A 262,913-nucleotide genomic window follows, 5' to 3' on the forward strand; every position below is an offset into this window, starting at 1 on the left:
ACAATGTGTTGGCACGATATCTACCTCGTGCAGATCAGCAGCTACAATGTTTATCAAAACAACGAGCTGTCAAGGACAGCTCGAATAACATATGAAGAAAGCACCAGATGGCGCTGTAAAACAGATAAGGACAAAAAGATATCCCCAAAGGCGAAACAGCTAGATTATCAAAAATAGGGCCAATTAGGATAAAGTTCGGCAGCGGTCGCGAAATAGGGTCAAGTGCGGTCAAGACTGATCAGCTGTTTGAGAAAAAAGGCGCAATCGAGAAAGTAAGGCCAGTAGCAAAAGTCAATCGACCGAAGAAAGACTAATTTTTAAACTGAGCAAATACATATTAAATACACACAAAGTAAGTTCTAAGACAGTCTATCCAGCTACTCACCAAATTGTTACCAGGCGTAACAACACAATGCGTTACTAAGAAGGATCGTTTAATATGCACAGCATATCTACATTGAACCTTAGCTGCATTGCTTGTTATTTGTTTGTTTGCAAGATCTTGTGACACGAGTAGCCCTTTAAAAAACAAGGAGTTTCTTCACTGATTTGTCTTATAGTTTAACAGTCTTGATGCGCTCAATTCACGTGTGTATGCACCACCATAGCCAAAATACACCAAAATAGCACCACCATGTGTTTTGTTTTAAATTGTGGAATTACCATTTCGATGAGGTTTTTTTAGTCCATGATGTTAAGTATGCCTGTTAAGCACATTACTTTTTTAAGTTAATGGTACATTTTTTCAATTATGCTGGAATATTCCTAAAAACAGGTGTGAAATAAGAATAGCACCACCGCGTAAAAACAGGGTTCTATTAATTTTAGTGATAGATTACGACCGTAAATATAAACATCTTTTAAACAGGTGCTTGAGCCGAAACCGTTCCCTCTGAATTAAAAAAAAAGTGAGTCGTCAGGGTAATGAAAATAAGTCAAAAACTACTACCTCTGAGACAAATGAATAAATAAATAAATAAATAAATAAATAAATAAATAAATAAATAAATAAATAAATAAATAAATATCAAAATCGAGTATGATTACCATTGATAGATAAATAAATAAATAAATATCAAAATCGAGTATGATTATGGTAATCTGGTGTTAAAATATATGGTTTATTCTGATAGGGAGTTAAAGTTAAGGAATGTAATGGCATGAATATCAACGTAAACGACACTTGATGGAGTTTGTACTTATTTTTCGTAAATTATGTTTCTACCAAGAAAGACTTCAAAAATGATCTCTTTCTGGGTGTAGCTCAAAATTGATGATTAACATGTGTGGCAACACTACTGGTGCGATAAACGTAAACATCAGTTTTTAAGTAGAGCCAGAGCTCTTCCAGTACATACGTCTTGATGCACTTATTATTTGGAAAGATTTGTCACTTTAAAAAATAGTTATTGAAGTGCACCTAAATGCATTAAAGGTTGAAAATTGACTCAAAATTAACTAGATGAATCAGTTTGGCGCAAAAAAAGGTCTAGATTAAGTTTAAAAGACTGTTACTTAAGTTACTTAAGACTGGATTTTTGCCAAACATATTTCATTTCATTTATTATTTTCAATATGTCTGCCTCTGGGGTTGAACATACAATTGCTTAAAATCTAGTTGGCCCTATTGGTACTAAACTAATTGGAACTCAATTAAACTAAGGGGAAATAGAAAAGGATATTGCAGCGATCCAGTGGTCAGCATGCTGTCCAGCTCTGACACCTGATGAAAAATAGATTGAATACCCTCGTTTGTTAAAAAAAAATAGATAAAAACAAATAGTTAGCTGAAATATGCTGAAATCCCTTGACCGACATGAACTGAAGAATTGCAAACCTATAGATCCGCATTGCTTGAGTCTTTAATCTTTACAGTGTTTTTATTTGCTCTATATTAGCTGAAAATAATAAAGTAGAACAATTATAAAAATGTGTTACAAAAAGTGCTTACGATTTATTGGTCTTTTCTACCATTTGTTAATGACGATGGAGGCGCCTGGTATCTATGGATTCGCAGTGACAGATTACCGGAAGGCATAAACATATTTTTTTGCTCATTTTTTTTTGGTTGGGGTTTTTAAAGTTTTATATGTGATAAATATTTGTACTAAATATTCTTCTGTCTAATTTCTGTCGTTCTTTTTTAATTATGACGCACTTCGTACTCAGTTTCTATTGAAAGCTAAATATCTAATAAATAAATTTAAAAAAAAAAAACAAATACGAATTCGTTTTGAGCGTAAATTAAAGCGAGCTTGCTAAACGAAAACGCAAGCCTGGCAGATAGCCTATCCGGTTTCCAGTTCTATTGATAGTCAACAAGTTTCAAGGTCACAGCTAAATCGGTAGCACACAGCAAAGTGCTTCCCTACAGCCGTTGCTGTAATCCGTCAGCCGCATCATGCAACTTTAACCAGATCGATCTTATCAGTTTTCCTCGCTGGCCCTTTTATCACCATAAGTAGTGTTGGGCACGTGTGTTGGCGGCCGGATTCGTATCACTTAAATTGAAATAGCATTTATTGGAAGTGCACGATAACGGCTATCGATTCGATTGTCATAACGCGTAACAAAATATCACACCCAGTAGCGTCGTCGGCCTTTGCGATAAAGGCAGACGATCGATTCGAATCGGATATTGACTATTAGCGTGTTGGAATGCCGATATTAAAATTATTTATGATTTCCCCCATTTTTTCGCACACACACACACACACCCACACAGCCCATCCATCGAAATCATTGAACGAATTCATTTCCCTTGCTTGCCATTCGGGAAAAAGTATATTTGCAGCTTTTACGAAACGTTCACCCACGAGCAGAAGCGAGCAACGTCCTGCGCGGCACTTTTGTCCGCCGAGAAATCGTTTGAACGGAAACCAAAGCTTTGCCATGACTGTTATTGCAGCTACGAATGCTCCCACGTGCCCAAAGGTGCCCCTTGCCGAGTCACTGTTTGCTTAGGACCTATCGCACACTCCGAGACTAGTTTCATAATCTGATCAAATATTCGCCATTCGCCGAGTCTGGTTTTCCTTTTCGAGGACTTTTTCTCTTTCTCTTGGAAATTGTAAATAGTTACATAAGGCGGTTAGATGGGGTTTTTTATGCTCCTTAAAAGTCGACCTTTGGTGACCTAGAATCAATCAAGAACGAGCAGTAGAGCAGTTAACAGTTTAAAGTATCGTTCGAGATTATCATTTGCGACTGTTAAACAAACTGTTTCCAAAACCAAAACGCTCCACCGATTTCCTGATTGCGCGCGCCCGGGACCCCGGGATGAGTGATAAACTCCTCCCGCGGGAGTGTGCAAAAGGGCCGCATGGTTCCCTTTCCCCCTGCCGCCACGCGGGGGTTTTCCTCGGTTGCGCCCGGCCGGGATCGATTGTTTGCCACCGTTCGCTTGCCATTGGATTGGGTTGTTTGTTTGCCTTTCCTAGGTGCTTTTGTTTTGAATTCCAAATGATGTGCTAACCTCCCTATACAGCCCTCACCGCACCCCTTTTCCCAGAGTGGCGCAATCTTTTAATCGATGTTTCAAATCTCCCTTTTTTTGCATGTGTGTTTGTGTATTAGTTTTTTGTTGTTGTTGTTTTGTGTGGGTGTGTGTGTGTTTCATTTAACATTCCCAAGCCAAGTCAATTTTTCGCCGCTCGTTCCCCCGTCAGGCACGAAGGTCACACACAAACACATGCACACATACGTGCAAGCGCCCACAAATTCCCGTTATCAGCAGGCGGGCAGGGGAAGGTGGTGGGAGGGGAAAGGGGGGGGGGGGCGAGTATTTGGCCCCCAAACGGTGTGCGCAAGCATTGGGCAAACAAAGAACGGCGCGACGGAGCGCGCTATCGGAAGGAAGAAGAAGAAGGATTTTATCAAGCAGATGATTTTCGGAGCGACAGCATGGAGGAAGTTCCGGATTTTCCTGCTTTCCATCCCTTTTTTCCCCGGCCCTCCGATGTTGCGGTCCCCTTCTTGATCGTGGTGTGAAATTCGTCGTAACCGACAGCTTCAGCTTCCTTCAGCACCGTGCCCCAATCCTGCTCAACCTCTCCCTCCCTATTGGAACGCTTCGCTTAATCCACCCCATGAGCCGGGGCACCCCATGAAACAGCAAAACATGCAAAACGGCTCCGGGAGCCGGATTCCGGTCTCCGGGTCGCTGCGGAACGCTCGGCACAGCGTAGCGCGACCCGCCGTGTACTGCAGAACCGTATCACAGCTATCCCGCGCGGCTACGAGCGAACGCCACACGGCACGGACGGCAACACTGTCGACAGTTACGCTCCAGCACCGAAACCCTCGGACTCGGTGACCAGAAAACCCGAACGTGCGCGACCGTGCACCAGCTGCGACCTACCAGTTGCGCATGTCCGCGAACGTGCACGTTGCGAAGCGCCGCCTGGCTCGTACGAGCGAACCGAACGAGCCGTGTCGTGTCGTGCCGTGCCGTGCGATGGAAGCAGCCACACACTTGCCCAGGGCAACAGTTTGTTGAATCGGTTCATTCCGCGCTGACCCAATCGCTGCTCCGGTTCGTCACTAAGTTCGTCCCTGCTCTGTGCTCCGCGCGATACCAACAGCTGCTCCCCTCCCCCATCCGCTTTGTGCAAGTGGCGAACGCACCAGCAGAAGCCAGCACCGCCAGACGCACATCTGGTCACATGTAGCCCGCTGGTTTCGCGAGCCTGGGGACGCGGCACTCGTCGAGCCCGTTACCGACCGCTACCAACCGGCCACCCCACGTCAATTACTGCAACGTCCTAACCGGGGTTGCCCGGACGCGTTTGCCTGCGGATCGGTTTTTGGTAGGTGCTGCCCGGTGGTTAGATTCTCAGCTTCCCGCCCGACTGCCGGATGCTGGGACGCGCGGGTTTGAGTCGGTTTAGATGCTATTGCGAGCAGTGGGGCAGTGAAATGGTGAAGGAATCAAATCCCTCCAGGACCGCGGGAAGCCATGTGGCTTCGGTAATGAAGTTTGGTTGCGTGCGCTTCGTGTGTGTGTGTGTATGTGTGTGTGTGTGTGTGTGTGTGTTTGTGAGTGTTGGCGCAAAACGAAGGGCCCGGAATGGAATTGGTTGGTTAAGGATTTAGCATAAAAAAAATAAAAGAGAGAGGAAAACTAAGAAATGCAACCCGACAAATACACTTCTATGCACACCATTGCAGTGCAGCTCTTCAGGGAGTTCAATCTTCAGAAGTCTTCATTCGTGCACATGTGCTGCGGAGGACGAATGCCCTCGTGAAGCCCTGGATGCAATGTGGTTTGCTTAGGGGCCTTCTTACTAAGCGTCTCCTTTTAGCTCCAGCTCTGCCACAAACCAACTATAGACGTGTGTGTGTGTATGTTTTTTTTGTGAGCGATATAGCAAGGACTGCTGCAAAGGACTCAGAACTGTTGTGCATCCCGGGGAACAAGTGTAGCATAAAGCAGGCGCATACACGCACACACATACTAGCTTCTGATGCGACCATGTTGCCATTTGTTCTGCGGCCGTTTGTGCGCTAGCTGGCGTGCTGGAATGTTAATTTACCCCGAAAGTTGCAGCGCGATGCAAACGAAAAAGTGCACAGCTACTGGGACGTATCCGGTGGTGCGCTCGTAAATCCCCGACAATGTATTGCTTTCTAGTTCGTAATATGTGTGTGTGTGTGTGTGTGCTCTCTGTGTGAATAATCGTTTTGGCGCGTTTTGGTTAAAATTGAATGGAACCATCGTGCGCCTCCGCGTTACCGAGTCCCTGTGCACTGTTTTCTCCCCCATGAAAACTATAATAGAGGATGCTGGGTGCTGTACAAACCTGCAAGCGAACATATGCGCGTGCATTTTGTTGAGATGGAAAGTGTGTGCGAGAAAGAGAGAGAGAGAGAGAAGGTTTGAAGGATAATAAAGAGTAAGAGAGATGATAAATTATGATGCCGACGACGTGATGATGATGTTGATGGTCGTGCAGATTCAATTCCTTGCGCCGTCTACCCGTCACGACGTAGGCTGTGCTTCAGCAACAAACAACAGCAACAGCAAGATGAAGATAGGAGTCAGGCGAACAACAAAAAAAGCTCCCACAGCATTCAGCCAGCACCACAATTCTGAAAAAGAAAAAATAAGGGCGATGAGGGTGGTTGAAGGGGGCGGTTGCATAAAAGAAAAATGCAGCATGCGGTGCAAATAAGGTACCGCGGGCTGAGCTGGGGACATGCTTGTTGCTGCTGATAGGGCTAAAGAAACAAGGCGCGGTGCGATTTCCCACAAGCTGCTGGTGGGGTTCCCGATCCACCAGGTCCCCCTTTATTTTCATTTTTTTTTTCTGCTGCTCCAGGTGAGCCGGATAAAACCGGGTAGGGACGCAGAACTGTTGCAGAGACGAACGCAGCGCCGTGTTGATAGCGGGGGAGAGAGTGTTGAGCGTGTTTTAAAATATACATAAGGTGAACTGTTTGCCGTTGGCAGCGTCCCGCTCCGCCAACGCCAGTCGGTCCCTTCCCTCTCCCCTCTCTCTCTTTCTCTCACCCTCTTTGCCAAGGCCAGCCGAGAGAAGTGGAGAAAGAACCAGCAGCCCATGTATAAATAGTGCAAAGAAAGTGCCGCCAGCGAAGCGGGCAAGTGTGTGCTGCCCGCGTGGGTTTTTGCAGAAGTGACGCTGGCGAAGGAAACGGCAGCTTTCGTGTGTTTATGCGTGTATGTTTGTGTGCCGTGTACGTGCGTGTATATATTTGCGTGAATGTGTTTTCTGTGCGTGTGTGTGTCTGTGGGAGTGTGATTATGCAGTTTATAGAGATAGCTTAGCGTCTAATTTCTCCCTGCTCGTTTCTTCACCTGCGCCGTCCATTACAGATCGTTTTCGAGGCGAAAGCAATTTTTAAGTTCATTTTTTCCGCCTCGTGGCTTGCGTCGATTTTCTTCGACGTCGCTAGCTCCCACTCAGAAAAGGCTTCGGAGCAGAGGGAACGAAGAAAGATGCATTTTCTTGATAGTGGACGGGGGCGACCTGGCGAAAGATCAAACTCCGTTCTTCGCCTGGGCGCCTGGGTTGAAACTGACCTTGCTCTCGTTTTCTGCACTCGTTTACACCGTGGTGCATTGCCATTCGCAGAAAAAAGCGAGTGTTTGGTTTTCTCCTTTGCCTCTCTACCTTCAATGCTCTTGTTTGTTTTTTTTCCTGTTCGTTGTCCTTCCCGTTTTGCCGCACATCCCGAACCCCTGGGCTTGCATTCATTAGACGCGCTGACCGGTGTGGCGACCCGTGCGGAGAATCCTTTCACCTAAGACCCCGCAGTCCGAGTGGATTTCGAGTGAGTGGAAATAGGAAAAAGAGCAAAAAAAGGCAAACAACGAACGAATCAATTCATCATCGTGGCCGGTACCTTTAACATTACCATCACCGACATTGGACCGGAACCGACTTTTGTCGGTCAGCGCATCTCTCGTTCGCCTCACCATTTTTAAGACGGTGGCCGTGCTCTTCGCCAACGCTCAAAGGATGCAAGGAGCCGTGTGATTTCCTGGGTGCAACTTTTTCCCCCTCACCACTCGCACGTAGAGACTCATTCGACGTTGGCCCGCATCCCACCCTCGGCTCGCAGGAACACGCAGCGGGCAACTGCAAAAGGTGAGTGGCAATTTTCTGATTGACTTCTCCATTTACGTGGGTACTTTCTCGATTCTCCCGTTCCATTTCTCCCGTTCCTTTCCGGTTCCGTTCCGGTTGCGATGCTAGCCGTCTTTGGTTGGCGATAGATTCCCTTTCCCGATATGTCGTGTCCTTCGCTAATGCTCAGCTAGATCAGTTGATTTTGCCGCTCGTTTTGGGGACGGTTGGCTGGCTTGGCTAGGGTTCGGCAACGTTCGCCGATTGCCCCGGCACGTGCAAAAGCACAGTGGCGGTGGGCAAAGACTAAAAAGGGCTAGCAGTGTGATGCAGCAGGGACGGTTCGTTTGGAAGCTGTTTCTTTTTTTTTACTATTTATTTTCGTTCCGGCCGGATCCCTCTCAAAATCCGTCGTAATCCAGTTTTAATGGGCCAACAACTTTTACGGACCCAAGGTGGGCCTCCCATGCAACAGAGCTTTGCAATATCGGTATTGGATTCGGCTGCTGACCGGGCGCTTTTCGATAAGGAAGAACGAACAGAAACAACAACTAAAGCAACTTCAAAACAAATGGAAAAGGTAATGATCGCAACACCAGCCAGCTAATGGCAGCGGCAGAAAGGAAGTAAACATCGAAATCTATACCACGCGTGGATGGGAATTGTTTTCTGCCTGTTATTGATTTGTTGCTGCGTTGTGTTTAGGTGTTCTTCATATTTGGGCTGTGTGAGACAGTTTACTATATTAATCGTTATATTGCTACGTGGGTTGCCAGTTTTGACGGTTTAAGATTTTCAAATATACAGTCTGTTCCCGAGTTACGCGGTTTGTGCGTTCCCGAGGAATCCGCGTAACTCGAATATCCGCGCAAGTCGAATTTCGTGGTTTTCGGCCAAAATAATAATTGACTATTTGGTATGTTTTATTCAATTTAGTAGTTTTATACACTTTATCATTTATTTGATACGATTTATGCAGAATTTTGCCTCATTTTTCGCTTGTTAGTGGATTAAATTTATTAGCAAAAATGCAATTTATAGGGCGTTGGACACTTCTTGAAGCAAATTGTGCTGATTTGACATTTGATCTGTAAATTTAGAAAACCGCGTTACTCCGAATCCGCGTATGTCAAGAACCGCGTATCTTGGGAACAGACTGTAGTCTTAATATTTGTTTTGTAATAAGAGTTCTAATAAGATACTCTTAAAAAACTTCGTTGACTACCATGAGCTAAGGTCATCTTTGGACCTTGTTATCTTCTTTTCAAAACGTTGTATTCATCATATCGAGCTGTCTAATAAAGTAAAACATTTCATTGTAATGTAAATTCAGTTTGATCTACAAATTTAAACTAATCTGAATTGGCGTAAATGTAATTGGCGGGTAATTGGCGATCTTCAGCAATATCGTATCCGTTTTGAATACATTTGCTTTATAAATAGAGACAGCTGAATGAACTCCTTGGCAAAGGAACTTAGTTCTATCGAGTTAATTCCAACATGAAAGTATAAATGTGTATTGGCTTCATACACTTCATTGGATTTAGAAAGAAATGCTTTAACGCTCTATTGAAATAAGACGCTACGGTGTAATTGACAAAGGAATATTGGTTAAGATGCAGTTTGAAAAGGAAAATTCACATGTTTCTTTGATTCTTCTAGTTTTTCCTTTATATTATTCAATGGTTTGATGGAATATTTGTGTGACCTTCAACTTAACCTACGCAACATAAATCAATCTCTATGTACCAAAAACTGAGCGTCCAGGCGGATGCAAAGCTCGAAATGGTGATGTTCAAGAAACTATTACAGTATCATGTGGTTAAAGCCATTCGAAGAAGGCCTCATGTTGTTATTTAAGCTATGTACTCTTGTCTCACCTCCAAAGAAAGTCAATATTTAACTGTTAAAAGTGTAGTTGTAATCTAAAGATCTAAAGATCAAAGATTGATTATTAAAGCCAAATCAATCTTTTAACTTCAATTGTTTGCAATACTTGGAGACATTATGCATAATTTTCGATTCAGAATATATAATGCCGAAACACCTAGAGAAACCTTCAGCAAGGTGCTCACAGTTTGTCTAACAATTGATACAATCTATGATGGTCTTACATCTCTGACCGTCACTGTGTACTTACAATCAGACTGCCTGAAGAGACCGAGCTGGTGCTTGTGTGTGTGTGAGAGAGTGTTCACTGGAATATGTTCCACTTCTTGATTCAAATGGCGGAAGCGGCACGGAATTGAAGTGAAGCTTACGGAACGAATCGAAATGAGTTTTCGTCTATTCCCACCTCCATGTCTACGGCCTCGCATTACCTCCCAAGTGGGGGCTCCCCCTAGACTCCAGACTCGGGAGCTTTGGGAGATTCGATTTTTCATCACCCTTCAGGCGTCGTAAAACTCACTCCACGCTACGGTGGGTACCGAATTGCTGATCCCGCCGCTCCAGGGATTGGGGGCCGGCTTTTGGACCTACGCACACTGGCATCTGGCCGATAAAGAATCCACAGGCTGATCGTAGCGCCTGTGATACGACCGTGTTGCCCATCGTGCCCGTAGTGTTGATGGCCCGGGACGTTAACGCTGTGGACGTGTGATATCGACCCTAGCAGCAGCAGTACCCGAGGTCGACGGTAAATTGGAGGTTGCAGGTCCATCGAGTGAGCATCTCCGAGGGCACGAAGAGATGATTTAGATTAGATGAAGAAGAATCGTAGAAAAAGGAAATGCTTTTAACCTAAAACGAAAAACTAGAAAAGCGAGCTCCGCAATGCCGATGCCACCGGGGGACGAATGCTCCGTTGCCTTTGCTTTCATGTTCGGTTAGGGATATCGTTCACGTGAAGCACACGTCCCACCCACGTCGGTTGGGGCAGACGGCGGGCGGACGACCCAAGCTGTTGCCTGCTAACTTCGGTAGATGATTTTCACGACGCCAAACCTCCCCCCGATCCCGCCATTTACGAACGTGGTGCGTAATGGGTCGGGAAATCGGGCGACTCTGGCCCGGTTCTGTAAGTTTTCGTTGCAATCGCTGCGGGTCGACCGCACGGGAGAAAAGTTGTACCATTAGTCGAGTTCGAGATCGGGGCTATAAATTTGCTGCTTCCCGGTAAAGTTTCCCTCCAACAGGTGGTTCGGTGTAGCCCGGTGGGAAGTTTTAAAGTAATGCTCGGTTCGTGTGAACCATCGCAGCGCAATGGTTTCCGTTTGATTTTGTGCGCTATTTTTCACGGAATGGGCCATTTTTCTGACGAGCTTTTGAAACAGCATTTGGATCTGTTAATGGGAGAGTAATTTTTAATGCTTTTTCCTGCCTGCATATCGCTAAAAGCTTTGACTCTGCACCGTGACAGTGCTTAACGATTAGCTTGAAGCACAGTTGAAAGTGTCCACAACAGAAACGTTGTCAGTGAGCCCAGTGAGTTGGGCAAGAGCTGTTCTGTTTTACGGAGACGGTGTTCCAATTCGAGCAGCTTGAGCGCTTACTAAACTACATACTGGTTCGCTGTGCACCGTTTCTACCAACAAAACGCAATCTTTTAATTTTAAAGTAATCTTTAAAAGTTCAGCAAAATTGATATCCGGTTCTTGAGTTTGGCTTTCACTTGATTACAAAAGTTATACGTTGCTATAAAAAATACGATCTTTTGCACGATACATACAGAGAGCTGTATTACCTGGTTCAACGCTAGTCCGCAGTATTGTGAGCTGAAAGCAGCAAGTAGCAGCGAGAACACTGAACGAAGGCCACCGTTCTATGGTACGTTGATTAGTGTGTTCTGGTCGCAAGGTACGTGCTTGTAACTTTTTTCTACCTCACACTCCTACGCCTCAATCTCTGAAATAGGACGCTTCCGAGGTATCGCACGGGAGACGATGAGAGACGCTGGGCAGTAAACTTATTCTCTATTGAAGCTCCACCACCACTGCACGCGTATCTTCTACTAAGCTGCACAAAACTTATGCTTCGTACGGCAGTGGCTGTATCGGTGAGTCCGCCATTGTGAACCAGAAAATGCGGAACGTTTGATCGGATGTACAATCGGCACACAATCGGAAGATTTGATGTTATTATGCCAATCGCACGAAACGTACCAAATATTGCCGTACCATGACTAGAGAGGAAAATGAATAATGCTTTAATGTGCTACGGCACATTGGTGTGCGCCTTATTATCTGCTCTTTTGTAACTGGAATAGAGTTCTGAACATTTGGACCAAAATGAAACGTTGATGGAACTGGAAAACCTGTTTTGTTAGCCAGGAGGCTTCATCCATCAATTACGTTACGCTTAATTCGATGCCTTGTACCAATATATGCAGATAAAAGAGACTAAACTCAAACATTACTTAATAGATTACAGCCTCCCTCCTTTAATTGTTTTTTTTACTGTATTTTTTTTTACTGTATTTGGGAAAGTGACTGAATATTTGACTCAACCATTCTCATGATCGTCCATAAACTTTACATAGCTGTGTTTTGTTTTCGATTGGAATTAGATTTTACGTCACGTCACCGTTTGAATTTGAATTGCCACGGTTTACTAAGTATTTTTGTACTCAAGGGCAGCGCATATTCATAGGTAGCCCTTTCAAATTTATATGCGACTATGAGAATATCTTGACAATATTCATGCAACTACAAACATGGATCCATGCGTAAAATCCACTGGTAAACAAAATAGGGAAAAGTATTTTAGATCCATCCACTGATTGTTTGAAATAAATGAGTTTTCATACGGAAAGGATTCAGGTTGTTTTGAAACGGATGCTTGTAGAATTCCAATAAAAGATACTGATATGGGCAGCCGTGCTGACTCCTGGACTTGTGCTGCCACCGGTTAACGTCCACAGTGTGCACACGCATATTTTTAATAGTGCATCTATTGCGGTTATTTATAATGTAAAATCATAAGTGCATAAATACTGTTTTTAAGTGCACAATCTTCTTATTCTTCTCATGGCTCAACAACCGTTGTCGGTCAAGGCCTGCCTGTACCACTACTTGTGCGCTTGGCTTTCAGTGATTCCTCCCATAGCAGGATAGTCAGTCCTACGTATGGCGGCACAGTTTATTCAAGGCTTGAACTCATACCCATGACAGGCATGTTGTTAAGTCGTTTGAGTTGACGACTGTACCACGAGACCGGCTTTGCAAAATCAAGTGCACAATATTAGAACATAAAAGATTACTAAATAGCTCGATGATACTAAAGATTGAGAAATAGGAAGAAAAAAAATATAATCCTATTGATGACAGAGTGCGCAAAGCGATCGGTAGTGTAGGTGAGGCTGAAGGAGACGCATGCATGTTTTTCTCTCTTTTTGATCCTTGCAAATCCGTTTGAGCTGCTGTTTTCGAAGCGAATTTCAGTTTGGGTAACAGGAGAGTATCCAAATGCAGAGGTAGCTCTTATCAGTAACCAAACTGTCTTTCATCTCATTCTTGCTCGTATTCAAAGAAAGCAAGGATATATTTTCGCAGATACTAAGCGAGAGAGGAGAGCGACTGATCCTGCAGATGACACTGATCGAGATGAATGCAAAAGCTTTCGTCTGTGATCTCTTTCTCGCTCATGTTCTAAGCGTTGGGAGAAGATATTTCACATTCTAATTAATGGATGCTGTATGCTTATCACAGTGCGCTAAGCGATCGGTAGTGTAGGTGTTGGAGATGCATAGATTGTTTTCCTGTATTTTTTTTGTTATGATAGAGCCGTCAGAATTTTTTTTTTGGTTTTTTTATCGTCGTTTTTATTTGTTTTAGGCTTTATAGATTTTTTTTTAGTAAACGGTATGGAATATTGTGTTTTGATTATTTTTTTTAATTATTTGTGTTTTGATTATTTTTATGTGAAACAATAATATGAAACCATCGGTCTATTCATCCGTTGATTGTGTTCAATCACTCAACATGACAAAGGAGTCTGACTGACGTTCCTTTTAATTAACGCTGTGCGTATCATAAATTAAGACGGTAAAAAACATCCTTTCTTCTCCTTGAAAGAAACGTATACCGATAGAGGAAAGTTATCTAACCGTATTGCAAAAAACAGCATAATGAAAAGCGTGCGGAAGGAGGATCAATAAATTAAGAATGGTTTTAGCATGTTTACGACGATGCTTTCAGCTATCAATCAATTTATAAGCTGGGACTGTTTCACATCTTGGCTTATGAAAACATAAGTTCATTTGTTATCGTTCATATTGAATTAACGCTCAAGTTTTCAAAGTTTTGCACGAAACGAGGCAACATTAATTTCAATATTATCAAGGTTCAAAAGAGGCAGAAGAAACATTATTGCAAATGAAAAGGAAAATTTGGATATTATTCAGTTTTTTTGCTGTGCAATTTAAACATAAAGGAATCATATATTTTATAAACTGATCAATGTTTTTGTTCTATTTATTGTTCTATGTAATTTTGGTTATATTTCTCAATACCATGAGATGCAAAACTTAATCTACTTATTTAATGGTGCATAGCGTATTTACGCATGTAGCAAGCGTAGTTTTTAAGAAATTAGCTTTAAGAAATTAGTAGTCCAGCGTTGTTTTTTTTATGGTGTGTGCTTTAATTTTGCTGGAATAATACTTTAATTTGAATGGTCGGATTTGATGGTTAATTGAACATTAGATGCAACATAAGTCAACATAAGAACGAGGTCAATAGAAGAATATTTATTAAAGCTGCCCGTCTGTACCAGACACTTAATCGCCGAGCCTACGCCAACTACGTAAGAAAAATAGAAAACCGATTTAAAAGGGATCCAAGAACGTTTTTTAGTTTTGCTCGACAGAAACGAGATAGTAACAGACTTCCATCAATGATGCTTCTGAACGGAAGATCGTACACCGGTAATGTTGAAATCAGTCAAGCATTTGCTGATTACTTTTCATCAACATACGTGAGTAACTCGCCACCAGTCACTAATGCTGTTACGTCCAACCATATACCTGATGCTGCCGACATTCCTCTTCCTGTTCTGTCTGAAGCTGACATTGCCTCGGCTATCAACGAGTTGAAGCTTTCATTCGCTACTGGGCCTGACGCTATACCCAGTGCTATTTTCAAACGCTGCAGAGATGCTTTAACTCCTGTCTTGACCACATTGTTCAACAAGTCTTTGCAGCAGAAACGCTTCCCTCAAGCATGGAAATCTTCATTCATGTTCCCGGTTTACAAAAATGGAAATAGAAATGACATATGTAATTACCGTGGTATTTATATGTTATGTGCAGTCAGCAAAATTTTTGAGATCACCATTTCGAAACACCTATCTAGTGGTTTTAAAAATATAATCTCCAATGATCAGCACGGCTTTCTACCCAACCGCTCAATTGAAACAAACCTTCTCTCTTTATTGAGCACTTGCTATCCTGCAATGGACAATGGTAAACAGGTAGACGTAATCTACACCGACTTCAGTGCTGCCTTTGACTCCGTAAATCACTCAATGCTAATTTCAAAACTATCAAGCTACGGAGTAAATGGGGCGCTAGTTCATTGGCTCTCCTGTTATTTAAGTGATAGGCATATAACAGTGAATATTTCCTCCTCTATATCTGCACCATTCACCAACACGTCCGGGGTTCCACAAGGCAGTATTCTCGGACCTATTCTTTTTAACATTTTCATAAACGATGTTATTTATGTTATACCAGATTGCGAAAAATTGTTTTATGCAGATGATATGAAAATGTTTCTACCGATATCAGATCAAACCGATTGTTTTACCCTTCAAAACTGCTTAACTCGATTTAACTCATGGTGTAATTCAAATTGTATGCGTCTTAACATATCTAAATGCTCTGTTATATCCTACACTAGAAAAAGAACCCCCATTGTTTACGATTATAAAATTGATGATAGATCAGTGCCGCGTAAAAATGTGATTCGCGATTTAGGCGTCCATTTAGATAGCAGACTAACGTTACAGAACCACTATGAAGCAATACTTTCAAAAGCCTTCCGTTTGTTAGGATTCATTTTGCGTGTTGCGAAAGACTTCAAAGATCCATTCAGTATAAAAGCTCTGTATTGTGCAATTGTCCGTCCTACCTTAGAATTCGCTAGTATTATTTGGACTCCGACACAGCAATATTTAATAGATAGGCTAGAATCGGTTCAACGTAAGCTCACTCGTTCATTGTTTTACCGTCTCCCGTGGTCTCGTAATTCTGTTTGTCCCTCTTACCGTACAAGGTGCCTGTTATTTGGACTAGAACCACTGCAACATAGAAGAAAGACGGCACAGTGCTTATTTATACACAAACTTGTTACCGGATCTTTAGACGCCCCGTCAATTCTGAGTAAATTGAACTTTCAGGCCCCCAGTAGAATCTTAAGAACCAGGTCATTATTTAACATAGAATTCAGATCGACTAATTTTGGATCTAACGATCCTTTATTAAAAATGATAAGTGCCTATAACTCGCTAGGAAACAATGTCGACTTGAACTCAAACTTAAACAATTTACGGACCTTTTTACATAGCTTAATATGACGCTTCCACAGTTTATGTTGTTTTTTTATTTTTATTTGGTTGATTGACAGTTAAACTTGTTATGTTTTTTGATGCGTTTTTGTTAGCACTGTTCTTTAGCATTAACTATAGAAATAAGTATGTTATGTAAGCTTATGCCAGCTGGATAACTTTCGGAATAAATAATAATAATAATAATAATAATAATAATAATAACATGCATCAAGTTTATAGTTTATATCACACTGAAGCTGAAACCTTACGAAACTCTAAATAAAATACGTAAACCACAGCGGAAATAAATTCTACACTTTTCTTAGTTCTCAATTAAATCAAAATGTTTGCAAACATAAATATTCCAATACACCAAATTGCGATGCAAAATTGAGCAAAAACTAAGGGAAACACTTCGAATGAGATAAGAGAGCAAGTTGAGCCACCCCACCCTGCATTTACATTGTTGGTTCTGAAATGACAGGATCCACCGGTGTGTAAGAACGGCCAACTAGAATCGGAAATGAGTGATAAATTGACTAATGCGATGGAAGCTACCCGCCAGCAACGCTCGAGCACCTGGCACGTAAAGGGTAAGGCAACAATTCACTAACCTGGCCGGCTTGGGCAGAGAAGCCCAAGAGCAAGAGTTGTATCTTTGAGTAGTTAATTTAATTTGCACGGCAAGAAGGAAATGAGTGCCTTCCGCAATACTGCTGCGAAGTTGCCCATTCGTAGCAGCAGCAGCCCAACCGGGGGCAATCTTCCGTGGTCGCACACGAAGCACTGTGGAACCGCAAACCACAGCACTTCCGTCGCTCTCATCACCCCGGAATGGAGACTGTGTTCCCTCCCAGCCGATGCATCCCGCATCAACCGGTGTCTGCTCAGCCATCCTGTCCCTGTCCGGCACGGGTTGCATCTGCTCTGCAATCGTTCTGACGAGATGGATTGCATACCATCTCATCTAGGGTAGAAATTTATTCATGAGATTTTGGAGCGAAAAAGAAGCATGCATACTGTAGCAAATATTGAACACGTCGCATGGCGTGACACACTCACGGCTACAAACATCAGTCACTCGAAGACTTTAGTGAGCAAGCAAGCGTGCAGATACTTGCAATCGACGACGTTGGTGCTTCTTTCGCTGCGATAGGCATTATTGATGTTGAGCTGGCTTAATTTCGTTTGGAAAATAAGCAAAACTTTTCGTAAAGCCTTTGCGCTGAGACTGCCGGGAATTCCATCATCATCTATAGTTACCAGAAAAAAAAAAGTTTGTGAGAAGGCTTTAAGCATCATAGGGTGGAACATTTGTATCTTTCTATCTTTCTAACTGAATCATATATACAGTTCAATGTAATTGAAACATCAAATTACACACAAATTGTTATTGGGGCCCTTTCCGTTTTAAGTTCGTAGGCTGAAATTTCAGCCTGTCAGATGTTTGAATTGTATAGCAGTTTTCGAGCAGCTATCAAAGTGGGTATAGTATACAGGTGAGCTTATCCCAAGGTGTATGAATTTAGAAGGCTGATTTTTATCGCTTCTGTTTCTGAATGAAGATTTTAAGAATATTTTGTGTATTCATCAAGCCTCCAGAAAGCTTGATTGAGCAAAAGCTTTTACCGGTCCTGTCAAAAAGTGATGTTCAAAATTAGTTTTAAAAAAATGCTATGAAACCACCTGTACTATATACACTTTGATTCTAGATTCCATCACCTGATCTCTTTAATGCACCTTGGGATAAATGTAAACATCACCACGTTTTGCCATTTTTTCGAGCAGGTAGTCGAATCTAATTCTAGTTTTAAGGCTAGAATTAACTAGACTGAAAATTGAAGGCTAGTTTTATGTGAGGTTTTGTATGGAGTGTTTACATGATTTCAGCCTTCAACTGTCAAACTCCATACAAAAAGCTGACTAGAATCGTGAAGGGCCCCAGTATTCGTTGGTATAGGTCGTATGTATCGGCATGTATAGGAATGTACAATAATCAAAATAGAAATTAGTTAAGTTTTATAATAACAGGAATCAGTGGTATTGGAACGAATCAATTCGTTGTGACGACCCAAATCATGAAAAAACTAGTTATATAAACGTTCCTTGACTAGTCATTGGCTTTCTTTTATTTTAAAACAAATTAAACCCAAAACCGCTCTCGTGGTAAAAATGTAAATAAATTTCAATCCAACCTCGAACGACTTAAGAACATTCCCGTCATAGGTTCAAGTCCCGAATTGACAGTGCCACCATACGAAGGACTGACTATCCTGCTATGGAGGGAATCTATAAGTCACTGAAAGCCAAGCCCGCAAGTAGTGGTACATGGCAGGCCTTGACCGACAACGGTTGGTGAGCCAAAAGAAGAAGAAGAAATCCGAAAGCAAAAGTACAAAATTTCTTTGGAACTAAAAACTATTGATATCATATTGATACAATATCATATTGATATTCGCATAATATTCTCCAAGTTAAATGGCTTGATTTTCCCATCTTTTTCTGTTTAAAAGGTTTCCGTTTATGATCCGTTTTATGATTTTATTTATCATTTTCCGTAAGAATTAAAGTTTTACATTGAAAATAATGAAACGATACAGTTTTTTTATGGTCTGTAATCAATAAATTGAAAATAATATATAAGCCGCATAGTTCGGACCTAGTAGTAAAAGAACCAAGACCAAGAACCAAGAAGTAAAAGACAAACCCTTCTGCTTGCTGTTGTGTTTCCCAGAATCGCAAAAATTCCAATAGCAGAGAATTAAATTCAGCTCCATCGTACGCTTTTGTGTCGTATTTCTCATTAATGGCATGCGTTTTAAACATACATATAAAAAACACTTTATTATACTGTACACATCTTTAAATATTTTAAAATTTAAAACGTTAAACATTAAAAAAAACGTTTTGGTTCGGTATGCGGTGGAACTGTGCCCGTTCCCATAATATAATTTACTGCATAATGGTGAGAAGGATGCATTATAAGGGCTGCTTGATAGGTCTTTATCGGCTGTAATGTGATGCGAGCATAATTTAGGCGATCGCTTCAAAGAGAATTAAGCGTGATTCAATGTTTGGGACCGAAATGCGAAAATGAAAATACCATTAAGCTTCATTTCTAATCAGCTCGATTGAAATTCTACCGGAAAGGAGAGCAGGCAAAGCTCTCGTCTTACACTCTTTTTTTCCATTCTACTAAACGAAACGTTCTGAACACAACAGTGAAGAAAGTAATTCCTCTTCCAATTTCCTCCCGCAATGCAAAACCAGCACACGGGGAAAAGCAAGAATCCTGTTTTTGTGTTTCCTTTCAATGGAACCAATGGTTCCGTACCTGTTGCTGGAAGGGGGAAGGAGAAGCAGCAGCGGGTTACAGATACTGCATGTTGCCCGATTGCTGAACTTTGCTACATACGAAGCCAGCGTCAAGCAATACACTCTCTGCAATTCCCCCAACGAAAGGAGAGGCCGATAACGAACTCGCCTCGATGAAAGGAACGAGACGCGTAATCCAATTTACATTTTTCGTATTTCGATTTGGTGTGACTATATTGCCGAGCATCGGCAAACGATCGCTTTGGGCGGTTCTCTTAAAGTTGGTACAAAATTGAAGACGCTTTTGGATTGTGTGCGTGTGTGTGTGTGTGTGTGTGTGTGTGTGTGTGTGTGTGTGTGTGTGTGTGTGTGTGTGTGTGTGTGTGTGTGTGTCTGTGTGTGTGAAAGAGAGGTGTGTTTATAAGTTTGTCAGTAAATGCCTGACAAAAAGGCAAAGTTTAAGACAATAGCGAGCGAGCGAAAGGATCTAACATCAACCTATTCCGTAGTACGGTGCTACGAAACGGTTCCGCCCAGTGTCTGATAGAGTGAAGCTTTTGGGTAAACGTTTTCAAGCTTCTTACAAAAGGCGCATGAAACGACCGGAACGACGTGTGTTCGGTATATGTCAATCATCATTGTGACACTTTGGTGATTGAATATTATGAGAATATTTGGCATGCATATCAGATTCAAAGCCTGCCCTCACTCGGATATCTGCGTAGGTGTAGTGAGCATGGGTCTATGATTTTTTCCTCATTTATGATATAATGTAGAGCTTTTTGTAATAATCACATTTATCATTTGAATAATGAATAACCGGTATGTTGGTATGGGAATGGCGTTGCCAGCTTTTCCGGGTATTCTGTTTGCTCTTCAGTATTTTTTCACTGTTAAATAGCTTTTACCGTTTGCTCCTCACGACCCGTTCAAGCACCGAACGAAGTAAAGTAAGTAAACTAAAAGCTCAATTCCACTGAAACGGCTGCCGGCTGCAAAGGGAAAGGTATCTAAAAATGGAACAAAACTCTCGCTCGGTTTTAAAAATAATCATAATCTAACCTCAACAGCCGGGGGGGCCTTTAGGCTTGTGCCCACCTGTTGCATCTATGTTGAGCAGTGTCCGCCAAACCTGTTCCGCTCCGGTTGCCGTACGGGTGAAAGCGAACGTACAAAAAAGGGTTCCGATACGAGCGATTTCCTTTTTTAAGCCCAACCCCATATCAAGATGGTCCGGGTATGGTAACAAGAGCCACCCGGACCGCCCTGGGGCGATGCTTTTGACTCGATTTTTCTTGCACTACATTTTTTATTTAATGATCATTTCAACGTGTCGCTCACCTGGTATGGTTAAGCGCTTGATCCACCGAAGCGCTTTGGGCGCTGTGGCTGTGGTTAGTGTTTACCGTCGGAGTCTGATCGGTTGAGTAATTATTGTCACGGTTGTAGCGAAGCTACTATTCATGGAAAACACGCTACAACCCGGTTAGAAAGGTACCACAGGATAGCCTGCACTGGAAGCAGTGGAACGCGCGTGGTCGTGTGATTGCCGGAAACGCTCCATCGTGACGACAAGCACCACACCGTCGATGGTCATGGGAATAATTGATGGGTACACTGGCACCTGTACAAGCGCAGTTCAAGAGCACACTTCCAGGGAATACACGGCCACGTGTACAGGGCAGGCTAGAGACGCCCCGGTTACCGGAAGCAGAGTGCAGTGCATTGCGTTGATCGCGCCGGATGCCGTTCGATAACACATGCTGATCAATAAAGAAGAAAAATTAGCCTGCATGTGGGTGTACAATCGCCTCCACCCTGGTATTCTGTTGTATGCCGCCAACTGAACGGAACGTGGAAAATGGTCGTTTTGTAAGCAGTTCACACAGCGTGAACCAACATAGAACAGTTTGATTATTTCCAATTCACGCCTTTCCCATGCAGCGCTCACCTTTTGGTTGAGCGATGCGACTAAATCGACCTTTAATTTTGTTCCGCATGGTAGGCAGTTTGAGCCAAACTACAAACAAGGCCCGGTGAGAAGTTTCTAGGTGAGAAGATTGGCGGCCGCTGTGTGTGTGTGTGTGTGAGTGTGTGTGTACGTACGCGTTTAGGTGCTTGAACATTGTTTACACAATCAATATGCTGGCAATGGCACGGCATAAACAAAGTCAACCAGGTAGTGGGCAGGGCAGGTAGGAGATCGCATCATTTTCACCATCGTTTACCGGCTCTGGCACCGTTATCTATCGGTGGGAGGGCCAGGCGGTATGCGGATCCGATGGAGCGGGGCGATGCTGTCGCGCAAAACAAGCTTGTGGATTGAAAAGGGACGGGCAGTGGTACTATTTTGGAAAGATAAGTATTTTTGGCCCATCCGAAGTATATGTGTGGGCAGGATGGTTGTGGACACAGCATGTATCAATGTTGCCTGTTGGGGAATTATGAGTGGAGTAACAACATATTAGCAAACGTGGTCTAGAATGGTCCAGAATTTATGATATACGAACAAGAAAAAAAACAAATTCATTTGTGTGACAGAAACCACACTCTTTGTATGATTATGATTTTTTGATAATCGGTTTATATTAACGGGATTCTATTTCAGCCATGATTCCAATCATAATTCCATAAATTCAGCCGCTAACTGTCAAACTCTATATAAAAAGGTTATCGTAAACTTCCCCATCGATACTAGGTTATAGTATCGTAAACTTCCCCATCGTTTAATTACGACTTTTACCGTAAAATAGATTTATCAAACAATTACAAAGGATCTACAAATTTTCAACAAATATGAAGTGGAACTTATGTTTTAATCGTTTCGTTCCATGTATTCTTTGTTTTGTTTCATTCCCAGTAAACATGCGTGCTCGTGAAGGTCTCTTGGCTTTGTTACTGCACCACTATTTAAGATTTTCTGCAACTCCTTATGTCGGAAACAAGTGTTTATCCCACCATTTAAATATCCCGTCTTTTTCAGGAAATGTAGGGTTATAAATCATATGAATACATTAGTTTATTATGTTCAAGAAGACTTGATACTGATACTGATGAAGCAGCATGCGTTGAAAATGTAAATTTATTTCCTGTGTCACTTAAAAAATGTTAAAACCACCATTTATACATTCTGGTTATTAATTCCTTTATGAAAAAAATATAAAAATATAATATGTATTATTAAAAAACCATGGGATATATTTTCAGGAACTCAAGGCAACATAGGTTTTTAGCCAGAAAAATGAAAATCTGACAGTAACTTCACACGCCTAGCCATCATTCCCTCTTAAGGCCTTAAAATGTGTTTATTTGTTTATTTTTTCTTCTATTGCGAAGTGTCTCAAGAACCAGAGAGCTCTATATGGCGGAAGCCGCGAGGGAATATTCCATAATAGTTTACGAACAGCATAACGAGTCAACTTTCATTGAAGCGCTTCGATCCTTTCTATCCATACATCTGCATAAGGAGACCAAACAATTTATGCAAATTCAAGGATGGACCTAGCAAGACTAGCATGTATTGTTGAGATTGCCTTAGGGTCGTTAAAATCGCGCATCATTCTTAGAATTAGTCCTAGTGGCTTATTTGCGCGGTTGATTGTATCCTCGTACAGCACGCGGTAAGTTAACTCAGTATCTAGCGCAACTCCTAAAAAAAGAAAAGAAAAGGAGTTGATTTTTCGTCATTGAAGCTCAATCAATCAATTGACGCATTCAGATCATTCACAAGTTTTCCAACATTTTTTTGTCATTTATATCTGTAATTAACTATCATAAGTTATTTAAAAGTATCTAAACGAAACATCGAATGACAGGACCTGTTGTTATTGTTGATATTATTATTAAATTTTTTTTGTCATTTGCCCTCCTTATAATTTTTTTTACCTTTCCTAATGCAATGTGTAAATATGCAGACCCCTTAACCACCTTTCTAGACACCTTTCCGTCCGGCAGACCTCATTCGATGTGGCATTAAAATGTGCGTGTACCCGATACTGTTTGATATTCATGCCAACATCGATAGTCGATTCGTTTGTTTGGTGTAAGTTATCTTATCGTCTTTGGCGTCTGTCCGCGTTTGTGATAGTGATTAGTCACACCAAAGAGAGAAAGAGAGAGAGGGAGAGAGAGAGAGAGAGAGAGAGAGAGAGAGATAGAAAGAGAGAGAGGCCCAGATGTTAAGGTTCATCCAATCGCTTAACTTACCCTCTCTCACTCCACCCACTCCCCCGGGGCCGAGCAATGGTTCCTTCGATTGCACACGTGTTGCACCAATGCCTCCCTTCGGCCGTTGTTTGCGCTTTGATAGGGCGGATGATACGGCGCACACACATTGAGTGTGTGCTAATTTTTCCGACTTGCCCGGGCCCGCTTCCGTACACAGTCGCACTGAAAACCGCGGGAGACCCGTTCAAAGCATCGCATCGTCTCCAAACACACGTCGAGTATCACGAATCGAAGTGATCGATTCGCGTGCAGCATTGGCGGATAAAACACGATTACGAACCAATTGCTTCAGCCTGAGCGGGTGTATTTGGAAATTGTGTGTATGTATATGTGTTGTATTTTAGGTTGCTCGGTAAATATTTATCGAAATCAGCATGCACCACACGCGTATCGTTTACAATAACGCCACACTCCAACAACCGATCCGCTGCGTTTTTTCCTTCCCTCTCCCACCACGGTACGATATGGGGGGAAGCCTCTTGCAAAACAATTTCTTCCAATGCTAAACACAGCTTTCTTTTCATAATTTTTTTTATTCCGTTTCAATCGTTGCAGGTTTAGGTGCGGTCCTCCCCCTCAAGCCCCTACCACCCAAAACACTTCCGCCTGGGACGGCTGAAGAGCGAACGGCCAACAAAACACCACCCAAATGCCGGCACGGAAGGGGCTCCTGGCGCCCCAGAACACTTTCCTCGATACGATAGCGACCCGCTTCGATGGGACACGTAAGTAGACAGTTTAATTAAGGTGGCATTAAAATTTGCCGAACTGACTTAAAAGTGCCGAACACCAGCGGAAAGGTGCTCGGTGGAGGGGGCGCACAAGGAAGCAAGCTGTGTCCTCGATTAATTTCATCACGCGCCCCCGTCAAGGATCCGGAGGTCGTGCGCTTTGTGCACGGTTCAATGTGGCTCTGTGTGTATTTGTACGTACGTGTGTGTCTGTGTGTATGTTTGTGTGGGTATGCATATGGGTGGCGTTGCTGTGGAACGCTGTTTTACCTGAAACGGGACCAACACGCCGTGCCCGTAAGCGTCCTAAAATTGAAACGGAAGAAGGCACGAAACTTTTCTTTTTTTCCTACCACAACCGTTTTGCCATCGTTGTTGTTAATGGTGGTGGTGGTAGCGTTGGTACGGCCTTTGCCCGCCTCAAGTGCCACGCCGTGTTCATATTTTCACAATTGCTTCCTCGAATGGTTTTTCATTCAAAGGTAAATGAAACGCATGACTTCCCGGGCCCGTACGGCACCGTTGTGGATACGGTGCGGGAAAATTAATTGAGTTCACATAAATGTGTGACTTTTCTTTGCCTCTTCGGTGGCAAAATCTTGGAAAGTTGAGAAACGGAAAGCTGTTGGCGGAGCAGTTCGGAGCTGCTCGATAGTAGACATAAATTTGCACCGCGGCGATGAAAACTTTGGCTTAAAGGAGTGCTTCAAATGTTGTACTAGACAGACAGATAGCTGTATTAGTTGGAAGCTCCAGGGCATAGGTGTAGCCGTGTATTTATGCTGAACTTTGAAACTCACGCAGGACATGATGCTGTTTGTTGCGAGTTTAAATTGGCTTGTGTCTAACAATATGAAAATACCACCGATGAAAACAGATTGCCTTTCATGTGCGTTTTGAAATAGAATTTCGTTCGTTTCATATTTCGTTGTTGAAATAGATGATTTGAAATTGGAGAAACAAAGAGTGAGAACACAAAACGATACATCAGTTATCGCATGTTCAACCCACGCGGCATACCATAAAAAAAAAACTAAAAAGAGTTGAAAAGAACAAACAAAAGCAAAGGTGGATGTAGTACAGATGAGATGTACAACTGCTATTTCGTATCATGTGAAATCTGAGTTCTTGTCTGTATAAAGAAAGACAGCTGTCTGGTATTTTTAAGCATACGCTAGTCAATCGACGTTCAAAAGCCGTGTCAAAACTCGTAATGTCATTCCCATGTTTTTGGTGCCAGCAACATCTTCTTAAACAAGTGTGTGCAATATATAACATCCTAAGATAATTCTTGGATTTCCATTCTTTTATAACAAAAAATACATAAAGTATTATTACAAAAAGATACATTGCTAAATAACACCAAAGCAAGTCATATGAAATGATCCAAAAATTTTCATTCTGCATTATTATGATATTGTTATTGCCAAGCATTTATCTGCTACACACAGAGCTCATTATCTCCCGACAAATGGACATACATTTGGACAAATTTGCTCGCAGCGTTTGTTAACCTTGAGCCCAGCACCGGTATTCCCCGGACAGAAAGCAGGTTGGAGGCATTTCCAGGACCCGACTCTTGTCAGCTCTTGTGGTGCGTCACGCCAGCTTTATGTCAGATTTATGGTTTCCTTTATTTATTAGCGACTCCATCGGAGTTCTTCCCATACAAAAGGGCAATGATTGCTTCAATTCGATCATTCTTGCTGAATGCGAACACGCTTTTCCGTGAAGCGTGAAACTCGCTCAGCCAAACCATTCGGGCCAGAAGAGCATTTTGCTGTGAACCACAATAGACATACGGAAAACGTTGCTTCCTCGTGCTGTTTACCATGTCGCCCCGTTATCACACTGAATCGCGAACAACGCGTGGTGTGCTAAACAAATGGTACACTGTATAGCGATGGGCCGCTTAAATATATGCTGTGTTGCTTCTTACACTTCGTTCCAGATTCCAACTTCGTACTAGGCAACGCACAAGTGAACGGGTATCCCATAGTGTACTGCTCCGATGGCTTCGTGGAGCTGTCGGGGTTTTCGCGAGCGCAAATTATGCAAAAAGGTAATAAAGTTGTGCATTATCTCCCGTGCCCGGGAATGCGATTGAGCCGCCGCTGCAGCACCATTCACTGCCCCTATCCTTTTACCCGTGTATCCTTTTCGCAGGCTGTGCCTGTCGCTTTCTGTACGGCCCCGAGACCAAGGACGAGCATAAAAGCATGATCGAAACGAGTCTGGACGGCAAGTCGGAGCTCAAGCTGGAGGTCATCTTCTACAAGAAAAATGGTAAGCGAATGTTTCCATGGCCGCCGGATCGTATGGTCGTAAAGCGTGACACACATTCATAAACCGGGCGAGCTCGGATTGTGTCCTTTTTTGTTGTTGTGGTGCTTATTTTTATGCATATCTACATTTTTTTAGCAACAAATACTTGCCCAAGCATATGAAGCAAGCTGTTGGGAAGGTTTATTGTTCTAAGTAGGCATGTGCTCTCTGGGCGTACCCATGACTCCGATCCGACTTCGGTTAGTCCGTTTCCAACTACGAGATGAACTAGTGGTTCTGAGTTTGACGAATCCTGAGTTGTCCGGAGTCGGAGTCGGCCTGAATCGAGGTTGATCCGAACGATTCTGAGCACATGCACTTGAATCGAAACTGATAACCAAAATCGCAAAAAAATGATAAACTTAAACAAACAATTAATCTACTATCTTCAAACTTGTGTTTTAAACCTGTGACAGACAGTTAAAAGCACCAGTACATATCTAACGAAGAGTTAGAATATACATGTAGAAAATGAATCATGAATCAATCATCAAAAATTCTATAACAAAGCCAGCCGATCTGGGCCGAATAAAACCCAATCTTCACCCAACACTTGGATTGTATAAGAGTCTGAGTACACATAATGTAATATTTATCATTGCTAAGTATCATTTGTTTATAAGGCTTTCATTTACAAAATAAGTTCAAGATATATAGAGTTCACCTTATGGGGTTACCTTAATATAGGGTTTACCTTACATGTGGTTTACCAAAGTTTTTTAGTTGCTATCCAATTTTTATTGCTTCCTATATTTTTTGGTTCAATTGTATTCATGTCCAATGGGACGATACCAAGTGTAGCATATCTGCTACACTTGGTATCTGTAGCATATTCTACACCTTTTAAGAACATTTGGACAGCAACCCAACACTCTATTATATAGTTTATTTGAATCCTAATCAAACTTCTAGACTAGCGGTTTTAAACAGGGTGGAATTTTGGGAGAGAATTTTCGATGAAAATTTTGCAAAATGCAAAAAGACATAACGAGATACGATGGTTGGGGCATGTCATGAGGATGCCGGACTCATGCCCCACCAAGAAGGTGTTATGAGAAGTCCCACCTCTTACTCCAAAACAGGTTTGAGAAGGACTCTAATCTCATGATGCGATTTTGTAACCTTTGAAGCCTTTTTATTTGTTCATTGTTGCCAAGAAATAGAATGGACGATCAAAAGTCAAAGTGTGACGATACCAATGATTTGTAGAGGTGAATTTTCCCAAAGAAGTTGAGATCCTTCGCCAATTTACTTATTACTCCACACTTCTTAGCGTTCAACTTCCGTAGCTCACGTTACTCCTAATTCTTGAATTTTGAACCACTGTGGCGTTTGAAAGATAGAAGTAAACAAACATTGAAGGTGGTTATTTGAAAGAAGGTGATTATTGTTTAGAAATAGTAAAACAGAATGAACAAAAGCCATGGACTGCTGTCTAGGGGTCTAGAGACAGTCCAGGAGGAGTCCATGGTTGTTCCCCCCCCCCCCAACCCCCCTATCCCACGCTCATGAAGTTGTAAGTGGGGAATGTGAAGCTACATGCACCCATGGGAGGAAAAGCTGCCAAAAGGTTGAAAGCTGCTCTAGAATGCTAATAATTGCATGAATAAATAACAAAAACAACATTCTTCGACCACCAGTCAATAGGATTAAATCGCTGCATGAATTCATAGATTTACCGCTTTAAATGCGATTATCTCCATCGTTTAAGCAAACCACCGAGACAAAACATGCGCACAGAAAGAAGGACGCGGCTTCAGCTGTTGCGTTGCGGCATGACAACTTAATATTTAGCTTCTTTCCCTGTCAATTCAGCACAACTGGCGGGCGTATGTGTGTCTGCTCGTGAAAATATACATATTTATTAACAGCCATCTGCACCTGATTCGCGACTACGATGTCAAATTAATAATAACTGTGAACGACACTTCACTCGGAACCGCACCGGATGCCGCACCGCGCACACACGCACACTCTTTTAGGAATAGAGTAAATTTGTCAACCAGTCACACCAGCGAAACTAGACGTTGCCGCTATCCCCAAAAACAGCCCGTAAATGGTGGTCTTTTTTGTTGGTTCACCTTTTTAGCGCACTCCTTTTGCTGCTCACACTTTTCGTGCAAAAGTTTAGCGAGCGCGGTGCCGGCATTGCTCGAAAGATCCGACCCTGACTCCAACCATTTTTGCGTTGAAGCTCACGTTACCGGTTGTCTCATAGCGACCGACCAAGAGAGCAGCAGAGATGAGACCGGAATGATGGGTTGGATAAGACATAAGCTACCCGCAGCTGGTGGGTAGCATGATTTATGGGACAGACACCGGGACATCAAAACTTACGCTAATGAAATCGTTCTCCACAGTCACCAGCCTTGCAAAGTGTTTCCGTTAAATTTTCAGTCAAGTGAAACAAACAAAAAACCTGAACCACACAGAGCGAAAGCCAAACCCTCGTAGTAAACCCACACGGTATTAGGGCATTTGATGGGCTGGAGAATGGTACGGCCGGGAATAAATCCACGCGCACAAACACCGTGCGCGACAGCAAACCGGGAAGAGTGGCAGACAGCTAGGGATTTCTTTTTTTTTTTTTTTGCACGACCGCGACCCAAAAATCCTGGAAAAAACTTTCCCTTTTGCCAAAGTTTGCTCGTAATCGTTTTAATGAGTTATTATGCTTGTTATGCTTAACATTTCATGTCTGTTCTGACAACTTTTCATCGGTACGATTTATTTTATTTCTTTGTTCTTGCGTTATTTTTTGACATCACGGGAAAAACCCTATCTACAGGTACACCGTTTTGGTGCTTGCTGGATATTGTGCCGATCAAAAATGAGAAGCGAGAAGTTGTGCTGTTCCTGGCATCGCACAAGGATGTCACGACTGCCAAAATGTCGGAAATGTCGATGTCGGACGAATGTGATAGCGGTAAGTAGACCCGATCTTAAGTAATTCTTTGCTTTCGACTTTGACCCGCGTGCGTCGTTTCAGTATGTGTTTTTAACTGTTTTTTACAATTTTTAATCCTGTTCAATTCTGTTCGTTTCGTGACTGTACTATATCTGCCCGTTTCTGATTTCTTATCCTACAGCTGCGAACAAGCAATCGTACTCGCTTCTTGTTTTGCAGAGGGAAAAGTTAGGGCAACGTTATCCAAAAGTAAACTATTTCGATGTTTATCATTTTTATAACCAAACAGATACACAATACCTCGTTTGAGTCGCAATGTTAGGAACCAGCTTGCAATGCGTTTTGTAATAAATCTCTTTTGAACAGTTTTTAAATGATCTGTTTGTCAAAGGTTTTCGTATTATTTTCCATAATTTATTTACTGCTATACTTATAGTTTTGGAAATTTCCTAAACATGTCATTATTGTAGTTTTAAGTCAGTTTTGTTGGGTTTGAGAGCTTCGAGTATCTTCCAGCGCGAGTTGTGATGTACTGAATTAAGCTTTTTGAGGAAAAATGCGCAAAGGAAATATCTAGTACGAACAGTGTCACGAGTACACTCGATTTTCCAATGTATGCATTATGCATACATTTACAGATACATACAGCCTATTGATAACATAAAAAAGTAAAGGGTTTTAAAAATTTAAATGGCAACATGTTATTTATATTTTGTTAATTCAAAAGAATCAACATTGTTAATCTAGATATTGATTCTTTTTAATAAGCCAAGAATTCTTTTGAATGAAAATTTCCCGGATTTCTATCTTTTAAACCTATTCTAATGCTTATTTTGCATCAAGTGTATATAAAATGGGTGAAACATTGTAAAAACCCCATCTTTTACAACGCTACAACAACAACGCTACATTTGCTACGAATATTATTTAAAATCTATTTTAAAGTTGCCATCATTGTAATAAAAATTTTGCCATATTCAGTGGAAAAGATAGAATTATCACAAAATTTTATCACACTAAAATATAATATAAATCTAAAATATAATTACTGTTTGGGAAATTGGATAAATTAAAATCCTTAAAAAAATCATCACTTTTCTTCGCTGAACATAATTCATAATAAGGCCTATTCGTAAGGTCTCTTTGCATTCAAATCCACAATAACCTGAGACAAATATATTTTCATCTGAGATAAAAAACCAAGGATGATTATATAATATTGTTTGTGCCTACAATGTTAAACTTTGTTGGCAAACTGGATTGTTCAGATAAAGATTGTTCAGATAAATACTGTTAAACAAACAATAAAAGTTGAATAGCTGTTTTGAATGAGTAAATCAAATAGATTAGCAATTAAATGTATGCAATCGTTGCGATTTGCTCGTACGTTTGCACCGTTGCATTGATTATTTTGATAAATTTGTGCACCAGATTTGAAGGTGCGTTATCAATGATTGTTGAAGCTATTTTAGTGCATTGCCTTTGCTCTGCTTGCAGCAAACTAGGCGGATGGGAACGAGATTTGTTGCACGCAATGCATTCGATTTAATTTCCCCGCTCCTGTCTAGTAATTACTCTTCAGTACCGTTTCCGACTACCCAATTTGACCCTCTGCCCCTTTACCCGGCACATGAGCTCTAGTGTGGTATGCTGGTTTCATACGGGTAGCTCAAACGATGCTCATTTATTCCTCGACTCGACAGACTACTTCACAAGCGGAAACGTTTCCAGTTAACTCTCAAGCGATTCTATATGCCTCAATTCAAATGGCAAGCAAGGTCGAGAATGAGCGTGAAAATGGAACGGAAAATTTGCATTTACATGGGCGCGTATGATCTCATGCTGATAGCTCCAAGCGCAGTAGTCGTAACTAATATGCAGAATATTCAAATGCAAGCAGCAACTTTTCAATGCCCTTGCAGTGATTGGATTACACCGGGTAGAAAAGTTATGGGTATGGAATCTATCCTGAGAGGTCAAACAAATGCCATGTCGTTGCGTGGCGGAAAACACGGGTAAAAAAATAACTGGGAAATTTAAACGAATGCAGCCAAATGACGCCCAACGAAATGCAACATACGAAATGAAATTTATTTGTTATGGTAATTCTGTTAATCAGTTTAATTGAACTTCAAATCATGTTTGCTTGAGCTGAAATTACAAAAAAAAGATAGACATTTTATAAAACGAACCGACTGTACGGTATTTTCTATTGGTTGGCCTTGTGTTTTATAAAGATCTGTGTCCAGGGGAACATACAAAGGATCAACTGTAAAGATGTAAAATATTTATATTGTAAATTATATTATATTATTTTATATTGTTGTTGTATTTGTGTCCCAAAAATGGGACACTTTTGGTTTGTTATCAAATTTTGCTTATCATCGCTTTCCTTTAATTTATTTGTACAATTTGATCAAACTTAATCGGTTATTTATACGAGTTTTAATGAGAAACTACCCTTTTATATCTTTAGTAAATTAATAAGCATATTAATTTGTGGTTAACTTACAAATACAAATTAATGAAAACCGCCTTTTTTGTATCGTTATATCGTTATTTGGTTGAGATTATCTGCATCGTAAACTCTAGGTGAACAATGGTATTAAATACTTCAAAAATGTAGTTTGGACGAATCAATATAACTGTTTGGTAATAAAAAGGACAACATTTACTTTGATTGGCCATGTCCAAGTTCTACACAAGAAGATGTTCAATGTTACTTTTTATTACTCTTATTGTAATAAGCTTTTAGGTAGCGTATTATTACAGTAACAAACGTTGCTTCTAACGGCAAACAAATTCAGAATTGTTCTATAAAAAAACTTACAAGCACTTATTTAAAGCTCTATTGAAAGGAAGAGATGATTGAGCATTACAGGGAACACTGTTTTTTCATTGTTTTATTTTTGTCTTGAAGTTTTATGATTGCACAAGGACCAGAAAATCTACTTCCACTGTCGAAAGTCGAATAATAATGCCAATACGCAGTTTGGCTGACATAATTTTGTTAAAGGTTACGAAAAAGAAAAAAAGCAGTCCTCTTCTAATGATGTCAAATGCCCATCACTAGAAAATGATAATTTGTAATCAAATCCAACCATAGCGAATGCATTAACCGGAAACTGTAGCGACAATATACACTTCCAATTCGAATCCTTCGAGGAAACAAAAAAGGGCCCATTGTTTACGAAAACAAAAAGTTCTCGAGCAAGCAGATTAACGTTCCTGGAAGGATGCACAGACACACATTTAAAACTCAAATGGTTTCAGTATTCATCTGGAACAAACAGCAATGCGCCTACCAAAGCAAAAAAGCGCATTAGGAACCAACTGCCGTTGCCTGTGCAGTGCTGCAGGAGGTAGTTCGTACAATTGCATTCCGTTCCTGACTGACTGCATGAATGTTGCTCCAGATAAGCGATCGGTTTTTTCTTTATTGTGTTGTGATTTTTATGTAACTGTTATACAATTTATTCACTTCCTGTAGTTCATAGGAACGTTTGAGCGTCATCTTGGCGATCTTGTTGGTATCCTGTACGTTGAATGTAGTTTGTTTTGTTTTACCATTGAAGTATAGAATGAAGACTACATACATCATTCACCAATTCGGATTTATCTTCAAAAACCTTCAAAACAGTCGTGTAGTATAGGGTCATTGGTGTGTGTTTGTGTGTGTGTGTATGTTTGAAAGTATTCTAAGATTTATCTGTTGGTCTTATTTTTCCTCTTTTTTGGGTTTGGGAAACGCCAATTGGAACGCGCAGAACCGTTCGGTACCTTGAAATTGAACCGTTTTTCTCGTGGAACAATTAAGTGTGTCTGTTTTCACTCTGTCTCTCTCTATGTTTCCACCAGTTTGGTTTGGTTTGGTTTTGTGTTTTTTCGTTTTCTTTCATTTTATTTTTTTAATAAACCTCTTCTCTTTCTATACGGTTTGGTGTCAACGTTTCTTTTTTCTTGCTCGATGCCGATTCGTTCTTTCTATTTTTCCCCCTCTATCCTTCCTAGTGCTGGTCCCTTCCCATTTGCCAGTACCTTCTGTTGAATGTTTCAGTGTGTGTTTTTTAATCAATTCAATTCTTTCGACATTTACACCGGTGGAAATTTTAGCTGCTTTGTTGGGAGCACGATTTCGATCAGCTGAAACCTCTTTGCTTGCAGACGATGGGGCGGAGGATGATAGTTTGGAAATACCGCCAGGTGTGAACATGGGCCGTCGGCGGTCGCGAGCCGTTCTCTATCAACTGTCCGGACACTACAAGCCGGAGAAAATGAAAACTAAAATTAAACTAAATAGCGTAAGTAGGTAGACGTGGAGGCAAGTTTCTCGCTTGCGCTGTTGCTCACTTGCTCACTTGCTTTGCTTTCATGCCATGGTATCCATGTGTCGCCTCGATCTATTGAAACTATTCGTCAGCTAATATGCCCTTTCCCCCTTTTGCTCTCATTGCTCATTCTTCCCGTTGCAGAATCTATTGCACTCGAGTGAGGCACCGCTACCTGAGTACAAGACGCAAGCCTTAAAGAAATCGCGTTTCATTCTATCACACTACGGCATGTTCAAGGGCTGCTGGGACTGGATGATTCTGGTCGCCACGTTCTACGTCGCCATCGCCGTGCCGTACAATGCGGCGTTCGTTAAAACTGATCGCTTAACCATGGTGTCGGATGTTGTTGTCGAGGCTTTATTTATTGTTGGTAAATATTAATCTCCCGCCCGCTCGTTCGCCCTCCCGTCCTCTCCCCGTTCTCAGCCGTCCCCACCCATCGCTTCCGTGCGCTGATACTGTGCGCTGCCACTTTGTAGCCAATGAAGAAAATGAGCAAAGCCGTAACCCAGAAACGGTAATGGCAAACAGTAAACTTTATCTCCCGACCCTTTTTCTTGCCGGGCGCCCTCCCGTGGCGCCCAAGCCCCGCCGTCCCCGGGTGCGGTGTTTTTGCTTATTGAGGATATATAACTAATTGCATCATTTAACTGAATCATTGCTCCGTCGGGGGTTTTTTGGCCATCATTTTGGCTACCGTGCGCCGTGATCGCTCCCGGAGCCCGGCAAGTATATACGCTCTTTTGCCGGGAAACATATCGCTTTCCCCCGTTTTGCTATTTTCCTCCCACCAGTGGCAGACCAATATTAACTTTCACCTTTCCCCCTTTACATCACCCACACTTGCACTCACCCGGTTAACTCCTGGTTAACTGCATCTTGTCATTGCCGTCCTTTTCACTGACACCTTCTCCAACTTCTTCCTTGGCGCTTTGGTTTTTGGACAGATATTTTAGTAAACTTCCGCACGACGTACGTCTCGCGCAAGGGTGAGGTTGTATCGGATTCCAAAAGCATCGCCCTGAACTATCTGCGAAGCTGGTTCGTCGTAGATCTGTTAGCCGCCCTGCCCTTCGATCACCTGTACGCAAGCAATGTCATTAGTGGTGAGGTAAGTTAATTTTGCACGGTAAACGCTTTTGGGACCGATTCATCGGCAACCACAACGGGAAGGGGAGGGGGTTTTTCGGGGTTGCATGAAGCATTCGGAGAGGAGGGTAGCATTTACCAGACCAGAGCCATCGCCGCTCTATCGCATCAACAGTGGACAGGCGAAACATGCTGCACTGATGTACGCTCAGTTTAGTGCTGAGGGAAGCAAATTTAGACCATCAAAACAAGCCATTAAATAAGACCTAGCGAACTTTTCTTTGGCGGTAAATGTGTGAGTGACGTCCGAATCATTCGTTAGCAGAATAAGCGGCTTAGCTCTCGGGTTTCGCTGTGATGAGTTTAAGTTTACAGACGCTCTTTTTATAGCTTATGAGCTTTTTCGTAGTACGTTGTATATACTTTCGAATAAGTTTCCCTTTATAACTTTTATTTCATACCAACAAGCAACTAGTGGAGCATAAAATTGCACAACCTACCATTAGTAGGGCAAAGCAAGGCAAAAGGTTTGTGTGCTACAGAACGTAAGGATTCATGACTTTTGACACGAATTAAGCAAACTACATTAAAGTTTTCTCAGAACCGGATGAAGTATTGCGAGCTATAAATGATACTTGAAAGGATCAAAATTGTTTGTAAGAACTATTAGGTTTTGAGTTTTGTTCTCAAGTTAATTTTGAAATAATTGAAGTATGTTTTGGATACACATTTTCAAACGTTAAAACGTTAAAACAAACCCCATAACACCATCTTTAAACAAAGTAATATAAAAAGGATTGAAAAGGCTTGTATAAAAATGATTTGATCGTCATAGGAAAAAAAAATAAGGACACCACACCACATTTCAACTAAAGCTTTGCATAAAGGTCATTTCAAATACTCAGTGTGTTACAATATAGGGCCTCCAAAATATAAAAAAGAAAAGTGTACAATCAAACGGTAAGTTAATCAAGCCCCCTATAGTCTTGAGTAGTGTTCAGCATTGTTTAAATGATCCTATAATTGAAATAATTGTAATATCAGCAACTATCTGCATAATAATAAATTCAGTGTAGAGCTATCAAAATTTAAAATCATTTATCTCAAAACTCCTATAAATTATTGAGGGATTATTGAGACAAAAATTTAATCCAAAATTTTGACATTAAATATGCACTTTATTTTTCAATCATTGACACAATTCAACCGTCCATGATCACAATCCCCTTGCTTCCGATAATGATTAAGACTTTTTATCAATATTTTCCTTATCGCGTGTTTTCTCTACTATGAGCACAATTGTGAGAACCTTGGTCGAATCTATGGTCAATCTAGGTTATATTTATGTACATGTAGGCGAATCCTAGTACCAAGCAATGGTCAATTTTTATCTCACCTGTTTTCCCCCCCCCCTTTCTTCTTCCCCTTATTATTCTTCTTCTTCTTCTTCTTCCCTGCACAGGAATCTCACATACACTTAGTCAAATTAACACGTTTATTGCGGCTGGCACGATTGCTTCAAAAGATGGATAGATACTCGCAGTACACGGCTATGATTTTAACCCTGTTGATGCTATGCTTCTCTTTAGTTGCACATTGGCTGGCTTGCGTATGGTTTGTGATTGCAGAGAAAGAAAGACTCATGAACGACGCGGACTGGGACATTGGTAAGTGTGTTAGGTGCACCCGCGGCACGTTCACCCGTGCACCATCATCGAACGAAGCGTAGTAACAGTGGTTTGGCGACTGGGGTTTCCTTTACATTCACACACACACACACAGAGGCGCGCTCAGAGCTAGCCAAGAAGCCATTAGTAGTAGTTTTATATGTTTTCCAATGCGATATATGCAAGTGCATCAGCGGTGTACAAGTGCATTTTCATCCGCACAGTACGCTGGAGCGTAGCGAAGCCTTGAGTTTTGCGTTTGTAGTGACGATAATTAGGCCAAATGAGTAGATGCATCTCCTCAGAGTGAGCGCAAATAGAGTGATTAAAAATGGATTCGAAATGAAGCTCCCTTTACCAAACAATCGCTTTATCTTTGAGCTGAGAGTTGCCACTCACTTTGGTATAAAAAAGCTATGCATATTTAGAATTGCAAATTGAACTTTTAGCATAAACATTCCTGTGTGCGTTGTTAAGCTTGTATCGTACGTAAAGTAGTTTGTTTTACTTTCGCATTTTGTTCTTCACGAGCTCAACATACACTTTATGGTTGTTCTACTGCACTTAGAATAGATCAAAGGCATTCATTTCCAATAGAAACCAGTTTAAACATACTATAATATGTCCTCGTGTAAAACAAGCTGCCATTCAACGGCAGACTGTAGCTTTCCATCGTACACGTAAGAGCTTCGGGATCTTAGTAAATGAGTTTTTGCAATATTATTTCAAGTGCATGGGTACATTTGAAATCCTCTTCAAACTTTCCTGCTTTCCGTTACTTTTCCGCCATCAGCTATTCTTCACAACTCCTTTTACTTTCACACCGATTTCACTTTCGATCGATTTAGCAAACTGGCATAGCAGTAGCTGTATTGTATCGCGCCACAAGCCATCTTTGCCGAGTTTTGGGCAACTAGATACCGGTGCGGGGGTGCGTTTGTGTTTGCCCGCCCGCCGTAGGGAAAGTGTTGAGAAAACCGCAAAAAGGCACCTGAAGCAACAAACAAAGTGCGCGTACGCAAAAGCACACTTAATAAGATAAGCAAAGATTGCTTCCACCCGACGGATGGGTTAGAGATGTAGAGAGAGCAAGAGCAGCTTTGGTAGAATATAGGCAGTCCTGATTGAAGCCTGAGTTGTAAGGTAAGCGGAGCGGGCGGAAAACTGAGCCGCCGGAACAGGGAAAACTCAAGAGAGCTGCTTTTTTCCTCTTCTTTCCCACTCCCGGTTTCGTAACGTGTTCGACAAAAACCTCACCTTGCAGCATTGTCTCGTCCGAGAGGGACGATTGCGGCAGATTAGTGCGGAAGCACACGGGAAAGAGGCTCTCAATGTTAAGCGTTTTACGCTAGGGTACGATCTCCGTGGAAAGTTTGGTGTGTAGTGTTTGAAAAGTTTCCCGCCCCTCCAGATTGCTCTGTTTTCCTGCCCATATTCCCGACCGGTGGATGGCCGCAGGTGCAAAAGGCAGCAGTCCGGGCGTCCCTGGCTCACTGGGCCGACAGTTCATCAACCACAAATTCGTTATGGAATGGTTTCAAGTTTTATCCCATCTTCTTCCTATCGCTCTCCCCATTTCAAACTCTACTTTCGTGGCACCCGTCACGATCTCTCTGTTTTTCTCTCCCTTTCTCTTTGTCTCTTTCTTTCTCTCTCTCTCTCTCTGTCTCTTGTCGGCAGGCTGGATCCACACACTGGCGGAGCGTCTTAAAATTCCCGTATCTAACGTGACACACGGCGAGGCATACATAACGGCATTATATTTCACCTTCACCAGCCTTACCTCCGTGGGCTTCGGCAACGTTTCGGCGACTACACTGAGTGAGAAAATTTTTAGCATCATCATGATGCTGATTGGAGGTAAGTGAATACGAGCGTGGTAAGGGGAACGGTTTCAGGGGAGTTGATGTGTGAGTGTGTGTGTGTGGTGATACAGTTGAGTTGAGTGATCATGATGCGACCGGTGAAGCTTCGTTGTGGTGTTGATTGGATCGTCCTGTTTGCACCTTGCTCGAAGGGTAAAATTCCCGGGTGGAAGGGGGAGTGGGGGTGGGAGAAAGCCGGGGGTTCGTTGCTTGATTCGTGCGAAGCCCCGCGAGGGACAGCAACCGAACAGAGGGCTGGAAAAATGGACGGCTTTTCCTGCGTCAGTTGTTTTCGATTACACACCAACGCTATCGTTGCGGGGCAGTGGCAACAAACCGTAATAGACAGGTCGGGCGCATGATTGTTGGCTAGTTTTGGGGAATGAAATACGAACATCGTTCTAGGCAGCCGTACAGCCGTTGCTAATTGAAATCTACACACTGAGTTCTGTGTGAACCATTCAACTACGGGTGTGCTGTGGAATTTATTCGCCAGTAAGATAATAAAATACGGTCTGTACTTTGTATGAAAACGATGCATTGTGGCGAGGATTGCTATTTTTTTACATATTTGCAAAAATATAACATAATTAACGATGATTCCAGCTAGTGAATTATTGTACGAGTCTAGGATAACGAAAAGAAAGAAAAGGCAATGAACTTCTAACATAATTTTATTAGGACCTGTCTCATATCTTCATAGTGAAGTATGTTTCAAGAGCGTGTAGATAGTACAAGAACCACTCAAAGAACCACTAGCTAAATTTTTACAAGAAGGGAATATATTCGTCTAATGAGAAAAAAACGATGGGGATTTGATTTCTTAGTTAATACGCTACACAATGTAAAATGCACATGAATCCTAAGGACGCTGTCAGGCATTGTTACCGCAATAGCAGGATACTGGGATATTACAACAGATTTCTTGACGTTGGACATTTTAACCTTACCTTCTTCCACAAAATGATCCTGAAGCTATCGCAATTGAAGAAACTGATAGAATATCTTTACTGGTAGTGGAAGAGATATCAAGCTGATAGTAGTTTAGGAACTAATGTCCAATTTGAAGCAATGTCCTGGAACTGTGAAACCTGCATCTGTTGCTCGTCATGGTTCTTGAAACGGTACTTATGATTATAGTTTGCAAACTGAATTTTGAAATAAAATTCTACCCTGATGTATAAAGTATCGGTCCGGGAGTTCGTTTTGTTCTCTAGACACCATACTACTCGAACCGATGCTTCTTTGAACTGACACTAAATCTGTACTAGTTTGGACATTATGTCCGTCTTTTCAAATGATAGAGAATTAATTTTGAACAGATCACGAAAATATTGCGAGTAAGGAAAAACAATATGCCTAAATAGGACTAAACAATAAGCCCGTCATGGATTCAAGACCCGAATAGAACCATGTCATACGTTAGATCCCCTATTCGTAAGACTGGCTATGGGTAACAAATAAATCACTGAAAGCCAATCTCACTAGTGGTATAGGAAGACCTAGACGAACAATCCTGGAAAGATATCCCAGTTCAGGAACTTGCATTTGAAAATTGCTTCAGAACCTAATTCCGGGCCTATACCGGGCGTTGAACAGTTTTCGTACACGTCATGTCAAAACCAGTAATAGTCTCTGTATTTTTCCTGAAGGTTTCAGATTTGTTTAATTTTTAATTCTAGATGTATGTTTAATTCTAACACAAAGTTGTTTTGGTTGTAGAGGTCCTGATGGTAAATAAAAAACGTAGGGTTTTCATGTCAGGATTGTACAGATATATTTGTCAAAGTTATGCATACTGTATACAGATACTTGGGTATTTTCATCGAAGCTTATATATATATATGTGTATTACCTTCTAAATAAGTTATGTATTAGCACAAATCACACATACAAAAGAAAATAGCTAATACTCATCGCAGGGATTGTGAGAAAAGGGTTTGTTTTTTTTTGAAAATCATATCATTCCAGTTTCCTGCTGGGCTAGATAAGAAATAAAAGGGTAAATTTCAAATGTAAAAAAACACCCAGCTTTCCATTCTACCATTTTCCCATTTCAAACAAAGACGAACCTTTCTCATCAACGGCTTATTTTTCTCGTTTGAGCGACCTTAAAAAACAGCACCTAAAAAGGCAAACCAAGTCCCGAACCGTCTGCATTCCGGAATGTGACGTTTCGGTGGTTGTGAGGCAATAGAATCTTACCACTGCTCATCATAACAATAGGTGCAAATGACAGAGCGTCTTCGAAACATCCACACAGCATAATGTGTGTTGAATTGGGCCCACACTGAAATGGAGAAGAAAATGAGTAAATAATATACCAAGAAAGTGGGTAGAAATGAGCAGCAAACGCCGAGGGTGGACGTACTTCCCTTCCCAGTGTTAGTGGGTTTTGCGGTTGTTCATGCTTCCCCAAACACTGGATCTGGCGTGGGGCTGTAATTTGTTTTTCTTTCCGCCGAGCGGCCAACGACTCATCTCATCCACCAGAATGGGCAGAGAAAAGTCAATAATGACGACATTGCCCGACGACACTTTTCTAAAACGTGACCCACCGCACTCCATCCTTCCAACGGCGGACACGACGGCCAAGGCGGAGAAGATTCGATGTTTGCCCAGGCGACGAATCCGTCGCACAAAGGGCATCCACAAAAAGGTGACGAATGGGGGGATCGAGTGAAACGAAAAACCAAATCAAATCTCCTACTCGAAAACCGCACGATTGAATTCGCGATATCGACTGTCCTAATGAGGTTTTGCGGGCGGCAGTGGGCTGGCAAAGTTCAAAATTATTCCCCTTGTCCCCGTGTGCCCGACCCAGACCAGGAGGCTCCCTGTCACGACGCGGCAGAGAGTTTGTTAGATTTTCCCGCCACAATCTGCACGGCCCGGGGTCGGCAGGGGCGAAGCGGTTCGTCAAAGCCGTGGTGTCTATTTCAACCCTGGTGGGGCGCGATCGAGACGGCGTTCGGACGTAGTTGTTATAAACAGGCACCACCACCAACCTGCCACCCTTTTCTACTCCCCCTCCGAAGCCATTTCGCTGTTTACTAGCCAGCAAACAAGCACGATTGGGACGATCTACTCGCTCGTTCCTTAACCTGTCCCGCCCTTTATCACTGTCAGCTGGATTCACCCGCAAGGAGAAATATATATATTTTACACTCCCTGTAGTCTCGTTTCCTATCAGCAGCTTACCTCTGGATTTTCCTTTCAATTTCTTTCACCAAACAACGCACGCACCGTTTGCGACCGCCCAGCCCTTATGCACGCCGTAGTGTTCGGAAACGTGACAGCCATAATTCAGCGGATGTATTCACGCCGCTCCCTGTACCAGAGCAAGTGGCGTGACTTGAAGGATTTCATCGCTCTGCATCAGGTGAGTTGCAGCACTTCACAGGGCTTTTCAACGGTGGCGAATAAGCGGCCCGCCGGGACCGATTGTGATATAATTTTCGCTCACGGTGCAACGTGATTTGACATCGTGGATTTGTTGGTTACATCGCAGCACCCTTGACTTTCTTAGGCTGTGCCGGAAGGGATGTAACTTATTTTTTTGCTCCATTTTTCTCTTCTCGCGCTTGTTGTTTCTCATGTTTCATTCGACTGCATGGAACCCGCGGGCGCGCACTCGCACTTTCCGTTTCGTCCTAACCAGATGCCGAAGGAGCTGAAACAGCGGATGCAGGATTACTTTCAAACAATGTGGTCACTTAATCATGGAATTGATGTGTACGAGGTAAGTAAGCGTAAGAAGTTGATGGTGGTAGCGTATGTGAGCGTCTTGGTAATGAGGGAAACCCCGTCACCGTCATACAAATTACTTCCGTCGAAAACCAGCTCGTTGTTGCACTGAGTCCGACCTCTCTCACTCTGCTCAAGCTTTATGCTGCTTAATGCGCCGCCAGCGGAACGAGCAAACGGCTGTCGGAACGGGCAACTTTTAATGGAACGCATAACGTTGGGGTTTTCGTTTGTCACGGCATGAACACAATGAAACAAAAAGAAACATTGGCTACTGGCGGTGAGAATTGTGACTTTCCTGCTCCCGCGTGTGATGCAGTTTGCCTCCACCCTCCCGTTTTTGTGCTCGGTCCCATTGCAACCAACTATTGCACCGAAGTGCTGTGCAAATTTGATGGCAGTTTTGTGGTTCTTTCAATCAGTGCAGTGCAAGTATAAAGTTTAGTGCCCGAAATGGAAAGCATTTCCCAGTCCTTCTGTACCTTATGCTTTATTCATTGTTGCACTTCTTTTGTCGTTTCGATTATGTACACAAGATGACATTGTGTTTGAAGAATTTTGGTGAACTGTGACAGCTACTGACACCGAATGAGATGACTTGCTTTTTTACCTTTAATCAAGCTTCAGCTTCAAAACCTTTCATCAAGCATGGTGGAAAAGCATAACTTCTTAGAAATATCATACCGAGAGGGTATGGGTACATTTTGTAAAACTGTTGTGAAAAAACGCTTTGACTCTCAAGGGATTTAAAGTAGTTTTAATAAATATCTTACAGGATTTCGTCAATCAATTTTTAATGCAACACATGTTGAATTCAATTTCCGTTTCGTGCGTTTTTGGAGCCAGCTGTTTTTTTTTATAAAATCAGACATAACGTATTTTTCCAATCAGTTTTATGGATAGGAATAACTGCAACATTTATAAACATGTTTTTTTTAACAGTGGTGAAACTATTTTTGTAATTAAGAAATAAAATAAAGGGGTAGTTAAAAGTCCACTTTATCGTATGCAACAAAATGGCTAACAAAACTATCTCCCTTAACTAGATAGGAAAACTGCTCTAGTCTCGACAGTCCTTTTTGGTACATTTTATCAAAAGGGGGGGCTTAAGTTGATTTTATGTTGATTTTTTTGTTAAATTCCTGAGTGAATTCAAATACAAACAAATATCTTTTTTAATATTTTTCAAATAAACAACAATACAAATATATTAAGAAATGTTACAACACCCAAATTCAAGATTATATACGAGAACGTGGTATATTGAGGACGTAACTGTTTTGACATTAATTCGGTATTAATTTTTATATGGTATCGTATTCCTCATTCCTTACTTCTAAATAAAATTTCACAATTGGACGTCAATAATCTTTTTGTATCTTGGTTACGTTCTTTTCTATGTGATCGTTCCTACAGTGTTAAATTTAATGATATGTTTTCGACTCCCTTTTCATGTAGTGCAGGCGTACCGCAAGGTAGTGTTCTAAGTCCTTTGCTGTTCATAATTTTTATTAATGATGTCCGTACCACCCTCCCTCCTGAGTGTTTCCTCTGCTACGCAGACGACCTCAAAATCTTTCTCCCAGTTTCGTCTCCTAGAGATTGCATTTCCCTACAAAATATTCTTGATCGTTTTTCGTCTTGGTGTTCTAGTAATTCCCTCACATTATGTCCTGATAAGTGTAACGTCATTTCGTTTAGTCGTTCGCAGTCTCCAATCACTTACTCGTACGTCCTAAATTCTGTACCAGTCAATCGTGTTTGTGTCGTAAAAGACCTCGGTGTCTTGCTTGACAGAGGCCTCACCTTCAGCCACCACATTGACTCAATTGTCAATCAGGCGCGGAAAACATTGGGTCTCCTAAAGAAAATTGCGTGCGATTTCTCCGACCCAATGTGCCTGAAGACTCTGTTCTGCTCTCTGGTCAGATCGATTTTGGAGTACTGCTCAGTAGTCTGGTCCCCTACAGCTCGAACCCACGTGGAACGTATCGAGCGGGTGCAGCGATCGTTCACCAGGTTTGCTATATGTAAAATCCTGGGTAGATTGTCCTCCCCCATACCTCCTTACGAGGACAGGTGTCGGCAGCTTGGCCTGGAACTATTGGAAAACCGCCGTTCCCATGCCCAATCCTCCTTTATTGCCGCATTACTCCTTGGTAATATTGATTCTCCTTCCCTTCTTTCTTCTATCCCTTTCTACGCCCCTAACCGTGTTCTTCGAAACCGCCCTCCCCTAGTGATCCCTTCCCGCCGAACTGCAGTGGGCCGTAATGACCCCCTTCTTCGTGCAATTCGTCGATTTAACTGTGTATATTCTATGTTTGATTTCAACCTTCCCTTATCCTCTTTCCGATCCCGCATCAGAACCCTCCATAATCCCGTGCTGCCTTAATTTTTAATTTTTAATTTTTAATTCTTAATTTTTAAATTTTTGATTCTAATTTTCTAAAAAAAAATTTTTTTTTTCTCAAATTTTTGATAATTCGTGTTAATTTTTGTTAGGTTAGGAACATAGGTAATAAGTATTATTTAAGCATTTGTGTAACCAAAAGGTAGACAAATAAATATGAATATGAATATGAATATGAATATGAATATGGGTTTACGTCTCCCGAATGAGTATTTACGGCGACCGATAACGCTTTTACGACGTGAGTTTGCCATATTTTGGTTCGGAGTGGATGGCAAATTACAGTATCAAAATAAATCTCAATATTCATGTCGGGAAAAATATGTCTTTTCAAAACAATTTAGTAAATAATCACCATTCTCAACTTTTCAATTAATCAGATTATGTTAGATGACAAAGTTGCTATTCAATATCTTGCTGTAGCCTCAATGAAATCGAAAAAAAACGCGTAATACGATGCATAAAAGTAAATACTGTAAGCATTTATTATCAATCAATTTGAGTTTATTTATAATCATGTTTATTCATAGAGTATTTTATTAAGATTGCTATTTCTTCGTCATGTCAGGAGAAACTTTTTTGTCAAAAACGACTGTATATCTTTAACACTTGCGAGATGGCTTTAACATATTGTTGCACGTACTCTTCTTCTAACATAATCAAAATGACGTCTAAAAATCCATCACATTGGATACTTGTGAAAAGATAATACAAATTCACCATCAACGCCAGTTGCATACAACGCATTAACATTATCTAACGCCAACAAGTTTACATTACGCATTCAATTTCACACGATTATACAAAATTATGTTACCAATCTATAGAAAATATGCATCAAAACAATGGATCAGTCCAACTTAAACAAAATTTGAGTAATCGTCAATGTATAATCAACAACTACATGATTTTCAACGAGCTGCTGTACATCAAGTGTGAATGGCATTGTAATTTGCTCCCAAAGCGGTGGCTCAATCATTCAGAGCATTTTATTAACACAATGTAATTCATTGCGTACTGTTGAATGGTAACGATATGGAATGAATTTCCACTTAAACGCTTTCCATTACCCATCCAATCCTTCAAATATGCGAGCGGCTTGGTTTTTTTTAATCCTGAATCCACAGAAACCATTATTCAAACCATCATGTCACTTTTTATACTCCCTCCAACGTGTACGTAACCACTTGCGCCCTGTTGTGGTACAGTTTATCCGTGGTTATAGAAGTATGTGAAAGTACATGTGGATTTAGTGGTTAATTCGGTTGAATAAACATCAGCCGTTAATGTCAAACAAACAAAAAAGTTTAAGTTGCACTCGGTTACATTGAACTGGCGATAAAAGTGAACAGTGCTAGAGAGCTACTAACCCTAAATTTCAAAGAATGAAACAAGTCCCTAGAAATTCACGATCCTGATCCTGGAAATTCTTTCGGAACCGTGCTTTCCACCAAATATGTGGACTAATAAAGCTATTATCTTGCTCGCTAGTTTTATTCGTTGACACGTGTTGCTTTCAATTCTGTTTATAGATTTTAAAAGAATTTCCCGAGGAGCTACGGGGCGACATATCAATGCATCTGCACCGTGAAATACTGCAGCTTCCAATCTTTGAGTCCGCATCACAGGTAAGACACACGGCATTGTTTGTTGTCCATGTGGTTCTCTTTTTTTGCAATCAAGTTTTAAGTCTTTGCGTGATTGAATCCTGCTCTTCCTTCGCACTAATTGATTCTTCCAGGGTTGCCTGAAGCTGCTATCACTACATATCAAGGCGAACTTTTGCGCACCGGGCGAGTATCTGATCCACAAAGGCGATGCGTTAAGCTACATCTATTACATATGCAACGGCTCGATGGAGGTCATGCAAAACAACATGGTCGTCGCCATCCTAGGTAAGTGTGCGGGTACAGCCGTAGTTTCTACACCATTGCTAATTAGCACCGGTGTCCACTCGGGTTGGGGGTCTTCTCACTCACTCCCCCCGAATCCTACCATCACTTCGCAACCAGGCAAGGGAGATCTCGTTGGCTGTGATATAAGCATACATTTGCTGCACGGGAATCAGGGCAACTCGGGCAACACCGGCTCGCAGGACACCATCGTTAAGAGCAGCGGCGATGTAAAGGTATATATATCTGCCTATCTTGCCGAGCGTGCATCCCGTCGGGATTGCGCCGGCATTTAGCCGAGCCACATCGGATGGCGGTTCATCCATTTCTCTGAACCCATCATTACAGGCACTCACCTATTGTGATTTGAAAAGCATCCACATGAGCGGACTGGTGGAAGTGTTGCGCCTGTACCCGGAGTACCAGCAGGAGTTTGCCAACGACATCCAGCACGACTTGACGTACAACCTGCGCGAAGGGTACGAGGCCGAGGAGGAGACGGAAAACAACGGACCGTGTCTGGCGCTGCCCTCCATCAGCGAGGACGACGAGAACCAGTCCGACGCGGAGACTAGCTCGGCCTCGCCCATGAACACCGCGCTGCAAAAGTCGCCGGCCCACAACGTCGGCAGTAGCCCACGGCACGCCAAGCTGGTGCATAGGTGAGTATACGGGGTTTTGGGGGCGCAAAACAAATAGCGCGCACGAATATCAACAGGCGCGCTGGAAAGTTTCGTGAAGTAAAGCCGAAAACGGCACGGTACCGGCATCGAAGAGATAAAGTTTGTTTGTTTGCTGGTGGAGGCAGCAGGCAAGGGCCGAGGGACGGCGTCTTTCGTTTTTACGATGGCACGGAGGGAGTTTGAAATGTTCTTTAGTGGTAAAAGTACTTCAAGCGCTGAAATTAAACATAAAAGTCAAAAGAGCAGCGAAGATACGAAGATGTTTTTCTTGCATTTGAAAAAAAACCGAACAATGTTTATCAAATCTTTACGATAGAACTGGATGTTTCATGTTATTGATTTATGTTGAATCGACGTGTAATATGCGCTACACAAAAAAATCTAATATTTTTTCTATTTATAAAATTTTATAACTCGTTTTGTGCTATCCACGGTTCAAATAATTTTGAATTTTAAGAATATCCAATTTCTATGTGGTCCAAATATGTGGTCTATGATACCCTATTACATATGTGTTCGTTCACAGGAGCTCCTTAAAAACTCTACTGTTGTAGCAAGTCCTTACTGTAACGACAGTTGATTAGATGTAGCTAAAATCGAATGTGATGCTTAGAAGAGTTCAAATTTACGTATTAATTAGAGGGAAAATGAGGTAATACGAATCCAAATATTGACAAAAAAACCTATTTTAGTTTAGCTAGAATGCTATCAGGCCCAAGGGCATCCCATAATTTGTTCCCTGTTTCGTTCGTTTCATGATTCATTCGAGTTCGTTTCCGTTGGCATAGAAATGCAAGAATATTATTAATTTATTTCTCCTCATTTTTCGTACCGCCCCACCCACTCCCACCCATCCCTTCCTTCTCACAAAATCCACCCATAGCCGCAATCGGTCGTTAGTGGCGCTAAGGGAGCGAGTCGAGCGGCAACGATCGGTGCAGACGGCCAGCCAGCCGCCTACCGTCGAACAGGCCAACTCTTTCGAAGGACTGAACCTGGAGGTGGCAAAAGAGAAGGAGAAGGGACGCATGTCCGTGGAGCGGTTGGACAATCAGGTTACCACACTGCACAACGACGTGGCTGCGCTTAGCGTGGAGGTAAGGAAAACACCAGGGCGGGCTAACGGGAGAGCGGGAAAAGTTCTAATTAACTTGGCGTTTGCACTTGGCTCGCCGTTGGATTATAGTATTTTGTCGATTAGATGTTGAACAGCACACAACAAGTGGTTTTCGAGATTTTTGACCGAGGCTACAAACCGACAGCATAATGGAATATCATTAATAATTCATCTTAACACTGCGCGAAGCGGGCGGTGCGGTTTATTGTTACATATTTTACGGGCGCGAAGTTTAAAACTGTTGAGTGTTGTTGCGTGTGTGAAGAGCAAGCAGCACTGAACAAATCGATTAAAACTTGTACAGCTTGATTTCCATGATTGCAAACTTTCACATGGTGAAAATCAATTATTTAACATCAACGCTCACCTTAAACTTTAACTACATTTTTATTTCATTTTAAAAGGTACATTTGTTTAAAAAAAGCCGGTATTTTCAAACCCTGATTACAGTAAACAGCTGTCTCTCCAAACCTAGTCACAACTACATTGTGTATCACTTATCGAACATGATTGTTAAAGCTAGCTTATTTGCATGTTTTGAAATGACATTGCAATCAATTAGCTTGGGTGATAGTTTTTTTTTTTCAATCGATGGATATACATTCTTTACACCTTACATTTACATTGGACTGTCAGATTTATCAGGTTTGAAGAACATTATCGACAATCAACCCATCAGAGCGTTGAAATGTTCTGCGAAGGATTTTCTGCTGTTCATTCACCTTCATTCAATTCAATGATGCAGTAGATTTCAAATACTGAACGAAATATTTAAATAATAAATGATACATTAGAAATCTATTTTGATCTGTATTTGAAAAAAAATGATTTGTTTAAAGCTTTTTACAACACAAATCGTGCAATTTTTTCATACTTTAATAAAAAAATTGAAAAAGCTTTTAAAAAGGTTAACAAATTATATGCCATCAATATTTGTGAGCCGCGGCTTACGTATTTACAAAGCTAAGTGGTCCGTAATCCTATACAAGTTGGAAAGCACTGATTGACATGAACATTAATGCTTCAAATAATGAGTTGTATGGGCTGGTAAAGGGTTGATGCATTCAATTGTTTGATGTATGTTTCTTTTATAGACCTTTTTTACAATCATGGCTATGTAAGTCCTACTAAATTTCCTACCCTGATTCAAACACTAATTCCTACGATAATTCCTACGCTATTTAAAACGCTAATTCTTACGCTGCAACGCTTTCCTACGCTGCACAATTTCTACCGGGTATGGTTTGTCGACTGGAACTGGAATTTTATCGGTTCCCAGTATCGTTTAAAATCCGAATCCGGAACAGTTACAGGTACAGTTCTTAAAAATAATAGAAATCTCGAGCTATTTCTGTATCATAATGAGTTCATGATCGGTTCCAGGACCGGTATGGGATCATGGTAAGTTCCAGGGGCGGTACGAGTCCATGATAGGTTCCAAGACCAGAATGGGTTCTTGATCGGTTCTAGAACCGGTATGGGTTCATGATTGGTTCCAGAACCGGTATGAATTTAAGATAGATTCCAAGGCCGGTAGGAGTTTATGATAGGTTCTAGGACCGGTATAGGTTCATGATATATTCTAGGGCCGGTATGCGTTTATGACAGGTTCGTGGACCGGTTTGGGTTCATGACAGATTTCTGGACCGGTATGGGTTGAACATAGATTCCAGGTCCTGTATGTTTTCGTGATGGGTTCTATGGCCGGTATGGGTTCTTGATCGGTTCCAGGACCGGTAGGAGTTTATGATAAGTTCTAGGACCGGTATGGGTTCATGACAGTTTCGTGGATCGGTTTGGGTTCAGTATCAGTTCCAGGTCCAGTATGGGTTCTAGGACCTTTATGCGTTCATGATCGGTTCCAGAACCGGTATGGGTTCATGATTGGTTCCAGAACCGGTATGGATTTAAGATAGATTCCAAGGCCAGTATGGTTTCATGATAGGTTCCAGGGCCGGTAGGAGTTTATGATAGGTTTTAGGACCGGTATAGGTTCACTGGTTTCAGGACCGACATGGATTAATGATAGGTTCCAGGACCGGTATGGGTTCATAATATATTCCAGGGTCGATATGGGTTCATGACAGGTTCATGGGCCGGTATGGGTTCATAACAGTTCTGGGTTCATGATCGATTCCAGGACCGGTATGGGTTCATGATAGGTTCCAGGGCTGGTATGAGTACATAATAGGTTCCAAGACCGGTATAGATGCATGATCAGTTCTTTTACCGGTGTAATTAGTATTGGTTCCTGGTCCAGTATGGACTTAATATCGGTTCCAGGACTGGTATAGGGTCAGTATTATATTCAGAACCGTTATTTCATTGTATTTAGTTCTTGAACCAGAAAACGTAATGTATTGATGTCAGGATCAGTATGGGTTTAGCTTTGATTTTAGGTCTCTTTAGCGGTCGTCATCAGTACCTCATTTGAATTGGGTTTCGAGGCCATTAATTTCGGCGTACTCTTAAGATTAAAGGAAATCTTTTAAATTTAGTTGCGCAGCCCTGTAATCTGCCCAAATTAACTTGTATAATGCAAAAATCATTATTAAAAGGGCACACGCCGATGAAATTAGAAGAGTGGTAAAAATAAATTTAAATTAAATATAATTACGGGCATTTTGTCCCTGTCAAGCATGACTTTACAAAATAACAACATTATATTGAATATCTGTTTCATATTTGTAAATGATGGTTTAAAGCTTGATAGTCAAAACAAACTAAAACAATGCAAATTATGTGATATATTTTACTTGCATTTACACATTATCAATAATCAATTCACCAGTGATGAGAACACACTTTACTAGCCCCAATTTACTTTCGTTTAATTAACCTTTTTAAATTTGCTTCACCACAGGTACGCAATGCTATACACGCGCTGCAGGAGATGACGTACAACACGATGAATTCCCAGCTGGATCTGGGCCATTTTCAGCCTGCTCGGTCAATACCGAACCTACAGAACGGCGCGGTAGGCATACTGCGCGACAGCGATCACGTGCTAATGGCGCGCAGCAGCTCCCATCCGCCGGAGATGTGGTGCCGGGAGATGAACGTCTTTGCCGAGGGCGGCATAGCCAGCCCCAACGGTACGGAGGTCCTGTCCGAGGCGATGTACCGGCGCAAGTCGATCCTGTCCCAGAAGTACTCGGAGGAAATGTCCAGCTCGACGCAAACCGAAAACATGATCGACTTCGACACGCTGGAAAAGGTTGTCCTCGCCCATCCGCACCTGGTGCTTAAGATCCTGGGCGTGGAGGCCGTGTTCGGCAAGGAGAGCGATCACCTCGCCAAATCGTACCCGCTGAACACCATCTCCGAGGTGGCCAGCTCGGGGGAAACGATCTCGTCACGGGTACAGGACACGGTCCCGACATACAAACTTCCCCCATTTCTCACCAACACCAACATCATTAGCAACCCGCCCGCCACACACCACCATCAGTGTGAGCTGGACGGCCAGCTGTACGATCACCGAGCGCTGATCGATGCGTATCATCAGGAGGGCGACTTCTATTCCGCGCCCTCGAGCGCCTGCGCCAAGGAGGACAACTGTGACAACATATCGAACGCAACAACAACACCACCACCACCACCTCCGCCCCCGCCCCCACCACCACTACCACCGCTATTATCAGCTCCCTCTAATCCGCACGACGTACCTTTGCTCGGGACTGAGGGCGGCCGCGCCCCAGTGCCCGACACGGACTGCATCCTGGTAGACGAGAACGTGAACGTACTGAAGCAATCTGCTATGAATCATATCTTCCGAAAACAGGACCGCGTACCACCGAATTATCGCTTTTCCGCCGGCGATGCCGACCACCTGGAGAAGGGGCTGAGGAATCTACCCTCGTCCCGCTCGCTCGGTGGCAGTTGAAATGCTTCCGCTGGCGGAGCAGTAGCGAGTACATGAATGTCTGTAGTGATGAAACTGTTCTTTCTTTTTACATCGCTATTGTGTTGAATCCATTTAAAAAAAAAAAAAAACAAACAAACAAACTAGTGAGAAATTAATAAAAACTGATTTTAACACCGGCAAACAACAGTGGCAACGGTTGGTGTATGTGAGTGGTTGTAGTATTGAGAAAATAAATGCGTGATTAGCTTGGGCCAATCAAGATGAGTCGATTCAGTGAAAAAATAATAATAAAAAAAAGAAAAAGAGATGATTTCGTAGACACTCGATTGTTTTGTTGTCTCGAGAGCTCTTCAAACGTGTATCTCTCGCACAACAATACACTCGCCGGCATTATCATTCCATCAGCATCAATCACGAGCGACTGGCACACATTGGACCCGCGTGTGCCGGTGAGCGCGCTTCCGCGCACTACTATCTTAATCGGTTTTGATTTCTTTGGCAACACAAGATAAGCAGTAGTTCGCTCGAATCAGTACTCTTGTACGGAGTTTATTGTGTAAAAGCAATGTGTATATGTGAAAATAAAATACAGAACATACCCGTACGATACGGTGTCACAGACGATGCCATCGTAAAAAGGCACTGCTGGCATATTTACACAGCGCTAGCTAGCTTGCGGCTGCCCGGCTTATACCACTTCTTTTTCGACTTCACTGGCTTCATCACTGGCGGAAGATCTAGCGGACATGCGGACGGAGCGGACGAAGCACTAGCAGCGGAGGGCTGCTTTTTATCGCGCCTGATCAGTGCCAGCGGCGAAGAACCCGCCTTCTTCGGGCTGGGTAACGGGGTAGCCATTTCGTTTAGGTTTAGCTGCGAGGTGCTCCCGTTCAGTTTGTCCTTTTTGTGGCCAAAGTTTGAGAAAATGTCCCAAAAGGAGTGTGATTTTTTAAGGCTTCCGGTGCGACTGTCCTGCTCCGCCGCGCTGGGAAGCTTCACGACCAAAGGGGGCTGCTCAACTACCACCTTCGGTAGCGGCTGCGGTGGGCCAATCAATTCCACCGGTTTGCTGTGGACCGGTGGCTTCTGCGGTGCTGGCAACTCGCGCCCGCTCACCTCCAAGCCCACCTTCCGGGGCGTATCGCGTATCGATTCGGCCAGCTTGTCCCAAAAGTTGTACAGATTTTGCGACCGCTGGTAGTCCAGCCGGCAGGTGTAGCGCAGGTGGGGCGGAAGCTCGCACCGATCGTACACGCACGGTATCACCTTGCGCGCCTTTTGCTCTATCTGCAGCGCCTGGGCAAAGGTGACGGTGAAGTCGTTCAGCGGGCTGGCCAGGAAGGCTTTGGAAATGATCACCACCACGCGCCGGCAGCGTTCCGATATGAGGCGGGAAATGACTTCGTGCTCAAAATTGCTTCCACCCAGTATGTCACGATCGCGCAGGCATAGCTGCAGCCCGCGCGCCTCCAGCTTGTCCACCATTTTCGAGGCAAATTCTATGTCTGCGTCGGCGAACAGGATGAACGCATCGTACTGCTGCTTGTGGTCGGACGTATCGTCCCGCGTGATAATGTCGCTATCCGCGCTGACCTTCGATTCGGTCGCTTCCGTTTCGCGCCCCCGCTGTGCAGCACGCTTTTGCTCCCGCAGTAGAAACTGTTCTGCATCACGCTCTGAAAGTATTCGAGCCGGAATCAGTTGGAAGTTGGCTCGATACGAGTTGTGATCCGCCATGCGGCAACTTACCAAACATTTTGGAAGTGTCGTCCAGTATATCCCAACGGTCGATACAACCGAGCACGCATTGCAGTTCGGCCAGGTTCGGCTCGCGCTTACACTGATGGGTTTCGCTTTGCCACAGGTCCAGCAGGCAGCGGGTCGGATTCGGATTGGTAGACACCAGCGGTAGGAAGCTTTTGGGAATGCCAATGACATCGAACACACCGCGCCAGTCACGAAAGTAGCCATCCTCGGACGTGAATATTCGTTTGTGATTCAGCAACTCGGCTACCAACTCCCGTGTCCGTGAGCTTAAAGCTTCCAGGGGAACCACCGCCAAATCGATCCGATTCTTCACGCTGACCTCCGTCGGTTTTACGGGATTATCCAACATGATGCTCTCGGGCACGGCACTATTGTATCACACTGGGGTGACTTTGCGTCAATTATTGCACTAACGGGTAGGTGGTATTTGCTAATCTACGCATAAACTTATCAGAATATCTTCTTATCACAAAAATGTTGCGAAAGGTAAACAAGCACGATCATTGTTATTGTTGCTGTTGTGCTGATGGAAGCAGCATGGCGGGAGCACTGTTGGTCATTTTAGCAGACATTTACTTGCCACAGAGTTTATTTATTTATTTATTTAAGTTAAAAAATTAGGTTGAAAATAAAAATAAAAACCATATGGCCAAAACTAATAACTCCAAAAAGCTATAAAAATATTACTACAAAGTCAAAAAATAAATAAATTCATTTCCAACAATCAGACAAATAATAAATAATTCAGACGGCGCTCTGGCACCAATCAAGCACGACATCGAACATGAAACATGTATGGGATTTAACATTTTCAATGTTCGATTGGTGCTAGAGCGACGGGTAACCCGTAATAGTATAAACGCTAAAATTGCAAAAAAAATCTAAAAATCTATTTCAATCAAAATTCGGTTTTCCTGTGCTCGCCAACGCTCCTAATCGGTGCGATTTTCCTTCGCTGGCGATTGTTTTTGTGAGTCGTTGTGACGGTTTTTGACGGTTCGAGCGAAGGTTTTTGAAGGTTCGAGATGGCCGTCAATAAGGCCCGTGTCTGTGCTCCATCGCATGCGATTTTATCGCACGTGCTGTCAAACGCTTTTTCGTATAATACAGGCGGTCCCCGAGATACACGGTACCTCTTATACGCGGATTCGGAGATACGCGGTTTTCTAAATTTGACAGTTCTTTGAGCAAATTGTACTGATTTGACACATCAATTGCAAATTGCCAAATAATTTCCGTTTTGATCGAATATTAAAAACTATTTCAAAAGGTTTAAAACAGTTATATTCAGGCAGAATCATATCAAATAATTCATAAAGTGACTAAAACCGCCCCCTACTTGCAAAATTACACGAAAATTAGTGATATTTTAGCTGGAAATCACGAGATTCGACTTACGCGGAAATTCGAGATACGCGGTATTTTGCGGCCGTTTTCGGTCCCCATTAACCGTGTATCTCGGGGACCGCCTGTATTGCGATTATTTGGATGATTTTAATAATATAACGATTATGGAAAATTAAGTTGAGATTGTTCCTACAAAACACCACACATTTAGTTTGACAGATAAAATCGGATGCGGCGTCCGACGAAATCAAAATTTTTTGATTCCATCGTACGACGAAATCGCACGTCCGACGTTATCTCATATAAAATTTTGACAGGCCTTCCGATAAAATCGCATCCGATGGAACACAGACACGGGCTTAAGCTCGCGCTGGTGTGCGATTGTGTTGAAAGCCGGTATTGAATTTTTAACGGTGCTTTTATCAATGTATTTATTGCATGCCAGTTCTGATGAGACCATTTGCGTTCTATGCCAATTGATGGTCACGAAGCTATATCAAACAAGCGTAGGTGTAGGTGGAACTCAAACAAGGAAAAAAAATCGCACTTCATACAACTTCATAGCCCCAGCGCTCTCGCAGTTAAGCAGCTCGTGAGGACAAGCAGTTCCCTACCCACGAATTTCCGTTAAATGCCTTCTAATCGCCTTGTAATCGCCGGCGAATTGAAGGTGATCAGCAGTGCATTTAGCAGTAATTAAATGCCTTTGAAATATGTCCATGAAAAATATCGCTTTAAATTTGAAATTTGAAATTGCAATTGTCAAAAGAAAACCTAACAACCCAAGTGCCACAAATCCACTAAACGACCACTAAACGGCTTCTAAACGACTCAAGTTCTCTACCTAAATGGAATATAGAAACACTTCGTTTAGCAGAATAGCAAAAAAGCTGGTGGCGCTCTCTGTTGGTGGGATACCCCAACCAGTTGAGCTTCATCGCTTGGAGAAAAGCTTTCTCATTTCCTCTGTACTGTTGTATGGTTTCGCATTGAAGTTATGCATCGCTAGAACTAGAACGGCGATACGATTGTTTAAATACTAAACTCCAACGGAAACCACCAGCACTGAAGCAAGTGAGATTTGAGTAATGGTCGTTGGTGTTGATACTCACGTATCTGACCACACGACCATTCATGTAGATTTTTGCTCAGAAAGTTATAAGGCTATATAGGTCATGATAAGATGAAACTTGTCGAAACACATTGCAAGAAAAGGATAGCAATATAATGATGAGTTGTAATACGCCATCTATTGATCAAACCAATGAAGCTGTGGAGCTTTCATTTTTTTTCTATGGATATTCAATTTTCCAGTCGTTTAGGCTTAATCTGTGGCGCTTGGGAGGTGTTTATATATCAAACTCATTTCGATAACTCTAATAAAAGGAGAAATGAGATACATATTTCCCCCATCCTGATAATCAAGGGTGAAGATAGAATAATTATTATGTTTTTTGAAAAGGTATTATTTTTATTTTGCTTCACACAAATTTTGTTTGTATTAATTATAGCAAGAAAATGTTAATTTAAAAAGAAATAAACAAAGAATAAAAAATCATAAAAATCAGGATTTGAACACACGCTTTCTCAGTTTGGAACCAAAAGCGTTGTCACTGCTCTATTTGGCAGATACATTAGTAAGGGTACCAAACCAGTATATAAACAAGCTAAGATGGCGGCTAGCTATCTGTTCTCGTTGAATCAAAAAGTTGAAAGATTTCGAAGAGAACCCGTTACAGCCGTGAAAGTTTCGGTTGAAATCTTTATTCGCCTTCTAAGGCGACTAAGGCCTTAAATGCCTTCTGAATGCCTTCAAAGCCGTTTAATGCTGGTAGGGTGCTATCGAATCTCACGCTCATATATGGGAACACTACAACAGTGCAGTGCTGAAGACGCTTGTAAGGTTTTCTTTTGACAGTTGCAATTTCAAATTTGAAATTAAAAGGGAAATTTTACATTGACATATTTCAAAGGCATTTAATTACTGCTAAATACACTGCTGTTCGCCTTCAATTCGCCGGCGATTACAAGGCGATTAGAAGGCATTTAACGGAAATTTGCTGGTAGGGACTGCTCTATTTGGCAGTTACATTAGTAAGGATGGAAAACCAGTATATAAACAAGCTAAGATGACGGCAAGCTATCTGTTCTCTTTGAATCAAAAAGTTGAAAGATTTCGAAGAGAACCCGTTACAGCCGTGAAAGTTTCGGTTGAAATCTTTATTCGCCTTCTAAGGCGACTAAGGCCTTAAATGCCTTCTGAATGCCTTGAAAGCCGTTTAATGCTGGTAGGGTTATATCACCTATAGCAGCGGTCGGCAAAGTCCGGACCGCGGGCCAAATGCGGCCCGCCGCAACATTCTATCCGGCCCGCGAAACTTTTGCATGAAAAAATATGCAATTTTCGGCTGGCTGTAGAAAAAAACAGGAAAGATAATTTCTTTACATTTACATCTGTTGAAAGGGAATTATTTAAGCTTACTTGCACAATTAAGTTCAAGACTTTCGTCAGTTATTAGACGTTTCCACATTTTCCATGGTGGACAAAGACATGCATGATTTAAGTTCTACCATCGCTTTTCATCAATTAATGCTAAATTTTCGCTACAAAGTTGTTAGAGAAGAGTTTTTGCATCACGTTAGTGCAGAAAAAATCGATGGGGAAAAAAATCGTCACCTGTGTGACGGATGTTGGTCCAGTTTGCGGACTAGGGTGTTATATCGAAATTCTGTCGAAATTCACCTGAAATGATTGCATAAAGTTTTCGCGTAACTGTTTGCCATTGCGAAACCAGTGGATGCGATTTCTAATCCTTAATCTGTTTATTTTATTGTTTTTTTTGTTTCCCAGGTATTATTTAACTGTTTGGTAAGTTGCATCGATATTCCGGTCCAGCTAACGCAGTAATGTAGCCACTTGTCCCTTTGTCTTCATTTCAGCTTCTTTTGGAACCTCAAAAATGAACCTGGGCATTCTTTCGATGCTTTGATTGTTGCCTAATAGTGCCAAGATGTTAGCGACCAAAATATTGAAACGGGTATATACGACGTCCACAAACTTCCGCACGGAGTCCATTTTGGACGCTACGGGGTGCCATTCTTTGATCGCGCATGCTTTTGATTCACTTTTTTGGCCATCATGGCTAGAGTTCGACTGATAGAGGTGTCAAATTTTGTCTGCTAACTAATGGGATGCTACCATTCAAAGTGCAATTAACGTTTTGTTAGTGCGGGTTAAGATAAACCCATGAAAAATCGACAATTGTTGTTCATTTTTTAATGCAACCGTTATGTAATATTAACATTATTATAACTCCACTATAAGACTATCGAAATGAAGGTCGCATACGAAATTTTATCATTTACATTTTTGTATATTAAAAAAAATTAAGTAGGAATTATCAATTTTGAACCATAATTGGATAACACAATTATAGGAAAACAGCAATAATACCAATCGCATTGCTTGATATCATTAACCAGTTTTTTTTTGTTTCTAAAATTATATAATGTAATAATTAAATCATAATAATAGAAAGCCCGCATTCGCCTGGCCCGCGGCTTTAGATCATTTACTAAATTTGGCCCTTTGCCTCAAAAGTTTGCCGACCGCTGACCTATAGTACAGTGGAGCGCCGTTTATCCGGGTACCTTTTATCCGGCTTTCCGATTATCCGTTGCTGTTGAGAAATGACAGTTCAATACAAAGATGATATTGCGTTATGAGGAGGATATTTAAAAAAGCGGTTAAAAGAGCACATTGGCATAACAAAAAAAACTACAGGCGTACCCCCGAGTTACGACCACCTCGAGTTACGACGATTCGCAGATACGACGATTTTGATTTTGACACTTAAAAGTTGTCATTGACCAGAAATTGATGTATTTTTTTGAATTTCTGGGCTGATAACCGTTATACACATATTTCCAAAGATTCCACAACTACCCTATCGTGAATATCTATATTGTGTACGGCTTTTAAAATAAAATTATTACATTACCGAACATTATTTTAAATAAAATACACGATATCATAGATTCCAACTCTTCGACTTCGGTTATAAACTTCATATTCATAGATATTCGACATACGACTTTTTCGACTTACGCCTTGCTTTGGGACATTTTTTCGGTCCCAAATACAGTCGTATCTCGGGGGACACCTGTATAATTCATGGCAAATTTCGAATATTCTCAATGGAAAAACATGAAGTTAGTAAAAACTGGGTTATTTTTACCAAAAAATAAAATAATTTTTCAAAAATGTATCAGGAATTGGTGATAAAATATATCATTTGACTCATGATCCGTGTTATTCGCTTATCTGGTCGAGGTCAAGTCCCGAGAAGCCCGGATAAACGGCGTTCCACTGTATTAGCAGATATAATTATACCACCGACAAACCGACGTGACACTGGCGTTACGAAAGTACTGTCATTTACCAGTGAGGCGATCACTTCTTTCACGCCAGGACTCCACAGAGCATAACACGGAGCGCAACATAACAACTGACAGCTGCCAAACGCTTCAGAAAACGCTTCTTTGATGGTAACATGTTTTGAATATCCTTAGTAGGCCGCTCATTGCTCATAGAAAAGCTACCAACCTACTACGATGACCGACAGTTAATGAAACGCTTTACCTGCTTTCCCAAGCGTTTTTTGAAGCGTTTGGCAGCTGTCAGTTGTTATGTTGCGCTCCGTGTTATGCTCTGTGGAGTCCTGGCGTCAAAGTAAGCTCTGTTCACTGCTGCTTTGATGTAAACAACTTTCCCAAATACAAATTGCGAAGAAAGTGTGAGACAATATTTTGTGAGAATTACTGGACAAAACACCCAGGAAAATCATTTTATAAGTTTCCAAATCAATGCAAAAGATGTGAGAAGTAAATAAAACAATACGCATTGGATTTTGCGAAGAAAAACAAAAAGGGGATTTAGCAGTTTCTTCGCTGTGTCAGTGTAGTAAGCGAATCATTATAGAGATGACGCTAGTGTTTAACGTATTTTCATTTGAAATAAGGAGACAACTTTTTAAGCTCATTTTGTTCGAAGTGTCACGTCGGTTTGTCGGTGATTATAGTACCTCGCGAACAGTTATGTCAACATACATTATATTTAGTTAAAAATATGCTAATTTCAACATCACAATGTCCTCTTCCCATTCGACATAGAGCGACGACTTCTCGCGCGACAAAAAGTAGCTCAATTTTGCAAACAGTCAATTTTGCTACTCGTCTCGCGTGACATTTCTGCTTCATCCGAAATAATCGAAGTATCGAGTTTGTTTACGAGCCAGGTTAATGTCAAACGCAAAAAATAGATTTGAACACATTTTAACTTTTTTTGTGTTTTCAAACATAAAAACAAGTTGGTTGACTGAGTCAAATGAGCTACTTTGATCTACGTGGAATGAAATTTGAGCTATTTTTTGTCGCGCGCCACGTTGTCGCTCTATGTCTATTTGAACGGTTTTGGTAAATTTGCAAATCATGAAAAATCATTCAGGCGGAAGCGATGAAATTAACAAATAGCCTACTACCAGGCAATTTCGAGAAAAAAAAACTATTCAAAGCCCTCGCAATGTTTAGCGGGTCGCAATTGATCAAAAACCAGCGCGAAATTGTCTTGCGAGACAAATTTCGCTCTACGTCTAATTGCACGGTACGTTTATTTACGCCGTACGTTTATTTGCGCGGTTTTTGTTCGGTCTCACAATAACCGGCTTCACGTTGATAGAAAATAAAGCAGCGTCGATGTAAAGGGGGCTTTACCTGGAACATTCATCACCATTTTGTGTTTCGTAGGTTTTTTCATCTATCGTAGTGCGCACTTTGTGTTGTTCATGTTTTAATTTCAATTCCGAACTTTGTTAACACGCAAAAACAAACCAAACACAGACGTGAGCATGGCTGAATCGCTGCAGGAAAAAGAGTGCAATGTGGTCAAGCTTTTCCATGAACTTTGGGAGGAATTACTAAAGCAGCGTATCAACGAGCTTGTCCACAACCAGCGCGACAAGGATAAGGTAGCAGAGATTATTAAGCGCGAAATCGAAGACTTTCTGCGCACGTTCCCGTTTCGCGACCGGTTTAATCTTCATCCCGACGCCAAGGACAATGCGAAAGCGCTTGCCGCCCGCAACTGTGGCAATGAGCGGTTCGCCCCGTCGATCGGTGAGTACATGGAGTCGCTCCAACACTACAACGAGAGTATCGCGTACTCGGAGCAAGGTTCGGAAACCAGAGCGCTTGCGTACGGCAATCGTTCGGCGGTCTGTCTGAAGTTTGGCCTGTACGAAGAGTGTTTGGAAAACATACGCCTAGCAAGGGCATCAAACTACCCGATGCAATTGGCGGACAAACTGAACAAGCGCGAACAGCATGTGAAGCGATGTATCGAGGAAGATGCTGAAGAATTTTCCGACAGAGTAATGCATACGCCTGGACAGTATCGGCCACGTAATTCAAGATATCCGGCACCAAAGTTGAGCTACGAGGCACACGCAAACGTCCCTCAGTTGGTGAAATGTGTGGAGTTGCGTCAGAACAGCGAATTCGGTCGTCATCTAGTGACCACGCAGCATCTAAAGGCGGGAGACGTCCTGCTGATTGAGAAACCCTATGCTAGCATGCTGAATGACAAGGAACGGTACAAGCGTTGCGCTTTCTGCCACAATGAGGACACGTTTACGCTTATTCCCTGCGAAGGATGCACTTTAACGATGTACTGCTCAGACGAATGTATGGACAAAGCGTACAGACAGTACCATCGGTACGAGTGTGGCGTGCTTCGTGACTGTTGGCGCATTGCTGGTCGCTTGGTGGGAGGCATCGTGGGACTGCGTATGGTTGCCACGGCGATCGCTTCCTTCGAACAGGATCTCGAGGGTTGGGCCAATCATTTGAACGCGCTCGACGAAACGAAGGTGAACGCGTTTACGGTGGACTGGAACAAGGCGACGGACAGCGACATCTACGACACGGTGCACGTGCTCGCCACGAGCCAGAAGAGGCGGAGTCGCGAAGATCTGGCTATGCTCATGTTTTTCACTTCAATCGTGCACCGACTATTGCTGGAACGCACCGATCTCGGACCGTTGTGCGTGTCGAGCCCGACAAAAAGCAAGCTCCTGTTCGATCTGCTGCTACGCCACTGGCAAACTTCCTTGATCAATAGCAAGCAGGTGTATCACATGCAACGTTCGGAAGGCCAAGACGAGGAAGACGAGTATTATGAGTATAACTATGCTGGGTACGATAGCGACGATGAGGAGGAATACTCCGACGAAATGCATGCTATTGCTGTTTACCCTTTGTTTAGCATGGTGAATCATAGCTGCATACCAAACGTGGCCCCGATCCATCTTCTCGATGGTAGGTGTGCTTTTGTAGCTACCCGACCGATCGCTGCCGGCGAACAGCTGTTCGACGTCTATGCGTAAGTTTTCTCAACGAGTTAACATTTTTCTCGTAATAAAATATTTTTTTTTATAAATCCTTTCAGATTTGCTTCAATGGACTTTGATCGTTCGTTCCGTATATTTTGCCTGAGAAAGTCCTACTATTTCAAGTGTCGCTGCGCAGTATGTGAATCTTTTTCGTACGTGGATGTCCGTAATATGACCCCACAGGAAACAAATTTTCTCCGACTGCTACGTATGGTGAATGTCCCGGAGCATCAATTACCAATGCTGGTAGAGCACATGAACGAAGTGGGAAGGCGCTATCCTAAGCATCAGTACACGGCCGCGGAAGTGGTACTGGTGCGTATCTTGCGCATGATGCACAGCTACTCGCTGGAGGATGATATGCTAAACACGTTTGGGAGCATTGGTCTTCCGGGTTTGGCAGCCTCTTTGAGTCGAAGTCGAGCTGGGAATTTCAGATAGGTGATAATGTCGTGAAATTTGCATTCCTTAATTGTGTTCACCCTCAAAGGGAAGAACCAATCTCCTGAACTTAAATGCCATCTTGTTTTACTTAGAACTACCATGCTCTTTCTACTGCTTGAAAAAATACTTTTTTGAATTTTAAAATAAAACAGAAATAAACTAGTTTTGAGTTTTACATCTACGGCAAGATTCCTGTTTGAAAATTCCGCATCAAATAACTTTTCCGAAAGTATAAAACAGCTTCTAGAAGACCTAGTAATTTTCCTTGACTATTATTTGGCGAATCTTCACTGCTAAGGCCCTACCACCACCATGCAAATAAAAGTAAAGCAACATTTCGTTGTAAGAGAAGTAGCTCAGTTTTGCACATAGAATCAAATTAGAAGAAAATATTAATAGTATTTTAACAAAAGTTTTTTTAACGCAATAGTGTGTATCATATTTCTCCACCCATTCTGTGAATTTCAAGTCTGTACAATTTGAAGCAATACGATTGAGCAATACGGCCGAACCCGTGGCTTCTGAATATAAATAAAATAAATTATCTGAAAATAAATAAATAAACGTGCCAAACTATTTTCAGTTGAACTTGGTTTGCATCGATTGCCATTTTGAATACTCAGTGTATTTGCGTCCGTGGGTTTTAAGTTTGTGATTGCGCGTTATAAATGCACCAATAATTATATGAATAAGGATTTTGCGCCGAAGATTGTTTTGTAAAAAGATTTTGCTACCAAGATTTTTGAGACCAAAAATAATGCGAACTAGGATTTCACGATCAAGGTTTTAGTACATGGTAATTAAAACTTACACTAGATTTTGTTCAGTAAAAAGGTGTTTGGTTGTGTGTTTTTCTATCATCTAATCATCGTCGGGTCTATCATCGGGTTAAGCATCAACCATTATATTTACTTAGGTATTTCCTGTTAGACCGTTTCTTTAACCGTTTTTAAGACAACGATTTTTTTAGGAACATAGCTGAAGAATGCCCTCAATTATGCGTAAATTTAATTATTTTTTAATGAATGGTCTAAGGCAGTGGCCTCCAACCTGTGGTCCGTGGCGTTAACAGAAGGACCACAGCGAAAGAATTTATTTTTAAAGGAGAAAAGCCAATTACTACACATATCGTGCAATTTTTTCCCACAATCAAGATTAATTATCAAACAAGCATGTCTAGAATACAGGGTTTCTCACAATTTATTGGTTGGATCCCATCAATTTTTGGTTGGTTTCCATATTTTTTTAGTGCGTTCCCACGACTTTTTGGCCGTTTCCCAGATTTTTTTGGTCCAATTGTATTGATATCCAATCGGAAAATACCAATAAATTATGGGAACGAACTAAAAATCTATGGGATACGACCAAAAATTCGTGGGAACGCACCAAAAAATCATGGGAACTGACCAATAAATCGTGGGAAACCCTGTAAGATAAAACATATTTTTGATCAAAAACGTTGAACTAAGCGTACAAAATGCATGCCTACTATCGATGTGAGCCGCGGCAAATGTCTTTTTAAAGCCAAGTGGTCCGCGAATCTAAAAAAGTTGGAGAGCACTGGTCTAAGGAACTGTCCAGGGTATCGCAAATTCAGATTAGGGCGGCCTCCCTATATCGGATACCTATTTTTTCTTATAACCAGATTGGTGCTAACTTTGAGGCTTCTAGAACATTTCCATGCGTATCGGATATCGTATATCGAAAACCTTTGCGTATGTATTGCGCATAAGAATATTCCTTTTGCATGTCCATGAGGAAACTCTTCGGTTATGCTGGTGCAAAAAAAATCATGCCTTAGGTTATATTATACGCATATGTAGTACCTATGCAGCTTTTTGACTAACACTATAGATTTATAGCTTATAACTATACTATTGCTATGCTTCGTAGTCATTTTGCTTAGGAATAGAAATAGTAAGTTCAGTGAACCACCTTCATCAGTTTTCCTCAACGCGAATATCTCTCTAAGCTGACGGTCCCTTGAAGATTCACGTTCGAGAGATTTCACGGTGCTGTCCAGGAAGTCTCAAACTCATAAGAAAGGAGAAAATGTGATATTAGTTATATTAGTTAGCGATCTACAACGACTAATCTACTAGAATTTGTTAGCAAATGCCATAAATCTATCGATAACGGTTTACAACTAGATGCTATTTATACGGATATCAAGGCAGCATTCGACAGTGTATCGCACTCCATCTTGCTAGCGAAACTCGACTTACTTGATCTCCCAAACCCTATGATAATGTGGCTTAGATCGTACCTTACAGATCGTCAATATTCTGTGAAGTTAGGCCCGTACATGTCAAGTCCAGTGCATGCATCTTCTGGAGTCCCGCAGGGCAGCAACCTGGGTCCTTTGCTGTTCCTTCTTTTCTTTCATCAACGACGCGACATTGATCCTTCCGACTGATAATCATCTACTGTACGCAGATGACGCGAAAATTTTTCGTGTTATTCGTGAACCAGAAGACCACGCCCGACTGCAAACTTCCTTGCATGAGTTCCAGTGTTGGTGCAACCGTAATGCTTTATCCCTATGCACACATAAATGTGAAGCCATCACTTTCAGTCGTTCTCGCTGCCCATCATTGTATGAATATGCGCTTGATGGACAGTCCTTGGCGCGAAAACAATGTGTTAAGGATCTAGGTGTTTTGCTCGATACAAAACTATCATTTAAGGATCAGCTGGATCACGTAGTAGCCACCAGCAATAGAATGCTAGGACTAGTTATCAATATGACTCGCGAGCTTAATGATATACCTTGCACCAAGGCGCTCTATTGCTCACTTATCCGGTCGTTGATGGAATATGCAAATATCGTATGATGGCCAACTGCAGCGCGTCCGTTAGCTCGATTGGAATAAATCCAGCGCAAAATTTCACGATTTGCACTTCGCTCATGGAACCAAAGGCTTGATTACCGGACTAGGTGTTTACTACTCGGGTTACCCACCCTAAGTGAGCGAATACGAAAAGCCAGGTTGTCGTTCATCACGGGACTTCTCGACGGCCGTATTGACTCTCCGTCACTACTGGCTGCCATCAACCTGTACGTCCCAGCCAGGCCGCTCCGGACTCGGGCAATGTTGGCCCTCGACGACCGTAGAACGCAATTTGGCTCCTCTGACCCGTTCCTACTCATGTGCCGTGCTTTCAACGCAGTCAGCGACGCTTTTGAGCCGAGGATTTCGCCAACTGAGTTTAATGATCGTGTTTCTGTGTTAAATTTGGTTCCATAGTGCACATTTTTATGTTCTATGTTATTGTAATCCATTGTAAAGAACTCATTGTAAAACATTGCTAAAATGGTTCGAGAGGGCATTATTGTCCATCGATAGACAAATAAACATAAACATAAACATAAACATGAGCAATTTGAACAGATATTTGGGTTTAGAATATGTCCCAACACCGGTATGGGTATTTAAAAGTCCCTGGATCGCTATGAGTTCCTAAATCAGTTTTTTTAAAAGGAATTCGTTTTCTTTCAAAAAAAAAAAAATTGGACGTTGTAGGGACCGGGACTTTTTCTTCTTCTATGGCACACAACAACCGTTGTCGACTAAGGCCTGCTTGTACGACTAATAGGCTTGCCTTTAAGTGACTTATTTATTGCCTTAGTAGGATATTCAGTCTTACGTATGGTGGTTTGGTCCATTCTGGGTTTGAACCCACGACTGGCATGTTGTTATGTCTTACGAATTGATGACAGTACCAAGAGATCGGCCCAAATCGAATGATGATGATCATAAGTACCACCTCCTACCCCAACACAGGCTTGAGAAGGTCGGTAATACGATAATATTGCTCTGATAGGTATATTGAAATATTTTGTACGAGCAAGTGGTGGCATCGGAAAACTCTCAGAGTAACTGTCCAAGTCATACACACACCCAAGATGAGCAACATAGTTTCATCAAGAAAAAACGGGTCATACTCCATCGAATACAATGGTATTCCCTAGCATCCTTTACGTAGCCCGCCAAGAACCAATAAATGGATCAGGCGCACTGCTTATCAGAACACAACTGCGATATGCATATGGCCAGTTCCACTAGTGCCAATGGGTGGCTCTAAGTCACTACCTTACGAAACAGGTGAACCTTATTTGTTTATTTGTTTATTTGTTTATTTGTAAATGTTAAGTGATTGGCCATCATTGGCCTTATCACTGATCTTATAAACTAAACTTATAATAACATAAAGCATCACGGTACAATGTAACATCAGCACAAAATAAATAACACAGAGTATCACAGCATGAAAAACAGGTTAACTTAGGGAATTCCAGTCAAAAGAGTCATAATGTGCATTAAATCTAATAGCCATCGCAGTCAAAGGTTCATTATCGCTATATGCACGTCTAGTTTGGTCAACTCTTAGTAGCCTAAAGTTTCTTAAAATACGAGCAGGTACGTGGAAATTAACTCTAGCTAAAAGGTCCGGTGAATCTATCTCTCCTAGGATGATTTTTTTCATAAACAAGATTTGCGCCGTTTCGCGACGAGTAGCGAGAGACTCGAGTCCAAAAATTAAACACCGGGCAACTAGGTCTCGCTGCTACGTTACGCCAGGGTGTGAACCGTAAGACCAAACGGGTGAATTTTTTCTGCACTGACTCAATCTTATTCGACCATAACGACGACGATGGGCACCAAACTACTGAGGAGTATTCTAAGATGGATCTGACTAGTGATTTGTAGAGTGCGACAAGACAATGTGGGTCGGAGAATTCTCTCGACTGCCTGCGTATAAATCCTAGCATTCTGTTCGCTCTATCAATAATTTCGTTATGGTGCACATGAAAGTCAAGTTTACGGTCAAGGGTAACTCCTAAGTCTTTTACTGCACTGTGTCGTTGTAATTGTGTACCGGAGATGCAGTAGTTAAACACTATTGGACAATTAGAACGGTGAAACGACATGGACAAACATTTATCAACAGAAATTTGTAGGTTGTTGTTCAGACACCAGTCGGAAAAAGAGTCGATCGATGCTTGCAGGACAAGACAATCACCAAAACACCTCACAGGAAAAAAAAGTTTAAGATCGTCCGCATACAATAAACATTCAGATTCCCTTACTACAGTAGTAACGTCATTGAAAAATAGAGAAAACAGCAAAGGTCCAAGGTTACTACCCTGTGGCACGCCTGAACAACTCACGAATTCCCTAGATGTCATACATTCAACTTTCACGCGATATCGACGATTGGTGAGGTAAGATTCGAACCACTCCACTAAAGGGGTAGAGAATTCAAGACGAGCAAGCTTAGCCAACAGCAAGCGATGATTCACCCGATCAAAGGCTGCCTTAAGGTCGGTATAGATGACATCCATCTGGGCTCCCGAAGCGAATGCAGCATGGCAGTGAGATACAAACTCCACCAAATTGGTGGTCACACTGCGTACCACTTATGTATGGCACTTATGTATCAGGAATTGGCCACTTACATTCATCAATGAGTGAATCCTGTTGTGACATCTCAGACTGTGTGCAAACCGTAAATTCTTCCAAATAGATCCCGAATATCCACTTTTAGGCGCGCGTGTCTCAAACCTATGTTGACTCTTTCTTATACATTTTTTCTAATTTGTATTATGATAGATAAAGAAAAATCTTATCACTATCATCAAGATCGTGATGACAACTGTAATTACACATTACATAGTGACATAGGACATCTACACATATTTCACATTATACAGTTTGTTTAACATATGTGACGCACTTACGTTTGAAATCCGGCAAGCTTCTCGCATTCTAAATTTCTCCGGGTAAACTGTTCTACTGTTGAATCCCTTTGAAAAAACAAAGAGTTTCTAGCACTTTGAGAATGCAAGTTGGGTATCCTCGGCTCACTAACCCTGCGTGAACAGTGCCGATGGACCGATGCCGTACCCCCGAATTATGCTCTCCTCCAGATGCCCAGGCAACAGGCCTTTTAACATTTTAAAAATGAAGTTCATGGTATGGTATACAATCCTCTGCTCTGCTGACATTGCAGAATATCTACCATAACCGCAGATGGCGTACGTCGACCGCACCCCAGAACTAACCTAACTAATACGGTTTTTGAACCTTTGTAGTCTTTTAATTTGACTTTTGTTGCCAAGAAACAAAATGGATGAGCAGAAGTCAAAGTGTGGCGAGATCAATGATTTGTAGAAATGATCTTTCCCAAAAAGATCGAGATCCGTTGCCAATCTACTTACCACTCGACACTTTTTTTCCACTTTATACTTAAATCGTACCATACAAACGCCTAGCAAAGAGTCCTACAATGTACATGAGACAGCAAATTATCGCCCATAATTTGACAAGAACATCATTTAGTAAAACTCATTCGTTCTGCTACGGCTGGTCGGTTATGTCGTTCTGGTCTGTCCATCCAGACAGGCATATACCATTAGACCTTCCCTATCTCGTAAAATAGAAGGAAAATAAGATCTATTGGACTGGAATCCACTCACAGATATAGATCGTAATGTTCCGATTACTAGCTTGCACCCAACCTCATTTCCCATTTAGGAAGCAGCTGAGAAGGCGGTTGCACCATTTGGAACTACCACCTAAGCGGCCTCTCTAATGTAGGCCTTTTTGATGTGTCCATGCGAGTTCCTTTCCACGATATCCCACGTGGCCGCTTAGTTTGCGTACTGGTTAATCCGCCCTAGCTGTCACCTACCAAAACCGAAATGGTTCCCATTTCCAGCGTCAAGAAACCTAGGCAGAAAATCATCCACGATGGCAACGTAGAGATCAAGTCATCTCACAGCGTCCGCTACCTAGGTGTTCTACGACCACCTTTATTGAATGCCGCACGTCCGGTAGATCACGGAGAAAGCAGGGTGCGTGGTTGCCGCTGTGTCGCGTTAAATGCTGAATCACAGCGTCCCCAGCCACGGCCAAGTCACGGTTGCTTGCATCTGCCGTCAGTGAAACGGCAAGTAGACATACACGGTACACGGTGGGCTCGACGCGTGTTGCCCGGTATTGGTACCTGGCAAACACGAAAACATGAAGACATGTCCTCACTGAGAACATATCATGCTCGAGTGTCCTCGTTTCGCTGGCGTTCGACAGGAGCTGCTTGGGGAGGGTGGTAAAGATCCGGTGCGGCCGAATACCCTTCAGCAGCATATGTTGCGAGACCAAGCCACCTGGGGCCAATCACGAGATTCTCCATCAGTTATTTGGCACCCGAGTTAAGATAAGACGTTCTTTTGTAATTTTATTTTAAACTTCTTAAGCGATTAATTTTTATTCATTTTTAAATAATTTTTACATAATATAACAGAAATATTCTATACAAAACATTAGTTATTTTTTACTTTTCTTTGTTTCTTTAAATATACTTTCATACTTGTTTTTTTTGCGTACTATCTCCTTCGGCAGCATTTTTTGTTGTGCGCACACGGTGTGTAACAACACTTTCCACCGCACCCGGCGGCCATCCCCCGACTGACACTCTTCTGTCGTGGAGAGGTTTGCAGGATCCAATGAATCGTCTTCGATTGACTAGGATTACACCCAATCGACTACCACAAAACAATCGGTTTCTTCGTCATCTTGCTCTTTAGTTACCATCGTACCGGTTTGCTTTTTCTTCATTTGCTTCTTTTTCGTTTTACTTTATTCTCTTCCTACGTTTGCCTCCAAACCACCCATTAGGCTAGCGCTGGGTGAGTTAAGGTGGTGTAAGGGGGAGGAGCGACTATGGAGAAGTGGTTGTTTTCCATTTTACTCTGCTATTACTCGTCTTGTTGCTATTTCTTTGCAAATGCCTATCGATGTTTGTATGTGTACGTGTGTTTGTGTGAGTGTGTGTGTCCTGTAAGTAGTGTCCAGTGGGGTTTAAATTTGGTGCACCCGAAGATAGAAGTTAGTCACTTTATCAATGCGCTTGCTGTGTGTGAGTGTTTTAAAAACATAAAAAAACGCCATGCATTCTCTTTGGGCGATTTCGGTGTTTGCCGATTTATGTATGCGTATAGTTTAATACCCGATTTAACGTATATATATAGTAGTAGATGTAGCAGTGATTTGACTTGCTCTATGTCTGTCTGTATGTGTACGCGTGGTTTTTGTTTGGTTTTGTTTTACAAACCGAAGGGAATTCTTGTGTGTGAGAGTGTGTGTGTGTTTTTGTTTGTTTGTGTCACAGTGTCTGTACTAATGTGATGGTTGGAGCCTACTCATTTGCGTACTCCCGCAGTATGCGCACTATTGTTGCTAACGTGTGCATTTTGCGCAGACGATCCTGACGTGTTGCATGCTTGTCCCATGCACGATCTAGTTTTTTTTGTTTGGATAATCGTTCTATTTTGTTTCACTTTGTTGAATTATATTCAAAACCCGTTTAATTAGTTTTCTTCCATAATTTTCTTTTGCCACTGTTCTGCTACTTAACCCGCCGCAAGGGCCGTGATCCTTCGACCAGTCACCATTTAAATACGTGAATATTTAGATTAATAATTCTAGGTATTAAATGAATTCGACTTTCATCAATGTCTGTGTATGTGTTTGTGTATGTGTACGTGTGATGTTGTTGTTGTTTTTTTTTTTCATTTTGTCTATGTTGTACGGGGGTACGTGTAAGTGTATCGCTTTCCGAGTTCCGTTTGCGATAATCAGTGGATTGATTAGCAACGTATACCACGCTTAGCTTTTAAGGGGAGGGGTAGATTATTTTCCTGTTATGCAGTATGTGTGGTAGTAGAAATCATGCGGCTAAATTCCGGTAAGTATCTGTCAATTACGAGAGTTATAGCTGCGTGTTCCACCATTATTTCCCCCTACAGCTTTCCTCCACCATGATTGAGTGACATCCCTTTGGCGGATTGTTTACGTTCTTTCGCTCTTATGCTGTTCCTCGTTTACTTATGCTGTTCCTCTTTGCTCTGCCAACAGTTGTTTTACGCCCGCGATCCAATCCGGGATTCGGGTTTCGCACCTTTGCGCCTGTTTGCTCTCTCGAAACGATACTCCTGTCCGCAGGCATTCCATCGCGCTCAGTGTTATATTTTTTGACGTTTTTCTTTTCTCTCTTTTATATATTTAAAAAAATATGTTACGATATCGTTTATATTAGAAGTTTGCTATATTTCAATTATTTCTTTTCCCTCGTTTACTAAACCGCTCTATTGCCGCTGTTCCGTTCTTTTTTCCCCTCTTTACTCCTTCTAGCTGGCAGATGAAAGTTCTACAACGCCGTTCCTGTCTGTACCCTATCCCCCCTCCACCCCTCCCCGGTATGAACCCTCAGGGTTTCACTACTTCTGCACGGTGCAGTTTGGGGAAGGGTTATGCTATCCTTCCCCCTCTCATCTAGAATGGTACGAACAGTCGATTAGTAGGGGTTTTAGATAGTATCCTTTACCTTTGCATTGCATTACGCGAAGTGTGTGTGTGTGTGTGTGTGTGTGTGTGTGTGTGTGTGTGTGTGTGTGTGTGTGTGTGTGTGTATTTTTTCCGTTAATGGAGGCGCCTCGTTTCGTGCGCTTTGGCTTTGGCGCGATTGTTCACTAGTGTTACGGTTATGCTTCGGTAATGTATCTCGGAGGCTGCACAATTAGGGACTGCTTGACGCAATAGATCAAACCAGCGCAAGGATAACGTTCCGGTTTTGATGTATGTGTAGGGTTGGTATCGTTTTAACGTGCCGTTTACTTTTTGCTTTTAAGTTCGTTTCAGTTTACCGCTGTACCTTTGCATGTGATTTTACGCTGGGATTAGCATTTTCCTTTTTTTTTTCGTTATTTATGTTAATGCATTGAATTTAACGCGGCCTGCAGGCGTCGTATGTTAGCGTTCCCCCCTTGGCGCATTGCATTCCTCCACAGCGTTCGCTACGAGGAGTTTCTGTGGTGTCAAACCGTAGGGCTTAGGGCAGTGTCATATATAATTTAACTCGCTAGCTGTGTCTACGAAAGTTGCACCGCTGCGCCGAGTTGCAACTTCTTTAACGAATGTGTCTCTCTCTCTGTGTGTGTGTGTGTGTGTGTGTGTGTGTGTGTGTGTGTGTGTGTGTGTGTGTGTGTGTGTGTGTGTGTGTGTGTGTGTGTGTGTGTGTGTGTGTGTGTGTGTGTGTGTGTGTGTGTGTGTGTTTATGTTCGTGTTGTTGTAGATGTGTAATTCCCGGTGTCCTTCTTTCACCGGGACAAGATAGCACAACACATCCGATTTTCCCGCGATCATTGGGCAGGGTTTACTGCTCCCTTGCCAATTGAATTCCTCCCCCTACTTAGGTACGTTGCTCGTTTGTATCGTTCCGTTCTTGTCGGAATCATACGTATTAGCCGTTTCTCACTTGACGTTTGCCCACCTGCTTTTAAATTAATATGTTCTTCTTGTGTATGTTTTTTTACGAATCAGTACCTATTTATGTATTCAATGATTTGTTGTATTAGTCACGTTGCTTGGCGAGCGTGTTTTGCTCCTAATTTGAGCAACGCCACGATAATATTTAAACCGAACACGATGGTTCTTTTTTGGATGTGGCTTAAACATATTTCAAGCAAAAATAAATACGTATAAAATTTCCATTTTTCTGTCTGGAATGTTGTTGCTGCACAGTACAGAAGGAGACGTAGTGTTTTTTTTTACGTAAAATTGTAACTAAATTCCATCAAACTGTAGGCTGGTAGTTGGTAAGATGTTTCGCGTACACGTTGCATCACGCAAGAAGCAGTAGCAACCAAAGTGACGGATTATGGTATGCCATCTCCGCCCGGCTTGATTGGAGCCCAACACACGACTACACCGATGATAAAGATTGTTTGGTTTTGCTTGTTACTGTTTTAAACCGGGTACTCATTATACATACAATGGATTAACAAAGTAACGTATCCATTCATGTACACTGTGACAAGATTTGTTCCTATTTGTTTATTACTTCCACTCCTGATTCTGATTACACAGCAAAGAGACAACCGGTGTGTCGAATCGAGTGCTGCCGTACGATCTTGATAAAGCTCAACTCACTCTTGTTACGGACATTCTTGTGCATCTGATGAAAACAAAACCAATCCATACCATTCAATGAATCGTTCAAGAATAAATTAATACTATAAAAACGGATAGCCGGTACATACAAAAGTAACAAAAGCCATTATTCTTATTATCGTACTAAACATCCTCGAGCTAGGCAAAACAAAAGTTTCTTCGTCTCTCTACCTTCAACAGACCACATGTAGCATTTGGCACAGGATAGATATATGGCAGACATGCGTTTTTGGCAAATTGAGGTGACAAAAGATAGGAATACTGGCAGTCAACCACGAAACAGGTTTTTGAAGCGAACACACACACTCTCGTTGACAATGATCCGACCTAAGGCGTCTAAACTGCAGTTGCTTCTTTAGCGATAATGCATTTACGTTGAACAAACGATGTTCCAGTGCTCTTGCGTAAGTAATGAATGTGCGTGTGGGAGTGTTTGTACTTCCTTTAATATAAATTATTGGCCAAATAAATGCTATTGGTGGCTCAATAACAGCAAACACCCCAACCATCAGAGAGATTTTCATCATAATTTTATAAAAAAAAAAGATTCTTCCCGACCCTGATGCGATTTACATGATAACTAATGGCAGTGGTACACTACTATTAACTTAAACAGTAAGTAAGTCTTTTTCACGATCCGTCAAGGAGACGGGGGCTCTTTTCTGTTACGAATAAACGTAAAATTCCATCCCTTAGCGGACTAGCATGCAAATGAAGGGCTACACAGCGCCTTCGCTCTGCAACTTTTGTTAAACAGGTACTGTTTGTGTCTGAGTGTAAGTGTGTGTCTGTGTGTGTGTGTGTGTGTGTGTGTGTGTCTGTGTGTGTCTGTGTGTGTGTGTGTGTGTGAGTCTAATAGTTGATGGAAAAGAAGACTGTTACTTAAAAACATACACGCACATGCAAATTAACAGCAGCAACCGTTACCAGAACTACGAGGAAAGAAGTCGCTCGGTGCAGACGTTGCGCAGTGCAGTCCAATGTACGCATTCAAGCCTGATCAGTTGCAATTGTAGTGAACTTTAGTAGCAAACGGTAGACTCTTACGCCCCAAAACGGCCACAGATTGCACCCAGTCCAGTATTAATCCTCTTTCAAGCTCGCCCCTTTCTACCGACTTCTCTCTCTCTCCCCCCTCCCCCTCGATCGCACACATACATACACCTCTACACACACACATACATACAAATATACACATGTACATGCATAATTTCACATACACGTATACACAGCAATATGTGCATATGTGCATACTTTCTAATACATTTACGTTTTGTTTTTTTTTTATTTCGATTCCAATTTTCCGAAACCACCGCGCTACAGTGTTTCGCCAATTCGAGGCGCAAAACGCTTCCACTCCCTCCTGCACCGGTGCCAAACAATGCCATTTTCACTAAGTGTGTTCACTGTGTTTGTATGTGTATGTGTTTGGGGGTGATTGAGTGTACAAACAAGAAATACAGGCAAACGTAAATATCTGCTGCGTCCTGATTGGCAACTTCCAGCTCCAAACGGGGCTGGTTCCCACTGATTTGCTGCTCTCGCAGTGTACGTATTTTCACCGAAAAAAGTGTACGCGTGACTGACGTGTCTGACTGATTATTGCATTTTTTTACTCCTCCTCCTTCTCCTCCCCCTTCTCCTCCCCCTTCAACACACGACTCCTTCAACAAGTTTATTTGTAGCATCATCATTGAACGCTTGCCCGTCGATGATAACATCTGCTCCAAATACTCATTTACCAATAATATAATATATATTATTTTACCCAAAGCGGTTCCAGTACCCAGCAACGTACCATATACCATTAATCGCATACACCGGTGCTGGGTCTGAATCCTATCTTGGTTAGTGTGTGGTTGTGTGTGTGTTTTTTTGTTTTTTATTTTGTGTTTTTTGCATTATCTGTTTTGCCACCCAGTTTGATAGGCAATTTATGTTTTTTTTTCTAAATCTTTGTTTTATTTGGGGTTTTTCTTGGTTTTTTTGTTTGTTTGTTCGATTAAACTCTCGTGTTGTGGTAGTGGTGCAAGTAAGAACGTCATTTGTTTTCCATTACATTTGTTTGTTTTGAGGATTTAGGGGAGCGTATAATTTGCTGGAGGGAATGGGAACTGGAGTGGGAAAAGGTGTCATGTTGTACGATTATCTTCAAATACTCAATTAGATTACCATAGTGTCCTTGATGGCACGTTTGTAGTTGCGTTGCGGGCTGCCGAGCTCTATAGTTTTGTTATTATTTATTATTACTTTTTGTTTTGTTTTGTTTTGTTTTTTTTTTCGGTCTATGTTTCTCACTTCTGTCTCTGTAGCGTTTCTTTTCCTCTGCTGCTGTCAATGTTTGTTCAACTGTATTCACTCATTATAACATCTGGCTTAACTGAGACTCTTCTACGCTTGCATATCTCGGCAAAAAACTTTTGCAATTAAAGGTTTTCGTACTATTAAGTGTCTATCTTTTGTGTGTTTGTGTCGCTGTTTAGTGAGCTGATCCAGCCGTTGCCTGTCTAATCAGGGTTGCATGTTTGGTTTTGGTTTTCTTTTTCTGTGTGTCAGTGGTTTTTTTTTGCCACTAACGAGCACGTCTCTATCGGGTTACGATTGCTAAGTGTTTTGTTTAAATTAAATCACGCCCAGCTGTTCTTAGTATGGGGTTGCGGTTATTTGAAATTTATTCAAATTCTATCATCGAATTAGATGTGTTTTAACGGCATCGTGCAAGTAGTATTCTGGTTTCCCGTTACTCCTGCTTCCACTTGCACTTCCTATATACTTTACAAATAAATCTAGTCTAGTACGGCTGTTTACTCTACTTGCTTGAAATTGTCCTCTTGTTGCATTCGCACACTGGTTTTATAACCCTCATTTTATTTTTTATGTCTTCGTTCAGCTACAAGTGTTCGATACACGATCGCTCCCGGTTCAAGTCCAATCCAATGATTTATACTTTTTGTAGGTTTTTGTTTGTTTTTAATAACAAGCTAACCCGACCATACGACGTCCGTTTACGATATTTCGTTTGTATGATTCGTGGATTTTCTTTATGTCTTAGTTTTCTTCTCTTTCACAGTGCCAGTTTTAAAGTTTGACTTTTGTTCTGTTTTTCTCTCGCTTCTTCCTTTTAATTTAATTGCTTCGTTTTATGTTATACTCTACCACCCCTCCGATCGCCACAGCTTAGTAATACTTTTTCGTTAGTTTCTTTTCTAGGTAATGATTACAATGATGTGCGGTTTATTTTTTTTTTTTTTGTTTTGTTTTTGTCCCTCCGTCAACCCTGACCTTTTCTAAGTCCAATTCGTTTGTATTGTGATTGCAGCTCATTATAACATTTGAATGTGTTCTGTTATTCGTTTGCTCTGCTTCACAACACCACCTTCGGCATTTATTTTCTTTTTTTTTTTTGTTTTGCTTGCTTGTAACGATACGAATGTCTATCGTGTTTGATATTCGCGTCCATTTTTTGTTTTCTCTCCCACTTGTTTGCAATTCGACATCTTTGTCTGTCACTATTGTTCGTTATAATTTACTTTCGTAACTGGCAGCGTTTTAAAAACATTGTTCTCATTTCTACTACACTCATGCCGGTTGTTGTTTTTTTTATTATGTTCATGTTTTTTTTTTGTTTGTTTAAGTTTGTTTTTGTTTGATGCCTTATAGTTTGGCTATTATGGCGTGCAGTGCGTCGTTTACTTTACTTTTGTTTTGCTTTGTTTATCATTGTAAGGTTTTTATTCGAGTTTTACTTTATATTAACGAGTTCTCACTCTGGCGCTAGCCCAGTTTTGTGTTGTCTTGTGTGTGTGTGTGTCGTTCGTGTTTGTTTTTCCTTATGGAGAGGGAGGGGGTTTAATTATTATTTGTTTTTTTTTTTTTATTTGAACTAGAATAACCAAGTTTTTTCGTGTTTTTTGTCGCCTAGTCAGGTCATTCGCTGGCGCATTTTAGCTTGAACTGCACTTGGTGGATAAACTGGAGCAATTTGATGCAATTGTTGAGCGTGTGTGTGTGTGTCTTCGTTTCACCCGGCTTTCCGAACTGGGGTGATGAATGAGTCACTTCTCCTTTGGCACTTGTTTGCCGTCCCCCCTCCCCCTTCTCAACTAGCTCGTTTTATGCGACTGACTGGCTAATCGACTACGGATCGAGGAACCGATCGCCTGCCCGATCCTGAACGATGAATCGTACGCCGTACAAAATGCTACACAGTAGTTGGATGTGTTTCTTTTCGGTTTGTTTTGCTGCTACGTGTGCGTGAGGAGGTGTGGTTTGTCTGTCCGTGTGATTGCTGCTTCCGCCTATAATCCCCTTCCCTCCTGTAGCGCACTCGGTCTCTCTCTCGAACAAAGGGTACAAAATTCTCCGGCATACACGTGCACACTCACATACACACACACACATACACACAAACATAGCTAATATGCTAATATTAGGGTTTCCGTTCCCTGAATTCCACCCCGTTCCAAAACAATTGCCCGCCCTAGCACAGTTAGCACTACCTCCGTGGGAGGGGGCAGGGAGGGAGGGAGGGAGGTGGGGGGGGGGTGGAGTGGTTCCCCTGGCCAGAGGTGACCCAGGTGGTGTGGCAAATGGGTGGCGCTGCTACTAGCGGCTAAATATAAAGATAATCACTAGGAATGGCGCGCACCGCGCCGGCACCGCAGGTGGTGCGCGGCCTGCCAACACAGGGCGCATTGACCAACATTCGGTGGCTTACAGAGGGCTTATCTGCAACCGCGAGCCGCCCCCGCTCAAGCAACCAGGTTGAGGATTTTATAACCTATCCTCGTCCTCCTCCTCTGCATCCTCGCCGTTCTCCTCGTTCTCCTCCTTGTAGCCCGGATGCTCTGATATTGCGTAATAGTTTCCATTGTAAATAACACCTAGCTCGCGCAGCGCGTCCCCGCGTATCGTCGCCTTGATCGTCCAGTTGTAGCAATCGTCGGACTCGCTCTCGCGATCCAACCGCTCGACGTCGAGTATCTTCGAGCTCAGCCGCTCCAGTATGATGCCGATGTCCTTGATGCTGAGGTGCCGCTTCTGGTCGACGGACAGCTGGTCGATGAGCAGCAGAAACTTTTCGGACGTCACCGTCTCGTCCTCCATCACGGTGTTCTCCGTTTCGCTCTCGGAGCTGTCCCGCTCGGGCCCAATGTCCAGGAAGCGCACGTGCCCCTTGGTCGTGGAGGTGCGCCGGCTGTCCGACAGGCTGCTCGGGGGCGGCTGCGGGCTGGCAGAGCCGTCCTGTATGGGCGAGGTGGCCACATTCTTGTGCACCGCAATCTTGCGCCCCTCCTCGTGCAGGGCGCAGCAGTGAAAGTCACACTCGGTCGCGCCGGGGCTGCCGGCCCGCGTAGGCATGTGCGCGTGGTGCGCACACTCGGGCGTGTGCACGTGCACCGCCCCGACCGCACTGTCGAACGAGCCGCCCTGCTTGGACAGCCGCCGGGCCGAATGGTACATCTGCGACTGCGGATCATCGTGGTTGATCACGGTAATTTGCGGACTGGGGAAGCGAGGCTGGCTCGACACGGACGACTTGTCGATCGAGTTCTGCGTCGACAGGCTCTTCTTCGACGGCGAAAACTTGTCCGACGTCGGACCGTTGCTTAGCCCGATGCTGGAACCGCCCGGGCCTCCGCTACTACTGCTGCCGCCTCCGCCGCCGCCCCCTTGGCCGCCGCCTTGCCGCTGATCCCAATGCAACACAACTGTGACTCGACCCTTGTTATCCATAATCTTCCAGGAGGGTGTTTCATCCTGCAGCTCCAATGCATGTATAGTTTCGCAAACGATCTTTGGTATTGCTGATATTGCTGCAAACAACAACAAAAAAAGAAGATATTTTAGTAAAAATAACGATGCCTACCATCTGGTCGATTCACCTCCGTGGCCGCGGTAAAACTTACCAGCTTTAATTACATCCACACCCGTAGGATACCAACGTTCACCTTGCCGCAGCAGAAGCAGAACGGTATTATTCGCTAACGTCCTGAAATACTCGCCATCCTCCACCTGTGTGCCATCGCATTCCAACACCAATCGCACGGGCTCGGAGGCTGGCACTCCTAATTTATCTTTTCCTATATCGGTAGCATGCAAAGGCAAAGGAAACACATTTGAGAAAACAAGAGTCAGCTAGGGGTTTAGACAGCCAACATTGAGGAGAGAACGTTTTTCTGTACATCCACATTAATCGTAGGAAGAGTTTGGTGAGGCTGATGATGCAGCACGGTGTGGTAATGATCTGTTTTTTCTCAGACTGTGGTGTGATTTTTTCTGCCGCAGTTACTTTCTTCACGTTATCGGTGGAACCACGGAGTTCGAAGCGAGTTCGATATGTAACCAAACTCACCGAGATTTGCCCGGACTCGGACGACCACAATACCACCATCGAGATTAATCAATCGCTTCTAAACTGTTAGGAACAATACGCCCAGAACTGTTTTGATGTTTGATGGCCACTTACTTCGAGGTGTGAATAATTGCACCTTTTGCAACGTTCCTTGATAGCAGAATGGTCGACGATTGCTGTGTGTATGTGTAGGCCGTAGTGGTAGCGGATCGGACAATTTTTCACATTTTTGCGAAACGTGAGAGTCGCTCAATGCTCAGCAGAGACTCACGAAAGGATCATCCTCAGCATCCTCAGAATTGGAGAGAGAGCGAGTGTGTGACAGGGAGAGAACTTTTTGCTTCAATCCACCCACACGTGAAAAAAGGGATTCCACTCATTTTCTATTACCTTTCAGTTGAGTGAATTGAGCACTCTTTTACACTCTGGGACGCTTTGGCGGTCGTCTCGCCCTCTGCGCTTCTCTTTTGAAGAGCGGGGTTGAGTTTTACTCCTGCAGTAAGGATTTTGATGCTCTCTATGTACCGTCGTGTTCACGTACTCTGCTTCCAGAACTCTACTCTCCATTATCTCTCTCTCCCTCTCTCGATTTCACGCACACGTACACAGTCTCTCTGATGTCTTGCTGAGAATGGCACACGCTGTGCTGCTTTCGTTGCTTGCTTTTCCCGCGTGCTGCCCTCTCGCTCGCGCTTATCCAGTCATAATTGGCAATGGCAGTTTCGCTGTGTCCTAGTTTGGCCTACTTTCCATTACTCGGTCACTTGCATTCTACTCACCCGAGTGTCAGCCCCACTTCGTTTCGTGCTGTTTCCTGCCCGTGTGCACTCGCTTTGGACGAGTTATTGAGCACTAGCAGGGGCAGGGCAGGGAAGGATGTTCTTAGGATGTGTACGGCGACATGAGAGCAAACGCGTGTGTATATGCTTTTTTTATTCCTTTTATATCATAAGTTGACTTTTTTTTTTGTTCGATATTTTCCCCTATTTTTCAACAGGGGGATATTTTTTATGCAGGTTTAGCACAGATTCACAATCATTTGTCGTCGCTGCAATGATCCTATGAAGATGTCCAGTAACATCGGGAAACAAGCAAATAAAACCACGTCCACACCGTGCTGCTCATCACCTGACCACCCGGCCCCGGTCCGGCCACCATCGAGTGGCGGGTATCAGAGCTAGTATTTCTCAGCGGCCACGTACCTCTAACTATTAGCTCCTCGAAGCTACCTACTACGAGACCTTTACGGACATTGCGCCAACTGTCCCAGATTTTTAAAGGCCTCTTGCCACGAGACTCCTGCGGAAAGCAAATGGGAAATGAAGCATACAGATATAGTGATGATAAATTACGCCTTTTGCCTCACCGGGGTTGTAGCTCTCAGCATCGCAGCCTACACACACACACACACCTACACCGAATCACCATGCCTTGCTGCCGTATCGCCAGTGCCAATCGGTCAATCCAGGCAAGCTGCTCTGACCTTTTGGCAAGAAGCGGGAGGCAGTTTATGGTGGCAGGGGGTAGGATTGGGGAGGTTCTAATTAAAGTAGTTTTGAGTGTGCTTTGGCTTGCTTTCCAAAAGGCTGAGGCAACCGCTTGGGTGGGGCAGTAGCAGTACCACGTACCACGGACATTCCTTGGCGAAAGTTCAAACAGTTGCAGCCCCAAATCGGTTTCGAAACGCCCAATGTACATAACGCTGCAGACCACATCTTCAACGCTACACACACACAAACGCGGAGGTTGCACTCACAAACGAACAAATCGATGCACACCGTAGTGTGCAGGCTGTGTTTGTTTTAGCTACTGCTACTACTACTGCTGCTGCTGCTGGTGATGATGATGCTGCTGCTGCTGCTGCTATTGACACTGCCCCTGGATTGATGCCCTACGGGCGTGTGAAGCATTCCGGTTCCACAGCCGCTCGAAGATCATACCAAAAAAAGAAAACTTTCACATTGTGCTGCATTTCTTTGGTATACCGAGGAGAAGCTTGCTGCGGAGTTTTGATTTAGCTTTATTTGCTTTGTTTGTGTGACGGCGGTTTTTTTCCTGCAGTCTTATGTTTTATCCTTTCCTCTCCGTAGTCATTGTTGGGTTCCTATCGATGTTGCATCAACTAGCACCTTTGGCAATTGTAAGGTCTCTTAGTATCAGGCGCGCGGATAACAACAGCTTTGGCCGTTTCAGTAGGTGCAAACACGAACTAGGGCAATCGTGCAGCTCGAAACAAGGCTCGGAACACGCTCTCACTCATGCCACAAGTTCAAGTGTTCCGGTGGCAGATTGGTGATCAGCATTGGGAAGATGGATTGTAAACGGTTGGCTTCGTAAACCAATTTTACCCTACTAATACCACCCAATGTACAAATCCGATGCACATCGCTTCTATCACAGGGAGTAGAGTTTGAAATCCTTAACGTCATCATTCGTAAACTTGCACTTTATTTTCAGCAGGCTACAGTACAGCAGGAACATCCTTTCCGTAAGTAACTATTAAGCACCGTTAACAGGTCGCTCCAAACTACATCTAAAACAGAACACAAAGGTAACACCCGGGATGACACAGTCTTTAAGCACAGTTTGGTTTCCAATTTTGTGTTGTACTTTCGTGCACAGAGAACGTATAACAACAGAAAACAACAAATTCCAATGACTACTGCCGTAGTCGATTTCACCAATCTGTGCTAGTGCTGGCTGGCCCCTGACTTTGGCCGCATGTGCCCGTTTGCAAGTACCAACTAGCGTTCACATAACACAGAACAACTCGCAGCACCAGCATCGGCTCTTCTTGGCCTTTCTATCTCACTCAACGGGCACAGCGGGAAGAAAAAAAAAGGATTGGAAAACTCTCCCGCTATTCGTTGATGGCAGAATTGAGCGCTTACTGGAGGCACAGAAAGGCTAGGGTGGCTAGAATGGCTAGGAAGGTTCTGTAGTATGTACTATATACACTCGTAAAGGGAGGTTGAGGGAGGGATACAACTACATACACCAGACGCCACACTGATTTGCCCTACATTTTGCACTACGAACTGCCACTTGCTGCTATACGTTCGCCAGCTGCTTCTCTAAATTCTCCTTTTTTCGGATTTATAGGAACAAAAGCACCGTTACACGCGTCCCAGTGAGCCTACTGTTAACCACGATGGTACCCAAAAGCTTCTTCGGAAGTGTTTTAATGGTCGAACCGTTTTTCAGACACTGCTAACTAACAGATAAAGTCCAGGCAAAGGGCAAAGATGACTTCACGTGCCACTACGCGGTTCGAATCTTATCGTTTCTCTACGTGGCTTATCGCCATCACAGATCCTACAGCCCGACCATCGATAGAAGCACTGCCCTATATCGATAGAAGGACCATTTCCACTCGCGTACTTCACACGAAACACAATTGTGTGTCTGCGCTGCTTCAGCTCACTGGCACAATGGACAGGAAGGAAGTGTGCAACTGTGCTGAGTGTGATCGAATAGCCCTGAAAACTCGATACTTTTGCGGTAATGTAAAGCCAAACAATTCGTAGTGTACATCGCTGCGTGGCGGAATTCCAGCCCAGCCCAAGCAACGAAACGCACAGCACAGCCACGATGGAGCGCACCTCGACCTCGAGAACGATTGCTACGGCGCGATGACACAAAGTGCACTGCCCTCATGACCGAAAGTTGGCATCGACAGTCGGTCGTTTACGGTAACGCGGTCGTGTAACCTCGTTTCGGACAAAGTAGCGCTTGCAATGCAATAAATTTACAATCCCTATATACCGAAAACGGAACCCCACTAGCACCACGACCATCGCCTCCCTCCCGTGCTCCAGCAGAGAGAGAGAAAAACGGGTTATCCATTCTTCCTTTTCCTATCCCGAAATTACGAATACACACACGCACACCACTAACCGCAATCAAACAGCGTGTGAAAAGAGATATCCTGATTTTCCAGAGAGCCTCCAACATTCCAGCCTCCAGCTAGTCACATTCTGACCTATCCCATGTGCACTCTTCTCACACTCTCGTTCTTGAGTGTTCCCATTTTCCAACAGTCACTCAGTTCGCTCCGACAGAGATTCCATCAAAGATCTCTTTGAGTTCTCCAGCTCGCTCCCTTGCTCTCGCTCTCTCTTTCTCTGTCTCTATTTATATCTCTCTCTTTAAAACATTGACGCTCTCCTTGGCTCTTGTTATGAGCTCCCACACGGAGTTTTTTGTAACTCTCTTCACACCAATATCTACCTGCACTTCTGATCATCTGCATGTCATATTCATGTAAAAATACTTATAGGATGGCTTTGGCAGCAGTAGCATGCAGGTACGGTATCGCGTTAGAGTCCTAGGACAACTTCTGTTCACTGCACACATGTAACGCGAGTCCAGGTTAGTCACACTGAAAGACATCAACACAAATCGATCCATTAACCAGTATGTTTAGATGGTTTTGAATGAAACTACTATTGTATTAGCAGGCACTGCTTTAATCGTTTCTTCCAAAATGCATATCCAAAGATCTTCGAGGAAGAGCTTGCATATTAAATCCAGGGACACAAGTTTTTTTTAGGTTTAGCCACAGAATTCCAATTATTATTTACAAGTACTTAACAAATCAAACTAGTCTAATAGTCTATCCTGCAAAGCGTGATTTGCAACAGTCAAGATGGGCTGGTCTGTGTTAAATAATCTACAGCAGCACCACAATTGACACCCATTCACTATGAATGAATCGTACTTGCACGCTGCTTTTTGTTGCTTGCATGGTTGATCGCGGTACGTCCCACTGGATATACCGAGGACCGAGGGCCATGTTTTGACAGCACCTACGGCAGCGCACCGACCGCATAAGCATACTTATGCGATTACTTCCATCTGTCAACGGCAGGGTAGTCAACTGGGATTGTTTTCATTAACCTTTTCACCCGCCCACGGAAGCTGTCAAGCAGGTCGTGGTGGTGATCGGGCTCGGGCCGGACCCTTTGCTCGCCGAAAACCTCCGACTCTCTGAAGGGTAGAGCGAGAGTGGGCGAAAAAATGGCCATGGGAGCGAGAGCTACGCCGAAAAAGCGCACTTCTGCAATAAAAGCTACAACAAAAAAACTACCCGTATTTCACACCCAAACGCGATCAAAGTGTGTCGCTCGAAACGGCCGTCTAGAGGATATTACGCCAACAGCCAGTAGCACCAGCAGTAGTAGAAGTATCCGCAGCAGAAGCAATAGCAGTAGTAGCGAGAACCGGGAGCACCAAATGTTCACGTTCACAGGTTATGACACTGTTGCGGAGTTGGAGGTTTCGAACCACTGGGGCTGCACAAGTCCTGACACTCGATACCTACCTCCCTTGCCATTACGACATGCCTCAAAAGAGTGACCTAGGGGGCACTGTTTTGAGCCCCCTCGCTGCATCGACACTCGCTGGCGATAAACGCGACATCCGTCGGCACCTGCCCACCGGAAATTGTAGTCGCCGGAGGACGGTCGTGCGGCGTGCACGACGGCGGTCGCCCCGCGTGATTAGCTAATTCCTTCCGCCTAGTTCCGCAAACACACGCCAATCCGCCCCAATATGCTCACAGCAGTCCGGACGACAGCGACGACGACAGTGCAGGCGATGGGATGACCGCTACGCCCGGCTCCATCATCCGTCGACACACACGCACGTGGAACTGCACTTCTCCCCCCTCCCCCGCACAAGCCCACACACGCACACACAAACTCCACGCCCCACTGCACCAGGGCCGATCCGGGCTGGTGTCCGTGCACCGGTCAGTAACACCGCGGCAACCTGCGCGTACCGCGGGCCCACCGCGTACCCGTCCGCACGGGTCCTCGAAACGCTCGGGATTTTCCGGCCACGGCCCCTCGCGAGCGCACTACCGTGCAGCGCCTCCGACGTAGCGCGGTGAAAGATAGCGCCGACCCGCTTCACTGGAGCACTCTGCCATCGCCGACACGCACTGTTCGAATTGAACGATCGATTGAATCGAGTTTCGAATATCCTGCCGCCTTCCTGCCCCTTCCCTTGAACCACTGAGATGCGTCCTCGCGCAAAGGCGCTGTCCGACACTCGTTAGCTAGTCTGTGCGAGTGTATGTGTGTGAGTGTGTCAGTGTGGCAGCTAGTGTCAGCTTGGGAGTATAGGTATGAACGATTCTATGCTGTGAGTGTGTGCCCGTGTGTGTGTGTGCGCGCGTATTATTGCATGTGTTGTGTGCGGCAGGCACTGAAGGGCAGTTCACTTCATCGCTTTTCACTCATTCGGAAGCGCGCAGACGCACTGCGGGTCGTTGTTTTCCTCAGAATTTTCCTCCTCCAAGACTCGCCCCCGTCACCCCCCTGCCGCTGTCACAGCACTGCCGACCAGCACGGCCACCACCAACGCCTTTAGCAGCAGGCAGCCCACCAGCCCTCTGCCGAGTCGGGTTCGTCTCCTCGCACCCTCAAGTCGGTGGTTTCGAACGCAACGTGGGATATTGAAGCGCACGGAACCCAACCAGTAGCAGCCAGCAGCAACTCCTGCCGCACTACTGGACCGAATCTCGCTGAGCCAGAACCACACTTGCACTAGGCCGCTTTTTTCGCTTTTCTTTTTGCTCCATACACTGCCTGACAAGACAGTGAACCCACTTTCTAGACGAAGTCAACCTCGACGCCCGTTAATCAATGTTTCAGCCACTGTCACCTTCAGCTCCGTTCGCTCACGCACACACGCACCTGCTATTGGAGAGGGGGAAGATTCACACCAATTTGCCTATTTTCCTGTTTTTTCACCACCGTTTCACCACCGGCCATGCCCGTTCCGACTGTAACTGAGGCGCGTGCACAGGTACATTTTACAGCAGCAGAGCGGACGCAAATCTGCGTGCAGGCACACTGGCAGCAGCAGCAGGCCTTCAATCCACGGTAGCCGCAGACATTTTCCACTGGGCACGGTAGCTCGGCAGCATTTTCACCAAAGCAACTCTGCACCAACCCTGACCATGCGTGGCCACGGGGGTTCACCGAGGGAGGGGGAGCACACTTTTCCAACACGTACTTTTGGGGCGAGCCGCGATCACCAACCGAATCTTTTACCGCCTCTTCTTTTTCCTTCACTTCCTACTCCGTTCCGCTTGCCGCGCTCTGCTATCTCTCTATCTCTTGCTTTCTCGCTCTCTCTCTCTCTCTCTCTCTTATGCACACACGCACTCTTAATCACTCGCCCTTGCCATTTTCTTCTTCTCTCTCTTTCTTTCTCTCACCCTCTCTCTTCTCTCGTACACGCGCGCGCCCCAAACTGCCTAATTCGCTATCTCGCTTGCATCGTTTGCACAACTACTTCATTTATCACACTTCAAACACAACCGCAATAACTTTACATTAACGCCCCAAACACACGAACAATTTTTTCCTGCTTCCTTTTTCTTTTCGGGGGGGGTTTTCTTCTTCTTATTATTACACGGCCACGGCCTTTCTTTCACTCGCTTGCCCGTAGCGTAATCGTATTGGCCACCAGTTTAGCACCACGCCGAAACGTACATCGAATGAGCTGCTCTCTCGGATAATCAACACCGCCGGAAACGGGCTGGAAGGTTGGAATTTTGTTGGCCGAGCAATTGCGTTGGCAATTCATTCGATCACGAGTTTTGACGCACGCACACGGGCGCTTCGGTTGGGACAAAACTGTCCTACCTCGATGGCAAACGGGTAAAACGCGCAGGCTGCGATAGACAGTGCGAGCGAAAAAAGGAAGAGTGCGCGACACAAAAAGCCTTTTCGAAAAGTCCTCCCCATTGCATCCAATCAGGCTGAGGCTTTTCTCTTTTCGGTGGAAAATTCGGTGTTGCAAAGAATTTTCATATCGAACGTTACGAAAGTTTCGCACATGCATTGTTTAAAGTGATTCGTTTCGCTGCCAGTGTAGGGGTTAGAATTAGCATTAGATTTTAGCAGTTTTAGTAATCAGCGGGCGGTCCCGTGGTACAGTCGTCAACTCGAACGACTCAATAACATGCTCGTCATGGGTTCAAGCCCAGAATGCCCCCTGTAGCAAGGATTGACTATCCGGCTAGGTGGTAATGAATTAAGTCTCGAAAGCCTGTATAGGCCGGCATGTCTGCGTATGACGTTACGCCAAATAGAAGAAGCAAAAAATCAAGCAAGAATCAAATCAGCTTTTTCCAGATTATTTAGCTCTAGGAATTTAGAGAAATATAGATTCTAGGGATTCCAAAAAGTCGTTAGTTATGAGAGCTTCTTAAATATTTATTGAATATAAAGGAAACCCCCATGGAGATGTTTGCACTGTTTCGAGAAAGTTTGTTACTATATCATAATAGAGTTTCATTCCAAGCAATACGGCCTTTTTGAACTGTTCTTTCTCAATAAAAAATAGAGCAATTAAAACATTTAGTTATTATCACGTCTGGTGAGATTTAGACCATGATTTTTTGCAAAAAGCCATGTTGAAGGTGATTCTGTAGTGATATGGGATATATTTAGCTGACAAGGCAAACGTAATTTGACGATTGTTTCTTGAACTCGAATTGATAGGTGCAGTTTTCAAACTAGTATCAATTAACGAAAAGTAAATTTAATCAGAAAATAGGCCATTAGTAAATTTTTTGGGGAGGTTCCCTTCGGTATAGTCCGTTTAAGCCAACCAACCAACTACCCATACGCAGAGCGCATGGTGCTATGTGTACACCTACTTACAGGGTTTTCGAGCATTATATAGACATGTTCAGCGAGTTGTAGATTCGTTCAGGCATATAATAGACTCTTTCAGCGAGATATAGAATTGTTCGGATGTAGGTGTAGACATGTTCAGCGATTCTGTAGAGCTGTCATTTGTTTTGTTTACACACTGTGCCGCAGGGTTCAATTTTTCATTCTTAAAAGTCCTAAAAGTAGCTAATAATCATTCTCCAAGCTGTTTAATACATAAATTAGTTGAAAAAAGCATATTTTTTTCGAAAACCGTTTGTTTACCTTCTGATGAAAATGATACAACTTGCAGTCCAAGGGGTACGAAAGTGACAGCTCTACAGTATAACCGAACATGTCTACACCTACATCCGAACAATTCTATATCTCGCTGAAAGAGTCTATTATATGCCTGAACGAATCTACAACTCGCTGAACATGTCTATATAATCCTCGAAAACCCTGTATCACAGATAGCCAATAACTCATAATGTGACTTAGGCAGGCTTAGGCCCATTGAATTGTTTCATCAGTAGACTGCAACTTTAATCAATTCATGTAAATGTATTTCAATATTTATATGTTTTAATATTGATATTTGTTAATTTAATTTGTTAGTTTTATATTGATTCATCCTAATTTTAGAGACTCTATATTACTCTTCTTCTACTATTTGGCATAACGTGCTACGCGGACATGCCCATCCTATACAGGCATTCGAGACTAAATTGATTATCACGCAGGTTGATAGTCAATCCTTAATACAGGGGGACGGTCCAGGTTTGAACCCTAGACAGGTTGATGAATGTGCCACGGGACCACCCCCTCACTGTACATGAATATTTGGTATTTTATTTTCTGACTAGAATACAAACTTACAATCATTATCTATCCCTAAAGACTCCAAGGGATACTTAGGCCATCTTGTCTCCTCAATTTGGGCCTACCACGCATCCTCTGTCCTTGTGGACGGCCTAAAAAGACTTTTTAATTGGGGACTTGAGCCTGGCTATCTTGATACGCTGCGCGTTTTAGAGATGGTTTTAGAGATAGACTCAGGACACAACTTACCTAATAATTATATTTTCAAAATACATTTTCTATTCTTGTGCACCAGTTCTCCCCTAAAGATTTATGTACCTTACATAGTCTATAAGCACTAATTTAAGTACATTCTTCAAGATCCCGATGGATTAATCAATAAACATATTAAACATATTAAACATATAGCAGCTCCTCCATTGTCTTTCCACACATACGGGGCCAAGTATCCTTCTGAACTTTTCCCTCTCGAAAGCGGCTAAGAGGGTTTTCTTCAGATTTGGACTGTGTTCATATCTCAGAGGCGTATGTGAGTATCGCTACTATATAGGTGTTATATGATTCCAGCTTCGTCCGTCGGGATAGGTTTTTTGAGGTGAACTGATTTTTCAAGCTATAGAAAGACCGGTTGGCAGCCAGTATCCTTGCACGCAACTCAGCTACCATACTATTGTCGTTGCTGACCTTTGACCCAAGATAGGTGAATCCTGGGACGACTTCAAAAATGCGTTCACATATCTGTACGTCACTTCTACGTAGGTTATTATTATTTATTGTTAGGTCCGCTGATGTTGCCATCATGAGTTTGGTCTACGCGTCCTACGCGTACATGCCCAGACTATAAAGGCTTTTGCGGCTTAATTCATCACCACGCACAACGCAACCGGATAGTCAATCCTTGTTAGGGAGGGACGGTCTATTATAGGCTTGAACCCATGACGGGCATGTTATTAAGTCGTTAGAGTCGGCGACTGTACCACGGGACTGCCCCCGTGAATTTCTTATGACGAACAATTATGAACTGTAAATGCTATTTCAACGAATAAACAAGTAAAGTCGCAATTTCAAATAAACCTTCGTTTATGTAAAAAATATCCTTGAAGTTTAGCAGTCACGTCGGTTCCCGACGATGTAGCGATCCAAGATTAGGAGTTTTTACCCTATCGAGTAATTTCAACATTTCTATCTACCAGTCGACACTTTAGTCAGGCACTTTGGTTGGACTTTATAGCCAGATTAGATAGACCACCACCTTCAGGTCCTTTAGAAATGACGAAAGTTTTAGATCCCAATTCATCACTTTTTCATTGACTGCAAGGCGCCATACGATTTCATTGATTAGACCGATCTGGAAATATCATGCTGCAAACTTTCTTAATAAGCTGATGCGACTGTTCTAAGAACCGCTTTATGGGGAGTGCAGTGCAAGAGAACCATGTCGAAGCTTCTGTCGAATTTTGTTCCAATGTCTCCAATTTCTATGACAAATATATATTAAATCCACCAATTTTCACTTGAAGCTCTGGAAAGCTGCTGCAGATATCTGGGACTCAATTTTTAAAGGTCACTTCAAAGGATGGACTATTCAGATCACATTGACGTAATCGCAATCACATAAAAAAAATTATCGCTTCACTCGGTAGCCTTTTGAACGGAATGCGCTGGATTCATAATCACGAGACAGTGCAATCTTCTGACGAATGGAAAGAATATGCAGTCTAAGGAGTGTGATCTGAGAAATCGTACTTAGGTGACATCATGATGAATGGAAAGATCAGCTGATCTAAAAGCTTTTAAAAATGTCCCAGTTAAGCCTATTGAAAAAATTGGGTTTAGTATCATTCGAGCAATTAATGTAATTACATTTCGTGTTTTTTTGTAGCTGATCTCTTTAAGGTACGTTGAGCTACACCATATCATGGCGTTGGTTAAGCGTCGAAAATTGTATGATTTGTTATTTCGGGGATAGCGTAATATAAAGTGAAACGTATGCAAACATTCATTTATGAATCTTAGCACTTGTGATGTGATATAACAATAAAACAGTGCAATTACACAAATTTCTAAAGAGGAAACACTTTACTTACCTGCAAATGGAATTTTTAGAAACGTAAAATTGAGCATATTTTCGAGCTTACAGGACCAGGTTCCCTCGTATATATTTTGCTAAATATATATATATGTATATATATATATATGTATATATATATACTTTTAATTATGACAACAATTATGATGACCAATAATTTACCTTGCACTGGTTTTTGCCGGTCGGTTGATTAAGAAACTGTACTAGCTTGACGCACGCGTATCCTAATACGTTTTCTATTTTGTCTGCGGGGCTCTGTTGCGCTTTAGTTTTAGTTTCATTCTGATACATTTCGATGTGTTTGTATCCGACGGGTTCTAATCGTTTTCGTGAGATAGGGGCTCGTGAGTTGCTCAAGAACGCAGCAGATCAAATGTAGAAGCACTTTACAGTGTGCTAATCAAAAGCAATCCAGATCATCGGATTCATTCTGCCAACAGCACACCGCGAGTGTGCACAATGAGGCGAAAATAAAGGAATTGTTGCCGAATGGTAAGCTTTTAAAGTTACACTTGTTGAAGTTGAACAACTTTCATAAGACTTTTGTTATAGGTTCATACTAAGAGGTGTGGTGGTGGTCGCGCGAAAAAGATATGTAGAAAACCGAGTCCGCTTGATTGCAGTGTACGGTGACCTCACAAATTGCATTCCATTGCAATTGCGAACAAAATGTGTAGCTAGAAAGATAATGCTTTGCCGCTGCTTTGAACGCGTAGCATGGCATAGATGCGTGGAGTAGCGATGCTTTTGCACGGCTTTACACCTTGCGGAGAGTGAACGAGTTCAATGTTAACCGGTTGATTAAAGCCTATGGAGGAACGTCTACATATTAGGACATGAATAATTCCTTCTATCTTTCACTGCAGCTGCAAAGTAGGCACATGTAGATGCATATTTGGTTTTTTGAAACGTACGATAAAAATACTTTTTTCGAACATGAACGTATACACATACATACGTCGAATGTTTGTTTTCTGCTATTTTTTAACACTGAATTATCGTCCATTAATTGAATTACATGCACCGCCTCGTTTTGCAAACAGTTTTTGAAACTAAACCTGTCCACAGAGTTTTTTTTGCTGTTTTGTGAATCACTTCAAACCCTCTCCGCACTAATCTCAACCTTGTAATATGTTTATACTATTTTCAAAGTCGATGTGATTTGTTACTTAGACTAAAATAAAGTTCTATTCGCGTTTCGCTTGCCGCATTGAACAACTCGTCCCTCGTAACGCTATATGAGGATGTGTAGTTTTGCACAGTGAGGATGATAATGACACATGTATGTATATATATTTATATTTAAATGACAGATTCCAAATGGTTTTTGGTCATTCGTTTCCCAAACATAAGTAGTTCGTGCCGCGAGGTTGTGCAGCATATGGTTGGCGTGATTGTTTATGAGATCTTCTTTAAAATAAAATGGCTTCTTTAACCGATTAACCCGCTACAAGTTCCAACATAAATACTGGTTCTTCTTTTTCTAACTAAACAAAGTAAAGCGTTGAAAGCAACAGATTTTTTAAAAATTACATTACATGAAACGAAAAGCTTCAATGAACTTGATACGATGGGCATCCTACGAACAATTTTCTGTACATTGGTAATACTGCTTCCATAACATGTGATAGTTATTTTTTTAAAGAAGTTCGAATAAAACACATCCTAAGATGTATACGTCCACCTAACTGAGCTTAAAATGCTGTTTGTGTTTGTGTGTATATGACTTTTTGTGACCAACAGCTCAAATTTGCTCTCAAACATGACCCATTTCAGGGTACGACTCGTTTTTTGCCGCTTATACATCCTTTCGTGAAACAATAATGGGATTGAATTTGAATTTTACCTTCATCCTTAAGCTTATTGTCACTCCTCGCTACAAACAACGTATCTAAACAATACAAATCCTCACCTTATACGAACTCATCGAATGATCGCCACGCCATCCATGTCTTTAATCTGAGCCGGATCTAGTTGGCTGGATGAAACTACACATCTGCAGTGCTTGCTCGGTTCTCGCATGCTGGAACCAGAGCTGGATCATCAAATCCCCGAGCTAAAACGAACCACGAAATGCGGTTGAAACCAAACATCGGAAACGGTCTAGCAGCATCAACGTCCATATGGTGCTTTCCTTTACCATCGTACACTCACTACATCATCTGTGCCTATTTATGTTTTGCCGTTGTTCGTTCACGTACTCACGCACCTATCGCATCGACACACGGAACTTTTAAGCGACCGTTGTTGCGACTTGTCACACTGAATGATAATATGTTTACAATAATAGACCGATTTATGCAACCAACAAAACAACATCACTTTTTTATGTAAAATGGCGTCGTTTTATGCTATCCGACTCTGCGCTATTGTTTCAACACTAGGTCCATTTTTAAATATACTCTCATGCTGCGTTGAAATGACTAACCCATAGCTACACACAGTGACCTTGAAGTGTATTAATGTTTTGCAAATTTGCTTTCTTGGTTTTTTCTTCGATATGAATATTTTCTGCACTTACTGAAGTTATACTTTCATTAAATTACGGAATAAATTCTAATAATCATTCTGTTTGTGTGTGTGTATTTTTTTTAAATTGGATTAATTTAATTTTATCCTTTTGCTCTGCTTAGTGGATGTTTTTGTTTGTTTGTTTGTTTTTTATAACTCGTTCTCTCTTCCGAATAGTTACGAGACGTATGGATTGTTGTTTTTTGTCTGGTTTTGTATTTGATTAGTGGTTAATGTACCAATGTGTTGTTCCATCGTCTTACTACGAAAACCCATCCATCCGTAAACCACATTTTGTCCGTTACATACACATACACATGCTCATATCTTAATGTTTCCAATACAACTCAGGTTGCTATATTCCAAATATTCCACTATACTTCCACCTCAAACCTCACTGCAATGCTCGATAGTCCTCGCCCACGGTTGGACGTTTGGTTACACCACAGCAGTAGCAGTAGTTTGTGTTTGCCTTCGGCATACTGCACCGTCTGTGGTTCAAATCGGTTTGCTACATTGTTGTGTTGTGTATTTTGCCATAGAAGTTCACAGTTCACGACACTGGATCTTCCGTGGGCCGCTTTCGGCTAGGAAAGCATAACGAGTGCTTGAAGGTGTTTGAGTCTGTGTAGGGATATTTGTTTGCGTATGTGTTTCAGTTGGGGTTTGGGGGGAGGGGGCGTTCTTCTTTAGCTACACCAAAAAACCTTACACGGGCGCCCGAAAGGTGCGAGCACCCGCAAGCAAATTTGAAGAGGTTGCTTCTTTTAGCAGTTACAGTTTGCATTGGGTGGCCCCTGTCCTGGCTGGTCAGTCAGTCGCTGGCCCTTCGGACCACCGGCCACCAGTGTTGGATCGGAATCTAAGCTCTCCGACATCTTGTCACAGATGATGTCTACCAGCCGCTCAAACACGTCCTTTAAATGCAGCCGTGATGGTGGTGGTGGTGGTGTGGAGTAGAAAAGGAGAATTGAAATATATTAATCTCATTGCTAAGGCTTCCGTGATACCACTGCGTCTCAATACTCTACCGTAACGTGTACATTCTCCTTGGCGGACGTTTCGAAGAATTCCACGCCAAGCTGGTCGGCCAGCTGCTTGCCACGCTCGAACGAGATCACTCGCTCGTCCTCCATGTCGCACTTGTTGCCGACCAGGATGACTTGTGCGTTGTCCCAGGAATAGGTTTTAATTTGGGTAACCCTGACGAAGGAGATTGGAAAGTTACGATTGATACATGGCAAGGCAGAAAAACTGCTTTTCCACCATTCTGTACAACATCCTTACCAATCCTGTACCGAATTGAAGCTTTCCTCGTTGGTGATGTCATACATCAAAATGAAACCCATTGCACCGCGATAGTATGCTGTCGTGATTGTGCGATATCGCTCCTGTCCGGCGGTATCCTGTAAGTGAGAGTGACACAAAGGAAATTTTGAATATTTTTTAAATATGTCACCACCACACATACTTACCCAAATCTGTAGTTTCACACGCTTGTCATGACGGAACACGGTTTTGACCTTGAAATCAATGCCCACCGTCGACACGAAAGCTGAGGTAAACGAATCGTCTGCGTAGCGGAACAGGAAGCTGGTCTTGCCGACGCTCGAGTTGCCGATGATGAGCAATTTGAACATGTAGTCAAAGTTCTGATCGGACGCATCTTTCTGCCACTTGGGATCACCACCGCCGGCCATCTATGTGGGTAAATAGATTTATATGGTATGAATCACACCTATCAAGTAAGCTGTTTCAAGCGCAGAACATGTCAGCACATAAGATTGTTATCTGGTCCACCACGTCACTGTAATCTATCCTACAACAGTTGTTGCAAATACGTTCTTACACTTTGTATGACCTTTCTGGTGCTCGAATGCATAACAATAATCGTATGCAACCACTGCACTGCAATCATGCATCGTATGAGGTTGTGGCGAAACTGATGCCACCAGCTCTAGGTTGGGCCACTAGAACCGATCGCACACGGCAAGCAATACAGTTGCTTGTTGATAATCTAGACCTTGCGCCAGGGCTTCAAAGCCTCACAAGCGCATGGAGGTGAACTTAATAAATAGCACACTCATGAACTTACTGCAATAGAGCATGCGGTAAGCTTGGTTAGGCTGTTTTCTTATCACCATTTCGATACACGTTCTTCGAGCAAAATAATAGCTCTAATAGCTCTGTTTGGTTTATTTTTCAATAGGCAGTATAGACTGGTCGAGTACAGGGGTATTAGTTAAAAAAATCGTTTTTTGGATAAAAGTGTAGTTGATTGTACTTTGCAAACAGTTAACAGTAAACGCAAATAGTAGTCATTTGTTAATAATAACCATTTCCGAGGTAAAAATAAATTTATTGAACTTTAGGAGCTAGAAACAGTTTGCTTAAAAAGGGTGTATTTCAAGTTAATGTATACTATCATATTGAAAAATTTCTGATGAATTCCGTTTTCAAAGTATTCCGGTAGGTATATCCAATGCTTCCATTTGTTTGTTATTTCTTCGCATAAACAACCACCAACTTGTATGGGGATATGAATTGAAGATTGCAATCATTCTCTTCGCTGCCAGTTTTGGTCAAGTACATCTGCCGCACAACAGCGATATAGTCCAGTAGGAACCTATCCTGCAGTTCTGGTGGCATTCGTTCACTGAATGGATTCACAGCCAAAACTGCTCCTGTAGGAACGAATTGAAAAAAAAAACCAAAATGAATTTCCACACTCATGACAAACAAGTCATTTCAAGTCATGACAAACGCACTTACGTTTCAAATTGTCCAGCCCTTCGTACACGTACAGCTTGTCGCGAACCTGTATCTGATACTGCTGAAAGCCCACCGTGCACAGCAGATCCTCGATCTCACTTGCTGGATTTTCACAATACTGGTAGGGCGAAATGTACTTTTCTACGTCGTACATATACTTGGACCACTTGGGTGAGCGAGACAGTTGGTTGTATATGTCAAAGATTGGGTTGTTTGCCAAAAACACCAGCAGACAGTCACCGCCATGCTGCAGAAGGTTATAGATGTTGGAAAAGGCTACGCTGCAATCAATATCGCGTCACGTTAAAATCGACATCAATGCACATTACAGTCTGCATTTTTTTAAGGTACTTACTGCTGGTTCTGAACCCAGTGTAGGCAGTAGAACGAGGTAACGTGACTAAATTGTCCCCAGCGGGACAACTTTGCACTATCGAGTTTGATGCCGATGTCAAGGGTGTCGAACTCGATCGTCTTAACGTGACGGTACGATTCACGTGCATGGCGCACCATCTGCTCCGAGATGTCTGTCGCCAATGCGCGCGCCACAGGAGTGCTTCCGCGGCTCAGCACCGGTAGAATGTAGTCCACCAACACGTCCCCGCTGCCACACCCAATGTCTAACAGGGCAACCTCTTCGCCATCCCTTGGACAGCTGATGAGTGGTGCGTATTCTTTCAATATCTCCATCGCATCGCGCCGCTGCACGCCATTCGCTTGCTGGTAGAGATTAGCTTTGTTCATGTTACTTTCACTTTTCTTTTTCTACTCTCTTTCTATAGCAACAGCTCGAAGACGTTTTCTAATTCTCACAACACGCTACACTTTCACCTTCGATCGGAGTTGCCCAAACCCAAGGGGATCATTTACCGGTTCCCGGCGACAGACCGCAGATCTCAGCTGGACAGCGTTTGGTGGACACCGGAGAACTTACTGTACCGCTTCGGGTAGGGCCAACAAACTTCTGACGGTGTTGGAATGTTACGGTTCCCGTTTTATAATCCAGCCCGGTTCTGGAAGCCAAGCCTCACCCCCGATACCTCCGACGATTCTTTGCTCTGAAAGCTTGATCGCTGATCTTGCTGCTCTCACCTTTAGCGATCGGTGCGATCTAAACGCGCATCCGAAATGGGAGGCGTGTAAGAACATCCCTACTCCCAACCCCAAAAGCCCCGTAACAAAAGCCGTTGACTAGAACCCGCTTTGTGAATGACCATTCAAAGAAGGGCGATTGAAATCGCTTGAGCTTGACCCCGGCGATACTACGCTTTCGAACCCCGGTAAAGAGGCATTTGTGACGTTGCTGCGCGTTTGCATTTCGAACGATGTGCTTCAGCTGCGATTTGTCCGAAAAAAAAGGAGCGAGTCGCGTGTTTCTGTATTGTTTCGTTGCGATAGCCTTGCCGTGTACGGTTTGCTTCACATTCGAGGAAAATACACAAACGATTGCGCAATCGAAATTCTTATTTACATTTCCTTGACACGTGGTTTTACCACTTACAAAACAAGTAGTTTGCATACGAATAGGCTTTGGGCACGCTTTCATTTGCAGCAATACCGTGCGTGGGTGCTAATTGATCAGCGATGATGAGAGGTGACGCATGGCTTAGGAAAGAGCGAAGCAGTAAATATGCAATGCTCGGGCAATGCATTTTAAATGCTTGCTTTAACACGAGCAGTGTTCGTTTAAGTTAGTTTTGAGTAACCATTTCCACAAGATGTATTTTTCTCCTACTAATATTTATTCCAAACAGCTGGAGAAAGGTGTTTTATTAGCCTTTTATTATTTTGTAATAGGTTTTATGAGAGCCATACGGCAAAGCCGTCCCTCCTGATTAAAAAAAAATAGATTTTATGATGTTTTCTTACTATTTTCAGCAGTTTGTTGTATTCAAATCAACATCAACATGCTTTCAATGTCTAGTTATTTTATTCTACATTGTCTTTAAGTCAAAAATACAAAAAATACTGGAAACTTTAAAACATTACATGAAACATTTCCATTTGTCATAGAATGCTACAATGTGTTGTTCTTCTTCTTATAAAAACATTTCTCAAAACTAGATCGTTAACTAGAAGTTTTTGAAACCTGTCATACCGATTGAAGTGATTTTGGTTTACCAATTGTTTTAGAAATCTTTTTTCTAGTCTTTGTCAGGAAATTTTCTGAAGAGATGAAATGATCAAATTTGATTTATGGCCAAATAGTAATAACATTTCATAATTACATTGTTTTTCGCTGTGAACGATCTTCAATAGTGGGTAACTTAATATATATATATATATATATATATATATATATATATATATATATATATATATATATATATATATATATGTGTATATATATATATATATATATATATATATATATATATATATATATATATATATATATATATATATATATATATTTATATTTATATTTATATCAATATTTATATCAAAACTGACTGCTGTATTGTGTTGTAATTCATTTACAGTCAAGCAGTGATTTTTTTTTTAATTTGATAGCACTCGAAAGAAAAAAATGTTTTATTATTTTTTTCGTTCTCTTGAACATCAATATAAAATCGAAAGCAGTCATAAAAATCAAACAAACATTCTGGTTTTAATGTACATAGATAGAATAGCCTTTAATTGGAAAATGATAAAATAAACCTCAAAATTTTGATTTGGTGTAAAAACAATTTTTGAATTAAACTTGATACATATCTTTTAAACTAAAGGAAATGCTATGAAAAGCAAACTTTCAAGGTTATCAAGTAACTTTAAAAAACTGTGTCAATATTTATAAGTACGTACAATGACAAAAAATAAGTTTAACACTTTTCATCTTTCAATCTGCCTACCAACGTATTTTTCTGCCTATGCCGTTTCAAGTGAAGGAAGCTACCCAATCTCCGGCAGCTAGCTTCGTTAAAACGGAAACAATTAATCGCACGGTCAGAACATAACGTGTCCCGCGCACCCTTCCCATCCCCTGATTTTCAACCCACATAAAAAGCCGCAGCTTAACTTATGCCTATCTGTGATTGTTATTGATTTTTTCGTTAGTCGCTCATACATTTATGCATCAGATGAGCGCTGCGCCGTTGAGCGTGTTCTTGCTCTCGAGGCAGAATCAGATAATACCGCCAGCAGCCCAGCAATTGGTCCGGGCAGCAATAGTGAGCAGTAAAAAAACCTGAGCCCAAAAGACCAGTCTCCAAGACTGGCGTTGCCGCTGGCGTCAATAGTTAACATTTTAGTGATTGACCTTCCCGAAGCGGATGGTGTATGTCTTGCGTAATACAGCAGCGAGCAGCGCGAGAAAAACATGACGGGCTTTTTTGACATTGTGCTACTTTTACTGTACCACCCCGCACTGCACATTGCGACCCACTGCCTCGTTAGGTTCTTCTCTTCGCCAACCCTTCGTACGTCCTCTCGTATGACGTCTTCCAGTGGTAGGAAAGTCTCTTGTTGACAGTGACAGGACGGATCAGACCTGACGGTGGAGGAAATTCATGCACGTACCTTTTTCTATGCAGTGACTGTTTGCTGATGGAAAATTCCACTGGAAAACTTCCGAGCTCGGTTGACGAGTTGGCTGCAGCTGCCCTTCTTGTGCGGAGGATGCGTGTTATGTGTTTAGCTTAGGGCACGAGCGCCTCGTCGACGCTGGATCCGGAATCACTTAATTTCTCCAGCAGGATAGTCACACACACAGACACACACAGACACTCGCGCTGTCACACAATAGTCGTCCTCCGTCACTGAATCGAAGCTGCTGCAGTTTATTTTATCTTCCGCACTATCGCACTTTGCTGTATGATACTATGTTTTAATACCACTTGAAAAGCGTTACCCGTGCGAAACGGAAGCGATCCTAAAAAGAATAAGAGTATGTGTTAACTGGGTTGACCCACGGTGCACAAGTGAGGGCTCCTGCCAGGGTGAAACTATCAATATTTTCCCCACTGCTGGTTACGCAGCCTGCCTGCACACAGCCCACCTTCCCAAGCACCAGTGTCTTTCGCAAGCAGTAGCTACACTTCCTTGTAGGCTGTGAGTTTTTATTTTCCCACCTGCAAACACCACACGGGGAACGTGAAGAGCTATTTTTTTCTTCTCTCTAGCTCCCTTAAGTGGCACTTATTCGTCTATGCCTGCACACACTGTTGGAGTGCTGCCTCAGAGGACGATCTATGTGTCAAAATTCACTGTGCTGAGCTTTTTCACAGCACTCGTCCCATCTGCTGGACCCACCTACACACTCAAATACATGTACAAACGCTCACACACACATCCACAGACAGACACTCATACAACACATGCACACTAACTGAGGAGGGGAAACCAATATGCGATGAAAGGCCAAGAAAAAGAAAGAGAGATATAGAAAAATCTCCCCAACAGCCAACATGTAGTTGAGCTAAAAGCTTGGAACTTGCCAGCCAGCACGGGTTTCTGGACAGCAAGGGACAGCAAACTTTGGTATGTCAAACTTTCGAGTTTTAGCACGCTCACCTCACCACGGAGCACTAATCAGTATGATTGAAGATTTTCCACCCCTCTTCGACACACTGAATTCTGTGACACTGGGTTGTGTATTACACCGAACCGTCGCTGGCAAGGACTGCGAACATGAACGCACCGACGTGTGAATGCAACGACGGCGGATTCGACTCAATTATTGATCTTATTTACAAACGGTCGCCTCCACACGACCACATCACGAGTGGGAGCGAGCCTTCGAGCATGCGCATCCGGTCTGATGTAAAACTGTTCGAAAACTCTTCGCCCTCGTTGCGTTCTCCACAATGTCCACCCTCGGCAGGGTACCCCGATTGGAACCACTTTTATGAATGAATATTTGACATTCCATACGCATAGCTGGTACGTCATAGCTAGTGATTTTCGAAATGTGCAGGTTTTCGTTGAAACTAACAGCAAGCTTTCGGAAAAAGCATGCTAAGCTTTTGCATAGGTGTACATAACCATAAGAAAATGTTTGATTCGACCAGTAGATGAATATTCCTCAGCAGTCTTAAATTTTACATTTACAAACGTGTTAACTTTGCTACTGTTTGTTACACTGAATAATTGCTTTATGATATCACGCAATACGATTGGTGATATTGTTGTTTCTCTGTTATAGTATCATTCAATGTTAAATATTGGTAATTCCTAATATCAAAACTAATTGTAATAGAAGTAGATAAGTTCGATCTCGGTTCCTGCTGAAAGCGAACGCTGGACGCAATATTATTTTTTGAACAAAATATGATATCTCTGGAGGTAACTTTGAATAAGCAAAATGAACGGCTTCATGATATACAAGCATTTGAACGATATCAAAAATCATCACTTGAGTTTGAGGAGCTACGCTAAAATAATTTTAGGAGAAAAATATAGTTCATAACAGAATTCATAACAAAGCTTCAATCGTTTAGGATTGGCATAAGACATATTTGACTTATTTCATCAGCTATCTGAATGGCCTGCAAATAGGCAAAAAAGTTTCGCAAAATTATGAGAACTCCTGAAACCCCTGTAGTAATTAGTCCGCCAATGTATATAATGATAATAAAAGATTGAATAGTATGACGGTATTAAAGATATTCTTTTTTTTATTCAGAGAGAACGATTTCGGCCATATTGCGGAAATATTCAGTAATTTTATAAAAAGAGTTCCTTTCCATCTTGTAAACTCATTCAAATCCATTTGTGGGCCAGATTTAATGTTGCGGCGGGCCGTATTTGGTTCGCGGACCGGCCTTATTCAATATTAAGCTTAATCTAAGCGATAGTAGATTATATTTTCAAGTTTCATTGTCAGTGACACTATCCTTCTTGTCAGTGAGTTGTCTCTGAATAGAAAAGGCGGTAAAAATTATCGGACGTTTTTCTCAATTGTTTGAAATCTTTGAAGAATGATAAACCTACACAAATCCTGTACAGATTTTTTGACATCCTTTTTATTATTTGACTTCACCCAACTCTCTGCAAAATTTCCTCATTTTATGCACACACAAAATCAGCAAGGTGTTAGTCAAAGCGTAATGTTATCTGTAATATATCAGTGTGTTAAAAAACAATGGAGTAGTTTAACATACAAATCGTTTAGTGCTGAGATGAAATTACAAACTAGTAATTCAACAAATCACTCTTTTTTTAGAACTCCCAGACATAGGATTAGAAACATCTCTATTTGCGAAATCTATCTTGGCCTTAGGAGCAACAAATCTTATCAGTTGTGACGTTACAAAGTTGAATGGTTGAATGCTAGGCATTTTAAAGAATACATCTGGATTTAAATATGCATCACACACCGCCTTGTCCTTAGCTCTAGTTTACCTGTCTATGTCGAAACCACCGTTCAGGACATGCTTTTCACCTGTTTGTCAAGAAATAAGTCTGACTAACAAACGAGAAATATTCTAAACTTAAATCTATTATGCTCGAAGCTTTGAATAGGACCCATCCATCGAACGGGCAACGATACATATCTTTTGAAATGGGCTAGAGGTGTCAAGGAATCGCAAAATCACTGATAAAGTTTTTAAATTATATTTACGATGCAAAAGATGCTTTTGATAATATTCTGCGTGATGTAGCATTTTTATGCGACTCATTGACATGTATATAAATAAAAGGTTCGCGAAAATTGAATATAAATATTTGTTATTTATCACTTTTTATTTTTCTTTTGTTTTAAGTACACTTCCTACGAACCATGAAATGAGTCGATTGTACCCTTCTTTATCCATTCCTCTCAATGTTTTAAAATTCATCAATCGAGAAAAAAAACATCATTTTTACTTTAATATAATGTCCTGAATAACTCCTGATTTAACAAATTATTAACAGTTACAGAATACAAGCAGATTGCCAACAACGCTTTAAACAATTTAAAGATTTAATTACAGGATATTTTGGAAGTCCTGCAGCATTAACAATTAGGCGGACTAGTTCCTATAATGATGAGGGAGTATCAATTACCATTCCAAAGCTATTTTAGGAATAGACAGAAAACGGGTCGAACAGAATACAGTAAGACAAAGGAGAGTGAGGGATTTAATTAAAATATGAAGTAAAAAAATATCGAAACATTTTAATATGTATAGATTCAGTTAATTTTATGGAAATCTGCTATTTGAAACAGACGAAAAGTTGAAGGTAAGATCCAAATACTTTTTTTTCTATAAAATAGATTATATTCATGTTAGTCAATGAACTTTAAGTTATTGTATGTGATAAAAAACAATTCAACAAGTTAAGGTTTATTTTTAATCAATCAATAATGTATGAATCTTTGCTACACATGGGAAAAGAAAAAGTTTGCTGTTCACGCTTTGTAGCTGTAGGTCAGCATCAGTTATAACTTTCTGTTTTTTCGGTCACGTATGTTTCCCAGGTGCATCGTTTTCTCACCATTTTCTATCATATCGTTGGGCTCGTGTAATAATATTTTATCACATGTTCTATAGCAAACCCGAAACAGTGTGAAACGTGTTATCAATTCAATACTCACAGCGTTCCACGCGTACTATCTTTCCAATATCGACTTGCGTCATGCGTTATCCACGAGTGTGGACGAAAAAGTTTCTCATGGGAAGTTATATTTATTACCACGCGATCGATACGAACCGAAACATTGAAAGGCTTTCCCTGTTTATTGCTGAATGTAACAAATACGCTCGCATTTTAAATAACGTTCCGTTCACTTATCACCTTGCGTCGAACATGTGTGGGCTATTCCATTAGAGCACGTTATTATATTCATGCCTGCAGCGCATGGCGCGTGCATTTCGGGTGCATAATCCCAATTAAATGTTACATTTTATGCATGTGTTCCATACGCCTACCGCAGGGTATTGTCGATACAAAACGTAGGGTAATCCGCTTTGGTTTACGACAACCACATGGCCTTTCTAAGCTTTAGAAAGGATTCTACCAACGAGACCACTGTAAACAATTACGTTCTTGTTTCGATGCTAAATGCTTGTTAAATGCGTATTAACCATGCCTATCCAACCCAGATTTGTAGTAAAGGGCACCATAACTATGTCATTCACATTAAAAAAATTAACTTAGATACTTTAATCTTAACATTAAATTGTTGTTGGTAGCAGCGCAGAATTCTTCCAGAATTCTACGTTTGTAAAGAATGTTACAAACAGCCGATTCGCCTTACATTATGATATAAGTCTAACTCGTGAATGTGATTTTTTTAGTTATTGCAAAACGTGATACGTATATTTCATACATACATCTATGGAAATAGTGTTTTCAAAGGATTATTATAAAAAAAAAACAAAGTTAATCTTTTTTCCAGTAATATATTTTATTATCTTAATTCCTTCGTTTTGTTTTGCGTGATATTATCGTTTGCAGTTGTTTGTAGGAGATTAATTAGAAATGAAATGATACTTATCCAATTGGCAATTGAAACGCCGCTCATCTGGTATGAAAGAGCAAGAGTTAAAACTATTAACATGAATACATGGTACAATTAACATGAACTCAATACCCTAGAAGTGCTAAAACTGCGAATTATTGAAGTTAATATTTTTCTAATGGGTTAATCCTAAGTTTAACATGATCATGCAGCTTATTTTAGACGTTTTTACGGAATGTCTTAAGACCTTTCCCTATGCTCCAGATGCAGTTAAAGCACGAAAGACCTTGATGCCTCGGTTCCCACGCAAGGCTATAGAATATAATGTGTGTCTTGAAATCAAATGATATATTCGTATAGTTTAAAGCTGAAGTGTCCATAATACCAAAGATGAGAAGCCAAAGCAATAATTATGAGGCCCAACATCTTCAGTTCAATTCTACAAACATCTACAAAGCTACATGGTATAACGAAACGCGAGAAAACAAGGTACGAAAAGAACGAATCTGTGTCAAAGAATTTAGATGGATGAGGGTTAGTATTCGCTGCAAACGAAGTTGGTTCCCCCTGTAAGACATTAATTATAATTAAATAATATAAAATAATGCAAAAATGAAGCATCAAATAAATTCCATATATAAGAGCTCTTGTTCAGCTGGTCGCGATTTCCTTATTCGGGTTCTATTGCGTTTGGTGTTGTGCAATTTGCAATGTTGTTTATTAATTTTCTGCCTGCTTACCTCTTAAAGTTGCTGATCTGCAGGTTAAGTTACTTACTTACTTTGTCTACAAAATGTTAGCACGGGCTTAATGGTGGACATCTCCGCGCCATATTGATACCTAAATTTGGAATCCAAACGTTCCTTCCAATCCAATCCAATCTTCCAAAAAAAGACTGTAAGAGCTGGGTGGTCCTTTTTCGTACGTATAACATGGCCAGCCCACCGGAGCCAGGGGAGCTTGATACGCTGCACGACAGTGAGGTGGCCGAACACCTCATATAGCTCGTCGATACATCGGCTTCCACGCTTACGGGGTTAAAAATTCTTCTGAGCATCTTCCTCTCGAACACGGCTAAGAGGGTTTCGTCAAGTTTAGACATTGTCCATGTCTCAGACGCGTATGTGAGTACCTGTACTATTTAGGTACAATATAGTCCCAGCTTCATCCGTCGCGAAATGTTGGACGACTTCAAAAGTGCGTTCACCTATCTGTCCGTAACCTTTACGTTATTTTGAATATTGTTCGTAGAGCCGCTGATGTTGCCACCATCAGATTGGTCTTTGAATTGGTTATCTGCAATCCAAGTTTCTCTCTCCACCAGTTCGATCTCTTGGCAGGCTTCTGCTACTTAGGAGTGCCGCAGACCAATTATGTACATATGATCAGCGTACGCCAGGATCTAGGTTGACTTATGGAAGATGGTTGCCAAAGTCTCCACCCTCGAGTCCTGGATTGCCCTGTGGCACCAAGTTTAATAGCAGACAAGCAAACTCGTCCCTTTGGCACAGACCTGTGCTGGTAGCCCTGAGTTGGTCATAGTCATTTTAACTATCCTTATCAGTTTGGCTGGGATTTCAAATGAGCTCATGGCGTCTTACATTTTTACCCTAGCTATGCTATCTAGCTGGCTTGGAAATCAATGATGAGATGGTACGTGTTTTGTCTGTATTATGCTATCTTCTCCAGTGGATGATTTTCCGTTTCGGAATCCTCTTTGATAGTTTCCGACTATCTCTTTGACGTAAGGGACAAGTCAATCCTGAAAGATCAGGGAGAATATTTTATGGGCAGTAATAGGAATAATAGGTATTAATACCGTAATACCCCCGTAGTTGTTGCAGTCCAATCTGTTTACCTTCTTCTATACGGGATATATGATGCTGAGATTCCAATCACAAGGAATCGATTCGCTAACCCACATTTCAGTTTTACTATGAGCTAACAAAAGCTCTGTACCACTAGTGGGCTTTCAGGACTCGGCTTTCAGTGACTTATTTATTACCATAGCAGGATAGTTAGTCTTATGTATGGGGTAAACGGACCATTTGGTGCTTGAACCCATCACGAGCATGTTGTTAAAGTCGTACTAGTTGACGACTCTATCACCAGATCGGCCCGAACTAGGACTAAGTTCTACGATCCGAAATTTGGTTATGACTCACAAAGAATCGAAACGAATAGTTTTTTTTTATTCGATTCATCGCAAAAAATTAAGACTTTTGTAGTTTTAAGTACTACAAATATCAGCCATGTTGAACAAATGGCATCCTAGTTCTTCACAACAGCTCTGCAGCGTTTATTGCGACCCGCACTGTAATACTACTGCTCCGATGCAACTCCTGCAATAGCTAGTGAACCGTACGAACGAACAACGATTGACAGTGCACTGTACACGGCGCGTCAATATATACCCGCGTCCGTCAAACATTCCCCTGCGTCAGAAACGGTCCCAGTAAAGAACCACAGCAAACCTCCTTTCCTCCTTCCCCCTTACCAGTGACTCTCGTCGTGCCAACGAGCGCGGGTTGTGGAAATAGTTGTCGAAGTATGCGGAGGTTTTCCCATACACTTTCCCACCTTCCACGACTACGCTTCCTACCGATGCACTCTGGCTAAGCGAGCGAAGGGAAAGAGAGGGAGAGAGAGCGAGATCGCGAGCGAGATATAGAGAGAGAACGAGAGAGAAACATAGCAGGAACCAGAGCGAGCTGAGAAAAATATGCTCACTTTCGCCATGCTGCCTTCGCTTTCATCGCAGCGCGCTGCCACACTGCCCGAGCCGCAGGCGCGTCACCTTCCCCTCCTGTGGCCATGCATTTGGGGTGTTCGTGCTTTGGCTGTTCGGTTGCTTCCTTCCGAACCACCAGCAGCAGAAGCGAGTGCCAACAAGAACCCAGCACCAGTAATGCTGCGCCAGTCAGCTGCTCCTTGTAATAATAATCTCCGTGCATTAGTGTACATGCTCATATGCTGCGGCTGCTGCTGCTGCTGCTCAGCCCTCCACCTATAGCGTAACGACAACGACGGCGACGTCGTCGTCTCGGGACGAGCGATCGTAGTAACCGCCAGCTGCGGTCGTGCCGCGCGTTTGCCAAGGGTTTCCGTGTCAGTTCGAAACAAGACGCGCTGTCGTGCGGACGTGTATCTCAGCGGTTGGTTCCTGTACGCTTGAAAGACGGTGTCGGTGGTGCGTGTACCTGCGAATGGGATAGGATGAGACGAAGATGATTAAGGGAGGAGGTGAAGGGAAGGAGAGTGTTGAGTAGTGAGACTGTCCACTTAAAAGTGTGCCCCGTTTTTGGAGCTCGCCAAATGTACTACCAAACAGGCACAGTGATCGTGCGTGTGTGTTAGTGTTTTTCTGCTGCTTTTCCCTCCGTTTAAGAAGTGACTTTTCGTGTATGTGTATAAATTTATATTATCCCCCCTCCCCCTTTAACCTCATTGCCCCACACCAGTTCCACTTTCAGTGATCTTGAAATTTTGCAAACTTCTTTTCCAATTCTTTCGGTTATTTTTGCATTGCACACCGAGTTTCGCTCGGTGGTGGATCCACTTTAAAATATGTCTTCCTACCCATTGAACCCGTCGCCGAAGGGAATGATGTGGTGTGATAGTTGTACGAGTTCCTATGGTGGTGCCGTGAGTGCCCGTCATTTGCTAGTTGCTGCGGTTTTTTCGTGCAAGCACACAGATGAATGCACAAGCGCCACTGGCAACCCACGGTTGAATTGAATGCGTTACACTACGCGCACTGTACCAAATAGAAGAACCCAATCTGTTGATTGCGGAAGATCCGATCACCTGCAAAAGACACACGTTAAAAGTGGCCAGCTGCGGAGTGTCTGCGGCTTGTTGAACCAGCTAACCTAGCTTTCCTAGGACTAGAGTGTGCAGGAGGGTAAGGAAAATAGCCCTGCTGAATGGAGTGGCAGTGCAGGTCCCGCAGCGCAAAAAAGAACAACCATCGTTCCCAAAGCAAACAACGAAAACACACACAAACACACACACACCACAGGTGTGTGGCAAACCGGGCGGGTCGCGGTCTGCCGTTCCGATCGACCGCCTGGGAATTTCTGCCAAATGCCGTCATAGCGTGCCCATCGACAGGGCCCCTCGCCACCGCGCCGTGCGGATCACATTTCAATAAGTTATTAAATATCAGTAGTAAAAATAAACTCAAACTCAGCCCCCCGCATTTGTGCGCTCGGCCGCTGGGCAAAATATCACGCTACGCAAGGCGGTCGGTCGCGGCAGCATGTGGTGTGGTGTGCGGGGTGAAAAGACAGGAAGGAGGCGATAGGAGGGGGGGTGCGGGTAGGGCAGTGTTTGAGATTTGGCGTAAAAAACAGAGAAGGCAAGCGACAGGGGACATACACCGTTTGTGACGTGGGAAAAAATGTCAGTGAAATGAAGCGGCCGTCGTCTGGGGTGGCCGACCCGGCTCGTTCGGTGAAAGCGGGGGCAAGGGGGCAAGTGTGTTGGCATACCAGCGAGTGCGAGTGCGTGGACGAAGGTGTGGAGCTTCCACTCAATCCCTTCCGCTCCTCCCATCACACCATGCCAACAAGTGGATGTGGAAAAACGTTTGTTTGATTTTCGGGGGTTTTGTTGATTGTTTGATTGCAGTTCCGCCGTTGCTGCTGCTGCTGCTGCCGTGTGCTGTTGGTGTTGTTGTGAGTGCTCGAGTGCAACGACAAAAACGCCTACACTAACCAGTGCATTCGAACCGTTTGGGGCACCAGGGAACCACCGGTGAGTGTGCAGCGGTCGTGCGCGAGTGCATCCGAACGAACGAGAGCGTGTGTGTGTGTGTTTGTGTTCTGTGTGCATCCGTGAGGGCTCTCCGTAACTAGTACACCGGCTACCCGGCAAGGTGAGTGGCAAAATTTGATTAATGCTATCAACTGGTGGCAGATAGGGCCAGATCGAGTTATGCTCCCAGCACGAGTTGTGCCGTCCGCGTGCGCGTGGGTCTCGTTCGTTCCCGCACAGCTTGATCGCGCCTGTTTGCGCGTGTGTGTGTGTGTGCGCTTCGTACCGAGGAGGTGTTATTTTTACACGCGCTGCCAGCTCCACCGGCGGTGACATCCGCGTTTCGGAGACACCAATACACTTGTGTATGTGTGTGTGTGTGTGTGTGTGTGTGTGTGTGTGACTTCGGAATCGACACGGTGAAAACGAACGCCCGTAGCAAAAATGCTTTCCATACCGGTGCATTACGCGAGCTCGATCGGCAATCTGGGAAACTCTGTACCACACCGTTTGTGTGTGTGTGTGTGTGTGTGTGTGTGTGTGTGTGTGTGTGTGTGTGTGTGTGTGTTTGTGTGACATCAGCAATAACATCAGAACGCTCGAGCCGTGTAGAAGGGTCCAACCGACCCCCAATCTCCCAGCGGCTGATCACTAGAACCTCGGGCTCGAAGGGAAAAAGACACTTGTTATCGTTCGTTACATTTAACTAAATCTAATTATACTGCCATGAAGAAAGGAGCAAGAGCAACAAAAAAACCAAACGGAAACGTGTCGCTGTCACCGTTTGCCGTACCATGGTCAAGCGCGTGGGCAAACACGTATCCACGCATACACACACACACATATCCTCCGATTCAAACCGCTCCCTCTCTTTAAACGCCCTCCGAAACAGGTTTACATTTTAAAGTGTAAATTTGTTTTGCGTAATGATTGTGAGCGTGTTTTTCGTTGTTTTTTTGTTGTTGGTTTTTGGTATTACATTTTATTTCATCCTCTCGGCAACACCTCAACTGTGCGCTTTGCTTTACGCCGAACGTTCACGACAGCATGGCGATCAGTACGGAAGAATGTGGCTTGGTCTCGTAAGAGAGGGGGTGTGAGGAATATTTTTTCTTCTAACGATGAGGAAATTTTTTAAAATGAAGCACATAAAAACGCATGACGGGCCAAGATCTTAGTCGAATAGGAAGTTTTTACTAGACTCTAGTTGCTTCGGATGGACAAAGTGTAACGATCACTCTAATGAACGTTCCGCCTTAATATTGGTGAATGTTTTAATTGAAATAAAAAATCATTTTGCTCTTCCTTAATTCATTAATATTCTTTAAATATGCTTTATTTATCCATTTACGGGCTAACATAAATAAAAATGTATCGAAATACATACGAATTACAAAATGCCAATCCGAATTATCTTAAGCAATGAAGCCATAAACAAACAAAAAAACCCCAAGTGCTTACGTCTTTCTTGCGCGAATCCTCTCGATCGAACATTTGCACCCTGTGCACCGACCAGCTTCACCTAGCACTCGTCAAGTGTCCGTTTCCTCTCGCCTCTGCTACAATGAACCCGTTTGTGCAGCAGAGTAAATGTGGCGCAGAGCTACGGTTTGGTGGAATGTTTTAACACCCGTCACAGGACACACAGGGTCAGCATCTTAGTCACGGGCAGCCTTGAGTGGAAAACTGGAAAATGTACATACACACGCACACAATCTCTCAGTGACAAAAAAAACAACTCGCTCCAACACAATCTTTCCACACATCATCCAATTAGTCACGTGTATAATTAGAGAAGAAACATCCTCCAATTTTCCGCGCGACGAGGTAACGCTGACGTCATTGCAACATCTGTCGCGTGTGCATAAGGCGATAGAACCGGGCTGAATCGCGAGAAAAAAAAATGACCCCGACTTCAGATGAGCACGCTCATTAGCTGCAGAACATCGGGATAGCTTAGCCTTTGCGGTATGTGCCTTGCCTGCTTTAAAGACGCCCTATTGTTTGTTTTATTTTAAAGAAGGAACTTAACAATGCGACCAATTTATGGTGAACAATCTAAGCTCAATCAACTATAGCCGTTGTTCGTGCTGTAAAACAAGTTGTAGCACCTTTTCGTTTGATCATTCTTCCTCCCGGGCATCGGCTGAAACTAGAGCGATTACATTGATCGAGCCATTCCCCCATCGGGTTTCGGTAACATTTCCACAAATTTCGTTTAAAACGTCCACGATTGTGTGCTAAAAAAGTTAACAGTGTATTTTTTTCGCCTTTCTTTTTACCCGAAACGTAGTCGTGAAACAAAAAAATGTGATTTTGGAGAAAAAAATGGAGAGTTGGCACGCTCCATTTGCTAGCGAAACCTCCTAGCGGCTGCAGGAGAGAAGCGATGGAAAAGCATCAAAATTGAATTTCACCCAAAGGCAACGATTTGATTTCCTAACGAACTTGTCTAACGGTTGCGCAAACTTACGATGGACTAGCAGGGAAGCGTTATGATCAACTTCACGCTCCGAAACGCTCCCGTGAAGGCGTGTGCGGGGTGGTCCATCCGATAAGGGTGCAAATGCACTCGAACGTAACGAATTCTTCACCATCTCCCCCTTCCTACCCTCTCTCCGTGGTACGCATGTAAGGCTGCAGCTGCTGCGATGAAGCTGCGCTGTATGTGAGCCTGCACATGCTCTCCCCCCCTCCTCATAACACCAGTACCTGGCGGCTCCATCTTGCGTTCTCAATCTACTTGGCGCCTCCACCGTTAAGCCAATTGACAGCACACCCTCCCATAAATTGTTGTCAGTGGCGCACGGGAGGGAGGGCGGGGGGAGGAGACAGGCACACAAACCCAAAACAATAATGCAAACAAATGTGCACACTCACAGCCGAGGGAAACAACCTTTCGGGTTCGTCCCTGCTCAACAGACACGGGGCACCGTGCCGAACACTGAAAAACTTTACCTGTGTGTGTATGTTTGTGTGTGGCTGGGTGGTAGACGAGGTTTTTAGAAAATTCGCAAGTAAGACTTCGATACGTTCAGGGCCTCGGCACGTGTTTGCAATGTGTGTATGTCTGTAGGTGTGTGCGTGTGTTCGCTCTGAGACGGATAATTTAATTTGAATTTACGTGTTTCTGCCACGCATCGAACAGCAGCTAAAGCCTCCCCCAAAAAAACAGAGCCATAAAAAGTCATATCAGGCAGAGTCAAAAAAAAAGCAATGAAAGACAACATAACGAACAAGTCCATAAGCGTAAAAGCTGTTGGGAAACATATCTCCAGAGAAGCCTACATCATTTTGTCATGCGCATGGTTATTACATCTGTAAGATTCTTCGATATTCGAGCATAGGCTGGCGAAAAAAAAGTATTCGACATTATGATAATGATAGGTACAACGGCACCAACAGCAAAAACTATCACGCAATGCACACCACTAAAAGCTACAAAGTGCCTCGGAATACCAGTTGCCCTCTTTAATAACGGTGATATACATTTATAGGGGTTTTTTTGGTCGGTTGCTTCACCACGACCGCTACGACTTGCACACAACGTGACTTCTTACAGTATGGCTGAAAAGTTCCAACTTTCAACAGTATTACGGTTTCCCGAATTCGAAGGCTCTAGGCAAAGTTTGACTTTTCCGTGACAAGCGACAATTACTGTAATGGTAGCAAAGGTTCCAGGCAGAGGAAGGGATCGAGCAGCCCATACTCTCCTGTTCCCCCCCTTCATAGCACTCTGTATCAAGCATACGTAAGGTGTATATGTATTGCTGCTAAACCAACCAGGAGAGAAAACGTGATCCTAAACTGTTTGGAAGTTTGTAACGTCAGTATCCCTGATTATTTGAGACAGATATTTTCTCCGGAAAAATATTGAAAGATAAAACCGATATAACTTGTGTGCTCTTTCGCGTTTGATTTTTTTATATTATTACTTCCTTGTGCTGGTCGTATCGTAAAATATTTCATTACCATACCGCTTTTTAAACCAACTGATGGCACAGGGAACAACAACACGATGGTATGCTCATTGAAAATACAAACACGTACCTACATATAGAGAGATACTATCGGATGCAACTTTTCCATTAGCATGTGATGGCTGGCTAAAGATTTTCCGGACCTTCCAGTACAGGATGAGAACAGGGATGGCAAAAAAGGGGCTCAAAGTCTTTCGCTAGGGCGAAACAGTTTTCACACGCGCTTTCAAGCTTTCCGATCTAATTATTGAAAGTATTTAACTCATTTAGCTCGTCAAAGCGCCCCCGTTAATGGATTGCTTTATTGTTGAATGTTGGACGCAAAGTGGGCTTCACTCTTCACTTCCCAGTAGGTAACGTCATCTTGTTTGTTAGTTTGAGTACAGCAAAGATCACGAAAACAAAGTGTTGAACCAAAGGATGTTTTGGTACAGTTTTATGTATCCTTTAAATCTTTCTTTTGCAAGTGTCTTTCAAACATATCTTCAACAAAATTGAATCCACCAAATGATACTGTCTAATTGGCTACAAATATATTTTTTATAGCTCATTATAGTTCAGAAAATCATTATTTTCCATTTTTTTGTAAAAATAATAATAATAAGCTTACTATATCATGAAAATTATTTGGTAGGCTAGGGTAACCTTTTTTCGACTGATTGAACGATCTTTTTTTGAACGACCTGGTCAGTTTGAAACGACGGCGATAAATAATTTTTTTTGTGTTTTTATTTATCGCCGTGGTTTCAAACTAGAGATGTGCCTCAAGATCCAGAACCGTGCAATTTATTCAGTTCATTCGAAAACATGAACGATATTTTATTTTTTTTTATCAATGTTCACTGGTTCTTTATAAATCACAGTGTACTGAGTTGTTCATAAAAATAACATCCAACCCGTCGATATAACGAACGTCCCATTACGCCAGGTCGTTCATCTCCTCCAATACAAATATGAACGTGTACCTTATGACCAGGTCGTTCACAAAAAGATCGTTCAATCAGTCGAAAAAAGGTTACCCTAGCCTACCAAATAATTTTCATGATATAGTAAGCTTATTATATTCTTATTGCGAAATGAAACCATTAACCATATTTTCATCAACTGAAATGAACAAATGAATCGCGATTCACGTTCAGTTAATTGAAATGAAAGCACTAGTACGTTCACGTTCACGAAAATGAATCGAATTTCCTAAGCCTTTTGCAAACCTTAAATGGACCGTTTTCCTTTAAAAAAGACTGAACATCCGGATGCGTGGTGCGTACTTTTTCGAAAGCCTTTAAATATCAGTATGACTGTCTAGGTTTAATACATAAAACTGAAGAAGGTAATGATTCTGGTTATAAAATTAGGGTTTAATAATTATTTTAAAATATTCTCCCAATCTTCCTCTAAATGTTTGAAGCTCTTTAATTTTGAATTGATTTTGTAACATGACGTTCAACATGCACTATTTTAACGAATGTAGAATATTGTATTGTAACTTTTTTTAAAATAAACTAACAGCGCATTGTTAACCTTTTAAAAACGTTTCTGTTTAATCTGGAATCTTTCAACAAATACGAAGAAGATGATTATATCTCGAAGGCATTGTCAGCAGTTCGGCAAATTGCAAATTATTTCCCTGCCTAACACCAAATATTGGCGAAGCGTGGCTGTACAAATTTGGCAAGCACAGGAAGGATGGAAGGAAACAAAGCAAAAGTTGGTTGTTTTCTCCCGAACTCACCGTTCCGTGTCATGAGTGTACCGAGCAGTTTAGTGCTTCGTGTCTGTAGTGCCATCTTGGTAGCGAAACGTCAATAGGGCCATGGATCAAGTGGTTTCGGAAGAGTTGAATCCATTTGTTTCCATCGACCTCATGGACTTACCATGAAGAGCAGCGAAAGAAACACACAGCCTTGCGAAAGCACCTAGCTTCAATGGGTGAATTCCACTTGTAATTAATAAGAAGACCTTTCTCGGTACGTCATCAAACGCGAGAGTGCTTTAAAACTGCATGCAAATGAGGCTGAATTGCATAGACAGAGCACGACTTGGCTCAATCTGATTTGTTTTCCTCATCGGTGTGGCTGTGCAACGTAACAGTTTGATGTTATTCACTAGCAGTAATAATGTGTGTTAAGGATGTTTCATTTCAAAGCACTTTAATGGTAACTTTGTATTTTTCAGTTTCTGTACGAGTCATTATATTAACTTTTATTGATTTACCAAGCTGAGCTATGTTGAAGCGAGAATGTTGATCATTGTAAAATAACACTTTAGCAGAGTAATATACATTTACAAAAAATGGCATTTCATGGCGCAGCAACTTATAGCACCATTATTGGAACACGACATTGTAAAAAATCACCTTTAAAAACTACGCAGTATGGGTCAGCTATTTCCATCAAGCGCAGCACACACTCAATCATCAATCAATTTGTGACCTGCATTATCACATATGAAGCACATATTTGTTTTCATCATCCTTCCATCCTATCGCCATTTCATTGCACATAAAAGCAATGCTCGTAATGCTGCGCCGGTGACGAAACGCCCCAGCGTGCATGCTGTGCAGCAAAGGTGGCCTTTTTCTCTTGACCGAATTGCATTGAAAACAAGAAAGGAAGGAAAAAAAGAAACATATAAAAGGTCAGCCCCGCTTCGTAACGCTTTGGTGGCAGAAATATATAGAAATATTCATCTGTACGTGCATACGAAACGGGGAAACCTTTGCTGCATACAAGCGAATCGGGACGGGTACCAAACCTCACAATACAGCCAGCAAATATAGCAAAACGCACCACACAGCAGTAGAGGGCTGCGATTTGGCTTGCTTCATCGGTAGGAATGTTGACACTTCTAACACACGCGAGAGCATCGTGTGAAATGCTGCAACAGTTAAGATGCTCGGAAAAGCGGACTGGGTGTGTATGGGTGGTTTTTATATATATTTTAAATCATGAAGTACGAACAGACCACGATGCTTCAGAAAGGCAGATTGTTTAGAGTGAAAATAAAAGCGAGATATCGAGAGTCAAGTGCAAACACCAGTTTACGATGGCATTGAGCGCTGGGGCCGGTTTTGAAGCCAAACAATAAGCACAAATGAGAAAGTCGATAGGAACAAAAATAACTTGCAAGTCTTGCGAAAGCAACAGCAGCAGCAATCGGCGCTTGCTGCGGTCTGTGCCGGAACATCAAGATGTCAGTGTGGGAAATGAAATAATTAATTGTTTTCCTGGCCACTCTCCCTCAAACGCGTGTAACACACGCGTAAAAGTCAAGTGCATTCGGCAAAGCATTCAGGTTCACTTCCGGTTACGGGCACGTTTAAGTAACCTTCTGCTAAGGACGGAACGTTTATCATAGGTTAGGAAAGCTCGAGAAGTGGTCGTGACTGAACGGGTTCATATGGTTTAGAAATTTCAAACAAAAAAAACACTCCCGCCTACCTTCACTAGCCTTCACAACCTTCGAGCACAGAATGAATTTTGCCAGAAGCAACGTTGTCAGCCAGTGTTGGGATATTCATAAGTGGGCTAAGGGCAAGGGCAAACGGGCACTTAATTTTTTTTTCCTCCACCCTCGACGCTCACTCACATCTTACTAATGCAGCTGCTTTCTTACTATTTGCAGGAGCACTCAAACGAGACGAAACGGTGGGCAAAAATGAGCAACATTACGAGAAGTGCTTAATGAAGCGTGCATTAACAGCATCGACCACTTTCTTCTGCTACGTCGACACGGACAGTGGAAGGGCGCAGTAGGGCTCAAAGTGGCAGAACCATAGCACAACCTACCTACCGGAAAGAAACTCTACTTCAGCTTGTGTGTTCGTAGTTGTAATAGTGAGAATGGTGCAGGTACCACGGTTTCAAGTAGTGTCGTCTTCGCTTTTGATGTGCCGCGTCGAGCTTCATCCGAGCGGTGGTGAAATTCTGATCATGTAGAACGACAGCTGTGCCGAGAGAAAATGAATTTCTTCGGGGAAGGCGTACCAGTACGGAAAAGGTGGGTATTGATTAGCGAGAGGAGACAGGCACTATGCCACAGCCTTCAATTTTGGCTTTTGCCAATATCTTCACTATACTGCATTTAGAATTTTCATTATAATTTCATTTACAACATCATTTACATGTTGTTGCATAAAGAGAGCAAAATATGTCATTCTCACGCAGTATTGACATTATACATTCTATAAAAAATCTAAAGAAATAATCTTTCATGCACAATGGAGTGGCGCAAACTTGGATCTTTATTTATGAACTTCAACAGTCTGTTATCGCTACCTGCAATGATTCTAGTTTGATCAAACATGGCACGGAAGAACTGCACAAGATTGACGGAGTTGTCTGACGGTAGAATTTCTGAGAAGAATCGGAGAATTTCTTTATCGTAGTGTTTTTAGAAAGATACAGAGAAAACGTACGTATGGACTGAAGATTTTTTTTATTTATATCCTGAAGCATGGTATGGATTGACGATTTATTTTTATATCCGTTTGTAAACAGAGTGACAGAAACATAGGAACATGATTTCCTGTATCTTTTCTTTCCTTCTCTTGCGCTCGCTTTTCGCGGCGCAACTCATTGCGGAAGCCACAGTACATTTATCGACATTAGCGTTCATCGTTCAATCGAGTAACGAACGGTTAAAATACTTTCACCATGAGACTTTTGAAAAGGGATGTGGATTTATTTTACAACTAAAGAGGATAAGTTAAACAACTTGCTGTTTTATTGAGTAAAATTATAGCACCAGAAAATGATCGTTTGTCACACTTATAAACCAAAAATGTTAGTGTTAATTATTTGATATTGTAAATTTTGATCAAGGAAAAATCTTTCATTTTTTTATTATCTAAAAACAGTCAAACGAAAACCACTTTATAAATAAGGTATGATTTAAGTGTACCACAGCCATAATAAGAATTTATTTCCGATGTCGCACGATGCAAAGATAGTTTTATGCACATCAGAAGTTCTATAACTTATCGATTACTTCGCATTATGGATCAAATGACCCTTTCAAGTAGATAGATTGCGTATTATAACACGCATATATTACGATTTTAATGCTTCGATTCACTGTATAATTAGGGAGCGTCTTTGATTCGTAGCATATGAAAATGAGTTGCTATTTTAGTTTTAATTTGAGCATTTCTACGCATCTACGCACCTTTTCCAAGATAAAATTAACATAAAAATTAGCATTATCTCTAAATATTTAAATAAAAGTCATTTAAACAACCATCTAGCAGGAAGACGCATGTTACTAAACAAATCGCGGTAATATTATTTTTGTGTATTAAGATCAATGGAGCGTTGATTTGAGGTTCTAATGGTAGACACATTTTTGATTTTACTATTACAAGTACAAGAGCTGCAACAAGTTAATTCGTTAAAACCGACGCTAAAATGAAATTTGTGAAACTAGGCGTCTGTAACAAAGTGATAGTAACCCTAATATAGCTTGGAACCCTTGAAGGGTTCCAAACTGCAATGGACTGGGGTCCCTTCACAGGCAATATTGTCTATTATACTAAAGGCGAATTAGTCATTGATATTTAATCCCATTTGTCGTCCTACGGCAGAACGAGCTCAACTACGGCTATTATGCCAAGTAAGCAACATAAAATTAATTCACAATTTATTGTTGCTTCGCAGAAAATACGAACAAAAATATCATGTGTCAAGCAATCTTTCATGATTTTTCAGTCAAGCAAATTTTCAGTCCTAAGGAGCACATAACATCTACGCACACAAAGTTTTATTTCTACTGCCAAGTAGCTTTTGCTAGTTCATACAAATTTTAAATATTTCTTTTGCATATTTGTTGTTCTTTGTATGTAGTTTGGCTACTATTTCGACGCTTCAGAATAACCCAGACAACATAGATTTTTTTAAATACTCCTCAACTTGTTCTTTACATTGTGAATTCAGATACCAGCATTTGTTTCTCAGGGCATTAAATTAAAATGTCCAAGATAACAAGTAACAATCGGTACATTATCAATCTGAACATTGATTTTTGACTCCTTAGTAAAATCAAACACCGGCAAAAGTCATCAAAAAATATCACTACGGTCGTACTACACGACGTGAAAGTCTCCTGTTGTACATCCAATCACAAAAATTTTTCCGATACCGGCAAAGATCCTTCTCGGAAGAAAAATACCGATGAATATTTAGGTTTCATTTTGCAAGGTAATTATTTAAAAAAAAAGTTACCTAAAATTTTAACAATTTGAATGAATAACCTATGGTCTTAAGTAACAACAGCTTAAACTTAATGGCTTTAACAATGTCAATGCAAACTTTTGTAGTTTCCAATCAAAATCTTTTTGACACCTCAAGCATTATGCTCCATATATTCTTTTCTACAGCGGCTACCACAACTATATAGACAGTCGTTTTTTTGCGATTTGCGGAAAATCCATGAGAGATAGATAAAAATAGTGAATGTATGAGTTGTGCAGAATACTGTTTTACATCTTCGTATATTTTGTTCAAATTTTTTTAACACATTTTTACACGACTTATGACGAAAAAACAAATTTATGGTCGTACCATAACTATAAAGACACTTCGAAAAACAGGTTTTGTGTGCTAACTAACGCATTTAAAAATCGTTCAAAAATATAAATAACATATTCTACAAAGGTTTTAAAGAAATGCATTTTTGAACGATTTTTTTTTTAAATTTGATTCACCATCGATGTTCTCTTAGACCGCTTCAAAATCGCCAGTTTTATAGATTTTCCGCAAATCGCGAAAAACGACTGTCCATATAGTTGTGGTAGGCGCTGTATAGCATAAATGATCATATATAAGTTGGGAAAATTTTAGAATTGATTTAAATTTTATTCAGGATGGAGTGGAATCCAAGATGTAGTGGAATTTAAATATTCTATCATTCATCCATTCTACGATCTGTAAGATTTTGTTTTTTTTAATACAATTTGAAGCAATACAACAAATTCATATCCCGCACATTCAATTCAATTTAATGTAAGGACTTCAGTTACCAATTTCCTGCAAACAAAAAAAAAGTAGCAACCATTAACAATTCAGTGGCAGAACATCTTTAATGTCGTTGAGTTAGATACGGACGAAATGCCATTATCATCAATTATTCTGCTGACCTCATTCTCGTTGTATCAACGAAACTTTTCCAAGATAAAATTAACATAAAAATTAGCATTATCTCTAAATATTTAAATAAAAGTCATTTAAACAACCATCTAGCAGGAAGACGCATGTTACTAAACAAATCGCGGTAATATTATTTTTGTGTATTAAGATCAATGGAGCGTTGATTTGAGGTTCTAATGGTAGACACATTTTTGATTTTACTATTACAAGTACAAGAGCTGCAACAAGTTAATTCGTTAAAACCGACGCTAAAATGAAATTTGTGAAACTAGGCGTCTGTAACAAAGTGATAGTAACCCTAATATAGCTTGGAACCCTTGAAGGGTTCCAAACTGCAATGGACTGGGGTCCCTTCACAGGCAATATTGTCTATTATACTAAAGGCGAATTAGTCATTGATATTTAATCCCATTTGTCGTCCTACGGCAGAACGAGCTCAACTACGGCTATTATGCCAAGTAAGCAACATAAAATTAATTCACAATTTATTGTTGCTTCGCAGAAAATACGAACAAAAATATCATGTGTCAAGCAATCTTTCATGATTTTTCAGTCAAGCAAATTTTCAGTCCTAAGGAGCACATAACATCTACGCACACAAAGTTTTATTTCTACTGCCAAGTAGCTTTTGCTAGTTCATACAAATTTTAAATATTTCTTTTGCATATTTGTTGTTCTTTGTATGTAGTTTGGCTACTATTTCGACGCTTCAGAATAACCCAGACAACATAGATTTTTTTAAATACTCCTCAACTTGTTCTTTACATTGTGAATTCAGATACCAGCATTTGTTTCTCAGGGCATTAAATTAAAATGTCCAAGATAACAAGTAACAATCGGTACATTATCAATCTGAACATTGATTTTTGACTCCTTAGTAAAATCAAACACCGGCAAAAGTCATCAAAAAATATCACTACGGTCGTACTACACGACGTGAAAGTCTCCTGTTGTACATCCAATCACAAAAATTTTTCCGATACCGGCAAAGATCCTTCTCGGAAGAAAAATACCGATGAATATTTAGGTTTCATTTTGCAAGGTAATTATTTAAAAAAAAAGTTACCTAAAATTTTAACAATTTGAATGAATAACCTATGGTCTTAAGTAACAACAGCTTAAACTTAATGGCTTTAACAATGTCAATGCAAACTTTTGTAGTTTCCAATCAAAATCTTTTTGACACCTCAAGCATTATGCTCCATATATTCTTTTCTACAGCGGCTACCACAACTATATAGACAGTCGTTTTTTTGCGATTTGCGGAAAATCCATGAGAGATAGATAAAAATAGTGAATGTATGAGTTGTGCAGAATACTGTTTTACATCTTCGTATATTTTGTTCAAATTTTTTTAACACATTTTTACACGACTTATGACGAAAAAACAAATTTATGGTCGTACCATAACTATAAAGACACTTCGAAAAACAGGTTTTGTGTGCTAACTAACGCATTTAAAAATCGTTCAAAAATATAAATAACATATTCTACAAAGGTTTTAAAGAAATGCATTTTTGAACGATTTTTTTTTTAAATTTGATTCACCATCGATGTTCTCTTAGACCGCTTCAAAATCGCCAGTTTTATAGATTTTCCGCAAATCGCGAAAAACGACTGTCCATATAGTTGTGGTAGGCGCTGTATAGCATAAATGATCATATATAAGTTGGGAAAATTTTAGAATTGATTTAAATTTTATTCAGGATGGAGTGGAATCCAAGATGTAGTGGAATTTAAATATTCTATCATTCATCCATTCTACGATCTGTAAGATTTTGTTTTTTTTAATACAATTTGAAGCAATACAACAAATTCATATCCCGCACATTCAATTCAATTTAATGTAAGGACTTCAGTTACCAATTTCCTGCAAACAAAAAAAAAGTAGCAACCATTAACAATTCAGTGGCAGAACATCTTTAATGTCGTTGAGTTAGATACGGACGAAATGCCATTATCATCAATTATTCTGCTGACCTCATTCTCGTTGTATCAACGAAACTTTTCCAAGATAAAATTAACATAAAAATTAGCATTATCTCTAAATATTTAAATAAAAGTCATTTAAACAACCATCTAGCAGGAAGACGCATGTTACTAAACAAATCGCGGTAATATTATTTTTGTGTATTAAGATCAATGGAGCGTTGATTTGAGGTTCTAATGGTAGACACATTTTTGATTTTACTATTACAAGTACAAGAGCTGCAACAAGTTAATTCGTTAAAACCGACGCTAAAATGAAATTTGTGAAACTAGGCGTCTGTAACAAAGTGATAGTAACCCTAATATAGCTTGGAACCCTTGAAGGGTTCCAAACTGCAATGGACTGGGGTCCCTTCACAGGCAATATTGTCTATTATACTAAAGGCGAATTAGTCATTGATATTTAATCCCATTTGTCGTCCTACGGCAGAACGAGCTCAACTACGGCTATTATGCCAAGTAAGCAACATAAAATTAATTCACAATTTATTGTTGCTTCGCAGAAAATACGAACAAAAATATCATGTGTCAAGCAATCTTTCATGATTTTTCAGTCAAGCAAATTTTCAGTCCTAAGGAGCACATAACATCTACGCACACAAAGTTTTATTTCTACTGCCAAGTAGCTTTTGCTAGTTCATACAAATTTTAAATATTTCTTTTGCATATTTGTTGTTCTTTGTATGTAGTTTGGCTACTATTTCGACGCTTCAGAATAACCCAGACAACATAGATTTTTTTAAATACTCCTCAACTTGTTCTTTACATTGTGAATTCAGATACCAGCATTTGTTTCTCAGGGCATTAAATTAAAATGTCCAAGATAACAAGTAACAATCGGTACATTATCAATCTGAACATTGATTTTTGACTCCTTAGTAAAATCAAACACCGGCAAAAGTCATCAAAAAATATCACTACGGTCGTACTACACGACGTGAAAGTCTCCTGTTGTACATCCAATCACAAAAATTTTTCCGATACCGGCAAAGATCCTTCTCGGAAGAAAAATACCGATGAATATTTAGGTTTCATTTTGCAAGGTAATTATTTAAAAAAAAAGTTACCTAAAATTTTAACAATTTGAATGAATAACCTATGGTCTTAAGTAACAACAGCTTAAACTTAATGGCTTTAACAATGTCAATGCAAACTTTTGTAGTTTCCAATCAAAATCTTTTTGACACCTCAAGCATTATGCTCCATATATTCTTTTCTACAGCGGCTACCACAACTATATAGACAGTCGTTTTTTTGCGATTTGCGGAAAATCCATGAGAGATAGATAAAAATAGTGAATGTATGAGTTGTGCAGAATACTGTTTTACATCTTCGTATATTTTGTTCAAATTTTTTTAACACATTTTTACACGACTTATGACGAAAAAACAAATTTATGGTCGTACCATAACTATAAAGACACTTCGAAAAACAGGTTTTGTGTGCTAACTAACGCATTTAAAAATCGTTCAAAAATATAAATAACATATTCTACAAAGGTTTTAAAGAAATGCATTTTTGAACGATTTTTTTTTTTTAATTTGATTCACCATCGATGTTCTCTTAGACCGCTTCAAAATCGCCAGTTTTATAGATTTTCCGCAAATCGCGAAAAACGAATGTCCATATAGTTGTGGTAGGCGCTGTATAGCATAAATGATCATATATAAGTTGGGAAAATTTTAGAATTGATTTAAATTTTATTCAGGATGGAGTGGAATCCAAGATGTAGTGGAATTTAAATATTCTATCATTCATCCATTCTACGATCTGTAAGATTTTGTTTTTTTTTAATACAATTTGAAGCAATACAACAAATTCATATCCCGCACATTCAATTCAATTTAATGTAAGGACTTCAGTTACCAATTTCCTGCAAACAAAAAAAAAGTAGCAACCATTAACAATTCAGTGGCAGAACATCTTTAATGTCGTTGAGTTAGATACGGACGAAATGCCATTATCATCAATTATTCTGCTGACCTCATTCTCGTTGTATCAACGAAACTTTTCCAAGTTCATACATAACGTAGCCACCTTTTTGCAGTAACTTCTGTGCTCTAAATCCATAAAATACGTTTTCAAGAACTATCTTCCATTAACAACATATACAATAGCGCTGTTGCTAAAATCAACGCATGCCGTCACTTTATCGTTGATGTTCATTAACAACGACAAATTAAATCATGAGCGCGTTATTCGTTATCCGCTTTGTTGTGTCAAAACTTTACATTTCACAATTTTGCAGAGACGAGAGTTTGGATTTCAAACATAATTTTGTTTTGAAGCATGGTGTCAACGCAATACAGTTACGTAAAAAGAACACCAAAAATGTTTGTATTAGCTTAACGAGATTTGCCAACATTGTTCAGAAAAAATTTATATGCAGATTGTGAAGTACCTACGCCTGCCACAGTAATTGAAGCGTTGAAAGTAATTCAATTTATTGCAACATGCACAAATTTGAAATTGACTACGTTGGTGGCTCTTTTCTGGCTCTAACATTTTTGTGACATTATTAAATTCTTTGTTAGATTAATGGATGTATTTCTTGCTATTAAATTAGATATTCTCAATTTGCAGAATCTTGAGGGAGTTGATTTTGTAGCCGTTTCATCAGTACGAAAACTGTATATACAGTTTCCATTTCATATTTATTCTACCAGGCAACGGTATACCTATTATGGACACTTTTCACGATTGCTGGAAAGTTGACAATTTTCTGTTTGCTCTATGGATAATGATAAAATTTGTTCTCGAACAATAGCAAAATATCAACAGTTTAATACTGAAAATAGCGTTTGTTTCTTTTTTACATTTTTGCTTACTGCCAAGCTTGTTCATTCAACAGCCAAAACTCGAACGCTCTCATCTCTGAAAGACATCAATCGCCACTGGGCTGCTGTCACTTTCACGAGCCATATAGTATGTAATATGAATGTTATTGACAGATCATGAGGACAGCACCAACAATACACCCGACACACACACACGCACACGAAATAATATGCAGATGGGGTTTACCGAGTTATTTCTCATAACTTCACACGCGTCTTTCCACCTTGCCCGCAGGTCCCAGTAACGCAATGATCCCAAAAGCCAACGGGACTGATTCATCCCTTTCTACCCACACCACCATCCACCTCGAAGCATCGACGGTCTTGTGTTTCGTTCTTATTTCATCATCAGTTGGCAATTCCTTTTCCCATTTCGTCGAACCTACCAACGCACACTCATTTCTTTCCGAATTTCTTTCATCTTGAATTTATTTATTTTCCCAAACATATTTGTGTCTCGCCGTCAAGGCAGGTACGCTTCACTTCGTACCCTTTGGCCTGTCGGGTTTTCAATGCTCTCTAGCTCTAGGGATGAAACCCGGGCTTCTTGAATGATTGAAATCGCACGCAGTGCTTTTGCGTGCTTCGCTGTCGTGACACTCCGTGCGAACCTACTTCACTTGTATATCTACTTCATTAAACTTCTTAGAATGCGCACAGAGGTATGAAAAACTGAAAACCTCCGAACCTTTCTCGATACCTCGGTACACACGTTGCTTTGAAAGTTGCCATCGTTGCTTGTACCTTGTGAAGGTAAGCGATATTTCTGGAAGAAAAATATTTTACCTTTTTCAATACAAATCAACCGCCCAGTTATCTAGAGCGAACCACAGCTTGTGGGCAACGCTCTATATACGGTTGTATATTTTGTCTAGGGCTTTGCGTTGCCACAAAGCGTCATCCATCAGCCGTGCGCAACGCAAACAAAAACAGTGCTTGAACTTTCGTCCTTGCCCTGGCTACCAAACTGCTCACCCCGCCCAACGGTCCTTTCAGCGAAAGCATACGGAAAATGCTTCAAACGTTTGTCCCCGCAAAGAAAAGCAGAGCATTTTCCCAGTGGTTCACTTTTCATCCTCGTTACTCTCACGCATCGCGCGTATGACGGCCAACGGTACTCCACGTGCCTTCCTGCCCTTACCTGCAGTGACACGCAACCAACAAAGGCAGCTCGGTTTTCCACCGCCCAGGAAAAGCAAAACTCGCTCAGGTGTCATGGCAACTGTCACCATAAACATTTGCTCAATATTTGTGCCCACTGTCCCGGTGAGATCTTTTGCCCTCGTTTCCCCGTCTGCGAATACCGTTGCGTTTGTACTTCCTCATGGCGCAATGAATCGACCGATTTCGACAAAAATGTAAGGCACGCGAAACAGATATTCAGCACGCACACTTCACATTACCAAGATTGGCTGGAGAAAGATTTTGAACGTATTTCCGCCATTCTGCAATGGAATACCAAAGCAATGGGTGTAGCTGGCATGAGTGTTGGGTGAACATTTCTGGGCACATTATAATGTCGTTTTACATACGATTAGATTGCACTCGTGAGCGTGTTGCACGTGGAGCGGTTTTATTCCACCGTGAATTACGATGAATATATTTCCACCAATATGCAGCAACGCATTGACATGCGTTACAAAGAAAAGCATTGTATTCTGCTTATGATACATTGTATTAAATTAATTGTATAATATAAGGCATAATTCACATATTCTTATGATTGTTTACTGTCACAAATTTATTTGACTGGAATGTTACAAAAAAACAAGTTTCGAATAATGAAGAAAAAAGCTTCCTTTTGCAGAGATAAGTTTATTATTTAAAAATGACTAATTTGTTAACTTATTGCTGCTTTTTCCACACCATATTACAAAAAAGCATACATTCAAACAATAAATAAATAATTTTATGCCTAATAAGAAATAAGAAATAAAATTTAATCTAGCTTCATATTTTTAATATTTTCTTACAATAAGTAAAAGTAGTAGTAACCAATCAAATTACAACATTTCGTTATTGTTCATGTTTGAACGAAACTTTGCTTCTTTTAGTTCTATTGTTACTTGTTTCGTTTTTTTTGTTTATCAAAATGACGCCTAAAATATTGAAAATGAGCTACTACTCCATTATCAATTGATAATTCAAAATGTTTATTGAGGATTGATTATGGTCAACTTTATCCTCAAAAGAAATCATTTAAATACCGCAGAATGAGTTGATATCTTCATATTGTGGTATCTAAAGTGTTACAGATAAAACAAACCATAAAGTCTGTACGCATTGTCTCACATTGCTGAACAAAGTGTAGTGTGATTAAATCGACCAGCTCTGGGTTTGTTCCCCATTGGGATCAAATAATTTCCCGTACGACCCCACAAAGAATTACGGCTCTCGTTATGAAACAAAACTTTTACTTCGTGCAAAAACTTTCAAATTGTGCTAGGATTAGTGTGATTCGAACCAACTGCGAGTATCATAATATTTTCCTGTTCCGAATAGCTGTACGTCATGCACGTTATCTAATAGGGATAAAGAGATGAAGGAATGTAAGCAGAGAAATGCAATATTGAATTACAATGTTTCGATCTGTTTTCCACGCTGCTTCCATCAACTCTTTATCTAAGGTGGGGGGAAGGTGGGGTTTGTTTTCCAGCGAGAAGCAGGATCAACTGTCGGATTGTTCCACGCTCTCAAGGGCTTACAGGTGCTGCGAGCAAGACACCCCAGCATTCAAGCTGTACCTGTCGGCGTCCTGCGCATTTATGGACATGTGCCATTTCTCAAGCTATGCACGCGCACTGCAAAGGGACAAACATGAATTAGCATTTTTGCACACGAAGAAAGCAGCAGGGAGGGACGCACGTAAATGTGCTAATACTGCGTCAGTATACTTGCATGTTAATGGAAATATTATGTACCACCGGCGTGACGGGTGCTGCCGTTGCCTGACAGCAACGAAGGAAATGCAAAATCTAACTAAAATCCTACCACTCGTTCTGCTTTAAGCAAGTTTTTTTGCTTCGTTGGACGGGGTTTCCAGCTTTAGAAAATTTCAATATCGCTGTAAGAAAGATTATAATTAGTAGATTAATCATTTCCAAAATTTATTTGAAATTTTGTCTGTTGTTGCATGATTGTAAAATTCTATTCCTGGCATAATAGTATTCAAAATAGACACAATAATAGTATGTAATATTCATGCAAATATAAGAATATCAGTAAAAATAGCTGACTATTATACAAATAACCCAATTACCAATGCCAATGCTATTACTAAAGGATAAAGTTAAGGTAAAAATTAAATTTGTGTATTCCAGTTGTATGTTTTGTATCTATTTTTGTATGTACTTTCTTATATGCTATTAGATGTTGAGTCTCAAACGTCTCGAACATCAATTTTTTTATCATGTTCCCAAAGTGTTTTGGACGTAAGACAGTAGCAGTCATATGGTGCAATTATTTTTAAAGCAAATGATATTTAGTCTTTAAGGCAATGACATGATATAATGATATGTAGCACATACAATCGTAGATCAGCTATTTTGAAAAGAAGATATAGAAATATCTAAAATATCTAAATAAAATTTTGCTCCCAGATTACATATCAATATTAACAAAATAGTGAATTATATCCCATGTATCCTCAATACATATTTTAGTAGTTTATAATATTATTTCTCGATTTACTTCAAACTCCATACATTCTTTAAACCTTATGAACCGATGAAAACATTCCAAATTTTAGTCTATTCTTTTTTATTTTATAGGCAAAATATTCACACTTTTTCTGCAAAACAGTAACTATGAAATATTAGACGTCTACCATTTTACTATTTAACAAAAATGTCAAAAATTGGTTCAAAACTGGGACAATGGTTGAGTTGCGTTTAAATTGCGAAAATTGCCCTTTAAGTACATGCTGAATATTTTTATTCTTTTGGTACTTCATAAAATAATTAGCATTAAAAACATTATCCGTTGATGTGACCCCTTTTCTCTAATCGGTGTCGCAAGGGCTGAAATTATTGTGTCAAATAGGTTTAAGATAGGATGCCACAGTTTTCATGGAACAGTGAAAGACTGAATTCCTGAGAAATCACATTTACCATATCGAATCAATTATCGTTCACAATATCTTTATTGGTACATTTATAGCGTTTCTACAGTAAAACCGTTACAGATCATCAATGCATGTTTTATTCAGACCCTACTACCTAGAAACGTCTTCCTAATTGACTTCTGTGTATTACACGCAAATCAATTTCCTTCACATCGCGTGCACCCATATTACCTTTTGCATCTGTTTCACCACGTATCAGTTCGGATATTGGCTTTGCATTATTAACCGACCAGAACACAAGGATGAAGCGCACAGGGGAAAACGTATCATAACCACCAACCAATGTTAGAACCAAGAGAACACAGCTAAAACTGCACCACCGTCAAGATACGAAACAGAGTCATAAAAACACATCCACGCGATTTGGGTCAATATTCTTCCAACTGAAAGCTATTAACCCTCGATATATTCAATGAGTGCTACTCAGCGAACGGTACGCATGGTGCCACCGACGGATCAAAACATACTTCGCATACCGATCTGATTGTAGGGGTCAAGGTAGGACTTCGAGTCTGCAGCGAAAACCTGGCTTGTAAATAAAATCTTTCATCCGTACTTCGTCCAGACCTGGAACGTACTTCAAGATCGTTTCGTAATCGGTTTGATTGGCGGCCAATCGCATCGAACGATAAACGAATGAATAATTCAACAACCATTTGAGTATACCTTCGAGGTCATTTTCCGGAAGCATTGCCCTTTCAACTCCAGCCCCTAAACATCAAAAGGAAATCTTAAAGGAAAATAAATACAAACACACTCATTCATTTCTGAATTCTTGCACAACCTCAGAAAATGGCCCCCGTAACGGAGGCAACCATTAACCATTATCTCAACATCTGAGTTGAAGACGTACACTAAGACGTTCGGTGCAATGTATCCTATCGATATCGATCATTATTGAGAAACCGCGCGGCTAATAGTTTTTCCCAAGCGTGATTTCCTGGAATAGCCTGCAATAGCGAGATAAATCGACATGGCAACATACACGTGCTCGTTGTTTACTAAACGTATTGCTTGTATATTTTCTCCTTTTCTAGACATCAACCATAATCGACACATTAGGGAGCGTATGCCCGCAGTGAAAGTTGAGAAGGTAAAGTGTAGCAAAAGAAAAACAATACCGTCAGCAAAATAGCACAAACAACGTTGACAAAACGACCACCAGAAAACCAATAGGCCGTGGTGGTGCTAATGTGGCCAATGTTGGTTTTTATTCAATCGAACGGACTGGTACAGGAGCAGAGCAGCACCAGCCTCTTTCAGCTGGTTTAACGTAGAAACGTAGAACAACCGCAACCGGAAGTTTTCGCCTGGCAAGTGTAAGCGCATGTACTACTTTGAGTTGGAACACAGTTGGCCATTGGAAACCACCAGTCGTTCGCCATGCTCCGTCGGGGCCAGGAATGTACGTAATATTTCCGGCGGATGAACTCATATTGTTGACATACGGAATTGCCGTACCGAGAGTACCGCCCAGACCAACTCTGGACAACCTGAGGGAGCCGCTTGTGCCCACAGGCAGTAGGCCTTCATCCACCACCACCACCACCACCACTTCCAAAAACACCACCACCGTCACCACCTCTTCCACATCCAACACCACCTCCTCCAAGCACCCATCCAAGTCATCCAAAAGCACTGCCACCAAAGCGAACACACCCGCCAACACAAAAAAGGCCAACGATTCGTCGAAAACAGGCCCCAGCACTGCTGCCACCGCTGCTACCACCACGACTGCTACCACGTCTGCCGCCAGCAACCGACGCCAGGAGTCAGGCGAGTCGTACGAGTTGGACGGCCCGTGCGGTACCACCGCCCTAGCAGACGCCAGCGAGCTGGCCACCTTCGCCGACGATGCAGGCCCTCGTAACGGCATCCCCGCAGCGGCGGCCGCTGGCCCCCTAGGGGCCGGGAGAGGAGGTGCTGCCGCCACCGCCGCATCGCCCCGGGGAGGCCCCGGCAAGGAGCCAGCGGCGGCGGGGGCCCCAAAGTCCAAATCGAAGCTGCAGCTCAAGCTGGGCCGGCTGCGACCACATTCCTCGATCGAGCAGAGCGAGACGGCCTCGCGCGTCCGCGAGGACCTGCACATACACGTGTCGAATCCGGTCTTTACGCGCGACAATCTGCGCCAGCGCAACTTCGATGCCTTCTTCGAGTCGGGCGAGCAGGTGTACTCGCTCGAGGTGCGCGAGAAGCCCACGCCCCGGTCGCTCGATGCGCTCGGCTCAAGCGGCTCCGATCCGGGGCTGGCCGAGGCCGACGGCGGGCTGCGGGCAGCGGCCGCCGGCGGGTACGACCAGCGCCCCAGCTCGCTAGGGTTCTTCCGGAAGCCCAAGTCGCCGCTTAGCATACGTTCCAAGAGTGCAGAGCATGAGTTCGCCGACGCTGAGACGTCCCAGAAAGGTGACGACAGGTGCCCCTGACCAACTAGTTGTGGTTGCTATTCTATTTTCTAATTTCTGAGTGAGTTCACAGACATTCGTGCCCCCGTGTCCCTTGTCTCATATCATGCCGCACTGCCGACCCCTTCCCTCTGCTCAGAATCATCCGTCGAGTGCATGATGATGATTTCTCCCTCTCTCCTGCTCTCTCTATACGTCTCTGTCTCTCTTGCCTAATCCGGTGTTGATACTACTGTGACCTATCACTGAGGCTGCTTCCAAACTAATCCGGCTATCTTCCATCTCCTCCCCCACCACCACTCTTCTCTCCACCATCCCAAGCGCCTGAAAGCATTCGGATATAACAGCTGCCAAATGCATCGTCCTCTTGTATCACGTACTTCCTGTTCACATCGTTCCATCGTACTGATCAACCATCGCATTCGTCGTTTGTGTGTTTAAGTGTGTGTCTTGTATGTGTGCGTGTGTGTGTTTTGTGTTAACTATTTTATCTAGAGTGAAGCTGTCAGCTGGCCTTAATGGGTGCGATGTACATAGAACCAATAAAACACCCGAACGGTATCCGTGGCTTTTATACCTGGAACGCTGTAAAAACTGGAACAACCACATCTATCGACGAGTGCATGATTCTATAATGCATTGTCACGGCTGAATCCATCCAACGACCATTTTGTCGCTCAAACTCGTTCTATTCATTATCAGAGAACAACCATATACCGCATACCCTTTGGTCATTGCAAGTCGCTAAACTGGCGATCTCTCCTCCATACGTCCCATTCGTCCGCTTGATCTATCGGGCTTCGTCCGCATCCAGTCCAGACGACGGTGCTGGATGGTAATGGCAAAACCGACAAATCGACTGTCAACTGAGCACCGACAGCTGTGCGCCCGGTCCTGTCCCGCTCCAGCAATAACTAGCTGCCGTTTTGCAAGTGCTTGAGTGCTGTTGTTTTCGTTTTACCACCAAGAAACCATGCCACATAGTGCCAACCACCAACTTCCCCAACTTCCCAAGCACACCAGGCTCATGACGGCAGCATGCTCGGTCAGTCAGATCGTTAATACTAAATGCGTCCTTACACACTAGCGATTCTTGCTGTGCTACCGCGCTCACGAGACCGCTGGCGACACTGACGCTTACCCCGCTGCTGTCATGCTGGATTGAGATTTTATGCAAAAATATGCCGCTAAATGAGATTATAATAAATAGCTTAATCAGCACAGTGATTTGGTTTTTATTTTTCTTCCTTTTTTGTTCTCGTTTGCTTTTCTGTTCTTTACGCGTGATCCTAACTTTAGCGCGCACTGTTTGGCCTTCTTTTTTTACTTTTTGGAAATTCACCAAAGTACCGAGCACCGAGATGGCGTCCGACGAAAACCGATGTATTGATAAAACTTTGTCTATTTTTCTTTCCCTTCCTCTCTCTCTCTCTCTCTCTCTCTCTCACACACTGCCATTTTGCTACCGATACTTCTTATCTGGGTTGTTCCCGGTCTCCCTGGACTACCGGACGTGCTGACCTGACTCCGCGCAGAATCATCAAAAAGCCATCGACATAACATATTTAGCAAGCGTGGAGCGACGCCGAGTGCGGGCCCCGCGTTTCAGTCACTCGGAGGAAGCATGTCCACCTCCGGGGGCGGAGGAGTGCTCAAGGATCTGGGCCACCCGGGCCTGAATGAAGCGCTCAAGTCACACAACGGTGTAACGTTTAAGCTAGTCAAAACAGGTAAGTACGGATTACGATTTTCCGTGGTCAGATCAGATGAGCGACAGCGGGAATGGGGAAACTGAAGACGGTACGTTGTGCGGCGTGCGATGCTTGGGCGTGCTATTGTCGGTTCCTGCTGCTCCTTGGCGGTGGTGTTTTGGGCGGCAAGACAGCATATTCCCTTTCCCATTGCTGCTTTCTTGAGCCTGTAAAGGAAATGAGAATTAAGAATTTATAAGCAGTGAATATCGATTGTGAGCAAGTTTTGGTGAAACTAGCGCTGCAGTATTCCAGTATTCAGTGTATGAACCAAGGGAAAGTTGCCAATGTAATGCCGTCAAATAAAAAGTAAATGTTCATTCTTGTTTACAGTTGTGCTAAATTGGATCTTGCTAGGAAAAGAGAAGAAAATAATGTCGACATGCATATTGAATGAATTTATTTTGATAGGTTTCAAAACATAACCAGACAAGCATGATACAATTTTTTTTATTCAATTACCAACTAAATGGCCTAAAAAGTGAGAAGCATTTATACTACCCTTTTTGTGATACAGTCTGGTCTCTTCTCAAAAATGAAGTATAAACACCCATTGTTTGTTCTTTTGATCCAATCCTATCCCATAGCTCCAATTCGAACATACAATAGTAATTCTAAGTATCATTAGAGGCATTTCCATGGAACGATGCCTGTTTGAAAACTCATGTCAAAATGCGCTGATTGCTGGATGGCACAAATCTTTGATTGTAATTTATTGACAGATTTAAATTTAGTTTTAAATGTTTGATTCCACCCACGGAATCTTGTTTTGGAAACGCTAAACAGGTTTGCAATTCTTTTTTTTTGTGATGAAAAGGGAATAATACACCATCAAAAACTCACGTTCTGTGGAAACGTACCAATTCAAATCTCGAAAATGGAAGGTTATCACACTTTTTCTGTCATGTTTTAGCCAAACTGTAAAACACAATCAATAAAATTTAAACAATTATAAGTACACCTTTAACTACATAGATATGTATATATACACAACAATTTGCTTTATATTTTATTTAAAGCATTTCCTTTGTTTTTCTAGCTTATAGTTATTATTATTCTTACATATCATATGCAACTGTACCTTCAGTTCAGAGAACCGCTATGGCAACAATTAAATGTTTAATTTTTTTTGTTAGTCTCGTTTTTGTAGTTTTGAGTTTTTTTGGGATAAATCAGAGTATTCGTGGGATATATTCACACATGTTTTCATGTAAAGGTGCACCAAAAAGTATAAGCACGATTTCGACATGACGTTACTAGTAAACGAATGATGCAAAACAGCAGATTCTTCGTGTGCTTGATTGTTTACATTCAAAGCTATTAATGAGTGCCTCGAAACTATTATTTACAACAGTTTCTGTTGTAAATGATAATGTAAATAATAAATGAGAAGTACAGTCCGAACTCACTGGTTGAACTTCGATTCCCTGCCAACTATCGAATATGTGCTTTATAGTTGGCACGTTTTTCCATACAAAAAAAATATTATTTTTTTCTCGGTAAACCATGAGATTTTTATGAAATTTTCAAAACCCGGTTTTCCCATACAAACGCATGCTTTTTAATTGAACTGTCAGCCAACTATCGAGCGTTCAACTAAAAGCATGTCAACTAAAAAGCGTTCAACTATTGAATTCTGACTGTATTTCCCTCGAAAATTGCAAACGTTTTTTGAACAAATGGTGCTCGATTCCTAATCTTTTGCTAAGCCAATTATCGTAGCCAATTCTAATGACCGCAATTTTAACCTTATGCCTCCCATGAGGTTCAGCACAGACTTGTCCCCAACAAATTTGTGTAGCCAATTTTTGGCCGAAACAAATTTAAGACTATAAAATACCTCTTTTGTAGTCAAAATTTACGTACTACTCATCATTTCATCGCCACATCGTTGCGGCCAATCTGTGTAGAACCTCATGGAAGGCGTCAGGTAAAAAGTTCGGTCATTAGAAAACGATTAGTTACAAAAAAAATATTTTAGAGAATCGTCCAGAACACGACACAAACACGGTATATAAAATAAACATTCAGTTTCTGGAACAAATTTTTATTTTCGCTCACTTTTTAAATTGTGTTTATATATTCTAGTCCACCCTTTATTTGAAGCTCAACCACTTGATATTCTTTTTGGGATAATCGGTCCAAAAAACCATTGCAACGACCACCCATCCTTTACTATTAATGTTTGCCATTTCGTAAAATTGTACGTGCACAATATTTTTGGAAGAAAAATAATAGCGGCATTTTTACATACCAACCTACGCCCTCGCCTCTTGCCGAAAACGCGTGAGCCGGTGGAAATGAAGATTGATAGCTGCGTGCCGATGCAGTCATTTCTCTTGATGAAAAAAAATTCTTAGAATCTAAGTTTGGGCTAGTGAATACACGTGTTGTTAATGCTAACTTCTTTCGCCTCCCTTAAGCTGACGTAGCTACGATGGAGGTTTGGGGTTTTCTCAACTCTTAAGCTTAAGAGCACTTCCCGAACGTTCACCAATTAAGTGCGAGTGAACTAAGGAATGCTGGAAAAGACAGCTTGATCTGATGAAGTGGTACCAGAGGCTTTGTGTAGTCACATCTTGCTATTGGTTGCTGTTCTATTTATCATGCTATAACTACAAAAATTAGCTTGAGTAAGCTTGAGTTGGAGCAAACATGGAAGAAGCTGTTGTTTTGTATTTCACATACGCAATAACAAGATAACGGATCAATCAAATACACGCGTAAACAAAAGGTAAAAGGTCACAAGGTAAGCGGAAAATCCGGCCGATACGCTTTACGATTGGATGGGTTCGAAATAAAATTAATATGTTGTTGTTTTGTTAATCCAGACTTGCGACTTGGTCTGCGATGGTCAATATTTTTAGAAATTAGATGCACGAGCGTTTATTCTTAGACACCAGTTTCTGTGCCCGGTGTTCGGAGTTCTTTTTTTTTAGCCTTACCGGTAACCGTACCGTTCGATGCATGAATTGCTGCCGATGTTGTGATATTTGGTGCTGGGCGATTTTATATTTTTATACCACTACCACTGTACCGAAACGGAACAGAATAGGAAATGTTGATGCCATTTTCTCTATTTTTTTTTTTGTTTGGTTATCGTACAACAAACTTTATTCTACACATTAAAGAACACATTAAAAAACTAAGGTGTGACGTGTAAATTTTCAAACCCAATTTACATTGCTATTACGTATGTGTTTTAATCTTCTGTTGAATGTAAGCAATGAAGGACCAAGCGAAATGGTTGCAATGAGTAAAAAGGTTTATTGAAACTCGCTGATTTCTGTTTCATGTTTCTGTGGTTTTCTGTAATCCAAAATGCCAAAACCAATTGTGAAAAACCACAACATAGTCTATTTTTTTAGTCGGTCTGTTAATATTTTATCATGAAAAAATAACCAAAGCAATGCAAACCAATGCTACTGAGGTGAGCTAACGGAGCTACTTCTTCAGTGTCGTTTAAAAAAGAGAAGTTCATTTCCGTTGGATTCTACACTTTTATACTTTTCTTTTCCGAAATTGTTACTTAGAAGCCAACACTGGCTATAATATTTTCCAATCATAATCGAACCGACGATGCTACACTAAAACAATATACCTAAAAGAGATTTTTGAAATGATTCATTTAGTATACATTTAATTATTATATGTATCTCATTTTCCTTCTTGACCCTGAAATAAATTTGTGAAATCGTACAATTTAACAAATTTCATCTCATATCATAATGGAGCATAGAATGCTGCTGAAGAACAAGTCAATATGTAACACAAATAACCCTACACAAAGCGCCTTCGGTAGCATGTTAAAGACGGGCCTCAAATTTCTCAAATTATTATTCAAATAATGTTACGTTGCTATCAATGATCAGTGTTATCTTATCCAATTGATAATCTTCTTCTATCATACTGTAATTCCTTCTGTCATCCCACTACACCGTGACACATAAATCATGAGCCTGTATTTGCATTGCCATTATATTTCCAATATTTACTCACTTTAATGGTTAAGCAAAGCAATAAAATAGACAAGCAGCTTACGAGCTGCTCAGATCACCATCTTCACGTGCTCTGATGGGAAGAGGGTATGCGAGTTACCTACTACGCTGCACGTTCCAAGAGGCCCATCATCCGGCAAAACTTACGCCGGTTGTGTGCGCCCTGTGAGCTAGTGCGCACAGTGCGCGTGTGAGTACCTCATTACTCGCTAATGATTCGTAAACAAAAATATCGGCATACCTCTATTTTCACCAATCGTATCGATGCAAGCGTTGGAAATAACACTGCACGAAAAGTTCCGTGAACATGAGTCGTGGCGTACAGAAATATATGCTTGGTACAAAACATCAAACAATTCTTAAATGCCACGAAATTAAATAAAATCAAATGAAACGGATAATATTATTTGTAGTCTCTTTAAAAAACATTCTCAAGTGCAAGATTCAAATGATACGGTTAGACAATTTCAAACAACACAAAAACTCAACAATCCACTGTTTAGCCTTCCTTGACAGACCGTCCTGAAACTCTTTTTCCAATAGACTGCGTCAGAAAAATAACTCAATCAAATTAGGGGCAAAACCAGTTGCCAGCTGGATTTAAGCGGTCCGCTTCACGAATGCACGAATTTTAATTGAGTATTTTGGGTAGCATAACATCACGCCCGTACACAGAGCCGTGTACACTGCCCTCCTCCCTCCACAAACTCAGATGAAGCACATCAAGCACGCGCTTCGACGGTTGATTAACTTTCCAATCATTCGTATCTGTGTTCACATTTGCAGTTTCGGATTTCAGCGAGACCTTGGCGCAACTTTACGAGCAGCATGCCGAGGCACTGCAAGTGTTGGTTTCGAACTACCGCAAACGGAACAGCGAACTGCGAAAGGAACGGTACGTACTCGCGGGCAGGAAGGGAATTGGGAGAAGAGGGAATTTAATGGTACTGAGGAGGCACGTTTCTAAATATAAACCAACCAACCGTTTGGCTTACTTCCGCCCGCGCAGACCGGCCTGTCAGTCGAACCTGTTTGCGGCCTGGGAAACGCTGCTGCAGGAAATCGAAGCGGACTCGCAGGCAACAATCGACGTGGCCAGCACGCTCTCCAGACAGGTGAGTACCGGACGTGTCGGAGGGGGAAGTTGCCCAGTTTGGCAATCTGTTTGCCCTGCTGGGGCCGTTCCGTCAATAAATCATACGCTCAGCAACGACAGCAACAACTGCAGAGGGTTACACTACTGGTGCGTAGATATTGTTTTCATCCGTCCGTGCGTATTAGTTACCGAAGTTAATGAAAATGTCTTGCAAGTAATCAATCAAACAGTTTCGCTCTGGCTGGAAGGCAAATTAATTTATCACCGTTTCCCAGCACAGTTCATCCGACCGATGGCTTTTCGACCGTACGAGGAGGTAGAGCAAAGCGAAAAACTGCGCATCTGACAAGAACCGTAGCGTGACACGACTTTTTCCATGTTCTCTAGTTTTTTTTTTTTTTTTCATAACACTTTATCTGTTTTCCTATTTGCTCCGTATGTCTAATGCCCGTTTTTCTTTCCCCGCGCCAGGTCGCTCGTCCACTGCTGGAACGCTCGTTCTATCGCAAGGTCCAGAGCAGGAAAGTATTTACACACCGGGAATCGTTCGATACAATCATTTCCAAGACTGAAGAGAAACTATCCAAGTGCCGAATCGAATACAAACAATGCTACATCGCTCACCGTCAAAGCCCAACGCAGCACACGCTGACGCAGTACATCGACTCGCACAATGCGTACGTGCAGCAGCTGCATGCGACCAATGCGATGCTCGAGGCGTACCACTGCGAAACGTTGCCCCAGCTGATGCAGGAGCTCGAGGAGATCTACAACGACCTGTGCAATATCGTGTCGGAAGCTGTGCTGCAGGGTGCCGAAGCCATCGCCGCCAAGGTAAGACACTGCGTTCCATTGGAATGGCACTTCCGACACTTTGCCTCTTTGCCGGACTTGCTGTCACCAAACGGAGAGACAGAGAGAGAGAGAGAGAGAGAGAGAGAGAGAGAGAGAAAGAGAGAGAGAGAGAACGAGTTTCTTAATAGATGGAAATTACCTTCAAGCATAACTACCGGTGTGCTGGATCTGATAATAGCCGGACCACCTGCGGGCCGACAAGACAAATTGCCATTACTCATTCCCGCTCACATAACGATGGGATGGGTAACATTTTTAACAGGACTCTGTTCCCCGCCTTTCCGCTTGATGCAGCCAACCCGCTGAGCGGCGCACGTCATTACGAGTGAGGTTCGTTTGCAAGCTCGACTGCGGCCCGCCCAGCGCAGCGCAGCGAGCGAGCGGACGCCCTCTTGAGCGCACAATGGTTGTGCCCGGTGCCACAGAAAGGAATCTTCCGGGTGGTGCTCATCGCCACACCGTCTTCAGCGCACAAGTGTTGACTACGAAGGGCAGAAGCGCTTGACGACGAACGTGACAGTGGCTGCAGAAATAATCATCCCGATTGGGACATCTCCGGCTCCGGACACGTCCTGTCTAGTGGTGGAGCAGCTCAGCCCGTTTGTTAAAGCAGTCTCTTATTCACAGTTACTGCCTCTTTGCCCGAGAAGGGGAGGCGAGTCGTCTCATGCAAAAGAGATTAGAATTTTCCAAATTGGTGAATCCCCAGCGTCCCCAGGTCGCACGTCAGAAGTCCTTGTGATTGTGTCATGCGGCCGTCCTGCTGCCTCCCTCTTTCGCACGGTCGTCTCGGCAACTACATCAATTAAGTGGTGGGCTCTTGTAACGAGGCCCCGGTCCCTTTTTAAATTGAATGATCCTCTTGCAGATCCGGCAGGCTTAGGGAAAAGGTTCCCCATCGCGTTTGTCCTCCGGCTTACGGTAGTACCGAAATAAAATTGACATCACAAAATCTATATTGCCGCTTCCGTCCCTTACCTCTTTTGTTCTCGCCCAATCCATGCGTTTCCTGGCCGCTTCTGCTACTACTTTGCCTTTTTATCCCTCGCCTTGATAAGACGTTCTCGCACAAGCATTGTGCCATCGTTTGCATACGCACCATTTAGAGTGGCATCATTGATGTGTACGTGTGTGTGTTTGCGTATTTCCTGAACATCCATTTGCCCAGAAGACCCACACGTTTTGATTGAATACGCTCCTCGCACTTACCGGCCCGGCAAGGAAGCAACACGTGGCCGGAAGCAACTCTAAGATAACCGAAAGCTAAATAGACGACGTGACATTGTCGTCTGCCGGCGCCAGACCGTCGACAATGTGGGATAAGCCGTAGCAGCGGTAGTAGGAAAGAAATCCAACCTTGTTACATTATTTTTCGCTTTGCTCAATCACGTTTATTTTCGGTTCAGCGTTAATCGATTCCTATTGATCTAAAAATTGCTTAAACCAATCAACGAGCGCAACGACGTACGCCAAGAAGCTCATGCAGGTATTACCAAAAATTTGGGATCTAAATGGGATGTGTGTTGATTTTGAATATTTTATCGCCCATTGTTGAGCGGGACCCGGTGTCAATGGCTTGAGCGGGAGCGAAACATTTCTCTCGCCACCCGCTTACACGTTGATACGCGCGGCTGCTGCCACCGAGCACCGGGTGAGATAAGTTCATTAATAAAACATAAGGAACTCGCAGACTGCAGGCGGGGAAAAGGTTCACGCTTGGTTAATGTTGACACCGCGCAAATACCCCGCACGAGCACATTACACGTAGACACTTTGAAATATAGCGAATATTGCCAACAGTTGGTTGTTTATGTGAGCGAACCGCACGTCTGCGCTTAATTGCGATTGGCATTAGATTTATCATTGGGTAGGTGTTTTGACTAAAAAACAATCTCATACAATGAATTTTTCATTTTACTTTCAATCAATATTTTGATAGCATCAGTGTTTGGTTTAAATTTCAAAAGACGCAGTGTGGTGCAGTTTTACGAAAAAGAATAGTATTTGAATGGAATGGATAATGCATGAAAAATGTTATTCGAACTAACTCGAAATGAAAGGAAACTAACATACTACACAGTTGTCAGCAAAAAAAAGTGCCCACTACTCACAATTTTACACTATTTCCATATTTTTCGTGAAAAATGAAATTATCATGCTTTAGTTTCTGAAACATTATTCGTTATATGCTTATGAATGTGCAGTTCTAAACCATGGCAAAAATGAGAAGTTTGCTTCAAGCACAAATATTTTTTTCCATGATTGATCAAAATCACTCTTAAAAAATAAAGTGCCTACATTAATCGTACTGAAGAATATATTTTTTTTAAACAAATATAACACCAATCTAATAATTTATATGCATTTCTCTGGCAATCTAGACTTATTTGAGGATCTTTGTCGTGATTTTGTTTTTAATTTTTTAAGTTTTATCTAGTTTTTCATCTAGTTTTTGCATCTGGTTCTTCTCAAGCATTATCGAGAGCTTAAATTAAAATTTATTTGTTTGTTTGTATATTACTACAGGTGCTTTATTGTATATGAATTGAATATATATTTTTTAATTGATTTTGTGTGTTGGGATGTTGGCCTATAGGAACATGTTTTAGTTTTCAATTCCTATTATTCACAAGCATATTATAAAATATTTAAAAAAAATTAAGCAGTGCAATAACTTCATTTTACACGAGAAAATGAAAAAAAGGAAAATTGTAAGTAGCGGGCACTTTATTTTGCCGAACACTGTAGATACGTGAGGGAGTTTAACGAAGAAGTAGAATTGAAATTTAGCCATTCATTTTTTTAATCTCGACAGATCCTTTTTTTTACTATGTGAAAGGGACTAGAAATTCTACGGCAACTTCCTGTCTATAATATGAATATCATAGCAATTAATTCACAGAATATCTTAAAAAAAGAGTCCCCTTCTAACATCTAGCAAGGGGATAGAGTGTCACGGCCAGGTCGGCTAATTTCGAAATTATTGGGAAAAATCTGATAGGATCTCTGAAACGTTTCACCTTTAAAAAACCCGATCATACTCCTGTTAAAGACACAGCAAACAAACGCTTTGAATCGCTAAATTAAATAAGATTATAAAAAAAAACAATACACCACAAGGGACTTTCATTATTGTAGTAATTTTTTATATGGATTTTACAGTTAACAGCTGAAATCTCAACACTGGTTAAGAACCACATGTAAAACTAGCCTCGGATATTCAGCCTAGCTTTTTTCAATCTGAAAAAATTAAGCTCAAGTATATTTGAAGTTTTCTACTGAACATTCTTCCATTGAATTATTGATGGACAGGTTGCTAGGTCGTACGACTGTGTGCTTCATCTAATTCCTAAGCAAACTAACAGCTTTCACTAACTTAGCTAACGTTTACCTATTTTATGAGACAGTGAGCTACTAACTATCAAATTGTTTTACCTCGCACTGATAAAGAAAAGTTATAATAAAATCGCATTCTACTGCAACCAGACGTAGATCTCAGATAAAAGCAATTAAAAGTTATGCGGTGTAAAATATTTACATAAATTCTTAGGTCCCCAATCTTAAAATTGAATAACGCACTTCAAACTCATTGTTCATTCACAGCTATGGTGCCACCAATCTCTAGCACGAGCAGAGGCGATTGGCACCCCCACAACTGTTATAAGCAGATTAACCACGTCGAGCCCTTTTAAGGGCAATTTTCTCAATGAAAACTCATTAATAAGGCATAACGGAATCCAACGATAAAAGACTTACAAAACCCCAGGCGTTCGTGAAACGGTTTTACAACACGAGCCTGCAATTCATCTCATTCAAACGCTCCGGCGCTGTTTTGCATAGATATTGTACGGAGCGCTATGCTCTACCTATCGCCATCTTTCTTTGATGTTGATGGTGTGCAAACGTACTCGGGCTAATCAAATATGCAAGAACCTGCGTTGCTTTATGGTGGTCGCGGTGCTTTATTCAGCTTGTTCCTCACGGATTGATCCAGCTAGGATGCGATGGATGTAGCTGTATCTCGTTGGTATCTGCTCTTCCGTTCATAGCTTTACACACCGGTAAGCGCTATCGTTCGCAGCATCGACGCGATACTAATTTAGTCAATGATCCATTAGTTGCGTCTCTCAACTAATAATGTTACATTGGACAGCGAGGGATACTGTAGACGGCGCTACCTTTTTTCTAGATCGAGCAGTAAACAACTCAACAAAAGTCTTTCATAGTTTCGTCTGCATCGTTTCAAGTTGGTGTTTCAATCAAAATTGCTCCATCTATACTACGGCATAAAAAAATGATACATAAAAAACACATTTCAGCAGCTGGTTGGGCATGTAGCGTGAAAATAAAATATTAATTTTCACCCTTTCTGCACCGTTTACGGATACGCTGAAGCCCCACTAACTCTACGGCCAAAGCGGGCCGAAGTTGTAAAAGGATACTTTACAAATCTGGTGAATGTGTTTTTGTACCGCCGTACGCCGGTACGCGTACTTCATGGAAGCCGGGCGATTGTGGCATTCATTCCAGACTTGGTTTTTGTTTTTTTCACTCTCTTTCTCCCTCTGTGCGTTCGCCGAGAGATCGTAACGATCGTTAAAAGCGCACTGGGTAATTAATGAGTGACGGAACAAAAACATGGAATCGCTAATGAGAATTCTATTTGTATTATTCACCTGCTACCGCCCCGGCCAAATTACCAGCACAGAACGGGTGAAATTTAACTGTATCACCGATCTCATCCTCCAAGCCATTTCCGACTTTAATGAACCACCCAGCAGTTGTTGAAAAATGTATCTGAAGGGAAGCTAAATTTCCGCGCAGTTTATTATGAAGCAAAATGGAGGAACGGGGAATGAAATGATTCCATCAATTTTGCCGCTTTGCGCTGCGATTGTTTCACGCTGCCACGTGCCCGAACGTGGTAGCAAAGTGCAATGAAAAATCCAATTAAATTTCAGTATCAATATTTGTCACTTGTAAAGAAAGTTGTGCTTCAGATCACCAGCGCCGACAGTGAGCGATAGTTTTGGCGAGCGGGCAAATACTTTCCTGTTTCGATTGATGTGCGACCGGCTCGTGGATCGTTCGTAGAACCACCAGAAACACACACACACACTGTCACCAACACGTGAGCGGATTGCGAAGCAACGGTCGTCCCCTCGATGCCAAACGTCGTTGCCCATGGGCATGGAACAAATTTTGCCGTTCCATTAACATTACATAGTGTGAAAATCGTTTGTCGATCCTCCCGAACGATAGCGCACTCGGAAGTCGTTAAATTCCCTGATAAAACTCTTGCCAATTACCGTCAGCCTACGACGCAGCATTCGCGACGATGGCTTCTAAGTCCCTGTACGGCGTGTACGATTTCTTCACGTTATGCTCGTAACGAGATGAAGTTTGCAAGGGAGAAAAAAAACATAATTCTGTTTCAAATACTTTAAAACATTCCTTTACGCACGTCCTTTTTTTTTTTCTTCAAATAATGGCGGTACAGTGAAACTTGGATGAAATGGAAAGGGACCAGAAATAACGATCGATCAATTTTAGTGATTTCTTTCTGAGGAAGCTTCATACAGAAACGAAAAATTTTCGCAATACTTTTTTTGATATTTTTAAATAAATAAATAATTCAAATATGATCTTAAACGAAAGGTGGGTTTGTTTTAAAATATATAAATAAGTAGCATCTTATTTATTTCAAAAAATGTGTTAAGATTAAAGATACTCTAAATTTAGGCACCGAAAAATATCTCATAATCATCGAATCTGATTATCTTACCAAAAAGTGATAAACAAATGTTGCAGGATACAGTCGTTGCCACCAAATGTTGGCTCTAAGGCATCAATTTATGACAGTGCGCATCAATGTTTCATTCTAACACACCTATTTTTGTCTGTAAGTCATCAACTTTTGATTCTTATAGGAATCATCGTAATTTTACAAGGCATTTGAGCAGATCTATGACAATTGTAATTTTACTTCACATAAAAAATATAGAAACCGTGTAATTTGATTGTTTTTAACGAAAAAATAGTGAAATTTTCGAAATTCTAAAGCCATTGTTTACACATGAAAATGCATACCAACTTTTTCACTCCATTAAAACTTCCCACATAGACATACAAATTGTGCTATTTTAAATTCTGTCAATGACATTATTAAGTATTGAACTAGAATTCAGAAATTTTGGGACCCAATGTTTCAGAAATTACGTTGAATTTTGGAAATAAAGCGATTGGCTCAGAGACAAAAATTGATGCCTTAGAGACAAAAATAGGTGTGTTAGAGTCAACATTTTGCGGAAACAACAGCAAAACAATATTGAGGATTGAATAATTTAATTTGTTCTGATCCGGGGTTTTCCAACATGAGTCTTCGGGACTGTATTATCTTATCGAGCTTTCTCTTTTTTTCATTTTCAGGAGTGTCAGTTTTGAAATTTTTCATTTTTGATTCAATTTTTCATCAAATCGATAGAATTGTTTTGGCGGTCTCATTATTTTTTGTCATAATTATCTTATCAAATAAAACCTGATTTATGTATTCACTGTATCTCCTGGCTTGTTTTTTATCTGTTTCCATTGCAAAAGGAACAAATTTTAAGCACAAAAACAATGTGTTATGAGTAAATTCATAATAAATCTAATATCAACTTTGGTAACATCTTAACTTCCGCCACACAAAGCCTCGGAGCAGCGGAAGCACCACATTCCTTCATTTCAAGTTTCTGAGGTAATTCTACCTTCGTTCCCAGAAGTGGCGCAGCTTGTAAGGAAAGGCGACATGTTTAATTTTCAAACAAAAGTGAAGAATTTCACTGCCATTGACACCATCGCCCAGCCTTACCGTCGCTCTGCTTGACAACTGACGGTGTCAGTTTGCTTACGGCATCGTCTCCATTTTCTGTACCGTCAACCTCTCTCTCTCTCTCTCTCTCTCTCTCTCTCTCTCTCTCTCTCTCTCTCTTTCTCTTTCTTCTGGTTTTCTTGGTCCATGTCCTGCCAGCTTTCTCTGCAAACAAACCCGCGCTCACCACACTTCTCCCTTTTGCTACTATTCCAGGCAGCCGAACAGGCGAAGCGCTACGATGGGCTGGCAGTGCAGTGCAAGAACGTTTCGCCGGCACTCGATCTTGGATACTTCGTCCGCACGCTTCCGGTGCCGCAGAACAACCAGCGAATTCCACGAAAGGCATTTGCACCACCGCAGTCAGCAAATGCGCCCACCGACGCTGGAGCTGACGATTATCCGGACTATGGCGGGGTAAGCGGGCGGGTTGCAGTCGGCATGGGTCACAACCAGATGCAACCATACTTAATTGGAATCCGAAACCGAAACTCCCACAATTATGACTGACCGGAGCTGTGGGGGAACAACTTTTTATTCGCCCCGCTGACACGCTCTACGCCTTTTGCTCTCCCTCTCCCTTCTCTGCAGGATCCCATGCTGCCGGTGTTCAAGGATGAGCTCGTCGTCGACCGCGGTGCAACGATCCAGGTGCGGCCCTCGCTGGAAGCGCTGAGACGAGAGTCGCAGGAATTAGAAATTCAAATCAAACAACTACAGGTTGGTCCGGCTGAGATCTGTTCTGTTTCTGTTCCGTTCTGTTGTTGTTGTTTTCTGCATGTTTGCTCGGGCCACGTCCTCCGAAGTGTTCTCCAGTTTTCCGATCCACCGTGTTGTGTTTCGTTTTGATTATACTTTGCACTACATGGGGCTGCCCGCGTGCGAGAGGCGCGCTACTCGTGCCTTTGTCTGTGGAGTGTGTGTTTTTTTACTCTGATTGTATTATTGTCGTGTTTTTCTTTCGCTTAATTAATAATAGCTCTTGTTCAGTCCAGTTCATAACATTTTTTTTGTTAGTCTGTGTTCGACGCTCTAATTTTCTGCATATCACACTGCGTGGTAGCAGACCACTGTTTGCCTTCAGGCCCGGCCTGGCCGATATTACAAAACGCTTTTCGCAATAGCTGTGTGGTTTGAAATTTGAACCGTAGCCGTAGGCGCGCGCGTCAATTAAATTTATTGTGGTTTCTTTTTTCTCTTCTGTTACCCGTTTGTTTGCATCCGTTTCTGTAGGATTCTGTAGACGCTTTAGTTCGTACACAGATCAGAGGCATCGAGGGCCAGCTGTACAGTAAGGCGAACGAGATCCAGGAGGATATCTCGATGAAAAAATTCGACGTACGGGCCAAACAGATCCATCTTGCAGCGGTCCGCGCCCAGGTAAGGATTGTGTATTGTCTTTTCTTTTTTTTGTAACAAATTTTACTCGCTCCCGTGTTTCACATTACAGTTGTAAAGAGTTCAGTAGCCATTTCTTGGACGATTTAAATAAGTATCTGCTTAAAACATATGTTTTGCCTAGAGTAGGTGGTAGGTTGAGATAGCTCGCAAGCTGCAAACGTAGCTCCAGCTTCATTAATTTCCATTCGCTTTGTATCTGTTTACAACATATAAATAGTGCGCCAAAGTAAAAGTTCTAATTCGATTTGTCTATCAGTTCCAAGCAAGCTTTCAGAAACATTTCACGATGAAATGTTTCACCGAAGAAGCTTTGAGCTGTGGCTTGTCTTTGGGTGCTTTCTTTGGGACACAATGCCAAGCTCTATTTTCGAGCTATTTACTACGGGGAATTGGAGAACCAAAAATAAACACATACACAGACCTGGGCATTGCTTTAAATTTGAACTTTTGTAATGGTTGTTTGTGCGCAATTTTATTACTTCTTTACATGTTAAATTTAATTCAGTAGTACACGATAGGGATACTTCCTTGGAGGGATACATAAAATGACTCTCAAAAATGATTATTTATGCATTTACATAACAAAACAGGTCTCTAATAAATTGATAACAGCTTTTATCGCATCGCATTTCCACTCGTATGTACCAAACGAGTAAAGCACCAGGCGTCTCCATTTGCTACGCCTGTCTATTTCAAACGATAACGAAGGCATCGATCATTACGTGGCAGCTGCCGTGTGGGTGTTACTAGCTAAACAAATAGAAAAAAAAAACGAATTTCATATTTCATCCAGACCTGAAAATGCCACTCTGTATGAATGGTTTAATGTCTTGTCTACTCCGGTAAAGGGAAAAGAAAGACTTTGCAAACACTCCCGTGAAGGATGTGTTGTACGGTGCTTGTAGTGCTACCATTAGTAAATTGCCCGAAATTGATTTCTACCTCAAAAAGCCCAACATTTGCTCCACCACATCAAGCTTCATCGATAAAAGCCGAAACCGCGGCGCAACCCCTATTGATGCTGCCCATTGCTCTGCCGGCTCCGGGTAGCCTCCGTTGATTGGATGGGGTTATCTTTCGTGTTTCTAGCCTGCTGCTTACTTATCAATATTGCACAACCAGGGACGGGAATGTTTCATTCAGAAAACGTGTCCGTACCCGAAACAAACTACACCCACACAGACACACACACACACATACACACGAAGAGGCTGGCGAAAGTGGTAGCCATGCATTCGGTCCCGATACGACACAGTGCTGGAATGCTATTCACTCTCGCAGCTGAAACGGTGAAACGCCGCGAAAACGCGTCCAGCCAGTGCGCATGCGGCCATCAAAAGTGCTCGGTTTTCGACAGGCCTGCACTACCACAGGCACACCGACAGTCGCCACAGGGAAGTGCACGTCGAAAATCCGACCGCTTCTGCTCCTGTTCGGTTCAGTTTCGAGCCGACCGAGCCGAGCGAAAGCTCCGTACTGCTTCTGTCCGCTGCTGTGTGTTGTGGTGGTGGTGGTGGTGGTGGCCTGTCACCTGTTCCGACTTGGCTCCCAGTGGCTCGCATTTGTAACCAGGTCGCGGGCGAAACACCACACTGTCCGGACGCGCGGCTACACTTCACTCGCCCCTAGCGTGTGTACCGTGTGCCCTACAGCTCTCAGCCAGTGAGGGCACAGCCTGCAGCCCACGCGCGACGGGCCCCGGGCCCAGGAAACATGCAGTGCAAGTCGGACGTTTGCCAGTCGGTGAAGTGCCTCCGCCGTATTACGCCAACATATCGCTGTGCCGTGGACCATCGTTGCCTGCAGTAGCTAGCGAGCCCACACCGTGTCTGCCCAGGAAGAGCAACAACAACCAATAACCAAAAAAAAACGGAAACAGTTCTTCCATCTGCCGGAGAGTTACATCGCGCTCGGTCAGTGCTAGTGCGGTGGTCCCCGAATGGACAGTTGTTACTGGGTGCGCTTTTGTGTGTGTTGCGGCTAAAGTGTTGCCTTTGCACAGTGCACCAACCACTCCTCTCCATCGAGAGTATCGTTCAGCAACACTGCGGCCAGGTGTACCCATTGACACCCCTTCTGCCCTGTGAAGCATCTCAACGTTTCTGTACACCAACAAAAAAAAAAGAAGAACGAGAACACGAGCGAAGAACGTACACGAGAAGACTGGGCGCTCGCGTGGGAAGCATGGCTGGCGCCTTTCCCCAACAAAGACATCGTGCAGCGGCGAAAAACAGCTCGATCGGGCTGATGATTTTTCACGCCTGATAACAACACAAACGAACCGACCGAAGGAGAAAGCAGCAGCACAACCAACACCGCCGACCAGCGCAAGGTTAGGGTCGGCCAGGTTTAGGACGAACGGCTTCCCGTTCGTTCCGTTGCGTCCCGTGGAATGTGTCAACGCCACGTCTGCTGTCAGGTTGGGTTGGTGCTTGCTGATTAGAGGCCGCCGAAGGACGTCCCCATCCGAAACGGGCTGACTAACAGGCCGTTTTTGACAGGCAGTGAGTGAGTGAGCGAGCACAGTTGCAACGGGATCCCCCGGGTAAACCGAAGCTTCTTCCAAACTTTCTACAACAACAATATTTTCCTTCAAAAACAAAGGCAGCAAATGTGAGCTGCAATTGCAGTTAATGTGCTTTTTGGGTGAAAAGAAAACACACACCACATACAGAGAAATTGTTTTCCCATTTGCCAGATTACGTACAATCATTGTGATATTGTGTAAAGCACGCGCGTGTGACACGGCCTTCTCGCGCGTAAGAGAACGCATCTGCGATACAGTGTGCGTCGTGCGTGTGTTTTTGGAGTGTGCGTGAATATGAACGTGTATTATACATAAGCCCATCGAGCGCGGAAATAACAAGTTTTACTTCCATTTCAACACCCGGTGCGCCGTCGGGTTTGGATGTGTAATGCGAGAGTGCTTTGTTTTTTGTTTTTTGGCAGCGACCACGTTGGCAACGGCGACGAATAACAAACAAAACCCCCCTACAACTGACCTTTCGCTGGCCGCCGAAGTCTTGTTAAAACGATAATTATACAAACACAAGGCGACATGCCCGATACATACGTAGATACGCACAGTTGAAAGTAAAATATTTAGCACAAAACATACAAAAAAAAAACAACAAAACAACACCTTAAACGCAGCGCCCTGTTACGATATGGTTAGGAGTTTGATAGTTATATTTATTGCAAATATTCTCGACCGTTTTACGACACCATCGTGTTTGCCGATTGTTAATCGAAGGGAGAACCGCGTGCTGGTGCCGGAGAGCATCATCCCGGCAGAACGGTGCCATAGCAAAGCGAAACTCCAGCAAATATTGTGATAGCAAAAATCGTCAAAATCGTGCACAAACGTAAACACTCATTGTTGCTAGCGGTTTAAGCGTCACCAAAGAGCTATTGTGTAGGCTAAAATACAAAAACAACAAAAAATCCATATTGGACTGTCCCTTTTGCTGGTTTGCATTCTTAGCCCGATGCCTTTTTTATCGGGGGAGGGGAAAACAACGACCGAGTGACAGTGATAAAGCAGCGCGTACGATCGTAAAGTGTGTGTTTTCACCAGCGACTGATTAACAGTGTGTGTTTGTGTGAGTGTGTCTGTGAGATTGTTGAAGCATCCAGCATCGGATATAGTGCAGCGGACGCGATACAGCTTCGTCAAACCAGCCCTGTGCCAACCTGTCCTACCGCAGCAGCAGCAACAGCACCGCCCTTGCCACGGAGGTGTGAGAAAAGAAGCCATAAATAAGTACCCAAAACCGAGGAAGGTACAGTTTGGCCAGGTACCCCAGGCAAGCCGCGAGGGGACCGTGTAGTAGTAGCGAAACGAAACCAAGTGCGTGAGTGTAATGAAAAAGCATCAATTATCCCCTCAGCCATCCCGTATCGACGTGCGCCTCGGTCCCTCGGGAGGGAAGGTGTTTGCCTGAGCCCACGCAACCAAACACACGCGCGCGTACACGGTCAACAAAGTCTTCGTTTACTCGATTTTATTTTACTTTGGTTTTATTTTGTTCGCGCTCTTTCTCTCTCTCTCTCTCTTTCTCTAACACACACTTATTAGTCTGCCCAATCTTGCCAGCCTAGAGGGCGAGGAATATTTGAGGCTGCAAGCCGTACCAAACTTATGACAGAAAGCTCACACACACAAAAAAACCGCTCAAAAAAGGCAGCAACAGCAGCAGCTGACGGCAGTGACAGGAGAGTGACAGTGTAGTTTACCTCGCGTCGCGATCGCACCACCCCGTCGATCCGTCGGAGGCGAACATGAAGCGGAGCATTCTGCGCGCAAAAGAAGGCTCACTTCCAGCTGCTTTGCAGCCCACTGCACCCTTGACTGGTGGCACAATTTCTACCATCCCGCTAGGCTAAGATCTGCACGCGCACGAAACCTTTCGTGACGTCGCACACAAGCGGACGTTTGCTCCACAATCAGAAAGTTAAACAAAATCAAAACCCCATCCTGTGCAGCGTGCGGAGAGAGACAAACGACGCGGAGCCCGGCTTCATGCAAACAAAACTACGCATGATTCTGTAGCTGACCCGGACCTCGAACCCAGACCCGTTTTCCAAGAGGGGGTCCACTGGTAGCACGGGTTGCCGGGGGTGTTTATCGTTTGCTTTGTGTCGCTTCCAAATGGGCTTGATAGCGATCCGTTATCGTGTTGTAAGTTTCTCCCCTCGCACACACTTACACACGTTACACAAACGTTTGTTTTTTCCACTTCTTTGTACGTCCTTATCCTCGAATGTTCGATTCGATCGATTCGATTTTCTGGCCATGTCTCGCGCTCTCTCTCTCTCTCTCTCTCTCTTTCTGTTTCTACTTGCACGCATCCTCCATCCTGCCGTGCAATTGTGTTGCTCTATTGTTCTTGGCATGGTGCTGTTCTACCATCGCTAGATTGAATTTCGTTCACTTCACGCTACAGCAGCCGCCACCCATCGGGCGGCCGGCCCTGTCGCGATTGATTCCATTGTTTTTTATCTTCATCTAGTTCTTGTTCGCTAGTCTTCAATTATGTGTCTTTGTTCTGCCTTCTTTTCTCTCTCTCTTTCTCTCTCCCTTTTTCTATTGTTCTTTTTTTTCTTTTTCTCTCACATGTGTCTCTCTGCCTGTTGTCGCTGCTAGGCTGTTTGTTGTTGTATGTTTTTCCTCTTTTATTATGTTCGTTACACCATCCCAGCCACCATCACCCTCACAGGCTTGCTGCTGCCGCCCGCTGTATACTATCTGCACTAAATCACTCTTTATCTATTTCTCTCTCGTCCCTGCTACATGTCTTGTGTTCTGGTGATGCATCCGTGGTTACGGTCGAATGCGGGTCGAAATCGTGGGGGGGGGGGCGATGTGCACAAAATCGATGATCAAACTTACATACACACCATTAGCCTGCGCACAGGGTACGGTGCTTACCTATACATCTATTGCTGGGCTGAGCGCCCACGGGTGTCCGTTGCCTTTCCGCGTCTCCGCGCCTGAAACGCCCTGGAAGCGACGAACGGCCAGCAAATGGACCCAGCGAATGGGCTGCGCTGGAGCCGCTGTTGACGTCGGCCACCCAGTATCCAGCACGCGGCACTACGGTCGCCCTCCGTCCCTTTGCCGGTTGCGCTGCGAACGCTGCTAACGCTTGCCCGGGCATAACCCGGTCACAGCCCGCTGCAGGGTCCTTTGTCTTTTGCAGCGCTCTCTGCACACTATGCGATTGTTTCACGCTCCTGGCATCTTACGATTGCAGGATGCACTTCAGCACTTGCGGATTGGTAAATTAGTTTTCATTAGGTGTTCGGTTCTGTTTTCTGATCCATTTTTTTCTCTTTGCTTTTCGGCTCTGCTTTTTTGTTTCGTTTCGTTTGTTATGACATTCGCTCGCTCGTTCGATCGTTCATTCCTACGATGAAGCATTTACTTTTGCTATCACGCTTACGACGGTTGCAAATAGAATAAAAAAAATGAATGGTCAAATTTATTGGATTCAGTCGATTTTTCATGTAAGAAAGGATTTGATCCGCGCAAGCTTACATCGTTCCAGCTTTGAGAACGGATATCAAATTATTTATATTTTGTATTGTGCAGTGAAACATGGATGTACAGTAAAGATGGTAGGGATCGTTAAAATGATGATAATCAAACAAAATGAAAATGGTAGGATCGCGTTCGTTGCGTTACTTTTTTACAAAAGTATATAAAAGTATAAGCATGTTTATAATAGTGATGTAATTTGCTAATAGTGCAGATATTTTCCCATGAATTTAGCAGCAAGAAGGAAAATGTCTATTTAATACAGTATAGTTGAAATACGATGTACTTCCCCAAAATAACCGGCTCCGTTTGGGGGTATTTCTATCTTTCGATCTTAGTACGCTTATGCGGGCTTATCTTTCTTCAATCACTCTTAAGTATGTATGTATGATTGTGTTTACAATTACATTTTCTCAAAACAGGTACTTTAACTTAGTTAAAACCACAATATTTCACGTTTTTATCCTAAATTCACAAATATAGGAGGTATAGGCCATCAAAGTACAAAATTTGTGCTTTTGGTCAAAATTAGAGCTATTTTTTCCAAATAAAAATTAGAGCTATTTTAATAAATAATGGTCAGATTTTGAAAATCAATGTGCCCTTGTGGGTGTGGTGGGTTTTCTACATTCTTTTATTTTATGTCTAAATAATTGTCAAAAATTTGTTTTCAAAATTCATAAATGATCAAAAACCAAACAGAATTTCTAAAAAGTTTTATATTTTCATCTTTGAGAGTGATTTTTTCCTGATTGGACTCGTTTTCAGTCGTGACTTATAGACGTACATAATATGAAAGATCAACATTTTTCCTACCTTTAGTCGTTGCGCTGCGACTAGCTGCGACCATCCGACCCCAATAATTATTTATCTTTTTCTTAAAAGAGCGAAAGCGATTTTGAATGAAGAAAAATTGCTAAAGTAGTATGAGGAATTGATTTTCATCTCGGCGTTTGTTTGGTCGTTGCCCACTGTGCACTGATGTGATAGATCAAACCCGACGGCGACTGGATTTGCTTCTAAATACTAAATACTAAATAGGATGCTGCAATGACTAAAAATATGACATTCTTATTCGGTGCTAATTAATTAGTGTCAACAAATTTGCCATTTTTTCAATTGTTTCTGATAAAATTTAAAAAATATACAATCGTTGCTAATAAAAACTTTAAAATGTAGATTTGATTTGTTTACACATTTATTCTACATCGTTGATCCAAGTTTCACTGTACTGTCAAAAATCATAAAAGATAATTTAAAAAATGACCTTACTAAGTCGCGTTTGCTGAACGGTAATAATAACCTACAGCATGCATTACGCATTACAGTAGATATTTTGAGTTGTTTGCGTTATTTTTTTCCCATTTCAATTGCATGGTTAAATCTTTTTGGGCAGCGCATGGATATTCCAAACAAAACACCATATTCATCTGAGCTGCCAATTATTCGACTGGTACGTTACCTATTTTACCGTATCCGACGAACCCAAACTTAATTGTAATAGTAACCTTTTACGAAGGAATCTATTCGCAGTAGAACAAAATGTTATCCTCATTCGAACACTACCAATGACCACTGGGGATAATTCCACAGAAATTTTACCATTCAATTTAGGTCAATTGCGATTCAAGTGCCAGTCTGAAATAAAGTTACAAGGCTGGGTACCCGTTGCGTTCGGCGTAACTGGGGAGTTAATAACTTCACTATAATTGGGTTATATTTCGCGCTCAAGCGAAATACTGGCAGCTTGAATTCGCTGAAAGCCCAATTATAAGTCAGGTACTTGCAAGACGTCTCTTGTAGCACTAAGAAGCTTGCCAGCAACATGATGAAGCTCTCTGAAAAGATGGTAGAAAATGTGATTACGACAGTAAGTGATATGGATTTTTAGCAGCGCTTATATAAACTGGGATGTTTAATTGTTGGCTTATGTTTGCTAATGATTTTCATTTTTATTAATGTTATGCTTTGGCAAAATTGAATTTACGATAGTATAAAGTTGTAAGATGTGGTGAATTAGTTTTATTTTTATTTGTTCAAGAATGAAATTTTGAATCATTCCTATAGCATTAAATAAGTCCTCAAACTGCTGTTCTTAACTTTCATACATAAATGCTTAGATAAACAGGTTGTCCTCGAGATATGCTATTAATGCGAACAGGGAAGAATCCGCGTATCTAGAATATCAGTGTAAGTTAAATCACGCAGTTTCCAGCAAAAAATGTTGCTAATTTTGTATATAATAGGTGATTTTAGCCACTAATCAATTACTCCATTTGATTCTGAATTAATATTACAATTTTAAACCTTTTTGTATATTTTTTAGAGTTCGATCTTAAGAGAAATTATTAGTACCGCGTATCACGGAGACTATCTGTATAGCTATTGAAACATACGTAGTCAGATGATTGTTTATAAAATTTACAAAAAAACGCACATTTCTTAGAAACGAACAAAATATCTTAATGACATTTATTGAAGAGGCAAATGCTGTAGGATTTTCTTTTCAATTGATTGCACTCGATCATTTGTAAGATTTCTTTTTAATTTCTTATAAGTGTCATGAAATGATGTCGCATTCACTACCTGCAAGCGTAGTGTTTTGCACAACATAAACAGAATTTGTAATAAGTGCAACTTTACTAAAACTATAATTTAGCCAGAAAGCTAAAATTTCATTTATGTTCCGCCATATCGGATTTCACCATTAGGGCTAAAAAAAGCATTTTAAAATCGTTTTTTTTACTTGGGTTAAATGTGTTAAAGTACATTTTTGTAGATTCAAAAACATCCAATCAAATAGTTTTTGACATTCCTCGACAAAACTTTTGTGTGTATGGGTATTCATTTATTTAAATTCATTTACAAAACGCTTTTGCTTCAGCCAAAACATTGAAACATTTATTAGCTAACCTAATGAAGCTTGCGTTTGTTTACATATGTTTTAGGCTGCAATAATCTAGGCTGAAAATCTGAAGCTAATTTTTTGTGTGTTTTGTATGGAATATTGACATGATGTCAACATGACATGACATGTCAAACTTAATATAAAAAAGGGCTAGAATCGTAAAACCCCCAATGTTTAACATTAATTATGGCTGGTTTATTTTAGGACTTTGCTATAGGGAAAGGTAATATCTTTTCCTAATCAGCAAACATACCACAATTAAGTATCCTATTCAACATACGCACCGAATTTCCTTCTACTAGTGGAATAAAAACAACAAAATCATAAATTATAGGTTCTTCTGAGTAAAACAATTAGAGCCATAACAAAACCTTCAGGAGAATATTCAATATTGTGCCCCAATTCGTTCACAATAAGTATGTACTTTCACCTTTGCTTACGCTATCTGCAATTGCCATTCTCGATATTATGGCAATGATGCATTCCGTATTTTATTTTTTTTTCGGTTGAACTATGGAATGGAATAAAGAACCATTTAAGTTTTGACTAATAATTGCACCGAATATTGAAAATATCGGAATTAATTTCTATTCTGTGTAATTCAACTTAGTAATTGAACTATTACTAAAAACAGATTCTCCAGATGAGATTTTTCTCATTTATTGCATCTTTGAGGAAATAAATTTGATTTTTTTTTCATAAGCGGCATAAGACCTACACAAAAATACATCATTTACAATCAGTAAAACATTCAGTATCATGATCTTGAACATAAACTCTAACCGCAATAATGATCAGTGAACCAGATATTTTCGAACCTTTTTCGTTACGTTACAAACCACAGCTATCGACAAACTGTTTTGCCAGTCAGCGTCATTATACGCATGTGCTTCGTTATTTGTCATGCTATGATTTCGCTTTCAATAGTTTAATGATCTTTCACACCCTCCAGGATGAGTGGTTCTCGAGCGCAGTAACCGAAGACAGGAAGGAATCCAGCACAGAAACACGGATTGTTTCCGCTTCTGGTGACAAGGGAAGGATCAATATAATTAACAGCTCTTCGGGCAAAAGAAACCATTGACTGACAATGACTTTCGAGTTTCCGAGCATCATCCGGCCGTTGAACGCTTTCGTGCTTGAGCCAAGTGTCATTTGTTGGAAGCTTTTTTTTTTCTCTCTTTGTTCTCAATTCACCCAACATACAACCTCCTATCAGCAACAGGCTTCAATCAAAGGCGCTTCTCCGGTTTCGAGAGCTTTTGTGTGTTCTAACACCTGCCCAATGAAAACATTCAAGGCCCACACACACTTACACACACATTCAGCTGGAACGTGTGCGTTGCCATCCGCTTTGGCGCATGGTCCGTGCGTGGGAGGCATCGCAGGCCTTACCAATTCAGTGCCAGCTGGTAAGCATTAGGGACCCATAAGTAGTCCGGTTCGTTAGCGACACAAAGAATCGACAAGTAGAGCGCGCCAGTGTGGTTCGTTCGCATTAGGAACCAACCCCTGCCGGTGGGACGCGCTTAGAGGATGCTGGAGTGGAAAAAAAGTGGAAAAAAATGTTCCCTTTGCGGTCAACCTCAGCAAGGTCGATCTGCATTCAAAGGGTCGTCCACTTTGCTGAATAGATAGAGCCGGTAGGTATATTATCCCTTCCATCGGACCCTTCTCCTACGCGTCCCGCGGACGGGCGCTGTCCGAGATGCTTTCAAGCCACGGTAATATCTTACGGGCAGAAGTTCGCTTTTTGATAGCGCCTGGGAACCGGGCTCGCAGGCGCTGGAGTCGATAAAAGTCGAGAACACACGGTTTGCGGCACCCACCCGCCTCAATCCGCACGCGGTGTGTCAGCCTAGGCCACAACGCTTACTGCGCTGGAGTGAGAAATGTGGAAATTTGTTTGAGTTTCTGCCTTCGTTTACCGCGTCAACCAACCAGGCTCGTGCATCCCCGCACAGACGTTCGTGTGTATGTGTGTACGAGTGCTAGTTTATAAATGTTGACCCCGAGGAAGATGGGCACCCGAAAGCACTCGACATTGCTTCCCAGCGTTTTTTTTTTTCTTTTGCGACGCTCGGTATGATTTATTAGAGCATTCATTTTGAAGAACATCACGCATGAAAGCTTCTCACACAAACCATTCCTGCAGGCGGCACCGTATGGGCGGGAAATGGGCGGGAATTGTTTGCAATGGGACTGCCAGGGCTGCTTATACGATCACGAGATGTGTATCGCGACCTACCACCGGGGACGTCGTGTGCTGCCAGCTTCACAGATCGGATAGAGCTCTTGACCTGAATAAACTAGAACCATAATAGTTGCGCCGGCTGCACTATCTTTCTCTCTCTCTTTCTCTCTATTACACACATGGGCAGCACGTTGCACTGCTTCAGAAGGCGAAGAAAGCCGAGATGCTACAGCTGCTGTTTGCCCACTTCAACCACCTGATTGGATGCAATCCATTTCGTAGCAATAACATACTACTGCTTCAACTACTGCCACTCTACTACGCGTTGCCGCAATCTAGGTGTAGATTTGTACTGTTTTTTTATTTATTCTAGTGAATCGATAGGTATTTAGCTCATAGCAGACGTTGATGGCCTTGGCATTTTTCGGTTGTGTTTTACTTATTTACAATTAGTTATACTTACTGCCTACTTTTACACCTTTACTAATACTATAAGCTATATTACTGCTACCGAATGTTTCGATTCCATTTGAATAGACTCCTTTAGCTTTCTGTTTAGCTATTAGTGGATACATTTCTAACTACCTTGAATCGAGTTACTATAGCAACGCATAGCGATTATGGATGTAGTACTGAACAAAATCTTTACAACACATACACATACCACAAATAAATACACACACACACACACACACACACTCACATACGCTGTGATTGGTATCGGGATAGATTTGAGCAAAAAATTGCATTACACCGACAGCAAATACTTAATATTACACCGAACTAGAATAGTCTATCTGTAATTTCACTGTTTTCTTCTCTTTTATCTTCCTTTCTTCCTCTTTCTACTTTGCGTACTCTCGTTACAGAAAGAATTATTTTTGGGTAGAATAGATCCTGGTTCACCTCGCGGTGAACGTAAAATGTCTTCTTCTAGTTCTTCCTCAATGAAGACTAAGTGGCTAAAAGCGTTCCGTAGCCTGAAACCGGCAGGTTCGGCGAACGATAGGTAAGTGGAACTGTTTTTTTTTAACTTTATCTCTCTCTTTCTTCCCCCTCCCCCACTCGCTCTCTATAACCTCCCTCTGGTTACTGTAGCGTTTGAATGATCCCTGTTCTCCCTATTTTCCTTGTTGTTTTGTTTCTTTAGTTTGCTCCCTTTCCATCCCACTCCATCTACTGTTCTTGGCTCATTTTGCCCCACCGAACCGTTGCAATATCTTAAGTTTCAAGCCTTTCTTCGCATTTATCGCCCGCTTTATGTTCGCTTAACGTTTTGTTTTACTCTTTCTTCGCCCCTGCCTTCCCATGGTCCATTTTTACCCTTATCTTCACCACGCCTTAACTTTTCTCACCGATGACTTTTCCATTTTCTTCTGCGCGAATTACTCACGCCCTGGCCCAAGCGGAAGGGGCTTTCCACAATCCTTTATAATGTACCTTTTCGCCGCACAACACCGCTCACGCTTTTAAAATAGCGGGAACCCTACCCCGCCTTAATCTCTGCTGCGCGCGCTTTCCCATGTTCCCGCTCTCGGCACTCGTGTCTCCATCACCTCCGACACCTCCATTCAATCCATCCAGGCATCCACGGCGGCCCAGGTTCATTACCGGGAACCATCCATTAGGCAAAGAGACCTCACCCATACCTCGCCACACATCTCAACCTCCAAACACCGGCCCATTTCAGGCAGGCGTGAGCAAATGGTTGTAGTGCCACGGTCTTTCAAGAATGCGACTGTCTGCAGGGCATCATCATCCGCTTTCATCACAAATGATAACGTGTTAGTGTAGGAAAAGGCAGGAGAAGAAAAAAAAAACACCCGGGCGTATAACCTTGCTTTTCTATTCGAAACGGCTACACGACATTTTCATGAGTGTTGCGGGAGGAAAAATAAGGATGAGCTCAACATGGACCGTTGTTGCCTGTACAGACCCTCTAGCACGATCTGGTGCCAGCGTGGGGCATAATTTTCATCTACACGCTGCCGCTACACGTGAATTAACTGCTTCGACTCGCTTTTGATCGCAACAGCAATGGCGCCGCTATTGGCAGCGTTTTGCCGTTGTCGTTAACATTTTGTTTCGTGTGTGTGTGTGTTTTTTTTTCTTTTTCTGCTCGCTTTCGTGATCACTTTATTGTGAACAATGAAAGGAATGAGGGAACATTTCATGGCTTTTTGCTTCGATTGTTAGGTGTGAATCACTGCCATTATTAGGTGAATTATTTCAACTAGGCCAATGGCATGTTTTCATTTTTCCTTGCAAACGGAACTGATTTTAATAATATATATTAAAATCTTGTTACACATCAAAATCATGCTACGCAAACATGTAATGAGCGTGTATTACTTCATTATCAAAGAGTTACCTTGAAGCCAATTTTATAACGCATTATAAGATAGATCTTCGGTGACTGTGTTACGGATGCGCTATTGTGATTGAAAACGGATGCGTCCTCTCGTAACAAGTATTTCCTGGATAGTTGATAAATTTAAGCCAAGCCAATAATTTATAATATCAAAACATATTTTTACTTCCAAAGGAAGACACAGAAAGATCATCTCTTTCTTGCTTTAAAAGCCTTACCTCAATTGTGAATTGTACTATATTAGTTATTTGACTATCTTAACCTTAAATATGATGTTGAACATGTCCAAAGGATAGGGAATTTGCATTAGCCCAATTATCGGTTTTAACATTCATGCGTATGATGATAAGCTTAGCTATACAGTCGCATTCGAATCGCCCCAACCGACCGCAATGTATTTTTTCCTGCTATAAACTTCAAAATCTTGTGCAAAACATCCCGTTTTCCCAGCTTAGGCACTGCCCTGCTGTCTAGAGCCTTAACGCTGCCTCATGCGTATGCGAAAACTGTTAATAAAAACTTTCATTTGATTTCTTTATTGCCTTCCTATTACTTTTGCAATTCGGTAACACACAATTAGTACCAAAACCAATCAAATGTACCATGCAGTGTCTACGGTGTTGACTATGAGGTAACAACATACAACAACAACAAAAAACAACAAAATCATATATAAACAATATACTCTGCTGTATAAACGTATATAAGTATTGCATTTACTGTCGTAGTGTGTGCTCCACGTGTAATATTAAGGAGATAGCATATATATCTATTATATATTACCATATCGTATAATCACCTATTGGAATTATGCATACGTTTTAATCCCTGTTTATTTATTCCTTTACGACTAGTAGTAGCACAGAGCCGCAGAATCCTCTGTTTAAATTAGGCGTACACAATAATGAAGATGCTACACTTCTCCTCAGTTAACAGCTCAATCAGAACATATATGATAGTAGTTGCATTTGCGTAAAAGCTCCTTAAAGTCGTATCGAAGAGATTCTATAGTATCAAGTGTATTAGAGAATAGGAGAAAAAACAATTTAAAAAACAGTTAACTGTTTACTCGATTTATTTTAGATTTGAACATTATCTAGTCAATCCCGATAGATTTGCTTCAATCTCGCCTATAGAACAATTACGATGATATTTTTACTGCTTTTCCTTAGTTTTCGTATAGTTTGCTAGACTTCAGGCAACAAAATGTGCGTGTGTGTGTGTGTGTGTGTGGCTATTGTTTGACTAACATTAATTTATGCGTTGAAGTATTACCTTCAGTTTCGCTGAACAAAATGCTTTTTAACCTAATGTACCATTTCATTTACAATATTTACTTTTTTATACTCTTGTCTCACGGTTGAACGTGGACAAAATGATAAAGATGTAGCCCCTAATGTTCATTAATATAGCTACACTCAAAGAATGTATCGTCCTAAGTTCTTGCACAAAACCAGCAACTAGCTGTGGGATAGAAGTTTTGACAAAATACTGAACTATAAAATCCAAATCGTTTTTTTTCCATTATTGCAATTGTGGATAGGAGATACTTCAAAGCTACGATAAAATGTCTGATTTTCTTACCCAATCAATAATACGACGAAATGTATTAAATTACCCTAAGTCTTCAACACTATCACTAACGATGTATCTATTTTTGGCCTACGTTCTGCGCCATCAGTTATCACATATTTCTTTTTTATTTTCCAACTGAGTGTCTACTTGCACGTATGCAGCCGTACGGTTTAGCAACCGGTCTGTTCTTCCTTCAATTCTTCTCTAATAACGTAATTTACTACATCCTTGCAGGAAGAGCGGTAATGGAGCACAAATCCGCTTCGATGGCACCGATAATCACAATCTACAGGAGTACACCTACAAAAAGATCACACCGTGCGACGTTTGCTCGCAAGTGCTACGAGGTACGTACATTCTACTCGAAAGGCTTCGGCAACTGTTCGATCGATGCAGCGGACGGTGCCCATCAACCCGCGCAAAAGTGCTTTTGTTGATTGTCGTAGAATTTTTAGCCCCACCTCTCCCATAACCCCCTAGCGCCAAATAAAACTTCTTCGTCTATTGCCGGGCGCTGGCATCAGCTGGCCACCACAGGCACGCCGTACCTAAGCCGAACGAGACCTTATTGTGCTAGGTGTGTGTGTGTTTTTTTTTCGTTGCCGTTTTTGGCTTCAACCTGCCCGAAATAGAACACATAACTTTCGTATTTGGCCGTATGCGAAAGCGAACTACGACAATTTCGGAACATGTTAGCCCGAAAGTCGTTTTCCATGTGCAATGTGCCTTCTTGGCCGTTGAATTATTGATGCGAAACTCAATCATCTTCCCTGATCCACCAAACAAACCACTGTCACTGTGGTTGGAGACGTATTACATTTATGAAGACTGGCAGTGGCAGCAAAAGATGCTTCGGAGCATGTTTCAGAGCTTTTACTTCCATCATTAAATAATTCACTTCACCAACCTCCCATCCATCAGGACGGAAAGTTTTGGAAATCCTACGTACCACCGGCCGGGCTACAAAGCGTTGTCTATTTTTGTCCGCAGCATGTAACGATGGTACAGCTCGCCCGTACCAACAGTACGGGTAGTTTTACTTAAAAAATCAATAGATAAAGATCGCGAGTACAGCACAGTCTCTGGTCAGGTCAACCTCGTGAACTTCATCTCCAGTTTGTACAATTGCACAACTGAGTCAATTGTTCACTGTTCACAGTGAAAATCACCCAAAACTTCGAGCTATCATTGAATTATTTCAAATGGTTTTCACGGGTTTGACATGTTTGAGGTCGCCTGAGAAACCTTGTAAAATAAATCAATTACTTTTCAGTAAGCGTTTGTAATGTCACGTTAAATGCATTGTAATCTTCACGTAATGCTGCCTATGATGTAGTTCTTACGTTTACTACAATATCAACTTCTTCTTCTTTGGCTCAACAACCGTTGCCGGTCATCAAGGCCTGCCTGTACCACTTGTGGGCTTGGCTTTCAGTGACTAATTGATTTCCCCCCATAGCAGGATAGTCAGTCCTACGTATGGCGGCACGGTCTATTTGGGGATTCAACCCATGACGGGCATGTTGTTAAGTCGTACGAGTTGACGACTGTACTACGAGACCGGACAATATCAACTATTACGTTCTAAAAATTAACAAATACACCATTACAAAACTCAACTCGTAAGCTGAAAACAATCAGAAATAGTGCCACTCCGTTATTCATTTAAAGGATATCGGATATGTAACAATAGAAGAAAATGCAATTTTCCACCAATAATATTGATTTAAGATTAATCAATATTATCATTTCATTTTTAGCGTTTTATGTTTATAAGGTATTTCTTATCGAAACACTCAAAGTCAGTGCTTATTGCATGCAATAGTAGCTAGACCTCGTTTTGATGATAGAGTCTGAACAATTTTTCAGGAATCTTTTGGACCTTTAAAATACTGATTTCAACACTAGTGACATCTTCGTACCGTTACAGCCTTCAACAAACAAAAACAGCAACTTTCATCAGCGTTTACGTAGTTCGCTATGATTCACTTGAATCAAACGACTTTTAACGTAACTATGTTTTGGCACTGTCTCATACATGTCTTGGCAAAAAGTTTTAAAAACATTATCTTTCATTGAAGACTTTCTCTTCAATGGTAATGTGTTGCGATACGTATATGATACGATCAATTGGACTTACTTAAGCTTTTTTTGGTGAACCTTTTCAACCGATTGGAAATTTGCAAAGTTTGATGTTTTTGCACGACAGCAGAATATGAACATAAGCAAACACATTTACCAGATATTTCAAGTAAATAGCTACATAATTTGACTCTTAAAATTCTAATATCTTTAAATCCAGTGTACCTGGAAGTCTGAAGTATAATCATTATGAAGAATATTTTACGTTTAAATTACCCACTACATCTTGCAACACATGTATTCTGTAAGCTATAGTATACACATTTAAAACACCTTTGGTAGATTGTTTGCAATATTCCAACGCATCTGCTTCAATTTACCACACAGTGTTCTCGTACATCGTTTCCTCCCTCAAAAGCTTTAAAAACTAGCAGAACCCAGAGGGACGCAAACCGTATACTCGTACACAAAGCACATTATAATTTAATTTCCAAATTATGAACACCACTGTTGAATTGATCCGTCATGGGCGTGCTTTGTAGCCGGACTGTGCCGGAATAAATTATGAACGATCATGGAGAATGCTCGAGGTCAGCACCCTGCTTGGGTGCGCTTGGCAGGCCCATTACCCAAGCCATCGACAGCAGTTCTGATGTCCACGAGCAAGCGCACATATAGCACGTATCCAGTGTGCTGTGCTTGGCATTATGTCAAAATTTCCCGTGTGGTTAGACTTGAAACACATCGACTGCTGTCTCAAACGCCGAGATGAACTCATGTGTTCCATTATGGTGTTCTTTTTTGTGAGTGTTCGGTTTTTTTGCTTCTTCTTCGTTGTTTTGTCCCTTCTCTCACTATAAAATGCACCTGATGCACACAATGGGGCGATAGGTTTCGTTGCCTATGCCTACCTATGCCAACGCTCTCTCCACCTATAACATCGATTGTGTGCACTGTCTACAGGTGTCATTTTAACGTAATTATTCAACTAACGAAAGCATTTTTAATTGATTCACCCCATTTCACCCCATTCCCCAAGGGAGGTCCGCGCTACTGCCCGGAATCGTGCCACACCTCCAGCATTGAGCTGGATATGATTAATGGAATTATCCATTTACCGCTTTCTTTCTTTTCTTTCTCCCATTTTGTTCTTCCGTCCGGCTTTTTCGGTCACGCCAGGACACACCCGCCAGGGCCTACGGTGCCGTATATGCAAGGTGAACGTGCACGCCGACTGTGCTTCGCAGCTGCCAAAGTGTCAGGTAAAGCAGAAGCTGCTCCGCCGCCAGAAGAGCACCTCGGAAATCGAGAACCGTGCCACCGAGGTCGAGGAAGAAAGTGAGTACAACAATACACCCGGTCTCAACGTCCATTTCTCTCTCTCTCTCACTCCATCCACCATCAATCGTTTTTCGCGTTATATTTTTTGTTTCAACCCGATTGCATTCGGGAAACCGTTGCCGGTCGTGTTTCATCCTCTCACCTACGCGACGAGCCGGCTGTCGATGTTCGCGCCGTCTGTCAAGCAGACAGGGCGGCCTCGACAAATCGTGCTTTTGTTTTAATTATTCATCCACATGCTCTAGCCAACCGTCGATGCGTCCAAAATGGCTCAAGCGAAAACACTACTAACACTACTTACAACGAACAAAACAGCAAACAAAACAAAAAACTGCCGCTGCTTCCAGTTCCGTCATGCTATCAAGGCACTAGCAACCGACTACTACCTCAAATTATCGCGACATTTGTAGGGTTCTGTGGCCAACTGTTGTGTGCCTTGCGCCTGGTAGTTTTCATCGTGTGAATGATGTGTTCAAGTGTCAGTTACTATCTGTGTTGTTTTGTTTTATTTTATTTTTGATTGTTTAAATCATTGATAGCTTCGCTAGCCCGCATCACATTCAAAAATGGCTTATCGGAGTCGTCTGACCGGGCGTGATCGTACTCAAAACATACCAGAAAAAAAACACATTTCAAGCAGAAAAAAACAATACTAAACAAACATATGACATTGAAGCAGTCTTGCTGTTCTCTATAAAATATATCGTGTTAACTATAATTTGTAAATATCTCTGACACTATGTTCCCAACGCCAACACCCACTGATGTCCCACTGGCTTCTCTTTCTCCAAATTCTGCTACACCACTCTCTCTCTCTCTCTCTTCCCTCCTCACGCCCTCCACCTCCTCGTCTCACCATCCTGTCCATCTATAGTCCTGTATTTCTTTCGTGTCCTTCGCTACAAAACCGCCACTCGCCCAGACACAGACGCAACTAACAACGAAAACCCTCATGATCCCTCCTCAACAGAACCAACCGATGTCGATCAGATATATCAGGTCCTTAAGCAGGCGGGCGAAATTTCCAGCGGCAAAATTGTTGTCGATCCGTCAAAGGGCCCAGGACCGATCGGGTCGGTTGCAGCCGCCGCAGCTGCCGCCGCCGCCGCCGCCGGACACAACCAAACCGTCTCGAACCCTCCGCTAGACATTCCCGTAGTGAAAGTGCCTGAGTATCCGGACCGAGCGCCATGGCGGGGACCAGTCAAATCTCAGGGGCCAAATTATCCACACCAGAAACAGGGACTGACTGCACCCGTTGCAACGGACATGTCATGCTCAGGTCCGCCGGTGGTTCCGTTCCCGAGCGGAACTTTTTTATTTGTTTTCACTATTCGTTTTTTTTCTGTTGTCTTTGCTCTTTTTAACTACATGTTCCGTTTGGCCAATTTCGGTTGTTTTTGTATATCGTTTTTGTTTCTTTCTTTCTTTTAATGTCACAGCACCGTGTCCTGTTCAGTTTGTTTTTGACGCTACTAGTTTAAACCTTCTTCTCAAGCGCGCTGTGTCAACCTTTTTTCCTCTATCTCAGCTCTATTGCCTTCACCAATTTCTTCTTCGCTCTTTCTCTCTGTCCTTCTCTCTCACTGTCTCTCTTTCTCTATACTCCCGCAATATTTATGCCTGAGTAGTCCGTTTTTTTCTTCCATTTGACTATCAGTTCGGTCAGCCGATCCTGCAGTCTCTGTAGATACCGTTATAACGCTTTACCTTATGTACTCTAGCATCTCCTTTCACTAGCGCGAATGCACGCGAGTTATCCTTTTTTGTACATAGACATCTACGGATCGTAGTTGAACGCATTGTTGCTATTTCTAGTTCGTTAATCTCACTCCAAGTGAACATTAGAAAATTGGATTTTGTAGATACGTACACTTTTTGTTCATCTTATGGTTGTTTCATCGATCGCTCGCCAGCTAACAGCTGAACATTCGAGAGTTAGTATTGTTAAACTTTTGTAGTAAATATGCTGTATTGAAGAAAAAAATTTATTGATGAATTTTAATAATCGAGATAACCATGGCGAAAGCTTCATTTTACGTTTTCTTTACAACTCAACAAATTGAGATATCTTCTCAATCATTTCCTCGATATTCAATCATATAATCTTCAAGTCCCACCAATGCGAAATACATGCATAACTAAAGCCTTGAACATAACAATACCTATTTCTTCAAATCATGAATTTTTCCTGCTCAAAAGTCTAAATGTAGATTGATCTTTTACTTCTTACATACAAATCAGTCTTAGGTAAATTTTTGACTCCTACACTTCTAAGGTACATCATGCTCAAGCATCACCAAATATAATGCAGGAAAGTCATACAAATTAGCCGTTTATTCACATTTTTTCTATCAACATTATTCTTATTACATTTAAACTAGTCTCCAAACAAACAAAAAAGCGGTCCCAAAAATGATAAAAATATAGCTAAATTTATAAGTCATCAAGCAATTTCATAATATTAGGTTTTCACAATTGGCGATAGTATCGACAGCCACTTGCACATTAAAATTAATCAATCTATTTTTTTTTTCAATACAACATAAACAATAATGTGATTAGTAAAACTTATATAACTGTTCGGACAGTCAAAGGATGGAAAACGTATAACTCGAACATTATTGTTATTTAATGAATTTATATATTTATTTCAAACCTACCATAGCTACCATACCAATTTTTGACTATTGCTACCATTCTGAGCACGATTTGAAATACTTAAACCCTATCAGTGCATAATCGATAAGCATAATCAAATAATTGATCTTTTCGCCTTGCAACCCACATAGTACGAAAAAAGCTCTCTCACCCAAACACAACCATAGGCACATGCATAATTACTTTTTCGAAACATTCAACAATTCACGCTGAAGATGCAGCCGGGTAAAGGGGTAAAATAAATCTTTCACACACACACACACATACACACACACGAACACGAACACTATCATCACCCTCGCCAGTTTACCAATCAAACCATCCAACCCGACCCAGCAATATGCCGGGGCCATCCCGCATTAAGCCCGCATCATTAAAAGTCACTTGTTTTGTCCCTTCACATTGGCCAGATATGCGCGTACCCACGAACCCAAACACGCACCAGGCGGCGGCCATCGATTCCGGTGCCAGGCGTCGACTGTTTGCAGGCTTCCGACCCATGTCCGGCTTCGGCATATTGCGGCTACGATCGGCACAGCATCGATCGATCTCGCTACCTGAAAGTAATTAATTGCAGTTGTTTCCTGTCCCGAATTTGTTTTCTAGACACTATCGTCGTTTTGTACCAATCGTGTTTTTTTTTTCTTCTTCCTTGTTTTCTGGCTCATATGCATATTTTTGTTTTTGATTGTTGTTTCTTTACCTATGCATTGATATGCTCTAAGTTTTCCGTCTGCGTCTGAGTGTGCCGATAATAATATGCAGTTTGAATGTCTTGCCCTCCCCTTTAGTGTCCCTAAGCTAATCGGTGTTTGTTTGTTTTGAGCGGAGGCAACACAATGGCCTCAAAACATCAAAATTTTGTACTTTTTTTCATCCCCGAATCGACCAAGCTGCTCTAACATGCCAGTCCGTTTTAGGCCAATAGTTAATTAAATGTATTCCTAATTTTTGCCACACGGTGTCTCTTGCAACACGGTGGTTTGGTTTAACATTTTCCAACTCTACGCCAACGACTACGCCCTTCTACGTTTGCTCCTGCAACTGCCCGTTGCCATCTAGTCGATAGCCGGCATCATCAATTTATATGGAAAATGTTCCCAAAACCGCTGCCACCACCATCCTTACCATCAAACCTCTACCGTTTCTGTGTGCTATCGTGTTTGTTGTCGTTTTCTGCAGCTTAAAACGTACTTTATTTTTACTCGCCCGTCCTCAACCTACCAAAAAAAAAAGGTGCAGCTGCATCATTTTTGTTTTCATTTACCGTTTGTGCAGTGTGCAGCCTACATGCATCTAGTGACGTGTAATGTGTGTGTGTGTGAATGTTGTGAGTGTGTTGTGATTTTATGTACGCCTCACCTCCACTGCTAGAAGTACCAGGAAAATCATGCCCAAGGCATCATCCATTCCACATCCTGTTGGTGTGTTGCGCACCACCATAGATGTACCATACACATAGACACATAGACACACATACATTCGACATCGATTGATCGATCACGTATCACGCTCTGGCCGATGTGCAGTGTACCATAGTGGCGCAACATAGGGGTGGCAGCCCACGTGCAGCCACGGTAAGGATGATGGAAAACCAATTAGATGCTCTACAGATGATTTCCCGACTCTTTTTCCTTCGCTTCATGCTCTTTGTCTTTTTACCCATCGTTCTCACCCGCTGCCTCTCTATCTCTCTCTTTCTCTTTCTCTGTACGTACTTTCTTGCTTCACAAAGTCCTCCTGCAGTCATTCAAAACCCTCCCCCACGCAGGGAACGGCTTTTGTTCGTAGGGAAATCGCTCAGTGCAAGATCTTTCCATTGTTCAGCCGCCATCAATAACGACTGCCATAGCTATCGTTGCCATCGACATTCGGCACAAATCTGCAGGCTCGAACAGGCTGCAAAACGTTCGCCAATAATCGACAAAAGCATTTGCCACACAATCGTTTGTGTGTGTGTGTGCGCATATATGTGTGTGGGTGTGAGAAATAGTGAAGTTCCGCTATCCATTTTTACTAACACAACCGTTATACCCATTGCAGCGTTATTGTGTGCAGTTTTTAACTACTAATTGAAGGATCGCTTGAGCGATCATTAACCATTAACCAAGCTATGCTGCTTTCCGATTGTGACGGCGCAACTACTAACCGCATCATCAGCGTGGTTTGATCATGAATGGTTTGGACTGTCTCTCACTCTCTTTCTCCCTGACTCTTTGTCCATGTCCACACTGTCCTCACATTGAGCGCTTGATGTAATCGTGTATGTTTACTCTCTTTCTCCCTACTGTTTTAGCGGAAGAAGATGACATTATGATTTCGACGCGTCCGTTCGGTCAGCCACTTTGCTTCGTGGTGGAAGAACCGCCGCCCGAGGAGATGCAATCGGGCAAAAAAGATGGCAAGCGAAAGAAGTGAACGTCACGATCGGACGGTGTATAGGTATAGGCGGCCTGACAGAACACTCACGTGTTGAACGATGATTCTTACTCTTAAGCAAGCAGATAAAGGACAATTTCACCGACACAAGCTTAGCATAAGGTTTTGTTTTGGCAACATTGCCCCCCCTTGCCAGTTTGAGACACGCGCCGCGGCACCCCTGGAAGATAAACACATCGAAAGGAGATGATACCTTTTTCTTTTATTGTATGACTTGCTATACACGCCTCCCGTGTGCTTCACGGCACACGAGTTTGCGCATGCAAACACACGCTCTGCGAGATGCCTATACTGTACGAATTAATATGGTTGCAGTTGCCCTGTTTTGTTATCCTCTCCGTTTGAATAAAAATTGTTAATTTGGTGCATTGCGTTGCAATGTTCGATTACGTAGCATCATGTGTGTGTGTGTGTGTAAAGCAAGCGACAAACCCTGATCGGATTTTGATTTTAAATCCTAAACCGAGCAGAAGCAGTTTTAGTTATTGTTCCTTGGACACGTTGGATTAGGACACCAGTTAGTTGCGACAGTTACAATTTTAGCTTTGGCAAGGGTAAGGTTTGACATTTGCGTCCCGAATCCGCTCGCAGCCAGACAGCTCGCACCAGTAGCCTAGAACGACTAATTTCTCTGTTAGATATCGCTCATCGGGATAGTTTTTAGGATTCATATTTGTGCGATCAAAAATAGAGAAAAAATCCCACCCCTGCTTTGCCGTCAACGCATTTGCATTGCGCTCAGATCGATCGATCTACATCCCTTGAACGGAACGTTTATAAGCGATGTGGCGGTACGGTTTTTTGTTGTATCCACCCAAACGAATATCTTCGATTTCAAATGCATGAGAGATGGCTAAAGCTGCCTCGCTGCCTGGTACACGGACACGCACACGCATATATTTCTCCCGGCAAAGGAAAAACAGATTAGCGAAACGGTTATCGAACGGACTGTGATAAATACGAATAGCGAAGTCTTCACTAATGCTACCCAAGCACGAACCCGCCCCAATAAAACTCCACCCACACACACATACACACCCGTTCAGTTGTTGTTCATTTTTGTCCCTCCAATAATGGAACGAACAACAACAATAACACGATGCTGCCTTGGAGAGCACTACAGTTTTCTCTAATTGCGTATACAATCACTCACACACACCCACACATACATACGATCGCACATAATAATAATATTCGTCCTAGACGCAGCAATAGGCCAGCACAGTGAGTCAACTGCACAAACTGAAAACCGAAGAAACGCAATAAATATAGCGCAACCCTCAACCGTGCCAAAGGGTTCGTGGCCTGATTTGTTCCGAATCCGAAAAACATCACATCCACAGAACGCCCTTCGCGTTCAAGCCGTGCTCGAGTGCGATAAAGGGATAACAAACCCAAACAGTTGCTGTCAGGCAGATCATTTTGCCTCTACGACACCTTGATCTCCATACTTTCTAGCGTAGGCCACGACTACGGGGCCTCTACCGTTGTTGTACCGTTGTTGGTCTTAAATGTCTTGTCTGTCGAACCACTCGCAGTGCTCAATGTATTCTGTGCTGTTGTTTTTACATGTTTCTATTCCTTCCTTCTTATCTCTGCTCCACTGCTGTTGTCTTCCGCTTACTCGGTGTTCTTTTCCTGTTTAGTGTTTTGCTTCCCTTTTTCACCTAATGCCTGTTCTTACAAGCCAGCTTAATGTTTCAATTGCTGGCCATCATTTTTCTCCCACCCTCCGGTTTCCCGGAACGGTTGTTGGGCGGTTGGGATAAGCTTTTTCCCTTACCTTCATTCGTAAGCAAATGAAGTAAGGCTGCTTTCCTGCCGCTCGGATACAAGGGGAAACACATTAAGTTGAATATGAAAATTTGATCTCGAGAGTATTTGCACAAATTATACGAGCTTTCCACTGGTATCCGCATTCGAACCGAAAGCGCGTCTTTCTCCTGTCCCTCGCCTTATATCTCTCTCACACACAAACCTCACCTCGTGCTCCATCGGTCCCGGTACGATGGTTCGATGGATTGGGATCCGGATCATTAAAATACGTATTATACAAAAGAAACAAACATACTGCCCATTATGCTTCGCGCCGGGCCCTGTTTGTTTCATCTTGTCTGCACCTTTCTTCGCATAACGAACGCACAACGACGCGCGTTGCGACAACAGATGAAACGCAAGCGATGTGCGATTCCTCCATTACCACGGCCCGAGCAAGAGCGCCTGTTTGTTTCTTTTGCGATGTGCGAGCTCCGTGGAAGGGGAACAGCATTCGAATAATGAAAGAAAACGAGGATTAAATATGGCAAGAAAGTCCACAGACTGCCATCTGCGCGCTCGGTGCTGCTGGAAAGATGCAAATAAATGGAGCCCGCACACGCTGTTTTTGATGCCAAATATTATGGAACGGTTATTTAAGGTGCTTCAAATTTACGACAAGTGTCTATGCACACGTCGGATGCGTAGGCACACGTACATACATGCTTAAAATGATTGCATTAAACCTTTGTTTAAGGTGGATACATTTTAAAGAATTGCTACAGTTATAAATCGAACGAATATCAAAGATATCTTTGCGAGCAAAATTACTTGATTGAGTGTGAATTATCGAATGAAATTTTAATGTCTGATGTTTTCTATTTTTGCCTTGACCCATGATCCGATTGTTATATTGCATATATTTTCTAGTTTTACTAAAGAATTCTGGTTTTATTACAAATAGCTTCTATATTTCTCAATAAGAAATATAATGATCAATCAAATTTAAAATCATATTCGAAAGTGCGGATTGAAGAGCATGTTGATGGAAAAGGTGCGGACTATGAATTGTTCACTGTATTCGTTTGATTTTTTTTAACTTCCCCAATGCATTACAGTGCTTAGCAAAACTGCATTGTTTTGTTACTAATCAGATATAAAAAATAAGACTAATAAAATCATAAAAAATATATTAGGTAAATACAATAAAAAAATCATTTAATAGGACAAAAAAGAGGTTCCAAAGAGCTAGCCATTACACAAAAATACATATATTTTCCATTTTAGTCATATTTTCTAACAACTCACATTTTAAGCTTGTCTCACTACGTGAACACATTTACAAGAATAACCAAGCAAAGAATATGCACCCCCAACTTCGAACAAAATGAACTTTACACACATTTACGATAAATTATTCCCAAATCTATCAGAATTTTTGCTTGTCGATTGATGAAGTTACAGTAGTTACTTTGTGATTGAAAAATTAGTTACTGTTTACAGTCTATCAGAGTATGAAGATATGAATATGGTAAAAAATGAACATACAATTGTTTATTTTTACTTCATTTAAACCATAACAGTAGAACAATAACAGTCCATTACACCCTGCAGTATAAGTTAATAATTATTTTGTAATGAAACTAAACATATTCTAATAGGATCACTGTTTAGAGAAATAACAAATATTCCTATTCGGCAAAACCCGACACACTATAACTGATCTACATCAATACTTCCATAACAAGCATTTAACTGATACTGTAACTTCACATCTCCATACCATAACTAGATGTTCCACCATACATCCATTTCATTAGCTGCATTGTAATTTAACTGTTTTATTTCAGTTGTTAAATAGTGTATTTCGTACCATAAGCTGTAATATATTTGTAATGTATGTAGTTGCACAATTTTGCTCCAGCATGTGGATACCGTTTATGTGCACGTAGAACCTTCATATTTCCTTTCCCGTTTTTTCCCTATATCCCTATCAACCGTTGTGTAAAACCAAAAACCAATGCAAAAACACGCTAGCGACACCAAAATGCTTTTAACAATCAGAAAACAAAAGGCCGTGCGGCCAAAATATCACTGTCATTCCGCCTAATAGCGCCTATCGACGGCTCCATTCATCGGCCAACGCCGCGGCATTACACAGTCAGGCAGCAGCCGGGAACCTAGCTCATCTGCATGGGTAGCCTTGTGAGCATAAATCATGTCGCGATTTTGCTGCGCTCACCGCCGCCCTTCGCCATCATCGTTTGGCTTTCCCGTTGTATGATTTTATAATCAGTGTTGAATAATGCAAATATATCATGGCTTCAAATAATCAACCTCATTTCGCTGACGGCACACGCGTTGATCGATGATGTACGCGTGGAAAGAGTGTATCGGAGCTTACTGGAGCATAAAAATGCCGATTCATCCCTCGATCCGAATACATGATTTAAATTGAGCAGTAGCGTTTTCATTGATTACATGTTCAAAAGAAATAGCAAAAAAAGCAAATGCATGTACCACTTCTGCACACTACGTTGCCAACGTTTTTGTAGGGGTTTTCTTTTCCGATTGCACGTGTGAAACGTGTGCATTTTGGATAGCTGTAAATTGTTTCAAGGATGTTGTGTTTTAGTTTAGCACAGTGAATTAGCAGCACACAATCATCTTTCCTACACACACGCACGTTAGAGGCATAAAAGTGTTTGCAACATTTTAGGCCACTAGCCCGGCAAAGTGCCAATCAACCACGAGGAACTCGTTCCAAAAACCAATCCAAAAACTCGTATTTGCACTGCTTTGCTGCTGAGCTGATGCAAAATATAGGCGCCACATTAACGAGTAACATGCACCAACCAATCGATCGATTTATCCATCATACCCATACTCGCTTCTTTGGCAACCGGAAGCTGCCAAGAGTCGCCTACACAACGTGTTCCCACCAGTAGCAGCGTGCAAAACCCCCTCAAGGCAGGCCGTATTGCAGGCCAACCCATCAAACATGCTGCTGTCGTGTTGCATGTGCTCACTTGCTTACCACACGGTGTTAGACATTTTGTGTTTCTGATCGCTTCTTAGCTTTTTTTTTAAACGTTCCTGATCGCTTTTGTTTTGTCCGGAACAAGTTCTCCCTGCCCGCCGCCCTCGTTTTGGCCGCTGCGTAAATTAATCGTAAAATAATTCTTTACCCTGTGTACCCTGTGTAATACCTAACATTTGTAGCACCGCATTCACCTCGACGCCAAAAGCTGAACCTTAGAATGAAATCACTCAGCTTGGACTCACCAGAATCGTCCGAATTGCATGGGCAAATACGACGGCGACTTCCGGGACCGACCGGTCACGGTGGCCACGGCGGTTCTGGGGGTCACTTAGAACACAGCACGCCGCCATCTAACAATAGTAGGTTACACTGTAAGTATTAGCCGGTGGGGTGGGATTTGCCTTTTGGGAAAGAATGTATCATAGCCCCCCAGACCACCTTCCCCGTGCCCACCTGCCCCCCTTGTCAATGGTGTTTTAGTCGTTCTAACCGAGCCTATCGGTGCTTCCTGCGCTGCGTTTCCTGTAGTGCGTCGCTCAGCTCCCGGCCCCTTTTCTGTTCGCTACACTTGCCCCGAATGCCTTGAAACATTTGAAAAATACATACTTTCCTTCACTCCCTTCCCCCATCGTTCCCCGTTCTCGTTTTGTTCTGCGCACCACCTTCACCACATTTCGTTTTGCTGCACACTGAAGCAACCGCGTGCGGTACAGATCAAACGATTTGGCGCGTTGCGGGGGCACCGTGCACCAAATCGTGTGTTTCGGGGCATAGCCTAAATAACAAGCGATAGTAAAGCTTTACCCCATTCCGTTTCTTGTCTTACTGCATTGTATCGATATACCCGCGCCCGCACCAACAGCACCGTCGAGCCCATCGGGTACGCAGAGAAAATTCCTGTACGCTACGCGTGGCATGAAGACCGGTTCCGTCGATCTGCCGGACGAGATCGAAAAAAGCCTTTCTTCGGCCAGCACCTCTCCCTGCCCGTCGCCGGTTCGTCAAAATCAGGTGAGTTGTCGGGGAAGATTAGATTCAAACCCGGTAGCATTTTTCACATTGCTAAAATGGCCAAATGATTGCAATCTTTCCCTATCTCTTTCTCGTGCATCCCTAGCGTTCATGCTAGATACGTTGGTTTTCTTACGCTGTTTCCTAGCATTTTGATTATTGATTATAAAGCTTGTTAGCTTAAAATTAAAAAAAAAACTTGAAAGAGGCTTCCTTTAAAACATGCAGGGTTTTCCAAGTCACTTTCGAATGTGCACATAATTATTCGCCGCTTAGATGTTTTTCAACAGCTGTCTAAAGGTCTATTTGCTTCATATTAAAATTTCAGTTTTTCACGTCACACATCACAAAGAACTGTCAGACTAAATCCAGCTTGAGACGTGTTGAAAATCAAGTAGAAGAATTAAAAAATTATAATGATGAAAATGAAATGAAAAATCAGTTTTCCATGTTAGTTTTCCAATGTAAACATTGTTTTTCATCGCGCGCAAGAAGTTATTCCACATCACTCTGATATTTCATTTACATCATAATAATTTTTAATTTATTCAACACGATTTTCAACACTTCACCTGTCAACGGGTGACGAGATCCGGCTTCAAGCCTCGGTGAAAACAACGATGGCAGCAGCCCGTCGAAGTGTCGAAAATCATGCTGAAGAATCAGATCGATGTGGAATAACATTTTGCACGCGGTAAATAACAATGTCTACATTCGAAACAGGATTGGAAAGGGTGTATATGCTTCATAATAAAATTTCAGTTTCAACATTGGGATTTTCAACACATCACAAAGAACTGTCAAAATTAATCCAACTTGAGAAGTGTTGAGAAATCATTCTGAAAAAAATATGATGATGGAAAAGATCATTCAACATATTGCAAAAAGGCAAACGAGGCCAATTGGCTCAAAGTCTCCATAAAAATATACAAAACAAAAACAAACCGCGTACATTGGTGAATAACAACGTTTACATTCGAATCTGACTTGGAAACCCCTGTAAATCATAGACAATTGATCAGTGAGAAGCTACAAACGTATTATTACTTTTAGAGTAATTACGCTACACTGCTATTCAATATCTAAGTTACGTGAAAATTTATTTAAAAAATATCAATTCTTTGAGCATTTAGTAAATAGTCGAAAATCGTTGGAATGAATTAATATAAAGTTTGTTTATTTGTAAAAACAAACAAATTTTTAAACAAATTAGGGATCTTTGCAAATTTGTTCCTGTAAGGAAAAAAATAATTGAATACTTAATATATATATATATATATATATATATATATATATATATATATATATATATATATATATATATATATATATATATATATATATATATATATATATATATATATATATATATATATATATATATATATATATATATATATATATATATATATATATATATATATATATACTGTAATACTTTTGTATATTTGATGCCTTCTTCTTCTTCACCTTTTAGACACAACAATCGTTGTCGGTCAAGGTCTCCCTGTACCATTAATGGGCTTGGCTTTCAGTGACTTATTTATTACTGTAGCATGATAGTCAGTCCTACATTAAATTTAAAAAAATGATTCTCATGAATTTGAAATAGACTAAATAGACAAAATAGACTTTAAAAATTCGAGAAATGATAGTTTACACGCTAAAAGCGTCAATTGTTACTGATGCAGCATATAGCAATGGCTTTAAACGTTAAACGTAGTTTTTTTTTCATTTTTTGTTGAAATTGTCACAAGATTATTCATTCGGATTATTTTTCATTTAGTTTTTAAAGACATAATTAGATTTAAATCAATATTGAAGTAGTGCAAACAATGAGGGTTCATTTGTAGAGATTTACGCTGCTGCATAACATATAAGCATAAAATAAATCAATAAATAAATAAATAAAAATATATTATTATGAGCAATCAAACACGATCGGAAAAGCTAGGATCTCCAGCTGTAGCTGTAATTATATTCACGTCATTCACTTAGCTAATTGATTGATTAAACCATAATAAACAGACGTTAAATAATCCGAAGTAATTAAATATACAAACAACTTCAATTATTACTCTCCTAGTATTTGAGTTAACTTCATTCTAGTACGTACAACCTTCATTGTCTTCAAACATAAACTTGACTACCGTAATTTAATTGGTTTACCCATATAAACAGCATAGTCAGGCTCTTGAACATGGAGAAACATAGCCCATTGTATATTTGAACCAATGACTTTAAATTTTATTTAAACCTTGCATTTGGCCGGTTTCGTGGTACAGTCGTCAATTTGTACTGCTTAACAACATACCCGTCATGAGTTCAAGCCCCGAATAGACTATGAATAGACACGTAGGACTGACTATCTTGTTATGGGTAATCAATTAGTTACTGAAAACTAAGCCCACTAGTGGTGCTGGTAGGCATTGACCGACAACAGTTGTCGTGCAAAAAAAAAAATGCATTTAATACCTTAAGAGATAAGAAATAAGAGATGAGGGCAAAGATACTATACATTTAGAATAAGACATCATGAAACTAAACATCGAAAATTCATTATTAAAAACTAAATTTTTTTCATCACTAATGTGCAGAAATCTCATCGTCTCCTACCAACAAACCTCTACGTTGTTTTGTACAACTTCAAGTCCCGGCATCAGGATGAATTGGATCTGAAAGCAGGATACAAGGTACGCTAATCTGGTGACAAAAGGATGAGCTAACAGAGTGATGATGATAAATATGTGATCATTACAGGTCACTGTGATCGATACATCTGATCCGGATTGGTGGAAGGGAAAGTGTCTCGGGAAGGTAGGCTACTTCCCTTCGAAATACTGCGCCAAGCTGGCTGCATCGGAGAAGCCGCTGCAAGTAACACACAACCTACAGGTGACGGATAACGAACGGGGAGACGGTACGCTAACATTGCTGCGTGATCAGATCGTTATTCAGGTTTGTTATACACCAGAGTGATTGAAATCATCAACACCAATTCTGCACCTGTGTCTTAATTTTACAGGTCGGTGATGAAGTGAACGGCATGGTTATGGTCCGTTCGGCTGACAACCGCCAGGGTGTCTGTCCGGTCAAGTACTTGCAGGAGGTCTGACAACCGGAAGAGGAAAAACTCGACCGGGATCGTGATAAAGATTATCGACAGCATACAGGAACTACCGGCAAGAGCACGGGGACAAGCACGACTGCAAAATCAAGCCGAAAAGAAGCAGCAGCTGCTGCTGCTGCAAGTGGGCAACGGCATGAGAGCCGAGAGCCAAAGGACCAATGTCACGCCAGTGGCCATCACTATCACCGCGAGAGTCGCAACAACTTCCACAAATCGTACGATCGCAGCTGGGAGAAGTGGGAAAAGTTCCGGGAGAAAAAGATGGAAATGATGAAGGCCCACAAGTACAACGTGGAGCACCGGCTAAAGTACGACAACCAGGAGCGCATTTTGTACCGACATCACTTCAACTATTATCCAGTGAAGCGGCCACGGCCACGGAAAACTTCATTAGAGCCGAATTGGTATACGGAGAACATCTATTCGAATCAATCGATCGACAATTCGGACGGCGAGTTGGGCGTCGGGTTTGGACGGGGTGGGCCACACGGGTTGGGCGGCACTGGTGGGGGACGCGACATCAACGGTAACATGAGCATGGCCGGGCTGGAGGATGACGGTATCTTCACCATCGACGGTCACTTCGAGCGTCGGCACAACTATCCTAAATCGAACAGTTGCTGCTTCGGCGTGAACCGAATGCGGGACATCGACGAGCTGGGCGACGGGCAGGAGCGCGAGGGTTGGACTGAGCGGTGTCCCAAAATCCCAAAGTCATATTCGTTCAGCACGTCGCGCAGCATGGGCGTAGGTTTTAACATGGCAAAGCTGTACAATCGTAACAGCTTCGAGATGCCGGAATTTCCGAGCCACCGTCGGCGCAATGGGGAAGGTGAGCGGGCGGTGGTACGGATGTGTGATCGGGAGGGTTGCTTTAACGAGACGTGCTTCAGCAAGGATGAGAAAAACTTTTACAACAACAATAATCTACACAACAATAACGTTAACAATAACAGCATTCATAGCGCGAACAATAACACTTACCGTCATAACAACAGTAACATCATCAGCGAGTGGAACCTGCGCAATCGGAACAATCTGCGGACCGGAGCAGGAGAAGGCGGCGATGCTATTGCACTACGGCCGCAGTACGTTATGGAGGAGGACTTTGATCTGTTCGACGATGACGACGAGGATGGCGAGAACGAGGAGGACGAAGATGAGCGTGATCGGGATGAGCACGAGGAAATAGAGAGCGATCTTAACACGCTGTATGCTGAGGATCGTCACTCCATCGCGTGCGGTGACTACGGTGGAGTGGCACGCGAACTGTACGGTCACCCATCGCGCATCGGACCAGGCCACGTAGCCGATCTGTACAGAGATCGGCAGCGGTCGAAGCAACTGCTCCACGGTCGACTGGATCGCGCGTCCAAATTCGCCGACGTTGAGTATACCGACAACTATCGACGATCGTTTGAAGATTTTTTCAACCAAAACTGCTGCATCGAGCGTAACCATCGGCAGCTGCAAGACAGCGGACGGTTTCTTCTCAAGCCACCTACCACTCCAGCGAAAAACAAAAGCATGCTCGAGGTAAAACCACCCAACCGGTTCGATGACACCTCCTCGGACTCGACCGACTTGGAGCTGGAGGATTTTAACTTCGATTTTGAGAAGTACTGGGAAGAGCTGGAAAAACCGTCACCAACCTCCCCGAGCGAGCTGGAAGAGCGCAAAACGGCGGGTCGTAGTGCGATGGCTGGAGCAGGATCGGCTACCGCACCTTCCAAGAAGGTTAAGAATGTTAACCTGAGCCGATGCTATAACAACGGCACAGTTATCGACATCTATCACGACGATGATCCGTATCATCGTGACCATTACCACTACCGAGAGGGAGGTATCGGTAAGTCGAACAATCACAACCATAGTCATCGCCATCGGACCAACCAGCCAGGCAGAAGTAAGCTGTCGAAACACAAAGTCTATCCGGCAGATCGTGACAAGCGGCTGTACGGAGAGCTGGTGGCAGATGCCGGCCATCATCATCAGGAGAAGAGATCAACGACAGCGGCACCGCACGAATCGACCAGTGCCAAGACACTCGACCCAGCGGGGAATACGATCAGCGGCAACAGCAACGCGATCAGCTTCCTGAACAACATCTTTTCCATCTACAAACCGAACAAGTACTCACCGCTGAACTGTCACGTCGAGCAGAACTATCTGAAAAACATTCCCGCCAAAAAGATGAACATTGTGGCAAGTTCGGCCGCCCGGCCGCTCGGTGCCGGCACGGATCGACATCCGGCTGCGACCGGTAGCGATCCGTCCTCGACCAAGCGCCCGCTAACGGTGCATCCCACCAAACCGTCCGTTGCGTCGATCGCTACCGCAGCGCGACGCAATGCCGCCCGGCCCGAGTCCACCAAGGACCCGCAGGCACGGTTCCAGATCATACCGGAGAAAACGGGCGTCAAAATATCGCCCCTCTACCGGCTCGACGCGCAGGACTATCGGCGGGCGCGCTATAAATTGAAGAGCACTTCACGCCCCCTGTCATTCTGGTGAAAGTTGCTCGACTGTTCGTACTATTCGGATGGCCGGCTGGACGGGTTGCCAGTAGTGAAGAAGACGCGGCGACACACCAAATATCTCAAGTACTGAATTCACACACACACACTCACACAGACACCTCACATACCTGTCACAGATCACATCAGATCACCAAGCACCACACACTCACACCGTTTGCATCGAACATCTGTTGCTCTTCCCAAAGTCGTCTCCAGCAAACAACTACAGATTCCACTAGATTCCCGCAGACAGTCCACCATCGAATGAAACGCCTGTTATTGAATGACGCCTTTTGCAGAAGATGTGGGGATTGGTTAACGGCCAGTAAGATTCGATGGGTGATGATTCCCACCCACACCCCTCGTACCCGAATATACCAATTCCGCGTACAACCCCCAAAACCCAAACCAAAGCATAGCCGAAAGCGATTGCCATTTTAATGACCGTACCGATCCTGCATCACGTCGCACACAAGTCGCATCCGCATCATATTGTTGTCTCATCATCATTCGGTGTCTTTCGATGTTCTTTGTATCAGTGTACCATTATGTCAGTGTCCTTTAACGCCGAGGAAATCGAGGATGTAACCACCCTCCTCTATTCCTAATCACAAACAAGTCTCACTCATTTGTTTCATCAGTGTAAACTCTGCCACTACTCGCAAAACAAACATACAAAATCGATTTTGATACATTTTTCTCCCGCTGTGAGGGAGTGAGTTTTTATATGAGGTAAAACAAAAGGAAGAAGAGCAAGAAGAAAAAAGAAAACCAATTCGACACGACCGCATCCGCAGACCAAAACAAGCGAAATCATTACAGGCAGACTGGCACTAATGGAGGTAGCAAACACATCCTTTAAGGCAAAGTTTGATAGGAACCAATCCCTGATCCTGGACACAAGCGCACCCACATCTTTGATATTGACATTTGCACCGCAAGGCTAGTTTGGAGAACCTGTTTTTTGGGGGAAGTTTTTGTCGAAAGAAGCCTAGGAACAAGAAAGGGATTGTCTAGTATCCAACTGGAGTACAATACAGTTCACACTTGTGTGTTTTTGGCATTCGAGTCCCCGATTGGTTGTACGATGGTATAATTTTCCTGTTACTGTTAGGTAGACTTTCAAAGGTAAACGAACAGAGTAACATTTCGCAAAACAAAAAACAATAATACAAAAACGAACATACTACTTGCTTAACAGATCTGTATCTGCGATCACAATGTTGTACCATGTCTAACCAGACCGATTTTAACATTTGAAGCATAGAATTTTGCAAAAACCAAACACATCAAAGGGCGCAAGCCAGCAATGTAATATCTAATATCCATCGTTACCTGTACATACCCACCCGTGTTACGTTACGCTCATTAGGAAATTTTAAATATCTCAAAACCGGAACGAAATGGTTGAGCCTTTTTTCCGTGCTACTAGAATCTTTCCAAAAATATCAACTACTAATCAACCCGACATCTGCTGCGTCACACAAGTCATTGGTGTTGGTGTACAATGGCAAGATGGGCATACATTGTGTACATTAATACATACAGAGTCTTCATAGTCCATTGCGAACAGACACACTCAGTTGCAATAGTACATACTGGGTACACAAGCAGACATTCATACATTAAGTCATTTTTGCGCACATTTTGACGCCCTACTGTAGAGAAGATTAATCCTCTTATAGTCTAGCCCTATAATAGTCTCTGTAGCTAGTACAAGTCAACACCTTCCTAACTTTCCTCTAGGTTTCAGATAGTTCCGGATTTAGCTTAGCTTTCATTCAATCTAGCCTTAGTTTGCCGAACTTCTGGGGTAGTTTCAAAGGTTGAATTTAATACACTCTTAGCGAAAGCTCCTTTTCCCCCCTCCCTTAGGCTGCACAGTAGACGGTGAAACTGTGAAATGGCTTTCGAGCGTTGCAATGCCTCCTGCTCCCACTACCACGTGTAGAAATAAAACGGACTATCCTTCGCCACCAACGCTTTGAAATGCGTTTAGGCAGGGGAACAGAGAAACCCCCTTTGTGATAATGTTCCGAATAGAGCCCATATACAGACACACACGCCTCCGAGCCATGCAAGTCGTGCTCTCCGTGCTCCCCCCTTCCCCATTTCGCCAAACCAACGACCACTTCCACTATATACTGGAACGATAGAATGGCATTTATCAGCGGCCAGTGCAAGATTTGCCCGAATACTACGAACGCGGTAAGAAATGTAGAAGAATTTTCTATACCACTATCATGTGCACTGGTAGCTAATCTCAAAAAAAACTTCAACTTCTGAGCCACAGGCTTCATTGGCAGTTCCCACAAAGAACTGTTTGTTAATTTACGCGCTCTTGAGTGAAGCTACTGTGCATATGCTAGTAGTAAGGAAAGTTCACTAATACAATAGTGCATTAGAAATGGTATTCTTGGTTCAGCAACTTATTCAATCGTGTTATCAAATACTAGTATTTCCGATGTTGGTATTGATAAAGCGGGAACTATTCACCTGTCAGTATCCGTCGAAGGATGTCTTAAGGGGATGTACACATAAATGTTACGATCATTTCAAGCTGCTGTTATTTTACAAATGACTTCCATGTCTGTCGTTTTTACTGTGCAATTTTCAACGAGTGTCGAGTTATGAGCGAAAGAGTTACCTCAATTGCTTCATTCACCTGATTTAGTGCGTTGTGTACTCTTGATCGATTAGCATTGAGTGTGTCTCTGAAGTGTGCAAATTTTGATGACTGTAGATTAATGAACCATTTAAATTTATTTTATTTTATGTCAAATGGATTCATTCAATCAAATCACATATTTTTATCTAAAAAAAATCAGAAAAAAACATAATTAAAAACTTGTTATGATGATTAATTTAAATATTTAGTTTTTCCAACTTTCATTGAATGTGTCATAATTTTAACATTATCATGATGTTTGCATCACTCACCTGCTCGCGCTCATTTCGCTCGACCAAAAGAGGTACAGAGTCCCAAAGAGAAGTCTAAACTAATTTGCAAAAGCAAATAGCAGCTATCTGTTGTTGTACATTTTGAGTTACGATTTTTTTTCACACAAAACAGTGAATCTTGTTTTGTTATAGACTGTCAATAGTAAGCAGCCTGCTTACTTGCTGACCAAACAGTAGCTTACATCAGTACAGTACAGCATTAACAAAAGGAGCTTTCGAGCGTTTCTAACATAACTCACTAGATTTAGTAGTAGCAGCTACAGCAAACTAAAAGTACGATACATAGAACAAACTACATAGATACACCACAGAATCGTAGTGAAGTGCTGTAGCCAGAAGCGCTGAAGAAGCGTTTGCAATGCCGCGCAACATTGCCACCTAGCGTTATCCTTACTAGAGCTTCTACTATTGTTTCAGCTGGTAGTGCAGCTGCCAGAGAGCTTCTATTACACCGTTTACTAAAACGTATATTGCTGGTTGGTAGTATTTCTAACCTCCTGCTGCACCCTACGGTAACGTTATTTGGGTGCGTTCACACCCCAGTATTTTTCCTTAACTTGTAGTTAACCTTTCGTTAACTTAGCTAAATGTGTCTGACGGTTAAATTAGAACGAATGGTTTTGGATCTTCCGCCTACCATGGTGTCAGTGGTGATAAGCGTACGCAGCTCAACCACAGGTTTGTTTGATTTACTAGCGAATGAACGTTATGCCGCATTTCTTTCTTATGGTGCATCGCTGTAGGCGAACCGATTGTTGTTCCACCTGTTCCAGGTGTACAACTTACGGAACGCTTTTCACAGTCGATCGATGTAGACGGAACCCTTACTTATCCGGTACCGATCGTTAGGAGTAGAAGTGTCACCTCTGTTTATCCATTTTTTCCTCTCTTCATCCCCCTCAGATCAGATAGCATTTTATTGGGAACCATTTCGTCATGGTAGAAGAAAGGAGCGTCATGAATAAAAAAACTCACATACGAACGGTTTGCAGATCATTTGCATCGTTTCCAGCGTAACATACCACAACACACAGTACCAGAGCTTACAGTAACCGTTTGTATCCCATACTGGGGAGGGGGGGAGGCAGGTACGCTACATTTTTATTCACGTACCAGGCAACTCTCTACTTAACTATATACCGATATACGCGTAATAGGATACTCTCATGTAGAAAAACGCACCAAGCCTAAAATAAAATTTAAAAATACACGCTGCGCACTATGGACGGTGGCAACCAGTAATAATACACGCATATAAGCCCCGCCTCATTTTCCCCAAATCCATCCTCACGTCACTAGCGCACGATGATGTCACACTTAGTAGCAGAAGTAGTACACACGCAAACAGGAAGCTTTATCCGTTATCATTCTTTTGCTAGGGCATACGGGCCGTCGGTAGTAGCGCACCTACATTATTGGGTTTAGAAACGATTGTTGATGCGGTTAACGGGAAAGTTGAACCATGTTTGGCCCGTCTTATACACGCAACATGCAATTTAAACCCCCCCCCCCCCCCCCCCCCGCAAGCTATACTAATGAATGTGATGTAAATTAAGTCCTTAGTATACCGTAACACAAGCAGGCACATACATACAACAGTCAACTAAAAGTACCATGTACGTCTGGACAATTATAATTGGCCGTACAGTACAGTGGACGAAGCACATTTATGTATATGTGTGCGTGTATTTAGTTCGCTGTAACACTTGAATTGAAGCAGAGGAGTGAACAGATCCTTTTATCACGTTTTCACATAAACACAACATCTGGCTTCGGTCTTTGTTTATCGCGCCAGTTTTAGCAGCATGAAGATGGCGGATGCGCGTCTGGACGCAACGCTGCGTTGTTTTAGCTTTACACACACACAGACAACACACACACATTGATACATTGTTCCGATAGGTTTAAGCAAACCGTAAATTATCATTCCGTTAGCCCATACAGCTGATTCGTTTCGATCAATTTACCGGACAGTGCGCAGACAGAGATTTTCGCTCTTAGTGAAGCAGCAGTAGCAGCAAGTCTATCAAACCCTTCACATTTGCCTTATCGAGAGAACATGAACGCAACAAAATGGAGCCATTTAGTAGCGAAGTGGGTGCCTCTTAGTTAACGCACGATGTGTGCAAGTTGCGTGTTGCCCCATTCCTGATCGGAAAGCGGCCGTGGCCCCTCTTGCAGTGTCTATCTATAACACGAATTGTTACACAAACTTTGTTGAACGAATGATGATTTTAGAAAAGTGGTTTTGTTTATTCGTTTTCCATTGTGCATTGCATTGCAGCCCTATTAACACAACAAAAACTGTATGTGATAAACTAATGGTTAGAGCATAATGTTGATGATGATTTACCGAAAAAGGATAATGGATGCAGCCCTGGCGCGATGTAAAATGTAGTTTGTAAACACACACATACACACGTTGGTAGTCTACGGGGGTTAGAAGGAAGGTAGCGTCGGCACAAAGCAAAAATAAAACACTACAACATCCCCACTACCACCGTGCTTGCACCGTGTGCCACGTGCAATGTTTTAATGTATTGTCCCCCGTCAATGATGTTTATAGCGAGAACTGGATTTGTGTGGATATGTGTGTGTGTGTTGAGGAGGATCGTGTTTAGTACCCATGCTGGAACGATTGCCTAGCCTTTCGGAATAATGCATAGTAAATGGCGGCAGTAGAGGGCGCTGTTGTAGCGGGTTGACGTAGATGTACTGTAACACAGCGTAATGCAACCCTTCCCCATTAGTAGGATGTGGTGACAGCAGCAAGAACATTTTAAATGTGGCAACCTAAAACCTAAAAAACTACACAACACTAAAACAAAATAACATACAGCGATGTGTTACGATGTGTTATGATTGTGTGGTAGTAATTGTTAGTAGTGCGAACCTCGAAAAGGGAAAACCCCATTCTCATATGCTTCAAACATTCGCCCATGCCCATACACGTACGCACCGCATCAAATCATACGCATCAATGTACTAACACCGTTCACTTTCCAGAGAACTATACTGTAGAACTGTGCAATCATCAATCACAATCAGAGAAAAACTCCACCATAACAAAACTAGACAAAGCTGAAATAAAGAACACGAACCAAAGGATATATCTAAGAGATTATGTTACTGTTAATGCATCTGTTTCACTGTTACATATAAGTTTGCCGTATTAAGCATCCCAAATTGAATACTGAATTTAAAGCAATTTGTCTGCTAATTCTGAGCTGATTAATTAATTCTTCCACCGGCGGCGAGCATTAAAATATGTTTCAAAAAGAGTTATAATAACATTACAACAACTTGACAACTTTATCGCAAATGCGTGCAACCAGCAAATGATGATATATTTTGTGCATATTGCGAAAAGATTCCCCATTATTTTAGACATATTTACATTTTGTGATGCAAGTTATCTAAAGAAGTAACACAAATACCAGTGGATGCAGCATGGTTTTGTGTGCCTAGTTTCAGAAAGTAAGTGTTCCGTTGATACAAAGAAACAGCTCACCATAAATCTTACAAGTGTTCCACACCCAGACGAACCACAGGATAGCCAAGAAACAGAAAGGTATAAATCAATCTGTATAAGTATTGAATTCTTGCGCAATATTTTAACGACAATTCAGCTCATAGTATGAATAATTTTCAAGAAAATAGGCAAATTAAAGAACAAACACTCTCCCACACGTGCGCGTCATAAGCGTAGGGTGTGATACAATACGCAAGGTGTGTAACTAAAGGAACATAGTTATGAAATTCCACATCTTCATGTAATAACATACCCACACACAATCAAACACACACTCTCTATCAGTATCATCATCACCCAGGCAGAGATCATATCACGATCGTGACAGAAATAAAATTCTTTTTCCACGCCTTTTCATTGCCTTTTGTTGGTGTATTTTTTGTCTGAGAAATATGAATATCACATTTAGGAATGGCTGAACGTTTAAAATTGAAGTAAAAAACAAACTGAAACAATCGACTGCTTAACCACCTTCGGCTGAGTCGTATACATCGCCATCTAAGTCAAGATATGAGGATTATTAGATCGATTAGATCCATTTGTTCGCAATTTACGCAATAATGAGGAAAAAAGTGTAAGTACATCATTAAATAAATAAGTACATTAATACAACGATATACCTCCACGTATACTAACACTAATATACCTTCATTCCTGTTAGGAAAAAGAGAGGAGCTTCTTGTGCACTTTATGCGACCATGTCTTCTCTTCTTCTCTCCCATGTTGGCCTACTCACGATAGAGCACGTTGACGTGACATAGCCTGGTCAACAATCATTCTCCAGGAAATATGAATGTCCCTGCCTGCAGCCTCTCATCCATGTAGACACCCGATCTCGGACAGATCGCTGTTCTCGCTGTTGTCCTACCAATGATGTCAATATCATCCGCGAAGCCAAGACTTTGAAGAGATCGGTAGAGGATCGTGCCACTGATGTCGTTGTCTAGTCCCGCGCTTCGAATGATACCTTCCAGGGCGATGTTGAAGAGCAGACAGGAGAGTCCGTCACCTTGCCTCAGACCCCTGTGAGATTCAAACGATTCCGACGTCAAGTTGGATGTTCTCACTTTGCACTGCAACCCGTTCATGGTGGCCTCTAACTGCCGGATCAACTTCCCAGGGAATTGGTACCGCTGCATGCTCATTCCGTTCTATGGTGCCGTGGCCGCCTTGAAGTCAATGAACAGGTGGTGCGTAGGGTGCGTGGCGCTCCCGGCACTTCTGGAGCATCTGCCGTAGAGTTTAAATTGGGTCAGTGGTGGATTTACCTTCAACAAAACCCAGCTTGGTAGCTGCCGAAGAAATTTGTAGCAAGGGGCACTGGTATGTATGTGTCTCATACCTGAACAGAAAACGGGAAAATGTCAGCCTTCTGAAGCAGATATTTTACGGAAATAAAAACGTGCCGACAATTTCCCATTCTTGTTCACTTCATGGTACTGGTACTTCATGCATGGTATTTTGGTATGCAGGTATGGTATTTAAACTATCATTGTGTTCCAAAAACTCCCTTCTCGGCTCATCGAAATCTACGGCCTTACAAGGACTGCCAAGACTTGCTTTCACCACGAGATTCGAGTCGTTTCTTCGGTTCGTTTAGTGGTACGATCCAAATGCGATTCAACAATACCAATTACCAGGTTGCAATCACCAGGAAATGCCAGAATTATAAGCCATGAGTTTACAAGTGTCCTCATCATTTTCACACTTCCTGGATTGTTTGTTTTGGAAAGTAAACTTTATACAACAGGAATTGGAATCTTGCGACCAGGAATTGGAATCTACCCTTATTGGACAGGATCATTTTGGATCCAACAGCATTTTCCAATGTACCTGTCCAAAAAGGGTGCCGTAGAGTCGAAATCCCGTCACAAGAAGTTCACTTCCAGAAAGAAAGTTTCGTTACGTTATGAGAACCTCGGAAGAACACTGTAAAATGTTTTATGAGATAGATCGATCATCTAGTATAGTGATCTCAAACCTCTTGTCTCTGGCGTGAACATAGGTGGTCCGCGAAAGATTTGATTGGTGAACACAGTGGTCCGCAATCCTAAAAAGGTTAAAGAGCACTGATCTAATGTTCAACGATCTTTTACAAAATTTGAAATTCAGCGATCTCTTCAAGATGATTAAAATCTGGTAGATTTTTCGTTTCGAATTTCCATTCCAAAATGTTTTCAACGGCCTGGATTACATATAGCCAGAAAAACCTTTCTCAATCTTCTCTACCATCTCGAGATTATAGCCGTCAGTTGGAGTCACTGCTTTTTAAACATGTACCGTACCGTTTTAAACATGTAAAGGTATCCGAACACAAGGCTACGTGTGATCAGCAAGTTTTACATTATTCAGCAAGTTTAAATCCTATTTCAGATCCTATTTTTTTAAATATATCACACTGTTCTAGTGACATGCTGAAATTTCAACTTCAAGATGGCAAAAACAAGAAATGGGATGACTATTAGATTCGATCAAGCACATGACTTACACACGATGTCACCTATTAAGAAAAAATATAAACCACATTAAGTAAGGCAACTAAAGGATGTACTCAAGATCGCTGAAGCCAAACCCACCGCCAATAAATACGAAACAGCAAAACAACAAAAATAACCAAACCGGTCGGCAACAACAACCCCCAAAATCTCTCAAAATGCCGATCGCTTCATTTCATAAAACTTACATTGGTTTTATTATCCGAATTTTGTTCGACTTTTAATGCAAAAACGACATACTTCTACAGTAGAATTTGATCTGTTTTAAATTTTATTTTCTTTGTATTTTACTATCTCTGTTTACTGCATTTGTTTTGTTGCTTTTACCTTCTGTTTGTCTCTGGTTTTGTTAAATAACTTTCTTTTCCATATTTTTACACTTCTTTTTAAACGGTAAATCACATGCATTCGACAAATTTTACACAGAAACTTGTTTTTACAAATTCAGCTTTCGCTCGCCGTTGCCCGCACTCGCCCTACACAGCTGCGGCTTATCGGCGCATACATCGCACTCCGCATACAGTGTAGCCGTCCCCCTCTTCCCGACCATCTATTACGTGTAATGTTGTCCAAAATGTGGAACAACGATCGTTGCGCATTGATTGTTTCGATCGAGCAGTATCGGCGATATCGGCATCAGCTTCGTTTGTCCGTTTGTCCACTACACTTTCTAGCCACAATGATGCACAAGGTGGAATATCCTTTAGCGTCTAACCCCCCCTTCCCTTTTATAGTACAAAAACTGACCACGATTAGTTTAATCAATACGCTAATTCAAGTAAACTATGGCTTATTCAGAATAAAATGTTTGTCATGCTACGTAGTGTGTTTCGATTTGCTCATTACGTCTCCTTTTCTCCGAATACAAAAATATCTTTGTATATGAACCATGGCGAACGCTAGTGATGGCCCTGACTATACGATTACAATTAACTTAAAAACTGTTTTCATCTTACGAGCATTGTTAAGTATTTGTATATATATATTTATATTATAGAAATCAAACACATTGCCGTGCTGTTTCATCACTTGTGAAGGTTTAAAATTCGCATGTGCCACCACGTTCCCATCCCGGGGGACAATGTTTTGCTAGCTTCGGCAGTTACTTGATTCTCGAATCGAAGTGAAATTAGGCTTCTTTTTTGACTGAAAGTTGGTTTGGTTGTGGTTCGATAACTATAACTATGTACAATTAAGAACGAAGAGCGGTATGCACTAGAATAAGAGAGAGATTCGTTGATGGTAAAACGAAGTTAAAAGACTATTTGATTCAGTGTGGACTAAAACGCTTTTAGACTAAAACGAAAACCCCGAAACACGCACACTACGATCGCAATATACATAAAGCATTGCCAAAATGCGCCATTATGAGAGTATTCTTTCCAGTTGGGGAAATGGAATGTCGTTAACGATTTGCGATAACACCTTTCTTGTTCTGCTACCACTGCTGAAAGTGAATGTTTTTTTTAGCTAAAATGATTGTTTTGTGCATTTACAATGTTTCATGCATATCCGAAACCCTTGATCCGGACTATATTGAGGGTACGCACGTAGAGTACGCACGTGGAGTGAAATAAATATAAAAATATAGCCAAAATACGTATTTCGCTGCTGCCACCAACTATCATGCAGCGCCAGCACCCTAAAATCTTATCCGGCAGGAGTGGAACTAAACATGGGCAATACTAAAACTAGCAAAACATTTGCGGCACGATTGAAATGTCCCCCCACACTCCCCTCCTACCCAGCGCGATTCGCAGCCTTCAAGCGGGACAAGCGATACGGCATTGCGTTACGGTCGTAATTATACTGAAGATAGTGACAAGAGCGTTCTTCTAGTTAAGTGTGATTATGTGCAGTTTATGAACACATTAACATTTTACAACTTACTGTTACACAGCAATCATAAAAAAGCTTCCTTGTATACGGCTTGCCAGAAGGGCCCCCCACCTCTCTCAATTCCATGCTGTGAGTGGCGTTCACCACCACCCTCACTTCCACACCCAGCCCGCTAGCTAAAATGATTCTCACTCGATCAGTCCTTTCTCCATTGAATTTGATCCATCCTGTTCACACCATCACGAGAACGATTCATGACGCGCTGGTTGTCAGGGCCAGCGTCTCTTTGCTTGACTTGGCCTCCTTCTTCAGCTGCTTGGTCGTCGCCAGTGGCGCAACAGTAGCAGCAGCAACAGCACCACCACCACCACCAGTAGCATCAACCTCTTCCACCTTAGACACATCGTTTACGCTTCCGCCCGAATGACCCGAGTGCCGGTCGCAGAAGGATTGGAAATCCTCCGTCAACTTCCAGTGCTGTTTGTGGGCGCAGATGTAGTGCGCCTTGGCGTGGCATCCCTGATGCAGGCAGCTCAGCACGGCGCCATAGTTTCGGCACAGCTGGCACTGATGCCGACAGCAGTTCCAGATGGCAGCCTCCAGCCCGACAATGCGCGTCCCAACCATATACACGCCGGGCGCCCACACCAGACAGTCCTCGTGCGTCCACACCTCGTACGTGTTATCGCTCGCCTTGACCATGCCGTAGAAAATCTCGCACGCCGACCGATCGACCACATCGTCGCACGGTTCCTGCTTCAGTGCCATCGCTTTGGCACTGCTCGGTCCTGCCGGTGCGCCGGGTACCGCTGCCGCAGCTCCGGCGGCGTTTTTTCGCTTCTTACCCTTGGGCTGGAATAGAAAATTGACAAGAGGCAGAGGATTAGCATTAAGCAGTGCAACAAAGTGTGATCGAATGCCGACTTGCAGCGGTCTAGCGCAGTCGTATGCTTACCCCGCCTTGCTGCTGCTGCTCTTTCAGCTTTTCCGCGGCCCGCCGCTGCTTCGCCTGGCTCGATTCGAGATCTTCGCGCGTTCGCCGCACGCTGAAGAAGTCCACATCCACCTGGCTCTGCTCGTACTCGCCCGAGGCCGTGCTGATGATGTACGGTCCGAACAGATCGCCGAGCCGGAACTTATGCGGCCCCGTCTTGCAGAACACGCACATCCAGCTCGTGTCGGTCGTGTCCGCGTCGTACTTGGTGCTGAGCGTGCTCACGTGCAGGCCGCGGATTTTGCTGCGTTCCGAGCTGTTCAGGCTGTTGCCGAACTTTTTCGTTTTGTGCTGCGTCTTCTCGCCGTCCTCCTCGCTGATCGGGGCATTGATGACCGTGTGGCTTCCGCTCGACTTGACCTGCACGTACGGCCCCCGGTACTTGCCTCCGCCGCCGGCCTCCGCGCTGGACGTATTATTGGTGCCCGCCCCGGACCAGGCACCGCCCTCGTCGCGCTCGTCCTGCTTGCTTCCCTTGCCCTTGTTGCCGCTGCCGCCCGCCTTTCCCTTCTTGCCCGCGGCCGGGCCTTTTTTACCGGGCTTTCCCCTTTTCTGCTTGCTGTTTAGCGCCTTCAGACCGAGCATCGGCGGCCCTTCCGGTTCCAGGAACGGGACGGACGGTTTGCCGTTCGACTTTTTCTTCGGTCCGCGCTTGCGTTTCGCGGCCGGCGTACTAGTGGCCATTTCACCGGCCGGTCCTCCCTTGCTGCCAATACTGCGCTTTTGTGCTGGAGTTAGTGGCTTTTTCCCGCTACCCGTCCCGGCCGGACTATCACTGCCGGTTGCTGTTGCTGCTGCTGCTGCTGCCGCTGCGGCCGACGCTGCTAGATCGTTCGATAGCTGCTTCATCACCTCGCTATCGGACAGGTTCTTCGCTGGCGCAGCACTGTCGATCGCTGCTGTCACCGGCTCAACCGCGCTCGAGCCTCGATCCTCACTACTGCTGGCCGATTCGGCTCGTAACACCGAGTCGGTACGCTTCTCCGGTTCCTCCTCGATGCCGGCAAACATTTCCTCTAGCTTATTTTCCACCTGTGGAGTGCGCAAAGGAATATTTTAGCTTTACAATGCTGCAATTGATACAAAGCCGCAAGCACACTTACCTCTTCGTAGCTGCTGTCAGCTGCGTTTGCCTTTTTGTCAGCCTTGTGAACGTTTTCCCCATCACCACCACCCTCCGGTACGTCCTTCGCGGGCAGGGCAGGCCCGTTACAATGCATCCCGGACGTAGCAGGCAACCCCTCGTCCCCGATGCCGTTCTCGGTCCCGGCCTTGTCGGCGAAAAACTTGGACGCCATCGCCGTCGTCGCCGACACCATGGCGGCGATCTTGTCGATCGTTTCGCAATCGTTCATCGCCGCCGCCGCGGTGCCGCTAAGCTTACCATCCTCAGCAGCTACCGCAACGGGCGGCACTGTGCTGTTCGCGCTCATATTGCTTTGGATGAGGGATTCTAGCAGCTTTTGCTGGTCGGGGGACGCTTCGGCCAGCGGGCCCGCCTTTCGGAAGAGCTCGTGCGGCAAATCGTTCGCGTGCGGCTGACCACCGCTACCTGCCCGGGGGCCAGCACCTTCCACCGGCGCGCTGGCATGTGATGTAGGCTGACTAAGATCGCACTGTGCCGCAGCTAAACCGTGACTGAGCGCATTAATACCTTCGATGGCGAGTGCCGTGATGTCGTTCCGGCCGGTGTGATTCGAGCGCAAGCCGTCCAGCTCGTCGAGCATTGCGGATGCCGTCGGCGGCCCGTCCGTGGATGGTTTGGCGCCGTGGAATAGGGATTTGCCCTCCTCGGGCGGAAAGGCGGCGGCATTCATTTTGTTCGTTTTCTCCGGTTTTCGCCTTCGTCGCGCGTTGCCGTTGCTCCTGCTGTTGGACGAATCGACCGAATCTTCGCTCGACGCCATACTGTGACCGGTCGGCGAAGCGGCCGGGTTGGCCATCGGACAGGCCGGTATCGATGCACCGACGGACAGATCGTGGCTGCTGCCCCCAGCAAGCAACGAGCCAATTGCTCGGGCCGCCACACTGCCCACATCTGGTCCTTCGGCTGCGGACGCCGTAGCGTCCGTGTTTAGCGCTAGCGATGGCACGGCGGCGTTGCTGGTCGGCAAGGGAAATGCACCGGTCAAACAGTCCACCCCGAGCTTGCCATCGATGTTGGACGAGCCGAGCAGCAGGTTGAGCTGTGGTGGGCTTCTACTTCTGGTCGGGCTTAGCGCTGCTGACTGCACCGACGATGATCTCGCCGGCGAGGCTGGAAAGGGCAAACATTGGTTGGTTGTCAGTAAATCTCGTTGCTAGTAGCCAACCACCGATACACCTACTTCGTTTCGGTGAAACCGACAGGGCGTTGCAGTGCATCGTCTGCAAAACGAACTCTTTCACCAAATCCGCCGACTCGATGTGCGAGAACTGTTACCAGAAAGGGGATCGAAAACGAGATTTAGCGTTACCTTTGCGTATGTATCGAACAGACCAAGCCCATACTTACACAATCCCGTCCATTCTTGCCATCCATTTCGCTGTTGATTTGCTTCGCATCCTTCACCAGCAAGCTGCCCGACACGAGTGCGGCCAGCTCGTTCGCGGTACGGTTGTTCAGTGCTCCTGCACCGAACCCATTGCCGCCGGCCCGCATCATACTCGCACCGATGACACTGCTGCTGTTGCTGCCGTCGTTGATTGCGTTCGTCAGGGCGAAGCTGTTGGACGATGTGCTGCCTGCTCCACCGCCCGTGCCCGGCGTCAGGGATGTGCCCATGCCCTGCATGCGTTCCTTCAGTGCCGCTACCGTGGTCGATTGGATGACGCCGCCCGGAGCCGGACCGACGTTCGCCGATGGTGATGCACGTGCTTGCTGATGGTTGCTGTGGAGGGGAAGAAGTAGGTCCGCATTAAAACACCTACTCGCTCACAAACGTACGCTCTCGCTTTCCCTTACCTTCCGGAAAGGCCACCATCGCCGGCGAGACCGTGAGCGCCCCCGCCGGTGGGAATGTTTGATGGCAGTGTCGTTGAGGAGGTGTGCGTTCCATGCGTCGAGCCGGTCGCCGCCGGCACCGGGACGTTGTTGTGCGCTCCCTTCGGGGACGGTGTGCTGCGGCTGGCGGACGACAGCGTCAGATCGACCGATCCCAATGGCATACCGACGTTTCGGCCGTACCCCTGCAGCAGTGGGTTCATTTCAATGTTCTGCAAAATACGTACAATGTTGATGGTCACACGATGGAAATTCGTAAAAACAAAAACAAAAACGACATTACATTCATCATGTTTCCGCTCATCAGGCTGTACATCTTGTCCTGGTGCGTTGTTGGTGGTGCGGGCCATGTTAACGGCGAGCGTGCCATCGACCGTTCGCTCGACATGTGTGCCAGCTGTGGTTGCCGTGGAACATATGACGGGACCTGTGCAGGGGGGAAAATGCTTTTAGCAGCTGGTACCAGAAATGGCGCGTCTTTCACATATACCTGTAGCGGACTCCACGTAGTGTTCGGTTGCCCTAAACGCCCATGCGGCGGATTGTGCCCAGACATTGCTAGACGTTTATAGCGACTGGGACGCTTGGGACATTCGTGATGCTGCCTTCCCGTCCCGTCCCGTCTGCCAGCCAATCACGCTAGTGATCAACTACTGCGGGCTACTACAAGGAAATTGTAACTTGTCGTGTTTCTATGTGAATCTCTCTGGAATTTAAATCAAACAGCATTGGCATTCAGTTGCTCGTTTCACCCTGCCACTCGCACCACTATGTTAATCCACCTCGCGCATTCGGCAATCCCGTATCCTGGGCCTGATCCTGTACCATTGATGCACGCTACACTTTGGCCGGATTATTCATATCGTTTTCCTTCGCTCTCACACACTACGAACGACCGTCGGGAACACAATCCATCTCAAACGATCATTGGAACCGGCATTCGATGAGGGAAACAATGGCAAGCACAAAGTACGATTCCAAACCAGCATGACCTTATATCCTACGCTGACGAACACACCGTTGCATTGATAATGAACATCGCACACTCGCATTAATGATGATGATGATGGCGATGGTGATGATGGTGATGGGCCAATGAAAAGGACAAAGCTCTACACACACCTCCAACGCATGAATGGACAGTTCTAGCTAGGACAGTTCGCTTGCCGAGCCGTCACTTCCCGTCCGGATTTGTTGATTGTCCGGCTACTTTTTGCGACACGCGCCGGTTTTACACAGTACCACACACACGCATATTGTGTAAAAATCGATCCGCCAAAGTTATGCTCGCCAATCAACGGGTGAGCGGCAGGGGTGTGTGCGAGTTGGGTGAGTAGTGAACTTGCTTATGCTCGTCGCCGTCCGACGGCTGCACGCATATACACAGCTTCTGCCACATACATACACGCACACGCACCTTTCTCACACAGACCGAGAGGATACGCAAGCCAGCCTGCTCTTCTTTTTTTCCTTCTTTCCTGCCTTCTTTTCTTCTCGCTTGGTGGTGTGTGCGGGCAGATCTCTACGCCATCGAAAGGGGATTAGAGTGTGGCTCTGGCCGGAGCGTCGTTCACGTCGCAGCCGATCACGTTCACGGACACGGCACGCTGGCGCTTTTACTTCTCCCTATTCCTGCTCGCAAACTAACAACTCGGGACAATCACAGTAACGATGCGTATGCTTTTCATTCGCGAAACGGGGTAAAACACGGCAAGAGCAAGCAGTCCCCCATCATCGGTCTCGGGAGGGAAAAAACACCGCCTAATCATCGCACCAAGCTGTCACAGCGCAGCCTGCCGCGATGTTTGCTGCGACGTTCTGCTGCAAGGGGGAGTTCTACTTGGGCAACATCATAAAAAGAACACGTTAGAGCGTTTCTACATACACCGAGAATGCAGCTGAGAAAATAACTGACAGCATGCTTTGACAGCGACTGACAGCATTTTCGGTGAGAGAATTCTCCTCGGCATGCAAAGAACGATGGAGCTGAGAAAAAATTGAATTGGTAGTTTATAGCGATCGATCAATTATAGTTTGCATTTTTGCCGTCTAATAATCGTAGAAATATTATTAAAAAGTAAAAGAAACTTTTTTGATTTCATTTTAGCGATTAAAATGGATTTTTTCAACATCATTTTAAAAGTCTCATCTCGGCGCTTTTCAGAGCTTCTACACACACCAGCGTGAGAAACCGGTTGTCAATTCTCTCACAGCCATTTCTCAGCTGCTTTCTCGGTGTATGTAGAAACGCTAGAAGTTCTAACTTGGAACAGTGGAAAAATGTATCACTTTTTGCTTTAAAGAATACAGTAGAACGTCGATTATCCGGGAACGGATTAACCGGCAGGCGGCTTAGCCGTGCGCATAAATCTGACAGCTGTTCATGCGTACAGCGAATGTTTGCAGAGATAGTCAAGTGGGTAACCAGTTTCTTATGCAGCTCTGTAGTGTCTAGTGGTATTTTGGAAATTCATTTTTGTTCATGAACAGTTGTTAAACCTATAGTTATTGATTAAAATTATATTCTACTAACGATTAATCGATTGATTTCAGGTGAATTAATCATAAAACTAGTGAATTTCATTTATTTTATATGCGTTTGACATTTCTTGGACCATTATCCGTGCAAGTCGATTAACCGGCAACCGTCCGGTCCCGAGCTGCCCGGATAATCGACGCTCTACTGTACTACATATCCGTGAAAATTGAATAGATAACTTTTTTGCAATATTCCAATTAAAAGGACATGATGTATACCCGCTCGAGGATCTAATAATTCATAAACTCAACTTCAGATGTGGTAATTATCTCTAAAACAAGACTAACGAAAAAATAAGTTCATTTAACCTTCTTTTCTATGACCAAACATGCTCCCTCATCTATATGACCACATACCCGGGTAGGTAATACATTTTACAAGGGAATTTTAATTTTTATTGGTGAAAGAATGTCTTTTTTAAATTATTTTATGTAGCTATAATAACAATACTTCTTTTTATGTTATAAATGTATGATGTATGGCTTTTAGTTATGTTTATTTAATTCACAGTAAATTGTTCAACTGACACTAAGGGCGGTGGCAACGCTGATCGGATGCGATTTTATCTGACGAGATTCATATGGGATTTGACAGATAACGTCGGACGTGCGATTTCGTCGTCCGACGTTATCTGTCAAATCCCATATAAAAATTTGACAGGCCGTCCGATAAAATCGCATGCCAAAAAGTGTTGCCACCGCCCTAATAGATCTCCACGTCGTCCCGATTGTTGGGGCAATCATTTCTATCTATATGACTTTAGTAGAATATTTGGAGCTAAAAAACTTCTGGAATTACTTCTATAAATATAAGTACATGCATTACTATACATACCATTACAAAATTAACTACTAAACTGCAACCAAAATCTTTTATTGTATGTATTACCAACACTAGTAGGTGGTTATAGAAGTAAGGGGTAAAAGTAGATTTTATTTTTTAAAGTACATTTAAAAAAATTAAAATTCTGATTTTTTTACCACTGTTTGAAAACATGTTTTTTCTAGACATTCTGAAAATTGGATCGATTCGATTTTTCAATAAAAAAAAATATTATAAAAATGAATGAACATAACATACACGGGTAGGTGGTTATAGAAATGAATTAATTAATGATTAATTAATGGTTAATTCTCAATGCACTTATTATGTCCTACTCCCACGCACAAGGTGGATCTTCTTCTTCTTCTTCTTAGGCTCAACAACCTTTGTCGGTCAAGGCCTGCATGTACCATGGTCGTATGCCGGCATGGTCCATTCGTGGCTTGAACCCATGACGGGCATGTCATGAAGTCGTACGAGTTGACGACTGTACCACGACACCGGCACAAGGTGGATAACCTTCCATATAAAGTATAAAATAACATAATTTAAAATAATTTAATAAAATATTTCAAAATATAATATTTACTTATTTCTGGTCTAGGATAACTGCCATACGTTTTATGTTTCACAATATTTGATCAATACCCACCGAAATCATTTTCTCTCATTTTCAACGTGTAAATGCAGCAGCAGCTTTTTTGTCTTTTGTTCTCTACTCCTTTTTGCACCGGGAATTCATCGCAAATCCAGCGCGGATTGCGATGTTATTTAAACGAAGCAAGAATAAGGCTTTTATTTTTTTATTCAACTATCATTTAGTATAATGTTGATGATTATGCGGGATCGGATGTTTACCATTTGCGCATAAAATAGGAAATAATTTTAAACACCACAAAAGCAATTTATCAATTCAACTTCACCTTTCCTTAAAAATGTATTTCAAACATCGTATATGATAACGAACTTCTCTGCATCTTTTGGTTCTACATGCAACATGGTCTTCTTATTACAATTTTAACACTTTCAAAGCTTATCTTAAATGCACGATGCATACCGTTGCGGGGACATGGACAACATTTACCATAACTTCTCTAACGGCTTGTCGCCGGAATGTTCAATTGCACGTAGCACCTCCTCGTAAAGAACTGCGGTAACATCGTCGAATGTCTTATCGGCGTCAATCGCTTTCCAGTAGCGGTCATCCTTCAGCATGCCATACCGCTCAATCACCTTCTTCTGAAAGCCGGCCACTTCATACCGCTCGTCACCGAAGCCTCCGCGCCTCGCCAGAGCATCCATCGACAGGGTAAGCAGTATCACGAGGTCGGGCTTCAGCAGCCCCGACTCGGGCGCTTTGCACCATTCCATATCGAGACCCTTGGCACTGCTGAATGCAACGCCCGAGTAGGAGTACCGGTCAACGATCAGGTTGACGCCAGCCTTCAGCAGCTTCTCCATCTCCTTCATCCGTTCCCAGCGATTCAGCGTAAACAGCAGATGGATGCCCTCGTCCGTGAAGTCGTCTTTGCGCGTCAGATAACCATTTATGAGCTGACCGCACTGGGTCGATCGGTCCGGAAAGTTCATGTACTGGGCTCGTATGTTCACCTGCATCAATTTGTCAACTGAAAACAGATCCGGTACCGTGGCAATGTAAATAATCCCTCTTCCGGCAAAGGCTTCCGGCACCATAGTTACCCAGCGTTTTGCATTGCGTCGTTTTGCCGGTGCGATCACATCCTTCCAGCACGATAAAGGCACCCCTTTTTCCTTGCGATTCCGGCATTTTATCGAACGTACGACTGGATATGGTTCTGGTATTTTGGCGCACTTGTGCCGACAGCAATTTGGCAAGTTGTTTAGCCGCCATCGAGCTTCGACTGAAGGTATACGGTTTTCTTTTTCACCGGGCTGGTTCGAAAAGCGGACATTCAATGATATTAGAGTACATCCTCGTACAATTCTGTTTTCTTGTTTTTTTTCCATTCTAAAACAATGGATTTTTAAATAATTTATATCATAATTGTTTTAATCAGGGAATTTATATTGTTTTTTTTACAGCGGTGCGTTTGTTTACATTGTTTGCAGCGGTACCTTGACAGCCGGGCATTCCTGTTTATTTTTCACCAGGTTTGGGGCGGTTTGACATTTACCGCACACAGAAAAGAAAACACAAACATCTTGCAAAGGAAGCTGGCGTTGCAAAGAAATTAACAAAAACGAATAATATCTTCCACCTAGCTTGTGCAAACAACGGAGAAAGCGACTACCCGTAGACCAACGCAGTGACTTTCAGCGCAGTGTAAATATATTGCAGAACAATTGCTACGAAACGCAACAAAATGAGTGCGAAAAAGTATCTAAAGATGCCAGCCCAACAGCCAGCGCAGCCTGCGGCCAAAACGGAAAAGGAGGAGCAATTATGGAACGCACTGAAGCGCCACATCATGCGGGAACGGGAACGGAAAAAGCAAGGTACATTTGCTCTTGACCAGAATCGCATCGATTCCATTCACATGTAAGCTAACTTTTTTTTTGTTTTTGTTCCGGCTTCCATTTCAACACAGAGCTCCAGGCCGAGGTAGAGGAGGAGCGGTTGCGACGGGAGCGGGAGGAACGGGAAAAGCAGGACGTCATGACGCTCGGCGAGACGAAGGAGCAAATACTGATGCTCGAAAAGAACTTGGACGAACTGCGGAACGAAAAGCAGCAGCTGTTTCTGCAGCTGAAAAAAGTGCTTAACGAAGACGACAACAGGAAACGGCAGATGAAAGAGTGAGTTTACGCCGGCGGCATGCTCATCGTATGCGTACGGCGGGTACTTTGTATTGACAACATTGTTCCTTTTTTTCTTTTGGTTTTTCCATTAGGGAGATGTTTGCGATACAAAATATTCCGCAGCAAATATTCTTACCTCAGCGGTCCATGCCACCGCACCAGCAGCAGCATATGATGCATAAAGTGAGTCAACCCGAAGTGATGCTCTCGTCGGAACGCATATTCACCGACGCTTACCCCAACTTGCAGGGCAACCCGCAGGTGAATGTGGGCAAACGCACCCACAGCCCTTCGCCCGTACAGCACGTCCAGGGCTACTATAAGCAGCCCAATCTCAACAATCAACCCTATGCGCTGCCGCAGAGTAAGTACTACCATCCACGATCTCTCGCGTACCGTACCGCACTGTCCGGTCCGGTTTCCGAGCCGGAGACATGGAGAAGGAGCCGCTCCTGGCACGCTTGGTCAACCAGGAGGTGCACTCTGCGAGGATTGATGCTTTCACTCGCACAAACTCGTTTGTGCACTGCGGTGACTCGTTTCGTTGTGCAATACTCTGCCGCCAACGGTTTGAATGTTTTAATCACATCTTTTGTTTCTAGCCCTCAGTCCCAGTTCAGTTCATGAAGTGTCAACCTTTCAGTTCATAAGCCGTCTCTCACCCATTTGCTGGAGGGTTTTGCCGCTGCAAACACAAGAGTTTTGTGAATTAATTGTCGTCCCCTGTTGTTTTGTGTTTATTATAAAAACAAAAACTTATACCATTACGATAACAGACTATGCTGATGTGTGTTTCGCATCATTTTAGCTTCATCTCACCAAATGCCTCTTCTTGGTCGCTGCGTAAACAAGATGCGCCTACGAACCACCAACGCCTTATTTGGCTGCCCTTTGATTTGATGTAACGCTCCGACATGTTTCTTACGTTTCATTTTGTTTCCTTTTCTCTCTTTCTCTCTTTTTTCTATATACTTCCCCCCATCCTCCCTTTACGCTCCCGTATGATTTTGTCTCATCGTTGCGCATTCGTTTCCCATTCGCGGTATCAAATGGTCAATTTTTGAATAACACAGAGATCGAGGAAGGTAGACGGGGCGGAGAGGTGGCCCGTGCCGTGTTGTGGAACAGTGAGTTGAATTCAATATTGTATAATATTTTCTCTTTGTTTTGTTTTTCTTTTATTTTCTTAATTCATCTTTGTTTAGTACGTTACTCAATGCACCAAATATGCTCGTGCAAGTGAATAAAACACGAGTAATCATAAATGCCTTCAAAATAGTTGCAATTAAAAAAAAGAAAACAAAGCGATCAAACCGTTTTTTTTTTTTGAAGAACTGATAACAATTGTTTTGAAGGCATTTCCGAAGTAGTGTAAAAATGGTCGTGCGAAATCTATTATTAGCTTGGTGTGACAAATGTTTGATGGTATGGTTACAGTACACCTAACATCCAAATCAAACCAATATAGTTTAGAGGAATGTGTGTAAGTGTGCGAATTGAGTAACATTTAGCATTTAGCCTTCATTCCGGTATGATTAGTTCCTCATCAATGCTTGGGTGGTACCGTGGTCCCCTGGCACAGCTGGCCTTTTCAAATGATTTCCCTTGTTTTCCCACCCTGCGCCTTTAAACCAAAACCCCGATCAGACCCCTAACACTGTCATGCTTTGGTAATTGGTTTTTAGATCGGTTTTAGTTAGCACGAACCTCCAATCCCCATCACATATTAAGTGAGTTTATCCATACACCTTATAAGTTTGCTTTTGCTGCTTGATTCCTAAGTGCATACGTAGAGCCACACAACATTATTTCAATATCACGTACCAGTCCCCACGAAGCGCGAATGTTTTATGATATATAAGTATTACATTGTTTAACAACACATCAGACATTGTAGCTTGGGCGTCATTTTATGAATGGTTTGTTGCATTTTGGTTTAGACTTTCGTTCATTATTAATCCTTCATTCGGTTCTATGTATAAGGCACAACACCTCTCAAAACTGGGTATTGCCAACAAGAAGTCTATCATTGTGTTGTAATTGTTACTTTGTATCGTAAGGGTAAATTAAGGCAAGAGCAGTAGCATGTATTTGAAAATACAGATAAGAGAAAGGTACATTTAGCTTGACGTCGAATCTGTTGATCGCATCAAATTCAATTTCACTGATATTTTGCAAGAAAAACAAATGCAAAATGGCTTGTTCAACATGGTCAAGATAATATCAGAAGCGAGGGAGAAAAACGTCTTGACTAGATTTAGACAATTTCATATAGCATCAAAATCTGTTAGCGTATGTAAATAAAGTAAAATGCGCGTGTGTGCAGTTGCGTTTGTATGTATGGGTGTGTGTGTGTGTGTGAGTGTGTGTGTGTGTGTAAAATGTAAATTAAAAAAAAAAAGTTAAGCAAAAACTAAACGCTCTTTTTAGCTAGCTTCCAAAACTCGCCCATGGTACGAGACAAATAATGATTTCTTCTTATGCTTTTCCAGAGTCCCAATACTGTCCGCCGGTTGGTTTCTATCCGGGCGCCCCGCCAGCAAACCCGCAGGACAACCGTCCACCGCCGCAGCCGCAGATTTTGTACCCGTACCAGAGCAGCCTCACCATTCCGATGCGCCAGTACGTGGACATACCGAGCCAGCCCGGTCCGATGGTGCAGCCGAAACCGGAGCAGCTGATCGTTAGCGGTAAGGTGGGGCCGCTGCCGCCATCGCAAACGAACCTCTATCACATCCCGACGCTGGACCACACCGTCGCGGCCATGCACGGCCAGCAGCCGCCGATGAAAACCATCACGATCGAGAAGATCCCGCAGGAGCGGCTCGTGCCGTACCACATCGAGCTCGTCAAGCACGACGAGCGCAAGGATCTGCGGCAGCTGCAGGGCGTGCCGCCGCAGGCGCAGCCGCCGCCCGGCGTGGTAGCGACCCACCTGCCCGAGGGGATCGTGTACGCGCCCAGCCTGCGGCCAGCCGCTATTCAAATGCACACGATCGCTACCAACCAGCAAGTAAGCGCCATTGACTTATCCAAGTACTGCTGACACGGACGGCTTTTTCGGTTATCGCTTATGTTTTCCTATCACTCACACGCATCCGCACACGGTTACGTTTATGCACGTAGCACGCTAGACAATGTTGCTTCCATTGATTCTATTTTGGCTTATTCCTTCCTATCGCGAGATGTATGTATCCGAAATGCCACGCTGACGACGTCAAGACGATGGAAGTTTTTTAACCCTTTCCGCCCTTTTCTCGAACACCAACTCACACCTTTCTACATAGTGAGCCTAGAACGCGACGGGGTAGTATTACACAGAACACGTTACTAAACCCATTATATACTGGAAGGGTTCACACATTTTCATAACCCTATGGTTGGTACCGTACCAGCACGATTGGTCACTAATGTACTTCTTCTGCATTTTACTCGTTTAACCCTGTAAAGCTATTAGGACTTTCTACTTCTATTAGGATTATGTTTTGTTGTTTTTTTCTACTATTTTTCCACACATATCTTTCAATAAACAGATGACAACTGAACACATGAACCACACAGGCACATTGCACCTCGCTTGTACAAACATTCTAACAACGATTTAGATACCATCCATCATTTTCTATCATCCCTTAACCTCTTCATACTAAGTTTTGCATACGTTTAAGTTTTGGCTGAGTTGCACCGTGTTTGCGCGTGGTGCACACGTCCGTTGCGCGCACACCATCTGATACTGAATCATTGTAAGACCTTAAACCACAAAAAAGCAACGCACGGTTTTTATTTCTCTTGCTGCCATCTAGCTGCCGAAGAGCGGAAGCATCACGCAGGGTTACCCGTCGGCGCGACCGCCACCGATCAGCAATCCCCAGCAACAGCCACCTCCCCAGATGCATTACAGTCGCCACCGGTACTAGGAGGCATGGGTGGGTCACAGTCGAACGGACGAGCGCTTTTGGGTAAAGCAAAATATGCTAAGATAAAAGAACATACTTTCTCTATCTCGTAAGAAAAAAAAGGTAACAAGACGTTGCGTTTATCTATGGTCATCATGGAAACTTTTTTGTTTTATATATTATAACATATGCAATATAATAGTAGGCTTGTGGGGGGGTGGGGGGGGGGGGGGGGTAAAGCATTTATAAAGCTTAAGCACGAGATGAAGGAAAATAAACGTTTGCTGGATCGGTGTACAAAAAGCGTTAGTAGTTGGTGGCTAAAGTATTGAGAAAACAGGGCACGTTCAACCGCATATGATTAATATAATGTCATCGTACAACGATGTTTTTTTTTCTTTCCTACGTTCAACCAATTAGGACGCGTTCGTTGTGAAGTATTTTAAAAAATTTATTAAGCCGAATAAGTTAGAAAATAAATTATACAATAGTAGGAAAGTGCTAATACAAAATATGTGTGCCTACGCACGTGAAACAGACAATCTCTCTTAGCCCCGGGCACACGGTTTCTTTGCTGCGCTGTTTGCACACTATAGTTCTAGTGAAAAAAGAAACATCACATAAGGTTTGCATTTGTATGTATGTTTGATTATTAGTGTTAATTATTATTATTATTATTTCATTTGTATTATTATTATTATTTTAACACTCGTATTGCCCTATTTTCATCACTTTTTACTGACTATTTTTTCTTTCTTTTTTTGTTGTTAAACTGTACCGTTTCACGCTGCCCTTTCTAGCAACAGTGCTAAAAAGGCTGCGCTTTATCGCATTATATGGGGGCCGTTAGGTTGTGGTTGATTTTTTTTTTCATTCAACTAACGGGATCTTTGCGTTTGCGCGCTTTTCTGTGAAGTGGAGGTTTCTTTGTAAAATTTCTATCTGGTTCGGTGGACGCGTTACTACATAAATGTACTACACATGCGTCATATGTAACAGTAGTTCAAAGTAGGTTACGGGATTTCAAACAAGATACTCAACTCTACACAGAGGAGAAAGTTGGAGATGAAAATGTCAGTTTGAAAAATCTTGATTCTGCTAGGAAGAATGTGCGCGCGTTGTAGCAGTACCGTAGCAGCAGCAGTTTTGAGAAAAGTTGAATTCACTGAACAGTTAGATAAAAGTCTCTTTCTTTTTGCTTTTCTTATCTCAAACATTTTAACTTATCGTTGGTTTTGTGCTATTATTTCTCAACTAACGCTCCGGTGTTGCTCTCAACTGCGCATACTAATATAATCGTCGGAGTATTTGTGGTTTGTTTAAATTCATCGTTGAAAAAACATTGCTTACCATTTGCATATTTCCTATATCGGTATTTTTACTATTTGTTGATTTGCTTGCAACAAGATTTGTATGCCATGTGTGTTTGTGTATGAAGGATAGAGGACTTGCCCCAAAACTACCGAAAAACTGTTCCGTGCTCGTCCACTATGCACTTTTGCATACACATTTGCACAATGGTTGATGCACTTAGGCTTGGTTTGTGTATGTCACGTTAAGATAGTTAAATGCAGTAAAATACTGACGTATGATTTTGTTTACATTAGGGGGAACACTCCTACGTAGACGCTAAATATCTCTGCTATCTATAACGGACTCTTTTTCAAGTGTTGGCGACATGGTGCCGCAGGCGAACCAATGTTGTTGCCATTATTAGGGGATACTACAGCTTGGCCATTGGTATAAATGCACGAAGCAATGTGATGATCATACACATTATTGGATAATTGTCGTTGTTGCGTTAGAATTCAATGAAATGGGGATCCTAACACAGAGGCGTGATGAATTTGCGGAACGCAATTTTTTAAATTTTCTATTACCAAGATCAGTGCATTCAGTTGTCTTTTAGCAAAGCATAATTGTTTTCGAGAGTTTTTGTTTTCTTACGCAAGCAAATATATATATTTTTACGATTTAGCTCATTACGCGGTGTCAACAACAAGCTACGATTGCGGCTATTGCTGCTCACGTGCACTTTTATCTGCACTTACACCTCTGCCTCAACGTACCTAAACCACTCGCTCGGTAAACGCTTATCATACTCTTTCACTGTAAAGTGAATATAACTGGTTGATCGAATCGAGGTAATGCCACTTTAAATATGATATCTCTTACACACTATTAAAAACTGGATGTTTACCTTGCAATACTCTACACGCTCAAATGCCCAAAAAGAGATAAAACTGCTAGAACGGCTCAAAATATCTCACTTTGTTCTCTACTTCTTGCTGCTGTTTGCTGCTCACTAGAGGTTAATGCTTTGTGTTTATGTTGCACAAATCGCGAAGCTGCGTGTGTGTGAATTTTTTGTCGATGTGAGTGTGTGTGTGTGTGTGTTTTTTTTGTAATGCTGTGCGTCTCATTTTTCACTAGATCTCATGTATATTAAGAAACTGAACTGTCATTTTTATCGCTTAATAGCTTATTTTATCATTGGTTAAGTATTGTTTTTTTTTATTCACGCCGAGTGAACGCACGGTTGTTGCTTCTTATGTGTCAATGCTCAAAATACACGCTTTTGCTCTTAATCGCTAATCCTATCCATGCTGTGTGTTTATGTAAATTAAAGCTTACATTATAAATTGCTCTTGAAAATGTCTCCCAACATCGGGTGATCGGTGTTTGATGCTTTGCAAACAAACTAAATTGGGCTAGAAAACTGTTAAATGCATTTTTTGTTTGCCACTTGCCATCCGTTGTGTGCTGATCGGATTCATATTGTATTAAAAGGGGGATAGATGTAGTGGTAGAAGTACGATTGGTTTCATACAGGGCTTTCCAGTGGTTCTCATAATTGTGGGACTTTTCCTTGCCTCTTTCCTATGGGAAGTGAACTTCATATGATTTAAGTTGGTCTCTATGGCACCCTTTTTGGACAAGCTCCTTGGAAATTCCTGTTGGATTTGTCCAATAAACGTGCTATAGAGTCCAATTCCCATTACATTAAGTTCATTTCGAGTAAGAAAGAGGCAATAAAGTGTCCGAGAGCTATGAGAACTCCTGTGAAACCCTGTAATCAAGTATTTGGCCCTAATATTCCCATTTGCACGCCTGCTAGTAAACTAAAATGTGTTTACCCAAATCTAAAAGTAGATTCCTCGTTTTAATGCAGATTGTCATAGAATGGTATAGAATGGTACGATAATGTCATTTGCTGTAATATGCCACAAACAATCTATTCTATTCGAACGGTTCGCTATCAATATCGTTATTTATGGCTAAAACTCTATTGCTTTCAGGTGAAAATCAAACACTGGTCCTGTGCAAGACTGTTCCCGTTCGGTTGATAACGTAACGTTGATAAATCGGTTACCTTTGCGTGAAATCGAAGGAAATCGTGTGAAATGAAAATCATGTTTTCCCCCCCGTAAAGTAAGATGGTGTTGTGATCATCCCAGTAGAAGCTAGATTCACTGGAAAATGCATTCAAAGCGTACAGTATTCCACCAAGCTCGGTATCGTCTTTAGCAGCTCTTCGATGTTGTGCTGGCGCAAATGGGCCACCAGTGCGTCGCTCGACGACCGTAGCAGCTTTACGAACGTTTGCAGGTTTTCCACCAGCTCCTTCGTCATCGACTCACCGTTAAGCGTGATCTGCTCGGCAAGCTTGGCACCGACGTCGGCCTGCACCAGCAGCTCGTCCAGCGTGTTGCTCTCGGACGCCGCCTTGCTGTGGTAAAGCGTGGTCAAAATGCTCAACGCAATCAGGGCCTCGTTTTGCATCACCAGATGCGTGGAGGCGAGCATGCCGACCATACTGGCGACCGCTCCCTCGATAGCGACAAACTTCCGCAGCCCCGTATCGTCCATCGGTGCCTTTGCACTGCTGTCGCGCTGCTGGTAGGCGTGCTTGATCAGCCATGCCATCAGCCGTAACGACTCGCCCAGGACGCCGGTAAATTCGGACGTTTGGCTCCAGTGTACCAGCTGTTTGACTAGCTTTTCGTTTTGCAACAGCTGGGAGGCAAGATTTTCTAAAAAAAAAAGGGAAATTTAACACACGGTTGCAAGAAATCGATGAAAATTGACAAAAAACAACCAACCTTGCCCGTCGACGGTCATTCGTAGCGTGCCGAGCAGTTTGAACACTACCGGCGCTTGATGTATTTCCAGCATTGGTAAAATAATGTCCACCAAACCGGCCTCTATGACGGCAGCCTTATTTGGTTTCGGTATAACCAAGTTTTTCAGTGTACTTAGCAGCGCATGTTGAAGCGTCATCTGGTGTTCCGTTCCATTATTTTTAGCCAAAATAGCTATCGATGAAAAAAAACAAGAAGGAAAAGGATTTTAAATAAATCCTGTCCTCCATTTCTGTGGAAGCAATAACCATAGACATACCTAGCAGTTTGTGCATAATTTTGTTCTCCACCATATGAATGCAGTGGCTGTCCGTTCGGGCAAAGTTTCCAAGCGCAAGCACGCCGGTTGTTAGCAGTTCTACGTCGGACGAATCTAGCCAATCTTCCATGCACTTCAAGAGTGGCGTTGAGTACAGATAGTGCATCGATTTGTCTAAAGAAAAACAGAAGAAGAAACCCATTCAACATTCGCAAAGAGGTTGTAGTCGAAGAAGCTATTTACCTCCCGTCAGTATCAGCACAATCAAGTCGCAGGCCAGCTTCATAAGTACGCGTGCCTCGTCCGTGTTGGCGAACGTTTTGTACTTTTCCAGCAGCTGGTAGATCGTTTCGCACAGCCCCTCCTCTGCCAGCAGCAGCTTCACGTCATCGTTTTGCGCCTCGTAGTGTAGCAGCGCGAGACACGACTCGGCAATGTCCGGGTTGGTGCATTTGGCCAAAATCTGCGCGATCGTTTTGTTCAGCGACGGCGCAAAGTAGAGATCGCTGATCTGCTCAGTCAGGATGCTGAGCGGGGGCAGTATGCTCAGCAGCAGCTCCTCGTGCCGGTCCACATCGCACAGGCAGCGCGTCAGGATTCGCTCCAGCCGATCGATCAGCTTCAGCTCGACCGCTCGCTCCGCAATCTCGTCACTGCCCAGCAGGTAGTTCGAAATGAGCCCACAGCGAACGCGCACAAACTGTTCCCGGTCCTCGTCGTCCGTATCGACGTCGTAATCGAGCAGCGCGAAAAACCGTTCATCGGCACCGAGCTCTTTGATAATGTTTCGCGCCTCGTCGTTCGCGTAGCAGATGTTGCCCAGGGCGCGGCAAATTTGCGTCGCCAGCTCGAGGGCGGCGCGATCGGTTGCGTTACCGCCGTTCTGCGCTGCCGGGCTTTGCAGCAGCTCTGTCAGCCGCCGGATGATGTCTTCCTTGGAAAACTTGGTTCGCTGATGTTCGGTTTTGGCCACCTCGGCAATGCAACGGGCCACCTGTATCTGCACGCCAGCATCGGGCAGCTGCAGCAGCTCCAGCAAATCGTTCTTAATATCGTATTTATCACAGAGGTTCGTTTCCGCATCGGATAGTTGCTTCAGCAACGGTAGGGCACGTTCAGAACTTTTCTCCAGCGTTGCATTCTTTAACCCGGCGATGATTTCATCCATTTCAGCTATTACGGGGCGCAGAAGGAGGAAAATTTGAGGAAGAGAAAATTAAAGATAAGAAAGGAATCGCACACTGATTAGACCGACACAGAAATGCCTTTAATACGGCACACTAGTTCATTGACTTTTCAGAAACTCAAAAAGGTAGCGCAAAGTATACAAAAAAGAAACATGGAAACAAATGCTAAGAAACCAGATGTGTATTAAATTATTCGTTTCCTCTTCTTCCTCTCATCCATGGAAGACCCCGAAACGGTGAGTTATTTAAAAGTCTGAATCGTTCTGAGTGCGATCGATGTACTTCATTTACATCTCTCGCACAACGAGCGCAGCAACCAGGCACCGCAAACATAAACACTGCTCCTCCTCCACGGAGACTTCTCGGGCGGCGTTGTTACAATTGCGTTCGAGCATAAAAATAACATAAACTCTCTCTCTCGCCAACCAGCGGCGCTAGAATTCTTTTCTTTTTTTTTTTCAGTGCACGTGTGGTGCAATTCCTCACAACACATGCCACCGGAGCAAATACGATTGTTTCCCCCGTTTCGCAAGGATGCGTTTCTTTTCATTCCGTTTATCGATCGGGGGAACCCGAACCTAGATGATGCTACTGCGGGGATGCTTGCGTTGGCGTTACCTTCCATCCTGTTGACCGGATTGCGGGTGTGATAACTAGCAGTTTGTTTAGTTTTATGCGCACAATCGAACTTTCAATGCATTCATAAATCAACCACCAGCACACGGATATGTTTTATCGTTTTGCACAATTTGCTGCTTTTTCTTGCAACACTATACACCCGAAGAGAACTGGAAGAAATGCTCCTTTTCAGACCTTACTTTTGGATTCGATCTTAATTAAAAACATTCTAAGCACACACTTTCAAACGGGAGCGACCTACCCAAGCAACAGACGTTTGACAGTTGGCAGCAAATGTCCGTTGCGCAGAATCAGATACTTCTACGTCAAGTGCTGTAGTGCGGTTGAATTGACCGTTAATTTGAAGTCAAAATGACAATCCTACGCATACTCGCCGGACACGACTAAACTTATGGAAACATGCAGAAAACGTAAGAAGCAAATCGAGCAACGGTTATTTTCGTTTCCGACACGTAGAAATATTCACATTTTGTTAAATATAACGTCTGTTATGATCTGATTCCCCCAATGAGTAGAAGTATTCTATAAGATATGTACAGTTGCAATTCGTATATTTTAGTATACATGCTCTTACATTGAACGTCAGAAAGATGGCTGACATCTCAATTAAAAAGTATACATATGTAATTATTCAGTTTTTTCTTAAATAGAGCAGACACAACGCTTTTAATTTCCAGTAGGTACGCTCAGACCCCATATAACCAAATCGGTCTTAACCCACTGTAAAGCCACTTCAAACCCACGTGGATTAGTGGTGGTCGATTCAGTCGTTAACCCACCAAATTTTAGAACAATCGGAGCTGTCAGTTCCGATCATATGTATTGACCTACCACGCGCTTGGCCCACCTTTTCCAAACATGTTGACGAGGAAAATGTGGATCAAGAGCGGGCTAGGGTAAATATGCTTAACAGGATTTTAACACATCGATTACTTTAACTCATTCACTTACATCACAGCATAACTTCGTCAACATTTTAAATCTAAAAACTGTGCACTGACCAGCGAAATGGATGAGTCCATTTGCATGTAAATAAACACACACAAATATGTTTTACAATAAACAAACTTAAACAACGTTTCATTGCTTCCTTTGCACAATTAAACATATTTTGGGATGGAAAATGTTTAGCAAATGAATTACCCGTGTAAAAAAACTTACTTTCACAACACTGAAGTGGCTGCTTCTGCGGCCATATGGTTTAACCCACCAAACTGACAGTGCTTTGGCTTTGTTTCATGCAACTGGATTTTTAGTACAGGAAATTGGTGTCGTTTTCGGTATCATGGTTATTTGGGACACGGCATATCTTTCTTTGCGAATCTTTCCCCTTAAACCAGAAACAAGTGTCAAAAAAAGATTTGCCAATATTTTTGCGTTCACACACCACGAATCTTAGCAGGACACAATTATCGTAATTTAACAAAATAATTCGTAAAAAACGGGTTCTTGTTGTAAGACATGCACAATATACAACCGTTAGAACATTTAAAACTTGGAAGCAATCGAAAACTAATGTTTAACCGTAGAGTTGGCAACCAGATTTACACACGAAAGTTGGCAACCGGCATACCCGGGTATTCCACACGTTTTGATGCAAAAAATTAACGATTTTCATAGGTAAACAATGCTTTCTATATTTTAATGCTGTAAGCAAGTAATGCCGACCATATATTCTCTTCTATTTCATTTATTCATTAAGTTTTTTTCATTTTAATATAAAAATAACGGTCATATTGAAATTTGGAACCGCTTGAATTTGACTCGAAAATAAGCACAATACGAAAAGAGGAAGAAGAGAAACGTCATTCTCCATACAAAATGTATGGAATACCCGGGTATGCTGGTTGCCAACTTACGTGGTAAAGTTAAAAAAAATCAAAATAAAATACTTACAGGCTGTTAAAAATTACAACTTATGCACCAAAAAATCATAAATTAAAAGTTGGGAGGCTACGGCAAATTTCAGGTCAATAAAAGCAATGAATCAAAAGTTATGGCAGTTTAAAGTTGAAAAAAATACCCGGGTATCCGGTTGCCAACTTAAAGGTTAAAGGCGAAAAACATGATGTTTTTTTCGGCCTGTCAAAAGATTGCAAGCAAATATTTTTGCTATCGATCCAGCGATGGATAGCTTGGATTGCATGAAAAAGATTCACCACAGGCTGCTAGACTTCCCCTACCTCAGTGAAAAATTGTGTTTAGAAATCTATTAAAGCAGCTAAATCAAATAGTAGCTCGTTAAAAATTAAAAAAAAAAAATACAAAATTATCAGGATGGGTGAAATGTTCATCTAATTTCACAAAGAGATCTACATGGTTTAGTGCTGGTGGTTTCCATGGGAGTTTAGTATTTTAATAATAGTATCACCGTTCTAGTTCTAGCTATGCATAACTTCATTGCGAAACCATACAACAGTGTAGACCGAAGGATAAAGCTCTCAAAGCGAAGAAAGCTCCACTGTGTGGCTATCTCACCAACAGATGGCGCCACAGCCTTTTTTGATGCTATTTTTAGAATGGATGAGTCGTTTGCCGTCTGTTAAACAAAGTCTTTTCATATTCAGTTTAGGTTGAGAGCTTGAGCCGTTTAGAACCCGTTTAGAGGCCGTTTAGTGGAATTGTAGCGCTTGGGATACAAATCCAGCGTAAACTTTAGCGTAAACTACATTTCAGCCATACAACCCTAAAATATTTTGACGTAACGTTTACGCTCTCTCATACAAAGCAAGCGTAAACTTTTTGAGTTATCGCCTCTTGTGACTTCCGTCCCATATAACCAAGATACCGAAAACGCCACCAATTTCTTGTACTAAAAATCCAGTTCCATCAAACAAAGCTAAAAAACTATCAGTTTGGTGGGTTAAGCCACACGGCCACAGAAGCAAACATAAGCCACTTCAATGTTGTTGAAGTTAGTTTTTTTTTGCACGGGCAATTTATTTGCTCAACATGTTTCACCTGTAATAAAATGTTATTTAATTGTGCAAAGGAAGCAATTAAACGTGTGTGTTTAAGTTGGTTTGTTGTAAAACATTCATGTGTAATATGTGTATATGTGTGTTTGTTTACTTGCGATCGAACTCTTCCATTTCGCTGGTCAGTGCATAGTTTATAGACTAATAATATTGCGGAAGTTTAAGTGCAGTGATGTAGGTGAATGAATGTAATCAATCGAAGAGTTAAAATCCTGTTCAGCATATTGACCTTAGCCAACCCTTGACCAAACTTTTCCTCAAAGCATTTTTGGAAAAGGTGGGCAAGATAAATACATCGGATCGGAACTGGCAGCTCCGATTGTTCTAAAATTTGGTGGGTTAACGACTGAATCGACCACCACAAACCCACGTGGGTTTGAAGTGGTTTTACAGTGGGTTAAGGACGATTTGGTCGTTTGGGGTATCACACACATATCTGGGAAACACTGCAATAGTGCAGTGATGAACAGAGTGACCAGAAATACCGATTTATCTGTATTCCTACCGATTTTTGATATGCCTACCGATTCACAGATGAGTCCCCTAAAACTACTGATTTTTCATTTATCCTACCGAAAATCACAGATTTTTTCGTAATACTGACCAAAAAGTCATATTACCATTTCCCAAATCACTTAATGTATTAAACTCTATATGGAAATCACTAGCAACCAGAACCAGAACTTCAACAGAGACAACTAAGGCCCGTGTCTGCACTTCATGAACTCGAACGCGCTGATAAAATTTTATATGCAATTTGACAGATAATGTAACCCGGCGCTCTAGCAGCAATAGAACACGACATCGAACATGAAAAATGTATAGGACTTCCCAAGCGCCACAGATTAAGCTAAACGACTGGAAAATTGAATATCCATAGAAAAAAAAAATGAAAGCTCCACAGCTTCATTGGTTTGATCAATAGATGGCGTATTACAACTCATCATTGCTCATATTGCTATCCTTTTCTTGCAATGTGTTTCAACAAGTTTCATCTTATCATGACCTATATAGCCTTCTAACTTTCTGAGCAAAAATCTATATAATTGGTCGTGTGGTCAGATACGTGGGTATCAAAACCAACGACCATTACTCTAATCTCGCTTGCTTTTCAGTGCTGGTGATTTCCGTTGGAGTTTAGTATTTAAACAATCGTATCGCCGTTCTAGTTCTAGCGATGCATAACTTCAATGCGAAACCATACAACAGTACAGAGGAAATGAGAAAGCTCTCCTCCAAGCGATGAAGGCTCAACTGGTTGGGGTATCCCACCAACAGATAGCGCCATCAGCTTTTTTGCTATTTTTAGAATGCATGAGTCGTTTGCCGTCTGCTAAACGAAGTCTTTCTATATTCCGTTTAGGTAGAGAGCTTGAGTCGTTTAGAAGGCGTTTAGTGGTCGTTTAGTAGATTTGTGGCACTTGGGTTCACATGTTCGATTTGTGGGTTATCACATCGAACATGTAAAACCCCATATATTTTTCATGTTCGATATCGCGTTCGATTGCTGCTAGAGCGTCCCAATCATTTGTTGGTTTAAATTCCCTAGTACAATTTTCCGACCAACACTTCAGAAAGGCCTCATGTGACCGCCCGCTGCGCAAATTCGAGCAGTTTTCTGCGTAGTTTTTTGCGTCGTTTTGTGTCAAAAAATACGCAAAAAATACGCTAGACTTCAGCCAAAACTACGATAGCCAGCGTATTTATTGCAGTTTTTAGGTGCGGAACGAGCGCCATCTGTTGAAGGAATGGATGAACTATTTCAGACGGTGGAGCAAAAAAAACGGCCGAAAAATTCAAAAATATTGGCGCCCATTCCTTCCTCCTCCTCTTCCTCTAACTCCCTTCCCCTCCCTGCCTTGCCTTATACTTGCGCTTCAGCCCGTGCCTTTCGCCGTCAGCTGATTGTGTGTATGGGTTGGTGTATATGTACATTGCGGTTGTGTATTGTAATTGGTGGGTGTTAGCATTTATTTATTCGTGTGTGACCTTGACGATGCGGGAGAAGCTGGTTCATTTTGGGATTTAAAGTGTTATCGGTGTATTGATGGTTTATTTTATTTCGTGCCGCTGCTGATGATGCTATTTAATGCCCGTGCCAATCGAGGGTGAAGAAGCCAATTTCAAACAAGCGTACGAGAACGTCTAACACTGATCTAATATATTTTTTAAATCTGAACATGTTTGATGCTTCAACGACCTTCTAAACATCATGTAGCACGGTGTATAGTGGCAATAAAAAAATTTTTTTTTTCAATGTGCCGGAATTTGTCTCGAGTTTTCTGGCCACGACACACACACACGGACACACACACAGCGCGGGGAAAGTGATCGTCCACTCTATCATGCCGCGATCCCCCTCCCCTCCCGGTGCTTTGGATGAGGATGCGCTACAAGTTAAGCCAGCAATTCTACCGATAAGGTAGCGGAAATCGATCGTGCGTTGTACGCGCGTTCGGGGTGCGTTCTCGCGTACGCGCGTGCATGCGTGCGTGCGCGTGTGTGTGTGTGCGTGCGGGAACCCCAAAACTGTTTGATTCTGATGCGTGCATTGTCACCGGCTGCGTCTACACACTCCATGCATTCTCAGAACACGCACTGTACGCCGCCCGGTCGATTACCGCTACCTAGGAGACAATACAACCATTTAATTGGCACCACCATCTTTGCGACCGGTTCTGCTGTTGGGGGTATTAAAAAGACAAACGATCGAAGCAAACGTGCATGTGATATGTTACACATTTCTTTCCAATTCCGCTAGCGGACGCAAGTGGAAACAAACTTGAATTGAATTCATACAAAAGAGAATTCTGGTTTGGTTTATTACGGTGCGCGTATGATACTGCACCTGTCCGTCCAGAATCTGGTGGCTTGTTGGTTTTGAGTCGGGTATCATGACGCCGTGCGACCGGCACTGCCTTGGAATGGGTTCGGATCGGTAGGTTCATGTTTTGGTCGAGTGCATTCCGTGCATTTGTCGCGTCACAGCGGTAGCCCGGCAGCAACAAAGTCAAGACAAACTCTTACCCGGGTGTGGACTGCTATGCTAAGTTCTTTTTATTATTATTGGCGTAATAGCCAACGCGATCATGCCGGCCCTTTTCAGGACTTGAGTACCACGTAAGCCGGAGCCGGTGACTAACCCCTTGCTACGGCGGATGGTTCATACGCGATTAGAACCCACGACGGGCATGCAGATGTGCGGGATGATGGCGGTGCCGCGGGCCGCTCCTATCCAGTGTGCAACTTGCATACTGCCACACTGTCTCCTGCCCGGTGCATACGCAGCAGGCAGGGGGAGGGATGCACCTCCACCATAAAAAAAAAACCGTCATGAACCAGCGGTGGATCTAACGGTAGGCGGACTAGGCGGTCACCGATGATCTCTAGTCTTTGATATGCCGTATGTCTACAAGTATTAGCGACAAAGGCCCCCGGAAAGATGATCGTAGGGATCCCATGACCATCCCCCTCCCTCCCCGCTGGCAATTTAAGTATACCGTTCAATCTTCCAACAGCTGTGTGCCAGTACCCCCTGCTCCCGGTCATGCGCAGCAGGAAAGGAAAGGTACGAATATGGCGGTGGAAGGGAAGGAAGGGAGGGAGGAAGGGAGGGAGGGAGGGAGGGAGGAGGGAAGGAGGGAAGGAGGGAAGGAGGGAAGGAGGGAAGGAGGGAAGGAGGGAAAGAGGGAAGGAGGGAAGGAGGGAAGGAGGGAAGGAGGGAAGGAGGGAAGGAGGGAAGGAGGGAAGGAGGGAAGGAGGGAAGGAGGGAAGGAGGGAAGGAGGGAAAGAGGGAAGGAGGGAAGGAGGGAAGGAGGGAAGGAGGGAAGGAGGGAAAGAGGGAAAGAGGGAAGGAGGGAAGGAGGGAAGGAGGGAAAGAGGGAAAGAGGGAAAGAGGGAAAGAGGGAAAGAGGGAAAGAGGGAAAGAGGGAAAGAGGGAAAGAGGGAAAGAGGGAAAGAGGGAAGGAGGGAAGGAGGGAAGGAGGGAAGGAGGGAAGGAGGGAAGGAGGGAAGGAGGGAAGGAGGGAAAGAGGGAAGGAGGGAAGGAGGGAAAGAGGGAAAGAGGGAAGGAGGGAAGGAGGGAAAGAGGGAAAGAGGGAAAGAGGGAAAGAGGGAAAGAGGGAAAGAGGGAAGGAGGGAAAGAGGGAAGGAGGGAAGGAGGGAAGGAGGGAAGGAGGGAAGGAGGGAAAGAGGGAAAGAGGGAAGGAGGGAAGGAGGGAAGGAGGGAAGGAGGGAAGGAGGGAAGGAGGGAAAGAGGGAAGGAGGGAAGGAGGGAAGGAGGGAAGGAGGGAAAGAGGGAAGGAGGGAAGGAGGGAAGGAGGGAAAGAGGGAAAGAGGGAAAGAGGGAAAGAGGGAAAGAGGGAAAGAGGGAAAGAGGGAAAGAGGGAAAGAGGGAAGGAGGGAAGGAGGGAAGGAGGGAAGGAGGGAAGGAGGGAAGGAGGGAAAGAGGGAAGGAGGGAAGGAGGGAAGGAGGGAAGGAGGGAAGGAGGGAAGGAGGGAAGGAGGGAAGGAGGGAAAGAGGGAAGGAGGGAAGGAGGGAAAGAGGGAAAGAGGGAAAGAGGGAAGGAGGGAAGGAGGGAAAGAGGGAAAGAGGGAAAGAGGGAAAGAGGGAAAGAGGGAAGGAGGGAAGGAGGGAAGGAGGGAAGGAGGGAAGGAGGGAAAGAGGGAAGGAGGGAAAGAGGGAAAGAGGGAAAGAGGGAAAGAGGGAAAGAGGGAAAGAGGGAAAGAGGGAAAGAGGGAAAGAGGGAAAGAGGGAAAGAGGGAAAGAGGGAAAGAGGGAAAGAGGGAAAGAGGGAAAGAGGGAAAGAGGGAAGGAGGGAAGGAGGGAAAGAGGGAAGGAGGGAAGGAGGGAAGGAGGGAAGGAGGGAAGGAGGGAAGGAGGGAAGGAGGGAAGGAGGGAAGGAGGGAAGGAGGGAAGGAGGGAAGGAGGGAAGGAGGGAAGGAGGGAAGGAGGGAAGGAGGGAAGGAGGGAAGGAGGGAAGGAGGGAAGGAGGGAAGGAGGGAAGGAGGGAAGGAGGGAAGGAGGGAAGGAGGGAAGGAGGGAAGGAGGGAAGGAGGGAAGGAGGGAAGGAGGGAAGGAGGGAAGGAGGGAAGGAGGGAAGGAGGGAAGGAGGGAATCCCTCTTCCCTCTTTCCCTCCTTCCCTCCTTCCCTCCTTCCCTCTTTCCCTCTTTCCCTCTTTCCCTCTTTCCCTCTTTCCCTCTTTCCCTCTTTCCCTCTTTCCCTCTTTCCCTCTTTCTCTCTTTCCCTCTTTCCCTCCTTCCCTTCTTCCCTCCTTCCCTCCTTCCCTCCTTCCCTCCTTCCCTCCTTCCCTCCTTCCCTCCTTCCCTCCTTCCCTCCTTCCCTCCTTCCCTCCTTCCCTCCTACCCTCCTTCCCTCCTTCCCTCCTTCCCTCCTTCCCTCCTTCCCTCCTTCCCTCCTTCCCTCCTTCCCTCCTTCCCTCCTTCCCTCCTTCCCTCCTTCACTCCTTCACTCCTTCTCTCCTTCACTCCTTCCCTCTTTCCCTCTTTCCCTCCCTCCCTCCCTTCCTCCCTCCCTTCCTTCCCTTCCACCGCCATATTCGTACCTTTCCTTTCCCGCTGCGCATGACCGGGAGCAGGGGGTACTGGCACACAGCTGTTGGAAGATTGAACGGTATACTTAAATTGCCAGCGGGGAGGGAGGGGGATGGTCATGGGATCCCTACGATCATCTTTCCGGGGGCCTTTGTCGCTAATTGTTGACGGCGGAACTCGGGCCAGGCCACGCGAAGGAAAGGCCTTCAGTGTCCTAAGTTCCTACCGAAAACAAATTTATATAAAGATGGGTTTCTGCCCGAAAGGAGTTACCAAAATAAATTGTACATTAAACCTTCGGCTAGTGTTCGCGGTTCGTGGGAACCTATGCTTCGAAAGTGGCACAATTCATTCAATAACTTTTCGGATGGGGGCAGAGGGACCCGGATGAGACCTAAAGAAAAAACCTAGGAAAGGCCAAGACGTTCAAGAAAATCGAGACGTTTTCCGTTCAGTTTCTAAATTAGATCTGCCGTTTATTTGACAAAATTGGTTCTTATATACTAACATTTTTGATGGTGTTGAACGTGTCCGTACACGTTGTTTAATTGTATTGGTGCCAGTGTGCTTTATGTTTTCGTATGGTGTTTTGTTTATACTTCAATTCCACGCATTCTAGATTGATCCTAAACTAACTTGAAATTTTATGACCGTTTTGGGTAGATAACTGAAAGAATTCGTTACATGCACATATGCATGTTTTTCGTCCTTCATGCATTTTTCTCCTAATTTCTGTCTGCCTACCGGATGCACCAGCTCTAAAATATTTTTATTACCCTACACGTTGTTCGAGTGGCTTATGCTTATCGATGAGCTCAAGAAACGGGCCGTTCCAAAATTGTATGTTTATTTAGGCCAGCGATCTCGTTCTCATACGATAAGTTACAATAGCTTCGAATTTTTACCCATGCTTAGCCGTTGCAAATGAAATATTGCGTTGCAATTTAAATCTCCTCAACTCAGCCGTTGCAATTTAAAAATCGCCTCAAACCTACCCGTTGCTACCGCAACATTCTCCCCCTTGTAATTCATCACTATGAATTACACCTAACTCTTGGTTTGAGCGATGTATGGATACTTGATCCAGCTATTTTACTTCCATTCAATATGTTGTTTTCCTTAATTGAATTGAATAATCTTCAATCGATGCAATGCAACGGTTAGATGACGATCAGCAGATGCTTATATATGATGCTTGCTTTTGATACAACGTCTGTCGCAATTCGCCTCGGATGATGTCTGCGCGGTTCCAGAATCTTCCCCAGATGATTAAATAGTTTTCCTCTCTCGTAAGGAAGTTGAAGTCTGTTTTCACCATGTGCTTTGGTGAAAGTTGCGTATGTTGCAAGGATGCTCGAAATCCAAATTAGTAAGTGCACGTAGTAACCAATTAACCGTTTGCAAAGATTATTTTGTACCTCAGTTTTTGCAAATGTTTCATTTATACCTAGCTTTTGTATTTTCAATGTATGCTCTTTTTCTTGGCTTTCTTTAGGCAAATATTTTTTTATTCTCTCGTTTATGTTAACTACTTTCGCAATCGATTGTATTTCCATCAAAAATATTTTAAACTCCTTCCAATAATAGGACCATTTCTTCAAATTGTATCTCGTGTTCGCTTTGACGGGTTCTTGTGTTGATATTTTCATTTTCAGATGAGTCCTACCAGCATTGTAATTGTCTTTTTCATAAAAGCCTAATTTTATTTTTAACCCACGCAAGATTTGTTTGTTCAAAGTGTTCCAACTTGTGATCATTGTCATATCTAGTGTATTTACGTCTTTTCTTGAATGTTGAGCTTTATCGTTATCTTTGTCAAGCTCGTGATTATTTATTTCGAGTTCTGATACTTCTTTTATATCATTATATTTTTCCAATTCTGTTTTCGTTATTTCCTGCACATTGAAATTTGTCAATTCATTTTGTTCAATATCTAACAAAATATTCTCATGATCATGATCAATAAATGTTTTACCAATCGAAGTTTCTGATACTGTTCGTACTTCATTACTGATATCAAATGATATACCTTTATCTAAGATTTCAATCTTCACCTCTATTGCCTTTTTGAGACCAAAAATGTGTATGGGTTCTAGCAAATTTTCAATTTCTTGCTCACTTCTATTTACTGTAATCGTTCTCTCATGATTTTCCTTGTTCTTATTGCCTTGGGTTTGCATTTGATTTTCTTTTCTGTCCGCACACTCTAATGCTGTTTCTGTTGACATTGTAACTGATTTATCTTTCCTCTTCTCTTTGACCTTCTTTTTCGGTGGTTTCAATCTTTTACGTTTGTGAGGCAACCTATTAATTATTTCGTTCTCTTCTTCCTTTGGTTCGTGTGAACTAATGTTATTTTGGGAAGTGATTGCTCCTAGAAAACCTAAGATTTCCGAATGATCGTTTGTTCCCGATGAACTATTTTCTACTAATGAATTATCATTAATAAACCTGGATAAGCTATTTGAGTGTTCTGGCCGATCTTTTATCGGATCTGGATTGAGCGATCCTTTATGACAAAATATCATATCATCAAAGAATGTGTCATTACCTTTGCTTGGTATATGTAAAGTTGCTGAATAATCCAAATGATTATGTTGTTTCGGCAGTTGCCGTATTGTGCTCGCGATTGGTATGAGCCAATTCGATAAATGCGCAAGAGTGACAATCTCGTCTTTCTGGATGTTACTTTTGTATACAATCCAATTAGATTGAAGGTGAAATGGCATTTTTCCAACCAAATCATCAATAAGTCGATGATCGTACAAATATTCCTTCTTTTTCATAACCTGTATGTTTGTTACAAGATTTTCAAGCGCTTCGCTTAGTTCGGGGATTTTATTATTTTCCACCCGAATTTTTGTAACATCGTTCAGCAACTCCTGATAAACGATTTCAGGTCTTCCGTATAATTCCTCCAACCTTTTAATAATCATATTCACGTTTACGGGATCCAGAAAAAGTGATCTTACGCTTCTTTCTGCGTCTCCCTTAAGATATGTTTGAAGGCGATTCAAGTTTTCTAAATTACTGAAGCCAGCTTCCTCTGAGGTTTCATCAAATGCCTTTTTGAATTTAGGCCAATCTTTTGCTCTTCCATCGAAATATGGAAGTTCTCTTAATGTTGTACGTTTGTAGAACATATTATCGTTCACACGATTTTGCTTCAGTGCTTCAATCAAAGCCGATACCACAGAATTGTGGTCTTTGGGAAGTGGCATATCTTGCGAAAAATCCTTACATTTAATACAAATGTATTCTTCCCCGTTGGTTGGTTTCGTGTTTAACTTAGCACAAGCCAAGTGAAACCATCGGTCACACTCTTCACACTGGACCATTTTTGATTCGGAATCATCTGCCTGTGTACACAGTCTGCAGAGTCCGGCTTCGTTATTAACGAAGTACTTCTTGCTCTTTAAACCCATTTTGGTGTTGATTGATCTTCCTTCTCTGGTTTTAGCAACCGAAATTATTATGCAACTACTGTTGCTCAAGGTAGCGCGTAGGTCAGTTTTTTAATAACTGAAGGATTTATCCCAACAGGTAGAGTTCGCTTGTTCCTTTTGCCATAATCCTTGAAATTGAACGCCTTCTCTGTGGACAGGATCGTTCTTGTAAAGTTACTCTCTTTACAAACTGGATCGAATAATAATTCGCATCCTCTCCGGTGCTAAACCAATGTTAACGAATAATAATTCGTTTCATCTCTGGATGATAAGGAATTCGTCTCCTAACTGGAGCTTCAATCTGACTGACGAATGAGAATTCGTTTCCTCTCTGGAGCCACCAATGTTGACGGCGGAACTCGGGCCAGGCCACGCGAAGGAAAGGCCTTCAGTGTCCTGAGATCCAACCGAAAACAAATTTATATAAAAGATGGGTTTCTGCCCGAAAGGAGTTACCAAAATAAATTGTACATTAAACCTTCGGCTAGTGTTCGCGGTTCGTGGGAACCTATGCTTCGAAAGTGGCACAATTCATTCAATAACTTTTCGGATGGGGGCAGAGGGACCCGGATGAGACCTAAAGAAAAAACCTAGGAAAGGCCAAGACGTTCAAGAAAATCGAGACGTTTTCCGTTCAGTTTCTAAATTAGATCTGCCGTTTATTTGACAAAATTGGTTCTTATATACTAACATTTTTGATGGTGTTGAACGTGTCCGTACACGTTGTTTAATTGTATTGGTGCCAGTGTGCTTTATGTTTTCGTATGGTGTTTTGTTTATACTTCAATTCCACGCATTCTAGATTGATCCTAAACTAACTTGAAATTTTATGACCGTTTTGGGTAGATAACTGAAAGAATTCGTTACATGCACATATGCATGTTTTTCGTCCTTCATGCATTTTTCTCCTAATTTCTGTCTGCCTACCGGATGCACCAGCTCTAAAATATTTTTATTACCCTACACGTTGTTCGAGTGGCTTATGCTTATCGATGAGCTCAAGAAACGGGCCGTTCCAAAATTGTATGTTTATTTAGGCCAGCGATCTCGTTCTCATACGATAAGTTACAATAGCTTCGAATTTTTACCCATGCTTAGCCGTTGCAAATGAAATATTGCGTTGCAATTTAAATCTCCTCAACTCAGCCGTTGCAATTTAAAAATCGCCTCAAACCTACCCGTTGCTACCGCAACACTAATACTTGTAGACATACGGCATATCAAAGACTAGAGATCATCGGTGACCGCCTAGTCCGCCTACCGTTAGATCCACCGCTGGTTCATGACGGTTTTTTTTTTATGGTGGAGGTGCATCCCTCCCCCTGCCTGCTGCGTATGCACCGGGCAGGAGACAGTGTGGCAGTATGCAAGTTGCACACTGGATAGGAGCGGGCCCGCGGCACCGCCATCATCCCGCACATCTGCATGCCCGTCGTGGGTTCTAATCGCGTATGAACCATCCGCCGTAGCAAGGGGTTAGTCACCGGCTCCGGCTACGTGGTACTCAAGTCCTGAAAAGGCCGGCATGATCGCGTTGGCTATTACGCCAATAATAATAAAAAGAACTTAGCATAGCAGTCCACACCCGGGTAAGAGTTTGTCTTGACTTTGTTGCTGCCGGGCTACCGCTGTGACGCGACAAATGCACGGAATGCACTCGACCAAAACATGAACCTACCGATCCGAACCCATTCCAAGGCAGTGCCGGTCGCACGGCGTCATGATACCGACTCAAAACCAACAAGCCACCAGATTCTGGACGGACAGGTGCAGTATCATACGCGCACCGTAATAAACCAAACCAGAATTCTCTTTTGTATGAATTCAATTCAAGTTTTGTTTCCACTTGCGTCCGCTAGCGGAATTGGAAAGAAATGTGTAACATATCACATGCACGTTTGCTTCGATCGTTTGTCTTTTTAATACCCCCAACAGCAGAACCGGTCGCAAAGATGGTGGTGCCAATTAAATGGTTGTATTGTCTCCTAGGTAGCGGTAATCGACCGGGCGGCGTACAGTGCGTGTTCTGAGAATGCATGGAGTGTGTAGACGCAGCCGGTGACAATGCACGCATCAGAATCAAACAGTTTTGGGGTTCCCGCACGCACACACACACACGCGCACGCACGCATGCACGCGCGTACGCGAGAACGCACCCCGAACGCGCGTACACGCACGATCGATTTCCGCTACCTTATCGGTAGAATTGCTGGCTTAACTTGTAGCGCATCCTCATCCAAAGCACCGGGAGGGGAGGGGGATCGCGGCATGATAGAGTGGACGATCACTTTCCCCGCGCTGTGTGTGTGTCCGTGTGTGTGTGTCGTGGCCAGAAAACTCGAGACAAATTCCGGCACATTGAAAAAAAAATATTTTTTATTGCCACTATACACCGTGCTACATGATGTTTAGAAGGTCGTTGAAGCATCAAACATGTTCAGATTTAAAAAAAATATATTAGATCAGTGTTAGACGTTCTCGTACGCTTGTTTGAAATTGGCTTCTTCACCCTCGATTGGCACGGGCATTAAATAGCATCATCAGCAGCGGCACGAAATAAAATAAACCATCAATACACCGATAACACTTTAAATCCCAAAATGAACCAGCTTCTCCCGCATCGTCAAGGTCACACACGAATAAATAAATGCTAACACCCACCAATTACAATACACAACCGCAATGTCCATATACACCAACGCATACACACAATCAGCTGACGGCGAAAGGCACGGGCTGAAGCGCAAGTATAAGGCAAGGCAGGGAGGGGAAGGGAGTTAGAGGAAGAGGAGGAGGAAGGAATGGGCGCCAATATTTTTGAATTTTTCGGCCGTTTTTTTTTGCTCCACCGTCTGAAATAGTTCATCCATTCCTTCAACAGATGGCGCTCGTTCCGCACCTAAAAACTGCAATAAATACGCTGGCTATCGTAGTTTTGGCTGAAGTCTAGTGTATTTTTTTACGTATTTTTTGACACAAAACGACGCAAAAAACTACGCAGAAAACTGCTCGAATTTGCGCAGCGGGAGGCATGAACGCCTTGATTTCTTCCGTCGCTTTGCGCAGCGGGCGCTATGAACCAAATCTAAACTATCTCCTTTAAATAAATGAAAGATGTTATTTTCTCGTGCTGTTCCTCATGGGACAGATTAGCTTCCATCTACGACAACTCCCCCCCCTCCCCCCCTGGGGGGGTATTAAGTAGGCTCAACACTTCAAAGCCTACCGAAAACTACCGAAATAATCTTAACCTTCATTTCTATAACCACCTACCCGGGTATGTTTTGCTTATTCTTTTTATGATAACTTTTTATTGGATTATCGAATCGATGCAAAAAAATTAGAATGCCTAGAGAAACATGTTTTACAAAAGTGGTAAAAAGTTCAGAATTTTTCAATTTTTTAAAATGTGCTTTAAAAAATAAAATCAACTTTTACCCCTTACTTCTATAACCACCTACCCGGGTAGGTAATACATACAATAAAGGATTTTGGTTTCGATTAGTCGCTAATTTTGTAATGATATGTATAGCAATGCATGTAGTTATATTTATAGAATCTATTCAACAAGTTTTCTAGCTCTTAATATTCTTCAAAAGTCACATAGATTGAAATGATTGCCCCGACAGTCGGGAAGACATGGCGGTGTATTAGTGTCAGTTGAACTAATTGCTATGCATTCAATTTATGTAACTAAAAGCCATACTTCATAAATTTATAAACTAAAAAGAAGTATTGTTATTATAGCTGCATAGAATAAGTTAAATAAGACATTTTTTGACTAATTAAAATACAAATTCCCTTATATAATGTATTACCTACCCGGGTAGGTGGTCATAAAGATGAGGGTGTATTTTTGGTCATAGAAACGAAGGTTAAACTCCTACCGAAAACTACCGATAAAATTTTGATGCGCCTACCGAAAACCGCAAAAATAATCTGGCCACTCTGGTGATGAAGACGCTTGTTTGGTTTTCTTTTGGCAGTTGTAAATTAAAATTTAATGAAATCTAATGAAAAGTAACAAATGATTGTTTTTCCGATATCCTAAAACAGAATGATATGCTATTTCAACCACTATACGACCAAAAACCAACCATTTTACCTCTTAAAAATTGTACCTTGGGTGCGCTGTGGAAGTTGACAGACATGACAACGTCAGCTCGTGGCCACGTAACATAGCTGTCAAGTCGCATTTTCGCATCTTTTCCTCTTTCGCGCAGTTCGGAACTTGGTGGTGCCTATTTTCCCGTGTTCGATAGTGGCCAAGAGTGCGGATAGTTTTCACCGAAATTACTCGCCACGTTAGCGAATAAACGTAAGCATTCGTACGATTGATAGAACGCGATTGATAGTACAGCTAGGTAATGTGCGTTCCGTGCTAACGAAGTGCAGATCCTGCAGCGAGCGCGATGTAGATGTGTGTCGTTCGCTGCGTTTGTGGAATGTGCCTCCCTCCTCCTTGCTTTCGATTGGCAGTGTGTAAAATGATTACGAAAAAAAAATTGGCTCGATTCATGATGAGTTGGAAGTGGTGTCGTTCGCTCGGAGTAGGTTGTTCTCGAAAGCTGGTGAAGGTTTCGGTGGTGTCGCGCATTGTGAAATGATATTGCAACTAGCCTTACCTGCTATATTGCTGCATAGTGCAAGAGTGGACAATCTACCCACCCGAATCGATCCCCATGGTACTGTGGTGAAGTTGCAGTTGATTGAAGCAGGCCCGTTTGTAACCCCTCCGTGTGCAGTGGTTCCTTGAATGAGGAGGATTTCGTTTGAACGTGTATTGCGATTTGCATTCAATTACTGACGTGCGTGTGTGTGTGCGTATGTGTGTATACTAGTGTGTGAGCGTGTGTTGCGTTGTGTGTAAAGCGAGGGTCAACGTGTCTCTGAGTTAAACGGACAGAGGGCAGGGTTTGGGCCAGATTGTTCCTTGAATGAAGTCGTTGTCGTCCTCCTCACTTGCAGAGTGGATTCATAATCCACTGGCTGGGATTTCCGTTTGCCCTTGTCGATTTGCCTGGCAGCGTGTGTGTGTGTATCTGTGCACGATAAAGGAACGTTTCGTTTTGTTCGGCACAAATTGGGTCATTAACATGGTGGAAGGACGCCACCAATTATGATCGATGTTGTTGCTGCTCTGCATTGTCTAGAGCTGCCTGACCTCGAGAGTGTGTCAAGCAAATCTTTCAGTTTTCATCACTTGTATCACTTGTAGAGATATTGTTAAATTAACTTAAAATACGAAAGTTTGCTATAATTTCAACAAATAGTAGCTGCACAATATGTATGGTATTCAATATAATCAAAATATTGTAACAAACAGCTGAATTACGATCACGTAGCAGTTTCACTTTGTGTAACTCGCATCAGTTACCTATCCATCCTCAGCTGTGCGATCGTGCGTCACCAACACAATAATGACTCAGCAGTTAGCTTAAGGCTGCGCTGTACCTTAGATTGCTTTGTTTTCACAGTTTTTGTTTACATTTATTGAAGTATTAAAGATAATTTTACGTCATCATGCACACGAAATTTGGATTCTCACCCAATGAATCGCACATCTTGGTAATGATTGTTCCACTGGAACTGAACAGGGGCAACTAATACATGGATAGCATTCAATTACAAACGTTGATGATTGTATTACCACCGTTGATCACGTAGAACGTACGTTTTACGCGATATTTCAATACAACCATATCAATGAAAGCTGGCCCTACACGTAGCAATTAAACACGTGGCTATACATGTGCATCTCATAGTGTTCGAGCCGAGTGAAAACGAGACGAGGTAAAGGAGTCTCTGTAGTAGTCGCCTAATCGCGCATCGTCAATTTTTGATAAGAAATAATTGCTACTCCTCCTGATAGCAACGTTTGTTCACCTTCTGTACACATTGGTTCTCTTTAAAATAAAACAAAACCTTCGCAAATAGTCGACATATGCGTGCGGGTTGAAGGAAGTTCATTCCACCGTCTTTCCCTGGGATCTTCACGGTCACCAACAGCACTTTATCTACGGCCGCTTAGCAAGGTTGTTGAATAAGCCGTCTGTTCCACTGTCCCTTTGTGGTAGTGACACAGTCTGGGCAGCGCAGATCAACATTTGCGCGAGATGAGGAGCTGCTTTTTGACTGTGTGTGTGTGTAGTACAACGCACATTACGAATGCAAAGATATTTCTTTTTAATGAATTGATAATTTCTAAGTCTCGCGTAGCTATGCGTAGAACTGCATATTTTGTATTACACGTATCTTTGTTTTGTTTCAATAAAACATTAACTTATTACATCGTAATTACATGGCAACAGATCGTGTTATTGCCGAGACTTATGTTAAGGAAATCAAGTTTTAATTAATATCCTTAAAAACTGAAGTATTCTGAATAGTGGTGGGAGCTCGGAATCGGACCTACCCGATTCCGATTCCGTATTGGAATCAATTCCGGAGCTGATTCCAGAGCCGATCCTGGAACCAATTCCTGAGCCCATTCCGATTCTGGAAATCGATTCCGAACCTACTATCCGGAAGCGATTAAGACAGGACACGATATGTTGTTTCATATCGATATATCGTTGTACGAAGTTGAGGGTCTTGAAGGGCAGTGTGCAAATTAATAGTTAATTAATAACAGTGTACAGTTTTTCTTGCATTTTCTATACTAATTTATTATTTTGTGTTTAATTTTAGCTCTATTAAAGCGTCCACTACATCTGGATGATGTCTTATCCACCACAATATTATGGAATTCCCAACGGTTTCCCACACACTTCCAATGGCCAAAGTCCGCAGTATCAGTACCCACAACAACAGCAGCAGCAGCAGCAACCACAACAACTCCAGCAGCCGCAAAGTCAAGACCAACAGCTGTATAAGGGACAATCTGGAGACGCATCGAACGTATCCAAGGGACCTACATTGCCGAATGGTCCTCCGCCAGCGATAGCGAACAGTCAGCTTCCGCCCACTACAGCAAAACCGTTCACTGCTGCTGGTGCTGCTGTCGCCGGAGGACCGCCAGCGGCGGCTGCAGCATTCCCCATACCGTCGCAAGGATCAGCAGTGCCTACGCAGCTTCGAACTAACATTGTACAGAACTGGGCAACTACGAACGGGAACAGTACCACCTCGTCACGTACATCTTCACCGGCTTTCGGGAGCAATGGTATGCCACCAGTGGCCGTGGCAGCCCCCAGGACGGCGCCGGCACTAGCGTCCGAACCGGCGCGGCTCTATCCTACCACCAACGGTAACAACAACCACAACAACAACAATCTTCCGTCGATGGCATCTAGTCAACTTCAACCACCGCCACCAGCCGCACCTCAGACGCTCCCGAGTGGGCAGGCTACCGCTAGCGGCTACAACCTCAGTCCCAACAACAACTGGTCCAGTGCGAAAATGGCACAGCAGCCCGGCGCAGCCAATCTCATCAACACGCCACCAAAAAGTGCATCCGGTATGTCGACGCCACTGAACGCTTCTACGCCAACGCTGACCGGTCCGACGATACTGGGCGGACAGCAGCAAAGTGTGCAAAAGTTAACCGCCAGCGTGCAGGATCTAAGCCTGCAGCGGCCACCTACCATGGGCGTTGCTGCGCAGGCAGCTGGCGCAGGAGCAGCAACGACGCAGGCGCCGAATCAGCAGTCGCAGCAAGCACCACCAACGGTTAACGGTGGTGGGCCACCAGTTGCCTCCACCGCTACCACAAACGGTACAATGGGCGCAGCGGCTATGTTTGCGTCGCATCCGGCAGGAGCGGCTGGTCGGGGGTACGGTCAAGCGCCACCACCGTCCAGTGCGCAGTATCAACAAATGCAGCAACAGTCACAACCACCACTAAAGCATACACAGCAGCCGCAGCAACAAACGGCGCCATCATCGATGCTTCAAGGTCCAATGCCGAATGGGCCTGGTAGCACTACTAATCCATCGCTCCAGGCGGCAGCCGCTGGGATGGGAAAGTTTAATGCTCCTCCACCGACAGGTGCCGCCTTGGGTTCAACTATGCCCACAGCACTCAGTGCCGGACAAACGCCATTGAACAAAAGGCCCATGTATCCCCCGGCATCGGCGATGGCTGGTGCTGCTCCTCCGCCAGCGAGCGGTGGTCAGGTTCCGTCGCAAAACCCGTACACTGCTATGATGCAACAACCTGGCGCTCCGGTGCAGACCCAGCCACAGCATCAATTTCCATCCCAACAACAGCAACAGTTCCAGCAGCCACCACAGCAACAGCATCAGCAGAATCAACAACAGTTCCATCCGCAGTATATGCAGCAGCAGCAACAGCAGATGCAACCTCAGCAACAAATGCATCAGCAGCAACAACAGCGTCAGCAGTACGATCAGAGCAAATATCAGGCGGGATACGATGACGGTGGGTACGGGCGAGATTACTCGAGAAATGTTGTGCGCACTGGCTTCAACAGCCTGTGGGGCACCAATGCGGTCGACTTGCTGCAGAATCGACACGTTTTACCCACCGATCGAGTGACTCCACCGTCGATACATTTGGTGAATCCGCTGCAAAGCTCGGCCAATTGCAATCCGGAGTAAGTTTTGTCGATTGTTGTTTGTACTTGAGAACGATTTTCTAATTTTGGCGTCCCGCTTCCTTCCACACTCCTTGCAGCATATTCCGATGCACTCTAAACAAGATACCGGAATCATCGTCCCTGTTGCAAAAATCACGCCTACCACTGGGATTGTTGATTCATCCGTTCCGGGATTTGAATGTAAGTGGCATAAACAAATGGGCAATAAAACGAAACAATGCCACTATCCGCTTACCCTATCCATATTGATACTTTTCAGAACCTGCCCGTTATCTCCTGCAACACAATCGTACGCTGCAAATCCTGCCGGACGTACATAAATCCATTCGTGTTCTTCTCGGATAGCAAAAAGTGGCAGTGCAATCTTTGCTATCGTACAAACGATCGTATGTATTCTGTTGTTTTGTGCAACTTGTGCCTACTACTGCTCGATGTACATAAAATTAATATCGATATTATTTGTCCTATTGACACACAGTGCCGGAAGAATTTCAGTATGATCCAGTTACCAAAACCTATGGCGATCCAACCAGAAGACCGGAGATCAAGTCCAGTACGATCGAATTTATTGCTCCATCAGAATACATGGTAAGGCAGAGAGAACGAGAGTGCGACCGAGAGGTCTACCAAAGAAGTCTAGGTCTTCCAAACATTGGCAAACGTAACTAAAAATGTACGATCCACCTTTTCCCAGCTGCGTCCACCACAACCGGCCATCTATCTGTTCCTATTAGATGTATCATCGCTAGCCCAACAGTCGGGCTACCTGTACACGGTTTGCAATACACTGATGGAGCATCTGGATTCCCTGCCCGGGGATGCCCGTACGCAGGTCGGATTTATTGCGTACAACAGTGCTATTCATTTCTACAACATTTCTGAAGAATACAATCAACCGCATGAGGTGACGGTTTTGGATGTTGAAGGTAACTGTTAACTGAACCTGGAAAATGAACAATACATTATTAAGCAATTTGTTTTGTTTTTTTAATCATTTAGACGTGTTTCTTCCGTACCCGGACAATCTGCTAGTGAACTTGAAGTCGTGCAAAGAGCTGGTCAAAGATCTACTGAAACAATTGCCCAAACGATTCGAACACACACACGATACTCATAGTGCTCTGGGAGCGGCGTTACAAGTGGCATATAAGCTGATGGTAAGTGTGTGTGTGTGCATTTGATAATAACAAAACAAAAAAAGGATAAAATTTTGTTATTTTAAAAAAAAGGTAAACATTTATCGATGTGTAATTGTTTTTTACAGAGCGCTTCCGGTGGACGTGTTACAGTGTTCCAGACATGTTTACCCAACTACGGTCCGGGAGCACTGCAGTCAAGGTATTTAATTGAAAATAATGTTTTCAATTAAATATGATCGTTATCGTCTACATTCAATGACTTTTCCATTTGCATTTACCTTTCTGCAGAGAAAATCCAAACAATCGTTCCTCGAAGGAAGTGGCCCACCTAGGACCGGCTACAGATTTTTACAAACGTCTCGCTTTGGAGTGCTCCGGTCAGCAGATTGCTGTCGATGTATTTTTACTAAATAGTCAATACTGTGATTTAGCAACAATTTGTGAGTAGCAAAATGCGGCGAAAGGAATACGCCAGGATTATTTTGACAGCACAACTAAACTGTTTCTTCTTATTGTTGATTTGTTGTTTTGTTTATCAGCTGGCATTAGCAAATTTAGCGGTGGCTGCATGCACCATATCCCGCTGTACAGTGAATCGAAGCCGCAGCTAGTGAAAACGCTTCGCAAGTCGTTGGAGCGTTATCTGACGCGTAAGATTGGGTTCGAGGCGGTGATGCGGGTACGGTGCACTCGGGGGTTGACAATACACACATTCCACGGTAACTTCTTTGTCCGCTCGACGGACCTACTGTCCCTGCCGAACGTGAATCCGGACGCAGGCTTTGGAATGCAGGTGCGTGTTGTGCGGACTACCATAATCTAGCTGCTTTATCAACAACGCTACGGCGAGGCAAGCATATGCTAATAGCGAATCGCATTGTTCTGTTGCAGATAACGTACGAGGAAAGCTTAACCAAAATCAAGACGGTTTGCTTCCAAGCGGCCCTGCTCTACACGAGCAGCAAGGCAGAGCGACGTATCCGCGTGCACACGCTGTGCATACCGGTTACGGAAAGCCTGTCGGAGGTGATGTACTCGGCCGATCCGCAGTGCATAGTCGGGCTACTGTCGAAGATGGCCGTCGATCGTTCCGTAACGTCCAGTCTGTCCGATGCCAGAGATGCCTTCATTAATGCAACGGTCGACATCATCAGTGCGTTCAGGCTGGTGCAAAATCTGGCCCAAACGTCGAGCAAACTAATGGTGCCGGAAAATCTGCGACTGCTGCCTTTGTACATACTGGCCATGTTGAAGCATGTAAGTGGCAATGCCTTCCTTGTTTGGGTTTCCCTCCAGAACGGTTCGAATCTTATTTTTATAATTGCTCTGTATTTTAGCCTGCTTTCCGCACGGGGACGAGCACACGGCTAGACGATCGTGTGTTTGCCATGAGTGAAATGAAATCCCTTCCGCTGGATCAACTGATGCGGTACATCTATCCCGATTTCTACCTATTAGATTGCCTGTTTGTATCGGGTAACGGTGGTTACGTCGATGACGGACACAAGCTAGAGCCGCCACGATTGCACTTATCAGCCGAGAAGTAAATATCGAGTCATGAAAAGTGTTGGATGAGAAGATTTTTTTAATTTTACTATTGCTTTTCTCCCTTTTCTAGGCTAGACTCTCGATCGATGTTTTTACTTGATTGCGGTCCGTACATGTACATTTATATCGGCTCCAATGTGGCTTCAAGCATAGTGCATGATATCTTGGGTAAGTTGGGGTGAAGGACGGTTTTGCTTGGTGATGATCGCAAATTACTTACACATTTATCTCCACCCTGTCTGTAGGATACAACTCAGTCGCTGAAATACCTGATTTTTGCATCGATCTACCCAGTCGGGAAACGAAAGCGAGTGAAGCTTTGTTAAATTTCTTGGATATTGTAAATGAAGAAAAACCTTACACATCGTATGTGCAAGTCATTCGGTAAGAAAACTTAGCTTTTAGCGTAGCTTCGCTAGTACAGCCATCGGTGGTACCGCGCAACTGATTAACGCTGAACATTTCTTTTCCCAGTGATACCAGCCAATTTAGGTCGGCAATGATAGAGAAATTCGTAGACGATCGTAATCCAAATTCGCTGTCCTACTACGAGTTTTTGCAGCATTTAAGTACGCAAGTAAAATAAACAATGCGATGGTGCAGTGTGTAAATGGCCACGAACCAGAGGATTTTTTCTACATCAGCTCTTCAAAGATAAACATTGTTTGCAACTAAAAGGTATCATTGTATGTATATAGCATACTTACTAAGCTGAACTGTTTTGCGGGTACGCTCGTGGTGCAAACACAATAAACCTACAATGCATATTTCGCATACACAGTTGTGTAGCTATGGTGAGGTAGCGACATTCAAACATAAGTTCGATCGATTTTAAAACTCTTAAAATACCGATGTTGCAACAGACGTGTCCCGAAACTATAAACACAGGTCTTCAAAACGGAACGAGCTAGCATAATAGAGAGAGTGTGTGTGTGTGCGCGCGTGTGTGTATGTGTGTGTGTGTGTAGAAATATTGCTTTGGCATGGGTTGATCTATTATAATCCCAAATAGTGCGTATTAAAGCCCGACAGTGCATTAAGCAGACGGTTATAAACAATTGGAACAAAAAATGGAAAGTGGAAATTTGTGAACCAGTAGCAGTAATGGGACACACCATGGTGTATCAGCAAGTAGAATAGTTAGTGTGGCAGGTATGATATCTTAGTTTTAATTTAGGAAACAAATAATGAATAAACAGAAAACAAGTACCCAATAATGTATGGCATATTCCAACGAACCAAATCAAAATGTTATATGCAAGCGAACGTTGTAGACATTTTAGTACAGGAGATCGGGAATATTACACATTTGATTGTTTTTCTCGCGTAGTCAAATGAACCGTTTTCCTAATACTAGACAATTTATTCGAAACAGCAGAAACTCAGGCGTTGGTTGGGCAGCCACCACCAGGCTCGTACGAACGAGCAGGACAGCAAGGAAATAAGAATTACACGTAATGATCGAGCTGTTTGCTATGAAGTACTTTTGAAAATACTATTCGCACGTTACAACGCTATCGAAGAATGTGGGTTCTTTAACGACCCTAGATATTGAAAAACCAAAATCTACACCGATGCAATTTTCATGTTAAAGTTCTATGTTGTCCCTCTTCTATACATAACCCTTAGCTTTATATACTATATGTTCATACAGGTTCAATGATTAACTTCAGTCTAGGGTTGATTGTGTTGTTTTTCAGTGCCCTATACATTTTCCCTGCGCAAAACCAGACCAGAAGTCCAATGATGTGGTTTATTTGAGGTTTAGATAATAAAAAATTCTCATTCTCAAACCGTTAAAATCTGTTTCTTTTACAGCTTGTTCAGTGCAGTGTTGAGGAGCTAACAAGGTTAAGTCGCATATGATGCGTACTTTTGCAATTTTGTTTGAAATAATACTTTTTGCTAAGTTATTCATGCCTATTTGTAAGAACGTAGCTTAATCAAGATGTCAGGTTGCGCTGCAATAGGAAAAAAACGCCCTTCCGTTTTAATGTAGGCTGCCGTTGTTTAATTTTGTCTTTCGGTTTGCCCGTCCAGTGTGAGATAAAATGCAGAGAAACACGCGTGACGCATTGTGAAGATTCAAAATGCAGGTATGCCAGAACTAGATCACATTTGTTAGTTAGAATGTTTGGTTGACAAACAAATCAACATAAGCTAGCGGGGAGGAATTTATGTAGTGCGGGATAGTGGAAGAATTTGGTGTAATATATCTGTAACGAGTAAGGCTTATAAACATGAGATAAAATACCAATCCGCAAATTTGTTTGGCATGTAATTTGCATCTCTGCAATGTACTATGTTTGATTCAAATATTGAGAAAATAACATCGACATTTCTAGCCAGCCGTGTTCAAGCGATTGTCCCTAATGTAGGAGAGGGGAAAAATACGTCATCATTTTTGCAATTTTTCGTCATCTTTTTGAAGCTATTTTTTACTACAAGCTGCAAGCGGGTCAATATATAATCAGTATCACATTCCAGCCTCTATCGTTGTCATTTAAAACTGTTTTAAATGCTATTCTATAATATTTGAATTGACAGCAACAAATCTATTCGAAGTCGATCAATTCGAACATCGGTGAAACGTCATCACGACCAAATTATTGATCTAGTTGGCAGCACGGTTTCAAACGACGCAACGGTATTGTGCAAAATTCGACCATTTTGTTCATTTTTACTACGCACTCGTGGTGTCGTTCCGCAATAAACTCGAAACAATGTGTGGTGGCTGTAATGTAAATTATAGTGCATTGCTATTCGCAAATTTGTATTTAGTACAGAAAAAAAACCAAACAAAAAGATGAAAATGATGTGAGTATGGAAAACTTATAACTGTGTTTATTACGTAGAGCTAACCTAGCCAATTAATTCATGTTTTCATATTTTGCATCAATTTGTCTTACTTCACATTAGTTGGTATTATTGTATAATAATGATTCCGCGTTTGTTCTGATAATACTTAACACAACATTATAAAACTTTTCTACCGGTGTAAAGATGTAGTGCATAGTAGTGATGGGTGTTTCAGAGCGCACCAACGGCTGCGGAGCCGGCGGAGAATCAACGGCTCCGGACTAGTGATGGGTAACCGGAATCGCACCCACGGCTCGGAATCGCTTCCGAGCATTGCTACTCCGGCTCCGATTCCGAAAAATTCAAACCGTAGATTCCGCCCGGAGCCGTCGGAGCCGTCTGGAGCCGTTCGGAGCCGTCGGAGCCGTCCGGAGCCGTCGGAGCCGTCCGGAGCCGTCGGAGCCGTTGGAGCCGTTGGAGCCGTTGGAGCTGTCCGGAATCGTTGGAGCCGTCGGAGCCGTCCAGAGCCGTCGGAGCCGTTGGAGCCGTCGGAGCCGCTAGTCGGCAGCTGGAGCCGGTCGGTGCCGTCGTAGCAGTTGGAGCCGACGGAGCCGGTTGGAGCCGTCCGGAGTCGACGGAGCCGACGGAGCCGTTCAGAGCCGGTCGGAACCGTCGTAGTCGTTGGAGCCGACGGAGCCGTCGTAGTCGTTGAAGCCAACGGAACCGGTTGGAGACGTTGGGGCCGTCGGTGCCGTCGAAGCCGACGGAGCCAGTTCGAGCCGTCGGAGTCGTTGTAATAGTCGGAAGTATTCTGAAGCGCTTTAATTTCCTGATATCAGCGATGATTTCATTTAAAAAAACAGCTTACGAGTAAAAAAAGAGTCTTCTTCATTTATTGCTCTGAAGTTTTTTTGTATTTTTTTTAAACAATAAAGTCAAAAACAATTGTTTGCTCCGTATATATATAGGGAAAAACTATGAATCAAACTATTATTGATCTTTATTTTCATAAAAGATGGAAAATAAAGTTATTCGGTAAAAAACAGGTGCGGCCTAAACCATACACGTTAGTCGATGTAAACAACCGTGCAAAACTGCCATAATTACACTCTTCTGCCTCGTTGTTTCGTAATTTATCAAACCCACCTCCCGTCAAAGTTCTATTGCTCCTTGACCTCCTAATTTGATTCATTTTTAGCAAGGAGGATCATTTTTTTTAAGGAGCAAACAATTATTTTTGGCTTTATTTTTGAAAAAAAAAAACACAAAAAAACTTCATATCAATAAATGAAGAAGACTCTTTTTTACTCGTAAGCTGTTTTTTACAATAAAATTATCACTAATATCGGGGAATTGATGCGCTTCAGAATGCTTCCGACTGTTACAACTACTCCGACGGCTCCAACTGTCTCCAACTGGCTCCGTCGGTTTCGACGGCCCCAACGGTTCCAACCGGCTCCGTCGGCTCCAACCGGCTCCAACCGGCTCCAACCGGCTCCAACCGGCTCCGTCGGCTCCAACTGCTACGACGGCTCCGACCGGCTCCAGCTGCCGACTAACGGCTCCAGACGGCTCCGACGGCTCCAACGGCTCCAACGGCTCCAACGGCTCCAACGGCTCCAACGGCTCCGACGGCTCCGGACGGCTCCGGCTGCCGACTAGCGGGTACGGAGTCAGCTCCGGAGTCGAATCCGGCGCCGTGGGTGCGGAGTCGGCTCTGGAGCCGTTGATGCGAAGCCGGCTCCGAAATTGTTTGCAGTCGGTCGGAGCCGTTTTGCTCATCACTAGTGCATAAATGTAGTATTACATTTCGTACATTTAGTAGCTTTTGATGTATAATGATCAGTTCCAATACTTTCGAGGTGGCACATAATGAGGTGATCCCCCGATAACTTGGTGCCTTATTTCTGTCGCTTTTTTTAAGTAATGGAGTCATACACGACGTTTTCCATATTTCAGGTATTTTACATTCATTAAATGACAACTGAAATAAACGCGCTAATAGATGACCTAGTGTATCATAGCATTTTTTTTACAACAACGAATGATTTCCATCCGGACCAGGAGAATAAATCATTTTAAGCGTGTTTAAGGCGTTTTTAACACTTTCCGTGTCCACACGTAGATTCTGTATATTGATGATGTTATTTCGAGCGTTATTTCGAGCGTCATATACGTTCAATTTTACTAGCATCAGTATTATGATCGCTGTACATGTCACTGAATCTGGCAGCGAAAGTTTCACATACATCTTGATCGTTGACAACGACGACGCCTTTGTATTCGATGTGGCAACACGAGCACTTATCTTTGAGCCTTGCATGGAAAAATCCTCAAAAAGCATTTATACACCGTATAATCTTTGCGACCAAAACGACTCAACCTGAAAAGCCAAGCTGAATACATCAAGAGAAAAAGTGTCTTGCAGTGGTGGATTAACACCATGCGGCAGCTTAGTTTGCCTAGTGTTTATTTCGCCCCTGGGTGTCTGTAATTTCTATGAAATATATGATGTTTAAAGAGCTAAGATCTAAACAGCATAGAGCCGTATGCGACTCGCTACAGTACTTTACCGCTGCACTAGGGAGTTTAAGATGTCGTGAGCTGACATCTTGGTTTCAACTCTCAACTATATAGTAGTAGTAATCTTCATCGGCGGTTGGTCTAATTTCCACTTTTTCTGACATCTTCTGAGATCTTCTTCTTTTTTAGATCTTCATAAATAGTATTTATTGTTTACGAACTATCTTTCGTTTCGTTCGTGATACAACCAATAAGGCCGTTCTGCAGAGAAAACAATGTATGAGACCGGGTCCAAAAAGCTAACAGAGAAAATCTTAAAAAGAAGAGTAACAATATTTTAATTAACAAGTTTTTAATTACTATAAACAAAAGAAAAAAATCACCATTTGTGTATAATTTAATTTAAAAAAAATCAAGAGGCATCAAGAGGCGAATGAGGCTCAAAGTCTCTATAAAACAAGGGGAAAAAATGATCCGACTACAGATAATGCACGTGAAACTAGTAAGGACAAAGCATCATGTAAGGTTGTAGAAGTACAAGTACGTGATTAATGTTACATCAATCAGATCAGTACTACCTTCAATGTAATATGGCACGATGGGTTAGTTAGAACTGTAATTTTGGATGAGCCCGTTTAATTTGAGTAGTACAGTACATTACGGGTAGGCATCATCGATGGACTGGTCGTAAATGATTGTACCGAATGGCTAGGGTACCAATAGCTATCACGGCACATTGGCGTATGGCAAAACTGGCTCCATCTCCGAAAAACCATGTTCGTCGCGTGTATGTCGCTAGAGAGCATGTTCATAGTGAGGTTTCGTTGGACATTGTCGTAGCATGCACTAACCGTCTCAACCTGTTCTTGTGTATTAACATTGTTGGGATGTCGCCAAAATAGATGAGCGTCATTTTCACAAACAGAGCCATACATTTTCTACTCTGATAATTCAGAGCTTAGGACTTGCGGTAATAAAGAGGTCGCAGAGCTTGGAGCACGCTTGACGGTTCGATTTTCCTGTACAAGACGTTTCCGCTATACTTCGACAGTCAGGGCCTGCTGCATCCATGTAGTTTTGCCTATGTTTTTCGGAATCACAGCGGAGTTGGGAATAAGTAGACGATCTGTGAGCTGGCCTTAAAGCTTGGCCGTTGGGATAATTTCCTGTTGTGCGTGCCAAAATGTAAACTAAAACGAGAGAAAGAGAAACGACAACAAACTTGATGGCATGCCAGCTGAACAAGCCATGCAGTATTCGACCGAGCAGGAGTAATCCGCCGATCTATGTAATATGTAAGGTGTTCGAATGAAATGATGAAGTTCTTGAATGATTCGATTTGTAGTCCTGAAAAGGACTGTTGCTTGGAACCAAGAGAGCGTTATTGCAATGCTGTTGTAGAAGCATGCAGTATAACGTGTAGTAGGTGGTTTACTTCTTGGCTGCAGCTGCCTTTTTGGGGGCAGCGGCTTTCTTGGGTGCGGCAGCCTTCTTGGGAGCGGCGGCCTTCTTGGCGGGAGCTGCTGCCTTCTTTGGTTTCGGTGCTTTCGGTTTGGCAGCCGCGGCCTTGGATGGTCTAGTCTAGTCTAAGAGATTATAGTGACTTTGGTCCTTATGGACTCTTTCGTCACATGCACTAGAATCCTTTTGCAAAATTATGTTAGATTATTTTCTCTTCCTCTCTGAGGGGGGAAATACGGGATACACGGATTGGTAGGGATGGGATAGAGAGGTGGGAAGTTGAGGAGTAGGGAAAGAACATATTTGAGTTGTAAAGTAACTCTGCCTTTTCAACTATTGAGGTAGCAGACTATCGGCCACTGTCCCCCCGTGCCGGCAGGAAGCAGAAGTAGGGTGAGGGAAAGCTCAGTGGGTTACGGAGAATATGGTCGTGGTCAGGCCGCGCTGTCCCCCCCATCTCTGTATCCAGCTTCTGGGTGACCAGACGCAGTATCGAGGACAGGAGTCCCAACGCAGACGTCCCCCGATCAATCCCCGGGCCCACGGAACCCGCCGCACTCCCCACCAATGCCCCCCCTTCCGGCTAGGATTACAGCGGACCGGGTAGTCGAATCTACCCATAAGTGGGTGAACTGTGAGGTAGTTCCGGCCTTTCGACTAAGGAGACGGGCAGACTACGTTTCCATAGTCAAATTCGTCCCCTAGTTTGAAAAAATTACTTCCTCTCTTTTGTGTTGTAATAAGCAGTATACTCATTAAATTTCTTTATGCAAGTTTGTTATTTGTAGAAATTTTAGTATTTTTCCTAGTCCCTTTTTGTTCGGAGCGAGCATTTCGTCCAGATTGTGAGCTAGTTGGCAGGTTGTTCTATGTTGATCGTAAGCGGGGCATTCTATTAGTAAGTGGCGTACTGTGATGGTAACACAGTACTCGCATAGTGGTGGGGGAGCATTTTCCAATAGGTGTGCATGTGTAAACCTGGTGTGACCTATCCTCAGCCTAGAAATGATCCTTTGATCACTAGGAGAGGGAAGGTCGTACCATGCTGCTGTGGATTTTTTTATCTGTCTTAGAAATCGGTCTATTTCTTTGTCCCATAGGGCCTGCCAACTGCTCCATAGTGCCGTTTCACAACATTTTACAGCATCTCTTCTTGAGATGGGACTGTCGTTTTCGTTTTTATCGCGCCGACCTTCATTGGCCAATGAATCGGCTATTTCATTGCCACGTATGCCTAGGTGGCTTGGCACCCAGCAAAAGGTGATATTGTTGATGTTTGGGGACTGTTCTATTGCTTGTATGTGGGGATCATTGCTTTTGCCATGTTCTAGTGCCTTTAGCACACTAGCACTGTCCGTTAATATAATGTTGTGCTGTCCGGCTATTGCTGCTTCATCGGCTGCAAGGCTTATCGCTATGGCTTCTGCAGAGAAAATGGAAGAGAAATTTGGTAATTTAATGGCACATTTTGTTATGGATGAGTAGATGCCACATCCGGCTGCGTTGTTTGCTACCGAACCGTCTGTGTAGATGGCATAGGAGTTTGGGTATTTGGTGGTTAGTATCTCTGTGAGCATTTGAAAACATTGCATACTATTTAATTGGTCCTTATTATTGAAAATTTTAACTATTTTAACCGATGGTGTCATCCATGGCCTATCTTTGGTGATGATTAGTTTTTGAATGGTCGGTATATTGGAGTTGGTTATGTTTTTAAAGGTGGTGTTAGCATTCTTGAGAAGCGTTTCACAGGGAATGTTCTTCTCAAGGATGCGGAGTGTTGTTTTTATTATATTTAAGGCTATTACGTGGCTAAATGGTAGTTGACCGCTTTCGCAGTGCGTTGAAACTGTTGGGCTGGTAATGAAAGCACCGGCTGAGGATTTTATTGCAGTGTTGTAAACGGGTGCTATGAGTTTGTTGAATTTATTGAGGTGGTTTGAAAATAGTACCATGCCGTGTAGTAGTTTTGGTACTAACCAGCAGTGCACTATCCGGATTAGAGTTTGTCGGGAAGCCTTTGTCCTCCGACAGCCCATAATTTTGAAAAAGTTTAAGCAGTGTTTGGTGCTGGTTTTAAGCTGACTAAAGTGATCGGAAAAGGATAGTTTTGAATCAATGATGACTCCTAATATTCGGGCGCTTTTGCTGTTTTGGATCGGTCTATTGTTTATTGTAAGTGGTGTGGTAGGTGTATCATGTGTGTGTGAGCAGATGTGTAGGATGGAGCATTTTGAGGGAGACAACTGAAAGCCAGTCCAACGGCACCATTGTGCAAGCTTGTTGAGTCCGGCTTGTAGGTTGTCCCTGGATTCGGCTGGTGTGCTTGTGGAAGATATCAGAAGGATATCATCCGCGTAAATCAATGGTGTAATGTTTAGTGGGATGGATAGGAAAAGTGATTCTATGCCGATTATGAATAGAATCGGCGATAGAATCGCTCCTTGTGGTACGCCATTTTGTAGGGTATGAACGGTGGATGTGTGAGAGCCTATTTGTACGGAGAATGTTCTATTTTGTAGAAAATCTACGATGAAATTAGGGAGGTTTCCTTGGAAACCCCATCGGTGGAGCTGGTCGAGAATTAAGTATCGCCATGAGCAATCAAAGGCTTTGCTTAAGTCTACGACTGCGCAGTCTGTGTGGTGGTGGTTTGTTTTTGCGGTATTTAATATTTCGTGTAGGTGGTTCAGGTATGTGTCTATACCCATACCGTGTCTGAAGGCGTGTTGGTTTTGGTGTATTAAGTTTTGGTTTTCCAGTTCTTGGCAGAGCCTACGGTTGACCATCCTTTCGAGCACTTTCCCAATGCAATTGAGTAGTGAGATGGGTCTGTAGTTGTCCACGTGGTGTCTGTTTTTGAAGGGTTTTGGGGTGGGTATGGTTAAGCTGTATTTCCATTCGCTAGGAATGGAACCAGTTTCCCATATGTGGTTGTAAATGTTTAAAAGATGGCATAAGGCGGATGGGGGAAGGTGTTGTAGTAGTGGGTAGCCTATTGTGTCTGGGCCGGCCGAGTTGCCGCTGCACTTTTTGAGTGCATAGTGCAGCTCTGCCAGTGTGAATGGTGTGTTGTATTGGTGTTGTTGTGTTGCGGTGAAGTTGTGTGGGTTCGTTTCGGAGGCTAGTTTTGTTTTTAGGAAATTTTTCTGGTAATTGCTATTGGATGAGATGGTTTGAAAATGTAGGGCAAATTTTTCGGAAACTATTGCTGGATCCGTGATAGGATCGTCCTCGTTTAGGATAATTGGGGAGTTGGATTTGGTGGCTTTGCTATTGCTTTGCTCGTTTACCCAGGACCATATTTCTCTTGCGGAGGTGGAGTTGCTAACTGTTTTGAGAAATTTTTCGTCTGCGGCTTGTTTGGCTTTTTTAATGGCCAGTTTGGTTTCTTTATCGGCTATTTTGAAATTCTCCGCCAAAAAATCGGTTAGGAATTTGTTTTGTTTGTTTTTGTTGTTTGTGCGGCGACGCAGGTGCTTTCGCCTGTTTTTTATGGCTATTGCAACCTCCTTATTCCACCATGGAACGTACTCTCGTGGTAAGGTGCCGTTCGTTCGGGGAATGGAGGATGTGGCTGCTTCTAGAATAATATTAGCAAACACCTGTTCATTCTGATCGAGGATGTCCCAAGGGAAGGCACTCAACGCCTTTTGGCAGTCCTCCCAGTTGGCTTTGTCATACTTCCATCTGGGACGGATGGTTGTGGGTGGTGTGTTGCGATTGCATTTAATGATCATAGGAAAATGATCACTCCCATGCAGATCGTTCATTACTTGGATGGAAAAGTGTGGAACTATTGGGTAAGAGGTGGCACAATGGTCAAGGGACGATTGTTTGCCTGTGTCCGGCGAGAGTCTGGTGGGTGCTTTGTGGTATAGAACCTGTGTAAGATTGTTTTCGAACGTGTCCTGTAGGAGTGTTCCGCGGCTATTGGTTATTGCACAGCCCCAGTCCTTGTGTTGGGCATTAAAGTCGCCAACCAACATAAGGGGATGTGCAATTTGGTTAAAAAGGTTGTCAAGTGACAATTGCAGGTTTGGAATAAGTCGATCGCTAGGTGTGAGGTAGGTACAGACAATGGTGACCTCTATGGGGGTTTTTATTTGGATGGCTATTGCTGGGAAATCGGTTTGAAGGGTTATATGTTCAAACGGTATGTGTTTTAGGATACCTAAGCAAACAGTATGTTTGAGTATGACTGCTGGTTTAGTTATCCAAGTGTAGTTATTTAGTTCTCCTTCTTCTTCTTTGGCTCAACAACCGATGTCGGTCAAGGCCTGCCTGTACCCATTTGTGGGCTTGGCTTTCAGTGACTAATTGATTTCCCCCCCCATAGCAGGATAAGTCAGTCCTACGTATGGCGGCGCGGTCTATTTGGGGATTGAACCCATGACGGGCATGTTGTTAAGTCGTACGAGTTGACGACTGTACTACGAGATCGGCCAGTTATTTAGTAGTGGGTCATTAAAAAGGTGTTTTGATGAGTACGCTTCTTGTAGTGTTACTATTGTGGGTTGTGTTTGGGTTAATATAATTTTTAGTTCATCGATATTATTATGTACACTTCGTATATTCCAATTTAACAAAAAATTATGTTGGTTATTTGGTGTGCTGGTAGGATTAGTGGCGTTAGGATCCACTTTTTAGGAAAAGAAATATCATTTGTAAGCAGAAAATTGGAAATTGAACATTGGTAATTCAGTAAAAAAAAATTTATTTCGAGGTGAGTTTTGATTTCTTTGTTGCTGGTATTTTGACAGCTTCACCCTCTTCGGAGGAGGAGGAGGAAGAAGATGAAAGGGAGAGTTGGTGTTTTGAGGTTAAGGTGGAGCCGGTGGTTGGTATGCTTGTGATGGTGTAGTCGGTTTCCGTATCTGTATCAGTTTGCTGTTCAGAGCTGCTGCTTTGATGCAGTTCGTCGATGCGAGTGTTTAGTCGCGCGATCTGCTTGTTCAGATTTTCAATCGTTTGCGTGAGGCTGATTATAATTTGATCTTTCGGATCGACGGCTTGCGCTACGTTTATACGCTGCTGCACCGTGCTAGCTAGCGTTTGTTTTGGTCCAGAGGAACTGTCGATCATCTGCTTGGCTTCACGGTAGGAGCAGTTGTGGTCGATTTTCAGTTTTATCAACTGAGCTTCTTGTTTGTACTTGGGGCAGTTGGTGTCGAAAGCACTGTGTGCTCCACCGCAGTTTGTGCACTTTGCCGGCAGTGTGCACGGACCATGGGTTTTTTCGCCACACGTTGCGCAGGTTTCGCCATTTTTGCAATTGTTTTTGGTGTGGCCAAACTGCAAGCACGTGTTGCAGCGCATTGGACGTGGATAGTAAACGCGAGTCTTGATGCGCTCCATGCCGATGTAGATGTATTCAGGTATTTTCACTGCCTGCATTGTCACTACATATGAATTCGTGGGCACCGATTTGCCATACGATTTGCGCGTGAACCGATATACGTCAGTGACATTATCTTCCTCGAGATGGGCCTTTATTTCGTCCACGGTGAGCGAGGCTATCGAGCCACACGTGAACACGAATTTCACATTGTTGTACGTGGGATGCGGCTCGACAACGACCGCCACATTGTTCAGCAGTTTTGTGACCGTTTGGAGGTTAGTGTAGGTGTGTTCGGATCGGGTTTCTATTAAATAGGTTGAGGGGCTGATCAGCCTACCGTTTACTACCTTACCTTGGATGCGCTTTACCGTTTCGCTCAAGATCCAGGGATTGGTCGGAAGTGGAGATCCGTCTGCTGTGCGCATGATCAGGTACCGCTTCTCTCCATGCTCGTTGTTGGGATCCATGAATGCTGGCAGCGTTCTCCCCCTTTGCTCCCTCCCAGGGTGCGGGGAGAGACCAGCTGAGGTGGCCGGTGGCCCCGGCATCGTTGCTCACTTTTTCACCACTCGATAGAAAAAATACTTTTTGTTTTCCGAACTGATCGCAAGAGGAATTTGGATGATGGTTGCCCAAAGTTCTTAACAATTTCCTTTCCTTTGCTCTCAGCAGGACACTTCACTGGCTAGGCACGTGTGTCTCCTTCAACAAGTCACACGCTTCTGGACATGTTGTTGATGATATGTTAGACATAAGTTTTGGCTCGTAAGGAGTTCTTTCGCCTCTTTCTCTTGAACGTCATGATGATAGCAGCTAAAGCAGGATTGCGGCGCTTTGTTTAAGGTGAGTGAACAGACAAGAATTGTTCAGAAGGAAAGTCTTAGAGGATCGCGGAAAAGTTGAGATTATCACACCAGTAGAAGAAGTATGTGGTACTTATTAGGACAAAGCATCATGTAAGGTTGAAGAAGTATAGGTACATGATGATATCTGTATCCTAAAATGGGTATAGGTATTAGGTTCGTTCAGTTGTAGGTACTACCTTCAATGTAATATTGCACCTCAAACGAAGGGTAAGTTAGAAATGTAATTTTGGATGAGCCCGTTTAATTTGAGTAGTACAGTACATTACGGGTAGGCATCATCGATGGACTGGTCGTAAATGATTGTACCGAATGGCTAGGGTACCAATAGCTATCACGGCACATTGGCGTATGGCAAAACTGGCTCCATCTCCGAAAAACCATGTTCGTCGCGTGTATGTCGCTAGAGAGCATGTTCATAGTGAGGTTTCGTTGGACATTGTCGTAGCATGCACTAACCGTCTCAACCTGTTCTTGTGTATTAACATTGTTGGGATGTCGCCAAAATAGATGAGCGTCATTTTCACAAACAGAGCCATACATTTTCTACTCTGATAATTCAGAGCTTAGGACTTGCGGTAATAAAGAGGTCGCAGAGCTTGGAGCACGCTTGACGGTTCGATTTTCCTGTACAAGACGTTTCCGCTATACTTCGACAGTCAGGGCCTGCTGCATCCATGTAGTTTTGCCTATGTTTTTCGGAATCACAGCGGAGTTGGGAATAAGTAGACGATCTGTGAGCTGGCCTTAAAGCTTGGCCGTTGGGATAATTTCCTGTTGTGCGTGCCAAAATGTAAACTAAAACGAGAGAAAGAGAAACGACAACAAACTTGATGGCATGCCAGCTGAACAAGCCATGCAGTATTCGACCGAGCAGGAGTAATCCGCCGATCTATGTAATATGTAAGGTGTTCGAATGAAATGATGAAGTTCTTGAATGATTCGATTTGTAGTCCTGAAAAGGACTGTTGCTTGGAACCAAGAGAGCGTTATTGCAATGCTGTTGTAGAAGCATGCAGTATAACGTGTAGTAGGTGGTTTACTTCTTGGCTGCAGCTGCCTTTTTGGGGGCAGCGGCTTTCTTGGGTGCGGCAGCCTTCTTGGGAGCGGCGGCCTTCTTGGCGGGAGCTGCTGCCTTCTTTGGTTTCGGTGCTTTCGGTTTGGCAGCCGCGGCCTTGGATGGTCTAGTCTAGTCTAAGAGATTATAGTGACTTTGGTCCTTATGGACTCTTTCGTCACATGCACTAGAATCCTTTTGCAAAATTATGTTAGATTATTTTCTCTTCCTCTCTGAGGGGGGAAATACGGGATACACGGATTGGTAGGGATGGGATAGAGAGGTGGGAAGTTGAGGAGTAGGGAAAGAACATATTTGAGTTGTAAAGTAACTCTGCCTTTTCAACTATTGAGGTAGCAGACTATCGGCCACTGTCCCCCCGTGCCGGCAGGAAGCAGAAGTAGGGTGAGGGAAAGCTCAGTGGGTTACCGAGAATATGGTCGTGGTCAGGCCGCGCTGTCCCCCCCATCTCTGTATCCAGCTTCTGGGTGACCAGACGCAGTATCCAGGACAGGAGTCCCAACGCAGACGTCCCCCGATCAATCCCCGGGCCCACGGAACCCGCCGCACTCCCCACCAATGCCCCCCCTTCCGGCTAGGATTACAGCGGACCGGGTAGTCGAATCTACCCATAAGTGGGTGAACTGTGAGGTAGTTCCGGCCTTTCGACTAAGGAGACGGGCAGACTACGTTTCCATAGTCAAATTCGTCCCCTAGTTTGAAAAAATTACTTCCTCTCTTTTGTGTTGTAATAAGCAGTATACTCATTAAATTTCTTTATGCAAGTTTGTTATTTGTAGAAATTTTAGTATTTTTCCTAGTCCCTTTTTGTTCGGAGCGAGCATTTCGTCCAGATTGTGAGCTAGTTGGCAGGTTGTTCTATGTTGATCGTAAGCGGGGCATTCTATTAGTAAGTGGCGTACTGTGATGGTAACACAGTACTCGCATAGTGGTGGGGGAGCATTTTCCAATAGGTGTGCATGTGTAAACCTGGTGTGACCTATCCTCAGCCTAGAAATGATCCTTTGATCACTAGGAGAGGGAAGGTCGTACCATGCTGCTGTGGATTTTTTTATCTGTCTTAGAAATCGGTCTATTTCTTTGTCCCATAGGGCCTGCCAACTGCTCCATAGTGCCGTTTCACAACATTTTACAGCATCTCTTCTTGAGATGGGACTGTCGTTTTCGTTTTTATCGCGCCGACCTTCATTGGCCAATGAATCGGCTATTTCATTGCCACGTATGCCTAGGTGGCTTGGCACCCAGCAAAAGGTGATATTGTTGATGTTTGGGGACTGTTCTATTGCTTGTATGTGGGGATCATTGCTTTTGCCATGTTCTAGTGCCTTTAGCACACTAGCACTGTCCGTTAATATAATGTTGTGCTGTCCGGCTATTGCTGCTTCATCGGCTGCAAGGCTTATCGCTATGGCTTCTGCAGAGAAAATGGAAGAGAAATTTGGTAATTTAATGGCACATTTTGTTATGGATGAGTAGATGCCACATCCGGCTGCGTTGTTTGCTACCGAACCGTCTGTGTAGATGGCATAGGAGTTTGGGTATTTGGTGGTTAGTATCTCTGTGAGCATTTGAAAACATTGCATACTATTTAATTGGTCCTTATTATTGAAAATTTTAACTATTTTAACCGATGGTGTCATCCATGGCCTATCTTTGGTGGTGATTAGTTTTTGAATGGTCGGTATATTGGAGTTGGTTATGTTTTTAAAGGTGGTGTTAGCATTCTTGAGAAGCGTTTCACAGGGAATGTTCTTCTCAAGGATGCGGAGTGTTGTTTTTATTATATTTAAGGCTATTACGTGGCTAAATGGTAGTTGACCGCTTTCGCAGTGCGTTGAAACTGTTGGGCTGGTAATGAAAGCACCGGCTGAGGATTTTATTGCAGTGTTGTAAACGGGTGCTATGAGTTTGTTGAATTTATTGAGGTGGTTTGAAAATAGTACCATGCCGTGTAGTAGTTTTGGTACTAACCAGCAGTGCACTATCCGGATTAGAGTTTGTCGGGAAGCCTTTGTCCTCCGACAGCCCATAATTTTGAAAAAGTTTAAGCAGTGTTTGGTGCTGGTTTTAAGCTGACTAAAGTGATCGGAAAAGGATAGTTTTGAATCAATGATGACTCCTAATATTCGGGCGCTTTTGCTGTTTTGGATCGGTCTATTGTTTATTGTAAGTGGTGTGGTAGGTGTATCATGTGTGTGTGAGCAGATGTGTAGGATGGAGCATTTTGAGGGAGACAACTGAAAGCCAGTCCAACGGCACCATTGTGCAAGCTTGTTGAGTCCGGCTTGTAGGTTGTCCCTGGATTCGGCTGGTGTGCTTGTGGAAGATATCAGAAGGATATCATCCGCGTAAATCAATGGTGTAATGTTTAGTGGGATGGATAGGAAAAGTGATTCTATGCCGATTATGAATAGAATCGGCGATAGAATCGCTCCTTGTGGTACGTCATTTTGTAGGGTATGAACGGTGGATGTGTGAGAGCCTATTTGTACGGAGAATGTTCTATTTTGTAGAAAATCTACGATGAAATTAGGGAGGTTTCCTTGGAAACCCCATCGGTGGAGCTGGTCGAGAATTAAGTATCGCCATGAGCAATCAAAGGCTTTGCTTAAGTCTACGACTGCGCAGTCTGTGTGGTGGTGGTTTGTTTTTGCGGTATTTAATATTTCGTGTAGGTGGTTCAGGTATGTGTCTATACCCATACCGTGTCTGAAGGCGTGTTGGTTTTGGTGTATTAAGTTTTGGTTTTCCAGTTCTTGGCAGAGCCTACGGTTGACCATCCTTTCGAGCACTTTCCCAATGCAATTGAGTAGTGAGATGGGTCTGTAGTTGTCCACGTGGTGTCTGTTTTTGAAGGGTTTTGGGGTGGGTATGGTTAAGCTGTATTTCCATTCGCTAGGAATGGAACCAGTTTCCCATATGTGGTTGTAAATGTTTAAAAGATGGCATAAGGCGGATGGGGGAAGGTGTTGTAGTAGTGGGTAGCCTATTGTGTCTGGGCCGGCCGAGTTGCCGCTGCACTTTTTGAGTGCATAGTGCAGCTCTGCCAGTGTGAATGGTGTGTTGTATTGGTGTTGTTGTGTTGCGGTGAAGTTGTGTGGGTTCGTTTCGGAGGCTAGTTTTGTTTTTAGGAAATTTTTCTGGTAATTGCTATTGGATGAGATGGTTTGAAAATGTAGGGCAAATTTTTCGGAAACTATTGCTGGATCCGTGATAGGATCGTCCTCGTTTAGGATAATTGGGGAGTTGGATTTGGTGGCTTTGCTATTGCTTTGCTCGTTTACCCAGGACCATATTTCTCTTGCGGAGGTGGAGTTGCTAACTGTTTTGAGAAATTTTTCGTCTGCGGCTTGTTTGGCTTTTTTAATGGCCAGTTTGGTTTCTTTATCGGCTATTTTGAAATTCTCCGCCAAAAAATCGGTTAGGAATTTGTTTTGTTTGTTTTTGTTGTTTGTGCGGCGACGCAGGTGCTTTCGCCTGTTTTTTATGGCTATTGCAACCTCCTTATTCCACCATGGAACGTACTCTCGTGGTAAGGTGCCGTTCGTTCGGGGAATGGAGGATGTGGCTGCTTCTAGAATAATATTAGCAAACACCTGTTCATTCTGATCGAGGATGTCCCAAGGGAAGGCACTCAACGCCTTTTGGTAGTCCTCCCAGTTGGCTTTGTCATACTTCCATCTGGGACGGATGGTTGTGGGTGGTGTGTTGCGATTGCATTTAATGATCATAGGAAAATGATCACTCCCATGCAGATCGTTCATTACTTGGATGGAAAAGTGTGGAACTATTGGGTAAGAGGTGGCACAATGGTCAAGGGACGATTGTTTGCCTGTGTCCGGCGAGAGTCTGGTGGGTGCTTTGTGGTATAGAACCTGTGTAAGATTGTTTTCGAACGTGTCCTGTAGGAGTGTTCCGCGGCTATTGGTTATTGCACAGCCCCAGTCCTTGTGTTGGGCATTAAAGTCGCCAACCAACATAAGGGGATGTGCAATTTGGTTAAAAAGGTTGTCAAGCGACAATTGCAGGTTTGGAATAAGTCGATCGCTAGGTGTGAGGTAGGTACAGACAATGGTGACCTCTATGGGGGTTTTTATTTGGATGGCTATTGCTGGGAAATCGGTTTGAAGGGTTATATGTTCAAACGGTATGTGTTTTAGGATACCTAAGCAAACAGTATGTTTGAGTATGACTGCTGGTTTAGTTATCCAAGTGTAGTTATTTAGTAGTGGGTCATTAAAAAGGTGTTTTGATGAGTACGCTTCTTGTAGTGTTACTATTGTGGGTTGTGTTTGGGTTAATATAATTTTTAGTTCATCGATATTATTATGTAAACTTCGTATATTCCAATTTAACAAAAAATTAAGTTCGTTTGTTGGTGTGCTGGTAGGATTAGTGGCGTTAGGATCCACTTTTTAGGAAAAGAAATATCATTTGTAAGCAGAAAATTGGAAATTGAACATTGGTAATTCAGTAAAAAAAAATTTATTTCGAGGTGAGTTTTGATTTCTTTGTTGCTGGTATTTTGACAGCTTCACCCTCTTCGGAGGAGGAGGAGGAAGAAGATGAAAGGGAGAGTTGGTGTTTTGAGGTTAAGGTGGAGCCGGTGGTTGGTATGCTTGTGATGGTGTAGTCGGTTTCCGTATCTGTATCAGTTTGCTGTTCAGAGCTGCTGCTTTGATGCAGTTCGTCGATGCGAGTGTTTAGTCGCGCGATCTGCTTGTTCAGATTTTCAATCGTTTGCGTGAGGCTGATTATAATTTGATCTTTCGGATCGACGGCTTGCGCTACGTTTATACGCTGCTGCACCGTGCTAGCTAGCGTTTGTTTTGGTCCAGAGGAACTGTCGATCATCTGCTTGGCTTCACGGTAGGAGCAGTTGTGGTCGATTTTCAGTTTTATCAACTGAGCTTCTTGTTTGTACTTGGGGCAGTTGGTGTCGAAAGCACTGTGTGCTCCACCGCAGTTTGTGCACTTTGCCGGCAGTGTGCACGGACCATGGGTTTTTTCGCCACACGTTGCGCAGGTTTCGCCATTTTTGCAATTGTTTTTGGTGTGGCCAAACTGCAAGCACGTGTTGCAGCGCATTGGACGTGGATAGTAAACGCGAGTCTTGATGCGCTCCATGCCGATGTAGATGTATTCAGGTATTTTCACTGCCTGCATTGTCACTACATATGAGTTCGTGGGCACCGATTTGCCATCCGACTTGCGCGTGAACCGATATACGTCGGTGACATTATCTTCCTCGAGATGGGCCTTTATTTCGTCCACGGTGAGCGAGGCTATCGAGCCACACGTGAACACGAACTTTACGTTGTTGTATCAGCCTACCGTTTACTACCTTACCTTGGATGCGCTTTACCGTTTCGCTCAGTATCCAGGGATTGGTCGGAAGTGGAGATCCGTCTGCTGTGCGCAGGATCAGGTACCGCTTCTCTCCATGCTCGTTGTTGGGGTCCATGAATGCTGGCAGCGTCCTTCCCCTTTGCTCCCTCCCAGGGTGCGGGGGGAGACCAGCTGAGGTGGCCGGTGGCCCCGGCATCGTTGCTCACTTTTTCACCACTCGATAGAAAAAATACTTTTTGTTTTCCGAACTGATCGCAAGAGGAATTTGGATGATGGTTGCCCAAAGTTCTTAACAATTTCCTTTCCTTTGCTCTCAGCAGGATACTTCACTGGCTAGGCACGTGTGTCTCCTTCAACAACTCACACGCTTCTGGACATGTTGTTGATGATATGTTAGACATAAGTTTTGGCTCGTAAGAAGTTATTTCGCCTCTTTCTCTTGAACGTCATGATGATAGCAGCTAAAGCAGGATTGCGGCGCGAGCTTAAGGTGAGTGAACAGTAGTGATGGGAAAAATGAAGTTTTTGTCGGAATCGATTCCGGCTAGCTCCGCAGTTTTCTGGAATCGATTCCGGATAGTAGGTCCGGAATCAGTTTCCGGAATCGATTCCGGAATCGGCTCCGGAATCGGAATCGACTCCGGAATCGGCTCCAAAGATGATTCCGGAATCGGCTCCGGAATAGGAATCGGTTCCGGAATCGCCTCCGGAATCGGAATCGGCTCCGGAATCGGAATCGATTCCAGCATCGGAATCGGCTCCGGAATTGATTCCCAACACGGAATCGGAATCGGGTAGGTCCGATTCGGAGCACCCACCACTAGTGAACAGACAAGAATTGTTCAGAAGGAAAGTCTTAGAGGATCGCGGAAAAGCTTAGAATATCACACCAGTAGAAAAAGTACGTGGTACTTACTAGGACAAAGCATCATGTAAGGTTGAAGAAGTATAGGTACATGATGATATCCGTATCCTAAAATGGGTATAGGTATTAGGTTCGTTCAGTTGTAGGTACTACCTTCAATGTAATATTGCACCTCAAACGAAGGGTAAGTTAGAAATGTAATTTTGGATGAGCCCGTTTAATTTGAGTAGTACAGTACATTACGGGTAGGCATCATCGATGGACTGGTCGTAAATGATTGTACCGAATGGCTAGGGTACCAATAGCTATCACGGCACATTGGCGTATGGCAAAACTGGCTCAATCTCCGAAAAACCATGTTCGTCGCGTGTATGTCGCTAGAGAACATGTTCATAGTGAGGTTTCGTTGGACATTGTCGTAGCATGCACTAACCGTCATTACCTGTTCTTGTGTATTAACATTGTTGGGATGTCGCCAAAATAGATGAGCGTCATTTTCACAAACAGAGCCATACATTTTTTACTCTGATAATTCAGAGCTTAGGACTTGCGGTAATAGAGAGGTCGCAGAGCTTGGAGCACGCTTGACGGTTCGATTTTCCTGTACAAGACGTTTTCGCTATACTTCGACAGTCAGGGCCTGCTGCATCCATGTAGTTTTGCCTATGTTTTTCGGAATCACAGCGGAGTTGGGAATAAGTAGACGATCTGTGAGCTGGCCTTAAAGCTTGGCCGTTGGGATAATTTCCTGTTGTGCGTGCCAAAATGTAAACTAAAACGAGAGAAAGAGAAACGACAACAAACTTGATGGCATGCCAGCTGAACAAGCCATGCAGTATTCGACCGAGCAGGAGTAATCCGCCGATCTATGTAATATGTAAGGTGTTCGAATGAAATGATGAAGTTCTTGAATGATTCGATTTGTAGTCCTGAAAAGGACTGTTGCTTGGAACCAAGAGAGCGTTATTGCAATGCTGTTGTAGAAGCATGCAGTATAACGTGTAGTAGGTGGTTTACTTCTTGGCTGCAGCTGCCTTTTTGGGGGCAGCGGCTTTCTTGGGTGCGGCAGCCTTCTTGGGAGCGGCGGCCTTCTTGGCGGGAGCTGCTGCCTTCTTTGGTTTCGGTGCTTTTGGCTTGGCAGCCGCGGCCTTGGTTGGCTTGGTGGATTTCTGCTTCGGGGCTGCCGGTTTCTTGGCGGCTTTCTTCGCTCCGTCGGCGGCCTTGGGTTTCTTAGCTGCGGCGGCCTTCGGTTTCTTGGCGGCGGCACCGTCAGCCTTCTTGGTGGTCTTCTTGGCGGCGGCCTTCTTCTCTCCGGCGGGCTTCTTGGCTGCGGTCTTCTTCTTCTTGTCCGCGGCAGAGGCCGACTTCTTGGGGGCCGCTGCCTTCTTCTTCTTCTCTACCGCTGGCTTCTTAGCTGCGGCCGAGAGCTTGAATGAGCCCGACGCACCGGTTCCCTTGGTCTGGACCAGCTTGCCGTTGGCGACGGCAGTCTTGAGGGCCTTCTTCAAGAAGGTGGCCAGCTTGGTCACGTCAGCCTTGTAGTTGGCCGCCACGTACTTCTTGATCGCCTGCAGCGAGGAACCGTTGCGTTCGTTGAGTGCCTTGACGGCGGCCAGCAGCATCTCGTTGACCGGAGGATGTGCCGCTGGCTGCTTGGGCTTCTTGGGGCCGGCGGCCGCCTTTGGCTTCTTCGGTGACTTGGCCGTGGCGGCTGGGGCAGCAGCTGCTGCAGCCGGGACTTCGGTCGCTGCGGAATCGGCCATCGTAGTTGCTTTCGCGCTTGTTTGAGGGGTTATTCGCTTTCACTCACACACTGACACAGCAATGTTTATGTTTATGCTTATGCTCACCTATGCTCGGGGGTGACTCGAATTTGGGAACTTGAGAGGAAACACATTGAAAGCTTATGTCAGATTTTCGATGCGGTTGTCAAAGAAAGTTGCAAAAATACTGTTGTACTTTCTATCGAAAATAACCACATATTTGCTCTGAACACTTGAATCAGATGATTGTTTCGGGTTGGCAAAATGTTAGGCTTTCAAAAAATGTATACTTTACCTCTAAACTAGTTCTACCGAAGACGAAAATAGCGATAGAAGTGCGGATTTGCGAGACGCTGCAGCGATAGGATGGGATGTTTTGTGGTATATCTCCTGTAAACCGCATTTCCGATACCTCAAGGGTGGTAAAATAGTGAGTTTAACATTTTTCCTACCAAAGTACATCTAATGAATGATAAATGGTAGCAGCAAAGTGTATTAAAATGGCAAAAGAAAATGCATCCTCCAGCGTCAGATCGATCGAAAACCGAGTGACGTTTGCTTGTTTGGGTTGGCTTGGTGTATCGAGATAGTAAGAAATAATTCATGTTCTATGCATTTGTATGTATGGTAAATGAAAAGTTTGATAAAAAATGCGTACTTAAACTTGTATTAACTTGGATATGATCAATAATGTTCCACAATTCACCAAGGCAATGCAAGTAAAGTTTGCTCTACGTGGCGTTTGACAGATCAGTGCATCAGAGATGATATGCTACGGATGGCGTATGGAAGCCGATGTGGATAGAGTCACAGGATCGGTGCAATTTAGGAATAAGGAACCACAATCGGCATGAAATGTGGTCGGAGAAGTCCACAGGTAATTGTCATGCAATGTGTTTGTTATAAGATTCCGGGAACATTCGGGACCAAATGTGTGAGGCTTGTATCATTAGCTAGTGGCGCATTACATCCGGCCGGACAACATAACAGTCAGGTGAAAAAAACACTCAAGGCATTTTTATGAGGATGTCTTCTAACAGTCTGATTGTGGACATGATACAACGAGCCTCTCATGGTCACCATGTGGAGCGAAATTTGAATGAATTGTCTAGATGCTCCTGAGGGAATTGTCTAGATGATTGTGGTGCTGGCTGACCCAATAGATTTTATAGTAAGCACAGACTATTCGTGTTTTTTGGAAAGATGTAAACATATCGAAACGAAATAAAACAATCGCTCAAAATTGATTACACATAATCATACATTATGTCTAACTTAGTCTTCTTGGCGGAAGAGCATATAGCATAGTCGATTGTCTTATTGAGGATATTCGTGCGTTCAATTGCGTGATCTTTGTTATGGGCAGAGCTTTTGAACTGGCAAGTTTGAAAAAAGCACTCATAGTTCCCTTGTAATCCAACAGAGAACGCTTTTGCTCGTGGATTTCAGGATGCTCACAATTTGAAGCATTTGGCATTATTCAGGCCTATCCTATTCTCTCGTAACCCGAACCGGGTAAATTTTCTGGTAAAACGGTATGCGGTTTTGAGATATCCCCAGGAAAGGAGTAAAGTAGTCGTGTCTTCTGTTTATAATCTTTTATGTGATCTGTAAATGACAACATAATTTTATAGTCCGCCTAGCGCGATAGGAACTAGAACCAATGCCGATGGGTCTTTTGGTCGTGTCAGTAGCAAATGAGTGGGCGTTATCATTATTTATTTATAAATAAGTTTAAAAAAATGGAAAATAATAATAGATGAGTGGACTTACAAATATTTGTTGGAAAAGGAGCTACATGCAGTGAACACCAAATATGTACAGCTTTGTTATATAGAACAATTTTTGTCTTGAAATAGATTGGTGATCATAAATATCGATAATGTTAATTTTGATTAGACATAGGCAACAATATCTGTTTTAGTAGTCTGTTTAAAACGTCTTCCAAATGAAGAAGTCAGCAGTTTAAAAAGTATTTGTCGTATTTGAGCAAGCTTGGAATAAAGAAACGGTTACGGACATTAATTAGTGATTTGAAACCCCTACAGAAGAAAAATGGAAATTAGAGTAGGTGTGATTGCTTCATTGGCATGTTGTTAGCGAGTGCCCTTGCTTGTTGTGTTGGCAAGCGACGAAACGACGTTGCTATGTAAATAGAAGCATTTTCTTAATGTTGGAAGCATATAAGCTCAACTAACCCAAAGACATGTTGTTGATAATATGTTAGATAGACGTTTTGGCTCGTAAGGAGTTCTTTCGCCTCTTTCTCTTGAACGTCATGATGATAGCAGCTAAAGCAGGATTGCGGCGCGAGCTTAAGGGGAGTGAACAGCCCAGAAATGTTCAGAAGGAAAGTCTTAGAGGATCGCGGAAAAGTTGAGATTATCACACCAGTAGAAGAAGTATGTGGTACTTATTAGGACAAAGCATCATGTAAGGT

The 262,913-nt window shown here is 42.8% G+C and overlaps 14 protein-coding genes across 26 annotated transcripts; 5 read left to right on the forward strand and 9 right to left on the reverse strand.

Moving 5' to 3' along the window:
- Positions 1 to 4,427: 4,427 nt before the first annotated feature.
- LOC120948775 (potassium voltage-gated channel subfamily H member 8) lies at positions 4,428 to 52,875 on the forward strand. Of its 4 annotated transcripts, none has more exons than XM_040365483.2 (19): positions 4,428 to 4,808; positions 7,221 to 7,610; positions 24,174 to 24,343; positions 26,301 to 26,411; positions 26,516 to 26,635; positions 29,463 to 29,600; positions 33,747 to 33,883; positions 34,055 to 34,283; positions 34,861 to 35,024; positions 36,465 to 36,669; positions 38,350 to 38,529; positions 41,798 to 41,916; positions 42,196 to 42,276; positions 46,227 to 46,322; positions 46,436 to 46,589; positions 46,707 to 46,822; positions 46,935 to 47,248; positions 48,153 to 48,366; positions 51,250 to 52,875. In XM_040365483.2, exons 3-19 carry the CDS (start codon positions 24,268 to 24,270, stop codon positions 52,270 to 52,272), a joined length of 3,477 nt encoding a protein of 1,158 aa, XP_040221417.1. In that variant the 5' UTR covers positions 4,428 to 4,808; positions 7,221 to 7,610; positions 24,174 to 24,267; the 3' UTR covers positions 52,273 to 52,875. The 4 variants fall into 4 exon arrangements, with proteins under 4 accessions (XP_040221417.1, XP_040221416.1, XP_040221415.1 ...); XM_040365482.2 differs by having other exon boundaries at positions 4,429 to 4,808; positions 33,696 to 33,883; XM_040365481.2 differs by lacking the exon at positions 7,221 to 7,610 and having other exon boundaries at positions 4,429 to 4,808; positions 33,696 to 33,883.
- On the reverse strand, positions 52,774 to 54,565 carry LOC120948777 (myeloid differentiation primary response protein MyD88). The gene is made up of 2 exons (XM_040365484.2): positions 54,004 to 54,565; positions 52,774 to 53,930 (listed from the first exon to the last, which is right to left on the reverse strand). The coding sequence occupies exons 1-2, from the start codon at positions 54,368 to 54,370 to the stop codon at positions 52,909 to 52,911; spliced, it is 1,389 nt and encodes a 462-aa protein (XP_040221418.2). The 5' UTR covers positions 54,371 to 54,565; the 3' UTR covers positions 52,774 to 52,908.
- A 6,474-nt stretch (positions 54,566 to 61,039) lies between these two features.
- Positions 61,040 to 64,081, forward strand: LOC120952126 (SET and MYND domain-containing protein 4-like). 2 transcript variants are annotated; one of them, XM_040371285.2, is made up of 3 exons: positions 61,040 to 61,169; positions 61,267 to 62,806; positions 62,873 to 64,081. In XM_040371285.2, the coding sequence occupies exons 2-3, from the start codon at positions 61,275 to 61,277 to the stop codon at positions 63,255 to 63,257; spliced, it is 1,917 nt and encodes a 638-aa protein (XP_040227219.2). In that variant the 5' UTR covers positions 61,040 to 61,169; positions 61,267 to 61,274; the 3' UTR covers positions 63,258 to 64,081. The 2 variants fall into 2 exon arrangements, with proteins under 2 accessions (XP_040227219.2, XP_040227220.2); XM_040371286.2 differs by lacking the exon at positions 61,040 to 61,169 and having other exon boundaries at positions 61,180 to 62,806.
- A 6,553-nt stretch (positions 64,082 to 70,634) lies between these two features.
- LOC120948675 (uncharacterized) lies at positions 70,635 to 88,367 on the reverse strand. Of its 2 annotated transcripts, none has more exons than XM_040365282.2 (4): positions 85,954 to 88,367; positions 81,833 to 81,929; positions 80,185 to 80,358; positions 70,635 to 80,091 (listed from the first exon to the last, which is right to left on the reverse strand). In XM_040365282.2, the coding sequence occupies exons 1-4, from the start codon at positions 85,963 to 85,965 to the stop codon at positions 79,049 to 79,051; spliced, it is 1,326 nt and encodes a 441-aa protein (XP_040221216.1). In that variant the 5' UTR covers positions 85,966 to 88,367; the 3' UTR covers positions 70,635 to 79,048. The 2 variants fall into 2 exon arrangements, with proteins under 2 accessions (XP_040221216.1, XP_040221214.1); XM_040365280.2 differs by lacking the exon at positions 85,954 to 88,367 and adding an exon at positions 82,259 to 84,270.
- A 6,487-nt stretch (positions 88,368 to 94,854) lies between these two features.
- On the reverse strand, positions 94,855 to 102,180 carry LOC120949714 (ras-related protein Rab-3). 6 transcript variants are annotated; one of them, XM_040367183.2, is made up of 6 exons: positions 102,014 to 102,180; positions 101,016 to 101,367; positions 96,200 to 96,424; positions 96,012 to 96,130; positions 95,756 to 95,927; positions 94,855 to 95,641 (listed from the first exon to the last, which is right to left on the reverse strand). In XM_040367183.2, exons 3-6 carry the CDS (start codon positions 96,422 to 96,424, stop codon positions 95,492 to 95,494), a joined length of 666 nt encoding a protein of 221 aa, XP_040223117.1. In that variant the 5' UTR covers positions 101,016 to 101,367; positions 102,014 to 102,180; the 3' UTR covers positions 94,855 to 95,491. The 6 variants fall into 6 exon arrangements, with proteins under 6 accessions (XP_040223117.1, XP_040223118.1, XP_040223116.1 ...); XM_040367184.2 differs by having other exon boundaries at positions 102,009 to 102,180; XM_040367182.2 differs by lacking the exon at positions 102,014 to 102,180 and adding an exon at positions 101,567 to 101,877.
- Positions 96,928 to 99,148, reverse strand: LOC120949713 (juvenile hormone acid O-methyltransferase). The gene is made up of 3 exons (XM_040367180.2): positions 97,852 to 99,148; positions 97,497 to 97,777; positions 96,928 to 97,408 (listed from the first exon to the last, which is right to left on the reverse strand). Exons 1-3 carry the CDS (start codon positions 98,238 to 98,240, stop codon positions 97,224 to 97,226), a joined length of 855 nt encoding a protein of 284 aa, XP_040223114.1. The 5' UTR covers positions 98,241 to 99,148; the 3' UTR covers positions 96,928 to 97,223.
- Positions 102,181 to 108,824: 6,644 nt separating the features above from the next.
- LOC120961063 (uncharacterized) lies at positions 108,825 to 190,986 on the forward strand. The gene is given in 22 exon segments (XM_040384668.2): positions 108,825 to 109,072; positions 110,515 to 110,761; positions 118,245 to 118,619; positions 131,749 to 133,114; positions 134,649 to 134,843; positions 139,649 to 139,757; positions 139,872 to 139,977; positions 140,430 to 140,792; positions 147,883 to 148,083; positions 148,258 to 148,386; positions 148,900 to 149,046; positions 161,079 to 161,218; positions 163,161 to 163,211; positions 164,390 to 164,502; positions 167,417 to 167,575; positions 168,549 to 168,860; positions 170,650 to 170,802; positions 177,656 to 177,847; positions 178,339 to 178,487; positions 181,085 to 181,180; positions 181,248 to 181,445; positions 181,513 to 190,986. Coding segments are annotated over 19 exon segments (6,432 nt in total). The 5' UTR covers positions 108,825 to 109,072; positions 110,515 to 110,761; positions 118,245 to 118,619; positions 131,749 to 132,114; the 3' UTR covers positions 184,132 to 190,986.
- A 2,307-nt stretch (positions 190,987 to 193,293) lies between these two features.
- On the reverse strand, positions 193,294 to 201,173 carry LOC120949412 (uncharacterized protein CG5098). The gene is made up of 9 exons (XM_040366686.2): positions 199,723 to 201,173; positions 199,431 to 199,646; positions 199,224 to 199,367; positions 198,902 to 199,152; positions 198,452 to 198,827; positions 198,285 to 198,372; positions 197,061 to 198,214; positions 195,919 to 196,989; positions 193,294 to 195,815 (listed from the first exon to the last, which is right to left on the reverse strand). Exons 2-9 carry the CDS (start codon positions 199,494 to 199,496, stop codon positions 195,216 to 195,218), a joined length of 3,750 nt encoding a protein of 1,249 aa, XP_040222620.2. The 5' UTR covers positions 199,497 to 199,646; positions 199,723 to 201,173; the 3' UTR covers positions 193,294 to 195,215.
- A 2,032-nt stretch (positions 201,174 to 203,205) lies between these two features.
- On the reverse strand, positions 203,206 to 204,189 carry LOC120948266 (thymidylate kinase). The gene is made up of 2 exons (XM_040364407.2): positions 204,003 to 204,189; positions 203,206 to 203,929 (listed from the first exon to the last, which is right to left on the reverse strand). Exons 1-2 carry the CDS (start codon positions 204,172 to 204,174, stop codon positions 203,382 to 203,384), a joined length of 720 nt encoding a protein of 239 aa, XP_040220341.2. The 5' UTR covers positions 204,175 to 204,189; the 3' UTR covers positions 203,206 to 203,381.
- Positions 204,190 to 204,439: 250 nt separating this feature from the next.
- On the forward strand, positions 204,440 to 209,783 carry LOC120948265 (uncharacterized). Of its 2 annotated transcripts, XM_040364406.2 has the most exons (7): positions 204,440 to 204,779; positions 204,872 to 205,079; positions 205,175 to 205,265; positions 205,332 to 205,446; positions 206,156 to 206,209; positions 207,575 to 208,095; positions 208,886 to 209,783. In XM_040364406.2, the coding sequence occupies exons 1-7, from the start codon at positions 204,647 to 204,649 to the stop codon at positions 208,997 to 208,999; spliced, it is 1,236 nt and encodes a 411-aa protein (XP_040220340.2). In that variant the 5' UTR covers positions 204,440 to 204,646; the 3' UTR covers positions 209,000 to 209,783. The 2 variants fall into 2 exon arrangements, with proteins under 2 accessions (XP_040220340.2, XP_040220339.2); XM_040364405.2 differs by having other exon boundaries at positions 205,175 to 205,446.
- On the reverse strand, positions 209,605 to 215,548 carry LOC120948264 (GTPase-GDP dissociation stimulator vimar). The gene is made up of 5 exons (XM_040364404.2): positions 215,185 to 215,548; positions 213,623 to 214,552; positions 213,380 to 213,553; positions 213,082 to 213,294; positions 209,605 to 213,012 (listed from the first exon to the last, which is right to left on the reverse strand). The coding sequence occupies exons 1-5, from the start codon at positions 215,189 to 215,191 to the stop codon at positions 212,465 to 212,467; spliced, it is 1,872 nt and encodes a 623-aa protein (XP_040220338.2). The 5' UTR covers positions 215,192 to 215,548; the 3' UTR covers positions 209,605 to 212,464.
- Positions 215,549 to 231,359: 15,811 nt separating this feature from the next.
- LOC120948112 (protein transport protein Sec24A) lies at positions 231,360 to 240,712 on the forward strand. Of its 2 annotated transcripts, none has more exons than XM_049607212.1 (15): positions 231,360 to 231,547; positions 233,874 to 235,741; positions 235,822 to 235,924; positions 236,004 to 236,130; positions 236,223 to 236,332; positions 236,439 to 236,670; positions 236,744 to 236,901; positions 237,009 to 237,082; positions 237,172 to 237,323; positions 237,423 to 237,676; positions 237,775 to 238,140; positions 238,221 to 238,426; positions 238,502 to 238,599; positions 238,677 to 238,815; positions 238,906 to 240,712. In XM_049607212.1, exons 2-15 carry the CDS (start codon positions 233,901 to 233,903, stop codon positions 239,015 to 239,017), a joined length of 3,972 nt encoding a protein of 1,323 aa, XP_049463169.1. In that variant the 5' UTR covers positions 231,360 to 231,547; positions 233,874 to 233,900; the 3' UTR covers positions 239,018 to 240,712. The 2 variants fall into 2 exon arrangements, with proteins under 2 accessions (XP_049463169.1, XP_049463168.1); XM_049607211.1 differs by having other exon boundaries at positions 231,360 to 231,501.
- A 9,203-nt stretch (positions 240,713 to 249,915) lies between these two features.
- Positions 249,916 to 259,111, reverse strand: LOC125906777 (uncharacterized). Its single transcript, XM_049607222.1, has 2 exons — positions 258,052 to 259,111; positions 249,916 to 251,112 (listed from the first exon to the last, which is right to left on the reverse strand). The coding sequence occupies exon 2, from the start codon at positions 251,101 to 251,103 to the stop codon at positions 249,931 to 249,933; it is 1,173 nt and encodes a 390-aa protein (XP_049463179.1). The 5' UTR covers positions 251,104 to 251,112; positions 258,052 to 259,111; the 3' UTR covers positions 249,916 to 249,930.
- Positions 259,112 to 259,582: 471 nt separating this feature from the next.
- Positions 259,583 to 260,754, reverse strand: LOC120953095 (histone H1-like). Its single transcript, XM_040372774.2, has one exon. The coding sequence runs from the start codon at positions 260,471 to 260,473 to the stop codon at positions 259,724 to 259,726; it is 750 nt and encodes a 249-aa protein (XP_040228708.2). The 5' UTR covers positions 260,474 to 260,754; the 3' UTR covers positions 259,583 to 259,723.
- Between the last annotated feature and the right edge of the window lie 2,159 nt (positions 260,755 to 262,913).

This window comes from Anopheles coluzzii, chromosome 2, assembly GCF_943734685.1.
Source record: "Anopheles coluzzii chromosome 2, AcolN3, whole genome shotgun sequence".
NCBI lineage: Eukaryota > Metazoa > Arthropoda > Insecta > Diptera > Culicidae > Anopheles > Anopheles coluzzii.

Bases quoted from the DNA above. Each gene is read 5' to 3' on its own strand.
- LOC120948775 (XM_040365482.2), top strand. From the start codon at position 24,268: ATGCCGGCACGGAAGGGGCTCCTGGCGCCCCAGAACACTTTCCTCGAT. The intron at 26,412-26,515 runs GTAATAAAGTTG...TCCTTTTCGCAG, and splicing joins AGCGCAAATTATGCAAAAAG to GCTGTGCCTGTCGCTTTCTG. The intron at 47,249-48,152 runs GTGAGTATACGG...ATCCACCCATAG, and splicing joins CACGCCAAGCTGGTGCATAG to CCGCAATCGGTCGTTAGTGG.
- LOC120948777 (XM_040365484.2), bottom strand. From the start codon at position 54,370: ATGTTGGATAATCCCGTAAAACCGACGGAGGTCAGCGTGAAGAATCGG. The intron at 53,931-54,003 runs GTAAGTTGCCGC...GAATACTTTCAG, and splicing joins CGACACTTCCAAAATGTTTG to AGCGTGATGCAGAACAGTTT.
- LOC120952126 (XM_040371285.2), top strand. From the start codon at position 61,275: ATGGCTGAATCGCTGCAGGAAAAAGAGTGCAATGTGGTCAAGCTTTTC. The intron at 62,807-62,872 runs GTAAGTTTTCTC...AAATCCTTTCAG, and splicing joins CAGCTGTTCGACGTCTATGC to ATTTGCTTCAATGGACTTTG.
- LOC120948675 (XM_040365280.2), bottom strand. From the start codon at position 82,345: ATGTGGTCTGCAGCGTTATGTACATTGGGCGTTTCGAAACCGATTTGG. The intron at 80,359-81,832 runs GTACGTGGCCGC...CTACCGATATAG, and splicing joins CGAGGAGCTAATAGTTAGAG to GAAAAGATAAATTAGGAGTG. The intron at 80,092-80,184 runs GTAAGTTTTACC...TGTTGTTTGCAG, and splicing joins TGTGGATGTAATTAAAGCTG to CAATATCAGCAATACCAAAG.
- LOC120949714 (XM_040367181.2), bottom strand. From the start codon at position 96,642: ATGATTGCAGTGCAGTGGTTGCATACGATTATTGTTATGCATTCGAGC. The intron at 96,131-96,199 runs GTAAGTATGTGT...TCTCACTTACAG, and splicing joins GTGTGAAACTACAGATTTGG to GATACCGCCGGACAGGAGCG. The intron at 95,642-95,755 runs GTAGAGTATTGA...CTGCATTTAAAG, and splicing joins AGGAGAATGTACACGTTACG to GACGTGTTTGAGCGGCTGGT.
- LOC120949713 (XM_040367180.2), bottom strand. From the start codon at position 98,240: ATGAACAAAGCTAATCTCTACCAGCAAGCGAATGGCGTGCAGCGGCGC. The intron at 97,778-97,851 runs GTAAGTACCTTA...TATTGATTGCAG, and splicing joins CACTGGGTTCAGAACCAGCA to CGTAGCCTTTTCCAACATCT. The intron at 97,409-97,496 runs GTAAGTGCGTTT...TCGTTCCTACAG, and splicing joins AGGGCTGGACAATTTGAAAC to GAGCAGTTTTGGCTGTGAAT.
- LOC120949412 (XM_040366686.2), bottom strand. From the start codon at position 199,496: ATGTCTGGGCACAATCCGCCGCATGGGCGTTTAGGGCAACCGAACACT. The intron at 198,828-198,901 runs GTAAGGGAAAGC...TCCCCTCCACAG, and splicing joins GATGGTGGCCTTTCCGGAAG to CAACCATCAGCAAGCACGTG. The intron at 195,816-195,918 runs GTAAGCATACGA...TTTCTATTCCAG, and splicing joins AGCAGCAGCAGCAAGGCGGG to CCCAAGGGTAAGAAGCGAAA.
- LOC120948266 (XM_040364407.2), bottom strand. From the start codon at position 204,174: ATGGCGGCTAAACAACTTGCCAAATTGCTGTCGGCACAAGTGCGCCAA. The intron at 203,930-204,002 runs GTAACTATGGTG...ATCTGTTTTCAG, and splicing joins GACGCAATGCAAAACGCTGG to TTGACAAATTGATGCAGGTG.
- LOC120948265 (XM_040364405.2), top strand. From the start codon at position 204,647: ATGAGTGCGAAAAAGTATCTAAAGATGCCAGCCCAACAGCCAGCGCAG. The intron at 205,447-206,155 runs GTAAGTACTACC...TGAATAACACAG, and splicing joins ACCCTATGCGCTGCCGCAGA to AGATCGAGGAAGGTAGACGG. The intron at 206,210-207,574 runs GTGAGTTGAATT...ATGCTTTTCCAG, and splicing joins CCGTGCCGTGTTGTGGAACA to AGTCCCAATACTGTCCGCCG.
- LOC120948264 (XM_040364404.2), bottom strand. The intron at 213,554-213,622 runs GTAAATAGCTTC...GTTTTTCTTTAG, and splicing joins TGTGCTGATACTGACGGGAG to ACAAATCGATGCACTATCTG. The intron at 213,013-213,081 runs GTTGGTTGTTTT...TTTTTTTTTTAG, and splicing joins AATGACCGTCGACGGGCAAG to AAAATCTTGCCTCCCAGCTG.
- LOC120948112 (XM_049607212.1), top strand. From the start codon at position 233,901: ATGATGTCTTATCCACCACAATATTATGGAATTCCCAACGGTTTCCCA. The intron at 235,925-236,003 runs GTAAGTGGCATA...GATACTTTTCAG, and splicing joins ATCCGTTCCGGGATTTGAAT to AACCTGCCCGTTATCTCCTG. The intron at 237,324-237,422 runs GTGAGTAGCAAA...TTTGTTTATCAG, and splicing joins CTGTGATTTAGCAACAATTT to CTGGCATTAGCAAATTTAGC.
- LOC125906777 (XM_049607222.1), bottom strand. From the start codon at position 251,103: ATGCCGGGGCCACCGGCCACCTCAGCTGGTCTCTCCCCGCACCCTGGG.
- LOC120953095 (XM_040372774.2), bottom strand. From the start codon at position 260,473: ATGGCCGATTCCGCAGCGACCGAAGTCCCGGCTGCAGCAGCTGCTGCC.